Raw genomic sequence first — 241,040 nt, forward strand, 5'->3', positions numbered from 1 at the left:
CCTCTCCATGGCACACATCAATTTGCCACACATAACAAAACAGGTTTAGACATTGTGGAAGAGATCTTTGAGGTCAGCAGAGGAGACGCTGCCTTTGAGGAGGAGGACAGGAGTGTGTATGTTTCAAAACTAAGAGGGGGAGGGGGAACTGAATTCATTCTACAAGTTTTCCAGTAACATTTTTAAACATTATGGCAAAAAAAATAGAAAGATGCAGAGCTTGAAATGTTCAGCAGGTGTAACTAAATGAAGGCTTCTGAACGAGAAAAAAAATAACTACACATGACGAGTAGAAAACATGAATCCTGTCAGCCATCTTTAACAGAGTCAGAAGAACTGGTTTAGAAATAACAACACGAAATCCTCCTTCCCCCCCCCTTTTTGTTTGTTTCACAAAACCTGCCATTTGAATTCTGCCTGACAAGCTACACCACCTCATTTTATCTCAAATTCAAATCCAAGTGCAGATCAAACACGCAGAGTGAAATGACACGCGTTCTTTATCTGCATCTATGTTTGAATGTAACCCGACCGGTCCCAGAGACTCAAATCTTTCATCTGCATTTGGATTTTGATGTCGGTATAAAACGAGGTTTTTGTTCTTGCGTCCTCTTAGTGAGCGTGTGGTCTCCCTCTGCCTCGGCCCCTGCCGGCGCCACCTGGAGGTCCGTCCATAGAGCTGCGCGGGTTCCTGATCGTCTCGTCCACAGACAGGATGAGGCAGGCGGCCTCTGACGCCGCGGTCAGAGCGTTTATCCGCACGATGGCCGGCTCCCAGACGCAGCCAGCGAAGTTATCGGCGATGTCTTCGTTGTTGATATCCACGCCGTACCACATACCGCCCTGCAGCCAGATGACACACAGAGTCAGACGAAGCTAACATGATTCCCCTCTTCCGTATAAAACCCTGAGGCTTTTCAGGTATTTTTGGGGCGTTGTGTACAAAGTGTTTAATTTACGTCTTACCTGGGCGTGTTTGGCGCGCAGTTTGTTCAGGATGTTGGTGGCGTCAAAGCCAGCGTTGTCACACAGCTGTCTGGGGATGATCTCCAGGGCCTTGGCGTAGGCTCCGATCAACAGCTGCTGTTTTCCAGGGATGGTCCTGGAATAATCCCGCAGGTACTTGGACAGCTCCATCTCAATAGCTCCTCCGCCTGCTACAATGGAATCATTCTGCAATACAAAAAAAAAAAACAGTCAGGGTCAGAACGTTTGATGTTGCTGACAAAAGACTCAACTACTGAGGTGAGATCGAGAGCTTAATGTAGAAGTTCACACTGCACTGGTATGAACCACACGTGTGATCTTTTCTGAACACTCATCATTCACAGATCTACATTTCAGACTCACAAACTCTAGATATTAAGACTTCATCGTGTACAGTACTGCCAGAAATCTTCACGTTTCCTTAAACATCCAGGCGATCGACAAAATACGACGGCGACACCTCAAGCCTCGCTGCTAGACGAGATAAATGTTAAGTGATATCAGCGACAGCCGTTGATATCTAACACTATCCTGAATAAATCTTTTTTGCACAAATTAAGTGTCTGACCTTTAAGACTCATGAAACCTTGTGACAACTTCTAACTTGTAATGTGTCTTAACACGTCCCCTTTATGTGTCTGTACTCGCGACGGAAACTTGGGGGCATATATACCCTCCCGTTTTGTCGACTGACCTTGATCGCTCTGCGCACGATCATGATGGCGTCGTGCAGTGACCGCTCCGTCTCCTCTGTGAACTGTTCGGCTCCGCCCCTCAGGATGATGGTGCACGTCTTTGCCTTCGGGCAGCCCTTGAAGAAGTTGTACCTGCAGAGATGGGGACGGGGAGGGTTTGTGGCTGCCGCAGAAGACGACGCTTCCCCTCTTGAGAAGAGAAGCCGGGGGGTGCAAGATACAAAACTGGCCCCCCTTCTTACCTTTCTCCTCCGACCTGCACCTCTTCAAAGAGCTCGCACTGTCCCAGGACATCGTCTGTCATGGCGCCCACCGAGGTCTGGATGGAGCCGCCGCATGCCTTGAGGTCACATTACAAACAATCAGTCTCGTCAAAGCCGATTCTAACATAAGAAATAAAGTTCCACAACATGCAAACAAGAAGCCCATTGGAAGGCAACTTAACTTTAAAACGTTGCACAGACATGAAGTACTCGAGAGAATATCAAGCTAGAAAGAATTTACAATTTTTGTAGCAATATTTTCCTTCCATCATTTACTTCAAAACAAATTGGAGGTATTAAGAGTGTAATGCAATGTAAGGTATTCAGTGTCTGTGCTACCATCATGGTCCTCTTCAGATCCTCCTCCTGGACCCTGCCAGCACAGAACAGGTCCCTGTCGGCGAAGAACTGGGTGGCCACATCCCCGATGGGGAGCTTGGACAGGACCACCTTGGCTCCAGACTGATAGATCTTCTCCAGTTTGTCATACAGGATGTTCCACTCTGCATCCACAATCGCCTGGTAGTCCTGCAAACGAGGGGAAAGCAGGGTTAAAAAATAAAGTAATGGGCTCCAGACTGAGATGCACATTTCAGAACGAAACTTCCAGGATGTCCTTGATTGTCATTCTTAGTTGTTTTGGTCTTCCTACCTCCACAGATTTCACGCGGACCTCGGCGTTATCCTTCTCGGCCTTCAGCTCCAGCTCCACATTGAGCAAAGCGATCTTTGGATTGTCGTACCGCTTGGGCTGCATCTCAAAACCGGCGTAAGAGAAGGTCTTCTTAAACGCCACCCCGGAGACCAACTGAGAGTCCTGCAAATACAGAAAGTTTTACTTCAGTGGATTTCATTTCTCCGACCTATAAACGGATATGACGATTAAAGACGCAGATTCTTTTTTTGTAAGGAGTAAAAGATACAAACCTCAAGAGCTCCTCCTTGGACCTTCTTGATGCCAATCATCTTCAGGGACAGCAGCTCGTCCAGAGACATGACTGCATCCACCACCATCTTTGAGAAGAACCCCTTCTGACCGGCGATCAGCTTGGAGTTCAGGGCTGTTGCTGCACACTTCTCCAGCAGCTGCCTCTGCTCTCTGAGAGGATTGAGTGATGGACAAGGGTATTCAGGTTTGTATCACTAGATCAGTTCTTAAAAGCATCATTCAACCACATCGATATATAATCCATCAAACAGATCAAATCTGACTTGCAGAGTAGCTGCCTTGAGAACAAAGGGTTTCTATAAAAGTGAGCACTTACTGCTTGTCGTCTTTCTTCACAGGGACAGAGATCTCCTTGATCTTGTTGACAGCAAGGCTGGTGGCAGTGCGGAACGCTCTGATGATGGTTTGAGGGTGGAGACCCTCCTCCACGTACGACTTAAGCTGCTTCAGGAACTCAGCGGCCAAGAGAGTGACAGAGGTGGTACCATCCCCAACCTGAGAAAAATGCAGAGGAGAGAGAACAGATTGTGATTGGGACGCTCCGATAGTGGACGTCGAACTCTGATCTGCCGTCAATTTGACATTTTATCTGTGGACTTTGTAGTTTTTTTCCCAGGGATTTTAACAGATAAACTGCGTCAACTGAATTCAAACCTTGATCCAAAATGACTTGGATGACTAAGAACCAACACAGATACCTGAATTGAAACGTAAATAGTCTAAACACAGTTCTCACCTCTGCGTCCTGGGAGCGAGCAATGTCTACGAGGGTCTTAGCTGCAGGGTGGACAACATCCAGCAGCTTCAGGATGGTGGCTCCATCGTTGGAGATTGTGGCTTTACCTGGAAAACAGAAGTCAGTCGCACGTTTATTCCAAGCATCAACTCACCCCGTTTCTGTTCATTTGGAACATTTCCACCCTTCTCTCCTCACCTCTGCTATCCACCATCAGCTTGTCCATGCCCCTGGGCCCCAGGGTGGTCCGGACAGCCTCAGCAATCACCTACAGGAGAAAAAAAAATAAAATCACAAAAGGTATATTTAGACGGGCATTAAGTACACTTAAGACACAAACCACCAGATATAAAAAAAGACAATTCTTCTTACCTGGCAGGCATTGATGTTACTGACGAGCTGGGGGATGCCCTGAGAAGAGTCTGTCCCCTCCTTCAGCAGGATAACTGGTGTGGGCTGGAGTGATAAAAAGAAAAAGTAATGGTTGACAGATGATTATCAATATAATGGAGAGAGTTTAAGAAAATCAGATAAGTTTTAAACTTTAGCCTGAGCTGCATATATCAAACTGTACTTTTTTTTAAATCATATTTCTTTATTTATCTATCAGAGCTAGTATTTTGTACTGTTATCTATGAGTAACAGCTACTTATGCACATGGACCATCCATACCACCGTTTTTATCCTGGCTTTGTATTGTGGGCTCATGTTTTTTTGTATGGGTGGGATATGTTTGTATATATGTGTTGTGTTGTGTTGTGTGTTTGTATACATGTGTTGTGTGTGTGTGTGTGTGTGTGTGTGTGTGTGTATGCTGGCTGCTGGAACACCTAAATTTCCCTGCTGGGATGGATAAAGTTTATCTTATCTTTATCTTAAACTGAAGCTGAAAACAAAGCAATTCCTTAAAATAAGTCAGGTAAATGTTAAAAGTTCATACAAGTAAAATTACTATTGAGCTTAAAATTAGATAATATAAGTTCAGTGATACAGCTCATCACAACCCGGATGAACAGTCATCCGTCAACAAATAGTACATATTAATCAAGTGTCAAAAAATTGGAAGACACTAAATATTATTTAAAGATTTGATTAAGAATATTTGTGTTTTTCATTTAAAAACTAAGAATGGGAATATATACAACCAGGATTTAACTTAGCATTACTAGTCTTAAACAGGAAGATTAAATATGGAAGATTAAATGTAAATGTGCAAGAATAGAGTTGTAAATGGTTGTATATTAAATATGGAAGAGCAAATGTGCTTTTACATGCTTTGAAAATGATAAAACTGAAGTCAAAAACTACATATTATTCTTAGTTACTCCATTACTAGTACTAACAATTACACAGCAAAATCTGCCAATCAGGTGATTAATGATACATATTATTTATCAGCCTTTATCAGCCAGTCAATACTATGACAACTCAAACAAACAGGTGAGTAGATTAGTTGATGCTTTTTGCAGAAATCAGTAATTTCAGCATCATTTCCTCCACAGATGAGCTCCTCATACAAAGAGGCTTACAGCAGCTGACTTCATGATAACCTCATTAACAAAGGGATGTGTGATATCATACACAATGACAGTGTTAATCATGTACTAAAACCGTGGAACACATTTAAAAAAACCATGAAGCTACTTTGTTCATTGTCTTCCAGCATAAACAAGTTAGCATCGTATACGCCCATAGACGCCGGGTAGAGCTACAATGCTAACACCGTGTCGCTCACTTTTAAATGATCTAAAAGCTTTAATCAAAAAATAATTACTTCTAAAGACAGTTAAAGGGCAACAATCTTCAATGAGAGGAAGTCAGATGCGAATACATGTTGTTAATCATAAGGATGGTCATGGATTATGGATATCCGTTAGGTGCAGAAATGCTAACTCACTCACCATCATCTTTGCAGTTCCTTCGAGAAGCTTTCCACCGGCATCCGATCCCACAATGCTTTGCGAAGTGAGGCCGCTTTAGGGTGGTGTTCAAGAACTCAATCGACTGCTTTTGTCAACGCTATTAAATATGTTGTTTTTTTTTACACGTTTTCTGATATCAAACTCAAACTTATTGTTTTAACTTTCAAGACAAACGAAGAAGAAATTAAAGGAAATTCACTATAACATTATTAACAGTTACTTTATTCAATTCAATTCAATTCAAACAACTTTATTTGTCCCCGGGGGGGCAATTAAATTAAAATAAAATAAAATAAAATAAAATAAAATAAAATAAAATAAAATAAAATAAAATAAAATAAAATAAAAATAAATATAAAAATAAATATAAAAATAAATATAAAAATATTGTACGTATTGATACAGTATAATGCCTGTTTTTTATATTTCATACTGATTAACTTCCCCTTTCATTTGTTGTTTATTTTTTATGTTGACACAATTTACAAAGCTTAATTACTCAGCCTGTTTTTGTGACCGCAGCCACCCTATTCATTGTCATTGACTGTAGCTATTTATCTCTCAAGCTCCTGCTGCGTATTGACAGTGACACATCAAAAAAAAAGGTGGAGGTGTTGGTTGATTTGGCAAACAAATGTTTTGCCATCAGTGGTCAATTTGCATCAGGTTACAGTACATCAGGCAAACTTTGTCTGAAAGACAATTTTGTTGCTCCACTATCCTCTGTGCAGAAATATGCTCAGACATGCACAGCCTTCATGTGTGACATCATTTTCCAGAACCATTAACGTGGCATATTGAGCATGCAGTCTGTGACTTTGCATACTGTGATGCAAACAAAATAGAATGTACAGCAGGATGCTTTTTAATTTGCATTTTTTTAAAGTAAATTGGCACAGCTTTATCGTGCATTTAAAGGAGATGAGATCATCATTGTTTTGATGTTTTTTTTTTCACTGTCTTGATACCATTGATGCACTTTGTGGAGCTTAGTTGTGGCATCAGCAAATAGTTTCCCCCAATCTGCCACTTGCCTTTAACCTTGTGTAAAAAACAAGTCTGTTAAGATATTTAGATGTTTTGTTAGACGATATTGGATCCAGGAAGCGTGGTCATCATCTTCTAATTTCCAAACAGTCTTATACCTGCTTTCACTGATACTATATGCAGAATGTACCAGAGCTAACTGATTGCTATAGCCAATATAAAGACTCCTTCTCTCAAAAAAAAACAGAATGGAGATTTATATTATCATGATGCAATAGACTTTTATTTACCCAACACAACACGATAAACAAAAAAAACAAACAATGTTTGGCCCAACAATAAGAAACCGGCTGTGGAAACTAAACATTGGCCTACTATGATCACAAAAGACAAAATAATATTTCAAACTGTGGACAAATGTTTATGTGCCTAAATGTAGTAAAACCTGCAAATGGTGACACAGAATGATGAATGCTCTTCAACAATTCTTTATTATTTTACTGTTCTTTGTATTAGATACAGTTTGAAGGCACATATTCATGCTGCACTTAAAAGGCAATGCACCCTATAATAATACAAACTATAAGGTCACATATCAGAAACTAGAACAGATAACAGATTATATGGAGGAGAGAATACAGTTTAATGCATGCAGTAAATCAAAGGGCTTATAGAACAGTGTGCACATATAATAAAAAAGCATTTTTACTTCTTGTGTTAACGATGAACTAAAATAAATGATGTGCAATTTAAACAGTTTTCAATGAACTTCAAACTTTGAACGTTTTGACGTTTCTTTCTGCTTGAAGAGAAATATTGCATCATTTGTTTTTAGAAACAAAGATTTTCCCCCAGAGATGATGAAGGATGTGTGTGTATTTTAATACCAAGTTTAGAACCACATTACCCATAAACCCTCCTTTATCCTGTGTTTGTGTTTGTCCCGTCATCATCTTTAATCTGCTGGAGAAGTTCTTTCAAAATGGATTTTCCTCCAAAAAGTAAAAGAAGCTCTTTTTTAGAACTGCAGATTTTGCTCAAAGTAATAAAGCTGCAGTCTGTAAATAATAATGTGAATGTGGCACATTGATGACAGAAGCTAAACTAGGTGTTTTGAGAGCTCATACATGGCAGCATGCGCAGCCTGTGCAGATAGAGCAGAGGGTGCAGGTAGCTGCAGATGGTTGCAGCTGCTAAAGATACGGCCACATACTGACACTTGAAGGTTTTATCGAGAACTTTTCCTTCAACCATCAAGGTGATGTTGAAGGGGGTGTAGCTGAGTGCGATTACAGCCTGGATGATAACAATGGTGATGAATGCTTTCTTCTTTATGGAATGAATCTCTCCTTTAACCTTTGGCTCACCACTCCTCACTTTCTTCACCTTCCCTCCTTCTTTACAGCTGTTACTCTCTTGTTTTCCCTCCTCACTCACAACTGGACTGCTTTTGTGAGTCTCTACTTTCTCCTCCCCGCTTTTCTTTTTCTTCTTGTGCTCCATCATCTTCTTGTCCCCCGGCGGAGTTTTTTTTAATTTCTTGAGAACAAACAGGCTGCAGAAGAAGCCAGTGGCTACAACAGGGAGGAAAGCGGCGCATGCCTTGATGTTGGAGTGATGTGAAATAATAAATGCAACAGTGAGGATGTTAATGCACCACATGGCAACCAGACACCCCCATCTGTACTGATACCTCTTAAACCTGAAAAGCAAAAAAGAATGTCACATTGAATGAAAAATGTTTACTACAGATTATCTTTTCAGAGGCCGTGTGAGGTCAGAAATATGAACAAGCAAGGTGCCAGTAACGATGCATATTTTTAAGGATTGAATGCTGACAATAAACATAATCAAAAAGTGCAATAAAGGGTCATTCCAGCCATTTATTATCGCAATCCCAGCTTTAAACTTACAAACTCTCAAAGACCTTTCTGTCAAACTGAAATGCTTGTTTTTTTTTTTGTACTCTTCCTCATTCATTCAGTATTCATGTTTTTGAAGACGGGCGTTAACTGACTATTGTCGGTCTTGCCAATCAAAATCGACTTACAACACAGCCTGTAAACCTGATTTTATTTTTTGCTTTTTGACCCCTTCTTTTCTGGACTTCAACATCCCTTCAATTCAAATGTATGAATGTCTCATTACATAAACCTTTTGTGTGCTTTTACCGTAGATAGACAAGGGGTCGCACCACGGCCAGGTAGCTCTCCACACACACCAGACTTTGGAGAAGGGGCTTCATGAAAATTGCCGTTAAGTTCAGGGATAATGTCACAGTGAACACAATGCTACTCTGCCACAGAAAGCTATTGACCAAGAGTAGTGGCAGCATCATGTAGTAGGCAACCTGAGTGAGTGCCACGTGGAAGGGGAAGAAGTCTGCAGGGAGGACACCAGCCACCTTTGACCTTTCAATTGAATCAAGATTAAGAAAGCTGTCATATCATTTCATGGAGAGACAGGATGAAAAATGAAGTTTGAAAGAACTGGTTACAAAAAGGATACTGTATTCCAAAATGCCTGATTCAATTTAGAACATTTGTTTGGACAAATGAGCCGCACATGCTGAAATTACCTTTTCTTGAGGATGTGCCAGATGAGCCAGATGTTTAAAGGAACACCGAAAAGGAACTCAAAGCTGTAGGCAGTCATGAGGATGATGAGGCCTGTCGTACATCCACCAGTCATACACTCTGCCCAGTAATACTCCGCAGCTGAAGAGGGAGCGTTTACAGTGGTGCAGTTCATATTGCTGGAAAAAAAAAACAGGGAGTTGACAACATGTTTTGTTATAGCAAAACGGCCTGAAGATGCATTATTTGTGACCTACATTTTGTCTTTAAATCATAAAATGTACTAAAAAGTATCAGAAGCAAACCTTTCAGAGTGCAGAGAGAGTGGTGATCTGAAGGCAGCTTGTTTCGTGCCAAACATTTGTCCAGTGTTTGAGGGTTCATTTGAAATTGCTCCTGCTTTCATACACACTTTACATGAGGGATGTAGTGTAGATTTCCATAAAATATTACATGAACCATACGAATGCTGTGCCCACCACAAGGTTGTAGCACAAACATGTTTTTTGAGAGTCTGTTTTCCTCATTAAGTCAGAGAGACTTGATCACGGGAGTAGCCAGAAGAAATGGATAAATCTGCTGAAAGACACTCAATCCTGTAACCACTGATCTTGAATCACTGCATTTAAGCATTTAACTTGAATAATGTGTTTTGTGTGTGTGTGTGTGTGTGTGTGTGTGTGTGTGTGTGTGTGTGTGTGTGTGTGTGTGTGTGTGTGTGTGTGTGTGAACTAGCTCTAAGCTAACTCTGGTACCATGCATCAAAAGGCAACATTTATGTTTAATATTGTACATGGTCCCACTACAAAAACAATAAGATAAAGATAAATAAAGATAAAAGATAAATATATATAATATTATATTTATTATATATTATAAATATATAACATATAATATATATTAATATATATTATAAATATATAATATATATTAATATATTATATATTATATTATACATATAGTATATTTATTTATTTATTTTTTATATTATATATATTATATATAATTATATTTATATAAATAAATATTGAATATATATTGAAATAAAATATAAAATAAAATATATATAATAAATATTGAATAAAAAATTAGCTGTGTTACTATTTAAAAAGCATGAATAAGATAATTGGTTATGCCTAATAAGGTTAACCTTTTTAACTTCTTTTTAAGTGAAACGTGTACTTGGTCCATACAGTTTTCATTTACCGGTTATTCATTTCATTATTCCTCGATCATCTTGTTTGGATTCCAGCTACATGGCTATAAATGTGAAATTGGTAACAGGCGCTTTTGAACGCAACTTTCGCAAATATGCAGAATGCAGGCCTCTGATTGGTTTGCGCCTTGTCATCCTGAGTCTTCAATGAGCTCGGTATACAACCAGCATATTCTGCATGGGCGGAGCTATACCTCTCTGCAGACTCCGCCCGTACAGACACTGGCAGAAAACTAAAACAAGCGCTCCCAATCTGTTTTCCAAGACGTTGCGCGGAGTTTATATTTTCGTACACATTTCAGTGGCGGGAGATGTTTGACTGAGCAAGACTGACACGATATCGTTTGTTTTTAATGTTGGAAACAGTGCCACAATTGAAGGTTGACACACACAGATAGCAGATAGCGTGGGGGAACAAGTCACGATGGATGATTTCGGCGTTTTTGCGGTTTTTGGAGTAAACGGTCCTGCTCAAAGGTTGCTGAGGTAATTTGATTTAACGATGGATATTTTAACAGTGTCAGCATTTTTTTTTTTCCTCTAGAAATATTCTGTCTAGCTGCCTCAGTTTTAGTCCAATAGCCTCTCAAGTGTTTTCTTTACAAAGTTAACGCCAGGTAAACACCAGTGCATGTAAAAAAAACCTTTTTTTATACGCTCCTGAATGGCGCCTTTTGATGTAAGCGTTGTCATCAGAGGACCCGTATGTTAAGCTTCTTGTTCAGATAGCCTGTTATCTCATGCCTTGTTTTTCCTGAATATGATAGGAAAACAATGTTACCGCCTTTCTTATTTTTTATTTTTTTGGGGGATATTTTCCTTTTTTAAGTGGCGACGGTTCGTCTCGAGTTGCTGTTGCAGTTCCCCCGAGTGTCCGCCAGGTGGTGCTGTTCAGCAGCGGGCCGTGGGGGGAAAGGATCTGCGTCAACGCGGAGCTCAACGACGCCGACAGGATGCCCATAACCATTGGAAAGATAACCCCATATAACAAGTAGGCAATTATCATTTTAAATCAGGTGCATGTGATGAGATCTGACTGCTTCTTTTATTTGTAAAAGTTTGTTGTGTTGGGATAATTATTATGCACCCACTGCCTATGACTCACCTCCATGTGTTTATAGATAATATGATGTAATGAATTAACTCAGTAAACCGTGTTGTGACCCCCCCCCCCCCCCCCCAGGTGCCTGTCATGGGAGCAGTGGGAAGAGGAGACATGGACTGGCAGTGTTATACTGAATGTCACCCTGGAAAGAGGAAGCCTGGTAAATATTGGTTTTTAATCTACGAGATGGGTTCATTTCTTTTCATCTCAATTAGAAGACAGTCATTTTTGGGAAATGTTCAACAGAACGTGCTTGGCGCTTTTTTTCCCCCCAGTGTGTCCTGAATGAATGAGGGTGAAATGGTATTCACAAATGTTGTGTTTGTTTTTCTTTTCTCAGGAAAAATCGGATTGGTCAGAGCCGGAGCTCGTCCTAGCCGTGACAGAATACACCCCAAAGGTAATTTATGTGGATTATATTTTTTCGGTGCTCGGTAGTTTGAGTTAGAAATGAGTCACGCGAGGACGTCAACGTTTCAGACGGTCACGTTGTATCTGCTTGTCAGGAGGCTTGAGACTCCCTGCCTGTCGTTAGGTTGAGACAGCATTCCCAGCATGGCGACCGCCATAGATGGTCTTCCAAAGCCCCATCTAGTAACAGATGGGCGACTCAACTCGTCCATTAATATTTAGAGTCTATGGTTTTGACCTTGTAGAAAGTAATACATAAACACATCACCATTGTGATACTTTGAATGTAGTTTAGCTTCAGGCAAGCACAGGAGGATGTGTGTTAACAGGTGGTTATTATTTCTATGCTACGTATTGATAGAGATGTGTGTGTTTAAAAACCTTCTAATGCATTTGAGTTAACAGAGGTTAGTGTTCGGGTTTATGTTGATTCAAAAAGTGCGGGAGTAAGTGGTCACATGTTAGTACACTTTACTACATTTTCCCAAGATGCCCCCTCACTAACGGAGCGAACAATAACGAGAACGCTTTGCATTTGAAATCGAAAGTATCATGTCCTCCTCAAGGCCCAATGGGTTTGTGTCGCAGCATTGCATTCTGGTCTTTTTGAGGCTAATCTCGGGGGGCGATATTGGCTGATCCTGTTTGCCTACGATCATGAGATTGCGTTATACATTATTAATAGAATCTTTCCAAACTCTTTATGCTTTAAATCATATTTCAAACAGATCAATACATGAAGCTGTTTGCTGAATGATTAATGACAAGGACAGCTTTGTCCCTCGCAGGACACTGTGGCTCCCCTCACAGCTCGGGAGCTCAACGGCAAGAGGAAGAGAGAGCATGCGACCGAGGGAGACGGTGACGAGAACAAACCGACCAAGCGAGGGGAAGAGGAGAACGTGTGTCCAAATGGGGGCGCGGCGGAAAGGGCCACGCCTGTGCGAAAGGGTAGGGTGCAAAACAAGGGCGGGCAGAAGCTGTTCAGCAGTGGAGGAGATGCGACAAAGGCCAAGGGAACAGGTGAGGGAAGCCAGCGTCCAGTTTACAATGATGTGTGACTTTTTTTTTTCAAGATGAGGAGTGATTTAATGAATAAATGAATGAAATGAATGAATCGGTAAAAGTGTGTTTTCAAAGAGCATTTCTGTTGTGTTTGTGAGTTTCTTGTGTTCTGCTTCTTGAAAATCTCCTTCTCTCTCTCTCTCTCTCTCTCTCTCTCTCTCTCTCTCTCTCTCTCTCTCTCTCTCTCAACAGCTAATGTTGCAGGAGAGGCGCAGGGGATTGTGGGAAGAACGCCTCCTCAGAGTGCAGCCAGGACAAAGAGTAGGCAGGCCAAGACTCCCACACAAACTAGTGAGTTTGTGCATACACATACGAGACGTTTTCTTCATATTCTTTTGTAATATTGATTTACTTTTCAGTCCCATGGCGAGCACCTAGATGTACCTCGCCCTGCCTGAGTTCACAGAATATTATTTTCTCATGTCTTCCTGCAGCCCCGTTGGTCAGCCCGTCAGGTCGCTGGGGTCAGTCTCTGTGTGCTATTGATGCTCAGACAGCTATTCTGATCGGAGGGCAGGGCGCCAGGATGCAGTTCTGCAAAGATCCCATGTGGAAGCTCTGCACAGGTAAGTTCGGAATCTAGTTTTGAGTGAATCTGGTTTCGAGTTTTCTTCTGGACCCAGTGTCAGCGTGAGTGTTCTTGTCTCCATCCCTCAGAGGACAAGTCCTGGGTTGCAGCTGAGACTCTGGCAGAGGGTCCGACGCCAGAGGCCAGAATCGGACACACGGCCATCTACGACCCAGACTCCCGGCGGATTTTCGTCTTCGGGGGCTCCAAGAACAGGAAGTGGTTCAATGACGTTCACATTCTGGACACACAGAGCTGGAAGTGGACCATGGTGGAGGTGTGTAGGCCTTTTTCTTTTCTTTTTTTTTTTTTTTCTTCCCCCCCATTATGCTCCTTGTCCACTTTCCTCATGTCCCCCCCCCCCCCCGTGTCCCCCAGGCTCAAGGTAAGGTTCCTCCTCTGGCCTACCACAGCTGCAGTATGTTCCGAGGGGAGCTGTTTGTGCTCGGTGGGGTGTTCCCCTGCCCTAACCCGGAGCCCGACGGCTGCAGTGACTCTCTGTACATCTTCGACCCAAACCTCTCCATTTGGTACCAGCCGATTGTAACCGGAGACATGCCCTCCCCTCGCTCAGGGTACGGTGGTTTGATTTTTTTTTTAAAAACACACCTTTGTGTTGTTTCTTAACACACATCTAAACACTCTCAATCTCTCCTCGTATGCTCCTTTCAGTCATTCCGCGTGTGTGATGCAGGAGAGGAAGATCTACGTGTTTGGAGGATGGGATACTCCTGTCTGCTACAATGACATGTACATGTTGGACCTGGGTAAGCCACACACTAGGGAGCACAGATAGGAACTCCTGGGCTGAATCTCGATGACCCCCCTAAGCCTTAAACCCTTAAGGTCTTAATTGACGTCACCTGAAGAGTGACTGAGTGCACGAGGCTTAGAGGGCTCAAAATGGTTAAATAAGAATAGTACAGCACTTTGCGACTTCTCTGTAACCATGACAGCACAACGTCTTTTTTTTTTAAAGCTTCAACATTTGTTTCTCCTTTACTGTCCTTCCCCCCTTTTTTTTTTTCCTTTATTAAGGCGTTTGTTTACCTTGCGGGCCTCCCCTGGGAATCCCATGTTCCACATCACAATGCTAGGAACTATGGGTAATTCCCTCACGCTAAATCTGTAGATACACCCGCTTACAGAAAGGGTGCATAACGGGCTCAAACAGTCTGCAAGAGATCCCTCACACACTTAATGATCTGACAGTGGGACAGCCCTAAGCGTGAGGGGGCGGGGGGGTATCGAGATGGTGTCACACACAACTGAAAAGAGGTGTTAATACATGGCATTGAATGCGTCACTGACATGAGATGTTTTTGTTTCACAGGGCTGATGGAGTTTTCTGTTGTTAAAACGACTGGGAAGGCCCCGTCCCCACGAAGGTACACAAACACTGCACTCACATACACATGCATGCAGGTGTAGCTAACGCTGAACAGATGATGAAACACTGTAACCAGGAGCTGATCAGAGTCATTACCTTGTTTATTTATTTTTTTCTTTGATCAGATTCTAAGATGCAATTATGTCATTTTTTTTTTTTCCTTCCTTAACTTGATTGTGTTTGTGTGTTTCAGTTGGCACGGGAGTGCTGTGCTCTCCGACACAAAGTTCCTGGTACACGGAGGTTACAACGGAAACAATGCTCTCAGTGACACCTTCATCTTTGATATTGGTGAGAGGCCGCTAAAAATGAGACGCATATCACACCAACATAAGATTCAAGATTGTTAATTTGTCTTTTTATGTAAAATGAAAGAAAACAGTCGGGGAAAAAACACATTTCATCATCCATACAAACAAAAACACAGGGTCTTATAATCTTTATCATTTATTTTGAATAATAGAACTTGGCTACAAGATCAGGATGTACCTACCGTTATTAGCATCATTTATTTTGTCTGTTTCACTTCTTAAGACACAAACAGCTGGACAGAGGTGACGCTCCCTCAGCTTGCCGTCCCAAGGGCGGGGCACTCCATCGTCACCATGGAGATGGCTGAACACCCCCGTTTCTCAGGGGAGGATGAAGATGTGGACAAGAACACGGGACCGGTCAGCAGGACCTTGCTGGTGTTTGGAGGCGGAGACAACGAGGGGAACTTCTACTCGGACCTGACGACTGTCGCTGTGGAGGAACTGCTCGCTGCTTTTTAAAGAGAGAGTGAGACAAAGGTGAATCCTCACTCCCTGTCAGCATTGGAAGCTATTTAAACACCCCCAAAGACTCTTTATTATTTATATTTCTATCGTCTTGTTTTAGGCTATTAAATTTACTGTGGCAGCCTGAGCATGTGGGATTTACAATTTGGGTGTTGTTTTTTTTCTAATATAGACATCACGTCTGCATTTCAAGAATATGAAAGCTTCTTTTCTCGAAGAAACCTCTCAGTGTCTTCAAGATTCAAACAAATAAAAACAAAGATTTTGTTTTGAGACATCAAATATGTTATGATATTTTAGTCATAAAGACCATTACCCAGTGTTTTATGTTCATGGTTTAAAGCTTTTGTAAAGATTTCCTCAGGTATAATCTTTACTTCTAGGATTGTCTTCACTTTTACTCTTACCTTAGACTTTCTTTTTTACTGATTGTTTCTAAAGAAAAAAACGCTCTCTATTGCTGCAGGTTTATTGACTGAGTTACATCATGCTCAGAATCATGTTATTTTATTTTGTCATTAACTCCAAACTGCTGATTGTGATCTCTAAAAAACCCTGTTCATGTTCCTTTTTTTGCACTTGGCTTCTGTCTTTTATGAATAAACTTTTTTGTTTTTCAATGCTGTCTTTAAGTCATTCACTTTTAAAATTCAACTTATCGCATTTCTGCAAAATGAACAAAGTGTGCAGATCTGTAGTGACAATAAACCCGAGTTGGACTTTAACAATGTCTACCATTTTCAGAAAAATTAACCCTTTATGAAGTACCTAAGAGATGCCATTTAATACAGAGTCCTGTTAATAACATCCCTGTTGGCCTAGAAACTCGGCTCTAACGTGTTAGTCCTGCAGAGTTCCACTGATGTTCTCTTCAAACAGTCAGCTACGTGGTGACATTTAAATCAAAGATTAGTGGAGCTAATAATAGTGTCATGACTGGGGCTGTTTTCAAGTGAAATATTTCAGTGAATGTTCTATTAACCTCTGCTACGAGATTGTCAGGCTGGGCATGTGTATAACTAGTGCATGAAGGAGGGACTACACCTAATGCGAGTGTAACGTAATATACTGTGGCATATGCCACTCATGCGGCATATGCCGCTGCGAATGAGTGGACCAGAACGGCATATCGCGGCATATGCCATCAGTGTGCCCCAGCCTTTGTCACTCGTGGCACATGGGTGGACCAGAACGGCATGTCACGGCATATGCCATCAGTGTGCCCCAGCCTATGTCACTCATATGCGGCATATGTCGCGGCACATGAGTGAACTAGAATGCCATATGCCACTCATGCGGCACATGCATTTGCAGGCACATAAGCCCCTCATGCCACTCCTGTGTCGGTCTGAAGATGACACTAGGTTAAATCAACCTTTGTCAATGATAATGTCTTAAAATCAACATTCGAATTTGATACATCACTCCTAATTATAACTAAATGTAAACTTTAACCATCCCTAAACTGATTTTTGTCAAAACCAAACAGTCCGCCATAATTTTTTGTCTCAAAATGTCAAAAATAATGGCCCCAAATTTTGCATTTCACATGCTACCTATTTGAACATACTCCGTGGTCTCGCCACACCTCGACATGCACAGGGGTGCGAGGGCCCTGCATCACCGCTTGCGGTTTTAATTATTATTAAGTTTCCTACTCTGGTGTAATTGTTCAATAACTGCTCCACTTCCAAACGTTGTATAATAAATGATTCACTAAAATTGAAATCCCTGGTAACAGCTGGTTGGTTCATGCTCTAGTGCACTAAGATCATACATGTGACAACCAGATTTGGATGCTTTTTAATTGGTTGTCACAATAACCAAGATTTGCATTACTGCTAGAGAGTAAGTAGGGCCGGGTTAGATTCTTCTAGATGTGATCCGAAATGCAAAAAAGTCCCAAGGGACAGGCTGACAATGAAGAACCAACTGTCTGTTGATGATGTGTTTGGTTTGCCAGCCTGTTAAGAGAAAATGATTGGCTACACATTAAAAGAAATACAAAAAAACTGTTATTACTGCCTCTCTCTGGCTGATACATTTGGCACCCTGAAATAGGAGGCAGGAGATAAAAAAGGTGTGTATGTGTTTGAATGTTCATCCAGTAACACTTAAAATACCCTCAAATCAGCTTCAATTAACATTCTGCAGTTCAACCTCCTACTAAGAGTGTCCTTTCTACTTAGACACACAATGGAAGTATGGCTGCCAAGATCGCATTCTCATACAAATATTAATGGGACACACAGCAGGGACTTGTGTTAGGAAAGGCTGCGGGATTTTCAGATAGATAGATAGATAGATAGACAGATAGACAGATAGATAGATAGATAAACAGATAGATAGATAGATAGATAGATAGACAGATAGATAGATAGATAAACAGATAGATAGATTGATAGATAGATAGATAGACAGATAGATAGATAGATAGACAGATAGACAGATAGATAAACAGATAGATAGATAGATAGACAGATAGATAGATAGATAGATAGATAGATAGATAGATAGACAGATAGATAGATAGATAGATAGATAGATAAACAGATAGATAGATAGATAGATAGACAGATAGATAGATAGACAGATAGATAAACAGATAGATAGATAGATAGACAGATAGATAGATAGATAGATAGATAGATAGATAGACAGATAGATAGATCGATAGATAGATAGATAGATAGATAGACAGATAGATAAACAGATAGATAGATAGATAGACAGATAGATAGATAGATAGATAGATAGATAGACAGATAGATAGATAGATAGATAGATAGATAGATAGACAGCTAGATAGATCGATAGATAGATAGATACTGTAGATAGATAGATGGATAGATAGATATTACCCTGTAATATAACCTCTCATCCTGCAGATGGAGACACTTAAGCACATTTCCCCAAGCAACAACCCACTCATGTAAAATGTACAGCTCATGTAAAATCCCCCCCCCCCCCCCCCCCCCCCCCAAAGAAATACATTCAGTGAGTTCATGTAACTATTTACATGACAGGTTGAGATATTTTCTGTGATACTTTCTCCACAGATTCAGGTTACACAGGCCTGCAATGCATCTAACATCAGTCCTCAACATTCAACTGGACATGCTCCAAAAGCCTTAAAAGAGAGGGATATTCCCCCCAAATTAGTTTGGTTTGTTGTATATGGATATATTAGTTACAAGAAGGGCTGCAGTGATACATAAACAAGGCTGTTGACTATATAGATACAGTTTTTGTGTACTTAAAAATAGTGGTGTTCGGCTCCTGAGAACACTATCCATCATCCGGGATGGGATTTTCCCCTAGATTCATCTGGAAATCCTGCCAGTTGGATGCTTTCCCAGATATAAGTAATACGCCCCTTCATTTGCTGGTTTCTGTTTTATTTCCCCACTAACATCCTTGCATCGTATGAATATATATATGTTTTTTTAAAGTCTGCATAACTCCTGGTTGACAGAGTTCAGAAATCAGTACTTGCAATCATAGCTCTTCCTCACTCCATGGCTGTTGCTAAGTAACTTGAAAAATGTCTACAACAGCTGTCAGCATCTCGCAGTCGCACTTATAGGTACATATTTACAAATGACTCTTATTTTCACAGCTGCGATTGCAATCAGGAACCATAACTCCACCACGGTAACGTACAGTTTAGTCATTTGCTGCAACTACAGACAAATCTATGTAAAAACGGTGCATTGGGATAATAGGGTGAAAATATACAATCCACCAAATGTATTTAAAACCACAAAAAGACGGGGGAATCTTATTCAGCATTGAAAACATGAACCTTCACTGTCAGAAAAGATCATTTTAATTTACGTTACTTGGTGTGCATTGGTCATATATGACACGACATATACCTTGGTTACTTGACCATGAAAGTTACCTTCACATCTGGTTCTGTTTTATTTGCACAGTTTGTTTTTCTGTCATATTTATCTTTAGTAACTTTGTATACCTTTATTGTTTTTTTAATCACTACATTTTCAATGTTCAAGGCATTATTGATTTAAGGTTTTTAAATTGTTTGAAGATGTCTGTGTAAGAATTAACGCAAAAAAACACAAGTTAGAAGTCCTCTGCTTTCTATTCTGACATGACCTGTTTCAGATCAAATGTATGTCTGACGTATATGATGTGTAGAGGTGAGTGTGCATCAGGTTAAAGGTTAAAGGGGATTTAACTTCCTTGTGGAAATATCTGGCAGCACCTATAGGCACCTTACATTTGACACCTGCAGAGCTTAGAGAAAGTGTAGGATAAATGGGAAATTAACTTTCTAGTCTTCTGACAACTCAAAGTGCTTTTTACACCGCAGGTCACACTTACCCATTCACACAATGATATCAGAGGCTGCTATGTAAAGTGTACATCAATGTTAAATAATCACATTCATACACATTCTCAAGCAGCAGGAGCAATTTTGGAATCAACGTCTTGTCTTGTAAAAGGAGGATGTGTGTATAAAAATGTGAGTATGAGCTTTGTCATAAGGTTGTTGATAAGGATTGTTTTCTCCCTAAGAAATACACCTATTGGTTCCTGTAATATATCTGTGGAGCCCATTTCCGCCAGTAAAAAAAAATAAAAATGAAAATAATAAAGTCTCATAATTTCAACTTTTTATCTCATTATGACTTTATTATTTTCATTTTTATTTTTTTTACTGGCGGAAATGGGCTTCCATATATTGTCCTGACCTTGTCTGTTTTTTTTGTGCCTCATTTGTACATCACCAGTTTGTCACTTTATTTCACCTAATAAAAAAATTTAATTAAAAAAACTACACACAAGCATCTGCCATTTGCCAACACCACCAGTTAAATCTCATAATTTTGACTACATTATCTCATTATTTTGACTTTTATCTCATTATTTTGACTTTTTAACTCATTATTATGACTTTATTATTTTCATTTTTTTAACTGGCGGAAATGGGCTTCCATATATTGTCCTGACCTTGTCTGTTTTTTTTGTGCCTCATTTGTATATCACCAGCTTGTCACTTTATTGCACCTAATAAAAAAATAAAATTAAAAAAACTACACACAAGCACCTGCCATTTGCCGACACCACCAGTTAAATCTCATAATTTCAACTTTAAATCTCATAATTTCAACTTTTTATCTCATTATTTTGACGTTTTATCTCATTATTTTGACGTTTTATCTCATTATTATGACTTTATTATTTTCATTTTTATTTTTTTTACTGGCGGAAATGGGCTTCCATATATCGTCCTGACCTTGTCTGTTTTTTTGTTTTTTTTGTGCCTCATTTGTATATCACCAGTTTGTCACTTTATTTCACCTAATAAAAAAATAAAATAAAAAAAAACTACACACAAGCATCTGCCATTTGCCAACACCACCAGTTAAATCTCATAATTTCAACTTTATATCTCATAATTTTGACTACATTATCTCATTATTTTGACTACATTATCTCATTATTTTGACTTTTTATCTCATTATTTTGACTTTTTAACTCATTATTATGACTTTATTATTTTCATTTTTTTAACTGGCGGAAATGGGCTTCCATATATCGTCCTGACCTTGTCTGTTTTTTTTTGTGCCTCATTTGTATATCACAAGTTTGTCACTTTATTGCACCTAATAATAAAAAAAACTACACACAAGCACCTGCCATTTGCCGACACTACCAGTTAAATCTCATAATTTCGATTTTTTAATCTCATTATGACGACTTTATATCTCATTATGATGACTTTATATCTCATTATGACGACTTTATATCTCATTATGATGACTTTATATCTCATACTTTCGACTTTTTATCTCATTATTATGACTTTATTATTTTCATTTTTTTAACTGGCGGAAATGGGCTTCCATATATTGTCTTGACCTTGTCTGTTTTTTTTTTTGTGCCTCATTTGTATATCACAAGTTTGTCACGTTATTGCACCTAATAAAAAAATTTAATTAAAAAAACTACACACAAGCATCTGCCATTTGCCAACACCACCAGTTAAATCTCATAATTTTGACTACATTATCTCATTATTTTGACTTTTATCTCATTATTTTGACTTTTTAACTCATTATTATGACTTTATTATTTTCATTTTTTTAACTGGCGGAAATGGGCTTCCATATATTGTCCTGACCTTGTCTGTTTTTTTTGTGCCTCATTTGTATATCACCAGCTTGTCACTTTATTGCACCTAATAAAAAAATAAAATTAAAAAAACTACACACAAGCACCTGCCATTTGCCGACACCACCAGTTAAATCTCATAATTTCAACTTTAAATCTCATAATTTCAACTTTTTATCTCATTATTTTGACGTTTTATCTCATTATTTTGACGTTTTATCTCATTATTATGACTTTATTATTTTCATTTTTATTTTTTTTACTGGCGGAAATGGGCTTCCATATATCGTCCTGACCTTGTCTGTTTTTTTGTTTTTTTTGTGCCTCATTTGTATATCACCAGTTTGTCACTTTATTTCACCTAATAAAAAAATAAAATAAAAAAAAACTACACACAAGCATCTGCCATTTGCCAACACCACCAGTTAAATCTCATAATTTCAACTTTATATCTCATAATTTTGACTACATTATCTCATTATTTTGACTACATTATCTCATTATTTTGACTTTTTATCTCATTATTTTGACTTTTTAACTCATTATTATGACTTTATTATTTTCATTTTTTTAACTGGCGGAAATGGGCTTCCATATATCGTCCTGACCTTGTCTGTTTTTTTTTGTGCCTCATTTGTATATCACAAGTTTGTCACTTTATTGCACCTAATAATAAAAAAAACTACACACAAGCACCTGCCATTTGCCGACACTACCAGTTAAATCTCATAATTTCGATTTTTTAATCTCATTATGACGACTTTATATCTCATTATGATGACTTTATATCTCATTATGACGACTTTATATCTCATTATGATGACTTTATATCTCATACTTTCGACTTTTTATCTCATTATTATGACTTTATTATTTTCATTTTTTAAACTGGCGGAAATGGGCTTCCATATATTGTCCTGACCTTGTCTGTTTTTTTTTTTTTTTGTGCCTCATTTGTATATCACCAGCTTGTCACGTTATTGCACCTAATAATAATTTTTTTTTTTAAAAACTACACACAAGCACCTGCCATTTGCCGACACCACCAGTTTAAAACCCACGGAAAAACCCGAGTAAACCCGAACACCAGCCCAAACTCCCCTCCCTCCCAAAATCTTCTCTGTCTGTCTGTCGTGGTGCAAGCAGCCATGTTGCTGCGAGCTTGTTCCGGTATCAGGGCAGGATCGTGCGCATAGACTGCAATTCGGGCGCAGCTCTCTCTCCCTCTCTCCCTCTCTCTCTCTCTCTCTCTCTCCCCCCTCTCTCTCTCTCTCTCTTGTCGCCCGTCACACACACCTCGCATCAAGACAACCGATCATGGATTTTACAACCTGATGAACCCTTTTGGAATCGACTGGCCATAGGGGGGGGGAACAACAACAGGACGAGCTGGTTTATCGCCACACTGCACTGCAGCACTGCTGAACGACCTTTTATTCCAATCACGCATCAACAAGGAAAAAAAAAAAAACAGCGACCGGTGATTTCCGTGGATTTTTTTGTTGAGTTTCTGAGTGCTGCGGCCGGAGAGGACGGATAAAGCTAACTAGCTTTTTTGTTCTTGTTACCGAAAAAGAAACACGGAATTACCTACCCCAGCTTGCATTGGCGTCAAATTAATCCGTCATGTGACAATTCAACGTGGTGCTTATTTTGTGTTTTTCTTTTTTTTTTTTTATAAAAAAAAGGATACCTTCAGTGTGAGTTTCTGTTGTGTGCATTTGGGGAAGAAGGTCGAGACCTCGCCGGGAATAAACTTTGGCCTGAAAGTTTGTCCACTCACAAACCCCCCCTTTTTTTTTTTTTTTTTTTGCTCCTGAATCGAAAAGGAAGTATCTTTAATGACAACATTTTGACAAAACGACGTCGACTGCTTCGTGAAAACGACCCTGGAAAACATCTGTTTTTTTTTTTGTTTTTGTTTTTTTTAAAGATTTCTTTTGACAGCCGTAGTTTTTATTAGCAGCCACTTATAGGTTAGCATGCTAATTGAACCAACACAGCCCAACTTTTCCTGAAGCTTTCCAAAACGTCACAGCGTCAGGCCTTGGTCGCTTTCTAGTCTACCTTCGACGCTGCTAATCGGTGATTTTAGGCCTGCATGTTTTCACACTCGCACCTAAAATCTGAACGACAAATTAGCCCCTTTTTTTTGTTTACATGCTTGTTGACAAACATGGGACGTGCGGCTGCTGCTAGCTTAGTTTGCAGCTAGCTGGCTAAACTCCGCTAGCCCGCCGATGTGGGGATTCAACTTGTTGATTCACGGGCTCTCCTGCTAGCTGGCTAGCACTTGGCATTTTTGTTGTCTCATCATCTAGACAGATTTTTTTTAAATGCACAAAAGACACTGAAGAATCGTCCTATTCACACAGGTCCCTTTCCCCCCCTCCTCCCCCCCACACACACCTTTAATTGGAAACTTGAACTTTTTTCTAAAATGTCAACAAGGATCCCTCTGGTGCAAGTCATAGAGAATTCAACCGGGCAGGTAAGATGCAAGATTATTCTGCACAATAAAACCCCCCCCCACCTTCAAGACTTTACACTTTGCAAAGGGATTGTTATGTGCTGTGGAGAAGGGCCCAGGTTGGCCTTCGTGAGTCTCTGCTTTTCTCTCTGTCTCTGTTGTCTTTGCCACACAGCAGTGATTCACCAGCTTGCCTACGCACTCACACTGGATTTCCCACTCCTTGCAGAATAAGAAGAACACATTTTAGGTGTCTGTTTAGTCTGTGTGTCAGGGCATGTCCTCCTACTTTGACTTTTCCCTTACTTTTACCTGTTAAAGACAAACCAGTTCCATATTTCTAAATACTTTGAGAGTAAATGAAGACTGGCCCCCTCACAGTGGATTATCATCTCATATTTCACCCTGACACATTTCATTTGACAGCTTAGTGAATACACTCAACAATCAAGTTATGTTTGTTACAGTTTAAAAAAGTCTTTCCCAAGTCAAGTCAAGTCAAGTCAAGTCAGCTTTATTTACATAGCACATTTATAACAGCCGAGGCGTACAGTAAATTAGGCAACAATACATTACATCCAAAACATCATAAAGACACTTAAAAGCAAAAAATTAAAACACAAAACAATAGTAAAAGTTCTAGTAGACACAGCTGCTGGGATAAAACACTCAACTAGAGGTAAAAGCCAAGTAAGTGTTTTAAAAGAGAGTATGGCTAACTTTAGTTGCAGAATTGAGGTGTTATATGATTAAAACATTATAATAATTTTTGAATTGTAAAATTCTCAAGGATCTGTAATAAAACAGAACTGGCCACAGGAAAGGTTAAGGAGATTAACAAATGAATTGTGTGGTCCAGGGCACCGCTGAAACACAAATAGATTGAATTTGTAATATTGTCACAATTTTGATCCCAGACTTTTCATTTGAAATTATTTGGGCTCTGTACATGTGGGATGACTGAAGACACTTTCAAACAGTACACATCCTCTTTTGACCTAAAACTACTGACCTTTACACTCAGGCCTGAGGGCTCATGAACACTCGAGGAGTCTTAATTCATTTAAACACCCGTCAAAGCAAAGATTTCAGAAGCCAGAGTTACAAAAGATTTAATGTTTCCTGTTTTCATTCATGTTGGTAGTAAAACAGTTTGTCAGTGTACTTAAAAGTTTAAAAGACAAAGAAACAACCGGCAAGTGCTCATTATTAGACATCTGGAACAAAACCCATTGCTTTCAAGACTGCAATATGTTTCTTAATCTTGTAGACAGTTTGATCTCTACACTCTTTGTAATTATGAAAGCCACAAAAGCCCACATTATAGTTTCCAATACAGACCATGACTAGCCTTACTTTGACAAGCTTGATGGAATAGATAGGTGGAAGTTTTGGGTGTCTACATGTAACAGGGTGGCCAGTGTATGATGTCAGGACGTGTGTGCTCGACCTGTTTCTATATTTGTGTTGCTTGAGTAACTACAGTAATGTGAAAGTAGTTGTGGTGAGTCTTGGTGTGAAAGATAGTTTTAAGAAGTTGGTCTGTAGCTTTGAAGAGCAAAGCAGCATAAACAAATTCACACACATAAAGACACATTTGATAATACCTTTAAAAAAAAGTGAATGCCCAGTCAAGGGTTATTACAGACATGTAAAATGGTTGATTAAAGTAGCACATTTAAATGTTGTCTATACTGCTGCAGCCTTAACCAAACTGTGTTGTAGTTGATACATTAAAAGCCCAACCCTTGTGTGTAAAGTGCAGCTGCACATTAAACCAGACCTTAGACCTGCTCTTAACAGCCAATTGGGAAGACTCTTGGTGTTGGACACTCAAAGGTTAAAAGATTTAGTTTATCTTCGCTCGTTGTACGAACAAAATGCTGACGGAAGTTGTGTGTTGATACCATGTTCTCACTGCATGTGATGTGTGTGTGTGTGTGTGTGTGTGTGTTGGGCTTGTCTCACACAACGGATCACTGCTTCCGTAAAACTTAACAAGAAAGTAGATCGTCAGCTACATTTGTGTGAAGGTAAACTGACGCGAGTGACGAATGCATACTCTTGCATGGATAACACACCCATACCTGCAACAGAGGTCATAAACGGTATAGTTGATGATTACATAAGTCTCTGACTTTTACAGCCACTCACATACCAGTCAGTTTTAACCTGTTATAAGCACACTCCTCATTGTTTTTAATTTGACAATTTTTGGCTTTCCAAAGGACCAAACAAACAAAAAAAATAGTCAAATTTTTGCTGTGTACAACATTATTGAACAACACCTTGTGCTGGCCAGTCATGAACTGGAAAACATCCACATAAGTAGATCCACAACTTTGTAGTGTTCAGCTTTGTTCAACAAGCTATAAGAAGACTGAGGGGATTGTGTCATAATGCTTAAAAGTTGAACACTCAGGCTCGAAAAGAGTATAAAACCAAAGTACATTACCTTGGTAATAAATAACACTCACACTAAACTTCCGGGTATGCCCTACCCTGTACCAATACAGCCCCATGTGGTGTTATGCTGTAGTACCATTTTGGGCCAGAAAGAACCCTTATAAATCCTGTGGCACCTAGTTAGGATTTGGGGGTGAAAGAAGAACATTTTGGGGGTCATGGCAAGTCCTTAACTGGGTTTGTAGGCAAAGGGTCACAGATGGATACTCCCACACACACAAACGGTCTGTTTTAAAGTCCATGTATAGAAAGCCCCTGGTGTCGGGTCTCAAGATACAGGACAAAATGGCACCGGACACGAAAGCAGGCTCAGTGTTGACATGACTGTCTCTGTTTCTGTCAGGTACTCCAAATGTATATTTTGACATGGTTGAATGTGCCTCTTCTGAAAGCAGATACTCTTCACAAAACGTAATGTTGGAGCTGCACGAGGACTGATTTCCTAGAATGGAGAGGCAGTTTATTTGAATGTTTCACGTTTTGGTAGCCTAATGGAGATTTACTTGACCGGGGATGGAAAGTTTGAATGGCAAACCAAGCTGCAAGTTAATGTTTTTAAGTGTCAGCAGGGGTCTGTGCAGTGAAAGTTACCCATCCAGGCTCGTGCTGGATTGCTGTTAAAGAGAGAAGTGACTTGTGACATCTTCCTAACGGTTTTAACAGCAGATACACTGAGTAGCAATAAACCAACATGTTGCCATGTTACACAAGGGTTTTTATCTGGCTTTAAAGTTTGAGGAACTTAATGTCATTTAACAATTACCCTAATGGCACACCAGTTGAACTTTTAATTTGTACACAATACATTGTTAAATAATGGCAATTTAAAATACAATTATTTAATACATTTTGTCTCTGAAACTATTTTAGCAACAAGGATGGGACCCTAACCCTAAACTATTATTTTAATAGATAAGTCGCAAATGGGTAACTTGTTTTGTCAACCTGTTAGCTGCAGGTTTGCTCTCTTAGTCCACTTCCCCAGCATGATCTCTTTATTGTCTGATTTCCTGTTTTACTATGTTCCTTCTCTATTCATTGAGCCACTTGTGAAAAGATAGACTGATGCAGCCAGAAATACTGGTCTGCCTTTTCAATTGTTACTTCATCCTCCATGTCATTGTTTGGCTAGCATAGTATAACTGCACGCCAGCTTAGCAAACTGGGTCCTCCTCATATGGACCTGTGATGTGTTTGAACCATTCATTTGTCTGAGTTATTGAAGAGTTACTGCCTATAAAACTTTGAACAGACGTAATCACATTTAGGACTTGTTTTCATGTTTGCATTAGGGTTATAATTGTAGTCTGTCCGGGCCAAAAGGAAATAAACTAAGGCACAAGGAAATTAAACATAAACAGTGACGGTGATAGTTTTCAATTTCAATGGTCCAAAATATCCTCAGTGGGTAATTTGAGTGGCCCCACCACCCACCCACCCACCATTCATGTTTTTTTCTGGATGTGCAGTATATAGTAGTATACAGGGCTTTCCAAAGCCATAAGGAGTATTCAGCCAGTAAGGAAAAGTAGCCAGCTAGGAGGTGAGCAAAATGTTGTTCATAAAAGCTCACACTTTGGGGGCTTCTGGTACATTTCAATGCCTTTATTCTATCATGTACAATGATAATTATTACATATATTGTGGTGTTATAACCACACCTAACACTCCACACAAACACAAAAGTAACATGTTGCTGACTGATAGATTACACTCAATTATGAGTGTTTCTTAGCCATTGCCCTTACATGTTGCTCGATGTGCTGATGCAGTGTGAAATGTGGAATTAAACGGGACTAAAAGAAGTTGCATTTTGGATGCATCAATGCAGAGTTTGCTGTGTCCTTTTGGATATTTTTGCGTAAAGATGGGTATCGAGAACCAGTCTTTTTTTGGTATCTGTATGAGATTGGTTAGTAGCGAAAGTACTGGACACCTTGTTGCTCCTAACAGTATTAACATCAACATTACATCTGAATTAACAATCAGGGCTCTCCATAAGATCCAGTGTTTAATCGAGATATGCTAACAATCGGCTCTCTGCGAATTTGTGCAAAGCCTTAATCCTGGTTCTGCAGCTAAATCAAACTCAGCAAAGTTTTTATACGTGACTGTTGGGTATAAACATTTACCAGTCATGTGGCTGATATCCCTTTGAAACTTACTGGCGCTTGGCGGGTATGGATTGCGGACCCTGAGTGTAATATAAAGTTGTTCAGTACTGTGAGCATTATTTCATAGGAGATATCTTCTGCCTTGATTTGTGTTACGGAAGTTTTTTTTCTCCAGACCAAGTAGCACAACTCAACAGAACACCAGCTGTCGGCCAAATAACAAAGTAGTCAATTACTGTAAGTAGTCTCTTGTTGATTCCAATAAATATTTTGGACTAACAAGTTGTGACTTAGGCTTAATCAGCAGAATGTCACAGAGCTTTTGTAACCAGAGAAGCTACACAATAAAAAGTTGCCTTTCAACATTTTTTCCCAACATGTCTTTTATTTTTTGCACCAAATCATAGAGAAGTGTAGATAAGAGTGTTGATAGAATTTCCCCATTGATAAGCAGTATCTGTATCAATACCAGTGTCAATAAAATCTGAACGACAACCATCCCTATGTATGCAACCTGTGCTAGGATGCATACAAAGCAACACCACTTGCATACATTGCAAGATGGCCCATATGAAGGGATAGGAAGCCTAGTCTGATGCTAACAGCATTTGCCTTTGATTAGAGGCAAGAATAAAGTTCCCTCACAACCAAAAAAAAACACTAGAAATGCTAGCTTAGGCACTTTAATTGAAGTAACCTTTTCATGAATGGCGAGGGGGCCTTCAAGTAAACACTTACTGCCCCTGTGAATTTCCTTGCTTACCCTTCTAAATCAAGCAGCAGAAATTGGGATGGGATCGAAAGAATGGTGGGATGAGGGCACTGAAATACTTTATTGGAGATCTTGGTGCCAGACAGGAATAAGGACAATCGATTGACAGCCAATTCATATATAAACATACCGGATGCTCAACAACTTTAATTGATTTATGGTCAGTTGCTGTACGCTTACGTAACCTGTAAGGTCCATTATGTACTGTATCGATTTATTCAATACATTCCTAGCAAAACATTTTTTTTGATCTGGCTTCTCATTTTGCAACCTGTTCCTCTGTTGAATTGTTGTTACTGGCAGGTGAATGCAATTGTTCAAATGCTGCTGTGATTGTCTGGACTTCTTTTAATGACTCAGGAGGCTGTGAAACTGATTTGCCCTTCTGGGATTAATACATTTGTGTGAATCTTAAATAAAAACAGCAACCGTCAATACATCAAAAGGGAGGCATGAGAAAGGATAACAGCATGCATGTGATTTCTATCATGGAAAGATAACATAATTTAATAAGCGTCGTTGTCCTCATCGCATGATCATCCTTTTTATATGCTAGAGATATTCCAATTTTCTTTTCTTACTCTGATTTTAAAGATTATTATTATAACTGTTTTTGAATGTTAGCCTTATAAGACGGGACAGCTGTAAAGTAGGAAAAGAGAGTTGGGGATGACATGTACAAAATAGCACCCTGATCTGTGGTTGAACCAGTGACCACTGTTTAAGTCATGAACGATTTCAGAGGTATCCATGTGATTTCTTCATTAACCTTAAACCACAGTCTTTCCTCTGTTTGAGGTGTCTTGTCTATTCCAGGTTGACCTTTTTATCCTGCTCCAGGACTCAGATAGTGACAGTTCCAGGTTTGAATTGGCCATCAATCACCAAAGCAACCTAAGATAAAGATAGATCATGGAAGATAGATAAACACTGCTGAGCACAGTTTGATGTATTTCATCTGACGCCCTGGGAGTGTGAAAGTCTCAGCGAATCTCCCTGCAAGCTGCAGAGCTCGAAATCCAATACAGATGAGCTAAAAGCACCGCATGAGTTTATTAACATAAGCGTGCTGATGAAGTCCTTTTTTCATTATTCTAGTGTTCACCTTTTTGCTCGACTTCATTCATGCTCTCCTTGAATGAGTCATCTAATAAGAAATCTATAAAACACATGCGCACTTGCACACATACACCCAGGAAACCATAAATTATCCCTCTGTCCTTACCAAACCAGTCACTAGGCAGATGAAGAGAAAGACAAAGCTAGCCAGGGCCCTAGCAACAGAGAACCTGCAGCTAACACACATACACACACACACACACACTGGATCATTCACTCTTTAACATTCTCATTTGTTCTTGCCGGCGCTCACACATACTGGGAGTTTCTTCTTGTCCCCAGACACATCCAATGAGTTGTTAGTCAGATCCGAATTATGTTTTGATTTAATGAGTTGTGTTAGTCATTTTTACCTGAGGTTCCTGTGGAAAAATTGATAGAGGACTCCCAGGTGCTACCAAGGTGTTTCACAAACAATGCAGTGTAGTTCAGCGCTTTGTGTGTGTTCGATTGTCTGAGATAGGGTTAAACAGGCCCTTCCAGTTGAGCAGAGTGGTAGGTGTGGCAGCTAACTGTAGACCTTCGATTTTAAGGGCTTGACGTCATTCAGTCGAAGGAGTGTGAATTTCTCTCCCATTGCTTGAATGTTATTCAGTCCTTCTGCTGAGTCATCTGATGTCAGTCCTCCATCAAAACTTGCATTTCTTATAGTGATCACGTGTTTGTTTTGGTATCTAGGAACGGTTTTAATTAGTTTGAAGAACTGGTTAGCTTGCTTCAACTTTAGCTTTAGTACAAATACAGGTGCATATCTTTAGCTGTTTCCTTATTTGGAGTTACAAATATATCAAAACAACCGACAAGAAGGCTGTTTAAAGCCTTTTTCCACATATGCACTCCTGAAAAGTTCTAGAAAATGTTTCTTCCTGAGACGGCGAGAGACATTCACAGCCATTGGAGGAAGGGTGTAGGAGGCAAGACGCAACGTTTAAAAAAACACAGAAGTTACGTATGAAGCAACAGAGAATGACACTATAATGAGAAATGTAGCCTTTATATCAATGCTACCTGTAGTTTGACAAAATTAAAATATCCACAAAAGAACATACCGTAAAACATAATGAAGCAGTTTGATAATGAGGTATGGAGACAACACCGGGTCTGTGCTTACAGTTTATGGTTGTGCATCGGTCACAGGATGTAAAATACACCACCCACTCGCTCACAGTGAATTTTCCTGAGTATTTCCTGCTGCCTTCACGCAACAGCTCAACCCGAGTTCACGCGGAACATTTCCTAGGCGGCTGGCAGGATAAAGTCTGGTTAAAGTCAGTGAAAAATGAGTCTGTTTGTGTTACAACAAGCAGCTAACCCTTCAACTTCAGGAAGTTGTCAGGAGTTTTGTGCGACTGTGAAAGCATCACTGTAGTTTGAATATTTTTCGTTGTATAAAATGGAACAATAATTGCAAAAAAGTGTCTGAGTTAATAATCCAAATCAAAACTTTTCTTGTTTCTCAATGCTACACCCGAAAAGTAGTAATGCTCCTTATTATCCAAAACATATTCTCCACAGCTTAGATGCTCCGTGTCAAAAGTTTTGCCCGTTAACTTTCTTAACAGTCGTTGGAAAAAAAAAAGCTATTTTAAAATGTTTTTAGTACCCCCAACTGTTTCCCAACTTCTCTCTGAGGCTCTAACCTGTGTCCCGTTTACCTCTCTTATTCTGCAGAATTAACTGCGTCATTAGTGGGAACTTTCTGATCTCTGCTGAGTCACACTGATTCAGATTCCAGGCAGTGTTAAAATTGGGTTAGTTGGGGTTCATGTCACACAGTGGCTGGCTGGTAAATTAGCATCTGCCAAGTGCTAGTAAAATATGAGAGTGGCTCGCAGATTATTGACAAAAAAAAATTGAGCTTAAAAAGGCATATTTTATTTCAGTGACTGGTTTAAAAAACATTTAATGTGTGAGCCAAGAATAAGCAAAGCCAGGGTCGGAAATTATCACCCGTCTGGCACCAAATGCAGGTAGATTTTCTGTTTTGGGGAGAACATTTCAGGCGGCCATCGGTCACCTGGTGGGTAAATGTCAATACAATTATAATCATGTGTAAAGATGTGCTGTGTTTTGTGCTTGTCTCTCCTGCTTCTCTGCTGTCTCACATACGTGTGCTGACATACACCAACATACACTGAAATGTACACGTAAAAAAAAGGAATTTCACACATGCGTTTAAAAATGTAATTAAGCACCATTAACTATTGAAATTCACAGATTAATCGCAATTAAAAACTTTTGCCGTTTGATAGCCCTTAAATAAACTTGAATCATGTATATTTAGCATCATTTCAAAATCAGTCACCCTGTGGAACTACACAGACCTCTTTGCCATGGTGGCCCACATGTTCGGCTCACACTCACTCACATCAAGTTGCATAGGAGCAGAACAAGGGGATGCCAGGAAGTGCTGTGCTTTTTGTATATAAACAGTGACAGCAACAGAGCAAACAGGAGCTCTTGATTGATTTTACACACACACTCACACACACACACACACACACACACACACACACACACACACACACACACACACACACGTGAAACACATGCCTTGGGAGCTAGGGTAGTACAGTTCAAGAGAACACACACATACAACATTTAATTCCCAGCAAACTGAGACCTAGCGTCACACCACCTTGCTAAAGTAAGGGGCCTTTCACAAATGTACTTACACTTGTGTTTGTGTGTGGAGAGAGTTTGTATAGCCAGTTTGCATATAGAGTATACATACATTATGCTGTGCTGCCTATACAACTGGAAGCATCTATAAATACTGCAACTAGTCGGATCATCTTTTTGACAGCAGTTACTTGTTACATCATTATACATGAATCTGGATTTCAATGAAACCTGCACCTCTTCTGAGCCAAAATCGGTTATGTTTCTCAACATCAAATGTCTTAAAATCCTTCTACAATGATGTCTGCCAGTAGATGATTTAATAAGTCATTAACATTGACTCACTGGCATGATGAAAAATGTTCTTCTTTGTCACTACATAAACTAACATGTGTGAATGATGTATTTATGGTCGTCTCAAAAGCTACAAATTGGCCCGATAATAGTCTATACATTTTGGAAATATCAAAATGTAGCATACATTAAAAAAGAAGGAACCTTCAACTGTTTTCAGTGGCTTTTTAAAGCTGTGAGTTACTGTAGCTGCGTTTGTTCTTGTTATTTCCTCCATTACCAAATATGAATTATGCAAACGTGTATACACCCTGGTCCAGTTTCCCTGAAATGAAAGAGAGGAACAGTCAAACAGGTGCAGTAACATTTCTGTCAGGCATTTGGCAGCTTTTTAACTTGGTCCTTTTAATTTCCCTGAGTGGTTGTTTCACATGAGTACTCCCAAAGTTATTCCCTGTTGGGAGTTCCTTGTAATTAGCTAACTGGCTCCAGTTAGTAGTTGTGGCTTTAGACATTATTTGTGTGTGTGTAGGAGTAACTATATAGCAACCATAATACTGTGGTTTACGAAAAGAACAAAAGTTACTTCTGATAAAAGTTGGATTATTTTAACCTCTTCTGAGATACCCCTGTTAAGTAAGGTTGATGCATACATCATGCCCCCCATTGAAGTACAGCAGTTGTTGTCAATGAAGTCTTTTTCTTGGAAAAGAGGAACATTAATAGAAACATAAGCATATGAATAGCAGGGTAGAACAAAAACAGAAAGGATGTGAGGGGGGAGGGTTGGAGCAAAAGACAGTAAAAGAAGGATGAAAGAGATAAAAACATCGATATACAGTGCAGATTCAGCATGCGACAAATCTCCATGGTAACACATCCATTACTGCCCAGAGTTTGGAGGTGTGTGTGTGTGTGTGTTTCTGTGTCCTCCCACCCACAAATTTCAATGTAACGCAGAAGCTTTGTTGCCATGTTATCTATCTGATAATGACCCTATCTGTCCTTAGCTTGTAAGCTAACATGTAGCTGTATTTGTTAGTTAAAAAAAGAGGAGAAATGTATTCCTCAGATAATAACGTACACTTCAAATCAAAGTTCCAATGTTAAGCATCATCTAGTTTCTGATACACATGTTTATAAATAGCATATTGGATCCAGGCCATAAACTAAAAGTTTTCTCCTAAGAACCTCCTAGTTACTTCATATTCATAGAAAGAAGGGAAGTTGTTCCACATTAAGTTCATTTGATAAATGATTATGCTTTGCTTGGCATTGTGGTACCAATAAGGTGCATACTGAGCAAAGCATATTGAGGACGTATTTTGTGCACAACATGACATTCATAAGATCTTTGTTACCGCTAAGTGTGAGGATTGGATGTTTAAAATGTTTTAATTCTCTGTACACTTACACGGGTGTTTATATTAGTTTGGCTGATCCGACCAGGACAAGTTGTAAATAGTTGGAGCTTTTATGATGTAATAAATTCTGATCACCAAGACGTATGATAACAACAACAACAACAAGTCCTCCTTCCCAAACAGGTTCTACAAAATGAACATGGTAGTGGAGCTGTCACTCCCACAGATTTCAAATCACTGACAGGTGTGTGAATGAACAGAGGCTTCAGCAGTTCTAAACAGACGATACCTGGGCGGGTTTTTTTTTCCGACCGTTTTTTAAATTTTTTTTATGAAGGCTATTCATAAATTGCCTCGCTCACAAGAGCAAGAAAGGGACAGAAGCCCTAGTCAGGCTGCCATTTCAAGCCGCAATATTTACACCCCCTCTGATGTTTCGCCCATGTACTGTCATCGGAGGTAGAAACGGAGTCGTTACAGAGGTGGCGTGGATCGAGCCAGCGGGGAAGCTCGGCGCTGTGTGTTTGTGAATGTCTGACTGTGTGTCTATGTGGAGCTCCCGCTGTGGCGTGCGTCCCCAACACCGAAACGCAATGCCAATTCACAGACCGGGATACCAATACTGCATCGTCGTGGAATCAATATGAATGTTCAAAGATGTGATGACGGCTGATCTTACTTACAGCACTTTTTGAGAAGAAAAAAAAAGCAGTCTTAAAAAAGCTTAAGAGAGAGACGTCCGCTGTCTGTCCGTCTCTCCCTCATGTCAAAACAGAAACTTACCATGCCTTCATTTCAATATTTTTATGCAGCTGCTTGCTTTTCATACCCGTCACGCAGTCTGAGGATGATTGTTTTGATATGCATCATAGTCGCACGCCTTTTTTTCCAGTTTGCGCTGAAGTACTGTGTCGGGTTGCTGACAGCCCCACAGTTATTTAAGATGTGATTGATAATTAATTATAGTAATGTCAAAGTAATATAATTTACAGACTTGGACATATAATTTCAAACCATACAGAGACAGAATAGTTTTCTGCATCATTGGAAAGTTTGCGTGTGACATCGCATATATATGCTGTGCCACAGTAACCCCCCAGCTGAGAGCAATGGGTCGTCCTTATTTATTAATTTGAGTAAGCAAACAGAGAAAGAATGGAAAAATTGCTAGCTTAAATAGCACCGCAGTAACTGCCTGTGGCAATTGGCGCTGGTCTTTGTGGATGAGCTGTGTTTGCGTCAAGGATTATTTGCATAGGTAGGGGGTTATATTGCAACTTCGCATCCATCATTTCTACATAGATGCAAATGAGAAAAGGATGCTATCCGCTTGTTAGTGCAGTTTGTGTGCATTTCACCCTTTGAGTGTACTTTGTGGAGTCCACACTATCTTTTTCTCTCATTCGCACAGGTGTAGCGCCTGCAAAAGCAGTGCAATCCTTTTGTAGATCTGCCTCTATGTGTCCACTTGTATTTGCAGGAATGTCTTTTTGCTTTACATCTACAAACAACTTAGACACTTCAATTTCTGTAATGAACAAAAGACTTGGGAGTACATGGCGTTGGCCACACTCGTTAAGCAGCCGACTGAAGCCTTTTTATCAAATACGCTGTATAGGCCTAAGTCTTTTATAAATAACGCAGAAAAGCCCTTTTGTTATCATCCGATCCCGTTTAGACGTTGAAGGAAATTTCAAACTGCATGACTTAATGTCCAACTCACAACTTCCTAGTGTTAGACAAAATGAAAGCAAAGATTACGGGTGCATTTTAGACTTTTGCAAACGGTGTTTGTTTTGATCTGATCTGATCTCTCAAAACTGCCATCACAGCTTTGCGGCCCGGTCGATTCTATAAAATCTGTATGGGCGCACACATCTGCAGAGAGCACATGTCAATATAAAGATTTTTAGAGCACAGCCCGAGCAGCAAGTTTAAGTCCATGCAGAACAGGACAGGAGAGAGGTTTGAGTTATTGGCAACACACAGTCAATTGAGTTCAGGTCAGTAAATGTCCAGTAAAAGCTTTGTTCATATTTAATTGGAATAATTTTGTAAAATTGCACCGTTCAGATGTGCTTGTTTGAGTACAATAGTTCCTGTGTATGCTCTGCTAATACTGCATACTTTTTTGGTGCTGCTTTTGAGATGAGAGTCAACAAATTTTAATTGTGATGATGAAGTAGGGCTGCAGTAACTGGTAATCTGGGCTTGGCCACCCCATTTATAAAAAAAAAAAAAAAAAGTCTGGATTCGGCCCTGCTTCCTGAACTAACGCACTTCGACCACGTCATGTTGCTTTGTCCAGAGGCCTCTGTTGAGGGGGCAACAAGTGCAGGACAGAGACTTGTCAACTTCTCGAGGATAACAGTATTTCCTTCATCGATCCACAGTGACTGACGCTGCTTCTGCCAAGAGTGTCGTGTCTGGTTTCACAGCTGTAAAAACATTTTCTATAGCGAGGGATAAATCCTAAAAAACACTTGAGGCAAATTGCATTTTAGAAATCAAGGTTACTCGATTGATTCAAGGAATCATTTCAGCCCTAGATTTAAGTAGTAATGGGTTTCTGAAAGTCAACCCCACAATTAGGATTTAAAACCACTTTCAGAAATAACTGTTAATGACTTGGATTTTTTAATATTACTTTTCCTCTATTAAAAAAAGCAACTTAAATTCTCCCTGAAAAGAAAAACTATGAAACACGTGATTCTCCATTGTGACTGCAGTATAGGCTAATATGAGGAGAGCAGTCCAATCAGATGAAAACAGGCCGTCTGATCACATTATAAGTGATCATTAATAATTGATGGAGTATGTGGAAGATGAAACGGAGATTCCTTTCACAGTATCAAAAATGCTTCTTGTTCACCTTATGCTTACTCCCTAAAATGGAATGTGGTCATATATCTGAATGGCATCTTCCCGTAACCCGGAAAAGTAAAAGCCTGCAATAATGAGGCCTGAGTCAAAACACAGGCAGTAATGCCTTGGATTAAAATGACGTGTGTGTGTGTGTGTGTGTTTTGGTCTCATGCTTGTGTATGAAGTGTGGCAGCCAATGGCTCTTACATTATTTAAGTGATTTCAGTTTTTACTTGACGAAGCATATTAACTTGTATAGGTTTGAGTGAATTTGTTTTTATTTTGTTACTGTGAGTGCATGTGTGTGTGTGTGGGAGAAAACTGCTTTGCTTTAACTTTGGCCTGGAAATCTGAAATTTCTTGTTTGTAAAAAATCTTCTAGTTCGTAATCGAGGCCACGGAATGAAATCAGATTTCTGTAGAGTTCATGTGACATGTTAAAATACTACATTTTTGTCCCTAAATATTTTAAAGTTATAACTTTTAATGTAAACTATTTTCACTGTTGGGTTTATCGGTTTTAAAAGGTAGAAAAATATCACTTTATGCTTTGAAGCTTTTATATATTTCATATATTTTACATATGAAAAGCATAATCTCAGTTGAAGTGTTTTCACCAAGAAAAGGCAATTTCTATGTGGCAGTGCTTTATGTAGATGCTATATAAGGACAGCAGGAATAATGTGCCATTTGATAATATATGTTGAGACATTTTGGAAGTGCCAGACCATTAATTGTTCACTTTTTTTTGCTTACAACTCAGATTTGCCTTTGAAATACTCATGTAGGCCATCCAGACTTCCTCAACTTTTTGCACACTTCCTCAACTTTTTGCACACTGGAAGAATGCACACTCGTGCATCACATTGTCACCTGGAGTTGTTAAAAAAAGGTCATATAATGGATTAGGTATGTGTCATTTAGCCATGTGTTTTCAGTTTACTCCCTCCAATCCTTCTACAAGAGGTCCCTTCATCTGGCAGCGATGTCATCAACACACCCTGAGATTCAGCACTCGACTGCAGTTTGTCAGCTTTTGTGAATGTCAAATTAGATTTCCCTCGTTGGACTTTGGAATCCATTTGTCTGAAAGCAGCTTTACACTCGTATTCACAAGTCCAATAGAGCATCAGAGAGAATGTGAGAACAACACACTGATGTCACTTATTGTCCTCGCACAAGTCTATAATTATAACTGAGAGGAGAGGTGGATATGCTCATGTGTGTTCGGGGCGGGGAGGGGGGCAGTTTCTTAGAAGACAAAAATAGTCAGACATGAAAGAGGATAGGAGAGAAGCAAGACCAAAGAGTGGAGGACTGTAGAAGAAGGGAAAGAACTCAGAGAGTTGGTTTGTCTCATTTCACTGACTGGTACTTCAGCTTCAGTTTGTGGTGTTACGGATCACAAATCCCTCGGCTTGGATCAGATCGTTCTTTCAGATCAACCAAAAAAAATAAAAATTAAGTTTACCACTCTTCAGCTAGACATGACACAAACTGTGAAATGTAACACCATTGCTATAAATCAAAATGCTTCTCCATGAATGAAGCCTAAATTATGTATCGCATCCTCCTCCTCTACTTTTTTTCCCCTATAGGCTTACACATTGCTACTATTCCAATAATAATAGCCTAGTAGAAGCAGTTGGAGCTGAAACCTGAACTCTCTTATGATCAAGAAAGTGCTTTTAAAATCTGAACACAGCTGACTGTAATATAAAAAACAGCTTCATTAAAAACAGTATTTATAACTCAGGGGACAGTGGGAGGTCAGGGACATCAGCTGCACAAACACTAAAAAGAAATCTTTGGGTGCGTAACAAATTTGCTGCAATCTACAGATTTCTTATGTCAGTAAGGATGGAACTACAAATGTGTAAAACTATCTTCATTTATTAGCCTGTTCAGTCAGAGACACTGATGAGGGATGACAGAGTTATAGCTTTAGTGAAACTTGAAAGACTTTGTTTTTTCTTTGAGAAAACAAGGCATGCTTTGTCTGCAAATTTCTTCTTTTGGCTCGCGTAACCAGGTTCAGGTTACTTTATTTACCTGTTTTGCGGTTAACAGTCAGACTGCACATTGTCGAAACATAGAACCCTAGAAGGAAATTTGTTTTTTGAAATCGTCGCATAAAAATCCTGAAACTTGATTTTTTTCCCCCCCACCACCCGATCACACATTAAAGGCCTTAACGCACCAAGCAGACTGCAAAGAACTAGTGGGCGACGAAGGCCGCCTTTGGCGTCGGCTCACAACGGCTTTTGTCTTGGCCAAAAAGTTGCACTGGAACACACCACAAAGACTACAGCCGACGGTCTCCTTGGTGTGTCAGGGCCTTTATAATAATGAGAAATAGAAAGCCCAAAGCATCCACCTCAAACAAGGCCACATTCGGCCCTTCTCTTATCTGTCCTCTGGGTTTCATGCCACATGTCAATTGCTCAGAATTCAATTTCCTCCCCTTGTGTTGTGGCTTAATTCTGCCTATTCCACTTTATGCAGGTCTGCACTGTCAGCATGAGGATGTGGGGGGTGGGTTGGGGTGCAGACATTAGATCATACCATCTGGAGCAAGAAACTAACTAGCACAAAGAAAATACACAAAGAATGATTATGCATATTTCCCGTGGCCTGAATATGGTTCTGAAGGGAGGAATAAGTTGTTAACATGTGGTTTGTGTGGTTATTTGTGACAGAGCAAGCCTCTACTTTTTCAAGCCACAGAGAGACAATTAAGTGCCTAAAATGACTAGTCAGTGTCGGAGGTAAAGAACAAGAGAAAGAGACGATTTTTACTGTACGCATTCACTCCACACCAACAGTGTGAATTTCACTGGACCGTCTCCCTCATTGGTGTCAAATCTCCGAGAGGCGCGTGTGACTTATGCTGCTGCATACACGCGCGTGCATGTCTTTGTAGCCCACACCAGTGTGTATTCTTGTTTCTGCACGGCTGTTTGTGTCACAGCCCGTGTGTGTTTGCGGCTCGTCACCCTGGAGCCAGTCGTCCTTCTCCTCTGACCCTGATCCCTGTCACCTGTCCGCTCAGATCACACACACACACACACTGCTGTGACCCTTTCCTGGGGTTGAAACCCAATCACTCTTGCACACCAAGTAAACCTACCAGCGCAGCTTTGTTTTCCTTTTGTGGGTTTGTGTTCGAGTCAGAAAGTCCTACTGTATGCTGTTAGATTAAATTCAGGCTATTTTAATTAAAAACTATGATACAAAGATTCAAACTAAAGACCAATACAGTAAAGGAAGCTGGGATTAGCAGTACAACTGATCAAACTGAGGTCATTGTCTCGGCACAGTTCATGATGTAAGATAGTGGTTAATCAAACTTTTTACATTGTTAGAGTAAGGTTTTCAACAAAAAGATGCTAGCCCTGATGGCTAGCGCCTTTCTTTCTTTTCAAATAAGATCTCCAACAACTCCACTGTACCTGTAGTTTGAAACACACTGGGTCCAGAATTCATCCAACAATGCGTGGTAGCTTTGGGTTGTTTAACATTTCCTTCATTTTTTTCCCTCACTCTCAGGTTTACTGTCAGTCTCGATTGCTTCCTGCCTCATCATGTCTTCCTATGCTTAACATGTTGGCCTCTCTCTCCTCAGGAGTCTAAATCATCGCGCTCCAGCATGCCGCGATGTCGGAACTCCGTTGCTACGACCACAACAGACGACCAGCCGCACATTGGTAACTATCGGTTGCTAAAAACCATCGGCAAAGGCAACTTTGCCAAGGTCAAACTGGCACGACACGTCCTGACCGGGAAAGAGGTAGGCATTCATGCACACACGCTATATTTGTCTCAAAGCTTTGAATCTGTCTTTTACTTACAGAGTCTCCCCGACTGTCTGAACTCAAGACTTATTTTTAGCCATATTCTGAAGGACCACTTTGCTATTGACTGTTTATTTTGATAGAAACTGGTCAGATAGTGACTAAATGACAACAGCACTGCTGAGAAAATCTATTCAAGAGGAGAAGACCTTGTGTTTTTTAAGTGTTTATATGCAAAACTGAGTAACAATAGCATCAAAATGCTGGGACCTTAATAAACAATAAGAACAGGAAATGTCATTATTTTAGGAATCCTTAGCACTTTACTCAGCAGTTAGTGTCAAAACAATGAAAAGAAAGGAAGTCCAGGGTGTTCTCTAATTAGTCCAGATGGTAGAAACAAGAAGAAACACTGTGAATGTTTAGCTAATGTCTTAATGTGAATCCTGGTTGATGAGAATAGGGGAGGGTTCATGCTGCGACACACAGTAGGTCTGGTCTGATCCTTGGCTTCCATGTCTTTGGAGACGGTACATCTGCTGCAGGAGATTAGATCACCATTGTCGGCTTGAATGGAGAGCCTAAAAGTCTCCGGGCTTACTGTGAATTCCAGATGTGACGTCACGTGGTGGTCTGTCCCTTTAAGGGGAAAAAGCTGTGTCTGCAGCGGAGCGCATGCCTGGGCTCAGTCTGAGGACCAGTAAAGTAAAAGTCTTGCTCTGTGTGTGAGAGAGGGAGAGCTGGAGAGGGGTGGGCAGGTTCTGTCAATGTGTGACAGCTCTCTGCCTGACACCCTGATAACACTCCTTGTGACTCGCTGGCAAACACACACACACACACACACACACACACACACACTCACACAAAGAAAACAAGGGAGAGTCAGTCAGACAAGCACAACCAGAAAGAGGAGTGGAAGAAAGGAGTTACTTGACAGAGAAAGACATAAATGTCGGGGAAAAGTAGACCTTCTTTTTTTATGTTCCCGTTAAGATATAATTATTGGTTTCCCTCGCCTTATCTTTGCATCTCTCACTTTGAATCCCTCCCATCTGCGTGTGTCTCTTATTTGTTTTTATGTAAACATTTTATTTTTGTTAACAAACACCACACAGAACAAACAGCTAGTTATCTATCTTAGTTACATCGCAGCTCATATGATCGGTGCTCGGTTATCTTCAGTCACCTCGAGGTAACAAACACGATCCATCCTCAAGCTTTATCTCATTACTGAAATAAGATCTGATTTGCAAGGACAAACCATATTATTTCAGCCACCATATTTTTCAGAGATTTTCTTAACATTGTCTTATTCTCCTTTTGAGGAGATTAAGCAGTAGGAAGTGATACATACCACTTTGATACCATTGTTTGATCAGACCTTGCTGTCTTAAAATCTGAAACAAAAGCAACCCATGTCAGCTGTTTAGACTCCCAAGTAGTGACGGTCCACATTCCTTAAACCAGATTCTGAGAGGTTACCACTTTCAGATTTTGAACCGAAAACCTCATTACAGCGAGGGTGTAAGCCCGAGTTTGTGTGTGTCCTTGTCTTTACAGTGCCCCGTTATGCAACTGTCCCCTGCTGCAACTGTGTGTTTATCACACAGTGTATAATGCTGTAATATTCGTGTGTGTGTGTGTGTGTGTGTGTGTGTGTGTGTGTGTGTGTGTGTGTGTGTGTGTGTGTGTGTGTGTGTGTGTGTGTGTGTGTGTGTGTGTGTGTGTGTGTGTGTGTGTGTGTGTGTGTGTGTGTGTGTGTGTGTGTGTGTGTGTGTGTGTGTGTGTGTGTGTGTGTGTGTGTGTGTGTGTGTGTGTGTGTGTGTGTGTGTGTGTGTGTGTGTGTGTGGTTTTCACAGGCTGAGGCTGTTCAATTTTGTGTGAGAGAGATGCGTCAAACCCACTGCAGCAGGTGTGATAACTGATAGAAGTGTAATATATACATTCTTGTTTTTGCTTCTAGGTGGCTGTAAAGATCATTGATAAGACGCAGCTCAACTCCTCCAGTTTGCAGAAGGTGGGTCTCTCTCTTTACCTCTATCTCTCAAAAGCGCACGTGCGCGCGCACACACACACACACATGAACTTTCTAGCTCAACATTCTAACCTCAGTTCTTGTTGTTCCTCTCAAAGCTGGCATTATAGAGTCACTGCCTCTATGTGTCCTTTTTCTTTCGCAGATTCTCTCTTTCTGTGTGTGTGTCTGTCTATCTCTCTCGCTCTCGCTCTCTCTCTCTCTCTCTTTCTCTCTCTCTCTCTCTCTCTCTCTCTCTCTCTCTCTCTCCCCCTCTCTCTCTCTCTCTATTTCCCCTTTTTGCTGTCCTTCTGAAGTGGTCTAGTTTTCAGAGAGAGTTTTAATTACAGGAAACAAGCAGCAATTACTTCTTTTGATCGTGGCAGGGTGGGGTCTGCCCACTCACACGCATACGCTCTAACCATGTATGCTTGCTTCCGAGACACACACACACACACACACACACACACACACACACACACACACACACACACACACACACACACACACACACACACACACACACACACACACACACACACACACACACACACACACACACACACACACACCAAACATACATACATGCACCAGCAGACATATGCCATGAAATAGACATTTGTGTGCACAAGGAGATACCGACGTCACCCACACACACCCTTAAGTTGAATGTCACCACACTAGAAAAAGCAAAATCCGTGTGCATAATGACAAGACTTGGCCCTGTACTACTGATAACATACTCTGATCAGACCATTTCACTTTTATATTCTGTGGTTAATATTCATTTCTCCTATGGATATATTAACAGACTGTATGTTTACAATATGGAAATCTTATTTTGATCCAGACATTGTATTTTGTCAAACATTGTTATTTTTTGAATCCTGCAAATAATTGATGACTATCTGTCCTCTTTAAGTTTTTTTATAACATGCTTATCAACAGAGCAGGGAGGTTTGTTTTTGTGTCATTTAACTCATTACAATATTGATTCTCAAGTTTTTGCAAAGACACATTTTACACACACATATGCTCTAAACTTGCCGTTGAACCACGTAGGTAATAAGTGGAATATGACTGTTATTAACCGTAATATGTTTCTTGCAGCTCTTCCGGGAAGTGAGAATCATGAAGATGTTGAACCATCCCAACATAGGTGAGTCAAACTGACCAATGAGATTGGACTATTTTCTTCACTCACAGGGATTCAGATCTAATTAGTGTCTAAGGCCCTGTGTCCATCTAGCGTTATTTTCTGAGCACCAGCGTCTTCAAAAAATGTTTTTGTTTTTTGAGGAGAGATCGTTCGCAGCAGGCGGCCACCCGGAGAAACGCAGCACCCAGGGTCTTTTTTTTTTTAAGAGCGCTCCACCTTTTTTGTGCTGCTGGTCCGAGCACTCGATTTAAAGTCTTCGAGTGCTGTTGACATCACCGCCGACGTTTTCCAAATGTATGAGGTTCCCCGTATTTTTGCCGCCCACGGATCATGTCTTGCACCCCCATCATCTTTACTCAATGTCGCCTGGGGTGAAAACAATCTCAAATAAAAAACATACAGAGTAGTATCAATCATATTGGCAACAGACTGTTGTCATAGAGACAGGACGGACATGCGGCACTTTTCTTCTCAGAGCACAAACACACAGCCGGCGCGTTCCTGCCTGGTGAAAACTTGTTGGACACGGGTCCTAAGGGTCACGTATTCAAGCCCGATCATAATAATTGTTTTTCTTTCCTAATATTTTTGCTCTCACCTCGCTACACTCGCTTTTTCTTTCATAAATCTTCATTTCACTTCTCCTCAATTCCCTCTCCCTCTTTTTTTTTTGCCCCTTTTCTTTGTCTTTCCACTGAAATACTCTGTGTTTGCTCTTCTTTCTCTCCCTCCAGTCAAGCTCTTTGAGGTGATAGAGACAGAGAAGACTTTGTACCTGGTAATGGAGTACGCCAGTGGAGGTAAGTGCATCTTTCCGTCACTCCCCTTGAGGCCTGGCACTCTGTTTAGTAAGAATCAAATGTTTGTTTGTTTATAAAAAGTGACCTCACAGCTTATAGGCACTCTGTGTTTTGTAAGTAATTTATCCTAATGTGGTTATCAGAAATACTCAGCTCTATCCTGTTTCATTTTTCTTACTGTGCACACAGTTTTTTTTTTTTTTTTTTTTAAAGGGCAATCTTATTTTAGCATCCCGTTCACAAGTAATCTGGTTCTAGGGACGCAAGTGTCAGATCCCAACACTAAATCTTTCCTCCTCTTCTTCTGCTCCTTCAGGAGAAGTCTTTGATTACTTGGTGGCCCACGGCAGGATGAAGGAGAAAGAAGCTCGTGCCAAATTCAGACAGGTATGATTGTTGTTGTGCTCCATTAAAGTCTTAAAGATACTTGTGTTTGTGCTGCTGTATGTTTAGGGCATGCTTAACCAAGATTAAAAGTCTATTGCCTTTGTACATTTGAAGGGTTTTTTAATATTTATAAAATAATGAAACGTGGTTAGGGAGCAGAAGCAGCTATTTTGATGGACAGGTTTTACAATTGTTTTGGATTAAGCAAATGTATTTACTCAATGTATCAGAAATTCCCTTGTGAATTTGGAACAGTGTTATAATAATGTTTATAAAGCAAAAAAAAAAAAAAAATGGGAGCATGAAATGTTATAGTTTACATTTTTGTATCCTTCATAATTCTACCATATGAAATCATTTCAAAGGGCTCACAGTGTCTTCTATTCTCTCTCTCTCTCTCTCTTTTCCCGCCTCCTTTTCTCCATCGATCACTGTCCAGATTGTGTCAGCGGTGCAGTATTGCCATCAGAAGTGTATAGTACACAGAGACCTCAAGGTGAGAACGCACAAGGCAGCATACATGCATACTGCATTTGATTTACATTTTTCCAGATGTAATCCCACTCCCGGAAACACAGAATCCAGAGGTTAATCACAAAGTAGTGTCTCACTTTAGGCGCGGTGCCTTAGACAGCTTACTCAGTGATCGGTCGATGCATTGCTTGTATCGTTTGGCTTGTTGGGCCCCTCACTCTTTCTACATCTCAACACATTGTCTCTCCTGCCTTTGATTCACATTAGGTGGTTTCTGAATATAACCCAGCATACTCACACACAGGTCTAAAGCTTCGAGGTCGTTTTGGTTCAGAGTATTACAGAGTTTGAAATCCTCTTAACGTGCCAGCAGGCAAACCTGTCGATAAGACATTATCATGATTACAGTAACCATACAAGCGCCCTTTCAACTCAAACTTCTTCATCAAGTTTACGGTTAGTTTGGGCTTTAAGGGGAACATTTTAAATCTTTTGACCAGGTAAAAGGCCATCGTTTCCTACCCTTCAACAGGTAATAATGGTTGACATTTATACACAAATAATGGCAGCCTAGGAAAGAAGAGATTTCTTGAGGACAGACCGTTCTCATTAATTTAATGCGCACCATGCTGCACATTATACTGATCACTCTGAACTGTGAGGTGAAATCTGGCGCGCGCTTAACTCAAATGCAAAAAATATTTCAATGACGCTGCGTTTGACAGCAAGCGGGGAATAATCTGTTCACTGTCCAGGACTTAAACTCCTGTGTACCTGAAGCAAGGATCTACACTTGGTTTATACAGCTGTATCTACAACAGGGGGCGCTTTTTTAAATTGAAAACACAAGTGTCAAGGTTTCTATTTTGTTACTGGGTAAAAGTGTTATTTTTTGTGTAATAAATGATTTAATCTGTCTGCAAAAGAATTAGAAACAAATGCTGATTACTTCTAAGATCACATGCCTGGAAGAGATGATGTCAGTGTTTAACACCCCAACTCCACACACACACACACACAAATACACACAGAGAAATGGTGGAGTATTCAGTGCGAGTGAAAAGGAGAGTGCACCTGTTGCTAGGCAACCCCAGCCTCCTTGCTCACTGGCTCACTGGCTCACTTTAGGCTTAGGGTACAAACACACACAGGAATAAACTGTGCAGCTCACTTTGTCCATTGTGTGCTACTTCTTGGCCTCGAGCCATTACCCTGAAAACCCCTTCTCTCACCCAGCAGGGTTTTTTTCCCCTGAGAAAGCTGAGTGTCAGACTGACTGACAAACTGTCTTGAAATGTATCATCTTCAAACTTGGTGTAACGGCAGAGAAAATCCATTTGCTGCAACGATACTTGATAACTGGGTGGCCAATTTGTGAAACTGTATTTGATTTACAACAAGCTTTAAACCACATTTAGCTCAGACCCTACCAGAGTCGGAGTTTGTTCTATATGTTGATGAACAAATTATCTCATCAGTCACTTTGAATGCTCATGTCTTGGCATGCCAGTTCAGGGGGAAAAAAAGTGTTGTATATAATCTCACTTTTTGCTTCCCTCCTCATCCTGTGACTTTCATTTGTTTTTCATAAATCCTGGTTTTCTTTCATCTTTTCCCCCCACACTTTGGCCGTCTCTAGGCGGAGAACCTGCTGCTGGATGCCGACATGAACATCAAGATAGCAGACTTTGGCTTCAGTAATGAGTTCACTCTTGGGAACAAGCTGGACACATTCTGTGGCTCCCCACCCTACGCTGCCCCCGAGCTCTTCCAGGGCAAGAAGTACGACGGGCCCGAGGTGGACGTCTGGAGCCTGGGGGTGATCCTTTACACACTGGTCAGCGGCTCGCTGCCCTTCGACGGACAGAACCTTAAGGTCAGGGAGCGGTCAAAGTGTGTTGTGTGTTTAAATGTGTCTGCATTACATAAGCAGGGGTGGCTGTAGTATTTGTCACGCTGGTTTCGCTTCCTTCTGCCCTAAAAAATGCAGAAGCTAAACTCAAAGGAGTAAATGTGTACAACTGATTAAATGCCAAACGAACAACTTTGTCTTCAAGCAAGGTTTAGTGATGCATCACATCAATACCGCAACATGTTACATTGTTTTCAAGAAGGCAATATATGCTTTTGTTTTAACACTGGTAGTTATAATTATTCATCCTACCATCATACTGTGCATTCACTCAGAACCCACATGACTCATTCTGGAAGTGCAGACACATTTTGGGTGGGCGATATAACATTGAGTGTGAGGATATTGATATTTACATGCCTGGAAACTGCCATCAAGGCTTATATTGCAGTGCAGCTGCCTGGAGTTTAGTTTACCTCCCACAATACTGCTCTCACTATTTATTTAACTCACTGTTTTCTGAGTTTACTGGCCACAAAAAGATGAATTATTTGATTTTAAATGTGTCAAACTGAGGGCAAAACAAAAAAAAAACAGTTTAAAATCAAGATATTTAATCTGCAATATAAGGCCCGACACTCGGCTTTGAGATTTGAAGTACAGGTTCTGTTAAAGAGATTGATATGTTCAGTGGCACACCATTGAAGTGCAATATGTTACATAAAGGCCACTGAAGAAGATTTTAAATTTGATATTGATTTGTGTAGTGCTTGGGTGACTGACTACTTCTACAGATGGCATCAAAAACAAACTTTCCTTGTGTTTGTGAATTTGCAGGAGCTGAGAGAGCGCGTACTGCGTGGTAAATACAGGATCCCTTTCTATATGTCTACGGACTGTGAGAACCTGCTCAAGAAGTTCCTCATCCTGAACCCCTCTAAAAGAGGCAGCCTCGAGGTACACTGCATTCACACGTACATGCAGACACATTTCGTTCTCCAATTAAAAAACCCCCATTCATAATACCCCTTCTTGAAACATGTAGACTGTAAAGACTCGATCAGTGATGTCTGTTCTCCTTCCTATTGGTATATGCAGCAGTACTATACTGAATCTTGGGACCTGCTTCACCATCTATCTGTGAAATTGTGGCTGAAGTGTGATGTACTTTTTAAAGACACAGTAAATACTTGTTAGTTTTAGGGTGTGTGAGTTACTAAATTTGGTAGCAGTGTGGCTACATGAATGCTAACTAGTTTTAAATGAGTTGACCAGATTCACATTATCATCAAGAATTAAAGACGTACTCTCGTTTAAGCTTTGGCTATACTTTCTGCTAAAGCTGCTTAATCTTTTGGCAACCCTGTGAAAATACAGACGCAAGACTGGAGCTCCAGTGTTCCAATTCAGATCAGTGGATGTTTCATTGATGCCTACTTGAAAAAGCTTGTGTACAACTTGACTAGATTTCAAGGCAGCCGTCAGATTGCCGAGGCTGAGTTTTTGTTTGTCGCTTTGTTGTGGTGCCAGATATGAATCCCAGGCTGTTTGAATCAGACGTTTCCCCTTTAAAGTATGATGCATTTACATATTGATAATTCCCCCGCCTTTGCTGATGAGATGAAAAAATAAAAGCAATTAATTTTGTTTGGATTAATTTATCATGTGTAACAAACTCCTGCATCCTTTCCCACTGAGTTGTCATGAAGAGATACTTTGGCACTCTACATTTTGCATCTCTACCCCCCCGCGCTGTGTTCTTATTCTTCTATTATCCTCTTTCTTTCTTGTCCCCTTCTCCCCGTTTACCCCTCGACCGTCTTTGACACGTTCTGTCGTCCTGCGTCCGCCTGTGTGGCTTGCCTCCCAGCAGCAGATAATGAGGGACCGTTGGATGAATGTGGGCTACGATGAGGAGGAACTCAAACCGTACATCGAACCCATGCCAGATTATAAGGACCCAAGGAGGACAGGTAGCCTACAGATATACACTCAACCTGTTTCCGTCAATCTATTCTGCCAGTCTGTGTGAAGTATCCACAGTAAAGATGTTTAAAGTTTCCCCCCACAGATGTGTGTGAATACAGATATATTAGATTCAAATTGCTTAGCAGCCTCTATTCATGCACAAAGCGTATTTATCTGAAGGAGACCTGCAGGAAGCTCTACATTGTAATTCTAATCTCTTTTCATGTGCGCAGACATCATGTTACAGATGGGATTCTCTCAGGAGGAGATCCAGGACTCGCTGGTGAACCAGAAGTACAATGATGTGATGGCTGCATATCTGCTACTGGACTATAGGAACCATGAGGTACGCGGCTTTCTTTCCAACACCTACACACCTTCACACTGTGCCATGCCAGTTATTATTAGTCTGTCAGAGCTCCCTCACACGGACCTCCGCTGATGTTAAACTGAAGCAGCTCATGGAAAAAAATCATTGTTCTGAACATGGCGTTTGCTCTCATCATTTAAATGTATCATCGATGGTTTTCAGTATTCTCATAACAGCACCGTGTTAAGAAGTCTAAATGTTGTACCCACACCTCAGTCTCCCTGCATCCCTTCCTCATTCACTCATATTCAGATTTGTGTTTTTTTTTCTTCTTCCCTCAGCTGGAGGAGAGCGGCATCAAGCCCCGGCCAGGAAGTGATGTAAGCAACATAAACGCCCCCTCCCCGCCTCATAAGGTACAATGAGAACACATAATCTGCTTTGCTTATTCTTCCACCTAATGTGATCTCCCAACTCCAGTCAGTGCAACAACAAAAAAAGTACACTGACTTCACCAGTTTTTACCAAAGCCAGTGTGGTCTTCTGCTTTTGATGTTTGGGTGTTGAACGTCTCGTTGGAGGTTTCATGTGTGATTACAGCAGCTCAGCAGAAGCTCTTCCCCTCAACATACTTACATCCCAAATGTATTTTGTAAAAGAATACCCCACTGACCTGTGTCCTGTTTTCTGCCCCTTTAGGTACAACGCAGTGTGTCGTCCAACCAGAAGCCTACGAACCGCAGAGGCACAGATCAGGGTGAGATTGGTGTGTGTGTCACAGGAGGAAGGGGGGGGGTGCAGCAGATGTCTATTACATACTGATAGAAGTGGACGCAGATGGGAAACAGACTGAGACGGTCATTTGTCAGGAGCTGTGAGATGAAGAACACTGTCCCAGCAGATGGAACTAATTCTTTCATGTTTTTTTTTAAACTTCTTATATAATTATCATCCTGGTGCTGAGATAGTGTCTGGTCCTGCCAAGCACAAGCAGGTAGAGGAATAAAAGAGTCAGGAACGAGGGAAGAGAGGAAGAGGCAAGTTGCTGCCTTTCTGATGCATTCCTCTATTCTCTCTGTAGGATCCTCTTACTCTAAAAGGGGGGGTCAAGCAGACAACAGGACCGCAGCGGAGGATTCCGGGAGGAAAAGTTCATCGAGCAGCTCCACTACCAAGGTGCCGGCAAGCCCACTGGTCTCCTCTGACCGCAAGAAGAGCGCCACGCCTTCCACCGTGAGTTAAAAAAAAAAACGACACTGCTGACATGGCATTTCCAACGCTCTTAAAGTTTTTATCAGAAAACAGTGTTTAAATCTTCTGTTTCCCCACATCATCAATGTAACCACATACATTCAGGCAAATCTTGATGAGTCATCAGTACTCTCAAGTGTTAAATAAAATCAGCCATATTTGATCTTACGTCACAGTCTGAAGATCAAAACTAAAAATGAAACCAATTTAAAAAAAAAAAAAAAAAATAGCCAACTGTGAAGGCTGCCCTGCAGGATAAGAGAATGTGAGTAAGCATTATGTTTAAGGGTATGTTTAGTTATTTGTATACAATGTAATCGTTTATCTTTAAAGTATACAACTCATGTTGAAGTTTTTGAGATGGTAGAAGTATTTGAAGTTGTTTCTGGTTTAATTGTTTAGAGTTCATTATGTGAACTTAAAGGTCCCTACACACCAGGCTGGTTTGCACACCTGGCTGTTCTGATTTTCAGTTTGGTCACACCCTGCCAGGGAGGGGCAGCTTAGACTTTGATCATCTTTATTAGTTTGTGGACTTGAGTTCAGTTGTGTAATTCCCAGTATAGCTCCGCCCACCTTCAGCTTCAGGAAGTGAATTGTCACGCATTAAGGTGTCCACCTGTGTGGGAGGGCAGGGTGTTTTAAATGGCCGTGAAAATGTTTTGTAAAAGTATGACTGTGCAGTGGATGACGAGCTGCATTTAATGAATTACAGGAAATACTCTGAAGGCATGATTCATTGAATATTTGATCACTTTCAGGCAGTTAAAGTCAGTCATAGGTTTTTGTCACCTTTAAGTTACCTTTCATATCTTTCCTTCCTACTTCTTCCATGAACCTGAGAGCTGACTGTCGTTAACACAAACGTTTCTAAAGTTCTAAAATGATTCTTATTTTCTTCCTTTCTCCATTCAGAATAGCATCCTGTCCACCGGTACAGGTCGCAGTCGGAACTCTCCTCTGACCGAGAGAACCACGTTGGGACAGGGCATCCAGAACGGCAAGGACAGGTACGAACAGATATTTTTATATATATATATATATATATATATATATATATATATATATATGTATATAGTGTATATAAAATAAACAGTTTAAAAGGATGGATCTTTTTAAAGGACCAATAACGGTCACATAGAATCCTTCTACCACACACTCCTTCACCCTTGTCACTGGTAACTCAAGTAGCTGCTTGGAGGCAGACCTGCTTAACACACACATCATACAAATACACTCAGTATGGTTTGTGAATGAAGCAGTCCCACAGCTGTCTCGCTGACTGAATCCCAGACCTTGGCTGGTACTCTCCAGCGCTCTGCCAGTTGGCTCAGCGAGGCCCACAGCTTTCCCCCAGGGCGGGGTGAACCCTCCAGGACAAGGAAATCGGGCTCCCTCTGGGAATTTAGGCCAAACCTCCAGTAGATTACAGATTACTAGCGATGGTCTGATGGAGGTCTGCCATTCAGAGCCGAGGGTCCAACGGACATGCATGCCTGAATTTATACATACACTTGATTGATGTGGTGTCCCAAAGAAATACCCAAGAAGAGCACATTTTTTCTTTAAACTTACAAAACTCCTTCATGTCATTATTATTATAAGTTTGGGTTTTACGAACTGAGCATGGACGGGTTTATTTCTTAGGCAGGTTTAAAAAAGGACCAACAAGGTAACAATCTTAAAGCATGAAAGAAAATAAACAACAATAAAGTCTAAACATTGTAATCAGCTGAAGGAAGCTCCCATCGGTTCCCCTTTTATTTCATGAAGTGGATACAGCGCAGTGTGATATTCTACTGCGTCTCATTTCATACGGCCGAAATGTAATCCATCGATCCAGCTCCCCTCTCTTCGTCGGCCACTTTCAACACGTCCGATACGGAACATACCTCACACACATCGCTCATGCCTAACCTGCCATAAGCTTTGTGTGCTTTTTTTTCCATAAACATTCAACATAACACCAACTGTGATGCAGTGTTTCATTTATCATTGCTGCTTTTTTATTTATTTTTATTTTATTTTTACATTTTGTATTGTTCTCAAATGCCCCCCTTGTTCTCAACCTTGTGCTATACTTACAGCAAAATACAAATGTCTTGAGAGACTCCATGGTTAATCGAATGCGTGGTAAATCTTTGCTTTGACGATGTCCTCTCAGGCTAAGCACTGCACGGGAACAGGGCGGTCATTTGAGACAGCATTGTTTTTGTTTTTTAGTATCGTGTTTCTATTAGCTTTGGTAGGCTCTGCTAACTTAGTGGTTGTCATCTGCTTTGATTTTAAAATGACTTTATTTGATCATCATTAATGCTTTGAAGTTTGGGCTTTATAAGTGTAACCCCCATCCCCAACATGTCCCCTTCCTGTCCTTTTCTAATGTTCTTTGTTTGGTCTTTTATCTGTGTCTGAGCTCGTGTCCTCTCGTTTTGAAGTCACTCACTTTTTCTTGGCACCTTCCTTTCTTTCCTTGATTTCACCAGATTCCTAAATTCCTCTTTGTCGTTGTATTAATCTCTCTCCTTTTTCTTCTCTTTCTCTCTCTCTAAGGAGATTAGTACGACTTGTGATGGAATATTAACTCTTAGTGGCACTATATGGTCCCCATTTTTTGCCTCTTAAGAGGCTTACACATTCACATACAAACTCATTGACACACACAGAAGCTTAAACATATATGTCACACAAGCTCAAAAACTTGCCACACACTGGGTTGTCCAGTGAAAGCAGCAGTTTTTTTTTTTCCCCGTCACTAGCTGGGCTAATCCAAGAAAAAAGTGTGTGTGTGTTCCTCTCTACTGTGTTTGTTTTCTGTGTCATTAGCAGCTGTTTGTTGACCTCTATAAATGTCCGTCTCTTTCTCATTTCTCATTTCTTTGCCCTCCTCTCTCTCTCTCTCTCTCGCTCTCTCTGTCTCTCTCTCTCTCGTGCCACTCTCCCCTGTCTCTTTCTGTTTGTTTCTGTTTATGGATAAAGTCAAGTTAGAGCTGTCTGTGTGGTGAAGAGATTTGTAGCCCATAGCAACCTTGCTGATTAAAAGTGGGCCAAGGAGATCGCCAGTGTTGTTTCGTCATTCTAGAAATATTCTCTCTTACAGATTTAGATCCTAAACATTAGTGAGGGATCAAATGAGGCATTTAACAGGCAGAGAATTCAGTGTGAATGTTGCTTAATGCAAGAGTGATGATCCAATAACATGACAGTGAGAAAAAGCTTTATTTCTTAACCACTTCTCTATGTGAAAGGAACTGAACAAATGAAGTAGCTCTATGTCCAAAAAACAGACAAAAAGAATTAGATGTTTACTTTTTGTGCCTTTATTTGAGAGACAGGACAGTGGATAGTCAGAAATGAGGGAGAGAGAGAGAGGACTGACATGCGGGAAAGGAGTCACAGGTCGGAATATAACCCGGGCTGCCCGCTTTGAGGACTGTAGCCTCTGTACATCGGGCTGACACACAAACCACTAGGCTACCAGTACACCCAAATAATTAGATTATTTAGACAAAAATTTCAAATGTTGCAGCTGATGATAGCATGAGCAATGAAAAGAAACACAATAAAGTGTTTAGAAATGATTATTTTTAAGAGAGGAATGTGAGAAAGTTGATTGGAGTCAAATAGCCAACAATTAGAAATGTACTGGCTGAACTGGGATTTGTGAGAAAATTGTGTCCGTTTCACCACAAACCTTGTTGGTGCGGTCAATGTGTAGACGTACTGAAGAGCTTAATGTTGAAATACTGGAGTTTCTTGAGGTATTATGTGGAGGTTTTCTGAGTTTGGTTGCTCTGCACACTTCTGGTTTACTTGACTTTGTCCACCTAATTTGTCCTGAGTGTGTGTTGTTGAATTGAAGTCTGAGGGAGATTAAAAACATGAAGATGAGGGAAGAAAGACCGACTTTACATCTTTGTTCTTGTCCTCTGTGTTTCCTGTCTCCTTTTGTCTCTACAGTACTTCCTCTTCTGTCTCTGTACTTCTCTTCCTTCTCAACACCCCCCCTCTTCCTTACTGTGTTTGATAAGTGCTGCTTCTAACCATGCTCCACCTCACCTCCCCACCCACCTCACCCACCCACCCACACACAAACCCCGCCCAATGTGTGCGACTGTACGTGTCACACGGTGTGTTTGCACTGTGTCGTTTTTTCGTCTGTGGATTTGTGTGTGTGCGTGTGTGTGTGTGTTCAATGGGCGGGGCACTCCTCCTGTTCCATCCCCCCCCCCCTCCTCCCAGTCTAAACACTCCGGGCTCCCGAGCCTCCACTGCCTCAGCCGCTGCCGTCCTCTCCTCCTCCTCCTCGCGTCCCCGTCACCACAAGTCCCTGTCCTCCTCCAATCATCCATGCCCCTCTGACCTGCACGCACCACGGCCCAGGCAAGTCTCTTACTCTCTCTCTCTCTCACTCACACACACACACACACACACACACGCTCCGACTGCTCCTGCGGCCTCTTTCAGCACAAACCACTTTAGTCAGCTCAGATCATCATCCTTCCAGCAAGTACTCCATCAACAAAAAGGAGAAAGAAGATAAAGTCTTTGATGGCTGTGGAACTTTCCTCCACTGCTAGATAAAAATAACTGCTCTAACTAACCTAATGAACCTTTCTCTCTCTTATCTTTTTAAGCAAACTTTTAATTATCTTTCATGCACATGTTGACAAGTCCTGGCACACAGCAGTGACCTGGTTGCCAGTTCCCCCCATCAATCAATGAAAAAGTGTAATTTTGCCCCCCAAACTGCTCTGCTTTCAAACAGGCTCCTCTCATACATATTCAAATAAATAAAGATACAGTGTTTCCTTAAACCAGGTCAAACAGCACTTGTGTAGCCCAGAACCAAGAAGTAAAGATAGCATTAAGTGATGCTGCACATATTCAGTTAAATTGGTAACTTATAGCTGACAAGGTGTTGTCGTCCCTTTTTTATGTGCTGCTCTGAATATCTACCTGTTAACAACTAAAAACACCACTACAGTAAGAAGTCCAACATTTCTAAGACCATCTATCAGAGACTGACCAGTTCCTTAGCAACCGCAAGAAGCCGAAAGTAGTGCTCAGAAAGTTGTACCACCTAAAGGAAGTGTGGAGATGCCAACATGTTTCTTCTGTGGCCATCAGTCAGCCTCAAGCCTGACAATTAACCAGCAGACAATAACCCAACAGGCGAGAGTTTACAAACCAGATGAGCAGGGTCCAACTCACGGTGGAGGTCGTTCTTCCCTCGTACAGACCTCGGAGAGATGTTGTTTTGTTGCTAGTTTTTTGTTTTTGTTTTTTAATCTTGGCAGCAAAGAATACCCACACTAACTCAGTGTACGCACATTCATTGAAAAACCCTGTTGAGGTCAAAATGAATACAAAATGAATCAATTGATGCAGTCACTAAAAGCCTTCTGGTTGAAGTCATGGGATCAGAGTTTTGCACACTGCCGTGTTGTGGGGTTTCATATCATGTTGGGGTTTTTTGGAAAGATGAAAATGTTTAAAGTTTGAGGAAATCTCCCTCCTGCCTAGTTTACGTTTTAAAGGAAAGTAAAGAGAATAAACGACTCTGGAGATAAATCCTTAAAAATTCCCCTTTAGCTTCTTAACCACTAAGCCTTCAGGGTCTTTGTGAGAGACCGACTCCGGCTGTTTTATCAGCTTTATCTTACATGCCATGGGGCACAGAGTGGTGTTGCTTCATCCACTTGCACTCTGCAGAGAAGAAGCAACACGGCTAAGCATCTAAAAATGACTGATGGTGACATATCACAGTTACGTTTCGAAGCTGTGCAGAACTCCACCTTCACCCTAAAGATTACAAACCATGGTTTTCTACGTCGGAGATACAAGCTCATCGAGGGTGTTACGACTGCTGATGCATTGACTTCCCTCTCAGAGCCTCAACACTTATCTCTGCTGGTAGGCACTGCAGAGAAAGGTTTAAAAAAAAAAAAAAAAAAAGGGGAAATGCTTCATAAGTCTGGGTCATTAAAAAGAATGAAGAAGTATTATCATATCGTGTCTTGTGTGTCATCTGTGTGAAGTTTGCATTTGTGTGTTTGTGTCTGTTGCTTTATTGTTTGTCACTTTCTGTTTTAAAGGGCTACTTTGATTGTTTTATAGTTCAGCTCTCTTATTTCTGCACATTGCTAGCTGTGTGTCGCTTTAACAGGTAGAGGATCTTAAGACCATATTTTAAGGCAGCTTAAGAAATAATTCAGAGTCTGAACTGATGTGCCATTTGCACAAAGACAGACCCTTACCCTTTCCGTGACAGTTGTCTGTTGAACCCCCCCCTCCCGACTCCTCCCGACAAATGTCAGGCTTTAATTCCAACAGAGCAAATGTCAAGGTTGCCCTCTAGTTGTATGTGCTTTTGTCCGCTCTGTGTTGAAGTCTTGTTCTGTTGCATGCGTCGGTCACCAGTGAGCTTGGACTGTTTCGAACCTGGTTGGGAACGCTGGAGAGAAGGTACCGCTTCAACACTTAGACCTTTCCCTGAGTGGAGAATAGGCGCCTTTTCTCAGATCATAGCCTGTGACCTCGAAGCCCATCCATTCCCTTTTTTTTTTTTTTTTTTTTTTTTTAAATCTAGCTTTCCCTAGTTACCCTTCTTTAAAAAAAAACTGCAAATTAGTTATGCATTAATTTGCATTTTGCATTGTAAGTTATACATTGACGTTACTTTGAACACATTTTTACTGCAAAAGTCTTAATGCACTGATTGAAGATTGTGAGGCTGCACACAGGCTGCTCCACATTTCAATAAAGTAGAGGTGCGCTCTACTATATGCGAACCAAGTATGCCTAGCATGGAAATCATCCAAGCTGCATCTTGAAAACACAGCTTGCATTATTGTCATGCATGGCCTTATAAGCGAGTGAAAATACTTTGAAGTTGTCAAGAAATTGGAAAATATTACAGCTGTTTTCTGTTTTACAATATGTAGTCAACAACTAGTCTGCCTTTCAGCTGTATCCATAGCAGAGTAGTGTGTGTGTGTGTGTGTGTGTGTGTGTGTTAGGGCATATTTAATATATATATGGTGCACAACTTGAACATATCGACATCAAATCAAAAGATGTGTTTAAGCTGTTCACCCCACAGCTCCAGTGTTTGTATGAAACGCCTCTTTTTCTTACTGGATGGTCGACTGTAGACGAGATCTGCATGGGGACTGTTGTTTTGTTTTCATCCTCAGTCCCCCTCTAAGATGATTTTTTGTTTTAATTATTACCTCTTGATCCAGCACTATGTAACCCCCCCCCCCCCCAACTCACAAAACGACCTGGTCATTCCTGCATGCGACACAGTTTCATGCTTGAAAATCTGTCTGCTCTATCCCTACAGGGGGGAAATGGAACATGTAGTCCTTAAACACACAACACTGTTTTTAGGTTACCCATTTTTAAAAACAAGAAAACATGCCTTATATAATACAGTGAAGAGCCGTGAAAACCACATGGTTGTGTGGATTGCGCCCCTGTTGCTCAGTAGTTAATGCTGTTTCCCATGGCAACAGATACAAAACATACTCTAATATTGGACTACAGATGGGCAGCAAGACCACGTTTCTTTTGGTTGTTGGTTGTCTAGAGTTTCTGTTACTGACCAAATCTCTTGAGCGTGAAAATGAATTGACCAAGTACGTTTTATTTAAAAAAACATATATATATATATAAATGGTGGGCAAAGCTTTTCACTGCACTGTTTGTGTTTCAAATACAAACTCCCCTTTTTATCCTATTAGACATTTTGTTTTTGATGTTCGTGTTGACTTCACACATTTTTCAGTAGCCACAGACTCTGGCTACAGACTCCGGTCCGCCTGCAGCACTCTACAGTCGATTGTCCATTTGTTTTTAATTCTCTTATTTATTCCTCTCTCTCTATTTCTACCGTTGTGTATTTACTTAGTCTTTCAGTTTTTGAGCTTTTATCATTTTTATTTGTTGTGTTTTGCCTTCTTCCTCAGAGATACTAGTGCCACACACTGGCAGGGCAAATGCACACGCACGCACACACACACACACACGCACACACACACACACGTGCATACATAGAAAGGTTTCCTGCTGTGTGCGAGTGTTTGTGGGTTTTTTTAATCTACGTGTGTGTGTGTGTGAGTGAGTGGGAGACTGAGGTTTGTGATGCTTTGCTCTACAGAGGCAAAGAGGATTATGTGTGTGTGTGTGAATGTGTGAATGTGTGTGTCTCACTGACCTGATGCTGACTTAAATATTGACTCTGCTGACATCAGGGATTTTGTGAAACATCAGGGCAAGCAGACGGTGAACAGACAGACACTTGTTTGATCTTATAAATAGCACATTAGAGCGGGATTATTGTTGTTTCTTTCTCTAACTTTATGTTTCTCTCCTACACCCCTCCTCTTCTAACCCATCCCCTCTTTTTTTTTTTTATACTTTTTCCATTCTTTCCACTTCTCTCTCTTCCACACCTCACTGTGTTCACCTACCTGTCCTCTCCTCTCTCTTTTGGATTCCATCCTTCCCAATCTTCATCTTTACTTTCTGCTTTCTTTTCTCTCGTCACCTCTCCAATCTCCATCACTATGAGTTCTTTTTTACACCTCCTCTCCTCGGCCTCTTCTTCGATCACACCTTCTTTCCTTTAATCCCTCTCCAATCTTTTCTCACTTCTTTCTTCTTCTCCACGTCTACCTCACTGCTCCTTTACACCCACCCCTTTTCTTCCCCCCCCCCCCCATCTGTATCACCTTTTCTTTTCCATACCTCCCACCTTTCCCCTCCTCTTACCTCTAAACCCTCCCCCCTATAGCGCCCCAACTCAGCGGCCTCCCGGTGCATCTCCATCTGCCCATAACATAAGCAGCGCTGCCGTGACAGACCGTCCCAACTTCTCCCGGGGGGTGGCCATCCGCAGCACATTCCACGCAGGCCAGCAGCGGGGTGCCCGAGACCAGCAGGGCTCCGCCTATCCCGGCGGGCCCGCATCCCCATCACTGTCCCACGGCAACAGCCAGGCCAGGAGGACACAAGGCGCTACAGGGATTTTCAGCAAGTTCACATCCAAGTTTGTACGAAGGTGAGTAGCAAGAAAAAAATGGAAGGAGCATGGGAAAGTGGGAAGGTAAATAGTCTAGATTCTGCTGGTGTTAGAGAGCAAAAAAAAGGAAAACAGCAAGACAGATTTGATGGGAGGAGATATGAAATAGAAGAATAAACTTGTAGCATAGTCACTGAAGCAGATGTGGTAGCAGCTGTGCTACTTATTATCGAGCTTTTCTTTGCGGCACAAGTAGCGTTTAAGGCTTTTTCCGTCTGAAACAGTAAATGACTAGTTCTGGTTTGAAGTCATTGCACATGCTCATTTCCTCTCGGGAACAACACGCTGTATATACGTCCATGTCATCACTGGTTTGAGTATTTCTTTAAAGGAGCTGCTCTGGTCTCATCCCTATTACTCAACTGCTGCTGATCTGTAGCTCTGCTCGGAGTAGAAAGGGAGAGGAAGGCAACAGCTGTGTGTTCTCTGTAATTTAGTTTGGAGCAGTGGTGACTGGGGAGTCATTTTGGTTTTTGGTTCGACGTCTGGCCCAGTGTGCATCTCGGTCCTCTAGGGCAGGTTACAGCACCAAAAACTGCTCTCGCGAGTACCTGAGCATAATAGCTCAACAAAATAAACAACTAAAAAATCTCTCTGGAAGTGCGGTCTAGCTTTGATGACACCCTGCTATGTCTGTACATTGAGGTGTAGAAGGCTCAGTGTGGTTGGGTAGGATGTGATGCGTTTATGTAGAACGGATATTTCTGCGTTGGCTTTTTTTGGTTGGACAAAAAATATTGGCCATACATTTCAAGTGACATTAAAGGCAGATTCCACTAATTAAAAAGCGAGAGAAGGACATAGGTCTCTGCTTATTTCATTACATTAGCTTGGAGGAAAGCCAATAGAGCAGCAAAGATGAAGACATCCTCCAGTTTCTCCCAGAGGTTCATTCTGAATGAAATTCTTTAGTGTGTATAAAGAAAGGGAGACAAAAGAGAGATCGAGAGAGAGCGAGTTAAAAGTGTTGTTTCGGCTGATACAGTTAGCTTGAAAAAGGGAAATGCAGAATAATCGACTGTTTCCTGCATGCGTGGGTGTGTCTGTGTGTCTGTCTGTGTGTGTGTGTGTGTGTGCCTGTGTGTGTGTGTCTGTGTGTGTGTGTGCATAAGGCGGAGGTACAGGCACAGCCACTCTCTAGGCCTCCCACTCAGAGATACTGTAGCTCCGTGGCGACAGTATCCATGGTTACACCGGAGATATCACTTTTCCCTCAACTATAAATACCGCTAGTGGGGACACCTTGACACACATGCATGCATGCACTCACACACACACACACATGCACTCACACACAGCGACTCGATAGTTGGCATGCTAGTAGGAAGTAGAGGTGCTGTAGTCCGAGATTGTGTTCCACTTGTACAGTTTGAACAAACACTCACACACACTGACTGGAGCTGTGTGTGTTTTATTAACATATCATGTATCTGTATCGCTGCACTTTCCAGCATGGAGGGCAGAGAGATGTTTTTCCGTCCTTCAAACACGTCCATGTGTACACAGTGTGTGTGTGTGCGCGCGCGAGTTTGTATGTTTTTGTGTGAGTAGATTAAGTTTCTCAATGTGTGGTAAAGATTAAGTTCTTGCTTAACCTGTGCTTTTTTTTTTTTTTTTTTTTCTCTCATTTATTCAAAATGTGTATCTGTGTGTGTAATAGGATGTGGTGTTCTCCCTTTTTGTTTGAGTTTTTTTATCATGTCTGAACTTCTCACCTCACAAACACTTCTTTTCAGATCACCCTGGACTGCTCTGTAAATGGAGAAGCGCTTCATTTCAAGTCGGGGGAGGGGAGGGGCGGGGAGGGCGGGTCAGGGTATGACTTTGTTCAAACACGGTCTCATAATAGCATTTCCCTGTGAGCTGATTAAACCCCTCGAATGTGTTTCAGTGTGCATTTAATAACATTTGTTAACACATTCACACCAACAATTCCCACCTTTTTAATCACGTTCGGATTGGAAGTCAGTGGCAGAAAACACTGACTGATATTTGTTGTTTTCTTGCTTTGTTTGTTATTGAATGTTCATTGTGGTTGTTGCTTTATTCTGAAGTAAGCCTGCTACATGTTGGACTTTTGTTTCCCCCTCACATTTGACTACTACTCAGAAGGCAGCTTGTCTTATACAGGAAAGTCTTTTAAGTCTATACTTTTTTATACATACGTTTGTTTCTCTTTCTTTCTTTATCCCTCTTTTGTTTTTGTAGAAATCTCTCGTTCAGGTTTCCGAGAAGGTAGGCAACATCCCAGACGTTAAATATATATAACCCCTTTTATATATACGTTTATTCTCTCCTTCATATATATTTCACATATATATATTTTTTCCTCCCTTTTTGGTGTTTCGTGACGCTTTTTGTTGATCTCTTCCTTTGTGCCTTGAGCCTTATCTCTTTTTTTTTTCTGTGGTTGCCCCCCCCCTCCACTTTTTTTTTGAGCCTTCTGGTTTTGAGTGGCGTGTTATGGCCCATTTTTTTTTTTTAATTACCTTTGTATTTTTTCTACTAACTTCACCCTCACCCAGCCATCCTGTCACTTAACCCACTCACTCACTCCATTATCATGCGGCACAATAACACCTCAACCCTCTGCCTCTTACCTCCCTCCATCGTCCCTCCCATCAAGCGACCCCCCCCCCCCCCACACACACACACACCTCTCCATTGGTTTAGCAGGTAGAGCGTGTGTCAGCTGGTGTGTCCCCCTGTAGCACCCTGGATTTAGGTCAGGGCTTAATGGTGCAATAGATCAAACTATTCCCCTCTAACTCTTAACCCTTTCCATCTCATAGCCTCAGACGCAGGTGTTAATCGACCTTTTTTTTTTAGTTCGATTGATAACTTCCTCTCCAAGTCCTAAACTGTTGAGGTAATGGAATAAAATCTATCCCAGAGAAGAAGAGCGAGTCTGAGATGAATATTCTCATATCTTTAACATGTGAGGAAGATAAGAATCACAGGGATAGATTTTGTGTATGAAAGTGATTAACAGGCATTTCATTCCTGCTGTCACATTTCCATGATAACAATTATCCAAGCTAACGTCATTTAAAAAAAAAAAAAAAAACCATCATCCATCCATGTCACCACTCTGCTTTCATTGGTTTGCTCTCTTGAATCAAATAAGCTGTCGAGGCAGGCGTTGTGTTTTTTTTAGATCATAGTGTACGTTTTTGGATGCAAGTCTCTGGCTGTAGTCTAAAGTTGTAGACGAGGAGGGACGGATGGAGGGTGGTGGGGCGGCAGCGCGGGGGGGCTAGAGAGGACCCAGGAGGGACGGTGCTGCAGTGTTTCTCAGGCTGCACTCTTTTTCTGGAGGCTGCACTCCTTCCTTCTTTCTTTTCATTGCTCTGTTCTCACTCCCGGCGATGGCTCTCTAACAGAAGCAGCAACAGAACTGGATGGCTTTGACCTACTGTGGCTGGAACACACCATAATGCTGTGTACACACACACACACACACACACACACACACACACACACACACACACACACACTCCATTTCATACAAATGTATATCTATATTAACACTGATCAAGCAGACCATATGTACAAACACTTCTTCTCCATGCTCATGCAGATATTTGCACTACAAACAGATTTAATACACATGACACATTTAACATTAAAATTTGCTGATACAGATTTCACATTTTTACAGACCTGCTGTTGAGTGTGTTTCTTGTTTCAGGTGGTAGAGCAATTGTTCCTTAACCAGGACTATTGCTCCCCCTGGTGGTTAGAAGTTGCAACTATATTTTAATATGACAGTATAGTGATGAATTTAAATCTACTTTTTATCTACATTTTTGGGCTACTTAGGGCTTCTCATTAATCCTAACGGATGAAAAATAGAATTAAAAGAAAATAAACATGAATGAATAGTGGGCAAAGTGTTCTGTTGATTAATTATTGCACTTCACGTTGTGGAGTGCACGTTCAGGACAGCCAGACGTATATATGGGATGCATTTGAGTTCAAGTAATCATCCTTGATTTGCCTTTATGTGCCCGTGTCCCTCCGCTGGGAGTCATTCTGCATCCCTTCATATTTCATACAAGGCATGCGAAAGTGCAAGAACAACTTAATCTCACCTTGTTCACCAGTCGACTGTTTAAGAGCTCCTTGTTTCACTTTGTTCACGCCTCTCACGTGTCACTCCCATATGCTATAATTTAACCATGTGTCTGTTACAGGGGATATTTCTCATGATGTACTTTTGGATGTATTTTTTTTTTTTTTAAAGTGGCAAAACAGGAATGATGCCTCTCCCCATAACAGAATCAATTTAAGACCTCAATAATTCATTTTATTTTTTTACCTGTCACTTTTTCTTCTATTGTCTGCATGTGTTTCGCTGTTCTGTCTGTTTTTATTTATTGTATCTGTTGTCGCCTGTGTGTCTCCATCGACTCTGTTTTGTCTGGTCAGTCGGTACGAGAGGGAACCCGTGTGTGTGCGTGTGTGTACATGTGTTTGTATCCAGGTTGTAGCTGCAGTGTTTTCAGGGAGTGTCTGTGTTCAGCAACCTGTGTTTAGGTTACAGTGCTACTAATCAAGGTTTAGACGCAGCGCTGGGATCATTAATGCTCCTAACCTCCTCAAGTTGCACGACTCGCCCTCACCATGCTGACTTTTCTGTTCCAAACCATTCCATCTGGGGTCCAAATCTCTCCATCCGTTTTTTGTCCCACCTAACATTTGTTTAAAACACTCCATACTGTGCCAATCCACTCTGTTTCCTTTTTTACCGTAGCTCTCCAGCTGGTTCTTTAATCCTCCAAAGGCTCATTATGCTGGAGCGATCACGTCTCGTCGAAACTTCCCACTAACTTGGAACTTAGAACCACTTTATTTGTTAAACTCCGACACCAGGTCATTCAGGTCATCATATTTGTTCTCATCCATCCATCACCTATTTCAGATCCATCCTGCAGCTTCTTCCATCTTAGCCTCGTTCTCGATAAAGTGTCCACTAAGCAGTTTAAAGGTCATTTTAAAGATTTGATGTTTACAAAGCATTTCTATGTAACGAGCAGGTGAACACATGATCCTAAACTAACTCAATGTATCGTCATTGTAAGTTGTGTTAAAGCAGTGATGCTCTAGTGACCTTCTGGTAACACAGTTGTTTCTGATTAATACAGCTCTTGTGTATTTTTCCCAGCATGCAATTCGTTCAGGACTAGTGTGTATTCAGTTTCGACGCTCCTTTCTTTTGAATGCAACCTGATCTATGGCTGATGTCTGACGAACGAAGAGTGTTTTAAAAGGCAGATGTTTTTTATGAACAGCAGCTGAACCTCTTTAGAATTTGTTGAACGGTCATGACGTCTCCTGAGAAGCGTAGTCGTGCTGCGTACACAGAGTGGAATGGCATTGGGAGCTGCACTGCGGGGCTGTAACGTCCTCAGTGCTTAACGATTAAACTAAAGCACTTTGAATAGAACTCACATCTTTGGCATCAACGTGGTTGGATTTGGAACATTCAGGCAAGGCATGGCGAGCAGAGCAACTGTGTTCAGCCCGCTGATTAACGTATCTTGTTTTTTTATTTATTAAGAATCCAAATGTTTAGCCCTTAGCCCTGAAAAAGACTAAACTTTTGTTGATTTTTCTCGAGGAGTCCGTATGAGGGAGAGGGTCGGGATGAGGGGAGCAGGTGAGATACAGAACAGCCCGAAAAACCGACAAATCCCTACAAATCCCTCAGGCTCTACCCCAAAAAAAAAAAAACCCGCCTGCCAATCAGTAGACTGGGAGCCAAGTAGTAGATGATCTTTGAGCTTGTTGTGAATGGCTGGGAGAGGGAGGGGCGAGCTGGGAGCTGGGATGTAATTGGTTGGTGATGGTGTTATTTGCTTAACCAATCAGGAGTTGAGAGATTAGCAACAACATGGTAGCATCCCAGAGAGTGAAAGTGCTGGTGTGGAGGTTGACCTGCATGGTGGGGGGTGTGTGGGTGTGTGTGTGTGTGTGTGTGTGATGAAAAATCAAAATCCAAGTACCCTAATGTGTGTTTGTGTGCAGGCAGATTTTAAATTTCCTGAAGCACAAACCAACATTTATTTAACCTGAAAGACGTGTGCGCACAAACACACGGGTACTTTTGGAAATTTTGCTTAATGTCTCCATACGTTTTCACGACCTCATCATCTCCCTCTTCCTCTCAATCACTCCCTCCTCATTCCCTCCTTTTTTTTTTTTTGTCTTTACTCTTTTTGTAATCCTCTCTATTCTTACACACTTCTTTTTTTTTTCTCTTTGAATGACCTCATCCCGTCTCCTCCCACTCTCACCCTTCCTCCTCCCTGCCTCTTCATCCTGTCCCTTTATTTTTCTCTTCCTCCCTCTGCTGTCTCACCTCTTTGTCCGTCCTTTTCCTTTTCCTTCTCTGCCTCTCCCCTTCTTTTTCTTCTTCTTCTTCTTCTCCTCCACCCTCCCATCCTGCCACCAGGTCTATGCTGAGCAGCACAGTGGACAAGTCGGAGAAGACTTCAGGTGGTGTTCTCTCCTCCTCCTCCAACAACGATGAGAACAACTCTTCACCAGGATCTGGTAACACTGGTGTGTTTCCTTTGAACACTAGAATAGAAACAACACTCACTGTGATGGTGTCCTCTGCACCCTACACTGTGTATCGTCTCTGGATTTACAGTTAAACCAGTCTTATTGTGATGTTGCTGTGATTTATTTTGCTACAAGACGGGGGGTCTAAAGTCTCAGATGAGTGTTTCTACCCTCTACTAAATGTTGACTAGCATAACTACAGTTTACTAGTCGTAAGTATGACTTGTCCAAAATAGTAAGCAGTAGTTGAACAAATAAGAACTGATTTGGAATACAATATTCAACAAACCAGTCTACCTACTACTGTTTCCCACAATGCAAAGCGTCAGTCCAAAGATCAAAATGATGGACAGCAAATGCCGTCTCTTTTTGGGCCCTGTAATGTATTTATACTAGAGATAGGACATCAGAAACCCGAGAGAGAGAGAGAGAGAGTGGGGAACGACATTTGGGAAAGGGGCCACGGGTCGGAATTTGAATTTAGGCCGCCCGCTCTCGAGGACTGGAGCCTCAGCACATGGGGCGCACTGTAAGTGGATGCTACGTTGAAGCAGCGTTTGCTGTCAGCTGGGCTGTTCTTTACTTTTACTTTTAACGGAAACCAGCTTAGCCGGGTGTAGCATATTGCAAAAATAACCACAGACTGGCACTCTTACTACATACTGCTGTTGAACATAGCATACAGTATAGAGTACATACTGCTGACTGTGTTCAATAGAAGTATGTATTTGTAGGTAGTTTCAGAAAATACCAGGATGAAACGTCTTTGCTGTTGTTGGAGCATAACTTGAAGTAACTAAGGGAGATGAACATGTCACTGTTCTTCTGGTTAACATGTAGAAACTGGTCGATCTGTGTCATCTTGAGTTATTTGTCTTTTTACATCTACTCAGAATTCTTCCCTCGTGCTGCTTTATTCCTCTCGTCTTCCGCCCTCTCACCACTCCCTCTCTTTACCGTCAGGTGGAACCGGCAGCCCTCCAGCCATCACCAGCCAAAAGGACTCGGCCAAGCCGCGCTCGCTCCGCTTCACCTGGTCAATGAAGACCACGTCGTCCATGGAGCCCATGGAGATGATGCGCGAGATCCGCAAGGTGCTCGACTCCAACAGCTGCGAGTACGAGCTGCGCGAGCGCTACATGCTGCTGTGCGTGTCGGGCAACCCGGCGCGCGACGACTTCGTCCAGTGGGAGATGGAGGTTTGCAAGCTGCCTCGGCTCTCCCTCAACGGCGTGCGCTTCAAGCGGATCTCAGGCACATCCATCGCCTTCAAGAACATTGCCTCAAAGATTGCCAACGAGCTCAAACTGTGAGTGCAGAGGAAGCAGCGAGGAGGGATGAGACGAAAGGGTGGAGGTGGGTGGGTGAACAGGGTGAAAGCTAGAGGTGATGCTGTGAGCAGGGTGAGGGCACTATGGAGGTTAAGCTAAAGAGTGGGGTCACTTTAAATAACATGATTGTTATCTGGACAAAGGTCTGAAGTAGGGCTATTGGTTCTCTTGAGAGTAGAAAATGTTTCCTTTCTAGAAGTTCTGTTCGTTCAGTTCCTGAGGCCCTGCAGTAAGAAACTCTGAGTTGATTTCCTCTGAGTTGTGAAGGACTTGTAGACCGAGATCTTCTCTCTTCCCTGCCGGGTTTCTTTTTCATGTTCTACTTAGACGTTCCACACTTCTGCATGTCTGATCTCCGTTTTTAGAAGTCACCCTTTTATCACTTTGACCACTCCTCGTCACTACTTCCTGCTATTTATTCAGTTTTTTTTTTTCTGCACGGATCTGCTGCCAGATCTTTTCTGGTAGGAGGGAAACCAGGTCAAAGGTGGGGTTGGTTGGTTGGTTGGTCGGTCAGTCGGATGGAGGACAAGGAGAGGAATTGCTGGAGGAAAACAAAAAGTCTTTCTGTGTTTCTCTGAATCTCTAATAAGTGCTGATGAGGGGGAGGAAAGTTTGGAGCCTTATTTTGCTGGAAAACTCGAAAAAGAGTTTAGATTGAATTTGTTCTCGTTCCCCTCCAAAACGGAATGGACTCCCAACTGAGCCAGGACTTTGGTTGCTGAAGCCCACTGTCTCACACACACACACACACACACACACACACACACACACACACACACACACACACACACACACACACACACACACACACACACACACACACACACACACACACACACACACACTCTCACAAATGGACTTTGGATGGATGAACTCTGCTGACTGTTGGTTAACGGACACCCGCCTCCCCCAACCTCCCCCTCCCGCCCGGAAACAAACTTTTTAAAGATCCACCAGATCCACCGACCTCCTCACACACACACACACACACACACACACACACACACACACACACACACACACACACACACACACACACACACACACACACACACTTATAAAAAAAAAAAAACACTTAACCACCCCCTCTCCCTTCTTATTTCCAAGTGAACTCAGCACAAACACATCCACCTGTTCACCTTTTCACTCCCTGTTTTGTTCTTTATTTCTCTCATGCCATCAAGTCGGAGGAAGCCAGTCAGACTTGATGCCGCCATTGATTGTACAGACTTCATCTTTAATGAAGTCCGTACTTGATTTTTTCTTTCCCTTCGTCTTTTATGGCTTTTAAAGAGTTGTGCACTGGAAAAGAGGGCATACGAGGAAACTGGGGAGGGAGGGAGGGAGGGACGGTGTATTGACAGGTTTGATCCAGGATGTTATGTTGCCTTTCTTTATGGAGTCAAATTGGGTTTTTTTTTTTGTTTTTGTTGCATATGTCAGCACATAAATGCTCAAATGATTTATTTGTACTATTTTTGTTTATTTTATTTTATTTTTTTGCTTCAGTTGGCATCATGCCTTCATACCCAGAATGTCAACACTGAACCCACTCATGCTGTTGTTGTTTTTTTCTCCCCTAATCCCCTCTTTGCTACACGTGTTCCCAAAGAGCAAACTCACAAACAAAGGTGTCTTTGGAGTCTGTGACAAACAGTAAGTGTGTGTGAGTGTATTTTAAAAGAAATCACTGGAAAACAAAAAAAGAGAGAGGAAAAAAAGAAAAACGATCGACAAAGGACGACAACGAATGGTGAATTATTTTCTTCTTCTACTTTTGATTTGATAATATATTTTTGTGTCGTTGAGATTTTTTTGGGCTTGTACAGATTTGGATTTGTTTCAGGGCAGAGGGATCACGTTGGATCATATCATTGCTGCCTTTTCGGTGTAGTGCACCTTTAACACACACACACACACACACACACACACACACACACACACACACACACACACACACACACACACACACACACACACACACACACACACACACACACACACACACACACACACACACACACACGGCTTCTAGTTCATCAAACTAAACACCAACCCCCCCCAGTTGCTGACAGGAGATATCGATGTATTTTATGATGGTGATGATGACGGCAGCTTGCTTGTTCATCCTTGGCAAAAAAAAAAAAAGAAAAGATTTTTAGTTTGTTTTTTTTATTCGTTTTTTTTTTTTTTTTTTAAAGGCCTTATCAGTCGAAAAGGCTTGAAGCGGAGAGAGAAGTGAAGGCTTTAGGTCGGAACGTTTCTCACGTCTGCGCACATTTTCACGTTTAAAACCACAGAACACAAGACGCCACTTCTGTCGTCTCTCGCTGCGTTAATGCTCTCGGTCGTTGAAGCAGAAGAAAACACACACACACACACACACTCTCGGGGGTTTTGGAAAAAAAAAGAAAAAAGGGGGGGGGTGATGGGGACAACGCTTGGTCCCTTCAGCTGGTTGTACCTAACTTAACACTTTTCTTTCTCTCACAATGACACACTGTCGTTTTATTATTTCTTTCCGTTTTGAAATGTCCGATCTTTCTTTCAAAGTTGATCATTGTATTAAGGTGCTGGGTATTGGATTCTAATTATTACTCTGGCTGTTGCTGTTATATTATCTCTTTCAGGGTTGATTTAATTTGACATTATTTCGTTTTACATTGCTGTAATTTACATTGATTTTAAATGTGTTTTGAGCAAACTGTAACTGTAGTGGTGGGTTTGGGGTTGGGAGGGCTGATCAGCTCCTGAAAAATGTATTATTTGTTTGTTTTTTTGTGTAAAGACAAAATGATGAAAAATTACAATGATAGTAATAAAAACAATGATATAATGATAGTGTGCCTCTGTAACCTGTCGTGTGGAAAGCAAGATAAAGGTGAAATAATCCTGGCATTCATGGATCTCATTCATACATCCCTTTAAAGCATTATACTGGTTTATAATCTGAGATTGACACCAATCGACTGGTTAAAGAGGGAATCAGTGCTTTACTCGGGGACAATGATACATCTCCTGAAGTCCACTATGACTGCCGCCATCTCATTCTTGAGCAGGTTCAGCTTGAAGTGGTTCTGACCACACCAGCAACTCAAAACCAAACAGTACCAGCATGCTTTTCGAGGTGTTGTGTGTCGGTTTAGGAAAATAGACATTTCTTTGAGCTGCTACAATCCAAGTAAAAATATAGGCGCCAATAAAATGGTCTTAAAAGCACAAGAGCAGACCTCATAATTATCAAATGAAGGTGGAGACCCACTTTGATTTTCCTTAATTATTCCCTCCAGATGCAGGTTCCCTATCAAATAAACAAATGAACCAGTTACATGAAATAGTAATAATGTTGTTGAGGCCCTGAGTGCACTGGAGCCACAGACAAATATTCCAGCATTGTCAGTAATGAGATCATAAGAAAGTCACATTATTATTTTCAGGGGTTGCCTTTAGCTCCCTCTAGTGGTTTTGTCTATTTCCTGGAAACTAGTTGACATTTCTAATGTTAAGATAAACCCTCCACTATAGTCAGATGGAGCCTTACTCAGAGATATACATTTGATCAGTTCCTGTTGTCCCTCAGTTTGTGGTGTCTTCAGTCATTGCATCCCTTAAAGCTATCAAAACCAAAAGTTGTTTATGGTCTTCAACCTGGAGTCAGTTTGTGTAGGCCTTCTTCTCTAAAGCCATTACATGTCTGTCCCCCGTTTCATTCTTTTTTTTGTTCATTCTCTCAAGACTAGACAGGCCTCTTGTGCACAGGTAAAGCCCCAACGTGCAGCTTCCAATGTGGAAGCTGCAGGTGGCCAAACCTGATGGGAGTGAACAGATGGTGTTTGGTTATGGCTTTAGCTGTTGGAAACAGATGATGTGCACCTGAAGCGCATACATATCTGTTGTAAACACAAAATTAAATGGGCTTCAATTTGTCTGATTTCCTCCTCCACTCTGAGTTTATATACACCCTCGGGCGGCTAACTTTTTAAATATGACAAAGACGTTTATTTGGTCATTTCTTTATTCTAGAAAAAAACATTTCTCAAACACAAACAGTTCAGTTTCCACAATGTAAACAACTTCTCACATACAGTACACACAAGCAGTTTTTTTGGAAGAAAAAAAAAAGGGGGGAGGGGGACAAATGTGAGAAAACAAGTCCAGGCAAAGTCAAAAGTCAATCCACTTGAAAGCCAAACACAGTAGGCTGCTCTGGTTCCTGCTTAGTGCTGTGTACATTTGAACCCTGAAGGTCTCTGCTAACAAAAGTAGCTAATGTGAGACTGTATCTGTGGCGAAGCACTGAACTCAGATTATACACGAGGTCTGATGCCAGATCCGCTCACAAAAGGTAGAGATACACAGGCGGAGAGTTTGTGGAGAAGAATTGGCAGGGACTGACGGATTCAACTACAAATATGTCTCCACAGCAGAGGAGCATTCGGTCACCTGCATGTGCTCATGGACGTGGCCAACATCACCACAAGCTAACGGAACATTTCCGAAGACAAACTGTTACACGTCTGAAACACAAGATGAAACACTTTCAGCAAGCTCATCGGCTAAATCACTTCTCCCAGCAGCCGTTAAAATCCTTCTGTGACCGGAGAAGGAACTCGCAGACAGAAAACGGCTTCTCCTGGACGCAGAGGGCTTAAGGAAGTGTTCCTGCCATCTTTGTAAAAATCCACCTGTGTAATTGTTCTGACATGCTGTGACGCAATCTCAACCAACATGTGCTAGTCAGGCTGACGTACAGAGGAGTTGTATGAATAGTTTGCTTTTCAGTAAATACACATTCAAAGTCACTTTCTTGCAAAGGGTTATTTATCGCTCACAGATAGAACTACTTCAACAGCTATCTTAGCATAAAGACTTGAAACAGATGGAATCATCCTACTTGGCTTTGTTCAAAAGAAGAAAAAAAAAAAAATGTGCCTGCCAGCATCTCACCAAATGACAAAGCATTATCTCCTTCATTTAGTCCATAAAACTCAAGAAGCCACGTTAGAGAGCCTTTTATTTTACCTGGAAAGTGTTTCTTGGCAGCCAGCAGTTACTACAGATCATTGTTAGTCCTGACCAAAAGAAAGAGAAAGAAATAAACACAAGCTGGAAAAGAAAAGAACTCTCCAAACTAACCCATTTCTCTCTATTCAACATGAAATAGCTCTTTCGTTTGGAGGCTTAGGAGATGCTAGCAGGCGGATTGTGTTAACTTTGCAAGGAGAAAGACTCGCTGTCACTTCACAGTCAGCATACAGACACAGAAGTTTTTTTTCCCTTCACACATCTGGACTCATCCTTAATGTAAATCAACAATGTAAGGTTCACACTCTGCTGCTCAACAGCTCACTGGAAATATGAGAATTTGGTGGGTCGATGAGTTTTTAAAGCAAGGAAAGACTTTGGCACAACATTTTGTTTTCAGCGTCTGTAGGAGGTCATGTCTGGCCCTCGCTGTAACCCGCGTTCAAGAGTCAGTCGTCTGCACACGTCTTCCACAGAGACTGATGTTTCTTCTGCTGTTAAAGCCATTCACAACAGAACATACTCCTCAAAGAAATTAAAGATAAAAAAGAAAATAGCAGTAGGTCTTCCAACACAAAGGAAAAAATAGCCGAGGCCAATGTCTTCATGAAAGTGAGTCCACCCCGTGTTCAGGACTTTTCTCTCCTTAGTGCTCAGTCAGCTTTCACCATCATCATAATAAAGTTTGCACTACCTCAACTACTACAACAACTAATGTATCTAGGGGCTCACTTTAAAAGTCTAGTCAAAAAAAAAAGGGGGGGGGGGACGTCACTCCAGTAAATACTAGTAATACATGGCTATGAGAGAAGAGGGAGACGTCTCAGCTCTTGCTCTTCTTTTTTTTTCTCTCCATTTTTTGCACCAACAGCTTCAACGATTAAAAAGCCGAAGCGATCATCTCGTAGCTTCAGCGATAAAGCCCTGCTTCTTCAGCGAGAGTACCTTTACGCTCCTTTATAAGCATCTTGGTTTTAAAGCACAGCTCAACGACAGGAAGGCGTGTTTCTTGGAACACCTGAATGAGTTCCTGATCCAGGACGGAGCAGGTTTGACTCGGATGGGATGCAACACTTCTATTCATTATTAGATTTTTCCTGGAGGTCGCTTTGGATGACTTGATACCTTCCCAAGTGGAGTCTAGGTTTCCAGTGTGTGTGTGTGTGTGTGTGTGTGTGTGCATGAGTTCAAACACACTCCTCTGTAATCCAGATGTTCAGCAGTTGCCATGGAAACGCGCAGATGGGTTTCGCTCCGTGGTCATGGTATCTCTTCAACAGCTTGACAATCCAGTGTCTCTCTTCGCATTTTGTACTGAGAGCAGTGTGCAGGTAGTGTTTGTTGTGAGTTCCTAGGTTGTTTGTTGTGTGTGTGTGTGTGTGTGTGTGTGTGTGTGTGTGTGTGTGTGTGTGTGTGTGTGTGTGTGTGTGTGTGTGTGTGTGTGTGTGTGTGTGTGTGTGTGTGTGTGTGTGTGTGTGTGTGTGTGTGTGTGTGGTGACGCAAGAGATGGTTGGTCTGGAGGTAGGTGTTTGTTAGTACAGTAAAGGGGCTGCAGGCCGTTGCCCTTACAAAGTGGACCTGGGGGGGGGGGGCCTCACTCTTTCTGTCACATTTTAAGAGCTATGATGTCACCTTAGGGGCCTGAGTGTGTTCATGTGGTCATGTGACGTGTGATGGTCCCGGGAACAAAGGCTTCCAAGATGGAGTTACAGGGTGAAGGAATGTGTTGGTATTTTGTCTACATGCTGTTTTTGGTGTGTATGGATGTTTATTTTCCTATAAATAAAACTGTCTGTGTATGTGTGAGGATGTGTGTATTCATGTGTTTGAGTAATTTGTGTGTGTGTAGGTGTGTGTGTGTGCGTGCGCATCAGTGGGAGTTGGGCTGCTCCACTTTCAGCCCGACCAGTGACGGAGGCACCTGCACTGCAGTGGAGGAGGAGCTGGGAGGTGAAGCCCTGAGGCTGGCGCTCCCGTTGGAGGAGGTGGACGAGGTGGTCACGGCGGGCCTGATGAGGGGCGGCGGAGGGTGGTTGTGGGGCGCTCGGTTCTGGAGCGGGCGCGTCTGCAGGGGAGGTGGCTGACGGAGGAGGCTCGGGGGAGCCGAGGGAGGCGCGGGGCGCAGCAGAGGAGGTGGCTGGGACAGGGAGGAGGGAGCCTGGGAGGAGGAGGAGGAGGAGGAGGGGGGAGAGGAGCCCTCGGCGAGGTCGGAGGGAGAGTCTTCCATCTTGACCTGAGGGCGGGGAGGGGAAGAAAATGAAGTGAGATAAGAAGTCAGTTAGGAACAGTTGTGAGGAAAATACAGAGGAGGACATTTTCAACTATTCAACTCAACGTGAGTTTAAGAAGTCTTTTTAAATTCAGCTTCATGGTTCTTTATGTCTCGTGTATCAGCTGCTTGGCTCACCTCGTCCTCGTCTGCGGCTCCGTCTGTAGCAGCTGACAGCTCCTCAGCGCTCCTCCTGGGGTCTCGCTGGTCTCGGCTGGTCGCCACCTGCTCGGCCGCCCACTCCCTCAGCACCTCGTCCAGGTTGAACCGGCGCCGGTAGCTCACAAAGAAAGAGCTCACCTGTTCAGACGGGAGGCCGCGAGTTAGAGAGACATGAGGGACGACAGAGACGCTGTACCGCGGTGAAAGACACAGAGCAGAGAGAGTGGAGGTGACGAGAGGAGGGTCGACGGACATTATAGTTATCTTCTACAGAAAAAATACTCAAAAGGACGAGAGAGAGAAATTGGAGGATGTTGAGAGGCGGCTCGCAGAAAGCAAACTGCAGGATGGCTCAAAGTTTTTCTCCAAATCTGATGTGAAGATGCTCACCTGAGCTGGCGTCTTGGTTCCTATCACCTCAGCAATGGCAGTGAAGTCTTTACCATAGCGACGTATAGCTGAAAAGCAGACAGGGAAAGGTCAGGTTCTGTTTATAATAGGGCTGTCAAGCATTAACTAGTTAAATCCTGATTCATTTAGGTCTGAAATGATGCATTCATTTATTAATCATGTGCTTTTTTTTGTCCCTTCAGGCGCACCATGGATAAGCCTTCCTGTAGTCACAGTGATGGAAAAGAGCGACACTGCTGCGTCTTTGAATGTCTCTTATCGTTTAAACAAATCCAAGTTGTGTCTGAGAGGAACAAAAAGGCAGAGTGGAAGAAGTGTTGTGAGCCGGCTTGTTGATGTTTTCAGTTAACCTACATCTGAAGTCGGCTGGCTATGTGCACCTGGCTCTTTTCAAGGTCTGAGCTGCTTGAAACAAACACAACTCTGCACTTCCTTCAGCTCTGACTCTCTCTCTCTCTCTCTCCTGTTTGCTCGACAGAAAAGCAGAAGGTGGTGGCGCTGCCTTGCTGCCTTTAGTTGCAATATATGGATTTGAACTACAGAACCTGAAATCTTTAAAAAACGACTCCTAAGCTTCCAACTAGTCCAAAAAAAAGATTAACAGCAGAAAACAATTCTTTAACGTTTTGAACACAATCTCTGATCAATGCAAAATCAATATCAGAACCAATCAGCAACCCCGTCTAGAGGGACATGGTGTGTAGCTCTCAGGGCACTCCCTGGTGGATAATTCCTCATCAAAAAGTCCCCAGAACTGTTGGGTCCAAAAACACCTAATGATCGCTGACAGCTAGTTTCATCCCAGCTGTTACCCTGCATCCTACCTCAAAGATCTTGTAGCGCCAGCTGGTTCTATTTTTGTCTGCAGACGTCTGTTCGTATAGTCAACGCAGAGTGAGTCAGACGGGATCCATGGCCTGTAGGGCTCGGTGTCCGGACCAACATACAATAAGTAACATCTTCTGTCATGAAACCTCGTCTGAAGCAGGGCCCTCCCTGAATGCCCTTTCTGTTCGTTGACTGTGCCTCTTTATTTGACAGAGCGCCATGGAACAGTAGCCGCTTTACTCCTCCTTACAACTTTAGTTCACTTCCATCACAGCTGGAAACTAAATCACAGTAGCTCCTATTTATTTCAGTCATAGTCCGAGTAAACAAAATGTAAACGCACTTCCTCGCTGTGAACGGAGCGTCACATTTCATGGATGTTTATATTTGAGGTTTCCTTCTTCTAATCACCGGACATATTGTTTCAGCCAATGCAACACCAGAGGCGGGTTTGTGCCATCTGATGATAATTCCTGACATGCCTTATAGTTTACTCAGGCTGTGCACAAGGCTACAGCATTACAGGTTGACCTTAGCCAAAGGGCGATCTTCAGATGGTAAATAATCTTAGTCTAGCTTTTGTTAAGATGTCTCCTTGGCTGCATGTGTCTGTGCTGTCGCGTCTACATGACATTAACACAGGCAGCTTGTGTGAGTGGAAAACGTGAAGATGAATTAAACAGTCAGACTTCTGCCTGTGAATGAAAGGAGGACGAGGAGACTCAAGAGCACAAGAAGCCTCTGTAGGAGGAAAAAGAAGATGCTGCTGCTGCTGCTGCTGCTGCTTTACTCACCCTGCACGGCCAGGAGTTGCTCCTCTGTGGTCCAACGAGAGTTCATCTTAGGTGCAGGCTAAGAGAGAGAGAGAGAGAGAGAGAGAGAGAGAGAGAGGAGTTAGATTGTTAGAAAGAGAGGGGTGACACTGACAGCATGAGAGCAAAGAGCAGATTAGGGCTAATCTTAGTCCCACAAGGGCTAAAATGATGTGAGAAAGGAGTTGAGGAAGGGCAGGGGAAATACATTTAAGGACAGAGAGAGACACTGAATAGAAGAGAGTAGTTGAGAAAAAGGTGTCAAAAAAAGAAAGAACGACACACAAAAAAAGAAAACAACGTACCTCAGCAGGTTTGAAAGTACCAACGCCTTCATTTAAACTTTGTTTCAAACTACTGTTGTTCTGTTTAATCGACTGAACCTGTGAGAAACGAGGAGGGACAGAGAGAGAGAGAGAGAGAGAGAGAAGAGTTAAAAAACAGGGATTGATGCTAATCACCAAAACTAAGTTTATCCTTGATGTCAGCAACAACAACAGTATTCTTTATAACAGTATATTTTTTAACACCAGCTGCTCCAATATCTATGTGACATCATTTTATTACTTGCTACAGTTGATTCTTAAACTATAAACACCTCTCATTGAAGGTACATGCATTACATATGACACATTATAATGTGACATTTAATTACTGTGGTTGTTCTTTCACCCTTAAGCTCTGGAGGTCTGTTAACTTCCCCTTCTTACTGATAAATAACCCTGAAAGCATCACCATGTTGCTGTTCCTCCAAACCACCTCTACAAAAGATAAATAGTCATTTATTCTCTGATCAATATCACCAAGATAAGACCAGTTTAAAGATGCACATGCATCAGTAACATACCTGTCTCTTGAGAGATACCAACTGTGTGTCCAGCTGCCGTACAGTCAGCACTCCTGCGTCGTTGGAAGCTGACAGGGACGTGATGTCTCCCTGCTCGAGGTACATGCCTTTGGGGGCCTGCGGCGGGCCCTGAGCGGGTGGTGGCGGTACTGAGCTCCGATACTTTCCTTTTTCACCGGCCCAGAGCGGCTGGGCATCGCCTTGTCAGAGTTGGCATTGTTTGGATTCTGTTTCACTGCCTGTGGGGACAAAAAAAAAATCACAAATACTATAAAAAAACCGGGAGCTTTCCCAATGTTACATTTTCACAAGAAATGCAATTCAGGAGTGCAGCATCACATTCATGGATAATAAATGAGATCGGAATTGAAAGATGTCGATTTGGCCTGACTCATCGCCTCAGGCAAGCCATGATTTATGATTCATGATTTCAAAAAATAATCACAACAATTTTTATATTCCAGCAGGCACACACACATACACAGTCAGGCAAATAAACACTATTAAGATTTTTATTGCTCACCTCTTTCTTTGTGTCAATCTCAAAGTCACTGTCACTGCCAGGGTCGCCTTCCTCCAGGTCATCATTACTACGAGAAATAAAGAAATGCACACGTTTATTGTCCTTTTCAGTTCTTTCTCCAATATTGTTTCTTCCTTCTGTCCATCCCTCCCCTTGTCTCTTTCCCTCCATAAGAGTTTTCCCCCAAACTCACAACAGGTCGATGGTTTCTCCTACCTGTCCTCTTTCTCTCTCTTGCTAACCAGCCTCCTGGCCTGTCGGTCCATGACTGAGGTTCTGGTCCTCGTCTTCTTCCAGCTGTAGTAGTACTTCACCAAGCTCGAGATCAGCTTGTCTGGAAGCTAAAGAAAATGACACAAATCAAAACATTCAGCGCCGAGTTTTCAAATTCAAACTGAAAATCAAACTGAAGCATTCTGTTCTGCATATCAACGAGTGGCCTCTCACCATCTGCTGGATACGGTGAAAGCTCTTGCCGTGGAAGCTGAAGGCCTGCTCAAAAAGCACTTTATCTTCCACCGTCCACTCGTCCGGAAAGGGGGTGAAGTTGGCCAGGTCGGCAAGTGAGCGCTCCACATCGTGTTTGTGCCATAACAACATGCCCAGGGCCTGAAGGAACCGAGGAGACAAATAAAGGGTCAGGCCACGAAGCGAGACAGAAACAAGCCTTGAAAGCAGACAGACTCGTGATTTTGTTGTGCCATACCTGCTCCATGTTGTACTCTTTGGCCATCAGGATGTACTCGTCCACTGAGATAAGAAGGAAAAAGTTTTGAGAGCAAAAAAATGACGACAGAAGAAGCAAAAGGAGACACGGCAGGGGAGGAAGAGTGTGTGTGTGCGTGTGTGTGTGTGTGTGTGTGTGTGTGTGTGTGTGTGTGTGTGTGTGTGTGTGTGTGTGTGTGTGTGTGTGTGTGTGTGTGGGTGTGTGTGTGTGTTCATGCATAGAGAGCTTACACATGGCATCAGACAGCTGACTGTTGGGGCACCACACCAACATGCTCCTCTGGTCCCTCTCATTGTGCGGGTTGGACTATCTGGTAATGAAAACCAACAGGGACTTGTTTTGAACACAATAAAAACATTCAATCCATCTAATCAGTGAGATTAGACCTAGATCTGAAATCATCACGTACTTGGTCAAAGTGAATGTGTGCGTGCGCACCCTTGAAACCGTTTAAGATTTTTATTATTTTTTTTAACTCCCTATATGTCTCTGTCTGAGATCGTCACGACTTCTCAAACTAATTAACTTTTACTGGCGTCATCGCTCGTCTTTGCATGTTTCTCCAGTCTGGCTTCAGCTTCCACTTCATTAGCAAGAAAGATGTGCAGGAGGAGAAGACAGAGACGTGCAGCTGCTGTGCTCTTTAGGGAATTCAACACCTGTGCACCGACTTTAAAACACAGGTGTTTTCCTCTGGCGCGTGCTGATGCTTGTGGGACAACTTCATCATTTTGCATCTATTGAGCCTCAAACAAGGTATTGTGGTATTACAGATCATCTAACAGAACAATTCAGACTCGAAATTAAATGCTGATCAAACAATTAAACAAAAATAAAAAAACGACTGAAACTAGCTTTATTCTGAGTAACCATGGCTACAGTACATACGATTGTGACACATTATTTGCCTGGGAGGAATATTCTGGATTTTTTTGTGTCTGTATTTCATTCAAACTATGATTCAAAGGACTAAAAAAGAAACTAGTTATACTATCGGTTTAAGAGAAATACTTTCTTTGATTTTTCAGTGTAACACTGGTCAATCGACTTTCATTGTTCTCATCATCTGCATTCTCCTTCATTCATTTCAATGTCATGTCACCTCTCTCTCTCTCTCTCTCTCTCTCTCTCTCTCTCTCTCTCATCTCTCTCTCTCTCTCTCTCTCTCTCTCTCTCTCTCTCTCTCTCTCCTCTCTCTCTCTCTCTCTCCTCTCTCTCTCTCTCTCTCTCTCTCTCTCTCTCACTCTCTCTCTCTCTCCTCTCTCTCTCTCTCTCTCTCTCTCTCTCTCTCTCTCATCCCCATCTCACCTGGTTTGAACTCTGAATCTGAGCTTGGTAGTCTCCTCCACTCTGATCATGCTGTCTGTAGACACAAAGAGAGAGAGAGAGAACAAATATGACTTTTTTTATTTTCCTGATGGTGGGTAGAGCTGTACAGATAACAAAGGGAGACATCAGGAGAGATGGAATGAGTGTCATCAACGTTTTGACACACTAAATAAGTGATAGCGTTAATTATCTGGAATACCGGGTGCTGCTGGCTGACTGGTTAGTATGCACACCCCACGTACGGAGGCCGTAGTCCTCGAAGTGAGCAACCCTGGGGTCGAATCAGACCTGTAGCTCATTTCCTGCATGTCATTCCCCACTCTCTCCCTCCCTGATTTCCAATTCTATCCACAGTCCCATCTCTCGAATACAAACACCTGAAATATTTAGACGTGCTCGGCCCTTTAACAGCTTCACTTGGGGAGAGCAGTCACGTATATTAACAGCTTTTAAAGTACAATTGGTGACCGTAACGCAGAGGCAATCAGCAGTGCGACCCAAAAAGACTTTCTCTCTCACATGCAATGCACACAGTAGAGGGCAGACATGGAGAAAGTATTCTACTCAAATCCTGTAACTGTGGATCAGGGTTTACAGTTTTGTTAAGCACTTCTAACAACAACAAGATGATGATGAGCTGTTCTTCCCTCTTTCTCCAAACTGTAAAAACACAAACCTTTTTCAGTTTGTTTCAGGGGATTATTTGTTTTATTTCATGAGTTACCTAAAAGGCCAAATCAGTTTCCTTATCTGTGGCTGTCTAGTCGTGCAACTGCACTAATTCCTTGAACTTGATTAGTTGTAACATTTTATGTCACTCAAAGTCTAATTAAATAATTCATCATCCGTGTTTCTTTCTCATAATGACAGATACACAGGCAGAACTGGACAGAGGCAGAGAGCTGAAAGTGAAAGAGCTGATGGTGAACATTAAGTCATTAGTGCTGTGGTTAAGAGCATGAAGGCAAAGCGGAGGAGACACTATGAGAGCAGCAGCGAAGCAGACTAGGAGGAGGAGGGACACATTACTGTTTCCTCAGGGACAGAGGACAGGAAGGGAGGAGAGGGGGTGATGGGAACCAGAGTCTATGGGTGGAGAGAGGCAGGAAGTGGGTGAGTAAAGAGAAACTTCTAGGTTGGAAGGGGGAAACGCAGCATGAAAGGAGGCAAACAAACGGGGAGGGGGGGGGGGGGGGGGGGGGAATAAACGATGGAGAGGTGGTTGAGGTGATCTCCCTAAACCGCCAAACTAAGCTGTTATGTTGGATCTAATGATATCTCTTAAGTCTAGCAGTTAAAACAAGAAAGATCACCGGCAAGTCAGCGGGTGAAGGAGAGAATGGAGAAGGGAGAGGTGTATGTGGGCAGAGCATAACAAGGATGGAAGAGTGTGGGAAGGGGGTGGAGGAGAGAAGGAGAGGACGCCAGAAGAGGAGAGCAGTGACGAGGACTAAAGAAGCACTGCAGCAAAGCGCCAAACGCAACCAAAGCAGCAGGCGTGACGCGGCTCCACACTGGGATCATGTTTGTGTGTTGTTGTTTTTTTTTTACGTGGTCCTATCTGGAGACAAATGGCAAATCTGACAACTCTTTGAACAACCCCCCCCTTTTGGCTGTTACTGCGTCTCGAAAATGAAGTGGTCCAGCAGATTTCGCTGAGAAATAAATAGAGCAGCTAGAGGAGGAGGCTAGTGACTCTGACCCGACTCGACTGATGATTAAAATACGCTGGGAAGGCTGCACAGCATTTGACAGTTCTCCCCAGCCTGCAGATACACCGATTTCTGCAGAACTAAACAAAAAGATCGATCTGGGATAAAAAAAAACTGTCTACGAGGCATGCTTCTATAACTCTTTTCATTGTTGATTTGTGAGTTAATACTTGCTGCTTACACTTCATTAAAACAGTTTCCTAGGCTATCTCCATCGCATGATAAGGGCTGCTCACTGAAACGGACCCTAATCCTAACCTTGTTTTATACGCGTTAATACTTAAATGGGGAATCTTTGCACACTGAGACAGACTTTTCCAACGGACAGAAAACAGTGTTAAGTGTAAAATCGCATGCAGCGCGCAAACTATCACAGATGGAGCCTGGAAAACTTTATGAGTGACGCTGCACAAAAGAGTGGATTATACGCGTGTGTTTCTCCCTTTTGCAACTGAAGCGCTCGTGGGCTAAACTTCCCATGAATAGGAACTGTGCAACCAGTTTTTTTTTTTTAAATAAGTGACCCAATTCTTGGCGTGCTCCCTGACACACAGAGCAGGTTGGAGGTCAGGACATCTTTATTGACACAATGTTCTGTCCACTTTACACGAGCCTCCAGTTAGAAAAGCAGAGCCACACATGAAGTCCCCTCTAACTTTTTTGTTTGTTTGTTTGTTTGTTGGTTAAGCAGTCAGTAGAAAGAAGGGAGTGCAGTTTGACGTGTTCGTGTTCCTACCATGAGCGTGCTCTTCATCGCTGCTCTCCTCTTCCGAGTGGGGTTGGCTGTTGCCGTTGGTTACAGTCTTAGCTCTGCTCCTGGACAGGACCCCGGACCCCGAGCGCTCCATCACTGAGGGCATGGCTGCAAAACAAACATAGACATGAAATATGAATAACCAATCATCATCATGATTTGATCTCTCATAGACGATCATCCAAGGTCTTTTTTTTTTTTGTTTTCGCTGAAACCCTAATTCACTCTTGGAAATCACACAGCGCCTTATGATGCCACCTTGGAAGCGCTCTCTAAATTTCCACTGAGCTGAGTTGATTAACCCAACACTAGTTCAGTCCTCTTATCTCTGGAGGACCCTCATCATCACTCGCCGCTATGCAAACTTTGTATTACTTTTTTTTTTTTTTTAACTATAATGGAGAAAAACATTCTTGAGGTTTTGTTTTCCAGAAATGACATTGCAATTTTGTCCATCAGTCGGCATCGCATCTCCATTTTTACAATCCTCTTAACACTGTCTGCAGTACATGTGGAGGAGTATCACAGTGATCCTCACAAGAACTGCTGGACTTATTGTATTGTAACATGTTCTCCATTACAGTTATTTAGTCAGAAAATCATCCTTCTTCTGCGTATCTCTGCATAGCCAATTCCTTCCAAAAATCCATTTACAATCCAGATTATTTATTGGCTATAATCGTTTAAGTAACAAAAAAAACCACTATATTTGATTGCAATTTCTGTAACTGGTGAGTTTGCCCTCTTTAAAAATCAGTATCATTATCAAGCTCAAACTTCCTCCATCTCTCATGCTCGATTACAGATCTCCAAATGTGATAACTCATTTCCTGCAAAATGAAAATCTGTTGCATTACTCATTTCTATTCAGTCTACAGCACATCTTACACAATCAACTACATGAACACATGTGAATGTTAAGACATGCTTGGGGAATCCATCGTATCAGACAAAGTGGCATCTTCTGAAGAACGACAGGAGGGTCCTCCTTCATGAAGGGGACTCTCATCGAAAGTGTCATCCACAGTCAGAGTCAGATATCACTACGTGGCCCAAGCCTCGTTGTCTCTCTCTCTCTCTTTCTCTCTCTGTGTGTGTTTCCTCCGGGGCAGCGAGTCTACACAGTAGCACAAAAGACTAGACGGTCAGCTCAGGACACACACATCCACACACAGCAGAGAGTAACCCATCAGAAGTCCCTCCAAAAAAAAACCCCCAGAGGTGAACACAAAGAAAGACCGATCATAATCGCACATGGATGTAGAAACAACAACAACAACAAACTGAAGTCTGTGCAGCGAATCGCTCACACTCGCCCTAGTTTTCTTCCACCAAACACACGAGCAACTTCATCATCAGTAACCTAACTTGAACTGCGACCAGAACAAAGCAACGACGCAGCGGATTTATATGGCACACGACCCACATGAATTTATTTCTCCACATTCTTCAGATTAAACCTGCTCTGATGTGTCTTTTAACAAGGGGAGTGTGCATCTCTACAACCCCAGAGATTATACTACATCTACCAAACTCCGGCAGACAATACGAAGTGTCTGAGGCACTCTGGGGGTCTTTGTCTATCGTGGCTCTCTCGTTGGCCCCCTCAAAAAAACCCAACAACAGCTGCCCCCCCCCCCCCTCCTCTAACTTCACCATAAACTTATTATCCGAACATAGACACATCGATTTTTCTACATTTTCCAGATCTTATAATGTTGTGGAGCTGCAGCTACAATGGAGACTCGATGTGTATAATCTCACCCCGGTTCTTTTTTTTTTTTCAAGAGAGAGTTTTAAGGTAGTATAGCCTCGAGTCAGGCACGGCTGTAGTAGCCTCGATCACTGGTAGATTCGTCAACTGTTAACAATTGTACCTAAGTACTGCGAGAAATGGTTTAGTCTGCTATTGAAAAGCACTACTTGACTCAGTTTTTATTCTTAGTAATTTAATTTGACTATCTCTATCTGAACAACTTTTGTTTTTTAAATCTGACATGGCAATGCATGATAACACACACACACAAAAACCACAGCACACACACACTGCTTCAGGTTTAAGAAGTTTAAATGCATGTGTATTATTGTTTTGCAAATGGCTATACATGTCTTAATAATCTCCTATAATCATTTGTGTGTGTGTGTGTGTGTGTGTGTGTGTGTATCTGGTAAAGACAACACTACAGCTCTTCCATCCTGGTTTGAATTTCCCATTCTTGGCTTTTGTGCAAATAAGTTAATAAATAAATTAAACCTCACACGTGACGGGACTAAAATGGCTTTGCATTGCTTACTTTGCTAAATCAATAACTTCCACATCTTTTCCTAAGCAGTCATCTTTTTTGTGTGTGTGTGTGTGTCACACTTTTTGAAGTCCTTTTGTTTTCCCCACGCTGGAAGCTCCTGTCTGGTGCTGATGTGAACTCACAATAATTCGCCCTCTAGATTATTTTAAAAAAAAATTTAAAAAAAAAACTGGAGTTGTCGGGACGTCTAGCTGCAGACAATCAGAGTCATTTTCAGACACTCAGGAATAATAAAAAAAAAAAAAGAGACGACCTCCCCCCCCGCAGTCATCAAAGTGCATGTAGAGTCAACCCGAGTTGGTCATTGGGGATGCTAATGTTAGCCACTTAGCTTCTGCGTTACATTAGTAACGTAGCTGGAAGTGGAGATAACAGTTACACCGTACCTGTGTGTCGTTTCTCTCCGGCTTTTTTTCCCCCCTCCGCACTCCAAAAAAACTTAATCCGCACCTTCCGTCCGCGGTGTGAAACGTCCCCTCCGAAGTGCTCCCAGGAAATCTGCTTAACCCTTAAAAAATGTTATTTCTCGCCTAATTGATGAGCGCAGTCAGTACAATGAAGTGAACTGCAGCCGTGAGTGTGTGTGTGAGAGTGTGTGTGAGTGTGTGTGTGTGTGTGTGTGTGTGTGCGCGCGCCGGGGAGACCGGACAACACCCGGGGAAAAGTGAGGTGGACATCCGCCCCGAATGTGGTTCGCCTCCTCCCCAACGCAGCCGTTTGGATTGACAAAAAAGTAGTCCCGTCAAACTATTACTTATATCTTGCCCCAGTTTTGAATTATTACACTGCTAAGCGTGATATTTGACACGTAACAGTGGGTTTCTTTCACGAGCATCGTACTGAAAGGCTTTGGAAAAAAAAAAAAAAAAAAAATCCAGTTTATAATAATAATAATAATTACCTTACAATTAACACTTACGTTTATATCTTTAAAATAAAAAGAGGAGGAATTGGCTGTTGTGTGTAGTAAATGCAGGCGTTTTTTTTTTTTTAGAGTATTAATCTTCAATCTATCCAAAAATCCCATAAATTAGGGACTACTTGCCAGTGTGTCGGCGGAGGGATTCGTCAGCTGTGCATCGCTGTGCTGAGGCAGGCTGTCCAGACTTGCACTGATGTATGCATGGTGGTGGAGAAGAGGGCAGGGGAGTGTGTGTGTGTGTGTGTGTGTGTGTGTGTGTGTGTGTGTGTGTGTGTGTGTGTGTGTGTGTGTACGATTGAACCTAAAAGGTGTGTATACATGAGAAAGTGTTATCAGGTCCTCACTCTGCTGTGTGCATGACTCAGACAACCCCAGATAATAAAGTTTCAGCATACTTGATTTTTTTTTTAAAATTTCATTTAAAATGTGCAACAATTCAAATGTTCGTGTGCATTAGTAGCCTACATGTGCACAGGTTGACGAGTGTTGAGTGTGTGTTTCTGTGATTGCTTTAGCAGGATATCTCACACCTGATGCTGGCAGTACACACAATTTAACACACATACAAATAACCTGCTGCTACCTTCATAAGTGCCTGCTGCTGACATGTAACAGCCTGTTATCCTACTCCTTTATTTTTTTCCCCACTTTCTCTTTGCCATCACCTCCTCCTCCTTTCTCCCCCACCTCCTCTTCATCATCCCTGTTTGCACATGTTCCCACCTCAGCTATAGCCTACATCTCCCCCTTGATCTCCTACACTCCTCTTTTTCTCTGCTTCTCCGCTACTTTCTCTTCCTTTCTTCCTTCACACCTCCTGAGTATCTGCTCTAATTCCCCTCCTCAACCTCCCCCCCCTTTTCTTCTCGCCTCAGTTTGTGCACCCTCCTCCAAGATTGTTTTTTTTGTTTCTTCTCCTTCTTACTCCTTATTATTACCGACCCTGCCTCCCTCCTCTCTCACCCATCCATTTCCTTTCCCTCCTCCACTTCTCTCCCCTCCTTAGTATTTCTCCCCCCCCCCCCCCCCTCCTTCCTCTGCCCTTCTACATTCCCCCTCACTTTCTTTTCCTTGTGATGATTCCACTGCTCTGTCTCTCATGCCTTCCCTCCACTTCTTCCTCACTGCTCCTCCGCCTCTTTCCTGTCTCTTTCTCTGGCTACTTATCTGTCGACCTCTCGCCGTCTTCCTCACATGTCACTTTTGATTTCAACGGCGTGTGTGTGTGTGTGTGTGTGTGTGTGTGTGTGCCGTACGTGCAAATTCTTCCCTTACCCTCCCCCCATCCTCCCCCTACGGTGACACAGTAAAGCAGCTTCGCTTTCCTCACCTCCAGCCCTCTCCTACTTCTCTCCTCTTCCTCCTCCTCCTCCTCCTCCTCCCTCCCCTGCCTCGTTTTCACCCTTGCCACCTCCTCTCCTCTCTCCTCACCCACTTCCCTCCTCTCCTCTCATTAGTCAGTGTCCATGAGACTCACCATTCCACTGATTCCTCTCTTGCTCAGTTCTCCAGTCACTATCACACCCTCACTAATGAACAACTGCTATATCTCTCCCTTCACCCCCCAGTACTCTTTTCAGCCCCCTCCTCGTCTTCTTTCTGTCCCCGCTCTCCTCCTCTGTCCTCGTCTCCATTCCCCTTGCTCTGCCTGTCTCTCTCTCTCTCTCTCCCCTTCTCATTCCCTTCTCTTTTTTTTCTCGCTCCGTTTCTCTTCGATCTCTCAGAAGTGAGTGTCCCTCCCACTCTCCCTTTAGCTCACTCTTGTTTCCACTTCTTCTCCTCACCCCCTCCCCTCCTGTCTCTTTCCACCTGTCTCCTTCTTGTCTGTCTATCCGTCTGCTTTCCTCGCCAAATGTCTGTCTCCTCTGCTGTCTGCTTCCCTCACGACCTCTCCCTTTCCTTACATCTCACCCTCACTCCCATCCGTCCATTCTTCCTCTGACTTTTCTCTGTTGCCTCAGCAGATGCACAGTCTAGAATCAGATGGGATAGAATGGGCTCTTCCTGCTGAAAGGACCGTCATGCAAGTCCAAAGGCTCAGTGCTGCAATACTCACCTACATGGAGGCACAGAGAAAGGCTTATTTTAGCCATCACCAACTCAGTATGGTATGATTTTCTGCTTGGATTGCCAAAACATCATCATGAAGTCATCACTGTATGACACACCATATGACTCATTATTGTCTGACACAAGCCTTTGTGACATAAAGATCAGAGTACATCAGTTCAAACAGATTTTATATAACGGTGATATCAGCTCATCTTTTAATTAACCCCTGGTGTATTTTCCAAGTCACTAGACGTATAAAAGTTCATAAACGGCTTTGCAATATGAACGCCTCCAAGGTCAAGATCTAAAAAAATAACCTTCAAAGAAATATACCTGATATCATAGGTTGTGGCATGGTGAGGTTTAGACTCGATTCTGTCACTCTTCTTGCTATTTACAACATTCAAACAGGTTTTCAGTTACTACGGCTGTACACTGTCCGCCCAAAACCCAGCAAAAATTCAACCAAGCAACCAATCAATTTTTATTTTTATCGTGCCAAATCAAACATAAGGGGTTGACTGTTATAGCCATAACATTTAAACTTTATTGTAGCGTATACAAACTTCATCTTAAAGTATATGAATCTCTCTCATACCACTCATAACCTGATGCTCAGAATGTGAATAGTATGATTATACATTGTTCATGTATAATGTGTGGTACAGAGACTGGGCCATCTGCGTGCTGTGGAGGGCTGGTGTGTGTGTGTGTGTGTGTGTGTGTGTGTGTGTGTGTGTGTGTGTGTGTGTGTGTGTGTGTGTGTGTGTGTGTGTGTATATCTGTATGGGTGTACATGTGAATTTGTTTATGCCCATCCCCCTTTTTCCTCTTATTTAACTCGATAGCTACTCGAGTGATTGCTCAAATTCTTTTTTTATATATCTCCTCCAACTCTCTTCTACACATTGGGTACCCACATTCTTCCACAAAAAAACTACAAGTATCTCCTATCACACAGGAATGAATTAGTGTGAACTGTAACACTTAAACTCTATCAAGAGCAACTGTTTTGTCTTCAGGTTGTTTCCGTCTTTGTATACTTACTCCTGTTTTGTCTCTTTACGTCCATTGATATCACCTAATTAAAAAAAAAAAAAGGATAGACAAAAAGAAGTTATCCCATGACACCTAACCCTTGGTGTTGTAATCCCACAATGGTCCCACAATGCATTGCACAGAGGTAATGGAGGAACTGATCATATCTGGGGGAAAGACTCCACAACATGTTGGTGAACCAGCAGAAATGAAAGAAAGCAGCAATAAAGATAATTCTTTGGGACACAAATCAGCATCAGGAGCCAATCTGATTGTCCAATCACTTATTGCAGCTGAGGGTGGCGCTAAAGGAAAGTTTACAGAGTGTAAAAAAAAAAAACTGCAAAGGGGTCATCCTCTTGGGGACCTGAATAAAATGGAAAAAAACGCACCGGGATCCAGATAGTTTTTTGAGACACAATGCCGTGTTATGGGCAGAAAAGGTCGGCACAGATGAAGCTATGACCTGCGGGTGGTGCTAGAAGAAGGTCAGAAGGTCAATGAGATCATAGAGAATCAGCTCTCAGGGATCAGTCAGTAAACATCCATGGCAAGGTTAAATGCTTTCAGGCAAGTTGTCATTGAAAATGTTCCAAACTAAAATCCCCATTTAAGAGTCCTCCACTGCTGGTTAACAAAACAATCTCCATATTAATACTTTCGCATGCACAGTTGCAATTTTACCGATACAAACCATTCATATTAGATTATCAAATGAGGTTAAAAGTGAAATCCAGGCTGCAGCCAAATCTAGCTCCAGTAGGGGTGTTAATGCAGAAATGGATGCTGCAAGGCTGTCCACATAGTTTAAATACAAACAGTCATAAATCACTTAGATGTATATAAGTACAACTGCAGCAGCGGACAGATAGCAGACATTCTCAAGCAGTGTGTAGACTTACTGTAGAACCATGTATTTTAAGCAGAATAGCCATGAAGGGGACGATGTCCAGTCTAGGTGTTGTGATTCTCTGCTTGCTGTGTTGAGAGAGGCCTCATCTTCATCCACCAGTCTCCTCTGCCCCCTTTCCACACTGCATCTGTTGATTCCCTCTCTCAGCCTCCTCCCCTCTCCTGCTCTCTTCACTTCTGCTGCCTCCCTCCCCTCCCTCCCTCCTCTCCCTCCCACTCCCTCTCCTTCCCCATCTTTCTCCTCCATCCTCCTCATCCTCATCCTTTCCTGTCTCTTCATTATCATGTGCCCTGATTGTTATTTCCTCTTCATCTCCTCGTTTCTATATATCATCCCACACATCTTTAGGCTGCAGGAGAGCACTATATGTGTGTGTTCCAGTATATGAGTGGGTGGAGGTGGCAGGGGGGGGGGGCGTCTTGAATTTCATTATGAGCTAGTGCAAGCACACCAGAAAGAATGCATAGAAAATCTTAAATTCTTGAATATGTATAGACAGAGGGAAACATGTAGAAAGTGGTGAAAAGGCATGCTGATAAATATATGTTTGTCTGGGCTTCAGGAAAGAAGCAGACAGGGGGAGACTTCAGCGAGCATCAGGCCTCTGCACAGACTCTCAGAGCCTCCCCGCGCCCCCTACTGACATATGAAATAAATAGTTTTTCTACCGACAGCCGAGAGACAGATTCCCAGAAGACAAAAGACTGTAGGCGGGGTTTAGAGACTGGGCCATCTGCGTGCTGGGGAGGGCTGTTGTGTGTGTGTGTGTGTGTGTGTGTGTGTGTGTGTGTGCTTGTGTGTGTGTGTGTGTGTGTGAGAGAGAGAGAGAGGAGACAGAGAGAACCCCCCATACAAGGCCGTTATTTGCATTATGGAAAAGTGGGTAGGCTGTGAAGGTGGCCATCTCATATCCCACTAAACCAAGAAACTCACAGTCAGAATCAGAGATGCGTGGAGTCATATTTAACCCTTTGCTTTTTACTTCCCGTCCAGATTTAAGAGATTCAATGTGCAGAAAGGAACAGACATGTGAACTCAAAATGGGCTTGCATGTTTGATAAAAACGGACCTGACCACAAAGTCATGTGAGATCTCTGAAGAAACACTTGCATGCTTTATATATAACACATGCTTTGCAAGAAGACATTTCTTCTTTTTTTTATGCATACATTTTCTACCCATTTGCTCTTCTTTCAGTTGTATATGCTGCACAGCCATTACTGACCATGCATTTGCATTTGCATCTGTATGCTCTATTAATTCTTGCACCAGGGCGTGATACTTGTCATGTATCATGTATGTAAGTGGCAGACTGTGTTCTGAGCGCTACACTCTGAAGAAGGCTTTTTGTACCAGAACATGTGGGTTACTATTCAGCTTTTTTTTAATGATGTGTAGTTAGCATCTTCATTATGAAATAGCCAAGTGAATAAAGTGATTTATCTTTTCCAGAAAGGTGCCTTGGTTTTGTCACCTTTTTAAATCTTGGTTCCCCATTATTAACCCCCAAAATAAACCTTAAAATGATCATGATAGTGATGCGTGGTGAGTGTTCCTATATAGGCTCCTATAGCATGTTTATGTTGTATATGACCTCAGTTTTACCCTTCAGTCTCCTTGAATCACCCTTGGGGCCTTTAATGTTCACACTGAGGACTATAGTGTGCCTTTCCTATATGTAATTCAATAACTATCCACATTTATCTGTTTTCTTTGTTGCTGATTTAAGGAATACGCAGCAGTATCTTCATGCTGCAGGGGGGGGGGAAGAAGCATAGTCTATTTTAACGCTCCAACAGCCAGTTCTACTGTGTTTGTTCAAGTTGGCGTCAAAAGAAAGCCGAGACAGTAAAAGCTAAGTAATAAGAGAGCCTATATTTTCTATACCTGCTCATCTTTTATCCTGTCTTTGGCTTAATTTTGGGTTTGGAAGAACTCTAGGGTTGCATCCAGAATTGAGTGATTTCATACCTCACATTGCCACCTAGTGGTTACTTTGATAAACTGCTTCTTAGTAGAAAATCTTCCTGGATGGTGATGAGCACAAATTAAAGGATTACAAGTAAAGAGAAACTGAATTTAATCTTGTATCATGTATCCTCTCTTGGAAATCCCAAATCCATATATATGAAACTTTTAGGATATACTAAGATACAGGCACTAAGAGGGAGGCTGCATATCAATACAGCCCAAAATGATTTCAGAACGAGGTCACATGTTCAAGCAGCTTTTCCACCACAAGATTATTGGAAAAGATCTAATAATCCTGAAACATTTTCAGTAATTCTGGAAAATGTCAATGCTTGAGTAATTCAATCATATTTATTCGTTTATAATACAAATTCTTATTCTTAAGAGGAACTGATACTTCTATTTTCCTGACCTTCCTCTGTTTCTCTTGCTGTAATCGACATGTTATTCAATCTTGATCCGGAATTTGTTTTTTTTTTGTGTTCAAGGGGAATTCCAACCTATGATATCCACATTATTTGTGGACTATATATATACACCTATATTATACTGTATTTGTCCATGGAGGCTGCTCTTTGGACAATGAATGTCTATACTGGAGAATATCCTAATACCTTTTTTGGGCTGTTACTTGTCACAGGCTGATTGTGTGATGTAGGCCTCTTGATAGTTTGCCAAACACCTTTGTGGTGGAGAAGCAAAAATACAAATCAGTTATTGCTAATCTAGATGCACATTTAAACGTCAATACAAGACACTTACCATAGAAAAATACAGTAGGCCTACATGCTAATGCTGCGTTCCATTTACCTCGGAACTCGGATCTGGTTATGACGTCACACCCGAGTTAATGCTGCATTTCTAACAAAACCAAGGTACTCCTGGAGGCGTCTATGTTGCTTTTCCGACTTGCAACTGGAACGTAGTTAACTTGGGTGTGACGTCATTCCCACCTCGGAACACGGAAATTCCGACAGGATATTCCATCAGGAACAACAATCCATTGAAAGTTTCTTGTCACCTCTCACAGATTTTTTTTTTTAATTACTCAAAATGTCTAAAATATCAATGTCTTTATGCAATTTGACATGAGGAACAAGAATCAATTGAAAGATCTTTGTCACCTGTCACAGATTTTTCAAAATAAAATATTAAACATGACTAAAATATCACAGTCTCTGAAATTTGAGCAGACTCTACCTTTAATTATCTCAAAAGCTCTACAGTAAACTCTTCTGAAAATTCTCAGGATAACAGTCAGTGACATGAGGAACAAGAATCCATTGGAAGATCTTTGTCACCTGTCACAGATTTTTCAAAATAAAATATTAAATATGAATCAAATATCAGTAATTCCTTGTATAGATGCGCATCATGTTTCCAGCGGCGGCTGGCCTGACCGGGGTTTTACAAAAGACGGCTTCACCGCGGTGTACGGCGTGGGCTTCGTAACCATGTCCCGCCCTCTGATAGTCTGTCGTCACATTTCCAAACAAGGAAACCATATTCGCGCTAAAGCAGTGGTGCATTCAAATACTGTCGGAAAAACGACGATTCAAACTTTGGAAGACTCCTCGGCATACCACGGTAGCGTGGCCGAGCGGTCTAAGGCGCTGGATTAAGGCTCCAGTCTCTTCGGAGGCGTGGGTTCGAATCCCACCGCTGCCATGAAGCTTTTCTATATAAAAAAACTGGATGAACTATCTGACTGATGGTTTGTAGGGTTAGTCGGGTTAGTGTGTTGGAACAAATATCTTCAGATGTTGCATGCTGGATCTCATGGTTCTCCTGTGTTGTTCCTTATGGTTCCTGTCTCAGTCAGTGGCATATCCAAATTAGACAGTTTTGCTGAAAAATGCGCAAATGATTATTTAGATGGCCTATTGGATGTGATATTCCCTAAACCCCTGCAAGTAAGGATATAAATGCATGTACTGTTGGAAGTAACCTAAAGTTTTACATGCAAAACCTGTAATGATTGATTGTGCATTATTAATAAAGGATAAATGTTTGATGGGGTGCATAAAATATGAACTATCTTCAACACGCCTAACAACAATACTTAGGCTATGTCCTTCTGATTTATGCACCTCTTACCTCAACCTCACTTTGATTAAAAATACAATTTACCCTAACCTTTTTACTTCTAGTTGACTTGTTGCAATTGCTTATTTTAGTTAGGGCCGCATGCACCACAGCTTTAAGCAGACTCTTAGCTGTGAACTTTGCTATTTTTACTTCCTTCCATTTGCCATGCACCTTAACAGCCTCTGCTTTATCTGGTCTTATGCACTACATCACTTAATTCTATCCTTTCTCTATCAGTATTCATACAGTTCTGGTTACTTTATTCCTGTTGTTTCTTATCCATCATTGCACTACGGTCACTTTATTTATCTAATTTTTACCTTACAGTTATATTGTATATATTAGTTCTGTTGTTCCATTATTCACCATGCACCTTATTTACTTATCATTTAGTATTTAGCCTACTTGCACATAGCTCTGTATATATATATTTATTTCTCGTTTACTGCACATACTGTAGTTCTGTTTACATCTGTTTACATCTGTTAGTCCGATCACTGTCCACTTATATCTACTCTTTTATATTTTGTATTTTTAAGTTAAGTTTAAGCTTTAAGTTGTATTTAAATTGACACTTTATATTTAGGTTAAAATGTTTCGTCTACTTACACTGTTGTTAATTTACTGCTCTGTGTGCCTTTGAATTGTCCCCCCGGGGACAAATACATTTTTTTGTATTTAATTGAATTGAATTAAGCAATCCATGACACACAACTGGATTTTACTTTGTTAAAAAAATAACTTGTGAAAAGTATTACTAAAATGTTTAAATGTTATAGGTATTTTTTTTTCTTACACATCATAAATATTTAGTTCATAAGTGGTGAAGTATATGGAAGCTCATTTCTGCCAGTTAAAAAATTATGAGCTAATGAAGTCATAATAATGAGACAAAAAGTCATAATACTGAGATAAAAAGCCGAAATTATGAGATAAAAAGTCAGGGACACCATCTACTACCATGAACTTTAGCCTACAAAATAACTGTGTGGTACATTGACAGTTAAACGGTCAATGCTACTTAAACAGTAATGTAATGTAGTTCTAACGACAACCAGATTAAAAGAAAAACTATTTATCATGCATCTAATGTGGGGTGGGGGGAGGGGGATGTGGGAACTGTAATGCCAGCTGGACATTCACATTTATCAACTCTTAATTTCGATTTTTTATCTCATTATTATGATTTTAATCTCATAATTATGACTTTTCATCTTATAATTTTGACTTTTTATCTCATTATTATGACTTTAATCTCATAATTATTACTTTCTATCTCATAATTATGAGATCATAATTTTGACTTTTTATCTCATAACTATGACTTTTTATCTCATTATTATGACTTTTTATCTCATAATTATTACTTTCTATCTCATAATTATGAGATCATAATTTTGACTTTTTATCTCATAATTATGACTTTTTATCTCATTATTATGACTTTTTATCTCATAATTATGACTTTTTATCTCATAATTATGATCTTATAATTATGACTTTTTATCTCATAATTATGATCTTATAATTATGACTTTTTATCTCATAATTTTGACTTTTTATCTCATAATTTCGATCTTTAATGAGCAAAAAAAAAAAAAAAAATTATCAACAAAGCCAGGTTTTCATTTTTATTTCATTAACTGGCGGAAATGGGCTTCCACAGAAGTAAATCCAGCTCAGATTTCGAAAGTCCGATTTGAGTCTCAACGGGCACTGCGATGTCGGAGTTTTAGAAGCAGCACCTGAACGCATCGTAGTTGGACGACGCCGGAGACGAGAGGGAAAGAAAAGGGCAAGGAAGGGACCTGTGATAAATTCAGCCTCTCACTCTTGGCGCCAATCCGATTTAAAGAGGAAAAAAAAAAAACAGCCAATTTTCTTTTGACATTTTCATCAAATTCGCGGCGAACTGCTGCTTTGCCCGCAAGCCAATCGCTCGGTTGCTACACTCGGCTAGCTTCGTTAGCACATTATCTATCATTGTCATATTAATCTGGCCCCCTTCTCACTGTCTGTAGTCACGATACTAATAACTCAGCAACAGTGAAGCACAGGGACAATAGAGGTGTGTTTCTGCAGAGGCATCGAGAAGACAAAGCTGCAACAACAACAAAAAAATGGGGGTGAGTTGTTGTGTTTTTTGATTTTTTTTGGCACATTGTCTGCAAGATGAAACAATGAAAATGTGGGGTTTTTTTTGCAGCTCGTTTAATGCGTGATGGTGAGAGGAGAGAAAGAAAGAAGGAAGGGAAGGGGGGGGTGAAGAGGAAGGAAGGAAGGAGGAAGACAGACCATGGTGGATGGATTTAGTTGACGGCGTTGCTTAGCCATTTAGCTGCCCCTTGTTTATCTTAAATAACACTGCAAGTTCAACACAAGCGTACACATATCGATATATTGTTTTAACAGCGTTACTGCATTGTCCTTGCAGCTGTTCACAGTTAACTTCTCCTGGTGTGTGTGTGTTGTGCCATTGTTAGCACATGCTAGCCGTGTTAGCCACTTAGGAATGCCTCATTAAAGGCGAGATAGCTTTTTCAAGAGTGAGTTAAAAGAGTTTGTTCTTGTGTGCCTTTCACAACAAGGCAGATTGTTAATGCATAACCGGCCTGGTAATAATAGATTCAAGGCTTGTTTCGTGTGAGCAATGCACACCTCGACAGCAGACAGGCCCCATGCAGGCTCATGCTCGAAACCTGACTTTAGTTCCCATAACTTCAGGCTGCGTTCACTTCTTGAGTCTATCCTCCACTTTCACTTCCACAGGCTCGGTCTCTGTGCTAGGTGCAGAGTTAATGCCTGAAGTTGGAAAAGGACATGCATTCCTCCCTGTAGTAGTAGTAGTAGTAGTAGTAGTAGTAGTTGCTGTACTTGCTGTAAAGGTTTGGATCTAATGAGGGGATTTAGTTAATACCTCCTTGTTTGTTTCAGTGCTAGTCCATGGAGCATCCGAGCACGTCACTGGAAGCTTCATAACCATGTTGTTGGAAGTCTGGTGTCTTCCCAACCTTTGTTTCTACACAGAAAATTAGAGATACTTGCAGTTTACGGGCTAAAACTGACGGTTATTCATCCTTAATATATCAATATTACATCAGGAAAATATGTCATAAGCCCAAGATTACTTTGTGCCCCGCAGTAAAGTTGAAAACCCAAACAAATACAACAGGGGTGAGCAGAAAAATCCTCATATTTGAATATCAGAAGTGACTTAAACGATTGATTTGGAATCAAATATGTGGGAGATTACTTTCTAGACCAGTGGTTCCCAAAGTGGGGGGTTGGGACCCCGTGGGGGGTCGCGACACACTGGGAGAGGGGCCTTCCAAAAACAAATACAAACTGGAAATGACACATTTTACCCATTATTGTGAAATGACATGCAGAAATGTTGTTCAATTAGTTTAAGGCTGCTGCGGGAAGAAAAGTTTTGGGAACCCCCGGTTCATCCGTTCAGTTACTCCAGGGCACGGTGCAGCAAGAAACCCTGAAATCGATCGTAAAAAAAAAAAGGCTGATATAGCATTCATTTATTCACTACTTTTATGGTCGTGTGTGTGAAACGCATTCATAACTGTGTGTTTGTTGTAAGGTCTAGATGCAGGGAGAGTATCAGTTTCAGAGCTTTTCCAATACTATGGTCTCACACTGAGAGGAATACGCAGCATCGGCAGAATCAACAACCTTCAGATTTACTCAGCACTGAAATAAGAGATGCTGATGTGAATATTTTAGAAAAGGTTTTTCTGTTCTCCTGTGTCTGTGTTGTCATGTTAACATGTGTGGTAAAATGCTAATGAGGTACATACACTCACAGGTTGGTTAAAAAAAAAAAAAAGCTGCTGAATCCATACATCTGATTGACTTTGCTTGTTTCTTTGCCACCTATAACACAACCTGAAGGTATGGTTAAAACCGACTTCAGGAACTTTTCTTATTACATTTCTCCTCAGCTGGTCAGTAACAGGTCTCTCTGGCGTGGCTCTGTGATCTCTGCCACCAGGCTTTATGAAGACGTCTTCTTATCTGACAAGCCAGCCGCTTGGTGCCATAGTGCGGAGCGAGTCCTTTTTTCATGTTTCTTCAATCCATTAAAGACCCAATAAAGAAACTTATCATCCAATGCAGAGCCTCAATTATATTAACAGCCTCAGAGTGAAAACCCAGATGAAAAAGGATTAAATGTATAATTGATCACATGAAAATAGAGGAGAGGATTGAATAAGACGAGAAAATGGGAAACACTCCCAGTAAATTAAATCAAAAGAACATCTCCAGTTCTTCTGTTTTTTTTTTTACTGGCTCAACAGCTCCAGTGAGGGTGATAAAGTACAGATGTTTTTAATTTAAGAGACATGATAAATTCTCTGTGAATGATGGTCTGAGTTAAAAAAAAAAAAAAAGTGGCATAAGAAGAACTGGGGGAGAAAAGATGTATTCTGACACATGTTCACTCTCCTTCTCCTTGTTGCTTCATCTTTTCCTCTTTCTCTCCTGACTTGTCTGTAACCATCTCACTTCATCCCCCTTTATTTTGTTCCCTGTGTCCAGAGGAAGTCCAACAGGGCAAAGGAGAAGAAGGCACGACGCCTGGAAGAGCGGGCAGCTATGGATGCCGTCTGTGCAAAAGTGGACGCAGCAAATAAGGTACTTTTTCCCCCCCCCGCTCAAGATCAACATTGAGACGCTTCTCAGACAACTTTGTAAATGGATTTGCTTACATCTCGTTCAGACCTGGAGGTTAAGGTTTTGACTGCTAAACAAGCGTTGAGGCTTGCAGGTGTGCGGTTCTGACTGTTGGTAATGGCGTCGCATTGATGTTGCATATCAAAGCACCTTTGAGACTGCTCAGTGAAATCATCCACCACTTGCGCTGTTTCAGGCTTATCCTGTGGATTCAGACTGCACTGAGCACAGCTCTGAAAAGCCCTCTTTGTGAACTTTTATTTTTATAATTAGTCTGAGTAATGGTCATGAGTCCATGTAATGACACCAGAAGCTTGGAATGCCCTAAACAAACCCTTAATTGATATTCACATGGACGGAAAAGCCAAAGCCAGTGCCATGTGTCTTTTTTTATTTGTTTTTTAAATGTATAATTAATCAGTATTTTTTAATCTTTCACGTCTAATTGGCCATCAGCACACAAGTCCTGTACTTTGTGGGTTTGTAAACCTTAATGAACACCGGAGGAGACAAAAGCTCTGTCGCCTCGAGCTGACATTTAAGCTCCTCACAGGACCACCTGCAGCTCTTACTTTCCTGTGTCACTTGGTCCCAAAATGGGGCTCTTCTGTGTTGCATGCTGTTTTCTCTCCCCCCCCCCCCCCCCCCCCCCCCCCCCCCCCCCCGCCCCTTTCCTCTGTAGATGTGCCAACAGAGAAGAAAGAATACTAGGAATTCTCCTGAAGTAACATTCATATTTGTTTACACAGTTACCAACAGAAGTGAATCTTGACTCAGGCTATTCTTTCAAATGAACAAACGGTGTTTTCACTGCTTTAAAAAGCCTTTAACTTCATCTAGGAGGTTTTTAAGGCCTTAAAATAGAGAGCAGACCTACTGGGTGTGTGGGGGGGGCCCCAGAAACAAAAGTCCCATTTGTCATCGGAAAGGTCAAGTGAGTATTTATGGCGCCTTGATTTGGTTCTGTTTTGATCGCTAAATACAGAATCTGAGCTGATATTCATTTATATTAACCCCCCCCCCCCCCCCCCCCCCCCTCCCCCCTAAACAGCCACATAGCTAACTTTTGTGCCCAGGGGCCCAATGTCTACTAACTGTTTTGGAAGAAGAGGGGGATTTGTAATTTGAGATAACTCGTGGGGCCAAGAAAGAGCTTACTTTGTGGCCAATTATTCAGAGTGAACATTGGGGCTATAACACTAATAGCCCTACCGTTTTCCTGCTGGCATGTGTCCCATTGGGGGCTAATCGTGTTTTCAGCATGGTACCGGACAACTGGGCCTAGTGTGAGTGCGCCCTGAGGGATGATTTGGGTTAAAGGACAAATTATTTTCTGACTTACTGCATTCAAAAGTAGGAGGGAATTGTTGTGAAAATACAGAAGTTCAACTGGGCACATTTTTTTTGTGTCTATAAAATGTAAAGAATACTTGACATGAAAGGGGAGGAGCCTGGATGTTTTTTTTTGTTGTTTTTTTTAGTTTGTGAAAGTCACAATCTAATTCTGTCTCTTGTCCTCACAGCTTGATGACCCACTGGCTGCCTTCCCAGCCTTCAAGAAGTACGACAGAAATGGGTATGCATTACTTTGAATACCTACAAAGGACTTATTCAGTAATCATGAAATACATAATTGTTTCATTTTCTCCATGTGGGGGGAGAGAGATGGTATTTTCTGTCTGTTTTCTATTTCTCAGTGTAGACACGTTTGTGCTCTCACCACACACACACACACACACACACACACACGCTTGATGTTTCTGACCTTGTGTTTCCTGTCCGTCCCTCCAGGCTGAACCTGCAGATAGAGTGTAAGAGAGTGACCACGCTCAACCCGCTGTCTGTGGAGTGGGCCTTCGAACTCACGCGAGCCAACATGCAGACACTGTAAGAACTCCGGTCCTGTTCCTGTAGTTGAAACTGTAGATGAGGGAATCCAGAGATGACTGGAGAGACTCACAGAGAGATATTAATGGTAGATTTACAGCTCTGGAAGAAGTGCAGACGAGCCAGAAAATTCTTTGTGTGCAGGACAATTGGAAGGCGGCATCAAACGGCTACAGAGTAATGATGAGATCAGAGTGTTTTAGGAGTCAGATGTAGACTACACACACACACTGGAAGAAATTACAACTTCTACATTTCTCTTACTTTGCCTGAATTGAATTTAAGAAATGGTAAAGAATCGGACAAAGCAAAATGAGTCGCTCCATTTAAGGAAGTTTGTCTTTTCCTGATTGACACTGACCGAGCGGAGTGAATGAATGCAAGGATCAAAGTGTTTGAGTTTCACTTGTTTTCTCTTTGCCTGGCCGTAGGTATGAGCAGAGCGAGTGGGGCTGGAAAGAGAGGGAAAAAAGGGACGAGATGAACGACGAGAGGGCGTGGTACCTGCTGGCCCGCGACGGCGACTCCGCTCCCGTGGCCTTCTCTCACTTCCGGTTTGACGTGGAGTGTGGGGAGGAGGTTTTATATTGGTACAGCACCGATCCATGACTTTGCACATTTAAGTTTTTTTTTTTTTTTTGTTTGTTTTTTTCTTTTAATTTGACATCGGCTGGAGAAAACGTGTTCACTCGTGGCCTGACGTTTTGTCCTGTCTATGCAGCTATGAGGTGCAACTAGAGAGTCGAGTTCGGAGGAAAGGACTCGGCAAGTTCCTCATTCAGATACTTCAGCTCATCGCTAACAGGTAAAAGCTACAGCTCGGATCAACCTGTGTGTGTGTGTGTGTGTGTGTGTGTGTGTGTGTGTTTGATCAGGTCACTTTGGGGCGCTGAGTTTGGACAAATAAATCTGCATTAAAGGCTTTAAGTTCCTCTAATACCTGTGAAACACACCTCAATAGATGTTATATTACAAGGCTTCATTCTGGTTTTAGACTACATGTGACACTGCTGATCCCATCAGCATTTGGTGTTATTCCAAGATAGCAGCAGGGTTTTTCCTGCATAGAGAATTCTTTGGCGCCCACCAAAGAGGTTTTACCTAGCGCCAAAAGGAAAATCACTAGCGATTTAAAAAAAAAAAAAAAAAAAGACGATTCAAGTTGCAAATCAAATCCTCTCTGAATGTTAAAAGTATCAATACATCAAACGACTGATGAACAAGCAGAACATAAACTTAAATACGACGTCTCTGACTTCTAGCTGTCATCTCCCCTCTCATCCATTTACGCTTGTGGCTCGCGCTGGACAGCCAGCTGATTGACTGTTCGTTTCTTTTGATTGGTTGCGGACGCTCAGCTCACACCCACAAGTGCTAAATGCGGGTTGATTTTGAGTTTGGAGAGTTAATTTCAAAGAGCAATTCCTTCATGGCGGTAAATATTTATCCCAACAGTCATCTTAAAACTATACTAAACCACGTATGATGTAGGCTAGCTGTGGCTACTTGGGAAGGGTCAACGCCGAGATGAGACACACCAACATACATGACTGCAAACGCACGCACACACACACACACACACACACACACACCGGAACACCAACCACCGCGTGCACCTGTTTATTTGTAGTGCAACTGTGCAACAGAACACGGTTGATCCGCTATCCGTATGGACCGAGTCGGGAACGCACGTTCAACTTTTCTCCGTCCACTTCCACCGTGTCTGCTTTAATCAACAATCAATAACTTAACGATCGTAACGTCAGCCAGCTGTAGTCTGTGAACTTCTCCACACAGGACTATCAAACAGCGCTGCGTCAGAGCCAGCAAATATATTTTTATTATTTCTCAATTTCCTGATCTGATCAAATGATCCAAATTATCTGCGACTTCAATCTGTGATTATTTGACATAATACCTCAGTAACTCAAATAAATGTACTTCAACACAATTTAAAGGTAAAGAGCAGCCATCATAGGAAGAGGGTGAAGTGCACTGGCAGGATGTGACCTCCCCTCTCCCTCAAAATCCCTCTCCTCCCCTGTTTCACTGTTGCAATAAAAAAAAAAAAAAAAACTTTACCAGATTTAATTGGGGTTTCAGTAACTTATGCATAATAATAATGACATAATAAAATGGTCAGAAATAAAAGGAAATGCACAGATTTCTGTCAAATAAGGTAATACATTCTCGTAGACTATACTGTAATACGTGGGTCGACAGCGTGTAAAGTCACCCCCCTTCTTCTCCCCTCCCCAATATCAATATCGGTTTCAGCCCTCAAAATCCCTGATCAGTCAGGCCCTAGTATATACATCTGGTATATAGAGGAGTGAAGTGAACCGTAGAGGACATTCAGGGCAGTGAAAGGTTAAAGTCAAAGGAACTGAGAAAATATGCAAAACTTGAGTTCCTGTCGTCATAACTGGAAACATTTTTTTAAACAGAGATGAAACCGACAGTTTTCACTTTCAGTATAAACCTGCAGATTCCGTTTGTCTCCTCAGCGCCACCTGGTGGTTGCAGAAATAAACTGTTAAGGAGAAAAAAAAAAAAAAACCTATCATGGAAGAAAAGGATGATTTCAGATGTTGGATGTGTGTTTTTTACAAATAGGTTTACGGTTTGAATCATGTTCTTTTCTGCATTTAAACGCCACTTGAGTGAGTTTACTATAAAATGCAACAGGTTACCTTTCGAAGAGAATCTGTCACATCTTCAGGTTCATGCTGAGCTCAAGAAAATGTTTCTTAAACGCTCTCTCTCCCTCTTTTTTCTTTTCTCCAGTACTCAGATGAAGAAGGTGATGCTGACAGTTTTTAAACACAACCACGGGGCTTACCAGTTCTTCAGAGAAGCTTTACAGTGAGTATACTGGCTCTGCAAAAAAAGAGCAGGATATTTAAAACATGTGCAAATGTTATGTTGAAGGAGGGGTGGGCGTGTTATTCATGTATGTCACACTGAAGTCAGCACCACTGTGCAAAGGCTCGTCTAAGGTGGGGTCCACTGTTTGTGAAGTGACTATGAAGAAATGTGTAATCTTGAAAAAGGAGCAGTATAAGAAAGAAACGGTTTCATTGCATTCGATCACCTTTGCTCATTCTCTTCCCCGTCTCACATTCAGGTTCGAGATAGACGAGACTTCGCCGAGCATGTCTGGTTGCTGCGGCGACGACTGCTCTTACGAGATCCTGAGCCGGCGGACCAAACACGGCGAGGCCTCGGCCGGACACACCCACGGGGGCGGCCACTGCGGTGGTTGCTGCCACTGATCCACCTCACCGCCTCCCCCCCCCCCCCCCCCCCCTTACACCTTCTACGATTGGTTAAAAAAAAAAAAAAAAAAGCCAGCAACTTTCATCCGTTGCTGTGTGTGAAAGCTTTAGCTGCCTGCTACTCTTCAGACGTTTCTGAGTTGAAACGGCTGTAGAGGGCCGTTTAAAAATGTATCGATGGTGAGAACACCCGTTCTCTCATTACACAGTCAGACTTGTGTGGTTTTTTTGTTTTTGTTTTTGTGTATTCCTACTTCGAAGGCAGCATCAGTGTGAGCTTTCACACATAGCCTCTGATTATTATTTCCTTTCCTACTTCTTGGTTTAATGTCCGGCCGTATATTTCCTCACTCTCTTATCTCAGTTAATGATGACAGTTAGTATTTCAGAGTCAAGATCAAGCTAAGTTATTGCTGAGATTTTCGACCACTGCAGCGAATCTCATCCCAACCCGCTCTTCTTCTTCTTCTTCTTCTTCTTCTTCTTCTTCTTCTTCTTCTCCCAACACGTTCGACTTTATTGCATCATTGCGCCGTGCTTCTGGAATAGTTTAGGAACCGAAATTGGCTGCTGGCTCAATTCTGTATTACAGAAATGCATCACCCATCACGATGTCTCAATCATTTATCGGTAGACGATTATTAATCATGCCCTCGATAAAGTAAAAGTTGAATCTAAGCCAGTAACACGCTGCTTTCAGTCATACAGCCCCTGGATTCTCTGGGATTCTGAGACTACTTGCCTGTTGCGCTGTCCCTGGATTTGCTCGCGTATATGGCTTGTGAGTTTTCCAACAACATTCATTACAGCTACTGTTCAGAGCCACATCGGTCCATGACGCTGTACTACTGTTACTAGATCAAGGTTTGCTGTAAGAGCTAGACACCTAAAGACGGAGATGTCTAATCTGCTTTCAACTCTTGAAAGCGGATGACACAAGTTGTCCGAGACAAGTCCCAAATTGAATTAGGTCAAATATTTGATTTCAACATTTGTAGCCTCCAACACTCCTGACAGTAATGCCAGGGTTGGAGTTGGCTGCCTTGTTCTCTCAGATGTCCGACATGCTTTAACTGTCCAGACCAGACGTGAATGTCATGGACTACAAATCCCAGCTTCACAGATGACGCAAGGTTTCATCGGTTTAAGAAATCACCTAATTCTAAGCTTTTATTTCCACCATTTCTTTTTTTTTTTTTTATTCCTCCCTTGTTTTCATTTCTTACAGATACAAATGAGAGACCGCCCCCCCCCTCCTCCCCCCGCCCACCACCCCCCTAAAATGTTTTGGTCACAGATCTCCAGTATTGTAGAGATTGTAATCCTCCTCCTCTCCTGTTCGTTATGTGCCTCTGTTCTCCCTCGGTGTCCTGGAAGCGCTGCACTCTCTCCCTGCAGGCCTCTTCATGTTGCTTTCATCTCGATCCACATTGTAAAAATGTCATCACTCCTGCTCGCCTCTTCGTTTGACATATTTCTTTCCCAAGAGGTACTTAAAAGGTAAAACAAGTCGGTGTTAATGCTAGATTGTGCTGTATTTAAAAAAAACAAACTAAAAACTCAATCACCCTCCATCCCTTCTCTTACCTATTTTGTGAGCATGAGCAAATCATATTGATTTAACATGGATGAGGATTGGTAGAAGTGACCTCTTCATTCTGTGGCCATTTGAAGCTAATGAATGCTTTTAATTTGGAGGAAGGAATATAAATGGATGGATGAATGATGGATTGATTGCAGAGCGCTGAGTGTTCTTAAGGTCATTATTCCTTTTATTCTCAGTCGTCAGCCCCACGGTTAAAGTTTGCATGAGAAAACGTCATACTCTTTAAGTCAGCTCGTAGTCGAGGGCAGTGCTGCTTCTTAACTTGGCCGTCACTGTTTGTACACTCCTGTTCATCCCGGCTGGTAACAAAAGAATACTTCAATATTTCATACAAATCTCCCCTTAGTATCCTGGCAAGCTTTATTTGAAGATGGGATTTGTATTGAGTATCACAGTGATGTGGATGTGTAGGGTTTTTTTCTTTTTTAAAGCATCTTGGCACAAACTCAGTGTTGTGAGATTTTGGTGAAGTCGTGCCGTTACATCTGCTGCCGAGATCTTTGTAGGAATTCCCTCTGGGATTTTTTTAGATACCGGTCAACCTGGAAAGGCTGCTTCAACCGCTTCACCCTGGTCCATTTCACATCTGTTTACAAAAACCTTCGGGGGTATTTTTGGGACAGTTTTTGGTGAGTGTTGGCCATCGTGAAAACCTTGACTCTGGTCAGATTGTATAGTTTTGAACTTGTGGACTGGACGTGAAGAGACCTCTTTCTAGTTCGGCTGTGAGTGGCTTTAATTGGTGCTTTTGAATGTTTTGGTAAGGAGAGTTCAGCTTGAAATTGAGTACAGACTAATGCCTGCTCAGAGAATGTGAAACAGGGGAGACTGAAATGTTGAAGACATTTTCTTAGAAGCGCTTAAATCTGAGTTAATCTTTGTGTTACAAAAGACCAAATTTTCATGTGCCACTAAAAATAAAGCCTTCTGGATGACAGAGTCCAGTTCCTGGGGTGAACGGTGTTGGTCGTTTCCAGACGAAAGATAAATTCAGCAAGTGGAGACGACGAATCATCGTGTCTCGTGCTTGTTTGATCATGAACGACAAGAGCGGTTAACTTATTGCTTGTTTTAGTTCTAGCTTACCTTCTGATGAGTACGGTGAATCATTTTTGTACTACATAGGTTACAAGAAACGGACGGTGTTGTACATAGTGGTAGTAACCAATCAACCGGCTGACAGTCTCTCTCTCTCTCTCTCTCTCTTTCTCTCTCTCTCTCTCAGGTTAATCAAACGTAATCGAACCTCATCTGTTACATTTTACAGCCATGTTGTCAGTTTGCTGTTTGCTGGGTTGGATTAACTGCAGCTCTTTTCTAGAGTCTTTTTTGTGTGTGTGCCATTTCAACATATTTAAAGGAACGGATTTTAGAGCGTTGTCTCGGATTAAATTTAAGTGGATTTTTAGTTTTTTATGCTTTGAAATGGGCGCCAAGGAAAAATTGACCTTAGATTAGTGCTTTGATGTTATATTCATTCCAGACAGATGGACTGTCTTTAAAAAAAAAAAAAAAAGGCTCACTGGCAGTAAAACTGCTTTGGTGAAAAATTCTTTACTTTGAAAATGAGCCAAAACGTATCCAGTTTATTTTAATTCAATGAGGGCTTTTATTTTGGAAAACGGTTTCATACCCTCGCGCAGTCACAGATTATTTTGTTTTTCTCTCTTGGTCTTTTCTCGATGTAAATATATATATAAGCTGTTGTGGATCCATCTTCATTTTCATTTCTTGGCCTTTTACAGGTTAAACACTTTTTTAAACATGACGTTGAACGATAAACTCCCATGTTTGAGAGTGAGTGTTACAGTCCTGTCCATAAACGACAATGAAAGGGAAAACTGAGTCATTATGCCTTGTCAGTGTTTTATTTGTATGTTACAAATAAAGGAAAGTTGATTGACTTTTCAAAAGATGTTGTCTTTTTTTTTATTTTTTATATAAAATCTATGATGAAGTTACATTTGTCTTTTCATGAATTTGAACAGAAAACTATTTATTCCAATGTTTCCCCTGAAATGAAATATTAGAAAATGCCGTTCTTTGACTTTATAAGAATAGTAAAAAAATAGGTAAACGTTTAAATAGGAGATGTTAAGTCAACAGTTGTAAAGTTAAAGATGGTTAAAACTTTGAGCCTCTAAGTAGGTAGATACAAAAAAACAAAACTTAAATATGCTTTACCTGAGAATGCATCATTTTCATTTTCCTTAAATTTCATTTTATAATATAAGCCCAGACTTCACATGTTATGTTAAGTCTGGGCTTACATTATCTCCTCAAACTTGCTTTAGTTTACCGGAACTGTTGCCCGGACATTTTACGATGTTGCACCTAAACCGGAAGTTGTTGGTACATTTGCTGCAAAAAAAAAAAAAAAAAGAAAGAAATGTTCAATCTAAGCGGAATGAATGGATGCTCTGATGCACTAAGGTGCCTTTGCTCACATCTGTGCAAGATGTCATGATTTTTCAACCTCACTTCTAAGCTGTGACGCTCTCGTTTCCCACAATCTCCCCCCCCGGCGTTTGGTGAGTACGACACGATTTGAGCTGAGATATTTTGTATTACAAAATAAATTGTTTACGTAGCGTAGCTTAGCTGGCACTGATTTATCATCAAGTACACACAGAGGAGGAACTGCGAACACAAACCAGGTGTTAGATTAGACTTTCTCCAGTCAGCTGCAGGAAATGCAAGGTTAATACTCCTGCACAATTAAACTAGGAAGCTGGTTATGTATCTAAAATGAGTGCATGATGAGGAACTGAATATCGACACATAATAACAGGAGGGACATTTAAAGATATATATATTTTTTAGTTAGATACATTCTTTACAACTTCTTGCATAAAAAACAAATATAACAACTAAGAGACTGCCCAGAGACAGGTGATCATTGCTTTAATTTATTTTTTTATCTCCCTTTCTGTTTCCCCAGCTGGTCAGGGTACCATGGCAACAAGGATGAAGCTGAAGCTGAAGACTGTGTTTGTGCTCTATTTCATGGTCTCCCTCATGGGCCTTGTCTATGCTCTGATGCAGCTCGGTGAGTGCTCTTAATCCAGACTTGACTGTGTGCTGTCACACATAGCTGTCACAAAAGAGTGAATCAAATGTAAAATATTGTCACATTGTTTGTTGCCACGATTAACTGTTTTAAAGATTTTTTTTTTAGGGATTTTGTGCCTTTATTGGACAGATAGGACAGTGGATAGAGTCGGAAATCAGGGAGAGAGAGAGAGAGAGAGAGAGAGGGGAATGACATGCGGGAAGGAGGCCACAGGTGGGATGTGAGCCCGGAACCCACAGTAAAAAAAAAAAGAACTCAGGAGTATATTCATTAAATGATTGTACAGCCTTTGTGCACACTAAACTTGACACTTTCTAAATCTCAAGGGACTCACAAGGCGTGTTTAATACACCAACGTGCACTACAGGGATAAAGGCGTCTCGGTTCACTGGTGCTGTTTACATATCTTAGCTGTTCTCTATCATTCATTTCGGGCAGTGCCACACAGTAAGAGGGAAATGATTCCCGTCGATTAAGAGTTGGTGGTGACAGTGGCAGAGCATTTTCACAGGGTCACATGCTAACACTCTCTGGTATTGTAGTTTTTTTTTGTTTTTTTTTATTGTTGGCCCTCTCATGACAACAATAACAACTTGAGAGCTCTGTAAAGAAATTGTGTATTTTTCCATTTTGTAAATGTTACTTTGCAATTGCTATATTAATCATGATCAAGGTGCACATCAGTCTGGAGTTGTTGGAGGTGTGACCATGCTGGCTCACTCCACGGAGGAAGTCTTGTTTCCCATCTGAGCAGTCTGGGGTTTTTACAATTACCTCGGAAAAAGGTGTCTAGTGCTCTTTCAGCTCGTCTTCTAAATGTTGACAGCATTGAGAGAACTCCACTCTCCACGATCAGATGCTAAACAAAAGCAAACTGCATAGAGCCGCACACTTTATGGGCCTGTTTGCGATTGGATATCATTGGAGTAACATGCTTGGTGAGATGGACTTTGATAGCGGTTACGGAGGGTAAATAGTCAAACAAACGGTCTATAGCGAGAGGGGTCATCTAACACAGTACAACAGGAACAAAAGCGGAAATTGTGATCAGGCAGGGAAGTCCCCCGTCTTTGATTTTATGCTTTGAACTGTTTTGGTTGTTTTCTTCCACGCTGCAGGTCAGCGCTGCGACTGCACGGAGCACGACTTGCCCAAAGACCGTACCATATCCCGGCTGCGGGGGGAGCTGCACCGTCTTCAGGAGCAGATACGGAAGTCCGAGGCGACCAAGCAGCCGCAGAAACAGCCAGCAAAGCCGTCCCAGCCCACCATCTTTGTAATCACCCCAACATATGCAAGGTGGCCTGAGCCTGTCATTTGTTATTTTATTTATTTATTTTTTTTCATCTCCACCCTCCACTTAACTGTCTAACGTCACACACAATGAATCATTTCTGTCCTTCCACGTCCAGGCTGGTGCAGAAGGCTGAGCTTACTCGTCTGTCTCAGACCTTCCTCCACGTCCCTCAGCTCCACTGGATCGTGGTGGAGGACTCGCCGCACAAGACGCCACTCGTGAGCGACCTGTTGGTGAAGAGCGGCCTGGCCTACACACATCTACACATGCCCACCGCGAAGGACCGCAAACTGCAGGAGGTGAGCCAAGACGTCAAGGAGTTAGAGATAGAAAAATTAAATCTGTCTTCCCTTTGATGTGTGCACCTAAACTGAACTCAAACTCAGATTCTTGCTTCATTTCGAGTATGAACAAAAAGCTTGCCTTTAAACTTTTGGTCTGAACGCTCACTCTCGTGGCCTCAGGGCGACCCCAGCTGGCTGAAGCCTCGTGGAGTTGAGCAAAGGAACGAAGGCCTCCGGTGGCTCCGAGAGGACAGAAGAGCTCAGCCGGGTGGAGACACCCAGCAGGGAGTGGTGTACTTTGCTGATGACGATAACACGTATAGCCTGCAGATATTTGAAGAGGTGAGTAAAAGGAGTGTGAGGTTGTTTATTTTGATGATCATCAGCAGCGGTTGGGTAACCTAGAGGGACTGGGGCTTAGTTTATTACTGCGTTCTAGAGGGCATAAAGTGTGTTTTTTTAAATGTACAATAACATCTTCTTTCAGATGAGGGACACCATGCGAGTATCTGTGTGGCCGGTGGGGCTCGTTGGAGGGATGAAATATGAGAGGCCTGTGGTTGAAGGAGGAAAAGTAGGTGTTTTTTTTTTTAATCCTGTTTGAACATTTAGAATATACAGAACACTGAGGAGACCGAGTTACAGTTCGTTTAGGTAAAAAAAAAAAGTGAATTTATTAGACATATTCCAGTAAACAATGACCAACATGGCATATTGTTAAATAGTTTTTTAAAATTTCATTTCAAAGGTGATTCGCTTCCACACTGGCTGGCGTCCAAGTCGCCCCTTCCCGATGGACATGGCCGGCTTCGCTGTGTCCCTCAAGCTGGTCCTGGCCAATCCGGAGTCTTGCTTTGACGGAGAGGCACCAATGGGCTTCCTGGAAAGCAGCTTTCTCCAGGGTTTGGTTACCATGGACGAACTGGAGCCCAAAGCTGACGACTGCTCTAAGGTGAGGGAGGCTATTTGTGTGTGTGTGTGTGTGAGAGTGTCATGACGGGTTGTTTTAGATGTGCCTTTGATTAGACATTTCGGTGGGCACAATCATTATTTCGATTAGGCGTATCAACATACGTTTCATGCCGCTTGATTGTGTGTGTGTGTGTGTGTGTGTGTGTCTTTTGTTTTGAAGGTGCTGGTGTGGCACACGCGGACGGAGAAACCGAAGATGAAAAGAGAGGAGGCTCTGCAGGCTCAGGGACTTGGCTCAGACCCTGCAGTCCAGGTCTGAGAAACACACACGGTGTCACACACACACACACACACACACACACACACACACACACACACACACACACACACACACACACACACATTGTAAAGCGCACTCTGCTGTTGAATGCTGCACATGTAAATACTGTAAAACAGAATAATACTGCTCAGAGTTGGACAAATGTACCTTATGACTCTGTTTTTGTTTTTTTCTGTGTCAGGTAGTAAACGTATGTGTGTATATATTGAGTGAAGCGTGCGTGTTGTTACTGCTGTGCTGGCTGTATATTAGTCTATGTTTTTGGGGTTTCATTCATTTCAGTTGCTAACTAAATAAGTTTATCTCTGTTTTTATGAACTCTGGAGTAAAAAAAAAAAAAAAAAAAGGTCCTGACGGGGGCTCCAGTGTTACGCCACTAATAACACTTTCTGCGTAAAGATGGAGGCATGATGCATCTTTTTACAGACGTCCATTCCAGTAGATTCTACATGTTTGCTTGTTCTCAATTGAATTCCTGCTGTGTACCTCATTCCAGTTAGATCTTTAAGGTAAATACCTCCAGCCTCCTCTGTTTGAAGCTGATCTTTAACATTCTCTTTCACGCGACTCTTAAGGAGACATAGTTGCAGCTGAGCACTTTATTCATGCATGGCTTCTGTTTTAAAAAAAAAAAATGTCTTAGCCATATAAACATCATCCTAGGCATGATAGCACTCTCTACTCTTCACAGCCGGTCTAATACAAATGCCCGCTATCGCTGTCAGAGTCGTAGTATCTCGCAGAAAACTAGTAGAAAGGTGCTTTTTTTTTTTTTTTTTGACGGTCATCAATATACACGAAGAAAGAAAAAAAAACCCTAGAACTCAGCTGTCGATAAAGGAAAATGCTAAATAGCTGCTGCCTTGCATTTAGAGAGCTGTCATTCACCTGTGTGACACACGCATCTTGTGCAACTTAGCAACACTGAGCTTTTAACACACACGCCACAAACGCATTGGATGCAATGGATCCACACCCAGTGTAGCTTCAGCATCAAGAGCTCCGAGCTCAAATGTTGGCTTTCAATCGTATCATAGCACAACCACAACAATTAATCAGCGTTTTATTATTTATTATTTCCAGTTTTAGTGATGCTTTTAAAAAAAAAAAAAAAAAACATAGGACTTTATTTTGAAAAGCAATCGTTTAGCTCTAGTTAAGAGAGCAACAATACAAAAGCTCATATCAATAAGCAGTATGTGAATACGAAAAACAACAAGCTCCACATTGCCACATTTCCACACTCCAATCAATGACAAGAAAAAAGACTTGAATTAGCCTTAACAGGCAGGGAATCCCTGGTACTCTACAGTAGCAGTGTTTCATTTATACATTGAGTGACACTCTCAGAGGTCGGAAGATTCAAGAGCGAGTAGTCCACAGCTACTGTTGTATGATAGTGTACAAACATCTAGTGCCTGCTTAGTATTTAGTGCCTGTAAGTCAGTTCTTTACTGGTGTATTATGTATTTATTACTGTAATATTGTTCCTACAATGTACTATGTGATCATGTCTATCCTTGGCCTTGACAATAAACCTAGACAATGACAAAAAGCCTTTTTTTCATCCTGTGTCGGTCTTTTCCATCTTGTACTATAAAACCTCACATTTGGGTTCTACATGACTGCTGCTGCACCAACGACCTCCTCAGGCTCCCCTCGTCTCTGCTGCTGGTTTGTGGAAGTGTTTCTTTTCACGTGTGTATGTCACCATGGCAGTCCCGTACAATATCTCATATCTCTGAAATGTCAAATTTGATATGAGTGGAGAAAAGCAGCTTTGCCGATAATGAAGTCCAGTTGTTTTTTTGTTTTTTTTTGTTTTTGGTCAAATTAAGAAGTTCCGACAACCAAGACCTTTCAACATGGAGGGTGAAAATGACTAACACACAGTATTTGTGTCTCACACTCCCTGCCAATTAAATTGATTGCTGCCTCTCATGTTTAAGACTACAAAGAGGTTGTAATGAGGCACTGGTTAAGCGATAGATCTGGCGCCCCATGAAGCAGTCTTCTTACCACTGGTTGCAGTATGACTCCTGATCCTGTTTGGTGCATGTCATCCCCCGACTCTCTTAAAAAGAAATCAAAAGCCCACAAAGAAAATCTCTATTAGAGGTTTGATTAAATGTCATGCTGACCTGATATATAACTTATTAAACTAAGGAGACATGTTGGAAACTGAGGCGTTAGTTTAGCTTTGCAGTGGAACATCATCGCATCTTATTTAATTATTCTTGGGCTAGGGTTAGTTGTGGTTACCAAGATGTTGTGCAAAGACTTGCGGTCGTTTGGTTCTTAGTGATTCAATAAATGAGCGATGAAAAGAAAAAATGGACAAGTGGAAGATGTTGATCAGATTTGGTTTGTCGTCCCCACATCCTTGAAACTTAAAATTGAAATCACTGCAAATGAAAAATGACCACGTAAGGTCTGGCCTCTCAGGTGGTCCCGTCTCTTTCTTTAAGCGCCTCTTCTATAGCACAACATTTTTGATTCTCACTTGAACTCGTTTCTAAATGCTGACTCAGTGTTTTTATTTAAACTTTTTTTTTTAAATGAGCTCACAGCACACCTGTTCTCCGCCTGTGTCAGGTTATACTTAGCAGTGTCACACTTTGCAGACTCTGTCATACAGTGTGTCTGAGTCTTGACTATTTCATCCAGTATCACTACATCAACATCCGGACTAATCCCCCCCCCCCCCCCCCGACAACAGAGCCAAACCCCTCGCTTGTCCCTGCTCGTCAGTCACCATGGCAACCTCCTTGCAGCGTCCGGTACTGTCATCAGTGATTACCCCACGTGGGTGAGGATTCTCTAACCTCAAAACAGCTGCCGTGTTTTTACAGGCCGTGTGATTGACAAGCTGCTCCGCCCACACTGACAGGAAGTTCCCTGCTTGGTTGACCATATATGGAGGGTTGGGGATTTAAGCGCCTACCTCATCACGCATAGGGCTTTTTAAGATGAAGGTGAGTAAGAGGGGCTGAAGTCGGAGTCAGACACTCACAATCTTTGATCCATCATGATTCATTCACTGACACATTTTCATAGAAACCTTTGGATGAGACAATTTGTAACACTAGAGAGTACTTTTATTCCTGCTACTTTAAGCTACAATGATCAACACTGTCATGCTTTCACCCTTCAATACTTATCTCACTCCGTAGTATCTGGTCCCGATGTTGGCATGTCCTCACAGTGGTACAGTGTGTGTGTGTGTTTGTACATGCTGGAGCTGACTTGTAGATCATTACCCAACACACTCACAGTCACACTAACTCACACATAGAGCTCGCACTCCCTGTCCCACCCAGACACAGTGTTTACTATCAACACAGCAGGATGATATCGAGTGACCAAGCTCGCCCAGCTTATCTTCACAAACACACATTTTCCATTAGGATATAATAGCTTATCAGTAAAGAGTAGTGTTTGGACTCTTAAGTTTGTGTAAAGCAAAGAAAATGCAGTTTAATTGATTTAATAAATAACACAGGTTTTAAAAAAAAAAATCTGTTAATGGAAAGTATGTTTACAACCTTCTTCATAATGAATTAAATTCACAGATATGGACGGCGCTACATATTTAATCTCCGTCCTCCAGTTAGTTCAGAACCGAAGAAGTCTTTCGGAGGAGAGGGGGAGAAGTCTTCAGTTGCCTTTGGTTCAAGCTGTGAATCCAGTAATCGTCATGTTAATGTAAATAATGATTGGCTCATAATATAAGCATGTGTTTTGGACTCAATCTTAAGACATATTGTTTATCAATTTGTCCTCAGATTTTTTTTTCCACTACTCTGTGTAAAGCCCATTGAGCTCAACGCTAACAACATCACAACAACAGTGCTGATCTGCCAAAGTAAAGCAGGTTCAATGCTGTCGACTATGTTTGAGTTTAACTGCGGTTCTGTGGCGTTGCCCTCAACTTGGTTTGGTGGCAGCTAAGGCTGGTGCACAGGGGTTCTCAACTGGTGGGTCGGGACCCCAAAAATGGGTCACTTGAGGTCACAGGTCGTTCGCGAACCTGGAAAAAGGTTGTGCTTTTTAGGTGGGGGTCAAATGCTCGGCATTAAAGGTCATATTTACCGATAAATGAAAGTTCCATCTTTATACTCTGTAGGTCTATATGACAGCTTTTCTCGGTTAACCATTGATAACCAGTGACACGAGAGCAGGATGTTTGCTTATTATGACATTAGTCCCAGTACGCCACATTTGCTTAACAGATTATAAAGTCAATGTATGTTGTAGGATGTAAAGAAGAGGAATGTGTGGTTAAGTAGAGAGAGAGAGAGAGAGAAACAAAGAAGCCTTTACAGTGAGAGTGCTTTGGTGTGTGTGTGTGTGTGTGTGTGTGTGTGTGTGTGTGTGTGTGTGTGTGTGTGTGTGTGTGTGTGTGTGTGTGTGTGTGTGTGTGTGTGTGTGTGTGTGTGTGTGTGTGTGTGTGTGTGTGTGTGTGTGTGTGTCTGTGTGTGTGTGTGTGTGTGTGTGGTGACGACAGAGCTGCAGGTTGGGGCAGGGAGGGAGGATGACGCTGTGTGTGAGGGGAGTATCCTGAGCTCCCGGCTCTCAGTCATTCACTAACACACACTCAGTCACACACACAAGAGATATTGCTTACTGCTACTCACACACACAAACACACACAGGAGGAGAAGAAGACAAGAACTATAATCCAGGTAAGACCAGCTAAAACTCTCCGCTATCTGAAAGTGTTACATTTTGCTGAATCACACGTTTCCCTTTTAACATAATGATCGTGTGCTTGAAGTTATTTAATGGATATAAAAAAGAAGTTAAAGCTTGTTTTTGTCTTCTTACAGTTTATGATTTTGTCATTCTCTCAGTCGTGTCTTGCAGGATTTCCTCACTTGCTCGTTGCTCTAATAATCATTTTGTTGACTTTCCTACATTCTCTACGTGGAGCTTAGGATGCTCCCCTTTCCTGCTGTTTGACCTTCTACTTCCTCTTCATTGTCACCTCACCCTTTTCCTTTTTAAATTTACTTCTGTATTTTCTAATCTCTGTGATTTTGGACCCATTATGTAAGCTCTAGTCTACTCCTTTTTATGAGTTGACCACTGCACAGAGTTCAATTATCTTAATTACTGCAGCAAGCTCATTTTAATGATATCATATGGACCCGAGTCCTGCTGTGGTCTTTAGTGTTGATCTTTTGGTGCAATCATTCAATGAAACAAGAGTCCAGTTTCAACACTTTTTCAACACTTTTAGGAGACAACCTCCTCACTCTTTTTATGTTGTCATAGGTATAAGTATAAAAGAGCTTCGGACAAACATCTGTCTTGATATATATTTGCTCTCTTAAAGGGATAATTGAACATAATTCATTCTGGGTGATATTTAACTGTGCTCTCCTGCACAAAGATGGATGAGAAGATAAATATCAAAGCTTCACCTTGAAGCCTTTACATCACAGACAGCAGGAAAGAGCGAGGTTGTGTCTGAGATCATTAATTTGTTCGCTAATCCGTCCTCATTATCGAGGGATTTCTAAGTCGAACACGATACAGAGAGCTCATCTGAAGTGGAAAAAACTATTTGTGACATTTTTCTCTGCCCTTTGATCACGCAATTGTGTTTTTTTCTTCTTCTTTAAACACAATGCATACTGGTTTGTTAGACCATTAGCTGTACACTTCTTCCCACAATGCATTGGTGCATCGTTAACTAAATAATAATTCTCACTTGATATCCTGCAAGCACTACAAAGTTGACCAGTGGTTCTCGACTGGTCTAGCCTAAGGACCCACCTCTAACTCCTTCATGAAAATCGTGACCTAGACTTCTGATATTTTTTGCAACCAATCAGATTCATTGAATTCAAAAAAGTGCAGATTGGACCTCGGATGGTACGAAACACTTGATGGAACAAAGAAAAGGAACAAGAGTGCTTCAAAGACTTTTTGTCACATGTTCGCGACCCGCTGAAAACGGCTCCGCGGCCCTCTAGTTGAGAATCGCTGCAGTAGACTATAGTCATACTTAATGTTTATACCATTTGGCTTTAGTAGTAATCAAATAAAACAAGTTATGTTTTAAAAAAGTGGTAATTAATGAGCTTTAGAAGTGATAGGAAGCAGGTTATTGACGTTGGCAAAAACAGACTCAAGTGTCTTTAAACTCAAAAATAAAATTTGACATATAAGAAATAAGTTGAAAACAATAACAGTACAGTGTATTTCTCATTTTATTCTTATTTTACTCTGAAAATGTTGCCATATATTGTTCTGCATATTTAACACGCATTTTTCTTACTTCAAGTCATATTTTTCACCATTTTGAAGCCCCTGGGAATAAATCAAGTATAGCTCATTATGCTAAGCTAAACTAAGCTAACGGGCTGCTTGTATTAGTGTCAACACATATGAGAGTGATGGTCTTAACAGTGAATGTCCACATCTACTCATTCATGCAGCGGGTCATTCACTCATTTAATTCATCTCTAAGCTGACACAAGGCGACCTTGTATCTGTCACATACCGAGAGAGAGACTTGTGGAGCAGGTGGAGCAGGAGATGGACGCTCAGATAAAGGGGGTGAACAAGATTACATCCTGGTACAACAATTTTTTCCATTTAACTCCTGCAAGACAAATAAGCATGATTTCCTATGCAGGGAAATAGAGACAGTCCCCAGTTGTTTCTAAAGTGCTAAAGCTGTGAGGGCGTAGGGTTTCAATAAACTTTGTGGGCAAACTATAAAAGTAAATGTGTGTTTCTTTGATATGATTTTAGTCCAGGAAACAGTACCAGGAAAAACCAAAAGGGCACACAAATAGAGCAGTGTGTGTGCAGACTTGTTTTTCTTATGTAAGGTCGTATTGAATAGAATTGAACGGGGTAATTATCACTGAATATACTCTGACGCTGTTCTCTCTGCGGGTTTAAAACCATTCTCAACTTCTGGGAACACCCAGTCAGTGACAGAAGGGCTTTTATCCTTTTATGGCTAAAACTATAACCCTGCTTTGATAGCATCTCTTTCTAATTCAGCGGTAATGAGTTCGATTCGATAAGCTTTTCTAAAATATTTGTAATAATGTAACAACAGTTAGGGGGACTTTGGCATCGAGAGATCGAGAGTCAATATGAAGTCATTGATTTTGGCTGCTGTTCAGGATCCAACTGGTTAAATCAGTGTCAAAGTCTGAGCCTGTGCATGCACGTGTGTTTGTGTTCTGTTGTTAAGAACAACGTGTCTTTAACTTCACTTATCAACACAAACCCTGATAACACTGACCCTCGAAAATAACCACAACATAGTCAAGTCCAAAGCAGAAGCACTGTTTTTTTTTGTTGTTGCTTTATTTCCCTTTCTGAAGCAACGAGAACTTGAGCTCATCTTTGGAAAATCTCCGAGCGCTTCGATGAAATGATAAAGACTGTGAGTGCGTAACAGAAGAAGGAGGCCAAAAGAGGGAAATTCAGGTTGGGTTGTGTAACGGCATTAAACTGTTTTTTTTTTCTCATGTGCTCCCTATCTTGCAGAGGTCACAAAAAAGAAGAGTACGAGACAATCAAGAAGCAGAAAGATGACAATTGGTAAGAGTTCCCGGAAAAACTCTGTGCGGAGCTCCATCAGGGCGCCAAAGTTTCTGGACAAGTCGAGCGGCTTCTACGGGCGCCTGGATGAGCCTGAGGTTGCGGGAGAAGGGGATGATGAGGTGAGGGGACAGGAAGTGGAGCTGAAGGGGAATGGAACAGAGGGGAGTGTCAGAGAGGACATCTCTCAGGCTGCTCAAGGGGAAGACGCATTTCACTTCAATGATGGGCTGATGGAAGACGACGGGGAGACTCTCCTCCAGAGGAACACCAGCCGCCGGAGCAGCAGGTGGAGAAGAAGCTCCAGGAGGAAGCAGAGGGAGGGGAGAGTAGAGGAGGACGCGGCCCGAGATGAGAGGCCCAGCGTGGACAGAGGGAGTCCGTCCGACTCGCCCGTCCTGGAGGACAGCAGGGTGACGATCGAGATCAAGATGGAGAATATGGCCGAAGGGAAAGAGACGGGTGGAAGAGGGACGGAGCCCACGCTCGTTCACTTCCCAGTTCGAGAGGACGCAGATGACCAGGTCCTGATCAGAGACAAGAAGAGGGGGAGGGACGAGGAAGGAGAGGAGGAGAGGAAGATAAAGAGGGAGCAAGAAGAGGGCATGAAGATGGTGAAGAGGAAAAACTACCGCAAGGTGAGAGGAAACTGAAAAAAGATAAGCAAAACAAGAGCCTTCCTGTTGTTTGTTTTAATATGAACTTCTGCTTTCTGTTTCTCACATTTACATAAATTCCATTTGGGATCACCCAACCTGGTTAAACTTTAAGCCCCTCAGGGTTACATAACTGAGTCGACAGAGTTTGTTGAACAGAGGGGTAAAGTTCTCTCACATCATCGGCACATTGGGTTATTAATCGCCATGGAAACGATCTTCTTAATTACAGACTTCCACAAGGGGTCAAGGTGCATCAGCCATTGGTGCATGTCACCGAAGCATTAGATAATGTCCTGTGGTAGGATTTTTCCTTGACGTCACATTTTAACAACATGAAAATAATGAAACTGGAACAGAACTTTAACTAACAGGCTTTAACAACCATCAGCGGAGCGAGAGCTTTGCGTGTACTTTCACATGATTCACAGGCTTCTTAACATTTTCTGCTTCCATTGGAACACGTGCAGTGAAGTGAGGTGACATTCCTGTGCCTCCTATATCGTCTCCTTTGATCAGTGGAACGAAGTATGCCCGTGTTGACCCGCCTACTAAAACCACACCATAAAAACATTCCACTGCTGTTAGCCAATCATCTCCAACCTGGGGCCTCAGAGTCTGACCTGTAAGATAGAGGACAAATTCAACAAAGACGTTGAGTTATAAACCTGGATGTAATATTGGAAGTTTAGCGTCTGGCTCAATCAATAAGGGTATCATACCATCGTTTTCTGCAGCAACAAAGTCAGAGACGTTATGATGACCAATCATTTCATTTTTTAGATTCTATTCTATTTGATTACTTAAAAGATGTAATTTTGTTCCACTGTAAGGACAACAGAGACCGCCCTTTTCTTTACTTTAATTTTTTTGCCCCATAGTTGCTAGTATAACGAAATCCAACATTTAGTATGCAGCTAGCTTAGCTGAACATGCAGAAATGTGAACTTCTTTTAGAAGGCAGAAACACATGTGGATCTATAAAAAGATAAACATGATTTAGGTCGCCTAGTGGTTAGTGCGCACGCTCCACAGGTTGTAGTCCTCCAGGTTCAGGTCGAAAAAAAGATAAACATGATTCAATAGAAAATTGAATTAGGTCTTATCCATTCTTTAATGGGAATCGTTCTGAAAATAAACTGCAGCTTATAAATCAGCAGACTTAACCAAAATGATCTCAAGTCTCAGGGCTTTGTCCCTAGTTTCCCTTATAATCAGTATAATCAGAAGGTTTATCTTGGGGACCTCTGGGGTAATTATATGAAGCTTCATGGCAAAAGGGGAAATAATTCACTAGATCCACATTCTCAGCATCTTCAGCCACATTAGCTGCCTGTATGGCTTAGGGATGGCAGTGACCATTGGCTTGTCATTTTGTAAAGACATTAGGGGTAGGGGCTCCCGGAGGATGAATCCCAATGACTTTGGTGTGCTCTGACATTTTGTGCTTGTACCTATTCATCACATTGTTGGCATTGCCTTTTTTCAAAAAAATCAAGTCGCACAATTACAATTAAATGAATTCTAAGGAAAATATATACACTGAAGCATTGTCACTGTCAGAGCACTGCTGCAACACAGTGCTGAGGCATCATCTTCAATTTGTCACAAACACAAATCTGCATCTATTGGCCACATGGTTTTTCCATTGTTTTAAAATCTGGGTCAAGCGCTATTGCTACTATTTTAGAAAGCAGGATGTCCTGTGTCCTCCAAGTAGCAATGCGTTATGGCTCCAGCTACAGTATCGCCTCAGATACAAAAAAAAAAAGCCCCAGGTACTATCCACAACTTCTGATTATGGAAAGCAATAAAATAAACATTCCACTGGAAGTCAAGTCAAGTTGTTGCTGAGCGGCAACCTTTAAAAAATGAAGCCAATGCAGATGTGAAAAAACTCCATTTGCTTGAGTGTCCATTTGAGGCTGGCTCCAAAAGACCTGGAAGTCCCCCATATCTAAACTTCCATTTTGACAGCAGAAATAAACATGTTTACAGCCCATTTAAAAAATGTGTTTTGGTCTGAATTGTTCATATCTACTTTGATTGTTAGATGCTGCTGGCAGTCTGCTAGACAAGAACTCAACCAATTCAGTGTAAATCAAGAAGCTGACTTGACCAAGAAGTACAGAACAATCTTTTTTTGTTCAGTGTAACCTCTAGTACTATCGAGTTGATGTGTTTAACCTGGCTAGTTTATTTGTTCGGTGTTATCTTGAGGCATTCAACATATTTCCCCATTCCCAGTCTGCACGCACCTGTACAAATCAACAAATCTCCCGAGATTTGTATCTTGCTTTCACTGTTATATCTACAACAGTTATATTCAGGTCAACCACATTGCTGTGTTTGAAGAACATGTATTTCCATCGCTAACCTTCCCTTCCTCTTGTTCCCATCAGGCCTTGGACCGAGCTTTTCGTCGTGGCTGGGAGGCCTTCATCACCAACCTCTACAGCATCACTCTCACACCTGTGACATCGTCCTCAAAGCCATCGTCTTCACCGGCGTCAAAGAAGAAAGAGTCTGTGTTGGCGGAATTTCAGTAGAACTGGAGAGCGACATGAACTATAAAATGAATCCTGCTTTATTTTTTTTCCCATTCAAATGATGATTAAATAATCTTCCCTGTTACAGAACAGTGATGGACGACCAGGCCTAAGACATCCATTGGAACTTTTGTGTCACTTGTTCAAATCGTCAGGCCATATTTATTATTTATGTAATTTAATGAGGCTGAATTACTCATCATAACGTTTACTGCTTTGTCTCATCATGGTGTACATCAATTTGCACACGCATTGCAGGTATTTCCTTTTTTTTTTAACCTGTTATAGCCAAGCTGTTGATTTGACATTGAAGTCAATGGGACTAGCTCAAATAGAAAAGTCTGGTCTTTGTGTGACTGAGTTCAGCTGCTTCTGGTTCCTTTCTACTATGTTGTTGTTCACGCATTTAGTCAGCATTGCAAGAATGTCTTAAATGCTTAACGTCTTAAATCTGGTCCACTTTTAAGAGCTTGGAGCACGGATCCTGTGGTTAAGCACTATGACCCAAGTAAAGTGTTTATGTGCAACCATAATGGAATTTTCCGACCGTATAGCTATGACTGATTAGTGGACTTAAAGATGTGGAAATATCTATTTCTGTATGTTAATCAATGCCTTTTGTTGCTGTTTGGTAGCTAATCAGTGATCAGAAGTTAATGATAGGAGAACAAACCTGCAATTGTGATCAACATAGCAAACACATGCACACACACATGCACATCTGTATGTTAATATATGGGGAGACATTGAAGTTTTGACCAGTATTAACCCACGTTGACAGGGCTTTTTCAATCAGTGTTTGCACGGAAACACACAAAAGCTCTAATCAGTTGAAATAATGTTTCTTGCTCACTGTGTGTTCTGGTGAAGGTTTATAACCTGAGGGGACAGAGCAGGCAAGCATATGTTTCAGTGCATGAAGGAAGAAAAACAGAATGAGCTACGAGTTGATTATAATTAAGCACTAACATAGAGCCCACTGTATGAGTTTCAAGTTGTCACTATTGCAGCTGCACAAAATGTTTCATTTGAAAAGAGGAGAATTTATAGCCTTAATGATCAGTCCAAAGCTTACTAAAACAAAGTATGAAATAACTTACTTTGGTATCAATGCTACTGTAACAAGAGGACAATGTACAATTGATTCAAGATTAATCTTATTCAACATTAACCCTTATTAAAATTGAATATGACATCCTTAAAATAGACTTTTTCTCTTTTAACTGCTGCGTATTTGTTTTTTCCTTGCATTACAACAAGTGTACTTACTAAACCGTGTAGACAAGACTGAAAAAGTGGAGAAACTTGTTTTGGTTGTAAATAATGATTTTCTAAAAATTTGTTAATTTTTTTATTTAAAAAATATTTTGTTTCATAATTGAAGCTTCTGAAGTCATGAATTGAAGAAGTACTCTGAGTAAATAAAGACTTAATTTATTGTACTGGTTGTGTCTGTTTTTTTGTCTTGACAAATGCAGTTTTAATAGATCTTTCTGGATAATAATTAGCCAATGTCAGTCATTAATACATGGATAAATCAGAATGAATGAATGTGTACAACAAACATCTCGAGCTTAATAATGTGTAAGTATATCTAATGCAACTTTGTAATAAAATAACATCACAAATGTAAGGCCATGTCTCAACAACAGCTTTATAAATATAATAATACAGCTCTGGCATCATTAGTTTTGATGTTGTACTTTATTGGGACACTTCCATGTTTTGGATTGGCCTTCATGCTTCATGTATTTAAGACCTTTTAACCTGTGAAGATGAATTCCTCTCTTTGTACTCCTCTGTATGTGTTAAATGTAAATAAGGTCCTGCCAGAAATCCATTCTCTGCATCTGATGAAGACCAGCTAAACACAAAAATGTCCAATGCCACATGTAAAGCCATTTCGTTGCCCATCTTTGCTGCCACCACGTGGGAGTAAGAAATACAACTTTCTGTAACGGAAATGACGTAGGCCTGCAAAAAAATCTGCCAACTCTTAAAAGACTTCTTCGTACTGAAGATTAAAGTTCTTGTGGAGCTCACTAGACTACAGCATGTTGTTTCTGTCAGGTTAAATGTCTTTAATACTAAGTGTTGGTCATGCAAAAAGCAAAAAGTAGTTTTCCCGGTCAATATCGTCCAGTGGGAGGAGCCAGTCTATCGGACATAAAAGCGGACGGACCCCGTTCCTCCTTCCACTTCCTCTCCTCCACTGCTCATGGTAAGACTACTCTCTCTGCACTATTATCATTTATTTAAGGTGCAGACTTGTACAAACTAGAGTTGGATAGCTTTTTCCTTCGCACTATAGTTCCTTCGCATTTCAGATTATTTATTTAATCCCTGTTTAAAGATTACACCGGTGTGAAGGCTAGGGGCTGATGTGCGGGGTAGCCTACCCAGAGCAGCACGGGCCAAAGCTCGTCGCAATCCTTCACCATCTGCCTGCTAAACAGTTTCATATCAACTTTTTAATGACTTTAATAACATAGTGGATGTGTTTTAACATTCTTGCACTTCATATTTGTAGATGATTCGTTTCTGAACGTATTTACGACACTACTTTTGAAATGGCCGCAGCTCATTCTGCGCAGCTGCACCAGCGTCTCTCAATGATGAGAATACACAGACCTGTCCTGAATGACTGTGATTGTACTTTAATACTTCTGATGTGAGACGCTTTTGATGAAAGTAGTGACCTGTTTTCACCCACTCTTGACCACGCTTGCACCGAGTGGTCCACGTGTTGGCCAGACACAGGAAGTCGACCTGCTTGCAGAGCGTGCTTAAACTAAACTCTGCAACTTTTTTTTTTTTTAATCTTAGATGGCGAATAACGCTGATGAAACTACATCAAGTAAAGGTAATTTATCTTTTATGTTTCCATCATGCATGATTAAATATTAGTGTACATTAAAAGTTTTATTGTGGAGCCTCATGCTACTGTGATGCTCAACTTGAACTCTCTCACTGAATCTATCTTGAGGAAACTTAACTTCAACCTCTGAGTAGCATGAAGAGCTTAAAGTGAGCATCACAAAAGTTGACTTGAACCCATTTAATTATCTTGTTTTTTTTGTTTCATAGGTGCAAGAAGATTGTGGGAAACAAGGCACAGAGGTAATTATCGTGTTGAAGACTGAACGTAATAAAGTTTGCTGCTGTAGCTCAGCTCTTCTCTCTATGGCTGTAAAGGAGCTCAGTGCTGCAGTGATGAATCAAAGAACTCTCTCTAACAGAATCAACCCTTTGAAGAAATTTCTTTACCAGATTCTGAGTAGCATGTTACAGTGACCTGAATGTCAACTGTAGTTAAAGAGAGTCATGCATGACACGGTTCAAGGTTCTGTTGTGAAATGTAAACTTTTCTTCTCATCAGATGTTAGAGAGGGTGATCAAGGATGACAGGAGCTACCTTAGCAGGTGAGCTCTCGTGATTTAACGCTGAAGATGTGTAGCTGAAGAAGGGCTCCATTTGATGACTCTCATAAAAAGACAAGCATATGCCTGACATTAATGATGCTAAATTTTAAATCTGATCAGCCCTAAAATGGAAACAAAATGGTGTTAATTTCTGAGCGTGACTAAATGTGGATTTATCTTTATAGGCTGTTCTGCAAGCTGAACTCTCCAGAGTGGCTCACCTAATCTCTGCGGTGAGTAAATGATTGCATTAGTTCAGATTAATTCTGTAATGGGGTTTTATTGTGATGACTATAATGAATGACAAGCATATACCTGATTAAAGTGATGTCAACATTCATTCTGACTACCCTCAATTAAAATGGTGAAAGATATACTATACTTTGAAATGTGAGATTTACTTTATTTCCTTTTCTTGGCCAGATGGGACGTTAAGAAGTTGCCAGGCTGCCTTGTGGCCCTTCAACATGTGAGTCTTAACAGGAGCTTTGAGCTAGCTGTTATAAGAAATGCCTTCCAACAAATTTAGTGCATTAGTTGTTTTTTTTTTTTAAAGCATTGCACTAAGAGTAATGAATTCAAACGCAAGGTGTTTCTGACTGTTTGAGAGGATGAAATGGGTTAATACCCATAAACAACTGGACGACTAATGTCGCATGGCAATTTGTCACCAAAGCCCTGATCAAACATGGAGGGTTTTATATGCCACAAAAGGCTGTTGTCAAACATAACTGACTTATTCCATTCTTTCTCAGGGCTGTCACTAGAGAATGGTCTCCATGGTGAGTTTGTCCTCATTGTGATAGTCAAGCTTTCTATTTCTTTTCACAATGCAGTTCCAATGATGATGAACTTAGCTCACTTTGAACCGATGTGAAACGACACGAACAACTGAGGAACTGCACTTCACAATAACAACATTTTAGTCAGACCTTTTTTTTTTTTTTTTTTTTTTTTTTTGGCTGTCAACTTAAAATGCCCTTTCTATCAACAGATTTGTTCCCTGCTTTGGCAGCTGGATGATGGTGTCCTCGATTGAGGTAAGCTCCCACTAAGTTAGAAACTCTGTAAAATTCCTCAAGTACCAGTGCACTGGAAATGATGAGATATATTTGGAATCTCGTTCGTCTGAACTCCTGTTGAGAAATGGAATCTCTGATCAGTGAAAGGCAACCGTAGTATGAAATGTAACATCATTTTGGCGCTCAGAACTGACCACTCGTCTGTTACAGGTTCTTGTCTTTGGAACAATTCAGAAGATGAATCTTCTCATATCGCTTGGAGAGGTGTTTGCCAAGGTGAGTTTCAACATAGGCTGGTTTGGGAGTCCTAAATAAGCTGGCAAAGATGACACAACTAGGACTGCTAAAATCTATAGATTAGCTGCTTGTGTTTCCTTGGTGATGACACCCGCACATGTCTTACGCCTTGTGTTATTGCCAGAACCTGAAAAGGTGGACCCACTGGCATTACCTTGGCAAGAAGGGGAAGACCTGTTGGGCATCAACAGTCTGAATGGAAACAAAATTGACACAATGTTTTCTTATTCTCAGATTAGTTACTATTTCACTCTTGATTAGATTTGAGGCTGTCCTAAAGGGAAAAAAAGAAACTCTTGCTCAGGACTTGTAGATTTATTTTTCTGAGCTGTATTTTCTTTGCAAATATGTAACCAATCTTTCCTTGCTATACATCCTTTAGTGCCACACTGCCAGACAATTCAGAGCCTCTTCATGGGAGCAAGATGACCAAGATTTATCTGACATGCAATGCCTTTGAGGGAACATGTTCAGTGACAACTACTTGAGTTTCCACTGCAATCTCCCTCAAAGTGTCCAGTTCCTGCCAGAGACAAGGTGGGTATCTGATGACTGTGGTAAATGTTGAGGCAGTCCTCTCGCAGATGTGATGAGTTTCTTATTACCGCCCCAGTCTGAAAATTCATGACTGATTGGTATCCCCTCTGATGGCACTGGAATTATGATTTAAAAGTCACACTGATCAAACTGGGTTGACTTAACCTTTATTTTATTTTTTTTGCAGGTGTGAGGATTCTACCTGTCTCAGTCTGGCTCAGCACACACCTGGAACTGATGCAGGTAAATATATGACAGCTTAGGGATCAGTGTTAGTTTGAGGCTTCTGTACACATGATGAAAGGAAGCACCATGAAGCTCAGTGATCTCCTCCCCTCCTGTTGACCCAGTCCGGCACTGAGGACCCTGATCAAGACCTCAGGTGTAAGGTGACCTGCTGTGGTTCTGATGGAGAATGAGAACAAATCACTGATAAGACCCTTGCTGACTATATTTATATACTTAAAATTAGCACGTTAACAAAAAGAAGCCAAAACCCAGAAGTTTGGCTTTCCTTTCAAAATGGACTTAAAACTTTTTTGATTTCTTTTTCTTGCAGCATGAAGTCAACAATCCATGGTTTGCATGTGGTGAGTATTTTGAGAGCCTTGTAAAGTCTATTGCTGAAGTGATGAGTTACTTATTACCGCCCCAGTCTGAAAATTCATGACTGATTGGTATCCCCTCTGATCAAACCACTATGAAAACTTTGAATTGTATATTTGTGTTGGGCACAAGTTTTCAACATTGTTCTGTTTTCTTTACAGTCCAGTTGGCTCTGCTGCTTTCTAGGGAGTGTTGGTAAGAATTTAGTTTTTTTTATTTAAGCTTCTCTTGATGTGATGAGTTACTTATTACCGCCCCAGTCTGAAAATTCATGACTGATTGGTATCCCCTCTGATCAAACTGAGAACTTTGAATTGTATACTTCTGTTGTGCAGAAGTCTTTAGTTTAAAAGTTTTTGTTCTGTTTTTTTTTTAATAGAGTCCAGTTGGATCTGCCACCTTCTATGGTAAGAATTGATTTCTTTTACAGTTTCTTGGAAGTGATGAGTTACTTATTACCGCCCCAGTCTGAAGATTCATGACTGATTGGTATCCCCTCTGATCCAAACTATCTTAAACAATGCCAAGTTATTTTTTCCGTTTACTTAAAATGGTGTCTTTCTTTACAGATTGAAAAATCAACTAGCTGCTAACACCACCGCTGTTCCCTGGGGGAAAGGATCTTCTAGGGGAAACAAATGTTTCATTGTAATGGATTTCAAATAAAGCATCAAATGTTACATATTGTGTCATCACTACATTTTTGAGCGGTGGTTTCATAACCTTCCACTATAATCTAAATCTACTGACCTTAAATGGCAATTTATCTTAAAGATGCAAAACAAACATTTTTCTGAAATTATACTTCACATTTGGTTTAAACTGATTGCAGGCATTCAAGAGTTTGGCTTTCAATCTGGGGCAATCAGACTTCAGCCTAGTGTTAGGTAGATGAGCCATTAGTCCTCAGCTCTAGAGGATGGTTGTCCCAGTATGTGGTCAATAAGATGCTCTAGAAATTGATGGTGTACTTGAGGTATCAGGGACATGTAAAAGCTCACATGAAACCAATCACATTTCCAAAAGCATCAATCTTTAATAAAGGTTTAGGAACGGAACAAATCTGAACAGTGTTTGACAAGGGAACTGAACCATCACTTTTCTGTTTGCAACACCCTGCTTTAGTGTTTAAATGAACTAGTTTCACAAGTTGTCATACTTGCACTGTATCCCCACTATGTAACTTTGAAAATGAATGTCATGAGAATTGAAGCAGAGAGCACATCAAAGAAACAGGCTTTAGCATTAAACAACAATGCTGTAACATCAGACACATTCAATCAGTGGTGAAGATCCTTGCAGCAATATCCTCTAAGAGCCAGTCCACTCCAGCTAACAGATTCTCTCCTGTCACCGCACTGCACCCGATGATACACCAGTGATGACTTTTGATCTGATCTAGAGCCAGCACCTGCAGGAAACGAAACAGTGATTAGGTTATCTGACATGAACATTTAAACAATAGTAATATCACTAATATATAATAAAAAGAATCCTTCACAAAACTGGTTGAAGTGATGTCACGGTCATGAGGGTTTATATCTCACCTCTTTTATTGCCTCTTTGGACAAGGCTCCTGGTAAATCCTGTTTGTTGGCAAACACCAGCAGTGTTGCACCAGCTAACATCTGCATGAAGGAAAGGACACGTTTAACTCGACAAATCTGTTACACTGAGAAAGTAATGAGACAATAATAATAAGTATAATAATCTCATTTTGGGACGCGACATCCTTCATAGGACTCGGCGTCTTAGCCTGTGTAAACGCCTCAGAGTGAACTGATGTGAGACGGTCCTGTCTAAGGGGGATTCTTCGTTTGCTTCACCAGCTGTCCCCACCCTTATGAAGCGCAGTCCCTGTCACCTAGCAACCACAAAAGCTTCGCCGGACTGGCCAACACAACCTATTATTTTCTATAATAATTAGAAGTATTAAGGCCCCTTTTGTTTTCTTTTAAACATTAGTATCTGTCATTATTCGATTGCACTAACCTACATTTAAAAAAAATGCACAGCTGGAATCGCTGAGTCCCATTCTTCATGAATGAGCTGACAAACTTAATTCAGTCGTTTACAAAGCTGCACACTGTATCTTGATTCGTGACGTTTCCTTTTTTCTTCTTCTTACTATTTAGTTTGATACTTTCATTTCATTGGCCATGCTTTGATTATAAATAAAGGGTTTACAAAAAAAGTAGGGGTTGCACGCAATGAATATCGGAATATGCTGGGGCTCAAAGGATGTACCAGATGGATCCTCTGTTTGAAGGAGCCTTCAAAATAGTACAGTCTTCGATGTGCTGTAATAACTAAATCAGCCTTCATATGCACACTCTGAAGGATGCACACTCTGAAGGATGCAGTCCTTTACATGACACATACCCATTATCTTACATATATAATATAGCTGCATTATATTACATTTTCAATGAACTACTGAACCTAACATTCACATTTCCATGACTTCAACACGTGTGTGTGTGTTTGTGGTGCGTATACCTCTTCCTGCAGCAGTGAACTGAGCTCCTGTCTGCAGTCCTCTAGTCTCAGTCTGTCTGCGCTGTCCACTACCCAAATAAGCCCGTCTGTGCTCTCAAAGTAGTTCCTCCAGTAAGAGCGCAGGGACTTCTGACCCCCTACATCCCAAATATTCAATTTAAACCTAGGAGAGAGAGAGAGAGAGAGAGAGAGAGAGAGGAAGGTGGGAAGAGGGGGGGGCACATAATATGAGGACTTTTATGGAAAATAAGGCCTGATAATTGAGCTAACTAGGAAAAACACATGATCTCCTTAATGTGGTACACAAAGGAGCACACCATGAGCACACCACAAACATGACCAAATTTGCACTTCTACAAAGGAGGATTCTGCATAGATGACAAGAAATACAGAAATAATATGTTTTGACTGAACGAGGTCTTTCCTTGTTCTGAATGTTTAAAGCAATTATTCATTATTTGTAATATACGTTTCTTGAGACAAAGCCTGCTTTCATAGCATACAGTGGGTACGGAAAGTATTCAGACCCCTTTACATTTTTCACTCTTTGTTTCACTGCAGCCATTTGCTAAAATCAAAAAGTTCATTTTATTTCTCATTAATGTACACTCAGCACCCCATCTTGACAGAAAAAAAACAGAAATGTAGAAATTTTTGCAAATTTATTAAAAAAGAAAAACTGAAATATCACGTCATAAGTATTCAGACCCTTTGCTGTGACACTCATATTTAACTCACATGCTGTCCATTTCTTCTGATCCTCCTTGAGATGGTTCTGCTCCTTCATTGGAGTCCAGCTGTGTTTAATTAAACTGATTGGACTTGATTAGGAAAGGCACACACCTGTCTATAGAAGACCTTACAGCTCACAGTGCATGTCAGAGCAAATGAGAATCATGAGGTCGAAGGAACTGCCCAAGGAGCTCAGAGACAGAATTGTGGCAAGGCACAGATCTGGCCAAGGTTACAAAAGAATTTCTGCAGCACTCAAGGTTCCTAAGAGCACAGTGGCCTCCATAAACCTTAAATGGAAGAAGTTTGGGACGACCAGAACTCTTCCTAGACCTGGCCGTCCAGCCAAACTGAGCAATCGTGGGAGAAGAGCCTTGGTGAGAGAGGTAAAGAAGAACCCAAAGATCACTGTGGCCGAGCTCCAGAGATGCAGTAGGGAGATGGGAGAAAGTTCCACAAAGTCAACTATCACTGCAGCCCTCCACCAGTCGGGGCTTTATGGCAGAGTGGCCCGACAGAAGCCTCTCCTCAGTGCAAGACATATGAAAGCCTGCATAGAGTTTGCCAAAAAACACATGAAGGACTCCCAGACTATGAGAAGGTTCTCTGCTCTGATGAGACCAAGATTGAACTTTTTGGCTTTAATTCTAAGCGGTATGTGTGGAGAAAACCAGGCACTGCTCATCACCTGCCCAATACAATCCCAACAGTGAAACTTGGTGGTGGCAGCATCATGCTATGGGGGTGTTTTTCAGCTGCAGGGACAGGACGACTGGTTGCAATTGAAGGAAAGATGAATGCGGCCAAGTACGGAGATATCCTGGAAGAAAACCTCTTCCAGAGTGCTCAGGACCTCAGACTGGGCCGAAGGTTCACCTTCCAACAAGACAATGACCCTAAGCACACAGCTAAAATAACAAAGGAGTGGCTTCAGAACAACTTTGTGACCATTCTTGACTGGCCCAGCCAGAGCCCTGACCTAAACCCAATTGAGCATCTCTGGAGAGACCTGAAAATGGCTGTCCACCAACGTTCATCATCCAACCTGACAGAACTGGAGAGGATCTGCAAGGAAGAATGGCAGAGGATCCCCAAATCCAGGTGTGAAAAACTTGTTGCATCATTCCCAAGTAGACTCATGGCTGTACTAGCTCAAAAGGGTGCTTCTACTCAATACTGAGCAAAGGGTCTGAATACTTATGACCATGTGATATTTCAGTTTTTCTTTTTTAATAAATTCGCAAAAATTTCTACATTTCTGTTTTTTTTCTGTCAAGATGGGGTGCTGAGTGTACATTAATGAGAAATAAAATGAACTTTTTTGATTTTAGCAAATGGCTGCAATGAAACAAAGAGTGAAAAATGTAAAGGGGTCTGAATACTTTCCGTACCCACTGTATATCTGGACTTTTGGACAAGCTGCAGGCGTTGGATGGATGGGCTTGGACCAGTCATCCACCCAACGCCTGCAGCTTGTCCAAAATGCGGCTGCTCGCCTCCTAACAGGCACAAAAAAGAGGGACCACATAACCCCTGTGCTCCGTTCTCTCCACTGGCTTCCTGTTCGCTACAGGATTGATTTTAAAATTTTACTTCTGGCTTTTAAATCATTACATTACCTAAGTGAACTACTACATGTTCATGCTCCATCCAGAGCATTAAGGTCCTCCAACCAGCTGCTCCTGGACGTGCCCAAAGCAAGGCTCAAAACTAGGGACGATCGAGCCTTTTCTGTTGCAGCTCCGACACTTTGGAACAGATTACCATTTAAAATAAGATCTGCTGCCACAACTGAACAGCTCAAGTCATTTTTTAAAACCCATTCCTTTTCCTTGGCTTTTACCTCTAGTTGAGTGTTTTATCCCAGCAGCAGTGTCTACTAGAACTTTTACTATTGTTTTGTGTTTTAATTCACTTTCATTTTTGCTTTTACGTGTCTTTATGATGTTTTGGATGTAATGTATTTTGCCTGATTTACTGTACAGCACTTTGGTCTGCCTCGGCTGTTATAAATGTGCTATATAAAGTTGACTTGACTTGACTTTTAACACAGTAAGAAAAGCACAGGTGTACTGATTACATTTATGATAGTTTTGGTTAATTATTGCCCCAAAAGCAGAGCCAACATGTATAACACCAGGAGCCAGGGAACTGAATTATGGGGCGCCGATTGTAAAGTTACGCACACTACAAATAACAACAACATTTCTCCACATTTAGCCCTAAAAAAAAAAATCACTTTTTATTCACATTTAGAGAAATATTTGTGAACTTTGTCATATTTACTTTTGTGAATAAAAATGTAAGATAATTTGATTGGCAAATATAAATGTTAAATATTATATATAAATGTTAAAAATACATGTCTTGCTTGTCAAGTCCTACCCCCATTCTTCACCATTAACAAATGCAAAATCCAATAAAATAAACTAGATGTTAAATGTTATATATAAATGTTAAAAATACATGTCCTGATTCTAAATATTTAGCTAAGTTTCTATACATTTAGTTTACATTCTATATATTTAGATTGTAAATATAATCAAAGCTAAATATATAGACTATAAACTAAATATTTATAAGTCTTAGCTAAATATTTAGAAATCATTGCTCAATATTTAGTCCTAGCTAAATATTTAGAAATCAAAGCTAAATATTGAGTTTATATTCTATATATTTAGCTTTGATTATAAATATTTACAATCTTAGCTAAATATATAGAATGTAAACTAAATGTTTAGAAACGTAGCTAAATGTTTGATGTATTTTTAACATTTATATATAACATTTAACATCTAGTTTATTTGATTGGATTTTGCATTTGTTAATGGTGAAGAACGGGGGTAGGACTTGACAAGCCTAGGCTTCTTCCTATCCCCTTTCAAACGAGTCAAATGTGTATTATATTGAAATTGGCTTTTTTATTTTATTTTTTTATTTTATACAGATGTGTAATTTTTTTCCATTTCTTTTATTCATTTGCATCTATTTTTTTTAATCGTTCGAAATAAAGAAGAAATAAAATAAAATGTAGATAAAACATTCAACATTTAGATATGATATTTAACATTTATATTTGCCAGTGAAATTATCTTACATTTTTATTCACAAAAGTAAATATGACAAAGTTCACAAATATTTCTCTAAATTTGAATAAAAAGTGTTTTTTTTTTTTTTTTTTTTTTTTTGGTTGTTATTTTTTTTAGTGTGTGCAACTTTACAATCGGCCCCACATACTGAATTGTATCGTTCACAGCAGGGACATGAATGCAGAATGAGTGTCTGACAGAGCATGTATAATTATTACCCTCTGTGCTCCAGTGTTTTGATGTTGAAGCCCAGTGTTGGTGAGATGGTGCTGACGTCCTCTCCATTAAACTTCTTCAGGATGGTCGTCTTCCCCGCGTTGTCCAGACCTCTGCACGGACCAGAGTTAAAGACAAACTACTCCAATAACTCTAACAAATGGCCCTATCAATTCATTTTCAACATTTCAAAACTCTGCTGTTACTGATGCTCATAGAGATATACTGTAAAAGCGTAGGTGCATGCTACTTGTTCCAGCTAAGTAATACAGCCAGGATACAACATGAGGAGTCGCATTTCCCGCTCCTTCTGCTTCATCTTCTTCAAAATCGTCAGCAAACCCATCGTGACGGAGTCCCGGACAGCGGCAGTGATATTCAATACGATTTAACAGCTGAATAATATTGTTGCATTAAAGATATTCAACAGCCATAAGCAGCATTGTGGACTAGGAAGAGGCTATTACAGTCAAGTCCCGCCCAACATTGTTTGCAATTGGACTATTTCTCAAAACGAACGCCGATTGGTTGTTGACACGCTTGGAGCCTCGTGATTGGTCAGTGGGCATTTTAAGGTGTGGCCTTTCGATGCTCTGCTCCTCTGCGTGTCAGCAGCTGGCGCCACCATGCGTCGATTGTGAAAATTGAACATTTTATTTAATCGCTCTAGAGATGATGTATTAAAACTTAAAAAAAATGTTTGAAAGTGTGGTCAAAGCTAGAAAACAAATACAAATAGGACACATTAAAACAGAATGTATAGGCCTACTGTTTTCAAATGTCAACGTAATGCAATGATAATCCTGGAAACAGAAGTTTTGAAAAAAACAGAAGTAGGCCTTTTACTAAAGAGCCAGTTTCCTTATAGGTTCAAACCACACGTGTGAGCAAGACACAGGCGTGTTGATTTAAACCCCGAGAAACATTTGTTTGTGGTTATTACAGTAACACAAGCGTGTTTGAATTCTGCTCTTCAATTTATGATCTTCACCTAACAATAAAGTTGAAAGATTAAGTTGTTTCTGAGCCATGGTATGGTTAGCACTCATGTCCTCATTATATCCAATACAAGCCAAACTTTGTAAAGAGTCATCATACACATGGATTAACGAGCTTTAGTAATTCATGCCATGTCATAAAAAAACATACATTAACATAATCATTATCAGCTATTCTAAATATTTGTGTTTTATGTTTATTTATTTGATTTTGAACATAAAAAATATATAAATACATATAGCCTATATATAGAGGCCCGAAGTCAAACAGAGCAATAACAATACGAGCATACAGACAATATTTATGACTGTCAATAATCTACTCTGATCATTTTTTTTTACTTTGTAAATAAAAAAATAAAAAATGATAGACTCCAAGTCTAATTTTACCTTCTGTTTCATCATTTCCTGTTGAAATCCAGTAAAGCTTTTGGCTGCTTTCTGGGGGCTTGGTCTCTCATTTCCTGGAATATGCTCTCTTGAGAAATTCCCTGCAAGGGGGGGGGGAGACTTTTCTTCATTATATGGTCATCATCCGACACCTTGTTTCCTGTCCCATAACATATGTTCCCATTCATTCATCGTGAGGCATTCACGTGCTATCGAAAATACTATGTTGATTCACACTGGGGTTGACCATTCACTGACAGTGGATCTATATAATATAAACTTAATGGGAAAAGGACAATATGCATAGAAGTACGTTTGACTGAACAAGAGAAGCAGGGAAGTTGAAGACTAGGTGACATAGTCTGTGTTTGAGATTCTCTTTTAAATAGCAAATGCATAAAAGGGAAAACCTCAATACCACAATCTGACTTTTGTGCTCCTCCAGCTTAAACAACATTTTTTTTTTTTTTTAAAGATTCCCCATCACCAGTTCTCCACGCCTAAACATGTCGGCACAGTCTTGGGAACAGGACGTTACTTACTACATTTGAAGGCAGCACAGCGTCCGCTACCTTTGCAGTACAACGGGTCATTTTAAAAGAAACAGAAACTGAAAGCAGTCCCGTCGTCTGGTTGCATCATCTGCAGTCTAGTGCCAAACCTCCTGCACTCTAAAAGCTGTAAGACCGCCTGAGCGCTGCATTCACGGTAATACATTTACAGACTCAAGAAGTTACCAAGCAACAACGTGTCTTTCGTTTTGCATTGCCCACAGAGAACCGTGCATTTCTGTTTTCCACATCTCAAGCCATTCACATTTCGCTTTAAGCTGCAGAGAGGCGCGCTGGTGTTGCGCCAACTTCTAGATTTTGAATGGCATCCCTTCTCCCTGAGGACACACTTCACGGATGATCCGTGCTGAGTGAAGGTCAGTCGGCAAGACCAGTCTCCTGTTTTTGGACGAAATGTCCCCGATACTCATGGACACCCAGTACGACAGCAACAGCCCAAGCTCCATGTCAGCTGAGGAGAACCACAGCAACAACGCTGGATCGGTAAGAAAACCTTCTCATGAATCATCCAATAAAATAGATCAGCCATGTCTGTACAAGACCCCACATCATAATACCACTCATTATTAATACTTTGTTTGTGTAAATCAATGTCAAGAAAATTCTACTAAACTGACAATTGTATACGAATTGTTCCTCCATTTTTATTCCGCTTTGATTTATGAACATTTTGTTGTAATTAGCAATTTTTGTAGAAAATGTTGCTGCATCATAATATGGAAACATTATTATCACCAACTCACTTTAAAATCACCATTCGTAGCCTTAATAGTAGGCTACTATTGAGCATTACCTTATTAAAATACTAATCAGTCACCTTTGGGTGTCCATCAGGGCCTTTTACAAAGTCCCCTCGAGTTCTGTGTAAGATAAGGGACATCGTATGTGTGTCCACTCATCTTACCAAACACCGTCGCTCGTCTTCAGTCTGAATCCAAAATGACCTCTTCTGACAGTCAGGGCTAGAACCCGCAGGGTAACGCACCAAATGTGAGATGTGATGACAATAATAATACAGTGATTCTACTGGTATATCATAAGACTAAAAATTGCAGGATTTAATGTGTTCATTGCAATGTGTTGTCAGTTTAGTTTCAACCGTGAGGGGTCATGACATCTGTGAAGAGCAGCATATTTAAAAAAAAAGTGAATGATGGACATTTTCACACCAGCAGGTCAATACTTGATTGATAGTTGATAACTCAGATTTGATTCATTTACAGTAGCTCTTGTTTCAGTGGCAATTTACTAACTAGATGCTGCTTTGGATGGCAGAAATGCAGGGGGAAATATTTGATAGAGAAAATGATAAGTACTCTTTCCCTTATTTTTTAATGAATAAATAATCATTTTAAATAGATTTTGAAGACATATAGAAAGTTTAAAAGTTCTCATGGAGAAGCTGGAATAACTATTTTCCATCAAGACTCCGTTCGTCACTCCTCAACCTTAGTGACCTTATGTTGACTCCTGATTATCGTGTGCTACAACAGCTGTGGCTCAGTGGTAGATTAGTGCATCTGTCAAGTTCAGGGGTTAGATCCCCTGAACTTTCCCCTGATGTGTCCCTTGGGCCGGAAAATTAAACCCCAAGTTTCTACCGCTGTGTATGACTGCATTAGATAACACTGATGGACTCTTTACACAGCAGCCTCTGCCATCAGTGTGTGAATGTGTTGGTGTGACCTGCGGTGTAAAAAACACTTTAAGTCATCAGAAGACTGGAAGCTCGACTCCACTTACCATTTAGCTTCCCACTTGAATTGCGAGAGCACATCACATCATGTGATAGGTTGATCTCATGACCCATGTGAATGATGCTTTTCAAAATCTCCTTCAGCATCAAGATGTCGTGCTGTAGTCAAGGTCAACATGCCGTGCCTTTAAAAAAAGATTTCTTTAAGGAAGATGGATAAGAGTGTTAGTCAGATGACTTATTTAATTAATAAACACAAAAGTGTGTATTTATCCCCTGAAATGTGTGGTCAAATGTGTCTTTGAAAATCAAATTATCAGGAAAGAGAAGGAGAGGTACAACAGGAGGGACGTGGAGGGGTAAGACGACAGAAGAAGAACAGAGATGCTGCACGGAAGAGCCGCAAGAAGCAAACAGAGAGAGCGGACGAACTTCATGAGGTATAAAAACATACACTCCTTATATTTATTCTTTCCTTTGCTTTCTTATCCTTCTTTAAGACACCCTCCTGTGACAAACACAAACACACACACTCACACACACAGGCTGTCAGACTTGTGTGTGTCTCTGTGTCTTGTGTAATGTAACAGCATGCTCTAAGCCATTTCTTGTAAATACGCTGCTTTAGGAGAAGGGCTTTCCCTCCCTCTGCCCTCCCCATTGGCCCATCATTTCTCACACACCCACACACACACACACACACACACACACACACAGTCCTGCCTCTGTTGCTGCATCCACCTCTTCACCGTTTTTTTCTCCCTGAGGGTCAAATTCCACATGTTGTGCTCCACAGAGACATATCTCACACCAAAAATGAGCCTCCTGAAGTAAACATTCAAACTTGTATCTGGATTTTGTAAAAGCTAAACATGTCCAGACTCACAAACTTAATAATGTACACCATTGTTAAAGAGTTTATGAATATGTTTTCCTTTTTTTACATTTATAACATCCTCCAAGAATACAGTTACAACTCTGAGCACTTCGTTAAATGTGCTTAAAATGACTTCCAAACTTGAAAGACGACATATTTGGTCTTAAATTTGAGTGAAAGTCCAGCCTTCCTAACAGAAATAACCAAAGGTTCACAACAGTTCTCTGTGAAATATACTTCTCATAGGGAAGATTAAAAAGGGGTTGACATTGAGGAAGAATGTGTTTATTTGTGTTTCTCTTCTGTGTTTAAGGAAGTGTCAGTGAAAGTAAAGTTTGGTCTTCATTGATTATTGATTATCGATCAAATGTTCTAACAGGGTTCTGCTTATCCTCAGGCCCTGACACACGTCTTGGCCCAAAAGTTGCACTAGAGCACACCGCAAAAACCAGGGCGACCTTGTATTATTTCAAGGCTTGACTACGCTTGACACTCAGATAAAGTGTGGTGCATCTCATTATGTCGGGTAAAGGTGATGCACAGAACCTCATCGTTAAAGACGTTAGCACAGGTACTGTTTGCTTTATCGTCCTCCTACTCTAACCCTTCCTGTTATAACCAGTTGGATGAGTTTTGGTTTTTTTCACTCGATTTGTGAATGGGTGGGTGTGTCTTTGTGGAAGAAGTCCAGACTTTCAGTTTCTTTTAGTTTGTGTTATTCTGAAGAAGCCATAAACCAGCTTGACACAATACTGACAACACAGTGTCAGCAGGTCATGGTTTAAGCATGTGAAATATAACTTTAGAACTTCTGCTTATGCTTTCACCATGTCTTAGCGACCTCTGTGACTTTTTATCGTATCTATCTGACAGGGATAACCACTTCTTATTGTAGTCTGGAATTAGGCCATTGGAGCTGAATGGCCATGAATCGTCCGTTATGGAGGATAACTGTTTTCAGATTGCACTCAAACTTTACAAGGCTATAAAAGCAATCTTTTAGTTAACAGTTAACCACGAGAAACTGGCTCTTAAAAGTCTGTATAGCACAGGGTTTTTGTTTGTAAGGGGAGTCAGCCTTGTTCCTCCCTCTACCCCTTAGCCTCTCTCTCATGGTGAACTTGCAGCACTGTCAATATTTCAGTTCCCCTTCGAGGTTGCCGACTTGAACCGCTCATCATCCGCTCAGTAGCTGTTGTGCTTTTTTATTACGGCGCCTGAGAAGAGTTTTAAAGAAGAGTGCCATAAGAAGTTCATGACTCTTGTGTTTCATTAAAGCACAGGGCAGGCCTGGTGTTGATATATGTCTTTAATCAGTTTTTATAGCTGAAGATGACCACTCTTAGGGATAATAAAGATAAACCTGACTCAACTCGACATGAGTCATTTCTAACCCCCCTGTTGTTGCACTTTTGTGTATTTATTTTTATCTCTGTCTGACCCTACAGCTCTGTTCCTTCTCCCCTTCTTCTCCCCAGGAGCTGCAGACTCTGGAGCGATCAAATACAGCCCTTAAGAAGGAGATCGCCTCATTGAAGAAAGACTTCAACCTCTATACGACGGCTCTGGAGCGCCACGTGCCTGTCTGCACCCTCAGAGCCTCTGCATCCAGCTCAACAACCTACCTCTCAGTTTCCCCTTCAGCCGACTGTCAGACCGGCCCCAGCCCTCTTCAGGCCTCGAGCTTCACTCAAGCTGCTGCCCCCTCGCACTCTACCTCCTCGACCTCCGGCCTTGGTCTCCAAACCCTCAACACTGTAGAAAGCTCTCATCTCACATCTTCAACTCCTGCTCCGACAGCTCCATCATTAGTCTCATCCGCTCAGCGTTTCACTCCCTCCAGCTCTATCCCTGGTTCTTATGCTATGCCTTTCCCTACAGTCCCGCCTCCTCACTCTTTGTTTAGAGAAGCTCCTCCATCCCTAACCGCTTCAGGGATGACAAAACGTGTTAAACTTATTTCAAGCAAAGAACCCCCCAGCTCTCTCGCCACACCGGCTCAGCCCAAATCTGGGCAAGCTGCACACCTTGACAGTTCTCTAGATTCAGGAAAAGCTTGTTTCTCTCCACGTCCTCCTTGTGCGCTCGATGCCTTCCCATCGAAACAACCTTCTTTTTTACGTCCGTCATCGAATGTAGGGCCCCTATACTCCACTTTGGTATCAGGAAACACAGGTCAAGCAGCTCAAGCTTGTCTAATGAATATGTCACAGCTTCACCCAGGAAGCTTCAAAGGAAATCCAGCGGATCCACCGTCAACTCTTCAAGGTTCTGCTCCTCAGCCGCTCTCAGTTTCCCTTCAGGCTAACCTGGAGCCGTCTCCAGACTCTGCTAATGCCGCACATAATTCTACGCCCCTGCTTTCCCTGCTCACAGTCCCATGTCCACTTAATGTCTCTCAGATGACATCCAGCAGCTTTGAAGGGCCGCTCTCTCTTCCCCCACTCCAACTTCAAAATTCAGGGGATTGCTCGTTAGATTTGGCCCTTTCTGAGCTCCTGGAATTCGATGATTGGATACATTTCATATAGCAAGGCAGTTCTTTTCAACCACATTGGTACCAAGTCAATGCTGATGACTGAGAGTTCTTTTTTCTTTTTTTAAATAACCACAGCACAGCTTATTATAGTGACAACACTGCACTTAGCAGCTCCATCAACAACTCTAATATTCAAGGTTTTACAAGTTTGAGAAGACACATTTTCCCATTTTACATTTGTACATGAAAACAAAAATGAACAAATGTGTTTTGGCAGTTGCTCATATCACCCCCTTTCCTTTTTGAAGGGATGATTTCACGATTTTGCATTGTGTAGTAGTGCATTTGAAACTCATATTCAAGTACCGGAGTCAATTTTCTCGTCCTAAAGCTGCTAAAATGTCCAACTTTGCAATAAAAGGCCAAATTCAGTTAAAAAAATTAGCTACTTGTTGACAAGCCCCTGGAAATGAAATGTGAACCTTAATTCCAGCAGCATACAAGCTTTTCTGTTCTGAAAATCTCAGCGGTAGGCATTCTTCTTTTTTGTCCATAGATGATGGACTGACAGTTGACACAACACTTCAAGTCAGGGTGGAGTACTCACTTCCCTGCAACTTCAAGGAAATGTCCTTAGGACACACGCCCATCTGGGCTCCATCTGAGTGATCGTGTGAGTTTTTGAATGAGTGGCTAACGACCTGCCCATGGCAACACATTACAGGCATTACTACTTCGCTTTTTTTCTTCTGTCTTTTAATTTCTTTTTTACCTCATTTGTTTTGCACAATCAAAATTCCTCTTCTTAAACATTTCGCTGCTACTGAAAATGTATTTATGTTCTCCAATATTTTAATCAAGACAAACAATCAGTCAACTTGCTGATGAACTTTTCAAGCACAATTTTTCTCATTTACTTTTCCTGTGATAAAATATATACAGCTCCTTCCTCTTCTCTTGAAATAACAGAATTGTATTATTTAAACGTATTCTAATTATCCTGATAATAATAATTAGAATAGGTGTTTTAATAGAGTCTACTATACTCACCTGCAAGAATGACTTCACAACAAGACAAAGGTGATGACTACATAGGGATAAAAAGCCTGACACACCACAAGGTGCCCAGATAAAATGTGTCAGGTGGTATTATCCAAATACTTTGGGTCATCTGTATTAAATATCTGCTTTATATTTTTGGTGGCCAAGTATATTCCTCAATAAAATCATGCTTAAGATTTATTTTGAAATGCATTCATTTTAAATATCTGTTGAAACTCGCTGCTCATCTTGACAGAAATCCACACATGAATGGCTTTGACAAAAAAAACTGATTGAATACTGTCAAAATGGAGCTTACTCTTGCCTATCAAAGCTTTAATTAAATATGAAAAAAGACAGTGTTAATCACCCCAGGGGCTCCTAGTCGTTCAATCCTTCATGCACAAAGCATTTGACAACTTTCATTCGCAGTTGACGTAAGACCAAAAACAGAAATGTGTGTATTAGATCAGATAGTTTTGCAATTGTTTGTATTTTTTAAAACGTGTGCCTTCCAACCGTCTGTCTTAAAGACGTGTATTTCACAGACAGTAAGCCCGCACAGATCCTTGAGAGAGAAAAGATGAGATGATGGTGTATTAAGGAACACTTGAATACGGACCATGAACAGGCATTTTTGTATCGGTATAACTGCTGTATGTAAATGTGTTAAAGTTAATGAATAACTAGCTAATTAAATCATTACTAATGGGGAGATTTTAAAAAAGTAGCTGGGCTTCTTCACTTTGTATTTGAATTTCACTTTTGTGTTTTCTGAGGATTTTTTGTGTGTATTTTTCTGCTTTTTGTGCACTATATGTGTCGATCCATATGAAATAAATGCTTAATATAGTTGATCCTTTCTGAGGCATTGTGTGCGTTGGAGATGTTACCATTTTGCATTTCTTATGCATTAAATGTATATATTGAAGCTCTACTACACCTGACAATGGAGTCTTTAATGTTCCACTCATCCACTAATGCTTTCATTCTTTCTTGTTTTTTGTGACTTTTATTGGCTTTTTAAAGTTAAAGGTTTATGTAAGGAACTTATTTATTTCAGCTTGAAGCATGGTCCGGACGCTTTGAGTCGCTGACACATCATTGTGTCTTGTATGAGGAAGTTGGTTTATAGGACATCAAAATCACTGATTGCTGGGGCGCCAGATAGCATAGCAGTAATGCTGCACGCCCCCATGTACAGAGGCTCTAGTCCTTGCCGCAACGGCCGTGGGTTTGAATCCTGTCTTGGCCCTTTGCTGCATTTCATCCCCCACTCTCTCATCCCGACATCCCCTGTCTCACACCACACACATTTCTAATCATTTTTAACCAATGAGATTTGTTTAGAACTCAGAAAGTGCAAAACATGTGACAGAACATAAGAGACAGAACAAAACAAACATGTTTTAGAAGTGCTTCATAGGCATGTTTTTTTTTTTCCAGGCATACATTTGCAACCCACAGAAATCGACTCTGCAACCCACTTTTGGGTCCTGACCCACCAGTTTTTTTTGTATTCAAGGGTTTTCTACCACTTTGATACAGATGAATATATCTTAATCTAGACCTTCACAGTACCCGGATTTTGTAATTGCTGTGTAGTACACTGGCCGCAAAATTATATTATATTTTACATGAACCTGTAGAGATACTGCAGCATGTAATATTGTATCTGTAATAATACCCTGCATGTTGAATGGCACAAATTGCAACATGTCCCTTTAAAGAACTGGGAAACCTTTGCTGACATTTCTTCGAACAGCAAATCAAATGCATATTTTATTTAGTACATTACCAAATATATGCAAAGCTAAAGGCATTACCCTTCGACTCAGCTTTACTTTGTGAATTGATCAATTATGAAAATATTAACATTCACATGTGTAAGCTATGCCTTGTCGCTTGTAGCTTCTAAGCATGCTTCCATCAACATTTTAAAGCACAAAGAAACGTACAATTATGATTATAGGAGCCTATAAGTAGCCTATATTGAACTATACTGATAAATTACACCAAGTATAATGTAGGCTCTTGATATGAACAGTTTTTGTAGTTATAAGCTAAACAGACCAGTAGCCTATTAACAGCCTCTCCTGCAAGCAAATAGGAAGCAGACCAGCAGGGACCCAGTCACTCGCCGGTCCCCCGGTGTTTTTCCCAGAAGGCAACCGACTGAGCTCATCTGCGACACAACATAGAGACGGAGGAGGAGGGGGGGGGTGGGGGTGGGTAGGTAGCCTAACGCACGCCCCTGTACTGGATACAAGATGATAAAGCCGGAGAGAGTGTGAAGAACAGTATGGAGAGGTTCAAACCTGGCTGCGCAAACACGCCAACAATACACCACCACCTCCTCTGCCAGCCAAGGTGTGACTCTTGAGAGGGAGATGAGAGCGCGCGTGTAAGAGAGGGAGCAAGAGGGAGAACAAGTGGCTTAGTGCAGAGAGGAACAATGGATTGGACTTGATCCTCTAAGCCAACTACAACCCCGAGAACACGAATAAACAACACACACACACACGCACACGCACATGCGCGCACACCCCCCCCCCCCTCAAAAGGGAAGCGAGAAAGATGGGGAAAGGGAGGAGGAGGAGGAAGAGGAGGAGGAGGAGGGTGGAGTCAGACTCAAACACTGATAAGCGCAGACAGGGGCGATTTGAGGATCAGACCTAGGGGTGCACAGCTTCTAAAGAGATTGTGCCATGTGGAGTTACTTGTAAGTGTTCAGTCCTCCTGCTTAAGCACTAGAACAACAACAACAACAAGAAAAAACATGCTCCCACATTTGAGATTATTTCAAATGAACAACAAAAATAGTACAATATTGTAACACGAGTTTTACACCGCAAAATATTTTCTAATACGATGAATGATGTTTGCAAAACTAATTTGTACAGGTGTTATTAAAGTGGCATATTATTTGAACATACTTTTGAAGGCATTCAGTTGAGCCATGTCCTACTTTGATGCAAAATACCATTAGGATTTTGCATCAACAACTTTTGACTGCACAGCTTGTAACATTGAATCTACATACTGTGTAGTATGTAAAGAAAATTGAGCCATTTCTTTTTAAGTTAAGTGAAATAAACTACAACTGACTAACATGTCAACAAATGGGGAGGTATATGTTGAATTGAAGTATCGTTAATTATTTAATATGGCACATTATTTAAATGAGGTGGAAAAAACAAATACATTTCCAAAGTTTCACTATTATTTCAAGGGTGCTGAGATGAAATTTGGAGTTGCTTAAGCCACCCCCCTCCCCCCGCCAACCCCTAAAATCGCCTATGAGCGAGGGTAGGGAAGGAAATGTCTTTTTCATATCCGAATGAGACCATAGCCAGAGGTGTGGCAATGGTGATTAGGTGTTAGCAGCCATCTGTTTAAAATGAGAGGAGTTTCAGAGGCTCAGACATGCTACATAAATAAATTGTAAATAAATAAATAAATACATCCTATAGCGTCATCCGCAGTGAGGAGCATTTTTCCTCTCTCTCTCCTTGCACCAACCAGCGTTGGGCTGAGGTATCAGTGTCAAGACAGACAGAGTAACACGATCAAGCATCCGGTCAATCTTTTCAGAATAAAACCGTTATTAACGCACCTGCTGTTCAAGGGTTTTGAATGAAACATATATATGGACACTTTTTTTCACCAACCATTGTGCTCATGGGGAGATTATGCAATTTGTGTAGATGACTGCAAAGATATTTAGAGACTTTAGCCGAGTCACATTTTGGGATACAATGGGCGAGAACCTACAAACAGAGCATATCATTTGGTTTTTTATATTAACACTAATTTGAATTTCTAATTACTCTAATTACTACTATTATATTTTCAATTATTTTGAAAAATAGACAGACAGCTTCTACCGTCTCCAACTGCCCCGAGGACCCCCAAAGACCCAGGTATGCTGCATATCTATTTACGAGTAAAACATTTTGTCAAAATTACCATTATTATTATTGTTATTATTATTTATTATTTATTTATTTTTGTCTAGGACGTAAGGGCTTCTCACATCTTATCTGAACTGTAATGATAAAAGCCTTTCACTAACTCACATTTAAAGCTTAAAAACACATTGTTTAAGTAGAATTTCTCTTTGACACCTTTTTACTGTTTGCTTCTCCTTAATAATAAGTTGGTGTATCATTAAGTTTGCACATTGCAAACAATGAGGCAATAGGAACAGTCCAAGTCAACCACAGAGAGGAATAGCAGCAGTGATTATTATAGGTATTCTGGTGATTAACTATTAGTTTCACAAAGCAAAAGTTTTTCCTTGTTATTTTTATTTTTATTTTTATTTTTATTTTTATTTTTATTTTTATTTTTATTTTTATTTTTATTTTTTTATTTTTATTTTTTTATTATTCACCATGTCCTATGTTATTTTGAAATCCGGGGTGCCTCGTATCCGGTACATTCTTCCTCACAACGCGAGGATTGACGAAGCTCGGCGAGGTGCTGTACGACCGGATAACGGGATCCGAGAAGGGGGGACAGGAGCGAAACGCGTCAGTCTGACAGACACAGACGGGGTGCTATTGTATAACATATAACACAGGCCTGCTGACTTTTTTTTTTTTTTTAATTCCAGGTGCTGCTTTTCAGGAATAACATCTCCTTTCTTCTATTTGACTGTTCTTCTTCTTGTCTCACCGCGGAGGTATAAGCAGCAGCAGCAGCAGCAGCAGCAGCAGCAGGGCTCGGTGTTGCATCGGCCGCTGGAGGAGGATCCTGCACATGTCGGCGCGGTGAGGGGACCGCTCTCCCCCCCCACCCCCCACCCCCCACACCGCCCTGTTACGGGAGGACGGCAGGAATCGGAGGCTGTGGAATAAACTGCGAAGAGAGCATCATCCATCTCCATCTCTGTGAAAAAGGAGAAGCAGGTGCGGCCGTCTGAACAAGCGAGAAGGACAACAGTGATGCGGCAGCCGAGGTGGGCCCAGATTGATGATTTTATGATATCATCATCCACCGCCAGGACCGATCACTGATTTTTATTTTATTTTTATTGATAAGCAACCATCATCTTCGAGGACTAACCGACCCGGGATCCGTGTGTTTGTTTGTTGTTTTGTTTTTTTCCCACCTGGATAACAGTAGCAGGTTGATCGGTGCTTGATTGCAGTGGTTTTTTTACATGATCAATTATAGAAATAAATATCCCAAATTTAGGCCCATGACTTGAGTGTGTGTGTGTGTGTGACGCCATACAGCAGCAGCAGCAGCAGCAGCAAAGAGGCGCGCGTGTGTGTGTGTGTGTGTGTGTGTGTGTGAGAGAGAGAGAGAGAGAGAGAGAGAGAGAGGAGACGCGCCTTTGACTGAGCATCATCTGGTAGCCTAGCTGTGGGCTACTCCTCCACGGGGATGATACACAAGCGATTTTTCATCTGTGCGTAAAAAAGAAGATTCAGGGATGCTGCTGATGTTGCTGCTGCCATTTCCTGTCCGGCTCTGATAGATAGAGACAGCGAGGCGCACATCACATCACATCACGGGACTGGACACCCAGAAAATATCTTTCCTTACCTCTCCTCTGCCTCTGCACCTTCTCTCCCCCCCCCCCTCCTCCCCTCCCCCTTCTCTCCTCCTCCCCTCTTCCTCCACCAAGCAACAATTCGGTGCGTTTATTCAATCTGATCCATTGATAACCCGTCTGTGATTCAGAAAGCCATCCATCCCCTCCTTCATCCTCTCCTCCATCACCCATACGTCCTCTTGAGCGCCTCTTCACGGCCCTCTCTAACGCGTAAAGAGACGCACCGCCACCCTCACCGCCACCGCCACCTTCGCGTCACCACCGCCTCAGGCATCATGGAGACGACCAAGCTGCCTCCGACCAGCCCGTCCTCGCCGACCACCAGCTTCTCGGTGCCCTCCGCGGAGAAGGTGGACGGCTTCCCGCGGAGGTCGATGCGCAGAGCCCGGCAGAGGAGGTCCCACAGCTCGTCCCAGTTCCGCTACCAGAGCTCCCAGGTGGAGCTCACCCCGCTGCCCCTGCTCAAAGGTAAGCAACGGCATTACTCTAGCTGTCATAGGCCAAAGCAGACAGGTATAGGGCCCATATAGCATATCGACAGGCCAATTGTGTGGAATGAAAAGGTCAGCATAAAATTCCTGTTAGAACTGGGATGAAACACCTCTGCATGAAAGTGAATGCCACTTCCTGTCTTTACATAACACTCATTGATCAGTAGTGGGGAGATGTATTGATGCTTGTATTTGCTATTGATAGGTGTCCACTTATATTCTCTTTTGTGTCCTTTTTGTGACTGATGGAGGTAAAAACAAATGGCTTTGATTTTTTTTCTTAAAGGAGTCTGTTTGGAGTTTAACCCTGACATACCAAGAAGGTTGAGATACAACTTTTTTTCATCATTATTTCATCATTTGTTGTCATTTGTTATATAATAAAATATGACCAATACCCTATAGTCTTATATAAAACCTATAAAGAAATGAAATTAAGTTATTAATCATTTAAAAAGAGAACAACAGCAAATTGACACATCAGAGAAGCTTCATTCTGTGATTTACTTCTTTAGTTTGACAAATAGTTTATTAATTTTCATCTGATTGTTTCCGTGGTATTACCTAAAAACACGTTTAGTTAGTGATTTCATACCTATAGTCATATAGAAAACATATAGATGGCAGAGATGATTAAGAAATGGAACATGTGACTTTAAATGATCCTCATTATATGATCAACTCAATGTGTGTAATCTCCAGTACAAATACATTTTAAAGTGCAGGTTTCAAAGAATATTTTACAAATAAGACTTCTCATTGTGTGTTTTTAAAAGAACATTATTCTTAAACTGGGCCTAATAATGATTTTTTTTCCAACAATAGTTCAAATCTATGTATGCAGAGTTATTTAGTTGAATGTAGATCACCCACGCTCATTTTAACACTTCATGTACCATCAAACGTCACCTCGTCGTTTTGATTAGTTCTTAGGAGAAGAGCAGCTACCAGCTGTTCAAACAAACGAGCTGTGGCTAAAGACAGTGACATTCAGACTGAGACATCCCTCATCAAGGGGGTCCCAGCTGAACTTTATGAAGGTCTCCTTAAAGCTCCAACCCCAGAGCACAGCGAATACTTTGAGCTACGTGAGCTTGTTCCAGATCCGCCCTGATCGAAGGCATGGAAGCTGCAAAGCTGCATGAAACACATTTGCTTTCATTTAATGGCCTATTGCTGTTAACGTTTTACTGTTCACCAACATGCAGACAGATATGGAAAGGGTTTGGTGCGACAGGAACGTTTTGTTCAAATGAACCTAAAGCGATGTTAGTAATTTATCACAATTCATTCACTGCTAATGCTTTGGTTCTAGTTCCCAGAATCTGAAGAATTGCTCTCTTTAAAAAAACCCCAGTAAAATAGAATATTGTTGGTTACTTCTAAACAAATGAAGAATTTGTTGTTTGTTTTTTTGCTTATTTTTGCACATCTTTTGCACAATCTTTCAGACATATTGTGCACTAAACTATTTATTAACAATTGAAAAATCCAAACAGCAAACCTGTCATAGCACAACACACGTTTGTTTAACTGATAATCCCCTGAAAGCCAAATGTTGCAATGTTTGAATAATAGCACCGATCATTCCTTCTGGAACAAATAATGAATCCAATTTAAACAAAATAAAAGGCCTTTTTTTTTTTTTTTTTTTTTCATTTTACACCAAGGGATTCTGCTGCCACACCTTACTTACAGGTCACTGATGGCTGTTTAGTTGCATTCAGTGGCAAACGTCTTACACATAATTGTATGCTCTCTTTTTTTTATATTTCCTTACTGATCCAGTCCACTTCTATACCTGAGCTGCTGTTGCACGGCTCGCTTTTAGCGTATACAGTTTTAACCTGTATATATGCTCTCGCTATAGTGAGTATACATCAGAGATATCCAGATCAATATTTTTGTACCTTTTGCTTTGGTTTCCACAGTATGAGACCTCCATCCCTCCCTGTTCTCTCACCTTTACTGCCTTTTCTTTTTGCACAACTGCTCCATTTCTATTTATTCACCTATACCTCTTCTTCACCTTGTCATTTTCTTCCTTTCTTCTGTGTGTGTGTGTGTAGCACAAGGGCACATTGTAAGTCATGGTATATGCCTCTAACCCCTCTTTATAAGGTTACTCACCATTACATGTAGCCCTCAATCTCTTCCCATTAACCCGCTATGAAGAAAAAAAACCTCTCTGCTTTCGAGATGGTTCAAAGTGTGCACTATGCTCTTGTGTGTTTTTACATCTCTTGCTACGACTTCCTCTCTCAGGCCCTTGAGCGAGGGTGTGTGTGCAGCATGGTGATGGAGGGTTTTCATTGCAGCTTTACAGCACCTTTGGTTCAGACTTCTCCGTGTATATGCGCCTCACACTCCACAGACAGAAGTCCCAGTTATCACATGGCTGCTGCACCGCTGCGGCACTGTTTCTGGATCCCCATGAGGAACTGATAGTAAGATTCTGCAGCACCGGCGCCGGAGAAAAGCCTGGTGTGGGGAAGTCTTTAACGGGCGGTATGTAGGCCAAGTGTAGACAGACTTGTGGGTGTTTAACCCTCCAGAGAATCATATTCCCATTGTTAATTTGAACTCCTCCTCCTGTTAACAACAGCGTATCTCTTTTACTTTAAGTCTACAGCAAATCTTTTTTTATTCCGTTTCAGGCTGGATATGAAACATGACACAGACAGAGATGCGGCATAAAACCACAAACATGTGAAAGCTAAACACACCCGAAAACACTTGAACACTGTACAAAAAAGTTCCTATGATGAACATTGCTTCTTTTGATCAGTTCGGTTGGTGGTTGCATCATTTTCACATTTACACCACATTCACAACAGTTTGAGAGCAGCATTTGCATAAATCGTTAAATGTTAGTCTAAGAAAGAGCAAAATCCTTAATATGCAGAACAAATTTCAGTTAATTCAGGAGGAAATCCATCCTGGAAAAGGCAGAGTTACTGATTCCTACCTTCAATTAATCAGAATAGTGTGAGAAATTGCATCTTCGCAGATCTGTCATCAGTAGCGAGACATGAAGTGGCTTTTGAGAAGCCAAGAAAAAAAGGATTTTCATTTGTTAATTTCTCAGTCAAATGGAGCCCTATATATCCCTCTGAATCTCAAGGAAACATTTAATATATCTCATAGTATTTCCATTGCTGAAGTTCAACACGAGCACATGGAAGTAGACTCAGTGTTTTTTCTATAGCATGGCGGAAAGAAGAGGTCAGGAACTCAAGAAAGCGTTTAGTGTTTTACATTTTTTTAGAATGTGGCCATTGGACCATTTCATCTGGGTATTAAAGTACTGTTGAAAGAGTTGTAAAATAATACACAACCAATGTACTTGGGATTTTTTCCTGAACACTGAGCATCATTCCTTTTAAGTTGCAGCTTTGAATCTTTTTATTTTCCAAAGGATTTAAGAAAGGGTTGTATAATTCCCAAGAGTTAAAAAAAAAAAATGCTCCCAAACTGCAATAAATCATGCCCAGCTTTCTACTCACCTGAAGCAGTCAGGTCTACCATTAGAGTACACATCTACCTGGCAGATATATCACTTAACCATGCATTGACTCTCCTTTCAGTTCATGTCCTCTTGTGCTCTACCTGACCCTGACCACTGAACCTCCAAGAGGAGTATTTCTTATATATGATTCAGACACAGGAGGCAAGCTGAAGTGGCAGTAAATAATACCGAAGGGTAAAAATGTAAGTAAGAAGATAGCATATTTCTTGGGTGGTTTCAGTAAACCATGCACTGATCTGGAACACTATACCAACCAATAAAAAAGCAGAAGGGATGGTCAAGGCAGCCAATTAATCAAAAGACAAGGTGAAGGCTACATGTTCCCTATGATGCCATTTACTGTGTACTCAGGCTTGGCCTGTAGTGAACACATGCATACACAGGCATTTCTTCCCTTTCTTGTCATTTACTTCAGCTTTTGGACTGGACTCTAAAGTGTTCACACTCTCTTGCAGGGGACTATTCATGTCTTTAATAATGCACACAACACAGAATGGGTGAACATTTGTGGTGAGTTCTGCTTTCAAGGTTTCTTTTATACAAAGATAGGACTCCTCTGGTAAATGCCTGTTTTGATAGAAAAACAGTTTTTTCTTTTATAAGCTGTCAACCCCACCTTCTCTTCTAGAAGGAAATGGTTGTTTCTCAAAGTAAAACTATCTTGTTAAAAAAAAGAGAAAAAGACATATTTTAGACCATTTCCATTTCCAATGGCAGTCTCACTATTCCAAGTGGCTTCGTTTTTTTCACCGTTTCACTGTGACTGTGAAAAGATGGCGCTTTGATGTAAGTACTACTGAACATTTTCAGACAGGTCCCCAAATGAGACTATGATTAAGTCACACTGAGGCACTGGGGCTCGATAAACTTGGAGTTTCTTGGGGACCGAGGACATTTAAAAATGTTTTATATCTCCGATCACACAGTTACAGAGCTGCCAGAATTATAGCAGAAATGTTTTCAAACACTGAAAGCATTTTCCCCTCCGCTCTGTATCTCTGCATTTTAATTGTCAACAGAAATAATAGAATAATTGAGGATGGTGTCCAGTAAAGATGGAACTGGGAGTTAATGTCTCTGGAAACAAGCCCAGGTAGTTGGCTGCTCTCGCCTGTCTGTTTCCATTTGTACAAAAAGTACACTGCTCTATCTATCTGTCTATTTATCTCTCTTGCTAGCTCTCTTGCCCATCAAACTATTTAATCAAGCAACCAAACATGCATCTATTTATTATTTTTAATACACACCACCTAATAGCATAATTTAACAGAGCAAAATTGAAAACTCCTTATAAAAACCTGAGATAATTAAATCAGGTAGGAGGTAACAGTCTTATTTTCTGAAAAAATAAAAACATGCACTAAATGGCCTTGGTGCTGGTCATATTCAGCCTGTAAGATGACAGCTTTTCTTCAGTTTTTGCACAAAACGCATCAGTGTGGTAGAGACTCTTATAGGCCGAATGGATGATCACATAACGTGTTATTCATTGCAGATGTATCAGTGACGGGTTTCTGAATTGGTCCTTGGCTTCCTCCTGGTTGTCCTCCTCCATGTCTTCAATTACACTGCAGTTCTGTCTAACCAGGCTGTTAGCCCAGTGCTCCTTCACAGCTGTGACGCTCTCCCCTGGGACCACAAACACCAGTCAGGCTTCCCGGTCCCGGGTGTTTTGTGCTGTTGCTGGCAGGCTAACGAGACAAAGGTCACATTCCTGCCACACATGTCGTCAGCAGATAAACAAACATTTTTAAGATGTATGTGTTGCCCACATTACACAAATGTAGTCTGGGATGTTTTTTTATTTTATTTAAAGAGATGAACATTATTGCAAGTGTCTTTCCCTAATCAAAAATAATAGAGGATATTCCAACCAAGCAAGGCGGCACCAGACTCTTTGCTTTTGACCTTGAGATGTGTTCGGTTTCAAATGCCTCTTAATTCGTAGGCTTCCCTCTCTCCTTTTACTGGATGTTAAAATGGCTGAATCGTATCTGTGTACTGGAAAACACACAAGACATACACTCACAGCATGTAGCAAAATCAAAATGTGATCAGCTTTTGAGAACACTTTGGCTTGCAGTTAGTTAGTTGCAGATAGGATGAGTCATCGAGGTGAAAAATACCTTCGACACTGTGTTACTTTATCTGTGAAAAGTAACAATATGACAGGTTAAGTATGACATCATGAAAGACAGGAACCGAAAGAAGCACAGGAAGAAATATCATCATTATATAACAACAGATGGGAAACATGATTACCATAGAGTCGCTGCTAGTATCATCGCTGTGTTGCAACACACGAGGATGAACTGTAATTACATCACTCCAAGAAACAGTGTCACTGTTAGTAAAAAACAACCTCCATGGCAGAAGAAATGTTACAGTATAGCTAATGGAAATGTTGTAGGATAATGAACAATGATAAAGGATTAGGATTAGGAAAGGGTTTGACATTTGTGAGTTATACTATGCAGTGAGTCAGTGGTGTTATTTTGAGCAGAGTGAGGGTGAAATCTTACGGAGGCCCTGCAGTGCGAGTATTTATGAAAGCCAGAGTGTGTGTGTGTGTGTGTGTGTGTGTGTGTGTGTGTGTGTGTGTGTGTGTGTGTGTGTGTGTGTGTGTGTGTGTGTGTTTGTGATTGTGTTGGCATGCAGGGTGATCATGGGACACGTTCTTGTCTATCTTGAGAACTTGGGGAGCATTGTTGCAGCCAGCAGCTATCTCAGCAGGAGCTCAGTAAAAAAAAAAACAACAAAAAAAAAAAAAAACAACAACACAAAACAGACTTTCTGTTCAGCTCAGCTCAGTCTGCAGTCCACTGATCTACACATCTCACATAGACCTAGGATGACATGACAGGAGAACTGATATGTATGCCGATGTTGTATAAAAAAGGACTTTTCAGAACAGTTTTTGGTATTTTCCAAGAGGACAAAAAAAGGATCTGTTTTTGGAAGTCACAAGATGAGCATACTATTACCAATCATTTAAAATCGGTGTCATGAGAGGCCATGGTTTCATCGCCCTACTTACAAGAAAAAAAATACATTTTCTTAGGGCACACTTTATGATTTGGAAAACAGAATCAGATCAAGTAAAACATGGACAATTGATTTTTTTGAACAGCTGTTTCTTATAGTCAAATGTGTTGTTGTTGTTGGATTCCCTCTCATCAAAAATTGATACCTGGCTGTTTAAAATCTCTTACAGAGCAGCAGAACAGCGGCACGTCTAATTGCTGTTTTGAAAATGAGTCAAACATGCTCTGCTTCTGTTTGCTCATCTAGGTGCTGAATCCTCAAACCAGCAGGGCAAAATCATCAGTAGAAAAGCTCTCTATCAGGTTATTCATATTTAAAAAACAGCCTTCAGCATGCAAACTAGCACTAGTATGTCTAATTGCTATTTAACCATGAAAAAAGGAATGTCCTTGTAGCGTGTGTGATGGTTTCTGTCCTTGACTTTTCCATCAGTGGACACCAGCATTAGTAGCTTTTCAAAGGGCTGCTGAGTGGCTTTGAATAACTGTCTGGCCCTAAAGGATGGCGTGTGAGGTTAGAGAGTGTTAAATCTGCCTTTCCTGCATGGTAAGCCATTGTGCCGCTAAAGCATCTTTGAAAGCAGCAGAACACCCTGCAGATATACAATAAGCACCACTTTGGAATTGAATCATGCTGCACTGAGAAACAGATGGCGAGTGTTATAGCAGGAAGAATGAAATGTTGACATTTTAGGTAAGGCAGTCGTGTTATCAGTATCAGTTTATGTGCTCAAGCTACCTGTTACGATAATGATATGTATTGCACACCAGCAAACCTTTGTTGTCCTTTTTTTTTTTTTTTTTTTTGCAACTGGGATGTCTAGTAGCTTTGCATCTAAGCACCTGTCTGATTCAGCTATCAGCCCACTAGACACCGTTTGACATGTCAAAGTTGCTTTTTCAAGCCTTCAGTTTGGATGAAATGATTCATTTCAAATCTCCCCCCCCTCCCCCCCCTGCTGTCTGTGATGAACAAAAACACACGGCCGTTTGTGATTAGTAATGTTCTCAAAAATGCAACATTTTCACAGCTAGCAATGGAGGGATTAGAAGGGAAAATTGCCGTTAGTCATTTCTGCAATGAAATCTTAAAAGACCACCTCACACAAATACAATAGAGTTATAGTATCATTTTTTAGGGACAAGCTGTACTGGCTTTATAAATGTGCAAAATACACTCTAAGCTTACAAATGTAAAAATGAGGGTTTCAGGGCAACTACCAAACAAACAGAAAGGGGAGATTTGTTTTGATGCACGTTGCATAAACGCTCTACTCACATCGTTTATGGGGCGGCTGTGACTCAGTGGTAGAGTCGGTCGTCTCTCAACCGGAAGCAACATGTTTGCTGTGTCCTTGGGCAAGACTCTTAACCCCAAAATCTTCCGGCTGCATCGTCGGTGGCATATGAATGGGATTAGTTACTTCTGATGGACACTTTACATAGTGTAAACTCTGCCATCAGTGAGTTAATGGGAAGACGTGACGTGGTATAAAAAGCGCTTTGAGTCATCAGAAGACTAGAAAAGCGCCGCACAAGCTCAAGTCCATTGACCATTCATCATTAACAACAGCTACATATAGTTTTCATACTATCCACTTCCTCTTTCTCCTGCTACTTCTATGGCTGAGATTTTCAAACATTAACATCTAAGTTAACCTCATGGAAAGGATAAACATTATGCTACGATCCCGAACCACACATTCAAGCTACGACACCTCCGCATTCCATCTCAACATCACAGATAATGCCGAGGTAAACGCCGTGGGATTAAACGGCGGCTGCAGTCGTGGTATCATTGATATTCTCTGCCAAGATTCTTTACTCGCCCACAGGCGTTGGATGGTGGGAAAGGGCGGCCCTCGTTTTTCGCACAGTTTTTTTTCCCCCAGCAGCCTATCATGAGCAGTGATGTCCAGTTGGTTTGACGGAGCATGGCTTCGTTCTGAAATACCTGACCTATATGCAAGGACGATCAGAATTTGAATGTCCCCTGTTTCTCCTGACGTCAGCTGTATTCGGGAGGGGTCAGATTTTGCCCTTTAACCACGCAAGTTCTGTTGACTGATTAGAAACAAGAGGTGAAAAAAGAAGACGTCTCAGCACGGGTTCTGCTAACATTTGACCTGCTCCCAGACCGGTATTCCTAATACTGGACCTTTTTTTCCTGGCATTTTATTTCATCCGATCAATCCATTTTTCTCCCATGATAAACCAGCATTATTCCTCCACTTGCTGACAGTGAAAGCAAACACTTTTCTTTTTAACAGGCAAAAACCTCAAGCAGTATCTGACTCATTGGTGAACAGCCACGTGGGGTTAGGCCAAGAAAGTGGGAGACAGAGAGGGAGAAAGAGAAATGGAGAGAGACACACTTACAGCAGCAAACTGCTCTGAGCCACATGAGTTTACCAATTATCCATATCCTTCACATTGGTGCAATGTTTACAAGATCATTACTTTGCTAAAACAGGCTCAGGGTTAGGGTTAACTTACCTTAGACACCAGGATGTATTTGATTGTGATTCTTTTCTAGTGCGACCATGCTTCCCAGATCTTGGTCTTGTATGTGGCCCTTTAACCCATCATGATAAAGCAATAGTACTTTCTCTTCTTAAAAAAATAAAACAGACGGTATCTCCTGAGATGGGGTTTTTTGGTTTGCTTGGCTGCAGATTGAAATATGCACGCCGTGTATGCATATTTTATATCCACATGTTTTGCTCTTTGCAAAGTGGACAGAAGCTCCACTGAAACACTGAGTTGTGGCTGAACTGTGCAAGGTGTACCATGTTGAAGTGAAGATTTTCCTATTACCAGTGGATGGTAAAATGAAGTGCCTATGCCATGTGTAGGCTAACCTCATGTGATTTAGTTACCATGGCAACCTGTATAAGAGGCTATATTGTGCCTGTATCCCTTTTTATTTTTTTGTCTGACATATGTTTTTGTCCACGTCATGATAACATTGGCTAACATTGATATGGCAGGCTCTGTTTTAAACGTGCTGTTTACCGTAAAACAGTAACCTTCTCACACAGATTGTATGTGGGAGATAGAATGACTGTGTGTGTTAGTGTGTGTGTGTGTGTGTGTGTGTGTGTGTGTGTGTGTGTGTGTGTGTGTGTGTGTGTGTGAGTGTGTGTGTGTGTGTGTGTTTCAAAAGGGTGAGGCCAGCTGGATGGGTCTGGTATTAGGTTACAGAATGGAGTAGTTTCTGCTCTATGACTGTCTCAGATCAATTAAAAGGGAGAGTCGGGCAGAAAGTGAGGGGGGTGACGAAAGAAGTGGAGTGAATGAGGAAAGAGGAAATGACTGAACATTTAGCTGACAGGTGGAGGAGGAACAGAAGGAGGAGGAGGGACTGAGAGATAAAAGATTTTTTTTTAAAAAGGACGAGGATATTGCAGGGACGAGGATGTAATGAAACGGCTCCAGCAGCGCAATAACCACAAACACAGCTGTGTCACCAGAGAGTGATTCTTAAAGGAATACGCTAATGCTCGGACACATAAGCACTCTGGTTTGATCATTTTAAGTGTCACCTGTCTGTGTGTTCACTTATAAATGTGCTCCTCTTGTTGTACGGCAGAGCATAGCTGAGAAAGCAAACAAAATGAAACATTAGAAATGCAGAGGTGACGTATTGTGAATCCCTCTAGAAGGAAATTGGTAAGAAGGATTTATTTCCGATTGGCTGTTACACAAAGAGCAGAAAGTACGTCCAAATATTTGCAGTGATTTACAGCCTCCTCTGGCTAAATCAAGAACAAGAAAATGTGAGATTTATCTTTTCATTTTTCACATTTCCTTGTGTGTGAAGAGCTGTAGCAGCAGTGTGAAAATAAAAACCCTGAGCCTGATAAATACACTGCACAGCAAACCAACAGATTATTATTCTACAAGTGAGGGTTGCAAAGCTGCTAATCAAATGTTGAGGATGTCTCCAGCTGAGATAACCATCTCCAAAATTTGTTTACTTACTGTCTCCAATTTACGTTTACATTTGGCGCAGCAGATATTGCATGAACAGGAGAATTTTAATATCGTAATATCTTGAAAGTCATTCAGCGGTCGAGCAGAATTCACACTTGCAGATACAAGAGGATATCTGTACAACGTCCAGTTGCCATGTCTGCCTGTGAAATCTATTTATTGAAAGTGATTCAGCTGATTACAGGGAGAGTAAGCACCTAATCACTACAGGCAACAAAGCATGACGACGTGAACCACAGTCTCTAACACCAAGGCTCTCTGTTCATTGTGCTGTGCGGTGGAAATGTATATTATTAGTAACATTGGATTATTTAAAGATGGGTTTAGCGCACCACTTAATCTTTTTGCCATGGCTTACCCTTCTCTAACTGCCTTTGTAAAAGAGAAAATTAGATTTTTCTGTCTGTGCACCATTTGAATTCAGCCCATGTAGACTTTGTGCTATAGTATGTTTTTCAATCACCTGGAAATACTGAACTGTTTTTGTTCATTGAAACAGTTGTGGAGACTGAAATAGCATTAGCATTAAAGTTAAGTCTAACATTCAGTCTTCTTTGAGCTATGTTTTTGTCTTCACTTACTTCTTAGTGAAATGTCTGACCCATTAGCTTCCAAACGCATCACTATGTTAGCCATTGAGTGCTGCTCAAAGTGGGCAAAAAGTATATTTATATAAATAATCACTACAAAAAAGTGACGGATAAAATTACTTTTTACATTTTGGACGAACCACACCTCAATAGGCACCTGTAGCCTGTTGTTTTTGTAAGTTAGCTGCTAAATGATAAGCTATGACGATAAGATAGCTAGTTGCTTTGTTTGGGTTTAAGGATAGTATTCTGTAAAAGCACTGGTAGCTTCTTGTCTTTTGATACTTAGAGGCTAAATGCTCAACTATGTGGATAAGCTTGTTGCTAAAGCTGTTGATGTCGTAAAAGAAACAGAAAAAATTGCTAAAAATCTCCTTTAAGAGTCCAGCCCTGCAATAATTCCAATGACTAGTTTTGGCTCTTTTTGTGCTATAGATCTTCTTAAGTCTGTGGTGCAGCTGTGACACTGCCGCTCTAAATTAATTTTCCATGTCCAGCTTTGATCTGTATTTTGTGTTGGATTGAGGCAACTGCAAAAAACCTATTTCACACAGGTAGCATGTTGGCACTAGCCCGAGGGGTGAGCTATGACTCATCACATTTAGTAGTTGTGACGTGTGGTGTAGGTTCATCATCAGCCCTACGTTTCCCTGGAAGTCCTCTCACAAAATATGCCATGCTTTGCTTGCATTGCAAAGCTGTGTTGCATTGTTTTCATTAAGCGTCTGCAAAGTTACAATGAAAATACAAGTAGTAATTTAAAGAGCACACATCAAGCACAACATTAGACCCAAATAACACTAACACACTTTCATTTATGCTGATGTAATTTTTTATTCTGAAAATATTCTGTATAATTTGGTTAACGGGTCTTCTCTGTGCTGTTTTTTGCAGTTTCAATTCTAAAATCAAAGTATTTTACACGACTTATTAAAGGACGATCTTTTCATAATTTGCTGATATCTATTGTGAACATGATGGGCAGACACTCTAGAGAGGATAACAAAATAACACTCAGCGGGTGCTCTTTCCCCTCCATATTTCTTCGAGCATGATCAGCTTGATAATCAGTAACATACTGTACATACATCTCTGTTTACAGGATATGTGCTAACGCCCAGGCGGGGGACTTTACCTATTCTTGGTACCATCACCAAATGATGGCTTCCAAGTATTTCCTGCTCTAAAGCAGCAGGATGCTTTGTCCTGTTCTTTCTTGGCAGGTAAATAGCTGTTTACTCTTCAGTGTTCTTATAAAAATTCTAAAAATGGAGTGATGGGAGCCGGATTGTAGTCAATCACGGGTGATAACATCCCTGCACCTTCTTCATTCTAATCACGCCGTGTATAAGCAAGTTAAAGGACAATGTATTGCACCTGTTTCCCAGACAGTTAGTCAGGTCGTGGATGTGTTTATCGGGAGGATTAGATTATTTAGAGACGGACTTAAAGCACGTCACTTAAACCCCTTAAGGTGATATTTATACTGTCCTGACTTCCACACTGCACTTTTTGATTGCTGTTGCTTCCCTTCACTATTTATAACCAAGTCTTTTTCCTGCTTGGCTCCTTTATCTGCCTCGATCGCCCTCCCTCCCTCCCTCCGTCTCTCTCGCTCTCTCGCTCTCTCTCTCTTTCCCCCCTCCCTCCCCATTCTCTTTTACTCCCTGCGTCACTGAATCTGTGCATTGAGCATGAGTGTGTGTGTGTGTGTGTGTGTGTGTGTGTGATGACAGAGATGCAGAGGCGGCTTGCATGGTAGCAAAAACAGAAGCTGTCGCCACACAAACACACACGCACACAGCCCCAAACAGAATAACTGTTATTTAAAGACTAGAGCAGTACTTGCTCATTTGAGGAGAGAAAAAAAAAAAAATCGCTCAGAGAGATTGACGGTTTGGAGGAAAGGAGGGGTGGGTAAGATGGAGAGAGTGAAGGGAGGGAAAGAAGGGAGGTACCTAGTGATGGAAAGATAAGAGAGAGAGGCAGGAGGAGAGCTAAAGGGGATGATGTCATCTTTTAACCCTATACCGCTCCCCTTCTCCTTTCTGTTTCCTCCCCAGATTCTTCCTCCGCTCATCTCTGTGTCTTTCTTCAGCAGGACTATATTTAGATTTGTGCAGCTGTGAGTGTGTGTGTGTGTGTGTGTTTGTGTGTTGATGCTGTTGCAGGGTGCTCGGCACTGCTCTGTCTTATACGGTGTCGCTCTTTTTGCCAAATGCTTCCCCTCTTCTTCCTCCTCCTTTCGCTGCCACCATCTTTTCAGTGTCACAGGCTGTCTTTCCCTCACTCTGGTCCATGTGATCTTTAGTATCAGCCTCTCCACCCTTCTTGCATTCACAGTAAATGTCCAGATATAATTCACTATTCTATCTTGTTGTCAGTTCATCAACAGAAAAGACAAAAACATAAAATTAATGAATCCAACTGAAAAGTATCTCTGCCTAAAACCTTTTTTTTCCACTCAGGGTTTTCCCCCCAAAATTAAAAAAACACATAAGCACTGGTTGCGTGTTCCTTTATTACAATGAACACTGGGAACTGTAGTTCATTTTGAGTCAACCCTACATACACAGCATCCTGCAGCAAATCCTTGCTAGTAGCCTACAAAATGTGGATTAAACCACCACAGAAAGTAGTCCCCAAAAAAATGACATTTTGTTCCTGTTTGAGTTAGATTTCAAAAAAATCTACAGTTTTAGTAGTAAAGTTAATATTTTTTTGCCTTTTTACATTCTTTTGGTTGCTTTTTCTCATCCAAACAAAAAGAGAAAGATTCCTGGTGGTCAAATGTGCTTCACCACTTGCTTTTTTTTCTTGTTCATTAAAACCAAGCGGCAACCTCCGCTGCTGAAAATTGAAGCAGATGCAAAAGTGCTAAATCCTGAAGTCTTTTTTTTTGAGTGTCTGCTTGAGGCTGGCTGCAGAAGTCACAGTTACAGCCTGCATGGTTCAAAAAAACAAAATTGGTCTGATAAGCTCGTGTCTGGGTTGGCAAACACAGTACAGGGAGTGCGTTTTTTGATAACTTTTGATTTGATGAACGATCAGCTTCAGTCAATTAATTGATTTATTTGTCACATGTTATTTAAAATACAATTACAGGTGATTGAGGGAGAAGTTACAAAGTGAAGAGCGGCATGTTGTCATGGAAATATCATTCACACATGGCACAACCAGTACTATCTGCAAAAACCAAACAAACTAAATCCACAGCATGACTCTAACAGAGCAACGTTTCTCACGCCGCTGTCACTGTCATCCCCACCAACAATTTGTGTTCAGCATCCTGGATCAGTTTCAAAATGTATATTTTTTTCATCAGAGTTTGTGAAAGAAGAGTAGGCTTCTACCCTCGCCCAGTTCATGTTTGTGGAGAGACATTTTTTAGGAGACTTCTCAAAATGTCTGGCAGTTTAATGTTTTATAGGCAATAATAAAGCACTCCTCTGTACGTGCAGAAACACAATCATTCATTAGTTAGTAAACTGAATCTGTATGACCTGTCTTTATCTCTGTCTTTTGAGGAGATGTTTCACAGTTTGTCCAGACGAGACTGATGGCCTCTGTATTTCTGTTTGTACAATGTTTTCTTTTTTTTGCTTTGTTACTGCTGTTTTACCATCTACAGCTCCTATTTCAGACAGCGAGGGAATCTCTCATTGAGCGTGCGCTTGCTGAGGTTTAACACATAATTTTTCCAAATACACCAGAGATTCCTTTTTTTCCCTTCATAGCTAGAGGGCTGCTGAAGAGCCATTGTGTATATCTGTCAGTAAAGCATAGTTAGACATCTGATGTGAATGATGTCTGGCTCACCCAACAAATATGAGTTAACCTGCAGGTACTGGAATTTTCTTTTATTACTTGTTTGCCCATTTGGTCCTCACTGAGATAGGTTCATACATATCCCAGATTAGAGAGAGAAAAGTGTAAAGCTAGCTGAGTTGTGTTTTCATGCCACAGTATCCTGGTTTCCATGGAAATACCTACTTGGTGTTACATATTCCTGGTTCTCAAAAGTTGGTTAAATACACAGACAAGCTTTGCTAAATAGGTGTTATAATGATTTCAAAGCCCACACTTTTAGCCTCCTAAAGTGGTAGCTGTGAACATTGCATTTAAATGTGATCACTTTTTTTAAATGAATCTTCCAATGTCTTTATTTGGTTGGCAAAACAACTTTTTACCCGTATTTTGATATTACTAGAAGTTTTAAGGCAATGTAAGTATCTGTTATGAGTCATGTTTCTGCCCACCATTGTTTAACTTTTCTGAAAGTTATGTTTCACCTTAAGGGGAAATATTGAGAACATGTGTTGTTTAATGTTCCTCTCAATGTCCACTAGCTTACTTTGAGAGTCAGCTCTATGATGCTGTGCAGGTGCTGTACCAAAGGTTGAAGAGGTTTGTTAACTAAAAAAGTCCCATGTCAAATGTGGTTGGTAAATGTGGTGAGGGTGAACCAAAAGTAATTCTGAAGGCCTAAAAACCTAAAACAAAGGGCAGAAACACACAACAATGCTCTGTAGACCTAAGATAAACATTGTGAGTGTTAGTGTTTTACTTTCACATTACAAGTGGTGATGAAAAAAAGGGTCACAGCAGAGAATGAGTTCTTCAGGTTATAAGGGGACTAAAAGACAGTAATTGAAAAATTAGTTATTTGAGAAGATATTCTGGCTCACGGTCATGAAGATAATCTGCCATCTAAAGTTTAAAGCATTTTCAAGATCACTGATTTTAACATGATTTTATAGTTGTGGTAATGTGGTAATAAAGGTGTGCCATGTTGACATTTGGAGTGAATGAAGGCATATAATTTCACAACATGAATTTAATGTGCATCGAAGATTGAATCACGGCTAAACTTGTTGCTCATTCAAAACACCAATTTGTATTGTCAGAGACGTGAAAAAGCTCAGTATAAATGACTCACTCGCCGTGATTATGATCTTGGTGGATATTCTAATCAGCGCTCTGACATGATATTAAAAGCTGTTTCAAATGAATGGGTCTGGAGCAACCTGCGTTGACCTAATAATAGCACAGCCACGAGCAAAACTGTACCTTACTTACCGCCACATTGGGCAACCGGCTTCCGAGCCGTTTCTTTTTTCTTCCAAGTTTACCATTTGCCTTAAAACGGGGCAGCTGTGGCTCAGTGGTAGTCGGTCTTCTCTCAACCAGACGGAAAGAAGGTTGGGGTTTTGAATCCCTGAACTGGATCAGTGCTGATAGGCAGTCACTTCACGCAGCAGCCTCTGCCATCAGTGTGTGAATGGTTTGAATGGGACATGTAGTGTAAAAGTGATTTGACTAGTCAGAAGAGAAAAGCGCTATACATTCTAAGTATATTTACCAATTCCAAAAACATGTACAGGGGCTCTTCCTGTTTCATCTCCATCAATCTTCCTCTTTTTTCCTTCTTGTCGTTTTATTCTCTTCACTCTTTCCCACACTTGCTCTCATGTGACCCACCAAGTTCTTTTTCTCAACGCTCTCTATCTCTCTGTCTCCAGAACATACATACATGCTTCTTCTTTCCCTTCGTCTCCTCACCACACTCTGTTTCCTTTTTTTTCCCTCAGTCCCAGCACATCTTCATACAATTACTTTCCATTAAAAATTGATTAGATTTCACCTTCACAGTGTGTCTACAGAGGGAGAACAAGAAGGGAGGGAGGGAAGGAGAATACAGAGTAAAGGGGTGCAATGAGAATTCAGTGGAGAACGACTAGAAGAGAAAGGAAAGGAAATGGTAGATGAGAAGGATGAGGGGGAAAAAAGAAAAAGAAAAACAGGAAAGAAAAAAAAGGAAAGGATGGACCTCTAAAAAAGGCAAAGACCAATCTAGAGTAAGGACCACATCAATACTGAAGCTGCAGCTACTTTGAAGTAAAGAACAACACATTTCTAAAGGTTTGTTGGTCTCCTTGTAGAGGCACAGATTTGTTCTCAAAACTAAGTCAGGACAAATAGTTCAACAACGCTTAAATTTTCACACTTATTTTTCCTCACAAATGGTTTGAAAATTGTGTGAATGTGGTTGTCACACCTTTGGCCAGTCGCTGAGAAATGGCTGCAATTCTCAATAACAAATTGACCGCTCAGTATTGCTCAATGGACAGGCTCATAACATGTCAACACTAGCTGTAAATAGGGCAAAAAGGAACGTTAAAGAAACCTCAAAGAAAGACATTGACGCAAGTCATGTCCTCATTGTTGAATTGAAAAAATAATATGGAAAACCAATCATCTTATTCTGACTATACACAAATAGCATACCATCATCTGCATATATAGCAAGCAGAAGTCCAGAGAAAAATTCCAGTCGTGGCTTTCTGACTAAACACGATTAACACACCATCATCTGCATATATAGTGAGTCTTACTGTACTGTTCTTAATCTTAACTAAAGTTTGCCCCAAATACAGAAAGTTTTCTTGATTACTTTGAGTTTTGTAAGATTTATTTGACATATTTTATCAAATAGTAACTTGGTAAGTTTGTTATTTATTAGGCTTTCAATAAAGCACTTTGTGAAAACAGATCCCTTTTTATAAAAGCATCTATAGTATGGAATCAGGTCCAAGTCATATTTGATAGACTCATGACCACTTTGATCATACTAGAGTGTGTGTCTTGCATCTTGACACATGAAGCAAATGTCAGTCCTTGTCTATTGTTGTGAAGGCCAGTGCCAACGGGAGCAGATGGTCCTGGTGTGTCCCAAAGAGGTGAGGAGGCCTGGGGTTGGAAGAGCTCCAGTCGGCCCCCCTTAACCCTCGTGTTTTCCCACCTTGGGGTTAAGAAGGGTTAAATGTAATCTGCTCCTGCTGTTAGTGTGAGTGCGTATGTGTGTCTTGGAGAATGGATCATCCCCCTTTCCTTCTGTACAGTTAAGTCTAGACTGCTCCCGTCCTTTTCTTCCCTCAAAGTGCACTGAATAACCAGTATACACTGAATGACCAGTATACACTGAATGACCGGTATACACTGAATGACCAGTGTACACTGAATGACCGGTATACACTGAATTACCAGTGTACACGGAATTACCAGTATACACTGAATTACCAGTATACACGGAATTACCAGTATACACTGAATTACCAGTATACACGGAATTACCAGTATACACTGAATTACCAGTATACACTGAATTACCAGTATACACTGAATTACCGGTATATTTTGTAGACCATATAAGGGCCAGTGTGAGACCACTTTTCTCTTTGTGGTGGAACATGAGTCAGTGTTTTGTTTATTTTTTTATTTCTGTGTACCAGGGGGGCGGCGTTCATCAAATAGTCATTGTTTTAAATCACCCACTTTTTAAAAATTAACTCAGGCAACAGTGATGCCTTCATAAGTATCCTACCAAGCTTACATTTCTAACATAAGGAATCATAAATAATGGGATTTCCCATTTTAACCATTATAGTATGGCATAAAGGATAACAATGACTGTGATGGTCATTTTGGCGCCTTATTCCATACGAAGTGCAATAGAATTCATGCAGACATTCATTGTCCCAAGAGGGTTAATCCCTTTGGCTTTAGTGAACTTTTATTTAATGTGTTCAAAGCACTCAGGACAAATTGTAATTACTGTGGTGATCCTTAAACCTTTGATATTCCACCATCATTATAGGTCATAATTTAAATTTTAAATGACATTTTCCTTTCGGTCATGTCCAGAGCATACTCTTACTTTTAAATAACATTCATGGGAATTACCACTTCCAGGTTTGAAATTCCCATGTCCTAGTTTGGGAATGTTACTCCCTGATTTGGTAAAACTGATTTGCAGGTTGTTAATATACACCTCTGAGTTTTTTGTAATTTACCTTCCAGTATTTTCGGGTTTCCACGACCCTGTTTTCCCAAATCACATAGTAAGTGGAAATTTCAAACCCAGAAATGAAAATTCCAGACCCAGAACTGTATCTTCAAAACCCATGGAGTAAGTTTTCCAAACCATCAAAAACACCTTGAAAGGAGAATATTTTCTGAGATATTTCAAGTCTTTGTAATCATCTATTTCAATATATGCCAGCATTATATTGCTCATACTTAAACTCACACCCGTCTTATACAGGCTATACGTTTATAAATCCAGGATATTTCACAGCTATATTAAGCGATTGAGTCATCAATCATCTGGTTACTCATGGAAACAAAACAAGCATTCCCATTCGGCTGCTGTCAAAGCCTGTAAATCTCTTATTTGCTTTTTCTCCTTTTTTCCCCTTTTTCTTATAGTTTGCGAAATTAGCTGTTAAGTTTTACACACCCAGGCCCGATCAATCAATTTAAAACTCACTGCATGTGTTCAGTAATCCATGGGCATCAGCTACTTACTCTACATCTGTGAAAGTGATGTTTTTGGAGATACAATGTTTTAATCTGACTGCAGGCAGCAGGTTGTTTCATTGTGACGAACAGGTCTGGAGAACGATTCTGACAGGTAATAGGACTGAGATACAACACAGGCCTCTGGAGGAAGGTGTGTGTGTACGTCTGTGTGTGTGTGTGTGTGTGTGTGTGTGTGTGTGTGTGTGGATGGATTCAAGCCTCTGTGTGAGTGGGTGTGTACAAAAGTGTTTGTGGAGTAATAGTCTGCTCTCTTTCCCTCATTACATTTGAAAGAAGAACCGGCCATCTCTGTATACTCCAACCCTCCCACTTTGTCAAACGTTTCACTATTAGACACAAAGCGCCTTTCAGGAAGCCCATCTCACTCATCTGGCCCAGCAGCATCACCTTTTTTTGTCCTTTAACCCCAGTGTCTCACACACCTCTGCTTTCTGTCTCTTTCTGTCTTCCTACCTACCTCTCAATCATACAGACGCCCCGGTGGCAGAGTTACATGACCTGTTCTGTAAGAAGCTGCAGCAGTGCTGCGTGCTGTTTGATTTCCTGGACTGCGTGGCCGACCTGAAGGGGAAGGAGATCAAACGTGCGGCACTCAACGAGCTGGTGGAGAGTGTGGCCACAAGCAGAGGAGTCCTCATAGAGCCTTTGTATCCAGAGGCTATAAAGATGGTATGTGGGGAAGAAGATATGGGGGGAGGTTGAAGGTATGGATGATGTGATGGACATATGAGTATTTAAATCACAAGTAAGCATAATAAATTCAACCAGACAATGAAAAACAATGATCATATTGGATGAGAACAGGACATATAGAAAGCCAGGTGAATATTTACATAGAACAGCTGGAAAATAAGCTAAGAAAGAGGGATGGGTGAAGGAAGGAAAGAAAGATAGACAGAAGGTAATATGCAGGCTTCAAAGAGTATGAAGAAATGAAGTGAGAGAGAAAAAGAGAAGGTGAATGAGTAGTGGAAAAAAAGGAAAGGAGAGCTAAAGTGTTAGCAAAGGGCGCTTAGTCGCAATAGGCTGCACAGATGGCGAGTAAGAGAGGGGTGGAGAAGGAAGATAAAGCGTGAGTGAGTGTGGTGGACAGCACGACAGAGCTGCAGAGGTCCCAGAGGATATGAGGAAGGAGGAAACGAAAAAAGGGGATTGAGGACGGCAATTAAAGTAAGCGGAGAATATGGCTGGTGTTATGAAGTCACTATACACAGAGGATGTGAAAATGCTGATAGCACACAGGATAGGATTAAATGGCTGAAGCTTTTAAGTGTGTTTAAAGAGACGTCGGTTAGATTCAAAGTCCCAGCTGAAAATAAATTAAATGTAAGGCAAAGACAAAACATGTGCAGAGCCAAAATATTCAGAACACCAACTGAAACATTGAAATGTTGCTGTCAATTTGACAAATATCATGAATACATCCTTCCTATATCATTTAGCATAATATATTGCATATACTCAATCCAAAAGTTGCTGCAGCATACAACCCAATAAAGTCAAATGTCTAAAGTAAAGGAACAATGGGACTTGAATGAACGAGTCATTAAGTTGAATAAATAAGATGTGGAGGATGAATGGAGCAGGAAAGAGGAAGGAAACCATCAGTTAAAGAGAGAGAAGATGCTATGGTATGTTTTTCAACCATTTGGGAGTTTAACGTCGGGAAAGCTGTATTTTTATTTTTACAATGACTATACAAAATGATTGGGTTGTTATGTAGCCATGTAAAATTACCCATATCCTCCTGCAGGGAAAAGTTTTACTAATGCAAACAGATGAGAGAGAAAAACCTGAGAAGAAAATCATGCTCAACGGAGGCGTCGGGACTCAGCACATTTGCTTTTTGCAATAGGGTTTATGCACTAAATGGCCAGTGGAAATGCATTTGTTGAATAAATCATGACATAGCGAGCAGTCATGTTGCATGGCTTATTAGTTCTCCTCCATCGCCAGTCTGCAAACAGCATCAAATATGGCCGACCATAGCTGAAGAGAAGAAGAGGTTGAACCTTTTTTTTTTTTTTTTTACATTTAATTGTAGTGCTTTTATCTAATATTTTTGCGCAGTACCTCCTACTACCTTACACCCGTTATAGCTGATAGAAACCAATCTAAGTCTGCTTTAAATCAAAGACTCTTGAAGACTTGAAAGTTGGATTGAAAAATTGATCTTGGATTTATACTGAGGGACGATTTGGTGTAGCAACAAAATCTAAAAAATAAGGATTTTTTATGACAATACTCCCACTGGACAGTAAAAAATGTTCAAACAATTAATCATAAAGCATGTTTTTTGAAAGTACATCTACTCAGTGGTTTTTCAACAGGTTGTTTTGAACAACATTGAACAGGATGTGCTGTTTAATATTTTTTTCTTTGTAAATGTCTCTTTTTCTTATTTGTATTTCTTATTCCCCCCTTGTCCCACATCTGGATTCACACCCCTCATTAACCTTCATCAATTTTCATCTTTTCCCACTTCTGATTGTTTTTCCTCGCTCTCCTCCTGGTCTTTCAGATCTCTGTAAATATCTTCCGGACTCTCCCACCCAGCGAGAATCCAGAGTTTGACCCAGAGGAAGATGAGCCCACACTTGAAGCCTCCTGGCCACATCTGCAGGTACCACATACAAAAAAAAAAAAAATCTTATTGTGTTGGATTTATGGCTGTATGGTTCATGCATTTTCTGCAGAGGTAATGGAGGGACAAATGTGTTCTCTTTAAAAAAAAAATCTTCGGGACTTTGAAGTTGTTCTGTACTTATTTTGTTATTAAGGTGAAACTCAGCGCAGTGTCAGTAACAACTATGACAAATGGGCCCTTGGATATGTTGTACATCATACTTTGGGAGAGCAGAATAAGCCATAATGCACACAACTCCCACCTGGTGTTGCTGTTAATGCAGCGTTCAGCATTATCTCCTCGCAGACATACTGTACCTGACTCACAGGTCGCTTTACATCAGTTAAATCTGCTGTTTAGAGCAAAAAGGAACCTGTTTTATCTTCCTGAATAACAAACAGAGATCTAGCCAAGCAGATCAACTCTTATTATATGACCTGAGATGTTTGTCTCAGTGACATTTGGGGGGTTGTTTACAGTCATTAACCTTGAGTAAAAAACACATTATTGCTAGGTCCCCGTCCTTGGAATGAAAATCTTTCTCGCTTATTTGAAGCCTATTTTGAAATCATCATCATTGTTAGTCTGTCTTTGCACAGACAGAGAGTAGTGTGATATTCTCATCCAATTTACTGCACCACAATGAATAATTTGCAAAGTGTCAAACTATTCATTTTAGAAACTAACACACACACACACACACACACGCACACGCACACACACACACACACACACTTAATAATGTCTTTCGCTGGTTGTGTCCCTGTTAGCTGGTGTACGAGTTCTTTCTGCGTTTCCTGGAGAGCCCAGACTTCCAGCCCTCCATGGCCAAACGCTACGTGGACCAGAAGTTTGTCCTGCAGGTAATCTTCCCCTTTCTCAAAGAGTCAGTGAGTCATATCTAAAGCTCCGAGGGGTTTCTAAAATCCTGATCAATAGAAAAGTATTACAAATGAAGCCTGGCTGCATGCTGTCAAGCTCCCTACTCTGTTGTCAATTAAAAACCTATATGCAGTTATTTTTTGTACAAGTTAGAACATTATGAGAAGAACATTTAGTCTAATTAATCCCATGAAATATATTCTCTGCTGTAAGAGTAGACTCAGATACTCAAGACGTATAAAAGTAGTCTCTATCTGTTTGTAGGACCTTGTGTTTATTGAGGGGTTACTGTAGGTCTATGGTTAAAAAAAACAACATTTCTTAACAATTTCATGTTAAAACTTGGATACAGAAGTGTGAATGTTTGAGAATACAATCAGAAAAGGTTCCCACAATCCCCATATTACAAAAAAAAAAAAAAAAACCCCTGTATTTGAGTCTGTGATTCTCATGTGTGCGCGTAGCTCCTGGAGCTGTTCGACAGCGAGGACCCCAGGGAGCGGGAGTACCTAAAGACCATCCTGCACCGCGTCTATGGAAAACTACTGGGCCTCCGAGCCTACATCCGCAAACAGATTAACAACATCTTCCTCAGGTAGAGTCCGCCTCCCACCTTCCTCCAATACCCAGGGTTTCAAGGTGCTATTTATAGCGTTTCAAAAAAGTCAATAAATCAAGCATTAGCAAGCAAAGAGCATCAGAAGGGAGAACTGCTGGGTTTACGCTCTCTGTAATGCATTTTGTTTTAGTTGGTGCATCGCTTGGACAAGTAAATCACGATATTACAGCACAGGAAGGAACAATTTGTGGTCGCCCTCGTAAGATTCTGGTCTTTAATTTTGATACATCACGTTGAAAGTTAGGCCAAATTAACTGCTCTTTAGCTGCTTCAATAGTGTCTTGTTTTTTTTAATTAACTGCCATTGGTGATGGCCTTGCAAAAAATGTTTCACATATTTGTTGATTATATTATAGATTGATAGATTTGCTGACTCTGAAGTCCAACTGGGAGGCAGACATTAACACTTAGAGCGGCTTTAAAATGCTTTCTGTACCACCTATAAAAGGCAATAACACAAAGGAGACCGGGAGACATGAAGCAACATCTTTGTTTTGAGAAGGAGTGTGGACATGTAAAGGAATATTTTTTGATCGTTGAGAGTCACAAACTCTTTTTTTTTTTTTTTGTCGTATTCTCAGATGAAGTTGTATCCTGCCACTCATGCAAGCAGGCACACACACACACACACACACACACACACACACACACACACACACACACACACACACACACACACACACACACACACACGCACACACACACACAAGGCATGTACAAACATGACTGTGCTAATTCACTGAATCAGCCGTCCTGCATCCATCCTTAGAGCTAACTGGTTGTGCAGTGACACACATCTCTTCAAAGTGATTTGTTTAACACCTCTGACAAACAGGACTGCAGTGATTTACATCACCGGGTTTCATCTTTTTTTTTGACGAGTTGTGTTTGAAATGTTTTGTTTGCATTGTAATACAAAGCCAGGAGAGCTGCAGTGCTTCAAATAGTCCTATTATCTATGTGTGGAGTAAACTGATTTTAGTGTCAAGATACAGTAAAATCAGTATATCTGTAGTAGTCCTTCATTTCTATTTCTAATGACACAATAACAAAGGTAACATGGTTGTATATCAGACATGTTACATCGTTATATTGATCTATCATCTTTTCCTGCCGGGGTATTTGATGCACAAGTGATTTTACATGAAGGATTAGGAGTATTTTTTAAATTTCTAGAATTGCAGTGATTTTTAACTTTTGAGAAACTACAAACACTAGTTACCTGATCAACTGATGAATCATTTCTCCCTCTCTCTCTCTCTCTGTTTATCGGACGTTCAGGTTCATATATGAAACTGAGCACTTCAATGGAGTTGCGGAGCTTCTGGAAATCCTCGGCAGGTATGTGTCCGCCATCATGCACACACACTTGAGAGGATGAAGGCACACTTCTTAGGATGTAGGAACACGGCCTGCAGTTACAGTTGAGTGTGAACAGAAGAACACATTTACTCGTGCTGTGGTTGCCCAGCTGCTCACATGAATGAGACAGCTGGCAACCCAGTGACTTCAGCAACTACAGAAAAACAGTGAGAAAGCATAAGCACCACTGCAGCTGCTCAACACAACAAAACAAGATGCATTTATTTTTTCCTTTGTTGTTTTTGATCTCTCTTTTCTAATGGGTATAAACACAACAGTAATATCAAGCCGGATGGTTTTACACATTAGATAAATTACAAGTTAAGTAAAGATGGAAAGTAAGAAGAGGGAAGGTAAATACATAAATAAAAGATGACTATGAGGTTTTTGTAATCTATTGCTAGAAGCCAGTTGGACGATAAAAAGGAAGAAGGAGTTAAAGTGCTTGCAAGAAAGGGAGCTAAAATGATATGCATAGGATGGCAGGAAAAAAAAAATGTCAGTTAAAGTCAGTGCTTGTTGAAATTTCTGAGTTTGTTTCCAGACTTTCTCGGTAGTATTAAGATTTAGAATGTTTTAGTAAAAATAATGCTGATGTTTCTTTAATTTTCCCCTCCATAAAGCATGCTGAGGTTCAAAACATGAAACAGTTTTTAATAAACCAAACCATCATTTCACCTGGTCAAAAAGTGAAATAAAAAAATGGACAGTGACTTTTATAACTCTGGTGTCAATGATGAACAGAAAGAGACGTAGGAAGGAAAGGGAAGAAGCCAAGGTGAGAAAAGAGAGATGAAAGGAGGGATGAGAGATGGAGATAAACAAGGAGATGTGGAGAGGATGAGTGAGGGAACAGTGTGAGTCAGAAGTGGAGGAAGGAGGAGGGAGAGCAGGAGAGGAGAGAGAGAGGTTTGTATTCATGTTGGTGGTAACAGAGGTATTTTTAGCTCCTCCCACACAAGGAGACAGGGAGAGAGAGATGGGCGAGGGAGGATGCATTGTACGCTGAGAGAGAGAGAGAGAGAAGGAGAGAGCAAGAAGATAGAGGTATTCAGAAAAGGGAGGAGAGGGAGAGGCAGGAAGAAAGATGAAGATTCTTCTGAAGGAATGTTCTCGTTTTGAAAAAGCTGACGGACAGGTAGACTGACTGATGTAGACGCATCCAGATAAATAGTCCATGAGAACCAACAAACAGGTCAGAGTGCTGCTAAATAAATGTTTCAAAGTAAAGTTCCCACGCTTCAGCTGCTCTTCCCTCTGTAGGCTCTGTGTCAGTCAGTGTAGTAGAGAACAGAGCAGAACATTTGTCCAGTCACTAACACAGATGTGAACGGTAGATTTGATCAAGAATACCCAGGTGCAAACTGATTCTTGCTTGTAATGACAGAGTCAACATTTATTTAAAATAAAGATTATATCTGAGCAGAAATAAGCTCAGGCAATACTCTAAACCCAACCTTAAAATGTTCTCAAAAAGATAGAAGTGTTTTGTAGTTCTTTTGAGTTTAAGGTTCTGTTTCATCACGACCAATTGTTCACACTTTGTTGGTTATATAGTCAAAGAAACACAAGCATGAAATGCAGACGTATGTTCATTGAAATCCAAGGTTTAGAGAGAGAGAGATAAAAATGTACTTTGCAGAGCGAGTCATCATTTAATCTTCTAAAAGGCACCACGTCAACGCATCAACAAATAAGTGGTAAAGACCATGACTCATAAGGACCTACAGCAGCATTTCTTTATTTGAAGTGTGTGGAATATCTGCAGTGGTGTCTTAGAAATCTGCAACAAATGAGCTTATTGACAATATTCTGTTTTTTATGTTCCTTCAACGAAAAATCGAGCAAAAGATTTGAAATGCTCCTCTGATGGATTTGAAACAGTGCAGATGTGCTTCTTGTCACCGTTTGACATGAAATGACATGTCATGGAATTGTAAGACTGACAATGTTTAAAGAGGAAATTATTTTTGGGTTATCTTATGTTATTGAAAAGCAAGACCACTTGGCAAAAAACGAGTCACATGCCACAGAGTGGAATTACTTACCAAATGTAATATTCCTCCTCTCCTCTCCTCTCCTCTCCTCTCCTCTCCCCTCCTCTACTCTCCTCTCCTCTCCCCTCCTCTCCTCTCCTCTCCTCTCCTCTCCTCTCCTCTCCTCTCTTCCAGCATCATAAATGGCTTCGCCCTGCCCCTGAAGGCTGAACACAAGCAGTTCCTGGTTCGGGTTCTCATCCCATTACACACGGCGAAGTCCCTTTCCATCTTCCACGCACAGGTCAGTGACATTTTACCGCTTGCATACATATTCAAATGTCATTGTTTTTACCGGTATGTAAAAGTAGTGGACAAATCTGGGACTCAAACAACAGAGATTTTACGGGGCAAAAGGTGCAATTAAAAAAAAAAAAAAGTATTTACATCACATGACGTCTGTCCAACACAGCAAACCTAGCAGGCATAAAAAAAACAAAAAAAACAAGCAATCACACAGAGTCAAAAAACATGAAAATAGTTGGAGTGTGATGAACTCACAACAAAGGAAAACTGTCAGGAAAGACAAAGGGAGTATATGACCAGCGTTACACAATTACATAATCAGGAGTGTAATGAGTAGAGGTGTGATGATGATGACAGAATCAAGAGAATAATGCATACTAATTTTTTGAGCCACATTTCTCAGCAATATTTTTCCAGGCTTTTGAACAACAAGCAACAATCAATTTCTATTGTGTTTTTTTTTCTTCTGTATGCCAGGGATGTACAAAACACTATGAAACTATATTTAGATCTCGGTTCAGTTATGAAACCCCAAATGCTTTGTGGTTTCTTGCAGTTCTTCTCCTGACTCAGACAAGCTTTGCTGAAGGTTTTAGAGACTGTACTCCTTTTAATTAACATAATAATGACTCTGGTCCTTTGAGCTTGATGAAACAGTCAGCAGTGTCTATAAACTTTAAGCCCATTTAAGGATTCCTTTAATGTGCAGTACACTTCTACTGTAAATGATGATCTATCAGATGGAAGGTGTAGTAAGGGTTTCCTGCCACCAGGAGGCACAGTTGAGTCACAGATTATGCTGCAGAGGGAGGGACTCACCTTTAATTTAGTGTGTGTGGTTTAGTTGAGCTCTCTGTGTGTGTGTGTGTGTGTGTGTGTGTGTGTGTGTGTGTGTGTGTGTGTGTGATGATTTGTACACAAATAGGATCCACTCTACTGTGTGCATTTGTGTGTGATTTTTTTCCCACACATTGTTTGATTATGCACAATGCAAGTAAAGCTAGTTCTATACATTTTACTCAGGTATGTGTGTATATTTGTGTGTGTGTGTGTGTGTGTGTGTGTGTGTGTGTGTGTGTGTGTGTGTGTGTGTGTGTGTGTCTTTGCCTCAGCATCATGGTGCCCTACATTTCTACTCACCGTCTCCCTCCCTGTGGTTCACACACATACATTATTTAAACACAAAAAAAAACACACACACACACACACACACACACACACACACACACACACACACACACACACACACACACACACACTCGGTTTGACAGGGTCGCGGGGGACACGCTGCCGGTGGACAGCAGTTTCCGCGCTCGTTGGGCGTGTCCGCGCAGGAGTGACCCACTTCTGGATCTAAATATTAAAACGCCAAACACCAAAAGCAGCGTCGTTTCACTCATCTTAAAGGTTTCTTATACCATGAGATAGAGATGAATCACACACCCTGTAGCTTCTGGAGGGGTTTTTCTCATTCATGTTTACGTCACCGAAAACAGCTGTTAGAGCTATAGCCACCATAATGGTTAGACAGTATGGTTTCCAACAGCAGAAAGCAAATGCAGTGCTTTTACATTGTAAGCTCATTGCAGTTATTTATGCTCTTCATTAGTATTCTCAGGGATACAAACATGTCTGCCCATACTGGCAATACCGAATAACTTCAGAATAGTAGGTAACCAGCTGGGGGTCTGACTTTGCTTTCAATTGCTTAGTCCCACCTGAGATTTGAGCCCCATGTACATTACTCTCCGACGTCAGAGGTGTGCTATTTTACATTTTGAAAGTCTGGTCAGCGGAGCCATGAAAGGCAGCTAACGCTAGCTTGACCCCGCTTGCTTGTAGAAGATGAAACACAAACAGACCCTTGAGTGTGCAGGTGTCGCAAAAATGATTCTGCAGGTATATTTTAGAGATGAGATATCATAAACAGTATAAACACCTAGAAGGAATCAGTCTTAGTCAAACTCAGCAAGCTAAGCTGACTAGCTTCAACTTTTAAGCACCAAAATGTTGACTCAAAGACAAAGGCAAATGTTTTGATTTGTGGACTTGTTGAAATGGGTCAAAAGCTGCCTCATATCAGTGAGTGTGAGTTAACTACACGGGGCTAAGATGCACTCAAGTTATGAGCCGTCATGTAAGAGGAACAGTCAGTCAATCACTGGCATGATAGCTGAAGCTTAGAAAATATAATTTGACTATAAACTAAATATCATTTTGAATGAGTCAGCATGTTTCTGAGATTTTTAGACTCCAAAACATGGCTGCTCTTAATGTGCAAGTTGTAACAAATGTAAAAGGCAAGTAGCCAATATTAGATCCCACTAGAATGACTACATCGCCCCAAAAATAGACCGTGCTTTGACCTGCCACCTTGACAAATCAATATTGGTAAAACCTCCGCCTTAAAGTCTTCAACGTCTGTAATCTTTAGCCTAACAACGGCCCGCTGCACCCACAAAGTCTGGCTTGACAACAGAATCCAACTCTATATTTACCCCAAGCAGCATCTCTAATCCCTTACTAATGCTTTAAATAGTTAGACCCATCAGCACCTTTGTTTTAATCCTCCTTTCTTTTATTTTTTTTTCCTTTTAATTCAAGCTTGCCATCCCTTTTTTTAGCCTCGGCTCCCTCTGCTTCTGTAACCATGTTGTGGTTTGGAGTAAGGGACGGGACGGTTAGGGATGGAAGGAGAAGAGAGAGAGAGAGAGAGAGAAAAGAAAAAAAGGTGGGAAATAATAACGATGAAAAGAGATGAGACGGGAAGAGGAGATGATAGCTGTGGATGATGTGAAAGCCAGACAGGCGCAGACACAGACAGTGGAGCTTCAGGTCAGGACTGAAACAAAGGAGAAAGTACAAAGAGAGTACACACATTGACAGTCTGATCGTACACGACCTCTTGTGTCTGTGACGATACTCCAGCGTGGTGTTGTAAAGATGACATTTTAGAGTTTACTGACCTCAAAGTCAGAGAATGGACTCGTGCGGTAATAATGTAAAGAAGGAGGTATAAAAGAGGACAAAAGAGGAGGCCAACAGAGGCAGAGACAAGACGTTTTTTAAACTCTATCTCACATTGCCTTGAGGGACTTCTCTCGTGTGACATCACTCCTTCCGAAGTAAACACACGCACACACAGTCCCCGTCGCCACGGTGCCCACTTGCAACGGCAACTGGCCCGGTTGGAGGGGGCAACCGCAAAAACACACACATGCACACATGCACGCACGCACGCACGCTCTTTGCTAAATAATAGGAAATGATTGCAGAATTTATAAGGGGGAGACAAGAGCTGATGTCGACGTAGACACACACACACACACACATACGCACACACACTTGTGACACACACCTCCCGTTGGAAAACTTGGCTTTCCAATCTTTAACAGTGTGTAATCCTGGGGGATAAGCGCTAAGATCCCCCTTGTCTCCGTGACAGCTTCAGGGAACGTGCCTTGATTTTTTTTTTTTTTCATTGTGTGTGTGTGTGTGTGTGTGTGTGTGTGTGTGTGTGTGTGTGTGTGTGTGTGTGTGTGTGTGTGTGTGTGTGTGTTTGTGTGTGTTCTAACCTCATCTCCTCTGTCCTGACAGTTGGCCTACTGTGTGGTGCAGTTTATGGAGAAAGATGCTACAGTGACTGAATATGTAAGTCATGTTTTATTGTCCTGTTATCACACACTTTCATCATCAATTTAAATTAATATTGAAGTGTCCTTGAATTGTAGTTTGTCATTTCTTTATACCAAATTACTTAAAGTGATACGGGGACGTGATAGCATTGCTTCAAATGAGTCAGCTGTGCTCATAAAATCAGATTTAAACCTCTAATGAGTATTTTTTCTTTTTACACAACACAACTCCAAATGATTGCTTAGTCTGTTGTTTGTTTTAAAAGCAAGAATGCAACTTATCCTAGTATGTCTGAAGTATAATCTTACAATCTGTCAATGTCTTATTTTTCTGCCCCCTAGTGGTCAAAATAAATGATTACTATTTTATCAGACACCCCTGTTTAGCTTTGGCTGAAGCCAGTGTTTAGAAGTGAAAGATTATAATTTCATCAAAACTTTCCTTCTCTATGTAATCGCTCTGGGAAATAAGGGGTTAACATCAACGGATAGGATCGAAGCTCAGCTGGTAATGTAATTAATACAATGTCAATACAAGTCATAGAAAATAAGACTTATGATAGTGTAACTCAAGCTCATACTTTATTATCATAACTGTCATCTCAATACTGTAAGATGGTCACCAACGTACTTTTGGTTTTGTTTACAAAAATGAATGCTTAATGCACTAACCGGAGGCACAGATGGAGGCCGGCCGGCTACCCTGCCGAGCTAATGGCTGCAGTGTGTATTTCTATTCATGTGCTATCTGTTTTCTCTGCAGATCATCAGAGGGCTGCTCAAGTACTGGCCTAAAACCTGCACGCAGAAAGAGGTGAGGCAGCTCACGCGCCCAGGTTTCTAAACTGCCGACATGTATCCGTTGTGAAAAAACAATCTGAACATTGTTGTTCCTGCGTGTTCCTCAGGTGATGTTCCTGGGAGAAATCGAGGAGATCCTGGATGTTATTGAGCCGTCTCAGTTCATCCGGGTCCAGGAGCCTCTCTTCAAACAGATTGCCGCCTGCATCTCCAGCCCTCACTTCCAGGTGAACGCCATAAACACCACGTGTTCTTTTTCTGCATTCAAACGGTGTCTTGCAATGAGTCTAAAAAGTAAATTAAGACAAGAAAACAGCAATAATTAACCTGAAAGCAGCACCTTAACAGATTTAAAGAAAAAGAAAAAGTTGCTGTAGAAGACGGTAGAAAAAAAAAAAAGTCTTCCTTGCATGACTTCCCAAACTGAATGCGTCTTTCTCTGTGATTGCTTCAGGTAGCGGAGCGGGCTCTTTACTTCTGGAACAATGAATACATCCTCAGTCTGATAGAGGAGAACTGTCAAGTCATCCTGCCGCTCGTCTTTGCCACCCTCTACAGAGTCTCCAAGGAGCATTGGAACCAGTACGTGGCTCACCCATCACACACATTAACTCAAAGCTTTTTGATATTAGGTAGTAGATTTGATTTGATTGTAATCTCAAGCTCTGTTACAGTTTGACTGGATGTGTTCATTTCACATTTTGCGGGTCAGCAGTCACTCAGGTTACCCAAATATATGCTCAAAAACACTGTCAAAGTGGATTTCTCCCAATAAGTCCCCTTTAAAATCCGTCTCCTGACCCACGACTGAGCGTCAAAGTCCGCCGTCTTCTCTTGTCGTCCCTCCAGGACCATCGTGTCCCTGATCTACAACGTGCTGAAGACCTTCATGGAGATGAACAGCAAGTTGTTTGATGACCTCACTGCCTCCTACAAAGTGGAGAAACAGAAGTGAGTATGACTCACTCTCGCGTGTTTATTTGTGTCACTGGATACGACAATGACAACAAGAGGAAGTCATTGAAGCACTCTTAAGTCATGCATTTCGACTGCATGTGTTCCATTATCCATCACGTTATATTTCACGCTGTAAGTATGTATCGCTTAGGTCATCCCTTTAAGAATCACATCATCATCATAACACAGTTTCAGACTAAAGATAGAGGATACTTTCTGAATCGAAATGAATGCAGCAGTTGGATATTTTTGCTTTCTTTTCGAGAGTGAATCAATCTCGTCTGTAGGTGGAGTAAAGTTGAGACGTGGTTAGGCGGCTCTATTAACTGTGGAAAACTACACCTATCAACATCTATGGATGTGTCTTTATTACACTCTACTAGTGCTACTGAGGCATACGCAGGCACATGAAATACTGTTACATACTCTGTTAGTTTTACACATCTTTTTAGAACTTCTGTGCAAATTCTCCAGCTGTACAGAAGCTTCTAGATACAAGTGCTGAACCAGAGTTTGGTTGGGGTCTCTCTCCAGCAGAGAGGCATGTGAGACATGTTTGCCACAAATCCACCTTCGGCTGAGGAAGGCTATTGTATCAATACTTACCTTAAAATGCCTACAGACTGCAAATTTGTAAATTACTTTATAAAACCCTTTTTATTTTTTTTTACAGGAAAGCTCCGACATACCATCACATAGTGCAAAGATTTAAAGAGTTCATATGCGACCTTCAGAGTTTCCAGAATATGTTAACTGTCCTGCGAGTGTCCTGAAAACGGCACGTATGTCCATAGTGCATCAATTAAAGATAAATTAACTTCATATTACAAATGTGTCCTTGAAATGGAAACTCTAAATGAACTTCCTTATTGTGGTGAAATCTTTACTTCTATATTTCATGTTTGGCTTTTGTGTGAAGTTTGTGAATTAGGTCTAAATCTCTGGGAAGTATTTCAATCACATGTTAAAGCTGTAAACATAATTCTCTTGTCTTTTAAATTGTCAGATCAATGGGAAATATATGCTCCTCTTCCTCTTGTGACCTATTCACGGCACAAGTTGACTTAAGTGACTGATCTGAATGTGCTTCTGAGGAGTTCATTTTGATAAGAGCTGGTTAAAGGTTAGCTTGAGGGAATCGCGTACCTTCAGAAGTCTGTGGTCTGCGTACTCAAATTAAAACCAGGGACTATATTTCTGCTCTCGCCCTGTGCCCCCCTCCAGGGAGATGAAGCGGGAGAGGGAGCGTGCAGAGCTGTGGCAAGGTCTGGAGGAGCACCAGGAGCGCCGGATGCAGATGCTCACAGAGGCCGCCAGGAACCAGCGCAACCTCCAGGAGCGAGGCGAGAGAGGGGACCTGCCTACCCCTTCGTCCCCACAGACGGCTCCCTCCGACCAGCCGGAGTCCAAGACCAGTGGGGCCTCCTCTTCAGGAGCAGGGGAGAGCGCCACCTAGGTGTTGCTCTACTGAAACGGGATAACACAAGGGGTTTGGGGACAGGGAGAAGACACGAGGTTGATGATGAAGGTGTTGGGAGTGTTCAGATAAAAAAAAAAAGAGAAAAAAAGGTACATAACAAAACCGCTGTTCTTTTATCTTGTATCATAGAGGAGGTGGCTTTTTTGTCAAAGAGCGCACGGGCTCAGTGATCCCAGGTAAAAAAAAAAACCTTTTTTTTTTGTCCTGACAGAGTTGTGTGAAACTGGTTCACTTTTTTGCTGTACACACATTATTTTGCAGATCTGAAGATGAATATTGTCCAGGGGTGCAGGCCCGACCCTTCAAATTAACGCCGGGTTTCTTAAGCTGCAGGTCAGTGCCCAAAAAATTGGTAGCTGGCCTGCTTCAAATCAATCTCAAAACAGGAGCTAGAACTTCTCTGAACACGGAAACCCGGGTTCAACATGTGTCCAACAGATCGAGTCCGGGTCTGCACCGTCGCAATCGTATTCCTCTTCGGGGTCCGAGATGCTTATTTCATGCGTGGATAGCACAATCCATTAATAAACGATAAAAGAAGCAATTTCACACAAATGTCCCCGAACTATCGCCGCACCGGCCAGACACACTAACCGTCGCACGCACACAGACAGCAGGTACATATTTACTGTAAATATGAAGACAGAGCTAACGAGAGATAACGTGTATCCAGGTAATGCAAAATCTCACACACTAATAATCAACTGATGCACCAAGAGACATGCTCACATACATAAACACTTGCACACAAACACACGTTAAACACACACACACACACACACAGCTGGTTCTGGCGCTAACTCCTCTCCCATTCTGTCGGGTTCCACCAAAGGACGAGCCTAAAGTCCCTCAAGGTTAAATAACCACTGATGATGATACTGATATAAAGTACAATACTGTTCCTTCTTCTTACTTGTTACTCTACTACTACTACTCTACTCTACTCTAAGTACTACTGATGATGATGATGATGATGATGACGACGATGACGACGATGTTTTTATATATATACATATGTCTCTGGATATTTCTGTAGTGTATTATGGGAGAAACACTAGTGTAGCAGAAACCACCAAGGGGAAGTCCGGCTCAAATTCACATCACATGTTTAAGCGTACGAGGGCCGTAATGTGGATGCTGGAATTCAGCGGTATTCCCCTTTAACAGACCTTAAAACGAGGGAAGGAATGAACTGGATTAGCAGGTTTTTTCTTTTTCTTTCTTTCTTTTTTGTTGTTGAAAAATTGGGGGGGGGGGGGGGGGATCTTTGTGGTGCGGGGGATGTGTATTCAAAAGGGAAATCTCACTGAAAATCCGTAAAAAACATTCCACGTTTAAAAAAAATTTCTTTCTTTCAAAAAAAAAGAAAAGCCCTGTGGAGAGCGGAGTTATGTTTCAATGCGTTTCCTGCCAAAACAACTTTTCTTTGTGTTTATCCTCGACAAATCTTCTGAATGTATTTCTTTTTTTCTTTTTAAGTGAATTTGTTCAGCCGACGTTTTGAAATGTTTACATTCATGTCTCCTTGCTCTAAATCTTCATCTTTCCAGCCATTCGTTGGTATTATGCTACATTCTATGCACGTTAAAAGCCACAAGCTATTGTTGGATTGAATAGTCTCAAACACACAGGAGAATGTGAATCATATTGCCCCATGTTCTCCTTCAAGTTTAACATCATGTGCTGGTACAATTACAAAACACAGGGAACCTGCTGATAGAAACATTCCTCCAGAGTGCCACTGGGGGTGGGGTGGGGGGGGATACTCCACAGGGTTCCTTTAATTTGGATGCTTTGATGATTTGTTTTGGGCCAAAAGTTTGACAAATGTCCTCTGAAGTAGACTCCAAGCTTTAACCAAAAATGTATACAGACTTGTAAAACTCAGCGTAAAGGTTACCAGAGGACAAAAAAAAAACATGCACCACAATAAATTGGGACTAAAAGAAAAACCCAGTAATCCAGTTGGATTTCTGAACCCTGAAGCGTCTGTTCCTTTAGGCTCAGCAGACCTCATGCTGCTAGATGGGCGTCTATGATGATGAAAACCCTTTCCGGCGTGAACCAACAACAATCCGTTTATTCTTGTCTGATCATTACGGTAGAGTGATGGGATTTAAAAAAAAAAAAAAAAAAAAAAGAGGTGGGGGGAAAAAACTAAAAAAAAAAAAAATTATTTTAGCAATATTTTCATTCTTTCAGGATACTCTTTGTGGTTTTAGGGGGTTAAACAGGAAGTGGGTGTCACACTCAAATGTTTACCCCCCACTCATGTTTTTACTCCTGTTGCGTCCTTGATATTCACATTGTCTTAAAGGTACTTTCTGTGTACATTGATTTGATGAAAAACGATCTTTGCTTTGTAATTATGTTGTTTTTTTCTTCGTGTTCTTTTTGTATGATCTTGTTCATTTTGTGGAAAACTGATACTGATGCTATTTATTTTCTATTTGATCAGGAAATGTAACCTTATTTGAAGATGATGGTCAGGTTGAGTGTGTGTGTGTGTGTGTGTGTGTGTGTGCATGCGTGCCTGAGTGAATCAGTGAGCAGGAGATGTGTGTAGACAGAGCGATAGAGAACGAGAGAATAGTTCTCTCTTTGTTCCTTTTTCTCTCTCTCTCCTTCTCTCCTTCCCGAGGGACAGGGTTTGAATCCGAATGTATCGTTAAACGATTTGATTGTGTTTTCTTTTTCTTTTTTTTATTACATTGAGACGCAGAGCTACCTGTCGGCTGCTTCGTAACCAAACGTTCCAAAAAAAAAAAAACCTTCAAATCAGCCGTTCCCAAACACTCACTCTGAATCATGCCTGAGTCAACAAGGTTGTGAAACCCATTTGATTTGCACCTCTAAGATTGGCATTTCACATTTAATGAGTACTAAAGCATCCCGGGAAGAGTCATTCATCTGACAGCAATGCATTTCTGTGCCCTGCCCAGATTGGAGTTTTCCTCTGGAGGATTTCAATTTGAACGACTTGTTCTGATGCTACTTGGGCTTTCGGGCTGCTGTTACACCTAATCCGCCTTCACTGATCTGTTTGTTGTTTTCTTCAAACATTGACACTGTAGCTTTCCATTTAATTGCATTGGCAGTTGTAACATCCAGGTTATACATTTCCACGTTTGTCAGTCAAAACATCACATCACGTTCGTTGAGCTTGAAAACAGTAGGAAAGAAAAACTCCACGTACTAAATAGCTTTGAAACAGTTGGAAATGGACTTGCTCCATATTTCTGGTGATGGCTTAGAAGTCATTCATGTGGCTGAAATTCTGAACTACAGTCATGTGGAAAATGGTTTTTGGATGTATTGCCACAGAACAGCTCCTGAGCAGTAACCATTGCTATTGGGACGGCTCAATCTGCTGATGAACACAGCTAAAAGATCTGTCGAAAATGAACCCAGAGTTAAGGTTGTGGCACATGTTAGTGTTTCTTACATTTTGGCTTTGACCCCTCAGAAATAATTCATGCCTACTTGCTACTCTTTGGCCTTTGTGTTGATATGATTCACAGAAAGTTAAAATAAAGAGTTTACCCTTTGGAGAGGCAACTATAGATCAGCAAAAATACAAATGAGTAAACATTTGAGGGAAATCAGACGCTGAAGAGTATTTTTGACCCTCGTTATTTTCTTTAGGGTTCCAATAAGGGGCCCTGACCCCAAGGTTTGAGGTCATTAATATATGCCTCTATACCACAATGTTGTACACGTATTCTATTCAGGCCAGGTCTTTTAGTTGTCCCATTGTTGCTGCACACATCAAAAGCATGGACACTGAGCAGCCACTGATATCTTAGGTGTGACAGCAGCCTCATACAACCACAAACCTCAAAACCTGAACCCGCAGACACCATGAAGAAAATCAAAAAGCTCCCAAATGGTCGGATTTCAGACACTGTTTTGATTCAGGCAAAAACACACTTACAAAAAAGGACATGACAACTGTAAAGAGACTAAAAACCTGACCTCGCTGTCATAGAACTCAGCTTCTTTATATTTTGTTTTGGCTAGCTTACTCACAAACCCTCTTGATTGTTACCGTCAGTTGGTCAGCTGACTCGAGAAAACCCCCGACGCCCACTGATCTGCTCAACAGTTATACTCCTCTTATTTTTGAATTCTGCTGTACATTGTAGAACCGGAAGCGAGAGAAGAGCGAGTGTTCACAGAGAGATCTGGTATCACCTCACAGACAGCCATCAAACGCTGCTTCTGTCCACTGTCACATTTCCTCTCTGGCATTTTCAATACGGCCGAATTTAAACAAACGTTTTCAAATCTGAGGGGTGGTGTGTGAGTGGATTGGATGAAAGCAGCCAGTAAAGATTGGAGAGGAAAAAAAAACAGAGGAGGAGAAAGACAGAGGAAAGAAAAGACATAGAGTTAGACTTGATAGAATGGCAATAAGTCAGAGCAACAGTAATAGAGTGAGAATATAATGTTACAGAAACCTACAACCGCATTACGTAGCAATTTCACTGAATTTCTAGATTTGCACTGTCTGCCCAATGGTATGTGTTTGTTGTGTTGAAGAAATACCTTAGAGAAGATGACTAAGACAATGCAGAAGATGAAAATGTATATTTTGGGGACCAACAAAGCAGTGGGGGGGGTTTGAATGTAGAGAGGCTTACTACTGTACGTAACATTACAGGGGGTGTAGAATGGAGAAAAAAAAAACTATGTGCTAAAAATGAAACTTCACTTTGAGAAAACACTCTGGGAGTCTGTGCCATGTTTGTGTCACTTCTTGTTCCTTCACTCTCGCTTTACGGAGATCTTTTTTTCATATTGTCATTTCAACGTTGATTTAAAGGCACAGTGTGCATTAAATGGAACATATTCAGTTTAACTATGTGGACAAAGAGGCCTTAGTTTAGTTACAAACTCTGAATGGTGAAGAAAAAAAAAAGAAGCTTTTTAACTTGTGTTCAACGACGAGTTGAAAGCTCCCGCTGTAAGCTAACTGCCTCGCGCAACAGAAAAGCAAGTTAGCATCTAGCTCAGGGATGGGCAACTTTGGTCACAGCAAGGGCCACTTTCAATTAATTCTCACTGCCAGAGGGCCAAATTAAACGATTACAGTCAATTATGTCTCAAATTTAACTCGACATATACCAGTGATCTAATATTATTATGGACATATTTCTGGTTTTCATGATTTCATGGCAGATTTTGTCATCTTTTCTTCATGTTTCCAATTAGTTGATATGTAAAAATTGACCTGAGGGGCCACATTGAGGGTTGATGGGGGCCGCATGTGGCCCCCGGGCCGCCAGTTGCCCCACCCCTGATCTAGCTAGTGGAACATCTAACCAAGTTAAAGAGTCCTGTTAGAGTTTTTGAAATGTTTTTTTTTTAAATGGCAGACATCTTTCAAAATGCATGTAAAAAGTACAAAAGTAGTAAGGAAAATAAATAGATGGACAATTTAGATAATATTTAATATAGAACGTAAAGAGCTAGGACCTTTCTTGTTATATTCTTCTACAATACTCAGAAGTTTCTTTTAAATTTTGTTCACAATGACATCAAGAGCTTTTATGTTAACAGGAACTCTAAATTTTTTTTAAAAAAAGACAAAGAGCTATATGGAAGTTCAGGAGATCTTTAAGTGAAAATACACAAAAACACTGGTATGTTATGGAAATGGATTATGTGGCAGCTTTAGGGGAAGTTACTTGGATGAGTTCACATTATTTGGCATATCAGTTCACCATGAATTTACAGGACAATTTACCGTATCTCTATTATGTGTTTTTAAATTACCCAGCAACAGTTTGAAAAGGACTGTCCATTGTAGCTATATAACCATTCCTTTGTCACAGCATGTGTCAAGTAGAGCAATGACAATCCTCAAATTATTGAGAGTAGACCAGATAATTACACACACACACACACACACACACACACACACACACACACACACACACACACACACACACACACACACACACACACACACACACACACACACACACACACTTACACCCACAGAGAGAGATACAGACTGAGTTTAAGAAAACATAGACAAGCATCAGAATTTTCCAAGGAGTCTCCATTATTTCTGGCTTGGGGTCTCTAATGGTTTTTCATTGTAATTGCTATGATGTCAGAGTGTCCGTCCGCCCTAATGGCCTCCTAAAAACAACAACAAGGACAGATTGGTTCCATTCACTGCATGTTGTCCGGGAAGAGAGACACAGAACTGCAGCAGCTCAGACCTCTGCAAGATTTTCAGCTAAAAAGGTGAGATGTCTTCTTTTTTTCTTTTTTTTTTTAAACATCCATAAATCAATGTAGGACTGACATAAAAAATTGATTAATAAATAATTTTAAAGACTTTAACTGCTGTAAGTCTACATAAGGTTAATTTACATCACAGTTATAGTTGTGTTATTTCCTTATGCAGAGACATGGAGGTCCAGGGAACGCAGCGTGGTGTTTTTCAGGACTTATAAAAGTATCGTTCTGTTCATGCAGGAAGAATTTTTATATCAGTGTTGTATTTCTGTATTCCTGAAGTGAAGCATTCTGCAGTCTGGCTGAGATGAGGTAATTGCAGTGTCAGTGCAGTTTTTAGGAGTATGTTTGACATCCAGAGTCATCGAGCAGATGTCTCTCCAACAACGTTAAAAGTAATGATTCTTGATCCTGACCAAAAAGTTAAAGGAAACATGTCTATCGATGCAAGTGAAAATGGACAGTGACACGTTCATTTTTGTGACTGAATGTGGAATGACATTCTTTTTATATTTGTAGTCATTTTAAAAGTTTGAAAGTGACTGATTATTTCCAGTGTAAAGGTCAATAGTACATTTGCGGCAGTAACCATAATGAACACTAGAGGGAGTTGTGAGACATGCTGAATGTCATGTAGTCATCTCTAATATTATCTTCCCCTCTAGTTGTCCTCTTCTTAACAAACCATGTCATTATTTTTATGTATACATATATATTTATATATATTAATATATATGTATTAAGACAAGAAGCTGAATATAAATAATAAGACTCTTCAAACATAAAAGAGGACATTTAGGTTTAAAGGTATACCTTGTAACTTGAAGCTGAGGAAAACTGGATAATATTTTTATAATGATTCTTTTGTCATTGTTTCTCTTATCTGTCTCCCAATAATTCCCAGCATGCATCTCCATCTCCATCCCCTCTCCCTCTCTGTCCTCCTCCTCCTTGTCGCCGGGGCAGCCGTGGTGTGTGTGTCAGTGACGACCACGCTTCAAGATTTCCGAGGCTGCGCCGTGAGAGAGTTCTCCTTTGTGGCCCAGAAGCCTGGCTGCAAGGGACTGCGCATCACCACAGAGGCCTGCTGGGGGCGCTGCCACACCTGGGAGGTAACATTTATAAACACACACACACACACACACACACACACACACACAGACACACATAGTGGCAGTTAAGGGACACACAAACAGTAAGAGGAGTCCAACTCTTACCCATTTTCTGAAAGTTTCTCTCATACTGGAATCGTCAGACGTACATAAAAATGATGGATGACGCAGGACTTAACCCAAACCATAAGAGGGCTGATGACCCATACGTAATTGTCACATTAAATACTGAAATCCCTCCAAGCAGGGTGGGGTTACTAAACTTTATTGAAGTGCTCTAGTTTTTAGGGATTCAAACTCTTGCTTTTATTAATTGAAAAACCAACTTTAGGGGGTTATACTGGAACTGGAGGAGCCGTTTGAGGAAACTCAGTCAGTGACGGCGTTAGAGTTTGCAAAATGCACAAAAATTCTCAACCCAGGGTCAGTAGTGAGCTTTTTCTAGGACCTTCAGCAGCGTCTTGTGGTCCCCCTCAGCTGACAATAGACATCTTAACTCAGTTCATCTTTGGTTGAATACACTTATTAAGATTGTAAATGTAGATAAAGTAGATTCATTTGTATCTGTGTTACACTAATAAAACCGTAAACTCTCGCTCCAGTGTTAACAGTCAGACGACTTCTTTTTTAGATTTGAATTAATTTATTATATCTACAGTTTTCCCACATGAAGAAAAACTTCTGTAACCAACATATAAGTCAATTGTGTGTATTTTTCTATCAGCAATGTAACAGATCCAGCCAGAATTTAAGTTTGATGGGTCATGAGCACACACTTTGAAACTTTTGTAACATTAATGCTTTCATTTTATTTTGGTAAATGTGAAAACGACGTCTAAAAGCGAAATCACATTCACCTGTGTGTCTCTGCAGAAACCTGTTCTGGATCCCCCGTACATCCATCGCCACCACAGAGTGTGTACGTACAGTCGCACCCGCCACATGACCGCCCGCCTGCCGGGCTGCCAGCCCAACGTGTCCCCTCTGTACCACTACCCCATGGCCCTGCACTGCCACTGCTCTGTCTGCTCCACACAGGACACGGAGTGTGAGACCTTCTGATGGACTGGACACTGCTTACAGCTAACAATGTTACCAACAGTTTTACTGATGTTAAATAATAACTCTGAATAAAAGAAGCCTGTCAAAACATGTGGAAGACTGAGTGTGGGATTTTCTGAGTGGGGGATGAGAACACCAAACATTTACTAAACATGTACAGAATTATCTGGGTCAGGGTACCTGCAGGGATTGTCATCATCTCATATGTGTTAACATTTAAAATAAAAGGTGTAATAAAGAGACAAAAAAGCACACACGTTAAATTACATGTTCAAAGAAATGAGTGATGTAAAATCAGAGAGAGGTTAGTGTTAGATACTTTCTGAATCTCATCTGTTTTACTAAATCTATCAAACAGAGGACTGACTTACAATTGAGCAACGTGTGCTGAGATGACGAGGAGTCATTGGTCAGAAAATCTAGGTTTATTAGTATGTAGTTGAAGAAAATGATGTGACTTTGTTTGGGGATATTTATCGATAAATATTTGACTATAATTTTGAGGTTCAAGGAGATAAGTGTTACTATAAAGTTATCAGTTCCTTTTGTTTTTCAGTAAAGCTTTGTTCCCTCCGATGGATCTTTCTCAGACTAGGGACCAGAATCTATAGAAAGTCCCAGGGATTTCAATTGACCCCACACAGAGTCCCTTCTCCAGTGGGGGCCTTGCAAGATTGGCTCACTACTCCCAGCATTCATAGTGCCTGTGGTGTAGTAAAGTGGACTGAGTGACTACCAAGCATGAAGAGTGGAAGGCCTTGATGAAGGCCATGAGCTCAAACGCATCAGTCTCGTTTGTTAATGGAGCTTTTTGACCTCCCCGTGTAGCAAGTGGTTTTACCAGCCAGATATTTCTCTGAACAGATCAGAGTGCATGATGGGATAAAATAAGAAAAGGAACGCTGAGTGGCAGGGCATGTGTTAAAACAGAGATCTATTGCTGAGGTGATTATTATTGTTAAAATATCACGTGGGTTTTATGTGTCTAAGCCTGTGTTTGAAAAGGGGAACTTTTCCAATGACTGATTCTAGGTTCATTAGTGTGTGTGTGTGTGTGTGTGTGTGTGTGTGTGTGTGTGTGTGTGTGTGTGTGTGTGTGTGTGTGTGTGTGTAAAAATCAATTGTCCACATATAGATGACTTGTGCAGAATAGAAATTTATTGAAAACAGTTTCGTCACAAAACTATACAGTGCATTCTTTCTCTTTTCATTTCAGCGACGTTTCCAACATTCTTTGGTTTCATCAATAGATATTATTTACAAAATATCTTTCAGTTCAAATTCATAAATATAAATAAATTTGTACATTCTTTGGTCTCTCGTCTGTGGATAGTGGTTACTGCAAAGAATGAATTCAATGGCTATGCGACCTTTTTGTTGATTTCAAAAGGGGTTGCAATATCTTGACTGTTTTGTTTATTACGCTAAGTCATGACCCTTAATTTAAAGTGATATTAATCGTTTGTGGGTAGTGAGTTTGAATTCTGGACTGCCTGTGTGCTAACCCTTGCTATGCTGTAAAAGTATGAATAAAAGTGGAACATTTTTTTTATTTTTAGCTGCTCAAAAAGTCGAGTGTGTCAAGCCTTGAAGCAAAGTAAAACAAAAAAAACAAAAAACAGATTCAGCCTGTAACACAAATGCATTTCAATCAACTTAATAAACCTGACGTCAGTATGGACACAAACACACAAACACACACTAACACAAACACACTCACATTGACAGTAACTTGTTCGAAGGTTTTTTTTTCTCTAAAGCTGGATTTGAAGAAGGTTTTGTTTCTGCTGCATCACTTGGACTCTTGTATCTCTTTGTACCGCTCATCTGACTGAGTAATAATGTGGTTCTTATCCTGGGGTATGTTGGGTATGCAGTGGACTGTCGTGCAGTGTCAGTAGCGAGATTTGCGGCACATGTCACAGCGGCAGGCCTTCGCTGTTAGGATCTCCATTTCTTCATGGTGACGACCTCGAGGACAGTCCAGACGTACTTTGACCTTAGGGGGACAAGCAGTAAGACATGATCAATCGGGATTAAAGATGTAAATTAAAGGCGGCCTCTTTCGATTTTGTCAAACTTATTTATACTTACTTTAGCATCCTTGCTGATGGTGCAGCATCTAGACGCGGAGGTGATGTTGTGGGTGAAGTTTGATGCCACCAGCACTGAGTACCTGGAGGGGAAGGCGCTGGACTCGCAGTAGCCCACACATGCATAGACCAGGTGGGTGCCTTTGCATGTCCCCCGACGATCACTGCGGATGGTCACATTGAAGGCTGAAGAGGGAGGAGGAGACAGGGTGATAAGTTAGGATGCTTGAGATCAAATGTGGTTTTACTGGGATGCATAACTTTAAGAGATCCTTATTATTATTTTTTTATCATAAGTTGATTTAAATGGCTGAAAGTTGAAGCTTAAAATCAAAGATGTTTCTCAGCTAGGACGGTTTTGAGTGCTTCTGAGCACAATTCCCATAAACCCTTTCGCTTTTTGTTAAAGGCAATTCTTTTTTTCTTTTTTTTTTTTTTAGCTGAAAGCTTTGTAAATCTTTCTCCATTATTACTCACGGTGTAAGTGACACCCTGGGGTGGGGCCATCAACGCTCCAACCAATGGGAGAGAAGAGTAACAGGAGTGATGTCACTGGAAGGACCAGCAGGCAGAAATGTGAGGTCATGCACAGCGACATCTGGATGGTAGCCTGGAGGGTTCAAAAAGAACATCAAAGTATATAATAAGATATTGATTCATTTTTTTTGTTTAAAACAATTCCTCCGCCGTTGATGAGAAAGGTGTAAAATATTTGACAACATGGACCGTAAGCTTTTTGGTTAATGGGAGAAAAACATTTGGTATATTAAACGTCTTTATCCATCCGGCCCGGCGCTTATTTAGGGGTCGGGGTGAATCAGAGAAGCTATGATTTAATGGTTGGAAACTTAAACCTATAGAGAGGGACGTAAAAATCACTGATGGCCAACAAAGCTCTGTAAGTCAGAAAGGCTCAGAGCCAGTGATCAAAACCACAAAAAAAAGTTCTTGATGAAACTGAAGAAGCTGCATTATTCTGAAACATTGAGTTTTCACTCAACCTGAGCTGATGATCGGCTGAACTTTCCCCCTTTGTGTCAAAGTGTTGCCCAGAGCCCCTTGCTTAATAGGTGATTTCCCATCCTGCATTTCTGCCTGTGTGTCACTCAGCTGAGTAACAGCTAATGTGGATAAAAACAATACTGGCTTTCATTCTCTTTTGGATCTGCCTCATTTAACAGCTACCTGCTGACACACGTACAGTACGTGCGCAAAGTCAGAGCCGACTTGTACAGGCGCTCAAGCTGCTGAACACATGACAGCATGTGCCATAATCAAATAAAGGTCGTCGTTTAAAAATAGAGAAAAGGTGAATCAATCTGTAATTTACACCTCAACACACATGGGCCTGAACATGTACACGTTCTGAATGTGCACATCATGCAGGTGTGATCGTCACTGAGAGTCCATGAATGCACGTGCGAATGTCCCGCACACATACACACTCCAACACGTGTGTAAATAAAGTCATGATTTCCCTGGAATTTGGTGATCCTGACCCTTGACCTCTAAAATGGCAGCTATTTCCAGCTCCACTTCCCTCCGACTCAAGCGTTGGGAATTGGTGCCATGGTGATGTCGGAGCGGCCCAGGGGAAGGCATTAACACTGTTGGGAACGACCAAATTAACGGGTGTGTGTGTGAGTGAGTGTGTGTGTGAGTGAGTGTGTGTGTGTGAGTGAGTGTGTGTGTGTGTGTGTGTGTGTGTGTGTGAGTGAGTGTGTGTGTGTGTGTGTGTGTGTGTGTGTGTGAGGACATTAACCCCGTGTCAGCTGGTTGGGCAGGGGGAAATGCCCGGCTTTTTCCTCTCATGTCAGGTTTCCACGCCTGAAGCTCGTGTTTTAGGAAAGTGGGCTGTAATATGCTTGTGTGTGTGTGTGTGTGTGTGTGTGTGTGGGGGGGGGGGGGGGTGCTGTTGTTCAAGACCACCAATGCAGCCGACATAACAATAACCCTAAAAAACGTTTAGACCCTTATGTTCCAATGAGAGACGCTCAAACGCCTGTGTCAGGAACTAAACAGTGACAGACTGCCTGTACGCAGATCACTTATGAGAAATAAGCTTCAGAGCGGAAATATGTCACACAAAAAACTTCAGTTTAAAAGCTTAAAATAACACTTTTGTTGTTTATCATCAAAAACTATAAAAGCACACAGACCGATGGCAAAGGAGAGGTATACATATTTAATTACAAATCACCAAATGTATCTGTTTTTTTTTAACTTAATCTACATTCATTAAATAATTTAGTTTAGACCAGAATGTGACCCAGAAGATGCAGTAGTAAAGTAGTAAAGGATGTAGAGGCTTGATGAAATCACCAGAGACAAATTTGATCTCATATAGCCTCGTGCAGCGTCCAAGAACAACCCAATTATCGAAAAAGTCAGCTGAATTATTAAGATCTTTAAAGGAAAAACAAAACTTAGTCTTGCATATTTCAAGAACATAAAAATGTGTGCAACAGTAAAATCTGCAAAATGTTTGTTCTACATTTACATCTAACCTTCAGGAAGTCTAAAAGTCACATTGTGTGATCCAAGGAACACCTCTATATGTTTCACATGCGACATGATCACTTGTCACAATTTGCACACAAAAACAAAACCTATACAAACCTAATATAAATGTCAAAAAGTAGCACATGCAAGGCAACAGCCAACCTTAACAGAATTTAAAGGACTATTCCAACAGCATGCAGACATGCACTAGCTTTTACACAAGGTGTGAACTGGAGCTCACTCTTACCTGAAGACGGACTGTAGAGCAGGAAGTGCAACTTGTTGAGTGTAGGGCAGGTGTGTCGGCTGACAGGTGTGTGTGTCTGTTCTGAGCCTCATGCAGGGATATAAGTAACACAGGTGAGAGTGAAGGCACTTATAGATGTAGACACACCCACAATTAGAGAGCTAAGAGTCTGTGGATCTTTCCTTCTTCCTCCCCCTTCCTATGGGTTCTCTTTCTTCCCCTCTTCTACCAGCGAAAGACGAACATTTGTTTCAGAAATATTCAAATTCTAAACTTCTTTCTCGGACTTCTTCCTCTGCAGTGTTACCATCTCTGTGTCCCTCCGACCAACCCCCTCCTCGCTCCTTGTTTTAAACCATTAGGGGCACCGCTGCTGTGACACAGAGGAAAACTAGATAGGTTTTCCATCATTGCACCACCGCAATAGTAAGAACACACACAGCTTTACCTCTCACACATAAACACACACACGCAGACACACAAAAACACATGGAGCGGCATGCATAGCTTATAAACATGACATACACACTCGTATGCATGCATGCAGAGTCACACAAGAACAATATTGGAGGCCTCAGCTGTCAGTTGATACAAACTACAAGTGATCTCAGAAACGCAATTAATTGGAGACACACACACACACACACACACACACACACACACACTAACACACACACACACACAGTTTGCCTGGATTTCCATTTGTGGCTGCAGGAGGAAGGGCAGGGTTGGGTCAATAGATATTGTGGGTTTGGGTCATATCCGTGTGTGTGTGTGTGTGTGTGTGTGTGTGTGTTTTCAGGACACATGATGGGCATATTGTTGGGAACGCCTGGCTCTGCTTCTTGTCTTTCTTGTCTTGAACAGTCAATGTCAGCTTAGCAACCACCTCCCAAACTCCAGCAGGGAAAGACGGTCTTTTAATAGACCCTTGGATTATTTGTTGGACATTTGCAGCAGTAACAAACTGCCGTCTCAGACCACATGCAAGACCACATCCAAAAAAAAAAAAAATCTAAAAATGAGTGTCCTTTGTTTTCCTACTGTGAGTATCCATGAGAAACTGGGTTTCAGGGTGAAGGAACAAATGTCTTAACTTGCTGGAATAGCAGGAATCGGAATCAGCTTTCCTGTGGTTTTTGGTTTTCAGTGAGTCTTAAGAAGTTTGGGCCTGGGTTTGGTAATAAGTGCTGTTGTGGGTCTTTAAAGTCCTCTATGACACTATACTCCATTAATATTAGGCAATAAAAATAAATGACTCCTTTGAAAAAAAGAATCTTTGTCTTGACTCTAGCTAGCAGAAATTCTAGCTGGAGTGAATCCAGTGTGTGATTCAAACTCACGTTTTGCTTGAGCTCACTTAATTGTGGTTTGATCCCAGGTGTTATATTCATCGTTTCATTGTATGATTCAGCTACAGCAGCTCCACATCTGTCTTTTATCATTCAGAAAGTCAGACTGCAGATGTTCATAATGTCCTATGAACAACTGCAATAAAAAAAAAAGAAGCAGTCCCTGGAACAGTTCCTTGAGGAACGCCGCTTTAATAAGTAATTTAAACAGCAATCATAGGACTTGATTGATACATGTAAGGTTCTTTATCCACTAGAAAAATATAAAATTAAAATTGAATTTGCCATAAACAACGAAAGCCTGCAAGAAGAATGTTTACATTTTTGAAAGGATATCAACTTATAGTGTCAATATTTCTCTTCAAGGAGTTACGATGAATGACAATGCAGCAGATAACTGCAGAAGCAATAGAAAAATCATGCCTCTTTTTTTTTGCCTTGGATAGATTGAGTATTCTTACTATACTGGCAGAATCTTTTCTTGTTTAAGTAAAACACGACCAGATGACATAGAAACTGACTGCCAAAAGGACCACAGTCAGATATATATCTTTCTCTTCTTCAGCTCAGAGCTCCCCTGTCCAGCAAAAACGATTTATCAACTCATTATTGAGCCACACTTTTGTGCTCAAAGACAAGTTTCAAAGTGAATATAGCCCCCAAACAACTTCACTTTGACTATTGTCTGGATAAGATATGCAAAATGAACCAAACAACCAACAGTAAAACAAACCTATCTTCATATGAAAAGAAGACGTAGACCCCAGGCCCGTTTATTTAACCTTTGTCTGCACCACATTAGAACTATAATTGGAAATATATTAGTCAAAGTTGGTTGCCTCCCAGGTGATGGAACGCCCATGCATGCACTTTTGTTCATACCCATTTTTCTTTCAGTAAGGGCCTTTATAGTTTTATACTTAAAACTATTCCATACAAACAGGTTGCATTTGTAATTTAATTATTAATTCAGAATACATGCAAAGACTTCCACTGCTGCACTTTCACACACAGACACACACATACTTACCTTCACACATCCGATGGAAAACACAATTATCATCTTATGGCCCCTTTACCCAAAACATTCCCAATCTGGTTATGTCAATGGAAAACGGAATGTGTGACATCATCACCTAACCCCCCCCCCCACACACACACAAAGCATGCAAAACAATTAGTGTGTTGATTATAAGTTACACAGACGGCCATGGAGTGTGTTTCTTCTGACTCCATGCCAACCAAAGAGAGAGCGAGAAAGAGAGAGAGAAAGAGAGAGAGACACTATAAATCTGAATGGACTACAACACCTCATCATGGGAGAGTTAGACATGAATGAACTTTCTTAAACTGAACTTGAGACTCTCTTGCTCTCTCTCTCACACACACACACACACACACATACACATTTCTGTAGTGTGACTCAGCCGGGTGACTGATGTTTGTATCTCTCAGTGGCCCCATCATTCTCGGCTGCCGTGGAAACCATGGCGTCTTGAATAACTATATCATTAATGTGTCCACTTCCACTTCTGCCCTGTTATTCTAATCTCACAGTGTGTGTGTGTGTGTGTGTGTGTGTGTGTGTGTGTGTGTGTGTGTGTGTGTGTGCGCGTGCGTACGTAAGTGTGTGTTTAAATACAATATGATACGTGTGTGTCTGAACTGCAGTGCCGGATGTATGTCTATGTGTTGTATTGAGTTTGGGGCTGATACAACTGTTGGTGTCTGTTATTGTAAGTGCTGTATGTGTGTGAATCATGTTTGACAGGAGGTCGTGTGTATTGTCAAAGTGTTTAAGTAGATATGACTGTACGATAGATGATGTGTGTGTTATTTTGGGCTCTATGACAATATAAGGAGAGGATTAGGCAAAGTTTTCCTGTGTCTAAGATGATGTTGTAGTCCAGTTGACCCGTCTACCCTCATGTATAAACACACACATGCAGGCAGGGCCACGTGCATGCAGACACACACGCACACACACACAGACTTTTCATGAAGTTATCATCCAACTTTTTTTTGGAGGGGGGAACAAACATCAGCTTCATACATTCAAATGCGAAGACAAAAAAAACACACATTTACAAGCCTGCACTCACAAAGATAGAACACTTAGCTGATTTAGATTGACAGGAGGAAAGTGGAGTTTCCACAAGGTGACACTCAAAGGAGCTCAAGGTGTGCACTTATGAGAACACATAAACGCACACACACACACACATGACAGAACACACAAGGAATGGAAATTTTAAGAATGAGTGGGTATTGTCTAAACTTGGAATGTGTTCCTGTGAATCCATATGACAGTCTGCACACTGAGACAAGATGATGCTGAAACGTGTTACTGCAATTTTTATTTTATTCTGAAGAACAGAGGCTCGGAGGCTAAAGAATTAAACACAAGGTGAGCATAGGAGAAGCTAAATAAAAGGATCTCTAAGAACAAAAACATGCTACAGCAAGGAAATGAAATGCAAAGGGCATTGCAAATCATGAAGGCAAATCTAACTGTATCTGGATTAAAGATGGAAGCTAAGATATAAAATGAATTCCAGCTATGCACCAATATGAACACAAGTTGATTTATTCCATCTGTTTAAATTTTGAGGGTGTTTTTGTGCTTTTTGTGTCTTTGTTGTTGACTTGGAAACAGACATTATGAGTTAGCTGGTGTGTAAAAGTGTCCTGTGTAACATAGGTTCACTAGTTTTATACTCCCAATACAATTTAACATGAAATAAACAAAATATAGATTCATGTGAGCGCTTTCTTACTGGCACAGCATCAAATCAACAATCAACATCCATATCAATAGAGACCTGAAGCGAGAGAGCTGGTATATGATACTGCTTCTCACTTTGGGGCAAAAACTGGTATTTTAAAAAAGATAGTGCAACATTTCTGAGAACGAAGGGGACGCAAATATAAAAGATAATTAAACACATTCGCAAAAACACTTTTCTTTACTTTACTGCAGAACTTTAACCAAACCAAACTCCATTAAGTCTCCTAGACTGGAACCAGTAGAACCTCCTCTGACTGCGTCCGCTCTCAGGGATCTCTGAGAAACAAGGAGAAGGGGAACACAAGGCTGCAAAGAGAGAAAGAGAGAGAGAGAGAGAGAGAGAGAGAGAGAGAGAGAGAGAGAGAGAGAGAGAGAGAGTATTGAGTGTCTCTGCTCTTGTTAATATACAACTAAATCTTCATTCCAGAACACATTTGTCTTCTCTGTGCTGAAGGACATCGTGGGAAAGACGTGGATTTCAGTCCTTTTTAATCTCTGACCACTTTACTGTGTTTAGATGTGAAGTTTCAGTTAGGTCTTGCTCCTCCTGGGGGGGTTGTAAAGTCAATCAGACCTCAAAATAAGACAATTAAATCATCGTTATCTCCACAGGTATTAATCTTCTTCCTGTGTTCAGATTTACCTCTATGTTCTTAATTTGTTCACCTCTTGCTCTCAGCATGCTGGCAAATACTCTTCCATGTTTTAATTGCTTATAATGAACCCGAGTCAAGCATGTTGAAGGTGTTGAAGGTGTTCACAGCTCAATCTGCTGTCATACAAACCTGGCGAGTCGGGTCAGGATCCCTCTCCTTTCAGGGGTTCCAGGCTCAGAGTCTGTATTCTCTCTCTCCTCCTCCTCCTCCTCCTCTTCTTCGTCCTGTATCATCACGGCCTGTGTGCTCGCTGGATGCACTTCCCCTGGCGTCCCTTTTCCTCTGTCAGCGCTGACACTTGATTTCTGCTGGGGTTCCACAAACCCTTTGGTCCCTCTCTGAAAAACAAGATGACCTGAAATTAAATACAACAGCACAGCGCATCTTTTTTTTAACCTAAAAGACTGTTTGTGAAAACCTTTTCCACCCAGCATAGATTGCCCTTTGTTTTTGTTTTTAATTTTGGGTCTAAAAAAACTTAAACTTTTGTCTTTTAAAGACATTTAAGAAAGATGTAACAGTAATGCTTCCTGCTCAGCGTTCAAACCTAATCCTTGTTAAAGCTGATAGACTTGTGTTGGCACATCCTTCTCAGAACATGAATAACTAAATGGGCTGACATAATTAGTGTAAATCATTTTTTCCACATGTTAATAATTTGAGTGGAAAAAGCCAAGCTCGAGAATGATGAGGAAGAAAAAAAAAACAAAGAACAAAAAAAAACAAAAAACGCTGTCAGAGTGGACAAGTTTAAAAAAACACCGGATCAGATGAGATGAAGGGCCATTGATGAAGACGAGAGGCGTGTTGGGTAATTTTAGGACTTTGTTGCTAATCAAACTGAAGCACTTCACTAGAAACACTCTTCACCTGATGTTAATACTATTATTAACCATAATCACACTCGTTATCCTACCTGTCTGCGCTAACATTAGCCTGGAGCTACAATAAAGAGAGATGCTACAAGTGTGTGTGTTTATATAGGCGAGAGAGAGAGGAAACGAAAGTGTGTTATGAGATTGATATCAGATGATAGATTTCTGGAATCAATTCAATCTAAACTTCTGTGGGCGTAAATGACTGACTTCTTCGTTTGACATGAAAGAGAGTGACATATCTGTTCAGCGGTAAAAGCAGGTGATGAGTCAGAGACTGAATAAATACATGAAAGACTCACCTTGTCATCATGTCCTGGATCTTCTCTGGCCTTTCGCCCTGCACATCGATATTCATAATGCAGCCTGACAAAGTTAGACAGAGGCGAGTTTATTCCCTTATTAATATCAAAATAACTGGTTTGAGATCTTACACCACTACACACCAGTAAACCTAGTAAACCAAATACATTCCATTGAAACAAGAAACAATAGTTTGTGATAATGTTTATAATCTGACTGAATATAAATATTTAACAGACTTAATTTTAATTGCATGCATTGACTAAACTGTTGAAATGCCTTTAAAGCATGTGATGCTACTTTTCTTTGGCCCAAAAACAGTTCAAAGATTCTTCTTAGAGGGGCGCTCAACTGTCCTTTTAAAGGTCACATATTATGCAAAATACACCTCACCATGTTTTTCTAACACTAACATGTGTCCCGAGTCTGTTTACAAACCCCCAATTAATAAAAAACTCCATCCTCTCTGTGTTTTGCCAGCTCCACTTTTAAAGAAATGTCTGCTAAAACAGGGTGTTTGGAGATTTTCCCTTTGTGACATCACAAAGGGCAATAACCCCTCCCCCAGGTGGGTGACACTCCCACAGCTAGGTGTTTGTTATGCCCTCCGCGTCTGCCTTTTCATCATAAACAATGGCGCATGATGCAAGAAAGCCAGAGCCATCCAAGCCTTTCCAGAAAGGAGCGTGGTCAGACACAGATCATTTGCATTTAAAGGTACAGACACAGAAACAGCCTGTTCTGAGCAGGGCTGAAATAGAGGGGTTTATAGGCATGATCAAATACAGGATCAGAGTGGATTTTTAGTAAGAAACTTCACAGACATGTTTTGGGGAGCTCTGAGAATTATTTAAAATTGTTTAAAGGAGTTTAATATGTGACCTTTAAAGGAACGCTCAACTGTGCTTTTGAAAACAAAGACTGCAACAACTTATGAGTGATGGCCAAGAGACCAAATCACATCCCCCATGTTTGAGCTACTGCTTGACCAATTACAGTAAAGAAAAAGAAAAAAGAAAAAATCCCGAACACAAACCCTCTACATGCTCAACAGTTTGTAAAAATCAGTTTTCTATCTATCACATAGATCAGAAATAATCTCTTTAATATACGTGTATCTTCTATAATATACGGCCTGTTCCGCCAGAGAAGAGACATTGCACAGAAAGTGTTGTGACAAATCTAGAAGCTGTCACTTATCGTCTGCTATATGACCACGGGGCCTCTCCAGGACATCAGGCAGACACACACACGAGTGAATGCCTTCGCTGAATCAGCAGTTTTCAGGAAGCGTCTAAGAATAGACCATCCTGACAGTCGGTGAACTGACACAGCCGCCGCGTGTGTTTGTATGTAGCGCCTTTGTTTCGACATGCTTAGTGTTACGTTCAATGTGCTGAATATAATTGAATAAGGATCGCTCGCTGACACTTGATTTCCTGTGCACATGTAATGATGCTTGAGGCCCCGCTGTTTGCAGGATGTTTACACAGTTTGTGCATCTCAATGTCGAGCTGGAGTCCAAAAAGAGACAATCTTTGTTTATTCAAGTAGCAAATTAGGTGGAAGATCAGCTCTAGTGTGTGTGTGTGTGTGTGCGTGTGTGTGTGTGAAGGTGAGTGTTTTTCAAATAATAATTTTCACATCACTGATCTGACTGTCAGTGTGATTGAGGTGGCGCCTGGTTTCCTCTTGTCTGTTTCATAACCGCAATAATCCCTGGAGCGTGTACGTATCTGTGTGTGTGTGTGTTTGTGTGTGCATGAGTGTGTTTGTGTGTGTGTGTTTATGTGTGACTAAGGGCAGTTGTGATATTACGAATAAGAACACATAACTTTTGTAAACAGGTGTGTGCACATGTACAAAGCTAATGAGGATCATTTTGCACATATCTAATTTTGTCTTAAAACTTCATTACATTGAATATATGTCAGGGGGCGGGGCTTAGCTTGTAGACTTTAATGCTCTGTGTTCAACGGTCATATATTGGCCTAGAACCTTTAAAGGGAGAGTGGCTGATAAAATAATAATTCATCTCTGACACACTCTTGAAAACATAATCCTAAAGGTAATTAACACCTGAACCTCTGGGACTGGTTTCTGTTCGCACAGTCTTAGTTTTATATAGAATGAATGTGTCTGCATTGATGAATGCACGCAGCGCACTTTATTAAAGAACGTTCTGATGAAGAAGGTGGGGTCACAAGAAGACATGTGCATCGCTTCAAATGTATTTTTGATTCTTGAACCATTGGAAGAACCACGCATTCATATTAACTTTATGTTAAATACGACGAGTGCAATTTAAATATAGCTGATGGTTGCAGAGATTACTCACCCATCCATGAAACCCCTGCTTTCAGCCTCCAAGTCGATGGTTAAGTCCTTTAGTATGGCCTCCTCTAGTGGTGAATCTCTCCTACTGCGCTTTGTCAGAGGCTCAGAAACAAATGGAGATTGTTCAGCTTCTTTCTGCTGGAAAACAAACAATGCTTTACTTTTTTACACAACTATAATTTAAAAAAAACAATGTCACATTATAGTGTGCAAAATAGATACACCGCATTTAACTCCAAGACATACAACTAGGAAATATCTTGCCATGGACTGGACTGAACTGTGTAAATCAACAGACACCTGGATCACGTTCCAACCTGTGTACGCCTTAAAATCGATCCTGCTCTCACTCCTTAATCACCAAAACAACAACTTACTAAGCTCAACTTCTCCCCTGCTGACTTTCCTGAAACAAGACAAAAATAAACACATAAAAGATCCAGAATTACGATGTTGTCAGTGGTAAATAGACTTCAACTTGTAAAGCACTTTTCTAGTCTTCTGACTACTCAAATGATTTTTACACAGCATGCCACATTCACCCATTCACACACTGATGGCAGAGGAAGCTATGTACGACATGTCCATCAAGCATTAACTAATAGCATTCATTCACATTCACACGCCGCTGACGCAGCAGCCGGACCGACTTGGGGTTCAGCGTCTTGCCCAAGGACACTTCAATATGTGACTGCAGGAGCTGAGAGACGACCGACTCTACCACCGTGACGAGTGTCCATCCTCACCATTCCCCGTGTTTTTCTCAAGGTAGACGAGAAGATTTAATGGATAGGCTTTCAGGTTCCCGTCACACTGTGTGCACATGACCTTCGACACTCCCTCCCATGGCTTCTTGTCTGGTAGTTAAGAGTTAAAAAAAAAAATCTCTGATGCTGTCTCTTTGATCCATATTTAGCTGCACAGCAACTCAAAGATAAATTGATATTGCTGTAATTTAAGTGCATCACCCGACTGTCTTTTTTATTTTTACAGTTTACTACTTCAAATAAAGATACTAAAATCAGAGATTGGATGGTTAAGTTGGTGGAATTATCATATATTATCATATATCTTCATGATACAGTGATGGATGGTGGAATAGGTAGAAAGCCAACGGAAAAATCAATACATGGGTGAATCAACAAAGCGATGAACTCATGAACTCAGGATACAAGGAAAGACGTTGAAGTGGGTACTGGAGAAGGGCCCGAGACTGTCCAGGTTGCCGAGAACAGTTCTGACAATGTCCTAAAAAACACAATAAATGAAAGAGCAATTTGATAAATGTCACATTTAAGAAGAAAATGTATTCTTATAAAGAATAGAGTTAATGACAGTGATTTATCAAAACAATTATGAATGCAGGTGAGGATGAGTTGTATTCATAATCACCTCCAGTTCTTCATTCAAGCAGTGTCTTCTGATTACTTCCTCTCCACTGATAAAAAAATATATAACAAACATACCGGTAAGTAACACACATTGGGGCTTTTAAAAGAAGCCATTAACAGCGGTGTTGTTATATTATGTGAAAATAGAAACCAATGTGATTCATGTTTCCTTGCTTGTCTGCAGCTCATCCATCCCCCCAGCTGCTTTTGAGACTCAAATAGCAGACAGCAACAGTTTCTAATACTTTTAAAGGACTGAGCTTCGTGGAGAATTGAATTGTTTTCTTCTTGCTTGTATATGTTTTACTTCTGGTTTTTAACTATAGTCGATTTACTCTGCTTGTAAAATTGTGAACAAGAGATGGAAATAATTATGGGCTGAATGTATCAAGAAAGAAATAGAATAGAATAGAATTACTTTATTGATCCCAAACTGGGACATTGTGGCGTTACAGCAGCAGGTTATCCAAACACACAATATGAGTAAAAAAACACAATATTAGCAAATCTAAACACAATATAAAATTAAATACAAAGTAAATAAGTACTAAAAATATCAAAACTAAGAATGTGAATATATACAACCAGGATTTAACTTAGCATTACTAGTCTTAAATAGGAAGATTAAATATGGAAGATTAAATGTAAACGTGCAAAAACAGAGTTGGAAATGGTTGGAAAATAAAAATGAAAGATTAAATGTAAATGTGCAAAAACAGAGTCGTAAATTAAATCTGGAAGATTAAATGTAAATATGCAAAAACAGAGTTGTAAATGGACAGTTATTAGAATAAATTAGAATAATCAACCCCATTGCAGTTTCACTAATCCAAAGCTTTGTCTCTTGTTTGAAGTGGGGTCAGGAAATAGTTTCTAGCAATATTTAAAGTTGTAGGTTTTTCACTCAGGGTTTCCTTTAGGTTTGGAAGTAAAAATAAATAAAATTAAAGCCAGTTAAATGATTTAATTTCTGGTCATATTATGGAGTATACTCTCTTACATTTGCAGAAAAATCACAAAGTTGTGCAACTGGAGCTGCTTCATTAAATCAAGTATCTTATATTATTAAAAGTGGAACCAGTGAAGGAGGCAGTGATATATATCAGGTATAAACATGTGAGGATGTAAATAAATGTCTTGCCTGTAGCTGCTGCCTCCTCTGATCGTGAACTTGTAGATTAAACTACCAGCTTTGATGAATCGAGTTTCAGGTAAAGGGAAGGAGAAGGCTGACAGAGGCATGGCTGACCTTGAGAAATTAGGGCAAATTAAATCAACAAAGCTGCTAAATTAACTTGTAAACAGTTAAATTGGTTGAGCAAGCTAGGTAATAATATAAAACGATAGGATTCAATGATAATTACCTCGTGAGACAGGCTGGAAAAGTGAAGTTCTATGACTTTAAAAAAGAAAGAAAAGGTTGATAGGGTCAAGTCCCGCCTCCCCGCTGCCGCCGTGTCCTTTCGCCACTTCTGGTTGGCTTACTTCTTCTGTCAATCAGAAGCGTCACTATGGTGACGCTGAGACCCTTACCCGCCTGCAGTGCCTGTCATGTCAGCGCACTGTTAAAGTTTAGCACGCTGCGCGCAGCTAACGGTGTTTGCAGCTTTCCTTCCTTCTGTTTAGTCGCTGAAGTTATAAAGCAGAGGACAATTGGCATTTATATGAATACATTTTAGAAGCTTGACTTCAGTAAGAGATAAACAGGTAAGATAATTCTATATTTAATATCTTTGGTGTCAACAATGTCACGTTGTAGTGTGCCTGTACACCTTATTATAAATGTACTTAGAATAATACTGTTGCGACCTTTACCCTTCATGTGCAGTGTGGCATGCATGAGTCATTTATTAACCTTACACTGTTGTTGAAGCTGGCAAAATTCAAATGCATTTATATTAACTCAGAAATCTCCCTTACTGTTCTCTCCCCTCTGAAAGTGTGTATTAAACAAGATGTCCCTCACCTCCACTACTCCCTCTGTCCTCCTGAATACGGGGGTTCAGATGCCCCTCCTGGGTTTGGGGACCTACAAGTTGTTGTCCCCTGAAGATGTCTGCCTGGCTGTGGATGCAGCACTGCTGGCTGGTTATCGACACTTCGACACTGCAGCCTGCTACCAGAATGAAGCTGAATTGGGCCGAGCCCTCAAGAAGCTCCTGCCTAAGCATGGCTTAACCAGAGAGGACGTCTTCATCACCAGGTGGAGAATACATCTGATCCCTAAAGTTTGACTCAGTGCAATTCCCAACAACCCTCTCCTTTCTCTATCTCCCCGCAGTAAACTGGACCCAAAGGATCAGGGTGAGAAGGCCATGGAAGGAGCCCTTCAGAGCCTGTCTCAGCTGGATTTGGGTTACATTGACCTCTACTTGATCCACTGGCCTGGCACACAGGGAATGGATGAGGCTGACCAACTCAACCCAGGTGAAGAATATCAATTAAAACAAACCCAAATCATACACAAACGTCAAACATGTCCGATGTGTCCTTTGGCAAGACACTTAACCCCCACATTGCTCCCGCTGCTTCTGCGGCGGTGTATGAATGGGTTTGTACTTACTCTCTGATGTACGTCGCTTTGGATAAACGCTTCTGCCAAGTGAATTGTAACATTGTAACAAACAGGCGATCCACTTGTTAAAATTGTCCCTCTAAACAGGACAAAGTACGCACAGAGTGTAAACACAGAGCATAGTTTGTTCTTCGTGAGGGTTTTGTTAAATAGGTAACAGAGAGATAACAATGTTGCTCTTTGCCGCTGATAACTCTGAGCCTTTTGTGAGCTGCACCGCCTCTGCAAATGTGTGCAAAACCAAAAGTCTTTCAAAAGTCTAAACAGCTTTTACAGTCAACGTGACGGCTGAAAAAAAAAAGACATCCTAAAAAAGCTGAAGGAATTTTTGCTGGCCATTGCAAAACATGTTTTTGTTGGAATTAAAAATGAAATGTTGGAAATGAATAGCTGAATCCCGGAGAACATGACTGAATGTTTGAGTGTTTAACCAAATATTGTTCCCTTTTTAAGGGATGGTAAAAAAACAACACAGCACTACACTGATTGTGCCACTACAATGTTAACTATTGCTGAGGATGTATCATAAATGGATAACTGATTCCAGTTAACAGAGCTCAAAGTTGGGTCACACTCGAGGAGCTGCATGCTCAGGGGAAGCTGAAGGCCATCGGAGTGTCCAACTACACACCAGCACACTTGGAAGAACTGATGCAGAGCTGTAAAACTCATCCCGCGGTGATACAGGTAAATGTAATGATGGGTGGGGGGGTGGGGGGGAAAGGATGAATAACATGTGTCCTACAAGTAAGTTCTGTGAATCCTTTTGAAAGAACAAATGCAGAAATTGTGTTCCCTTTTTTTCCAGGTTGAGTTCCACCCACAATTTTGCCAGACGGAGCTGAGGAGTGTTTGTGAGAAGTATGGCGTGTGTTTCGAAGCCTACTCCTCCTTGGGGAAAGGAGCGCTGGTCACTGACCCTGTCGTCATGGAGATAGCAAAGAACTGTGAGCGTACACCTGCTCAGGTAACCTCAACACACAGCATTTTGATTAACACAGTTTGAGCCAGTCTAGTTTACTAATTGAACAGTTAATAACATGTTTAGCGCCACCATTTTTCCTTTAGGTCCTTTTGCGCTGGGCGGTGCAGCAGGGTCTCCCAGTGATCCCCAAGTCGTCCAATCCGGGCAGAATAAAGGACAATGCCAGGATTTTTGACTTCACACTGAGTGACACAGACATGAACAGACTTTCAGCTCTGGACTGTGGGCGCAAGTACTGCAGGGATGCATCACAAATAGTTTAAATCATCAGTAGTCAAGCAGACCTTGTAATTCATCTGTGATTTTATGGAGGATCAGCGTTATTCACAATACGGCGCGTAGCTGACCTGATTAACAAGTGGGTGCGATGTCACGCTTTATCCAACAGGCTTACAACCCGCCTCAGCTCCAGCTCAGCCTGTCGTCAGTCTGACTGAAAGTTAGGGTGAGACGGCATTTCCAGCACGGCGACAGTCATCGATGGGACTCCAGAGCCCTGTGCAGTAACAGATGGGTGACGCTTAATCTATTAATTTTCACATTCTATCATTGGCACTATAGAAATAAAGATTGATTGATTGACTCTTGATGTCTCTTTACTGCTGCTGTTCTTCACTTCTCATTGTCAGAAAATATGCACCACAAAAAGGTGAACGTTTGACTGCGTGGTTCACAAAAAACCTTTGCAAGTATGCAAATTCAACAAATGCATGAGCTGATGGATGAAGATTCATCTGAGGTATTCAAGAAGGCAATTAACACATTGATTTACAAAATGTTTAAGCCCCATTTAACAATGAGAACCAGCTGCCTGACGTCCAACACTTGCATGTTGTTGTTAACAAACCTGACAATGTGCCATCATTTAAAACACCATAATCTTTAATTATTCTTTAACAAAATAATGTGAGGTTAATTGGGTCCTATCCTATGGGTCCTATGTACAAAGCTAATGAGGATCATTTTGCACATATCTAATTTTGTCTTAAAACTTTATTACATTGAATATATGTCAGGGGGCGGGGCTTAGCTTGTAGACTTTAATGCTCTGTGTTCAACGGTCATATATTGGCCTAGAACCTTTAATGGGAGAGTGGCTGATAAAATAATAATTCATCTCTGACACACTCTTGAAAACATAATCCTAAAGGTAATTAACACCTGAACCTCTGGGACTGGTTTCTGTTCGCACAGTCTTAGTTTTATATAGAATGAATGTGTCTGTATTGATGAATGCACACAGCGCACTTTATTAAAGAACCTTCTGATGAAGAAGGTGGGGTCACAAGAAGACATGTGCATCACTTCAAATGTATTTTTGATTCTTGAACCATTGGAAGAACCACGCATTCATATTAACTTTATGTTAAATACGACGAGTGCAATTTAAATATAGCTGATGGTTGCAGAGATTACTCACCCATCCATGAAACCCCTGCTTTCAGCCTCCAAGTCGATGGTTAAGTCCTTTAGTATGGCCTCCTCTAGTGGTGAATCTCTCCTACTGCGCTTTGTCAGAGGCTCAGAAACAAATGGAGATTGTTCAGCTTCTTTCTGCTGGAAAACAAACAATGCTTTACTTTTTCACACAACTATAATTAAAAAAACAATGTCACATTATAGTGTGCAAAATAGATACACCGCATTTAACTCCAAGACATACAACTTGGAAATATCTTGCCATGGACTGGACTGAACTGTGTAAATCAACAGACACCTGGATCACGTTCCAACCTGTGTACGCCTTAAAATCGATCCTGCTCTCACTCCTTAATCACCAAAACAACAACTTACTAAGCTCAACTTCTCCCCTGCTGACTTTCCTGAAACAAGACAAAAATAAACACATAAAAGATCCAGAATTACGATGTTGTCAGTGGTCAAGCAACTGGAGCTGCTTCATTAAATCAAGTATCTTATATTATTAAAAGTGGAACCAGTGAAGGAGGCAGTGATATATATCAGGTATAAACATGTGAGGATGTAAATAAATGTCTTGCCTGTAGCTGCTGCCTCCTCTGATCGTGAACTTGTAGATTAAACTACCAGCTTTGATGAATCGAGTTTCAGGTAAAGGGAAGGAGAAGGCTGACAGAGGCATGGCTGACCTTGAGAAATTAGGGCAAATTAAATCAACAAAGCTGCTAAATTAACTTGTAAACAGTTAAATTGGTTGAGCAAGCTAGGTAATAATATAAAACGATAGGATTCAATGATAATTACCTCGTGAGACAGGCTGGAAAAGTGAAGTTCTATGACTTTAAAAAAGAAAGAAAAGGTTGATAGGGTCAAGTCCCGCCTCCCCGCTGCCGCCGTGTCCTTTCGCCACTTCTGGTTGGCTTACTTCTTCTGTCAATCAGAAGCGTCACTATGGTGACGCTGAGACCCTTACCCGCCTGCAGTGCCTGTCATGTCAGCGCACTGTTAAAGTTAGCACGCTGCGCGCAGCTAACGGTGTTTGCAGCTTTCCTTCCTTCTGTTTAGTCGCTGAAGTTATAAAGCAGGGGACAATTGGCATTTATATGAATACATTTTAGAAGCTTCACTTCAGTAAGAGATAAACAGGTAAGATAATTCTATACTTAATATCTTTGGTGTCAACAATGCCACGTTGTAGTGTGCCTGTACACCTTATTATAAATGTACTTAGAATAATACTGTTGCGACCTTTACCCTTAATGTGCAGTGTGGCATGCATGAGTCATTTATTAACCTTACACTGTTGTTGATTCAAAATTCAAATGCATTTATATTAACTCAGAAATCTCCCTTACTGTTCTCTCCCCTCTGAAAGTGTGTATTAAACAAGATGTCCCTCACCTCCACTACTCCCTCTGTCCTCCTGAATACGGGGGTTCAGATGCCCCTCCTGGGTTTGGGGACCTACAAGTTGTGGTCCCCTGAAGATGTCTGCCTGGCTGTGGATGCAGCACTGCTGGCTGGTTATCGACACTTCGACACTGCAGCCTGCTACCAGAATGAAGCTGAATTGGGCCGAGCCCTCAAGAAGCTCCTGCCTAAGCATGGCTTAACCAGAGAGGACGTCTTCATCACCAGGTGGAGAATACATCTGATCCCTAAAGTTTGACTCAGTGCAATTCCCAACAACCCTCTCCTTTCTCTATCTCCCCGCAGTAAGCTGGACCCAAAGGATCAGGGTGAGAAGGCCATGGAAGGAGCCCTTCAGAGCCTGTCTCAGCTGGATTTGGGTTACATTGACCTCTACCTGATCCACTGGCCTGGCACACAGGGAATGGATGAGGCTGACCAACTCAACCCAGGTGAAGAATATCAATTAAAACAAACCCAAATCATACACAAACGTCAAACATGTCCGATGTGTCTTTTGGCAAGACACTTAACCCCCACATTGCTCCCGCTGCTTCTGCGGCGGTGTATGAATGGGTTTGTACTTACTCTCTGATGTACGTCGCTTTGGATAAACGCTTCTGCCAAGTGAATTGTAACATTGTAACAAACAGGCGATCCGCTTGTTAAAATTGTCCCTCTAAACAGGACAAAGTACGCACAGAGTGTAAACACAGAGCATAGTTTGTTCTTCGTGAGGGTTTTGTTAAATAGGCTACAGAGAGATAACAATGTTGCTCTTTGCCGCCGATAACTCTGAGCCTTTTGTGAGCTGCACCACCTCTGCAAATGTGTGCAAAACCAAAAGTCTTTCAAAAGTCTAAACAGCTTTTACAGTCAAAGTGACGGCTGAAAAAAAAAAGACATCCTAAAAAAGCTGAAGGAATTTTTGCTGGCCATTGCAAAACATGTTTTTGTTGGAATTAAAAATGAAATGTTGGAAATGAATAGTTGAATCCTGGAGAACGTGACTGAATGTTTGAGTGTTTAACAAAATATTGTTCCCTTTTTAAGGGACGGTAAAAAAACAACACATAGCACTACACTGATTGTGCCACTACAATGTTAACTATTGCTGAGGATGTATCCTAAATGGATAACTGATTCCAGTTAACAGAGCTCAAAGTTGGGTCACACTCGAGGAGCTGCATGCTCAGGGGAAGCTGAAGGCCATCGGAGTGTCCAACTACACACCAGCACACTTGGAAGAACTGATGCAGAGCTGTAAAACTCATCCCGCGGTGATACAGGTAAATGTAATGATGGGTGGGGGGGTGGGGGGGGAAAGGATGAATAACATGTGTCCTACAAGTAAGTTCTGTGCATCCTTTTGAAAGAACAAATGCAGAAATTGTGTTCCCTTTTTTTCCAGGTTGAGTTCCACCCACAATTTTGCCAGACGGAGCTGAGGAGTGTTTGTGAGAAGTATGGCGTGTGTTTCGAAGCCTACTCCTCCTTGGGGAAAGGAGTGCTGGTCACTGACCCTGTCGTCATGGAGATAGCAAAGAACTGTGAGCGTACACCTGCTCAGGTAACCTCAACACACAGCATTTTGATTAACACAGTTTGAGCCAATCTAGTTTACTAATTGAACAGTTAATAACATGTTTAGCGCCACCATTTTTCCTTTAGGTCCTTTTGCGCTGGGCGGTGCAGCAGGGTCTCCCAGTGATCCCCAAGTCGTCCAATCCGGGCAGAATAAAGGACAATGCCAGGATTTTTGACTTCACACTGAGTGACACAGACATGAACAGACTTTCAGCTCTGGACTGTGGGCGCAAGTACTGCAGGGATGCATCACAAATAGTTTAAATCATCAGTAGTCAAGCAGACCTTGTAATTCATCTGTGATTTTATGGAGGATCAGCGTTATTCACAATACGGCGCGTAGCTGACCTGATTAACAAGTGGGTGCGATGTCACGCTTTATCCAACAGGCTTACAACCCGCCTCAGCTCCAGCTCAGCCTTTCGTCAGTCTGACTGAAAGTTAGGGTGAGACGGCATTTCCAGCACGGCGACAGTCATCGATGGGACTCCAGAGCCCTGTGCAGTAACAGATGGGTGACGCTTAATCTATTAATTTTCACATTCTATCATTGGCACTATAGAAATAAAGATTGATTGATTGACTCTTGATGTCTCTTTACTGCTGCTGTTCTTCACTTCTCATTGTCAGAAAATATGCACCACAAAAAGGTGAACGTTTGACTGCGTGGTTCACAAAAAACCTTTGCAAGTATGCAAATTCAACAAATGCATGAGCTGATGGATGAAGATTCATCTGAGGTATTCAAGAAGGCAACTAACATTTACAAAATGTTTAAGCCCCATTTAACAATGAGAACCAGCTGCCTGACGTCCAACACTTGCATGTTGTTGTTAACAAACCTGACAATGTGCCATCATTTAAAACACCATAATCTTTAATTATTCTTTAACAAAATAATGTGAGGTTAATTGGGTCCTATCTTGAATTGACAATGGATCATCAAATTGCAATGCAAAATGTAAATTAAAGAAACCAACTTTTAAAATTATTTATTGATGAGAAATAAGCGGGAATTTATACCTTAAAAGCTGTACATTTTATTCATTTAATTTATTTTTTTATTTTATTTTTTAAAGTAAGAAATATCAAAACATGTTCTGGTTAATTTTTCCGTTTCCCATGGTGTTTTTTTTTTTTTTTAATCCCACAAAAAAATACCGAACACCACATCAAGAGGGCGTCAAACAAACAAACTCCACTTTCTATTTCGCTGGATGAATTCCCGCCTTCCGGTTGCTTTTGCCTTCTTCGATTGGCTAGATCATCTTCCAATCAGCGGCGTCAGAAAGTTGTCACCATGGCGATGCGGGAATTCCGCTAAAGCTGTCACGTGAGTGTCAGCTGACCACATGGAGACGCCGGCAGCAGAAATCTCATACTGGAGTTAAAGTTCAGGGTTTTATTTGCCTTTTTAACACGATACGTTTTATTATTTACACTATATGTAATTAAATGACAGGTCGTTGCCTTCCTAGACACTTATAATTAAAAAAATACTAAGCTGAAAGGACCCAAAAGGTGAGATAAGTATTTCTTTTCTTTTTTTTTACGTCTAGTGGCATTTTAATGCAATAGCTTTTCATGCAATTCTCTACTTTGCAACAACTAATTTCATGAAAAATACGTCATTAATCACCATCGGATGCTCTCGTTTAAATTCACAGTCTATAGTTTTGCACAGCAGCATTTCTTTCAACTTTCAAGGCAGGTATAATTGTGCAATATTATACAGCTTTTGAAAAGTGTTCTGAAATGGCCAGGTTGTTGGTTAATTGTGACAATGTCTGCTTGTAATTGTCAACTTTCTTACACTTCTGCAGTGTACTATTTGCGTTGGTGATGCTCCTCAACCATAGACTGTAAATAATGTACACAGTCAATGGTTTCAAAGTGTATCATAAGAAATGTCTGAATAATTGAGAAAAAAAACAAAAAAACTCCCCTCAGTCGCCCATTGCAGTTCCAATACAACTAAAGAAAATCCTATTTATTTCCTCATTCAACTCTATCCCGTCCTTTATCAGTGTGGGAAAGAAAAAAAAAATAGTCCAAACAGGCCACAAAAAGAAAAGTGAAGCCAATCAGATGTCCTCCACGATACCCTCTGTCCTCCTGAACACGGGGGTTCAGATGCCCCTCCTGGGTTTGGGGACCTACAAGTTGGCAGGTCCTGAAGAAGTCTACCGGGCTGTGGATGCAGCACTGGTCGCTGGTTATCGATCCTTCGACAGCGCGGCCGTCTACAGGAATGAAGCTGAATTGGGCCGAGCGCTCAAGGAGCTCCTGCCTAAACATGGCTTAACCAGAGAGGACGTCTTCATCACCAGGTGGAGTACACAAGCTTATAGACTTTAAAAAAAGAACAGCATTGACTTTTTTGGGGTATATTTTTAGAAAGCATATTTTTTTTCACGAGTGGGATTATTAAGATGAATGTCTTTTTTTAATAGATCTGGATAATAAACACGTTATATGAATTTTGTCATCTCTCAAAGGCATATTTGTACAATTATTTACAACCCTCTCTTCTCTTTTTCTCCCCGCAGTAAGCTGGGCCCCAAGGATCAGGGTGAGAGAGCCATGCAAGGCGCCCTTCACAGCCTGTCTCAGCTGGATTTGGGTTACATTGACCTCTACCTGATCCACTGGCCTGGCACACAGGGAATGGATGTGACCGACCAACGCAACCCAGGTGACATTCGTGGGCAGTGTGTACATTTAAACTGACAATAAACTAAATGAAGCAACTCTTTTGTTTTTAAGGAAATAAATAATCCAGTTAGAAAGAAACATGATTCAATCTGTCCTCTCACTGTCCTCCTCAATTACGGAGTTGCACTTGAGTAACGGCAGAGATGAAGTCCGAGTTAATATTTGATGTCAGGTAACAGAGCTCAGAGTTGGGCCACGCTGGAGGAGCTGCACGCCCAGGGGAAGCTGAAGGCCATCGGAGTGTCCAACTACACACCAGCACACATGAAAGAACTGATACAGAGCTGCAGAACGCACCCTGCTGTGCTACAGGTTGAAGAAATGACAACACAAAACAGATAATCAATAAATACAAAAAAAATGTACTCCCAACACTTTTTGTCGGAGCAAATGCAGCAAAAGTTTTCTTTTCTTTATTCTTCAGGTAGAGTTTCACCCTCAGCTGTGCCAGACGGAGCTGAGGAGTGTGTGTGAGGAGTACGGAGTGTGTTTCCAAGCCTACTCCTCCTTGGGGAAAGGAGAGCTGACTGCTCACCATGTAGTCATGGAGATAGCAAAGAACTGTGGGCGTACACCTGCACAGGTAACCTCAACACAAATATATTTTGAGATTTTTTTTTTTTTCCCCCACCAGGCTCAACTTCTAATTAAACATCTAATGATATTTCAGCACAAACAATTGGAAATCATTAAATGTGATTGTTCTCCTTCAGGTTCTTTTGCGCTGGGCGGTGCAGCAGGGCGTCCCAGTGCTCCCCAAGTCGTCCAATCCGGACAGAGTTAAGGATAATGCCAGGATTTTTGACTTCACACTGAGTGACTCAGACGTGGACAGACTTTCGGCTCTGGACTGTGGGCACAAGTACTGCTGGGATGCATCACAAGTGGTTTGACGGACCCCCGATTGGAACAATTGTTATTCTCCACAGTTACCCCTGGAGGTGGCTGTTCTTCAGATCTGACTGGCAGTAAAGCCGTATTGAGAAACCAACATTACTAAGAGTTGAAGAATGAAGAATGAAGACATTAATAGCTCAGTTGATCAAGCTACTTGGCATTACTAGGATTTTAATTGACAAACGCACCTGCGAAAGAATCAGGGATTGAATCAAATGAATCAACTGAGTGTTATAGAAAATGACAATAGAGATCTATTCTTTTTTTTTTTTTTTTAAAGATATTTTTCAGGCCTTTTTTCCTTTACTAGAGAGGACAGCTGAAGAGAGATGGGAAATGTTGTGAGGAGACAGTGGGGGATGACATGCAGCAAAGAGCTTACATCAGATTCAAACCCACTGCAGCTGCGATGAGGACTGTAGCCTCTGTAAATGGGCCGAATGACAAAACCGCTAGGCCATTGGCTCCCTCAGATCTCTTCTATTCTTCAGTCATATTTTACATAAAAACCTGAAACACTGAAAGCCTTCTAATCAGTCTGAATTCATTTGACTTCTTTGTTGTTGCCTCATACTCTTCATCAATCACCTTCTTAACGAGCACTGAAGCTTTTTGTGTTTAAGCCTTCCCTTCTGATTTGGTCTTTCAATGAAAAGAATCCTCTGCTGTGAAGAACTAGAAAACAATTTTAAGAATTACACACGAGGCTTACTTTAAAACCACTCTTAAAATTATTTATTCAGGACATTATAAACCAGAAGTTTCACAGCCGTAGAGAAAATTCATTTACAAAAAGTCATTGAAAAAGAAAAGAATCCAACAAAAAAAAAGAAGCAACTATTAAAACTCAATTTTCTCCACACACACACACAAACGCACATCTCAAGATTCAAGTAATATCAAGGATGGTTGCAGATATCCAGGTGCCCAGGCAGCTTTAACATATGAGGGGTGTTTACTGCCACAAATGTCTGAGACCAGACTCATAAAGCGACTTTTTGTAAGATGGCTAGTGTGGACAAAAAACCCCGGCATTAGCCAGTATGTAGTTTTCCTCTTAGGTGACAGTAAACATATCCGGTGTTATGTGCTTTTTATGTTGAAATGTGACTGTGAGCTGTTGTGTTTAAGGCGGTAGTTGGGCAAACAGACAAGGCTGGCTACATGGTGCCACATCACAGGTTACAGCATGTTCAAGGCAGTTTAGAAGTATTTGTATTACCCCAAGAGAGTAAAAGCATTCATATCTAGCCTCAAGCGCTCAACACCTTGTTCATATTCTCTGCTAACAGATTCGATCTTGTGTCATAGTACAGGTACAGTTCTGCTTGGAAGGACTTTTTCACTATTTTCTCTCTGGTTGTGACAGCATCTATACTTAAACAAAAAAAAAAGTCCTGATATCTCGACTAGCATGTGAAAATTCAAAATTTAATAATGGTTGAGTTCTGTCTTATTTTGAAATGTGTCAATTTTAATGGCTCAGCATCAAATGGGTTGGGAGCTTTGTTATAAAATTGTTTCAAACAAAGTTCCACAGTCACCGTACACATGGTAGACTAAGGCGATTCTTACAAAGATGGTCCCACTCAGATTGTCAAAAAAATCTCAGAATAACAAATTTTTTCTATACCAAGTTTACGAAAAAGGCTTAAAAAAGGAGCCCAAAGTTTCACTTTAAAGATAATGGAAATGCAGCCTCTTAGCCTGCACACCCAAACAAATCACAAGTCAACCCTACCAGTCAGGAGGACGAGAGTAAGACACGTATAGAACAAACCTTTTACCATTTTTCAATAATCACATATCAATAACAAAAGTCACAAATAGCCTAATGGATTTCCCAAGATGTGCAGCAGTGCTGACCTTAAAATCAATCATAAGAATAGTTATATTCCCGACAGGTCATTTTGAGTTTATTATGTGCCAAGTTATCCTGAAAAGTCTGAATGTAATAAATGCATTAAGAAACCATCTTGGCTGGAAACAGATTTTCCCTAACAGAAAAAAAAAAAGTTGAAAATATAGAGATGTTGCCCCAATACAATAACACCCAGTCCCCCTCTGATATCAGTGCAGTAAAAAAACATGTTTTACTTGATTTCTAACAGCTGTATGCTACTAAGCCTATGTGAGAATTATGATTTCTGTTGTTGGATAATCTAAAAGGATTCCTAACCCAACAAACCAACTGAGCTAACGCAGGCGGCACACATCTTGGAGGTAATGAATGAGGGTATCAAGTTGATGCATTGACTAAAGTTCTCACAGACACCAGATCATTTGCCGTATTGCATGCATTTCACGTCTGGTATCAGAACACCTTTAGAACCCTTCTTGTTGTGTTTATTTTGGACCTGACTCTCCGAGGGTTCAATTTTCTGTAAGCACAGGGTGCAGAGTAAACGTGTTGGCTCCTTGTTCAGCAGCGAAGTCATCCTAACTCACATCTTTAAATATGCATGTAACATATATCACAACAGCCATGGATTGTACACTGCCTATTGCTAGGTTTGCCAAACGCAGTAAAAAGCACTGTAATATAGGAACTCGTAAACTTAAATTCTTGCCACGTATCTTGTAACCTCCCACCCGCCCATTTGATAAAATATTAACAAAATATTTACACATAAAAATTTCAAAGTCTGTTTTTTTTTTTTTTTTTTTTTTTTGCTCATCCAAGGATTTAAAAAGATATATTCATATTGGTTTGTGCTCTTATACGTATGTTTCATTTCATTTTCTTTAGATAGAATCTAACCCTGAAGTTTTACAAAAGATATTTTTTCTGCATCAGAGATTGTCCTTGTACAAGATTGTTCTTCTTTTGATTATTTCAGGCATAAAGCAGTTTGTGATAGTCAAGTACTGATGTTGAAAAATGGTACTGTCTCGCAGGTAGCAGAGCAGGAAGCTGTAAAAGAAAAAAGAATAAAAAAAAGAAAGGCCCTAGTTGAATATTTAAAGAAATCCTTCCTTTTAAACCCGCTGTTGCCCGCAGATTGTTTTGGCACACTAATACAGCTGTCTCCATTCGCTTGCGTTCGTCAAAACTTGGAGTAACAAGCATTAATAAAACATCAACATTAACTCTTTAAAAAGAGAGGAAATTCTAACAGCACACAAGGTGGCCTCAGGAGTCTGGATTTCAGAGCATTTATCTCGCCATCTACGGTATGTTGCATATTTTGGATGAGCGAGACAGCTAAAGTAGTAAGCATCTGTAAAGTGGTCACCGATAAAATCTTCACATGAACAGTCTTTCTTTTATGTTTCGAGGACAACATCTCCTCTCTCTTGGTCCACCGTTTCACCCGGTCTATGGGGGGGGGGGGGGGGGGGGGGGTCACGATAGCTTACAGTCGATACTCATGCTTGACTGGCGATCACCCTTTCACAGTAGGCTGCCCACCAACACCATTTACATCACAACCAACACCAATACAAAATCTATTCAAATGTAGTTATCAATGACGTATAAAATGACATGACTAGGATCCTGCAGTAGTCATACCTTTTTGTTTGGATCTCTCTCTCTCTCTCTCTCTCTTTTTTTTTTTTTGATCAAAGCAACCTTTCTATTGATCTTTTGGCTTCCCAGTTGCTTCCTGCTCAGTTTCGTCGACTCCTCCATCACTCGGACCTTGTATCAGCCAGGCTTGTCTCTCAGTGCTTACTCATTGCGGTGGGTGTGGTTTTCGTGGTGGTTGTTCTCTCCCTCTGTCTCCTGGTGGCTGAAGAGGTAGCTCCACCAACTCTTGGAGTGGTGCATCTGTTTGGCTGGCCCAGGGCTTCTTACTTTTTTCATCTCCTGCATGAAATAATAACAGTGTCAAGTTTAAAATACACTTTAAAGTCACACTCAGAAAAGTCAGATTTAGTACCAAAGATAACCAGATCCTTTGCTTTGCCAAATGCACACTTACAACCACCAGCTTCAAGCTCCAAATTGTAACGTTCCTCATATTGAACTGGCGGCAATTACCTCTGAGGTCACACTCAGGATGGAAAGGTTAACTTATCAAACAGGTGGCCATGAAATTACGTTTTAACAGAGTCTCTAAAATGTGTATGACTTTGAAACATGGAGCACAGTACTGCTTGATTCTCATTGGCCAGTTACGCATAGCAACAGTCTGCTATCCCTCCAGAACAAACCTTTACTAAGAAAAGTAGATGGTTGCTAGGGATATTATTGGTTATGACAGAGAAAACAAAAATAAAATAAAGATGGGATGGAATGGGATATGCCGGTGTTAAAAGATGAGTGGAAAATAAAATGTCTGCAGGAAGCCATGCAGGGTGAGACAAAACCCCTCCGCTTGGTGTTGGGGTCTTAATGACACTTGCCCTTACACAACAGTGTTTAGGATTTCTTCCCTAGCCACAACATCAGAGGGCAATGGCTGCATTGTGAATATGGTCAATTGTCCCATATTTCCCCCTATCATGACGTACATATCTTGTCACCGCTACCCCTGTTCTGCTGAGATGAGATTCAACTTTATTGTCATTACACATATACAAGTATAGAGTAACGAAATGAGGTTTGGCATCTCACCAGAAGTGCAAATAAGCAGAAAGTGCAAGAGTCTGTGCTATGTACAGTAATTACAAAATTTACAGATGTAGACTAAAAAAAGTGAATTATTAGGTATATATTAAACAATTTTACACCACAGGTCACACCTACACATTCACACACTGATGCTAGAGGCTGCTGTGTAAAGTGATGATCAGTATTAGGTAATCCCATTTATACACATTCAAGGACCCAAGGACACATCGGACATGTGGCTGCAGGAGCTGGGTATTGAATTCCTGACTTTTCGGTTGAGAGACGACCGACTCCACCACTAATCCACAGCCACCCCTGCTACCCCCCCCCCCCCCCCTTTAATTGTCCTTCCATCCCCTGACCCTTCATTCTCACCCCTTTGTCAAGCAGGATGTCAAACTCGTCGCTCATCCTCCGGAGCTGCCGGCCGTATTTTTTAGCTGCCCACAAGGCAGGCGGAGCCGATTTTGATCGTCCCCTGAATGGCGCTCCTTCCGTGGGGGTGCCAGCCTCTTCTTCCCCCCTGGCCTGGAGCTCTTCGTCCCTGGAGACGGTGTAAGCGTGGGACTCTGAGTTCAACCTGATCCGACCAGTCCCTATACACGGGGGGGGGGGGGGGAAAGCAAAGATGAGGTTTGTGTTGCTTTACAAGAGCAGGGTTAGATCAACAGAAGACATGAGGACTAGTTATCAAATGAACACTGCATTAATCATGTAAAACAACACAGATAAAATACAAATAACATGAGTCTTTACTGCTTTGAATAGAGAGGAGGTTTTTCTAAATGCAAATAGATTGACTCCCTTTTAACTAAGCTATGTCATATTATCCTAACGTACATACAGTAACAGAGTAAACACCTTCATATTCATTTATACAGAAGGAGACATGACTGAAAACAGCCAAGAAGTAACAGGTAACAGGAATTAGGAGGCACAGGCAGTAAATGAAGTGATCGAGTGGTCTTTTTTACTTGTTTGTGCCAGAATAACGTGCATGGCAGGAGCTCTTGCAGAGATGTACATTACTTCATTACCAAAATTACAACAATCATCAATAAAGAGAAAATGAGCCTAAGCTTGAATTTGAGCAGATTGTTATAATAGGCTACATAGTGCATTTGATGACTTCCTTTCAGACCATGAATGACAAAAAAAATAAAAATCTGTGCTGACATTTTGGGCACGTCAACGGGAAGAAAACTAATAAGAGAAGCCGAATAACTAGAATCCCATCTGGTCTTATTTGAAGGTTTGCCAAATGTACCCACTTTAAACCTTGTTTTTTTTGTTGTTTATCAATGTTTGGTGTTTCCTACCTGCCAGTCTGAGCTCTGGTAGGGTTAAGCTGTGTCGTTGGGGAACATGCGGCTCTTCCACAGCTGATGATTGGTCGTTCTCTTCCTCTTTTACCTCCTCTTCTGACCCGGACTCACTGTCTGAAATAGTGAACTTCGCAGCCATCGTGACATCTGTGACAGACACAATTTAAAAGCAGACACAGTTAAGACCCCAACATGACCACATCAATACACAGATCCATTACAGAGCACAAAACATTCTCCATGTGTTACCAAGGTTATTAAGGCCTTTTTATGTTAGAGTTGACCTGCACTTGACCTCGTCTGGGTGAACTAGAAAAGAGACTTAAAGGCTTCATATCATGAAATACAATGACCAAAACATCTGTCATATCTTTGCACATGTGTTATAAAGGGGAGAGGGGTGAATGACCATGTAAGATAATTATTCAAGACTCATAAAATGGCATCATCCATTGTATGTGTCTCCTACCTAACACACCCAAGCAGGATATCTTATTCTCTGTGCTGTCCCTGCTGTAAGCCGGTCCAAAGGTATTCACAGTGCCGTAACCTGCGCAGATAACCGACTGCTTTTTGACAAAAACAAGTCTTATAAAATGATAACACTTGTTGTTACACTTCATTCCAACTCGGCAACACACCTTCTCCCTCCGGTCAAAACACCGACTCGTCTGTTTTTGTTGTTGTTGTTGACTGAAGAGGACAAAAGAAACTTCCTAGAGGGCGGAAGCTGCTGAGTGGCTGAATTAACAAACGAAGCTGGTAAGAAAAGGAAATTAAAAATAATAAATAAAGGTTTTTCCCTTACCCGAAATCTTTATAATGTAAGTCCGGAAAGTGCGAGTGTTCCTTTAGTTGGCCTCATGCGGCCGCAGCGGGTGTTTTTTTTGTTTGTTATCGGCGACTTGTCTTTTTTTCACTGTACAACACGGGTTCAGCTCCACGCTCATCCAATCGCAGTGCTCCGCCGCTGCGCGCTGACGTCACTGTTGCGAGCTAGGAATGGGCCGGGGCTTTGTTTGTCTCACCGGTTTACCGTAATGTACGGTGTAGTGGCGAAGCAGGATTTTAAATTTGGACAGATGCAGTGGCGGTTCTGGACCTCTTTAACTGAAGGGGGCCCAGTTGTTTTGTCAGAGGGGAACATTAAACCCAGGTGAAAAATAGACAAAAAAAAAAAAAAAAATATATATATATATATATATATATATATATATATATATATATATATATAAATATTATGCCAAATAATAGCGCACATCATTAAATACCACAACCTATAATACCATGATTTATATTTGTTTCAGTAATAGTATTTAATACTATTATTAGTAGTGGGGGGGGGGTTCTTCCTTTTGGAGGGGTGGCCACAGGGGGGACCAAACTCAGTGTTACAGGGGCCCCTGTTGGCCCCTGTCTAGAACCGCCCATGGACAGATGTCGCGCATGTTGAAGGCTATTCATTTAAATCTTCTTTAATGTGCAAACTTAAGAAGAACAAGTTATAGGCTAGTAGAGGCTACTTCAAGAAAGCGTCATGTTTTTAAAAGCTAATATAATTTTAAAGACAAATGTTGCACAATTAAAATGACCTTAAAACGTGACCTTAAAGGTGAACGTAAGAAAGTCCTCTTTTGACTGTTATAAACGGTCTTATCTGAATATTATTACTGATATATCGCTGAGAAACATGTTGTGTACTTCATGGTTGTTTGTTTTTAAACAATCAGCTTTTAAAATGTTATTGTGTTAATAAATGGTTAATTGACTTGGATTTGTAGGCTATAGGCTATCTGAGCCTCACCCACAGAAGTATTAGCTGTTTTATTCATTTAGCAGAGTAGATGTAAAAGTAGTGAAAAATATAAATAGTCAAGGAGTAGCCTACTATACCTCGTATGCGTAATTATAGGTTGTAAATTGACCTTAGCTTTTGATAATATCACATGGTTTTCTAAGCAGATAGACTTTAACAGCAGTCAAGCAGCTCAGCTGACAAAAAAAGAAATAAATGGCACCAATGGAAATTAAACTACCTGACTCTTGGGCTACTTACCACTTGCTGTTAGTGTCATTCATTTCAATGACTCTTATCTTCTTTCCCTTCTGAAAGGTTTAAAGATCAATCAAAAAGACAGACACAGTGAACCCATGTTACACAACAGCTATGTGAGAATTGCTTTTGGCCGATGTTGAAGCTGATAAGGAAAGGGCAGGGCTCGAAACAGTAGGTCTACAACTGTAAACACACAATGCTTTCACTCATTCGACCTGACGATGACCGTCGGGTAAATTCATTATGAACAGATTTATACAGAAAAAAGAACTGATAGAAGCGACGTAGCATTGGTAATTTTGTTGAGCTTCTTTAACTTCTCTTTACCCACTCTTCTTCTTGTTACTGTGACTGAGAAGATAAGGAGAGGAGAGAAACCCCACCCACCCGTTTGTTGTAATACTTGACATGAGCAGCAGATGGAGAGGCAGGACTAAAAACTGATCTGCTCTGATTTTTTGCTGAGTTCTTGTCCTCTTCAGTCACTGCTCCATCTCCTGACAGCTTAACTGCTTTATTGTGAAATGAATGGAAAATCAACTCTATGACTTACATACAGGCCTCTTTATTTGTAACTTTTCTATAAAAACATGTAAAGTTTAATTATGACATTACTGGGAAACCCTTAATATGAATAAATCTATGACAATAGAAAAATGATTGCTTCTTATTTTCAAGATGTTGCTAAAGTCCTTTTTTTGTTTGTGTCAAATCACAACATTCAAATTCTGTTTATAGTGTCTGTATGCCACAGTCTACCCTCTCCTGACTGCCTTTCTACTTTTCCCTCTTGCACTTTCTTCACATCAAAAGGAGAGTCAACTATGTTATTATCTACCATTTATATCCAGAGCTGCCTCTACGTCTTTCCCCTCCTCTCCTCCATTCTCTTCTCTCTCATCCCTGCATTAAGAGCTTCTAGCGGGATTAGAAACAAAACCCTTACTAATTTTTCCTAAATTAGTGTCACTAGGAGGAGGAGCTAACGGTGACAGGATTTGTTGTGTTCAGATGCAGCTTCTCCTAATTCAGTGCATCCAAACAGAAGTGGGCTTTCTAAGCCAAGACAAACACACAAAGTCTGCACACTCAGCTTTTCATACTGGTTTAGGGATGGAGCAGCTCAAGAAAATGACTGTTGAGACGCGCTTCTTTTGAACTCTATTTTTGAAAGGGATTAAAGAAATAATACATGGGAGTTCTCTTTTCTGGTGTCGTTAGAGAACCGTACAATTTTTATTCATCTTAATCTGTGTGTGTGTGTGTGTGTGTGTGTGTGTGTGTGTGTGTTTGCCTGTGTGTGTGTCTAAGAAATAGAAAAGCCATGTGTGCACAAACTTGGTAGCAGTTAGGAGCCATAAAGTACCACGCATGCACAAGGGAATAATTTTTGCACACTTACATGAACGCGCTGACTAAGAGTGTGTTTGTGTATACGTCTGCTGGATTTGAATGTATTCTGACGCAGCTATACAATTAGCATCCATTTATATCGCTCCGTACCAACCTCGCCCTGCCTCCCTGCCCCTCATCTGACAGCTATTTTGGGAAATGGAGGCGTATGCACTCCCACACAGTCTCCAAACCAACACTCAGTGAGGGTGTGTGTGTGTGTGTGTGTGTGTCTGTGTGTATGTTTGAGAGCAAAAGCAGCAACCTTTCCAAGCGGCTCCTGAAATGTTCCTTCCAATTTAATGTCAGCACAGTGCCTGTCTGCAACTGCTGCAACCTCACTCACTGTCCTTTGAAATATTTCCCCCTTTCTGCAGACCCCCCGTTTCAGTCTATGAAGGAGATGCAGTGCAGGATTTGAATTATTTGAAGTAGGAGAGCTTAAACAGAAGGGGAAACAAAATACATGATGTGGACATAAAGAAGAAAGGGTTGGTCTTCCAATTCCAAAAAAAAACAAAAAGATGAGAAACATCTAAACTACAGACTGCATGTACCAGACATTGAGAGAAGAAAGACAAGTACAAGGACGGTGAAAAACCAACAGATGAAGGATCAAAAGCAAAGCCAACAAAGATGCAAGACGAGTCTGAGAGTGAAGAGAGAGAATTGATGTAGAGCAGAAAAGGTGGCAGTAAATGTAAAACTTTAAGAAGACTGTCATAGAAAAAAAAAGAAACGTCTGGGAGACAGAAATGAGAGGACTGGCAGAGGTCTCCAGAGGGTAAGGAACATGAAAAGGCAAATTTAACCTACATCTGAGTGAACATACACCTCCTGCTCGCTCATTCATCTTGAGCCCTCGCTGCAGTCAGAACATGCTCATTATATACGGACCGCTCCCTCGCCGTATAACCAAGTCACTCTGTGATCACAAGGCTGACATATGGCAGCATTCTAATTTGATCAACTCCACCCTTGTGAAGACTGCCTGTCTTACATCCCCGCTCTTTAGGACTAAAAAAAGGATTGCTGATTTGTTTCTCTCTCGATGCCCTCGCTCAACAAGACTGATCTGATTTAGGATTCCTGCAGACATCCTTCTCGTTCTATCACAAGTGAAAAACGAAATCTAACACTGAAAGAATATTTCACATTTGTGTGATGTGTTTTTTCTTTTTTTTTTCTTTCAGGAGTTACATGAGAAGATTTGATCTCATGTCTAAGCTTCAGTTAGCCGTGGTTAGCTGAGATTAGCATATTCAACTGGACGCAGGGAGACAAATTGACAGCCTCCGTCCAAAAGTAAATTCAATTTGAAAGCTCAGTCTATAAACTCAATATATAATGTTTGTTTCTTCGAACAGAATGTGACTTGTTACACTCAACTGCAACTAGTGTGTTCTAAACAATATGGTATATATAATATGTAATATGTTAATTAACACGCTTTAAAGCAGCAATTTGTAACTTCCCCATCTCTAAACAGTAATGTCATAGGCCAATTTAATAGTTTAACAACTCTCTGCAGAGCTCAGAGCGTGGCCCAATCACTTTGTTTACAGCAGTATGTAACTTTAGTAGCAGGCTGAGGTTATCCCTTGAGAAGTGTGTACAGCTTTACAGTACTAACCTTCAGTTTTAAAAAGCAGCCAGTTAGCCCGTCTCTGTATTGTTTGATACAAAGGCTGAGACTAAGAGGAAGAGGAAGGTGACGGATGAAGCTAAGAAGAGAAAAGAGAGTAACCGAGGAAGAAGCAGTGAACATCCCTGTAGTTATGATTTAGAACAGATTACGATGCAATGTTAGGCTGTATCGTCATTGGAGTCACTGTTTAGCAGCTTTACCAGGTGCATGAAGACATCTAAGCCAAGTTATGTCTCAGGTTTGCATACAGATAAATTAATCTATTTGACGCCAAAAGTAGTCTCTGTCCTTTCTCGATCTTCAGGTTAGCTCAGTACTTTTGGAACCGTACAAACCTATCTCACCGAGCATAATAAATGACCCTTTCCAAGTCATTTAGCCACAGACCATTTATCATGGCAACAGTTGAATACACTACACATACCCACATGCAAACAGATTGCAAACCAACGTCTGAAGATGCTTGCAGAGTCATATTTGCACACAATTAAAGCAGTATCTTTCTTCTTATAGGCCTACCAATTCCTCGACAAAGAAGAAAAAAAGTTTTCACAATGTTGAAGCATATATTTGTAGAAATAGACCAAGTGAGCACTATAACGCTTGGAATAGACGGAGGCCTTTTATGGTAAGCAAGAAAAAAGTGTGTTTTTCAGAATTATTCAAGGACTTTTTAACATTTACCTTGACTTGGCGGACAGACACACACTAACTCACACTCCTACACCGATGCCTGTCCTCTTGTTAACTTAAAAACCACACACACACTGTCCTTCAGCCTTTCTACCCTCTAACATTATCAATTACGGTGGGGTGGTTTTCATGTGGTTGGAGTGATGTGTGGGTGCTCAGAGAGCCGGTAAATGCAGGCCTGAAACATATGTATTCCATATGTTAAGTTGAAGAGATCCACTTGTTCATGCTTGTCATCAGGCCTATGTTGTGTAATGAGAGGTATAGTGGTCGCCTTTTCCCACCATAAATAACTTCAGCCCTTTGACTGGCTCAGGGTCTGGACTTGTTCTCTTTTCTCCGACTCCTCACAATCAATTCAGCGCATCAGGAAATATGGATTTGCACAAAATCAGGTTTTTTAATCACTCACTGGTTACTTCATCTGAATAATGGATACTGAAGAAAGCATTGTGTGTCATCATAATAAAGCCATTATCACAATGCTGCTTTAATTGTCTGCAGTTAATTTAGCTTTTGTTGGCTAATCAGTTTATGTTTACCATAAAGAAGCTTTGCCTGCAGCAAAACATAATTCCATGCTTCAATTAGTTATCACGCTACGATACAATACAGTGCAATACATTAAAGCTATTTCCTATTATCTCCAGCAATTACATTATACTAAACTGTAATGCTTAAATCTTGTATGAGTCAGGTGCAAAAGTACTTGTATGTGATGTATTAGGTTTAGCTCCCGATATGGACTAAAGGAGCTGTTTGGAAAACTTTCAAAAGATTAGAAATGAATGCTACAAATGTTTATGAGGTCTCGTTTTAATGTGCTGTTATCTTAATTGTATGCATATCTAATGGCCCTTTGATTCTTCAAAAACCTAATGGTTCTCTCTCTCAATTAGTTCTACAAGGGTTCACCTTCACAGCCACTCAGTGCTTGGAATGATCCCGTCCTTCCTCTAGGATCAGAGCTGAGGAAAATGAAGAGGACATGCTGGTTTGTAGAACGGGCGCCCTATATACAGAGGCTGAGTCCTTGCATCTGCCCCCAGGCTTGACTGCGAGCCTCGGTTCATTAGTGCATCATGTTATTCCTCTTCTCAACATTTCCTGTGCATCATTACTGTCCTTAGTAAAAGGAGATGAAATCCATCGGTGCAATCAGGAGTTTAAAACAAACACGTTGTGAGGGGTGCTTGTACAAAGATATTGTTTTTTTTTTTTTTATACTGGGTTGAAAGTTGATTTCTTTTCAGCCACAAGGTAGCATAAAGCAGCGATCATATCCCAAGTCTACAACGCAGCTCATGCCTGCATGTCAATGTGTTGTTAAAATAAAAGTCAGTTTAGTCTTAGGACTGTAGACACCACAGCAATCAAGGGCAGATTTTGTTTTTTCGAGAGGTCACCTGAAAAAAAGAGTCGACTGATTTCTTGACTTTAAGTCATGTGGAACTAACAGGTCCCAACAGAACACAAACTATGAGCTGTGGTGCAAAAACTTGAATTGATATGTCCCAATTCAGACAGGAAATGTTGGAGGGAGAGAGAGGGGGATGAAGTGCTGCGACGAGGGATATAGCCTCGGTACATAACCGCTAGGCTACCTGCCGCCCCTTATCGTCCAATTTTGAATCATGGTTGAATTATTTTCTGTTGTTAATATTCCTGCAGACTAAATTGCGTACCTCCAAAAAAAACCTTGCATTCCTTTCTCCAAGCTATATAATTGATATTCAGCCTTTTAAGATGCTGTCATCTGTCAACCTGCCAATCACAGGCCTATCAAAGCAAATAATGCAGTTTTTTTTCTTCTGTGTAACAATTATTAGGTCAGGTGCCACTTCTCCGCTCCGTGCCTCTGTTTTTCCTTTCCAGCACCCACAGGAGAGGGTAATCCATTCTCCTTAAAGATCATACTTGCGTTGTTTTGACAGAGACGAGAGGCAGGAAATTGGATGGAGAGGCACAACATGGTTTCGAAACGAGCCGCATTTTCAGCCCAGATGAGCGTACACAGGATCTGCATTAGTCGATTTGCCTTCCTCGTCGGCCTAATCCTCTCCCTCGTCTTTCTCATCCCACTGACTTTCCCCTTTTCTTCTTTCATTGTCTTTCTTCTTCCATGTCTCTGCTCTTGTCTCTCTTCTTGTCAGTCTGTGCCCTACTGTGTTCACCCCCCCCTCTCTCCTCCCTCCCCCCCACACACCCTCATGCTCTCTCTTACAGATTCAATTCTCCCTGTCTTTACTCTCCTCTATCCCTTTTTCCTCCCCCCTTGTATATCTGGGTTTCTGACTGAACTAGTTCATGCTGCTTGCTAGCTGATGGCGTCATTGCTCCTGTTTAATTGATGTTGTTTGATAGAAACGAGCTGTCAGAGCCTGACGAGAAAACAAGAACAAACTGAAATCCAAAGATTTAGTTGAACTTTCTGCGTTGACATTAAAGTATCTGTTTTGGGGATTAAAGGTTTTTCATCATCACATACGTTTTTTGTTTTTTTTCAGCCCGCAAGAGTTGTGTGTTTCTGTTGTTGTTGCATATTCTCTTTGCAAAGTTGTAAAAAAAACGCTGTAACATGCTGCTGAGGGAGACGAACAATTACATTAACAAACCCGTGCATCCTAATGAGAACTTACACACACACTGACTGCTGGCTCCGACTCGGCCCAGTCAGCAAAAACAGAAATGGGATAAGTAACCGTAACATTAGCATAACAATACGAATCTGCATAAAATAATAAAATAAAAGGCTGTGATAGATGGCCATCATTACAGGGAAAGGAGTTGGAACGTGCTTGCCAGTAACCCGATGTATTTTTCAACCCCTCCTGTCCGTCAAAGCACATTATCTTTTTCAATCCAACTTCATCCCTGCCGGTTTAGTTCTGGCTACATTTCCATCCGCTGGAATTGCCTCCAAAGAAGAATACATCTCAGTGTAACGAAATTATGAAGCCCAAAGCGCCACAATTTGACGTTAATTTGTGATGTGCATACAAAGAAACAAGATGTGTTTTTGTACATGTTTGCAGGTGTGTGTGTGTGTGTGTGTGTGTGTGTGTGTGTGTGTGTGTGTGTGTGTGTGTGTGTGTGTGTGTGTGTGTGTGTGTGTGTGTGTGTGCGTGTGTGTGTGTGTGTCTTTGTGATATGACTCACGGTGAAAGGTCAGTATTGCTTGAGGGGAGAAGAAACAGAGGAGACAGGAGTGATGAATTGCACTTTGGGACCATTTTGCTTGCAACACCCCAGGACAGGTTATATTGAACTGTGTGAATGGATGTGTGTGTGTGTGTGTGTGTGTGTGTGACACACTGGACAGAGATGAGGTGCATGAAAACAAGTGTAGGTGAATAAGAATAATACATTGTTTGCCTGCGTGATGACTCAAGTGTTACTCTCTGTGGATAAGCAGAGAGCATCTGTAGAGTCAATACAGCATGCATGGAAATCTCAAATGAGAAGATGCACGTTTCTATGAGACATGCTCAATGAAATACACACATTGATGGTGTTTCTCTTATTTATTTATAGAAAAGCTGTAAAAATGTGCATGTGCATTTTGAGGATGTTCTCACCGTTATCCTGGAAACTGTATAGAGACTTCCCTATTTCACTTGTAAGGTCACATGGTTTGACAAGAGGTATAAACTATTGTCATGGCTGAGGGGAAGGTAACATAAACATGATAATTATAAGGGCAACACTTCTGGTTTTGTTTTTAAAATTCTGTTACAGATGACAGCTCAGGTCATACAGGCATCATCTGGCCTTTAGAGTGCAATTCCAGTTTTACATTTTTATGAATTACAATGAGATCAGGCAGGATTGATGCAGGGGCTCTGTGTTTGTGTGCCAAAATGTGTGTGTGTGTGTGTGTGTGTGTGTGTGTGTGTGTGTGTGTGTGTGTGTGTGTGTGAGGCTCTGATTGGTCCCATCCCTCTGATTAATCAGCAGCTCCATTTCAATGCTGATCAATAAAAGCCAGCAGGCTGATGGAGGTGCTCCACATCTCATTTGAATCTTCAGTGTGTCTGCGTGTTTACATGCTCATGATTTAGCATGAGGGCATTCTAAGTATACATGTGGTGAAATGTATGTGTATGTGTCAGTGTGAGGAAATCCACAGATGCTACGTTACATGGAGTGTTTGAGTGTCTCTTTAGCACTTCGGCTTGTGTCGTGCTTGTTGACAAGGTAACGACCAGGACGCCCACAGAGACGGATGCTGGTGGCGCTCTTTAGCAGCCGTTAGTGCTGTAATAACCTGGAGTGGACAGAAACAATCAACTAGTGGGGGGGTTTCATGTGTCTGGACAGGACTGTGCGGTGTATGTACAAGCGGCCAAGAATGAGCCATCTTGAATATTTCTCCGGCTGCTCCGCTCGCCGTCTCCCTTTTCGAATCATCAAGGCTCATTTGCTCACAATCCTCCTCATCATCATTAAGTTGTGTGTTTCACAGCTCCCCTATGGACCATACTCAGCATGTCTCGCAATTGTTTCAGTGGTCCGAAACAATGAGTCTGAGGCAGCTCATGAATAATCAGGAACCGACAAAAGCTTTATAAGGTTAGAGATTGAGCTGAACGGCTTTGATTAGTGAGCTTCACTGTAATCACAACCGATATTTGAGCTGGATCCAGGAGAACACCAAGGGGGTTTCCAAAATGGGATTTGGGGCTTCTGGCTTCTATTAGCCTTTATTTACTGAAGGTATTATCTGTAAACAAGGAAGGGTCTTTCTGGAAACACACAGCTACTAAGTCATATTAGCCTGTGTTAGTATTTCAGGTTCAGTTTTCACTCAGTTCTGAAATATATGATGGGGAAAGCGTCAAGTCAGGCTGGGTTGATGGTTCAACAAGATACATCAATGGCAGCGAAACGTTGCTGGTTTGATCAGAAGCTCCTAATCCATATGTCAAAATGTTGCTGAATCCCTATTTTTGCCCTCAAAGGCTTGGAGATTAGTGCTGACGAGCAGTTGGGCACTTCACATAGCACCCTCTACCAAAGGTGTGTGAAATGGTTAATGTGACGTGCAGTGTAAGAGCGCTTTGAGTGGTCAGAAGATTAGCCGGTTAACATTAGCTAAGGATAGTATCAGGATCACTCTCAGCCGTCACTTTCAGTCAGTGTACTGGGGCAGTAATGTCAGTTTAAAGAAAGGAATATTAAGTTAACACAATATGTACTGGCAGGATTAGGAGAAGTCCATTCTTTTGTTCCCTCAAATGGAAGCAGGGCGTCTAACAACATCAATCCATAATCTCCTCTCTGGGTTTTCTTTCTCAGATGAAATTCAGCCGAAACACAAGCTCCTCATTGGTTAGTGCATCACATTCAACAACAACTGCTCTCTCTCTCTCTCTCTCTCTCTCTCTCTCTCTCTCTGCATATACAGTACATCATATTACTGCATGTATCTATCTGTAAATTTCAGTCACTAACCACCTACTTTCCTGGGAGCTCTTGTGCTCTCTTAGGCTCCTCGAGATCGTTGGTTGACGGCCTGCCAGAACAACCCCTACCCACCGGATTGTTGATGGACGGCTTGTCTCCCCCCACCCCCTTGCTCCCTATCCCTCTTCCTGCATCTTATCCCATCTCTCCCCCTATCCCTTTCTAAGCCCGGCACAGTCTAGGCCTGTGAAGACTGTTTCGTCATGAGCCGGGGATCCAGCCGAAGAGTTCTGCCTTTTAATAAGGCAGTTTTTTCTTACCAATGTAAATTTTGCTGCTTTGCTAAAGTGCTCATGATGGATAGGCCGGAGCTTTGTAACATAACAATGAGTAAAGTCTTTTTACCTGCTCTTTTGTAATGTTAACAGACAAAGAGTAAGGTATTTTACCTGCTTTTTGTGAAGTGTCTCGAGATAACACTTGTTATGAGTTGACGCTATACAAATAAAAATTGATTGATTGATTGATTGATTAATTCAGCATGCATTAATCAGGCCAAATACATCGTCTTTGTTGGTTGTATTATTTAGGAGCTTGTTTAAACCCAAACCATCATTTTTACCCCTGAAATTTAGCAAGTAGTTTTAGTGACTTAAGACAGAAATCTATCCTGACTGTTACGTATAAGTCAACTGTTTTTTATGAAAGGATTCAAGTTTTCAATGTCATGCTAAACTAGCATATTGGTAGCAGCTCCATTTTTAGCAACCAGATTTTTGCTTTGTTCTCATTTGATTTCTCTCAAAGCAAGACAGCAAAAAAAGTAAGATAATTTCCACACCTCTAAATCATTTCTGGAAGAACATCTTCACTGTACAGATATGTTCTGCTGTACTGCTGCATTTGTTGATAATGACTTTAATAATGTAATGATCTTAATAATTATTTTCACATTAGAATGTGTGCATGTTGAACAGGAAACACGTCAAATATCTGAATATAATCCAGCTGCCGCTGTGTTGTTTAATTGCTTACTGTTGTGAATATTGAACACAGTCATCGTAGAAAAGCTTAGTTGGACTCAAATGGAACGGGGGAAATGGCACAGGGTCCAAATCTGTGTGAAAAAGAACTAGCCTCGTTTGAACTCGCTTTTGTGATGTGCCAACAGTTTGTCTGCCAAAATCTGTGGAATACATGACAGAGAGCGGCATGCATTGTTTCATCCAGGGAGTCATTTCAAAGGCAGCTTAATAAACACAGCTGGTAAGAAGTGTCTCAATGGAAAAATTAAAGACAGGTGTCACAGCCTGCAGCGTATACCAAAGAGAAAGTTAATGTCCTACTTTTATTTTTCTGATCTCTAATATTGCTAACACAGACATTTGGATTTGGGTGTGCATGGAAATTTGGTAGACGGCTGCCATCTTGGAATCAAATAATAGGCACAATTAGTCTGACCTTGGTGGATTAAAAAATAGTTTTTCTGTAGCAATATGCTGTGGGTATGTAAAAACACATTTATTGGAAAATTAAATTAAGATAAGATGACACTTTTTTGTCTGTTTGGAAGACAATTTAAAATAACCTTATTATATCATCAGACATTAAGGAAACATGCTATGTGGAAGTGCTGGCTTCTCTCACAACAACGCAGATCAAACACAGGTGAGACTAACAAGACACAGGTAAGGACAATCAGGGAAATCACACTGGGAAACACACAGAGGAAGGAATCCAAGAATCACTGAGGACAACTACAAACTAAATCATGAAACACTAAAGACACACAGAACTCAAGAATGAAACAAAACACACTAGAACACAGAGATACACGAGGATAATAAATGAGAAAATAAAACAGGAAACACTGAAGACAAAACTAGGAAACCATGAACACTAGGAAACATTAACACACAAGGGAAACAAGCAACACTGGGATAAAACAGGGAAGCTCAAATACAAAACCAAATCATGACACCAGAATGATAATTTTTTTTGTTTATACTGGCGAAATTAAGCGGTTCTAAGGCACCCCCGCACAGCCGTTTTGGATGCCCCTCAGTTGGAAAGCAAACTGGTTCAGTTATAACTGATTCTACCCGACCTCAAAAGCCTCTACATTTTTAAGATGAAGAGAGGTAAGTGAGCAGAAAGGTTTCAAGATGGATACAGAGCTGGCTAAACGCTACATGGCAACCTCTGTAGACATCGACTTTAGGGAAGAGGGGGCGGGGGGGAGATGGCTCTCTCCAATGTTTTAAAATTGGACTGAAGTACCCATTATAAAGATAAATCATTTCTTTGAGTGATTTGATGGCATGATGAACACAACTCTTCAACATCACATTGGTTTTCACAAGTCAAAAGCTTAAGAACAAACTAAATATTTAATGAATAACAGCAATTACCCCCCGAGGCAGAAACGCTTCACACTGACACTTATAGACGCCTATAGTGGAAACGCCATCGTTTCCAACTAGTTACAGTAGTTAGACAGAGGGCTCGCCATATTCCCTCATTGCCATAGAAACAGGTAGAACTGTAGCTTTTTCTGAAGATATCGTTGAGGTTTGTTTGCCAATATGGTGGTAATGCAGGAAGACACAGTCAGAGGCGATGGGGGAGGGGTAATAGGCACTGATCGTGTGAAGCTTTGATGTTGTTGCCGAGAGGAGGGAATGCAGCAGAGTTGGGGAGCAAGGCGGTATGTGGTTGACTTTAATTAACAATAATCCCATGTATCCAATGTATCTTTAAAAACATGTAAGTGTGTTTAATGCTGTAAAAGCATTTGTTTCTGGTTTAAGATGCTCGTTTTTAGAGCTATATCACCTTTACATTCACCTTTTTTTCTCTTCAATAGGACCAACCATAGAGCAGTAACACAATTAGTATTTCCAGTTGGGTGATTTCAGTTCTTTAGTTTGGGACAGTTAATCAATGGCTGCTAGCTTTCAGTGTTTAAAAAGTATCGATCCTGAATACAGTAGTGCTTATTTGAACAAGACACTTTTATTGGTCCATTTTCTTGTTATTTTTTTTCTCTTTGTCTTAAAAGCATTTTTCTGCATTCAAAATGAAGGCCTCTGTTTAATTGTGGATTTCCCAACCTGGGCCCACCAAGGGAGGGTTGTTAAAAATCTTGGGGGGGGTGGGGGGGGGGATACAGCTTTGTCAGCTCTGAGGTTAGATTGGCACAGAACTTCATTCTAGAGAAAATAATTCATGTTATTTTTTGAAAGCAATATCAACTTTTTTGTGTTGGTGCTGGAGGGCTCCAAAGAAAGAAGGCTGGAAACCACTGATCTATACCAGTGATGGATCTCTGGGTTGTGTGTGGACCTTGAGCCAATTGCTGCTAACATTGGGCAAGAGGTGGGATAAACGCTGGACAGGTCTCCAGTCAATCACAGGGCTGACATATAAAGACAAATGATCAGTCACACACACACACTCACACCTACAGGCAATGTCAAGTCAAATATTAACCTAATGAGTCGTTGACCGAGGGAGGAAGTCATGCTACCCAGAGGGACCCTGAGCAGTCCTGGACAAATACAACGCCTCACAGAAAGGCCCAGTGGAATGAAACGAACGAAACCGCCAATTTTAAAGGTGACTCTAAACATTTATGGTCTCTTTAAAATGTATGAACTTCTGCGTTCTGAATGAATGTTTGAGAGACAAAATAACAAGCTTGTTGATTCTCTGCCATAACAAAAGTGCAGAACACTTCCGGCGTTCTGCTTTTAAAAAATCGAACAGGAGATTAAACTGAATGTGTTATCAATGGAACTACTCTGAAGAAGAATAATTCCCCCATTCCCAAACACAGACCGCATTTATTCATTAATAAAGCGCTTTGATATTACATGCACAAGTGTTCACTTAATCCTGCGCTCTGTTCACTCCCAGACTTTGGTCTCAGGATGAGCTCAAATGTGTGTGGGCGCGCTCGATGTGATGGCATGTGTTATGACTGAACACGTGCCTGTATGCGTCGTTCGGGCCATGCATATTTAATACTTTGTCATGTGCATGTGTGCGCAAATGTGTTTTTTGTCCAGCTATAAATTTGCTTTCATGCATTTAGCTGGAATGAATTTGGACATGGTTGGCTGTGTGTTCTCTAAGCGTATGTAAAAGTTTGGTCTGTGTGCGTTTGTGAGAGAGATATCCCCTCGGGGTGGGAACTAACTTTGCGTTGTAAAGGCCATGCTTCACGCCGAGACAGAACTCTGATCAACTGTGTCGAGAAGACAGATAATGCAAAACTACTCCCCTCCTCTTGCTCATTATTTACACTGACTCCTGCACTCCCTCGTGCTTCTGATCTTTTCCATCTCCACAGGAGCCATCCCCATATTCTTCATCATTGATTTTCCTCCTCTGCTCTTTCTTCTTCACTGTCCACTTTTGAGATGTTCTTACCGCCCTTCTCACCATCATCCATCTCTGTCCCCCTTACATTATCAGAGGCTATCCTTCTTCCCCCCTTCCTCGATTGAGAGGCAAAACAGCATTTACCCAATCAGCAAATACTCATTAGTTACTCATTAGTTAGTTACTTTTGATGGACACTTTACATAGCAGCCTCTGCCATCAGTGTGTGAAAGTGGTGTGTGGAGTGACCTGCGGTTTAAGAGCGCTTTGAGTAGGCAGAAGATTAGAAAAGCGCTGTGCAAGCTCAAGTTGAAATCAGTGTCTCTCCAACAATCTTGGTGGACAAAGATGTCTTGTGACGGGGCTCCTTGATGTCACTTTTTGTTTGAAAAAGGCAGACTTACAGGAAGACGAGGGAGCAGGAGATCTGGAAAGACATGCAGCATATAAGGTCATGTCAAGAAAAATAATTTGCCCCCATTTTTGTTTAAGCTTCACAAAATTAACGTATTCTACTTATCTTCGTCTTCTTTAGTTGAATGTTATTGTCGCCTATGTTCAAATAGGATATTTAGTAAAAAAAAAAAAGTCTC

General features: G+C 41.0%; 17 protein-coding genes, 1 long non-coding RNA gene and 8 other non-coding genes across 41 annotated transcripts in view; 20 read left to right on the forward strand and 6 right to left on the reverse strand.

Moving 5' to 3' along the window:
- The window catches only part of cct7 (chaperonin containing TCP1, subunit 7 (eta)), a 5,707-nt gene extending 107 nt beyond the window's left edge, over positions 1-5,600 (reverse strand). The window contains exons 1-12 of the mRNA XM_020643684.3: positions 5,532-5,600; positions 4,003-4,086; positions 3,829-3,898; positions 3,631-3,737; positions 3,211-3,389; positions 2,873-3,044; positions 2,598-2,762; positions 2,285-2,473; positions 1,925-2,022; positions 1,682-1,814; positions 967-1,173; positions 1-843 (exon numbers count right to left, since the gene is read on the reverse strand). The exon at positions 1-843 is cut by the window's left edge and continues 107 nt beyond it. Coding sequence (XP_020499340.2) covers positions 613-843; positions 967-1,173; positions 1,682-1,814; positions 1,925-2,022; positions 2,285-2,473; positions 2,598-2,762; positions 2,873-3,044; positions 3,211-3,389; positions 3,631-3,737; positions 3,829-3,898; positions 4,003-4,086; positions 5,532-5,537 — 1,641 coding nt within the window. The 5' untranslated portion in view covers positions 5,538-5,600 and the 3' untranslated portion in view covers positions 1-612. The remainder of the gene's footprint in view (positions 844-966; positions 1,174-1,681; positions 1,815-1,924; positions 2,023-2,284; positions 2,474-2,597; positions 2,763-2,872; positions 3,045-3,210; positions 3,390-3,630; positions 3,738-3,828; positions 3,899-4,002; positions 4,087-5,531) is intronic.
- Positions 5,601-10,613: 5,013 nt separating this feature from the next.
- Positions 10,614-16,269, forward strand: krcp (kelch repeat-containing protein). Of its 2 annotated transcripts, none has more exons than XM_020643672.3 (13): positions 10,614-10,817; positions 11,161-11,322; positions 11,515-11,596; positions 11,777-11,836; positions 12,621-12,870; positions 13,105-13,203; positions 13,347-13,478; positions 13,570-13,757; positions 13,859-14,055; positions 14,153-14,247; positions 14,814-14,868; positions 15,064-15,161; positions 15,405-16,269. In XM_020643672.3, exons 1-13 carry the CDS (start codon positions 10,756-10,758, stop codon positions 15,641-15,643), a joined length of 1,719 nt encoding a protein of 572 aa, XP_020499328.2. In that variant the 5' UTR covers positions 10,614-10,755; the 3' UTR covers positions 15,644-16,269. The 2 variants fall into 2 exon arrangements, with proteins under 2 accessions (XP_020499328.2, XP_020499329.2); XM_020643673.3 differs by having other exon boundaries at positions 10,615-10,817; positions 12,636-12,870.
- Positions 16,270-22,931: 6,662 nt separating this feature from the next.
- mark2b (MAP/microtubule affinity-regulating kinase 2b) lies at positions 22,932-69,921 on the forward strand. 11 transcript variants are annotated; one of them, XM_065950440.1, is made up of 21 exons: positions 22,938-24,281; positions 41,502-41,666; positions 43,634-43,687; positions 44,795-44,843; positions 45,578-45,643; positions 45,960-46,030; positions 46,470-46,526; positions 48,144-48,380; positions 49,194-49,313; positions 50,227-50,329; positions 50,558-50,670; positions 50,976-51,050; positions 51,334-51,391; positions 51,716-51,867; positions 52,801-52,895; positions 56,128-56,268; positions 60,686-60,952; positions 63,182-63,208; positions 66,597-66,635; positions 67,431-67,540; positions 68,507-69,921. In XM_065950440.1, exons 1-21 carry the CDS (start codon positions 24,231-24,233, stop codon positions 68,854-68,856), a joined length of 2,400 nt encoding a protein of 799 aa, XP_065806512.1. In that variant the 5' UTR covers positions 22,938-24,230; the 3' UTR covers positions 68,857-69,921. The 11 variants fall into 11 exon arrangements, with proteins under 11 accessions (XP_065806518.1, XP_065806512.1, XP_065806514.1 ...); XM_065950442.1 differs by having other exon boundaries at positions 66,600-66,635; XM_065950444.1 differs by having other exon boundaries at positions 50,976-51,014.
- Positions 69,922-75,306: 5,385 nt separating this feature from the next.
- On the reverse strand, positions 75,307-84,338 carry rcor2 (REST corepressor 2). Its single transcript, XM_020643630.3, is given in 14 exon segments — positions 75,307-76,135; positions 76,310-76,471; positions 76,724-76,791; positions 78,367-78,424; positions 78,690-78,767; positions 79,232-79,341; positions 79,344-79,470; positions 79,755-79,821; positions 79,971-80,095; positions 80,202-80,363; positions 80,461-80,504; positions 80,712-80,791; positions 81,790-81,844; positions 84,259-84,338. Coding segments are annotated over 12 exon segments (1,407 nt in total). The 5' UTR covers positions 80,755-80,791; positions 81,790-81,844; positions 84,259-84,338; the 3' UTR covers positions 75,307-75,772.
- A 10,726-nt stretch (positions 84,339-95,064) lies between these two features.
- Positions 95,065-95,146, forward strand: trnal-aag (transfer RNA leucine (anticodon AAG)). The gene has a single exon. It is a non-coding gene; the product is annotated as a tRNA-Leu (tRNA).
- Positions 95,147-97,310: 2,164 nt separating this feature from the next.
- On the forward strand, positions 97,311-108,939 carry naa40 (N-alpha-acetyltransferase 40, NatD catalytic subunit). The gene is made up of 8 exons (XM_020643638.3): positions 97,311-97,692; positions 100,121-100,216; positions 101,779-101,831; positions 102,047-102,142; positions 102,574-102,732; positions 102,864-102,947; positions 104,930-105,007; positions 105,270-108,939. The coding sequence occupies exons 1-8, from the start codon at positions 97,687-97,689 to the stop codon at positions 105,415-105,417; spliced, it is 720 nt and encodes a 239-aa protein (XP_020499294.1). The 5' UTR covers positions 97,311-97,686; the 3' UTR covers positions 105,418-108,939.
- Positions 108,940-109,386: 447 nt separating this feature from the next.
- On the forward strand, positions 109,387-114,490 carry b3gat3 (beta-1,3-glucuronyltransferase 3 (glucuronosyltransferase I)). Its single transcript, XM_020643637.3, has 8 exons — positions 109,387-109,557; positions 109,968-110,075; positions 111,218-111,398; positions 111,512-111,695; positions 111,861-112,022; positions 112,168-112,254; positions 112,429-112,632; positions 112,813-114,490. The coding sequence occupies exons 2-8, from the start codon at positions 109,982-109,984 to the stop codon at positions 112,909-112,911; spliced, it is 1,011 nt and encodes a 336-aa protein (XP_020499293.1). The 5' UTR covers positions 109,387-109,557; positions 109,968-109,981; the 3' UTR covers positions 112,912-114,490.
- A 2,980-nt stretch (positions 114,491-117,470) lies between these two features.
- On the forward strand, positions 117,471-125,151 carry sb:cb1058 (uncharacterized protein LOC394209 homolog). 2 transcript variants are annotated; one of them, XM_020643686.3, is made up of 3 exons: positions 117,471-117,617; positions 120,451-121,142; positions 123,563-125,151. In XM_020643686.3, the coding sequence occupies exons 2-3, from the start codon at positions 120,495-120,497 to the stop codon at positions 123,707-123,709; spliced, it is 795 nt and encodes a 264-aa protein (XP_020499342.2). In that variant the 5' UTR covers positions 117,471-117,617; positions 120,451-120,494; the 3' UTR covers positions 123,710-125,151. The 2 variants fall into 2 exon arrangements, with proteins under 2 accessions (XP_020499342.2, XP_065806616.1); XM_065950544.1 differs by lacking the exon at positions 117,471-117,617 and adding an exon at positions 120,057-120,346.
- A 744-nt stretch (positions 125,152-125,895) lies between these two features.
- Positions 125,896-130,274, forward strand: LOC109991339 (uncharacterized). Of its 2 annotated transcripts, XR_002278279.3 has the most exons (15): positions 125,905-125,930; positions 126,536-126,572; positions 126,797-126,829; positions 127,089-127,132; positions 127,318-127,365; positions 127,556-127,601; positions 127,888-127,914; positions 128,127-128,172; positions 128,365-128,430; positions 128,834-128,988; positions 129,176-129,231; positions 129,548-129,578; positions 129,756-129,789; positions 129,974-130,001; positions 130,164-130,274. It is a non-coding gene; the product is annotated as an uncharacterized lncRNA (long non-coding RNA). The 2 variants fall into 2 exon arrangements; XR_002278278.2 differs by lacking the exon at positions 127,089-127,132 and having other exon boundaries at positions 125,896-125,930.
- Positions 127,969-128,032, forward strand: LOC114920832 (small nucleolar RNA SNORD29). The gene has a single exon (XR_003809120.1). It is a non-coding gene; the product is annotated as a small nucleolar RNA SNORD29 (small nucleolar RNA).
- LOC114920835 (small nucleolar RNA SNORD30) lies at positions 128,227-128,296 on the forward strand. The gene has a single exon (XR_003809123.1). It is a non-coding gene; the product is annotated as a small nucleolar RNA SNORD30 (small nucleolar RNA).
- On the forward strand, positions 128,528-128,652 carry LOC114920834 (small nucleolar RNA SNORD22). Its single transcript, XR_003809122.2, has one exon. It is a non-coding gene; the product is annotated as a small nucleolar RNA SNORD22 (small nucleolar RNA).
- Positions 129,031-129,103, forward strand: LOC114920838 (small nucleolar RNA SNORD31). The gene has a single exon (XR_003809126.1). It is a non-coding gene; the product is annotated as a small nucleolar RNA SNORD31 (small nucleolar RNA).
- On the forward strand, positions 129,610-129,684 carry LOC114920833 (small nucleolar RNA SNORD31). Its single transcript, XR_003809121.1, has one exon. It is a non-coding gene; the product is annotated as a small nucleolar RNA SNORD31 (small nucleolar RNA).
- LOC114920837 (small nucleolar RNA SNORD31) lies at positions 129,821-129,895 on the forward strand. Its single transcript, XR_003809125.1, has one exon. It is a non-coding gene; the product is annotated as a small nucleolar RNA SNORD31 (small nucleolar RNA).
- LOC114920836 (small nucleolar RNA SNORD31) lies at positions 130,028-130,102 on the forward strand. The gene has a single exon (XR_003809124.1). It is a non-coding gene; the product is annotated as a small nucleolar RNA SNORD31 (small nucleolar RNA).
- A 331-nt stretch (positions 130,275-130,605) lies between the features above and the next one.
- On the reverse strand, positions 130,606-136,617 carry arl2 (ADP-ribosylation factor-like 2). The gene is made up of 5 exons (XM_020643655.3): positions 136,412-136,617; positions 136,133-136,243; positions 132,094-132,256; positions 131,142-131,222; positions 130,606-131,005 (listed from the first exon to the last, which is right to left on the reverse strand). Exons 1-5 carry the CDS (start codon positions 136,474-136,476, stop codon positions 130,871-130,873), a joined length of 555 nt encoding a protein of 184 aa, XP_020499311.1. The 5' UTR covers positions 136,477-136,617; the 3' UTR covers positions 130,606-130,870.
- A 1,396-nt stretch (positions 136,618-138,013) lies between these two features.
- Positions 138,014-145,120, forward strand: batf2 (basic leucine zipper ATF-like transcription factor 2). The gene is made up of 3 exons (XM_020643678.3): positions 138,014-138,573; positions 140,107-140,226; positions 142,142-145,120. The coding sequence occupies exons 1-3, from the start codon at positions 138,484-138,486 to the stop codon at positions 143,192-143,194; spliced, it is 1,263 nt and encodes a 420-aa protein (XP_020499334.2). The 5' UTR covers positions 138,014-138,483; the 3' UTR covers positions 143,195-145,120.
- Positions 145,121-148,644: 3,524 nt separating this feature from the next.
- On the forward strand, positions 148,645-189,151 carry ppp2r5b (protein phosphatase 2, regulatory subunit B', beta). Its single transcript, XM_020643645.2, has 13 exons — positions 148,645-150,217; positions 170,254-170,450; positions 172,303-172,404; positions 173,178-173,270; positions 173,754-173,884; positions 175,190-175,249; positions 177,442-177,550; positions 181,150-181,203; positions 181,951-182,001; positions 182,096-182,215; positions 182,443-182,570; positions 182,838-182,939; positions 184,170-189,151. Exons 1-13 carry the CDS (start codon positions 150,025-150,027, stop codon positions 184,399-184,401), a joined length of 1,572 nt encoding a protein of 523 aa, XP_020499301.1. The 5' UTR covers positions 148,645-150,024; the 3' UTR covers positions 184,402-189,151.
- A 744-nt stretch (positions 189,152-189,895) lies between these two features.
- Positions 189,896-192,941, forward strand: LOC109991363 (glycoprotein hormone beta-5-like). Its single transcript, XM_065950545.1, has 3 exons — positions 189,896-190,683; positions 191,582-191,789; positions 192,663-192,941. Exons 1-3 carry the CDS (start codon positions 190,616-190,618, stop codon positions 192,849-192,851), a joined length of 465 nt encoding a protein of 154 aa, XP_065806617.1. The 5' UTR covers positions 189,896-190,615; the 3' UTR covers positions 192,852-192,941.
- Positions 192,942-194,608: 1,667 nt separating this feature from the next.
- Positions 194,609-198,847, reverse strand: gpha2 (glycoprotein hormone subunit alpha 2). The gene is made up of 4 exons (XM_065950546.1): positions 197,694-198,847; positions 195,422-195,554; positions 194,946-195,130; positions 194,609-194,850 (listed from the first exon to the last, which is right to left on the reverse strand). Exons 2-4 carry the CDS (start codon positions 195,540-195,542, stop codon positions 194,746-194,748), a joined length of 411 nt encoding a protein of 136 aa, XP_065806618.1. The 5' UTR covers positions 195,543-195,554; positions 197,694-198,847; the 3' UTR covers positions 194,609-194,745.
- A 2,538-nt stretch (positions 198,848-201,385) lies between these two features.
- Positions 201,386-208,785, reverse strand: LOC114920831 (membrane-anchored junction protein). 2 transcript variants are annotated; one of them, XM_065950847.1, is made up of 10 exons: positions 208,760-208,785; positions 208,537-208,644; positions 207,397-207,442; positions 207,177-207,252; positions 206,751-206,861; positions 206,382-206,410; positions 206,006-206,139; positions 203,667-203,730; positions 202,619-202,827; positions 201,386-202,139 (listed from the first exon to the last, which is right to left on the reverse strand). In XM_065950847.1, exons 2-10 carry the CDS (start codon positions 208,635-208,637, stop codon positions 202,100-202,102), a joined length of 810 nt encoding a protein of 269 aa, XP_065806919.1. In that variant the 5' UTR covers positions 208,638-208,644; positions 208,760-208,785; the 3' UTR covers positions 201,386-202,099. The 2 variants fall into 2 exon arrangements, with proteins under 2 accessions (XP_065806919.1, XP_065806918.1); XM_065950846.1 differs by having other exon boundaries at positions 206,006-206,142.
- A 565-nt stretch (positions 208,786-209,350) lies between these two features.
- On the forward strand, positions 209,351-211,538 carry LOC109991348 (aldo-keto reductase MSMEG_2408/MSMEI_2347-like). The gene is made up of 5 exons (XM_065950844.1): positions 209,351-209,598; positions 209,677-209,822; positions 210,518-210,657; positions 210,779-210,937; positions 211,039-211,538. The coding sequence occupies exons 1-5, from the start codon at positions 209,351-209,353 to the stop codon at positions 211,216-211,218; spliced, it is 873 nt and encodes a 290-aa protein (XP_065806916.1). The 3' UTR covers positions 211,219-211,538.
- A 2,226-nt stretch (positions 211,539-213,764) lies between these two features.
- LOC109991347 (uncharacterized oxidoreductase YtbE-like) lies at positions 213,765-215,955 on the forward strand. The gene is made up of 5 exons (XM_065950843.1): positions 213,765-214,012; positions 214,091-214,236; positions 214,934-215,073; positions 215,196-215,354; positions 215,456-215,955. The coding sequence occupies exons 1-5, from the start codon at positions 213,765-213,767 to the stop codon at positions 215,633-215,635; spliced, it is 873 nt and encodes a 290-aa protein (XP_065806915.1). The 3' UTR covers positions 215,636-215,955.
- Positions 215,956-216,078: 123 nt separating this feature from the next.
- On the forward strand, positions 216,079-219,526 carry LOC109991349 (glyoxal reductase-like). Its single transcript, XM_065950845.1, has 6 exons — positions 216,079-216,892; positions 217,399-217,701; positions 217,921-218,066; positions 218,259-218,398; positions 218,511-218,669; positions 218,800-219,526. Exons 2-6 carry the CDS (start codon positions 217,460-217,462, stop codon positions 218,977-218,979), a joined length of 867 nt encoding a protein of 288 aa, XP_065806917.1. The 5' UTR covers positions 216,079-216,892; positions 217,399-217,459; the 3' UTR covers positions 218,980-219,526.
- Positions 219,527-219,695: 169 nt separating this feature from the next.
- badb (BCL2 associated agonist of cell death b) lies at positions 219,696-227,021 on the reverse strand. Of its 2 annotated transcripts, none has more exons than XM_020643650.3 (4): positions 226,923-227,021; positions 224,861-225,013; positions 223,917-224,137; positions 219,696-222,794 (listed from the first exon to the last, which is right to left on the reverse strand). In XM_020643650.3, exons 1-4 carry the CDS (start codon positions 226,939-226,941, stop codon positions 222,657-222,659), a joined length of 531 nt encoding a protein of 176 aa, XP_020499306.1. In that variant the 5' UTR covers positions 226,942-227,021; the 3' UTR covers positions 219,696-222,656. The 2 variants fall into 2 exon arrangements, with proteins under 2 accessions (XP_020499306.1, XP_020499307.1); XM_020643651.3 differs by lacking the exon at positions 226,923-227,021 and adding an exon at positions 225,675-225,834.
- Between the last annotated feature and the right edge of the window lie 14,019 nt (positions 227,022-241,040).

Source organism: Labrus bergylta, chromosome 22, assembly GCF_963930695.1.
Source record: "Labrus bergylta chromosome 22, fLabBer1.1, whole genome shotgun sequence".
Taxonomy (NCBI): domain Eukaryota; kingdom Metazoa; phylum Chordata; class Actinopteri; order Labriformes; family Labridae; genus Labrus; species Labrus bergylta.

Bases quoted from the DNA above. Each gene is read 5' to 3' on its own strand.
- badb (XM_020643650.3), bottom strand. The intron at 224,138-224,860 runs GTAGGAAACACC...CCCCGTGTATAG, and splicing joins ACCAGAGCTCAGACTGGCAG to GGACTGGTCGGATCAGGTTG. The intron at 222,795-223,916 runs GTGAGAATGAAG...TATTTCATGCAG, and splicing joins ACATCCTGCTTGACAAAGGG to GAGATGAAAAAAGTAAGAAG.
- LOC109991347 (XM_065950843.1), top strand. From the start codon at position 213,765: ATGTCCCTCACCTCCACTACTCCCTCTGTCCTCCTGAATACGGGGGTT. The intron at 214,013-214,090 runs GTGGAGAATACA...ATCTCCCCGCAG, and splicing joins GAGGACGTCTTCATCACCAG to TAAGCTGGACCCAAAGGATC. The intron at 215,355-215,455 runs GTAACCTCAACA...TTTTTCCTTTAG, and splicing joins GTGAGCGTACACCTGCTCAG to GTCCTTTTGCGCTGGGCGGT.
- LOC109991349 (XM_065950845.1), top strand. From the start codon at position 217,460: ATGTCCTCCACGATACCCTCTGTCCTCCTGAACACGGGGGTTCAGATG. The intron at 218,067-218,258 runs GTGACATTCGTG...ATTTGATGTCAG, and splicing joins GACCGACCAACGCAACCCAG to GTAACAGAGCTCAGAGTTGG. The intron at 218,399-218,510 runs GTTGAAGAAATG...TTTATTCTTCAG, and splicing joins CGCACCCTGCTGTGCTACAG to GTAGAGTTTCACCCTCAGCT.
- krcp (XM_020643672.3), top strand. From the start codon at position 10,756: ATGGATGATTTCGGCGTTTTTGCGGTTTTTGGAGTAAACGGTCCTGCT. The intron at 11,323-11,514 runs GTAGGCAATTAT...CCCCCCCCCCAG, and splicing joins AAGATAACCCCATATAACAA to GTGCCTGTCATGGGAGCAGT. The intron at 14,248-14,813 runs GTAAGCCACACA...TTTGTTTCACAG, and splicing joins CATGTACATGTTGGACCTGG to GGCTGATGGAGTTTTCTGTT.
- LOC114920831 (XM_065950846.1), bottom strand. From the start codon at position 208,637: ATGCCTCTGTCAGCCTTCTCCTTCCCTTTACCTGAAACTCGATTCATC. The intron at 207,443-208,536 runs GCAAGACATTTA...TTTTTTTATCAG, and splicing joins AGAGGAGGCAGCAGCTACAG to TGGAGAGGAAGTAATCAGAA. The intron at 202,828-203,666 runs GTGAGTCTTTCA...CTTGTTTTTCAG, and splicing joins ATCCAGGACATGATGACAAG to AGAGGGACCAAAGGGTTTGT.
- LOC109991363 (XM_065950545.1), top strand. From the start codon at position 190,616: ATGTTGTCCGGGAAGAGAGACACAGAACTGCAGCAGCTCAGACCTCTG. The intron at 190,684-191,581 runs GTGAGATGTCTT...AATAATTCCCAG, and splicing joins CAAGATTTTCAGCTAAAAAG to CATGCATCTCCATCTCCATC. The intron at 191,790-192,662 runs GTAACATTTATA...GTGTCTCTGCAG, and splicing joins GGCGCTGCCACACCTGGGAG to AAACCTGTTCTGGATCCCCC.
- mark2b (XM_065950440.1), top strand. From the start codon at position 24,231: ATGTCAACAAGGATCCCTCTGGTGCAAGTCATAGAGAATTCAACCGGG. The intron at 51,868-52,800 runs GTGAGTTAAAAA...TTCTCCATTCAG, and splicing joins AGAGCGCCACGCCTTCCACC to AATAGCATCCTGTCCACCGG. The intron at 52,896-56,127 runs GTACGAACAGAT...CCCTCCTCCCAG, and splicing joins ATCCAGAACGGCAAGGACAG to TCTAAACACTCCGGGCTCCC.
- LOC109991348 (XM_065950844.1), top strand. From the start codon at position 209,351: ATGTCCCTCACCTCCACTACTCCCTCTGTCCTCCTGAATACGGGGGTT. The intron at 209,823-210,517 runs GTGAAGAATATC...AACTGATTCCAG, and splicing joins GGCTGACCAACTCAACCCAG to TTAACAGAGCTCAAAGTTGG. The intron at 210,658-210,778 runs GTAAATGTAATG...CTTTTTTTCCAG, and splicing joins CTCATCCCGCGGTGATACAG to GTTGAGTTCCACCCACAATT.
- ppp2r5b (XM_020643645.2), top strand. From the start codon at position 150,025: ATGGAGACGACCAAGCTGCCTCCGACCAGCCCGTCCTCGCCGACCACC. The intron at 172,405-173,177 runs GTACCACATACA...TGTCCCTGTTAG, and splicing joins CCTCCTGGCCACATCTGCAG to CTGGTGTACGAGTTCTTTCT. The intron at 173,271-173,753 runs GTAATCTTCCCC...GTGTGCGCGTAG, and splicing joins ACCAGAAGTTTGTCCTGCAG to CTCCTGGAGCTGTTCGACAG.
- sb:cb1058 (XM_020643686.3), top strand. From the start codon at position 120,495: ATGACAATTGGTAAGAGTTCCCGGAAAAACTCTGTGCGGAGCTCCATC. The intron at 121,143-123,562 runs GTGAGAGGAAAC...TGTTCCCATCAG, and splicing joins AGAGGAAAAACTACCGCAAG to GCCTTGGACCGAGCTTTTCG.
- gpha2 (XM_065950546.1), bottom strand. From the start codon at position 195,542: ATGTCGCTGTGCATGACCTCACATTTCTGCCTGCTGGTCCTTCCAGTG. The intron at 195,131-195,421 runs GTGAGTAATAAT...CTCCCTCTTCAG, and splicing joins CCCAGGGTGTCACTTACACC to CCTTCAATGTGACCATCCGC. The intron at 194,851-194,945 runs GTAAGTATAAAT...TGTCCCCCTAAG, and splicing joins CCATCAGCAAGGATGCTAAA to GTCAAAGTACGTCTGGACTG.
- naa40 (XM_020643638.3), top strand. The intron at 102,733-102,863 runs GTACAGCACCGA...CTGTCTATGCAG, and splicing joins GGGGAGGAGGTTTTATATTG to CTATGAGGTGCAACTAGAGA. The intron at 105,008-105,269 runs GTGAGTATACTG...TCTCACATTCAG, and splicing joins TTCTTCAGAGAAGCTTTACA to GTTCGAGATAGACGAGACTT.
- b3gat3 (XM_020643637.3), top strand. From the start codon at position 109,982: ATGGCAACAAGGATGAAGCTGAAGCTGAAGACTGTGTTTGTGCTCTAT. The intron at 112,023-112,167 runs GTGAGTAAAAGG...ATCTTCTTTCAG, and splicing joins GCCTGCAGATATTTGAAGAG to ATGAGGGACACCATGCGAGT. The intron at 112,255-112,428 runs GTAGGTGTTTTT...TTCATTTCAAAG, and splicing joins CTGTGGTTGAAGGAGGAAAA to GTGATTCGCTTCCACACTGG.
- batf2 (XM_020643678.3), top strand. From the start codon at position 138,484: ATGTCCCCGATACTCATGGACACCCAGTACGACAGCAACAGCCCAAGC. The intron at 138,574-140,106 runs GTAAGAAAACCT...TCAAATTATCAG, and splicing joins ACAGCAACAACGCTGGATCG to GAAAGAGAAGGAGAGGTACA. The intron at 140,227-142,141 runs GTATAAAAACAT...TCTTCTCCCCAG, and splicing joins GAGCGGACGAACTTCATGAG to GAGCTGCAGACTCTGGAGCG.
- arl2 (XM_020643655.3), bottom strand. From the start codon at position 136,476: ATGGGTTTGCTGACGATTTTGAAGAAGATGAAGCAGAAGGAGCGGGAA. The intron at 131,223-132,093 runs GTATACGCACCA...TCCTTCATGCAG, and splicing joins GTTCACTGCTGCAGGAAGAG to ATGTTAGCTGGTGCAACACT. The intron at 131,006-131,141 runs GTGAGATATAAA...CGTTTCCTGCAG, and splicing joins CCAAAGAGGCAATAAAAGAG to GTGCTGGCTCTAGATCAGAT.